General features: G+C 36.3%; 13 protein-coding genes across 25 annotated transcripts in view; 5 read left to right on the forward strand and 8 right to left on the reverse strand.

The window, feature by feature from the left end:
• Positions 1-7,328: 7,328 nt before the first annotated feature.
• On the reverse strand, positions 7,329-37,932 carry LOC117328117 (histone deacetylase 8-like). 3 transcript variants are annotated; one of them, XM_033885494.1, is made up of 12 exons: positions 37,855-37,932; positions 13,383-14,335; positions 13,078-13,130; positions 12,647-12,783; positions 11,799-11,940; positions 10,637-10,827; positions 9,564-9,672; positions 9,087-9,259; positions 8,742-8,836; positions 8,195-8,300; positions 8,009-8,067; positions 7,329-7,661 (listed from the first exon to the last, which is right to left on the reverse strand). In XM_033885494.1, the coding sequence occupies exons 1-11, from the start codon at positions 37,880-37,882 to the stop codon at positions 8,063-8,065; spliced, it is 1,992 nt and encodes a 663-aa protein (XP_033741385.1). In that variant the 5' UTR covers positions 37,883-37,932; the 3' UTR covers positions 7,329-7,661; positions 8,009-8,062. The 3 variants fall into 3 exon arrangements, with proteins under 3 accessions (XP_033741385.1, XP_033741384.1, XP_033741386.1); XM_033885493.1 differs by lacking the exon at positions 8,009-8,067; XM_033885495.1 differs by lacking the exons at positions 8,009-8,067; positions 37,855-37,932 and adding an exon at positions 15,275-15,377.
• LOC117328118 lies at positions 20,164-41,607 on the forward strand. The gene is made up of 5 exons (XM_033885496.1): positions 20,164-20,716; positions 27,322-27,692; positions 30,424-30,584; positions 34,884-35,181; positions 37,867-41,607. Exons 1-5 carry the CDS (start codon positions 20,550-20,552, stop codon positions 38,097-38,099), a joined length of 1,230 nt encoding a protein of 409 aa, XP_033741387.1. The 5' UTR covers positions 20,164-20,549; the 3' UTR covers positions 38,100-41,607.
• A 2,614-nt stretch (positions 41,608-44,221) lies between these two features.
• LOC117328119 lies at positions 44,222-56,571 on the reverse strand. The gene is made up of 6 exons (XM_033885497.1): positions 56,307-56,571; positions 51,424-51,789; positions 49,960-50,316; positions 48,814-49,581; positions 45,992-46,079; positions 44,222-44,780 (listed from the first exon to the last, which is right to left on the reverse strand). Exons 1-6 carry the CDS (start codon positions 56,371-56,373, stop codon positions 44,417-44,419), a joined length of 2,010 nt encoding a protein of 669 aa, XP_033741388.1. The 5' UTR covers positions 56,374-56,571; the 3' UTR covers positions 44,222-44,416.
• A 2,199-nt stretch (positions 56,572-58,770) lies between these two features.
• LOC117328120 (putative surface protein bspA-like) lies at positions 58,771-72,481 on the forward strand. 5 transcript variants are annotated; one of them, XM_033885499.1, is made up of 5 exons: positions 58,771-58,916; positions 59,419-59,478; positions 62,173-62,361; positions 65,078-65,150; positions 69,992-72,481. In XM_033885499.1, the coding sequence occupies exons 3-5, from the start codon at positions 62,196-62,198 to the stop codon at positions 70,659-70,661; spliced, it is 909 nt and encodes a 302-aa protein (XP_033741390.1). In that variant the 5' UTR covers positions 58,771-58,916; positions 59,419-59,478; positions 62,173-62,195; the 3' UTR covers positions 70,662-72,481. The 5 variants fall into 5 exon arrangements, with proteins under 5 accessions (XP_033741390.1, XP_033741393.1, XP_033741389.1 ...); XM_033885502.1 differs by lacking the exon at positions 59,419-59,478 and having other exon boundaries at positions 69,992-70,296; positions 70,363-72,480; XM_033885498.1 differs by lacking the exon at positions 59,419-59,478 and having other exon boundaries at positions 69,992-72,480.
• A 12,662-nt stretch (positions 72,482-85,143) lies between these two features.
• On the reverse strand, positions 85,144-97,566 carry LOC117328122 (3-hydroxybutyrate dehydrogenase type 2-like). 3 transcript variants are annotated; one of them, XM_033885505.1, is made up of 10 exons: positions 97,404-97,566; positions 95,656-95,744; positions 95,177-95,255; positions 94,652-94,748; positions 94,314-94,422; positions 92,316-92,376; positions 91,929-92,042; positions 91,547-91,605; positions 86,504-86,596; positions 85,144-85,974 (listed from the first exon to the last, which is right to left on the reverse strand). In XM_033885505.1, the coding sequence occupies exons 2-10, from the start codon at positions 95,728-95,730 to the stop codon at positions 85,921-85,923; spliced, it is 741 nt and encodes a 246-aa protein (XP_033741396.1). In that variant the 5' UTR covers positions 95,731-95,744; positions 97,404-97,566; the 3' UTR covers positions 85,144-85,920. The 3 variants fall into 3 exon arrangements, with proteins under 3 accessions (XP_033741396.1, XP_033741397.1, XP_033741398.1); XM_033885506.1 differs by having other exon boundaries at positions 97,410-97,534; XM_033885507.1 differs by lacking the exon at positions 97,404-97,566 and adding an exon at positions 96,226-96,244.
• On the forward strand, positions 97,562-122,252 carry LOC117328121 (pyridoxal kinase-like). Of its 2 annotated transcripts, XM_033885503.1 has the most exons (11): positions 97,562-97,720; positions 98,221-98,275; positions 99,788-99,892; positions 100,784-100,867; positions 101,598-101,632; positions 104,144-104,167; positions 111,433-111,518; positions 116,064-116,212; positions 116,777-116,895; positions 117,347-117,413; positions 119,475-122,252. In XM_033885503.1, the coding sequence occupies exons 1-11, from the start codon at positions 97,589-97,591 to the stop codon at positions 119,585-119,587; spliced, it is 969 nt and encodes a 322-aa protein (XP_033741394.1). In that variant the 5' UTR covers positions 97,562-97,588; the 3' UTR covers positions 119,588-122,252. The 2 variants fall into 2 exon arrangements, with proteins under 2 accessions (XP_033741394.1, XP_033741395.1); XM_033885504.1 differs by lacking the exon at positions 104,144-104,167 and having other exon boundaries at positions 97,563-97,720.
• A 4,005-nt stretch (positions 122,253-126,257) lies between these two features.
• On the reverse strand, positions 126,258-152,766 carry LOC117328123 (trafficking protein particle complex subunit 10-like). Its single transcript, XM_033885508.1, has 22 exons — positions 152,685-152,766; positions 147,605-147,686; positions 147,115-147,247; positions 146,019-146,212; positions 144,297-144,492; positions 143,219-143,333; positions 142,421-142,668; positions 139,660-139,806; positions 139,293-139,404; positions 138,199-138,299; positions 137,983-138,074; positions 137,462-137,602; positions 136,153-136,256; positions 135,314-135,816; positions 134,782-134,923; positions 134,150-134,376; positions 133,797-133,897; positions 132,862-132,985; positions 132,282-132,446; positions 131,473-131,665; positions 127,561-127,671; positions 126,258-127,131 (listed from the first exon to the last, which is right to left on the reverse strand). Exons 1-22 carry the CDS (start codon positions 152,707-152,709, stop codon positions 126,956-126,958), a joined length of 3,432 nt encoding a protein of 1,143 aa, XP_033741399.1. The 5' UTR covers positions 152,710-152,766; the 3' UTR covers positions 126,258-126,955.
• A 210-nt stretch (positions 152,767-152,976) lies between these two features.
• LOC117328126 (uncharacterized protein C3orf26 homolog) lies at positions 152,977-160,113 on the forward strand. The gene is made up of 7 exons (XM_033885511.1): positions 152,977-153,182; positions 154,509-154,624; positions 155,168-155,297; positions 155,718-155,880; positions 156,100-156,163; positions 157,394-157,481; positions 158,452-160,113. The coding sequence occupies exons 1-7, from the start codon at positions 153,089-153,091 to the stop codon at positions 158,622-158,624; spliced, it is 828 nt and encodes a 275-aa protein (XP_033741402.1). The 5' UTR covers positions 152,977-153,088; the 3' UTR covers positions 158,625-160,113.
• LOC117328125 (PIH1 domain-containing protein 1-like) lies at positions 159,967-187,000 on the reverse strand. The gene is made up of 10 exons (XM_033885510.1): positions 186,754-187,000; positions 185,215-185,287; positions 184,996-185,063; positions 184,405-184,522; positions 183,556-183,699; positions 168,283-168,376; positions 165,022-165,078; positions 163,535-163,622; positions 162,692-162,835; positions 159,967-160,798 (listed from the first exon to the last, which is right to left on the reverse strand). Exons 1-10 carry the CDS (start codon positions 186,826-186,828, stop codon positions 160,763-160,765), a joined length of 897 nt encoding a protein of 298 aa, XP_033741401.1. The 5' UTR covers positions 186,829-187,000; the 3' UTR covers positions 159,967-160,762.
• Positions 187,001-187,097: 97 nt separating this feature from the next.
• LOC117328127 (phosducin-like protein 3) lies at positions 187,098-194,405 on the forward strand. The gene is made up of 6 exons (XM_033885512.1): positions 187,098-187,285; positions 190,661-190,790; positions 191,004-191,094; positions 191,361-191,504; positions 192,401-192,609; positions 194,221-194,405. The coding sequence occupies exons 1-6, from the start codon at positions 187,280-187,282 to the stop codon at positions 194,355-194,357; spliced, it is 717 nt and encodes a 238-aa protein (XP_033741403.1). The 5' UTR covers positions 187,098-187,279; the 3' UTR covers positions 194,358-194,405.
• Positions 194,406-195,093: 688 nt separating this feature from the next.
• Positions 195,094-218,160, reverse strand: LOC117328124 (snake venom 5'-nucleotidase-like). Its single transcript, XM_033885509.1, has 9 exons — positions 217,662-218,160; positions 209,190-209,409; positions 208,547-208,735; positions 207,968-208,165; positions 205,858-205,989; positions 204,188-204,310; positions 200,935-201,090; positions 199,402-199,605; positions 195,094-195,805 (listed from the first exon to the last, which is right to left on the reverse strand). Exons 1-9 carry the CDS (start codon positions 218,019-218,021, stop codon positions 195,603-195,605), a joined length of 1,785 nt encoding a protein of 594 aa, XP_033741400.1. The 5' UTR covers positions 218,022-218,160; the 3' UTR covers positions 195,094-195,602.
• Positions 218,161-233,639: 15,479 nt separating this feature from the next.
• Positions 233,640-254,965, reverse strand: LOC117328128 (transmembrane protein 39A-like). 3 transcript variants are annotated; one of them, XM_033885514.1, is made up of 9 exons: positions 254,801-254,965; positions 253,132-253,339; positions 251,758-251,841; positions 251,350-251,504; positions 249,056-249,344; positions 248,337-248,366; positions 235,629-235,813; positions 235,313-235,433; positions 233,640-234,559 (listed from the first exon to the last, which is right to left on the reverse strand). In XM_033885514.1, exons 1-9 carry the CDS (start codon positions 254,893-254,895, stop codon positions 234,335-234,337), a joined length of 1,392 nt encoding a protein of 463 aa, XP_033741405.1. In that variant the 5' UTR covers positions 254,896-254,965; the 3' UTR covers positions 233,640-234,334. The 3 variants fall into 3 exon arrangements, with proteins under 3 accessions (XP_033741405.1, XP_033741404.1, XP_033741406.1); XM_033885513.1 differs by having other exon boundaries at positions 253,132-253,342; XM_033885515.1 differs by lacking the exon at positions 248,337-248,366 and having other exon boundaries at positions 253,132-253,342.
• Positions 254,966-264,407: 9,442 nt separating this feature from the next.
• Positions 264,408-288,358, reverse strand: part of LOC117328130 (baculoviral IAP repeat-containing protein 7-like) — a 28,995-nt gene continuing 5,044 nt past the window's right edge. The window contains exons 5-12 of one of the 2 annotated variants that reach the window (XM_033885518.1): positions 288,226-288,358; positions 280,423-280,731; positions 278,211-278,380; positions 275,259-275,469; positions 272,735-272,848; positions 271,233-271,445; positions 265,520-265,732; positions 264,410-264,504 (exon numbers count right to left, since the gene is read on the reverse strand). The exon at positions 288,226-288,358 is cut by the window's right edge and continues 149 nt beyond it. In XM_033885518.1, the coding sequence (XP_033741409.1) occupies positions 265,530-265,732; positions 271,233-271,445; positions 272,735-272,848; positions 275,259-275,469; positions 278,211-278,380; positions 280,423-280,731; positions 288,226-288,352 (1,347 nt within the window). In that variant the 5' untranslated portion in view covers positions 288,353-288,358 and the 3' untranslated portion in view covers positions 264,410-264,504; positions 265,520-265,529. Of the gene's footprint in view, positions 265,733-271,232; positions 271,446-272,734; positions 272,849-275,258; positions 275,470-278,210; positions 278,381-280,422; positions 280,732-288,225 lie in introns of both variants that reach the window. The other variant, XM_033885517.1, reaches the window with a different exon arrangement.

A 288,358-nucleotide genomic window follows, 5' to 3' on the forward strand; every position in this document is an offset into this window, starting at 1 on the left:
AGTATGATAACTGTCGTTACCTATATAGTTAGTATGATAACTGTCGTTACCTATATACGTGTAAATATAGTTAGTATGATAACTGTCGTTACCTATATAGTTAGTATGATAACTGTCGTTACCTATATACGTGTCAATATAGTTAGTATGATAAATGTCGTTACCTATATAGTTGTATGATAACTGTCGTTACCTATATACGTGTCAATATAGTTTGTATGATAACTGTCGTTACCTATATACGTGTCAATATAGTTTGTATGATAACTGTCGTTACCTATATACGTGCAAATATAGTTAGCATGATCACTGCCGTTACCTGTATACGGTGTAAATATAGTTAGTATGATAACTGTCGTTACCTGTATACGGTGTAAATATAGTTAGTATGGTAACTGTCGTTACCTATATACGGTGTAAATATAGTTAGTATGGTAACTGTCGTTACCTATATACAGTGTAAATATAGTTAGTATAACTGTTGTTACCTGTATACTGTGTAAATATAGTTAGTATGATAACTGTCGTTACCTATATACAGTGTAAATATAGTTAGTATGATAACTGTCGTTACCTATATACAGTGTAAATATAATAGTATGATAACTGTCGTTACCTATATACGGTGTAAATATAGTTAGTATGATAACTGTCGTTACCTTTATACAGTGTAAATATAGCTAGTATGATAACTGTCGTTACCTGTATACGGTGTCAATATAGTTAGTATGATAACTGTCGTTACCTATATACAGTGTAAATATAGTTAGTATGATAACTGTCGTTACCTATATACAGTGTAAATATAGTTAGTATGATAACTGTCGTTACCTGTATACGGTGTAAATATAGTTAGTATAATAACTGTCGTTACCTGTATACGGTGTAAATATAGTTAGTATGATAACTGTCGTTACCTGTATACGGTGTAAATATAGTTAGTATGATAACTGTCGTTACCTATATACAGTGTAAATATAGTTAGTATGGTAACTATCGTTACCTATATACAGTGTAAATATAGTTAGTATGATAACTGTCGTTACCTATATACGGTGTCAATATTGTAAGTATGATAACTGTCATTACCTATATACGGTGTGAATATAGTTAGTATGATAACTGTCGTTACCTGTATACTGTGTAAATACAAATAGTATGATAACTGTCGTTACCTATATACAGTGTAAATATAGTTAGTATGATAACTGTCGTTACCTATATACGGTGTAAATATAGTTAGTATGATAACTGTCGTTACCTATATACTGTGTAAATATAGTTAGTATGATAACTGTCGTTACCTATATACGTGTCAAAATAGTTAGTATGATAACTGTCGTTACCTGTATACGTGTCAATATAGTTAGTATGATAACTGTCGTTACCTGTATACCGTGTAAATATAGTTAGTATGATAACTGTCGTTACCTATATACAGTGTAAATATAGTTAGTATGATAACTGTCGTTACCTATATACGTGTCAATATAGTTAGTATGATAACTGTCGTTACCTGTATACTGTGTAAATATAGTTAGTATGATAACTGTCGTTACCTGTATACCGTGTAAATATAGTTAGTATGATAACTGTCGTTACATATCTATACGTGTAAATATAATAGTATGATAACTGTCGTTACCTGTATACGGTGTAAATATAGTTAGTATAACTGTCGTTACCTGTATACTGTGTAAATATAGTTAGTATGATAACTGTCGTTACCTATATACAGTGTAAATATAGTTAGTATGATAACTGTCATTAGCTATATACAGTGTAAATATAGTTAGTATGATAACTGTCATTAGCTATATACGGTGTAAATATAGTTAGTATGATAACTGTCGTTACCTGTATACGGTGTAAATATAGTTAGTATGATAACTGTCGTTACCTATATACGGTGTAAATATAGTTATTATGATAACTGTCGTTAGATTTATACAGTGTAAATATATAGTTAGTATAACTGTCGTTACCTATATACGGTGTAAATATAATTAGTATGATAACTGTCGTTACCTATATACGGTGTAAATATGGTTAGTATAACTGTCGTTACCTATATAGTTAGTATGATAACTGTCGTTACCTATATACAGTGTAAATATAGTTAGTATGATAACTGTCGTTACCTATATACGGTGTAAATATAGTTAGTATAACTGTCGTTACCTATATAGTTAGTATGATAACTGTCGTTACCTATATACAGTGTTAATATAGTTTGTATGATAACTGTCGTTACCTGTATACGGTGTTAATATAGTTTGTATGATAACTGTCGTTACCTGTATACGGTGTAAATATAGTTAGTATAACTGTCGTTACCTATATACGTGTAAATATAGTTAGTATAACTGTCGTTACCTATATACAGTGTAAATATAGTTTGTATGATAACTGTCGTTACCTGTATACGGTGTAAATATAGTTAGTATGATAACTGTCGTTACCTATATACGGTGTAAATATAGTTAGTATGATAACTGTCGTTACCTATATACGTGTCAATATAGTTTGTACGATAACTGTCGTTACCTATATACGGTGTAAATATAGTTAATATGATAACCGTCGTTACCTATATACAGTGTAAATATAGTTAGTATGATAACTGTCGTTACCTATATACGGTGTCATAGTTATTATGATAACTGTCGTTACCTGTATACGGCGTAAATATAGTTAGTATGATAACTGTCGTTACCTGTATACGGTGTAAATATAGTTAGTATGGTAACTGTCGTTACCTATATACGGTGTAAATATAGTTAGTATGATAACTGTCGTTACCTATATAGTTAGTATGATAACTGTCGTTACCTATATACGGTGTAAATATAGTTTGTATGATAACTGTCGTTACCTATATACGTGTAAATATAGTTTGTATGATAACTGTCGTTACCTGTATACGGTGTAAATATAGTTAGTATGATAACTGTCGTTACCTATATACGGTGTAAATATAGTTAGTATAACTGTCGTTACCTGTATACGTGTAAATATAGTTAGTATGATAACTGTCGTTACCTGTATACAGTGTAAATATAGTTAGTATGATAACTGTCGTTACCTATATACGGTGTAAATATAGTTAGTATGATAACTGTCGTTACCTATATACGTGTCAATATAGTTAGTATGATAACTGTCGTTACCTATATACAGTGTAAATATAGTTAGTATGATAACTGTCGTTACCTATATACGTGTCAATATAGTTAGTATGATAACTGTCGTTACCTATATACAGTGTAAATATAGTTAGTATGATAACTGTCGTTACCTATATACGGTGTCATAGTTAGTATGATAACTGTCGTTACCTATATACGTGTAAATATAGTTAGTATGATAACTGTCGTTACCTGTATACAGTGTAAATATAGTTAGTATGATAACTGTCGTTACCTATATACGGTGTAAATATAGTTAGTATGATAACTGTCGTTACCTATATACAGTGTAAATATAGTTAGTATAACTGTCGTTACCTATATACGTGCAAATATAGTTGGTTTGGTAATATAACTGGGCCCAGTTGTTCAAAAGGTGATTAGCTTAATCACTTGATTAGTGAAAAATTCATTTCTCATTTGTTGCAAAACCTGTGAGTATATCATCTTTAAATTATGCCAGTTGGAAGAGAATTAAGAATTATCGAATTTCATTAAGTTTTGTCAAGTTAGTTCTACCAGAAATTATTATATCAGGATTTGAAAAACGTTGTTAAAATGTGATTAGCCTAATCTCCTTTCGAACAACTGGGCGTTAGCTACAGTATGTACGGAGTAAATATATAGTTTGTATGATAACTTTTGTTATGTTCTCGTTATGGATACGGCAAACAAGACGTTTTAAAGAGATTTAAAGATCGTTCCCGAATGTGTGTGTGACGTCAACAGATTTAAGGTGTTAATAACATCGATCGGTGCTGCTATAGGTAGTTTAAAAAAGACACATGATATAATTATTTTGTTTACTACCAACGTGTCTGGAGGGAAAATGATTTTTAAACAATAAAAAGTTTTATTTCATTATTGTGGCAATGTTAAGTTATCGCGTTTAACCTGACATTGTGCGCAATGATATACAATATAATATAATACAATATTTTACGCACATATCAAACTTCTTTCAGTTCCAAAGGGCGGGATTTAGCTCAAACTTGCATTGAATAAATTTGAGATGGTCCTTTTTTTGGGTCAGTCCGAAATCCAAGATGGCCGCCATAACAGGAGGTTTGAAAAACAACATAAATACTTGTCAAGCTCCACCAGTGGGATTCAGGTCAAACTTGTCTGAAATGATCCTGACCATTTGTTGTTAGCTCATATGCCTGATGGGCAAGTGAGCTTATACCGTGGTGCATTGTCGGTCTGTTTGGTGCCATTTCGGGGTACAATTGTATACTGTGTTAGATTCTTAAACAACTTCTCAATAACCAAGAGGCCCGGGGTCAGGATATTAGGTCAGTAGCATACTGTGATGAAGGACTAAAATGATTGTTCAACATAATGACTTTTACTACATATAAATCAACTTTAAATTTGCCCTAGTAGCAGGTGAACGATACATGCCCAGTGGGCCTGTTGTTAAATTCGAGTCGGTCCGAAATCTAAGATAACCGCAATGGCTACCATTTTGAAAAACACCTTTTCATCTTCTTCTGCAGATTAAACAGTAGGATTTAGATGAAACTTGAGGAATGCAACTTCTCTTGTAAGCATTGTCAACAGAATAGACATTTTTTAAGTTGTTAGACTAAAACCCATATTTTTTTCCTACATGCGAAGCCAGTGGTTCTAAAGGCAAACTGTATTGCATTTTAATGCATACATGAGATTTCCATCTGTAAGGGAAATTTTTGTGCGACGTCAAGTAGGTTTCAAGGTCTTGCGACAAGCAGGACAATGCCATCCGCTATCATTCCAAAGAACTTTTGTATCAGTGTTAGCCCTTCGATGAACATCTCCTTGCATTGAAACAGATAAACGAATTTAATTTTTTTCTGAAAACTTTAACATTGATTTTAAGGAAATTCGAAGGATATCTTAAAATGAACCCAGCTGGATACCATGTTATTTTTGTACAATTCACACTTTCCAAAAGTTCGTAGAGTCACTGGTAGTAAAGGCTACCATTACATAAACACGTGAAGTTGTTAGAATAATTAGCCTGCTTTATGAATTATTCCTCGTTTCCACGTTTCCGGAATACATCAAATTTATTTCGAATTTTGAATTCGAGTGTATTTAAATTTTGTGTAAAACTTGCCAGTAGGTGTTAGAATAAAAGACAGAACATCTACCAGTGCGATATATTGATGAATTGCTGTATTAATAACAGAAAAACTTTAATAGCTAGTCGAACTTGAAATCAAGGACACTGCGTATAAAAACTCTTCAATATGAGACACTTGCCTCAATCCTTAAAACGTAATTATTGGGGACACCTTCCAACTTAGCTACCTCTATCCTCACAACGTAATAATCACGGACAGCTTACAACTAAGCTACCTCTATCCTTACAACGTAATAATCACGGACAGCTTACAACTAAGCTACCTCTATCCTTACAACGTAATAATCACGGACAGCTTACAACTAAGCTACCTCTATCCTTACAACGTAATAATCACGGACAGCTAACAACTAAGCTACCTCTATCCTTACAACGTAATAATCACGGACAGCTTACAACTAAGCTACCTCTATCCTTACAACGTAATCATCACAGACAGCTTACAACTAAGCTACCTCTATCCTTACAACGTAATCATCACGGACAGCTTACAACCAAGCTACCTCTATCCTTACAACTAAGCTACCTCTATCCTTACAACCAAGCTACCTCTATCCTTACAACGTAATCATCACGGACAGCTTACAACCAAGCTACCTCTATCCTTACAACTAAGCTACCTCTATCTTACAACGTAATTATCACGGACAGCTTACAGCTCCCCTCTTCCTCATGATCATTTGATAACAATGGTAACCTACATTTGAAGTCTAAGTAAGATGCAAGACAATCATTCTGAGAAATCTTGCTAATAAATTTCAGCTGTCAAAATCCAGGATGGACACCATTGCAACTGTTGGCCATTTTGATTAGCACCACTAGAGACCAAAGGGGAGCCTGCGCCTTCATATTGAGCTCGAGAAATATTCTCACAGTACTTCAGTACATAGCAATAACAAACTCCAACAGTCATAATCCAAGATGGATGTCTGTTGACCGTCAGTCCCAAAATCAATAGGGGAGGAATCAGAGCCAATAGTGATAACAAGGATTGTTAAGGTAGACCAAATTTTGGGTTAAGGGAGGTAACTCCAGCTACATGTATGTTCTTATTCTCTTTGGTTCGGCTTTGTAAAGTTCAAAACAGAGACATTTATCAAGGATAATATCTGATTGATTTGAAATCAGTTAACTTTCATTCTTAAATAAACATGCAGATTTGTGTAAAACTCATTTAAAAAGTGTACAAGTAGGTAATGTCATTGTCATGAAAGGATCTTTTTGAGACCCATTGCCAAATTGCACATCAATATGTAAAGGATAAAAAGCTGGAAATTGTCTATTATGCACAATATTGGACAGGATATGGCAAGAATAATTGAATGGTCTTTATTGGTTCTATATATATATAAAAGACTGGTCTTTTCCCTACTTTTCCCTTCTATTCCCTTTTCTCTTTAAACATTTGGGAATTTACAGATGGAGATAAGAGCAATCCAAGAAACACTCTCTATTTAGAAGAAACAGCAATAGCAAACTATGACTGTCTAAAACCGAGATGGGCGCCTCTCGACCATTTTGTTCGTCCGATCTGACTCAAATTTGAATTGGCACAACTAGGAAACAAAGGGAATATATGCATCAAATTTGATAAATATCTTTCTTGTATTTCTCAAGAAACAGCTATAACAATTTTCATCTGTCAAAATCAAAGATGGCTGTGTGTTGGCCATTTTGCTTTCAAACTTTAGAATTGAATGTGGCATGGGTCCAAATTTTCATCAGGACCCTCTGTGAAACACACATAGGTAGTTATAATCACTGAAATCCTGTCTTGGGAGAAGGTTTTGTTAAGACTTTTTCAAGATGATGCTGTTGTTGTCATATTGAATGTGACAAATTTGACTGTCTGATAACACCGTATGTGAACCATACATAATGTAAAAGTGAAATAAAAGACAATGTTTAACTGCACAAAAATTGTCAAAAAGTAATTCGCACACATATCCGTGTTCACATCTTTGAAAATGTTCACATCTTTGAGAATCTCAACTATAAATTGACACCATGCAATGTGTACGAGTAATCTTTAATACACGTTTAATCAATTACAAACATAGATGGTTCCCCCCTCACATTATTTGGTCCTCAACAACTTTCATGTTTCACGTTAATCTGTACCTTGAGTTGATCCTTCTGGATTGCCCCTTTAACAGGTAAGGTTTTAATGCTCCATTATTACATTTCCATGGTAACGTAATTTTGATGACATTTTACAGTCTTTGTTAGAGCACTCTACACCTTATTATTATCTTATATCTAAACTAGATATAGTTCCTGTTCATCATCAAATGCTGTTCCTTTCTCATAAACCACACACTGACTGCTTCATTGTGATAATATATCTGAAACAGAAAGTAATCATTCTGATGGCTAACTTACGAATCCAAAGAATAATTCAAATTGATATAAATGGAAATTGACTCTTTTTTTCAAATTATTGTAATTTGATTGATAATCAACAGTTATCAACCAATTAAAAACATTAAAAAAAAATAATATTAATAACAGCAAAACAAAACAAACAAAAAGGCAACAAATATTTCCCCTAAGATTTGATATTTCATCTTGCATAAACAGATTAAAATGATAATATCCTGTCAATTGACTTATAAATCTGGTGAAAACATATTCCATCAGAATAACTTTCTGTTTTAATAAATGTTATTTCTGTATGAAAGAAGGATTTTACCTTCCCTTCTGTCAGAGAAATGTCAGATCAGTTGATCCTCAAAATTCATGGTTATCATTCTGATAAATAAAACATTAAAATATCATTTTACTTATCCATTAGTTATATCAGTACTCAGTGTATTTAGTCAATAACAGTGAAATTTGTGACTTATGTGAGTAAGGGACACAATATCTGGTGCCTTACCTATCAGAGATCGATGGACTTTCTGTAAATATTCTTTGGAGTTCTGGTCTTTCCTGTTACCAGCCATAATGTCAATTCCGTAGTCTGGACCATACTCCATTAAAAACTGTAAACACATCAAAACATCTGTTTATGCATACATAATAACAAGCAGTAAGAAGTGTTATAAAACTCCCATACAACGACTATCTCATCAATTGTTCTAACTTGTCACTATTATTATTGTTTCCTACCCAGGTAAATATGTCATTATCTGACTTGGTGGTCAGGTATGTCATTATCTTACATGTACCTGTGATCAGGTAAATATGCCATTATCTTACCAGGTGATCAGATGTTTATGTCATTAACTTACCTGGTGATCAGATGTTTATGTCATGATCTTACCTGGTGATCAGATGTTTATGTCAATATCTTACCTGGTGATCAGATGTTTATGTCAATATCTTACCAGGTGATCAGATGTTTATGTCATTATCTTACCTGGTGATCAGATGTTTATGTCAATATCTTATCTTACGTTCAGATGAATACATCATTATCTTACCTGGTGATCAGGTATATCTGTTGGTAATTTTTTACCGACAGCTACTCCTGTAAGGAAGGCCCAGCACCTTGCAGTGTTTGTGTGATGGTATCCCCCTACAGAAAACAATATATAGCTTATGTTTCCTGTTCACCTGAGGTCTATGACAAAAAAACAATTTTAACTTCAGACAGAGATGTTTGCTTAACCTGTCAGAAATGAGATCGAATTGATATAAGGTAGCATATCAAAGGTTCATCCACTAAATTTATGGTGTTCACAATAAAAAATTACCTCAAAACTGATGACGAATAATACATGACGATGGACAAAAGGCTATTGCGATAGGTAAATTCTGACACATACCTCCTCCCAGTAGAAGTGTGGGGAGTGCCCAGTCCAACATATAGTACACACAGCGACCTAAAGACAGTTGGGTTAGATTAAAGGAGTCCATAGGATCACCAGCCAAACCATCTGCCCCACACTGACAAACAACTGCCTCAGGTTGGAACATGGAGTGTACCTTTTTAATCACTCTGGAAGGGAGAGGTGTTTATACCAAGATTACTATAAAACTAATTTTCAACCAAACCTACTGTGCATAGAATTTCTTTATTTTCTGGAGTTCTGGAGTGTAATAATTGAAGAAAAGCAGCTAGTCACCATGTAAGCCTTAACATAATCCATTAAATCTAGTTATATAAGTTGTATCTGAGCAATGGAGGGTATTATCATCAGGGGGTAGTTATCCATTTTACCCATTTTCTATTACTGTAGTTTTCATTGCCCCCCCCCCCCCCCCCCCTGTGTTCATTAATAGAAGAGATGACAAAATTCTACCTGCAAAACAAGGCAACAAATTCCTGGTCCCTTGCACCATCGTGTAGCGGAATGTTGATACAATACTGCTTTCCTTTGCCTATTCCAATATCTTCTAATTGCCCTGAACCTGAAATAACCAACATTAATCACATACATTTCAATTTTTAGTATCAGTCACACACATATTAATGTTTAGTATCAGTCACATACATATTAATTTTTAGTATCAAAGTTATATACTTTTCAGATCTTTCAAAGATTCTGTCAGAATGACCAGTAAAATGTGGAGATATTTTCCCTAGGATTTTCCATTTCATATGAATCTTAGAAAGTTTTTATGTTGAACTGTCATTGTAAACTGACTCATGGAGGTTGTGAGGGGTATTCATCAGCCATCCTGATGACAGTTTTATTTCGCATCAAAGTCGAGATATAAAACAATAAGTACGGATATGGCTGTTAATAGTGTTCTATTTTCTGCTCATCACTACATGATTGACATGTCTTCAATCTATTCTATACATCACTAATCATAAAAAAGTTGTTTCAACTGATAACAAGTATTGAACTGTCATGTAAATCCTTTGAAAAGTAAAAAAATGTTGGTTTTAATAGATATCAGAGCATGAGGAAATAAACCATTGCATGTACAGATTAAAATGCAGATCATTATTGTACAGTATATTAAGATCTGATGCAGGCCGATAAGGGGTCATGTTCAGATGACCTTTCAACTAACCAATCATAATTCAACTGGCAATAGACAAATATTCAGGTCGGTATGTGATTTGGAATAGACATTTATTCAGACAACACAAAGCATTTATGGAATGTTGATATCATATGTGAAATTCAGGGCTTTTCACAAATGTTAGGAAGAAAACTGATGAAGAGAATATTCTGTAGATAATATAACTAATACTACTAAAATTCAAGTTCGTAAGTAGGGCAATCTTAATTCTTAAACAATAATAATATATAAAATGCTGTTGGCAAGGTGAAAGAATTATGACAAACAACCAATGATTGACAAGCTCACAGACTATGGGAGTATCATAAAGTCTGAGCCCTGTTAGTACATCAGACTTTACCTGGGAAGAAACCAGCAGCATACTTGTGAATGGAGACAGTCATCACTGCTGACGTTGCATAGAAAGCGTTCTGTACACCATCTCCATGGTGTAAGTCTAAATCTACATAAAGGACCCTGGAGAACCTCTCTCGGAGCTTCAGTATCCCGAGGACGATGTCATTAACATAACAGAAACCTGATGCACTGTCCCTGTCATAACAGAAAGAAATGTTCAGTATTATTTTTTAATAATTATCATCAATGCTGATCATGGATTTTGTTATCTTGTAGTAAGCCTACAGGGTCAAACATCAACTGGAACTAAATGTAGGGACTGAACTCGTCAATGGACGATAAATTTTAAGTACTTGCTAGAATTTTTCTTTTTGCTGCAATACACAAAATTGGACTTATTAATTACCAGACATGGACTTATTGCTAGTTGTTGTCTTCAGATAACTCTGGAAGTTAAAGTTGATCCTTTATTCATGAAATTCATTTTTGCTTAATATCAATATATATAAAAAAAATTTGAATGATTCTAACAGATTAAATATCACTCGGACAGTTTCTGATTATTGTGTAATCACTATGGCATGTGAAAAGATCATGACTTAAGAAGACTCATTGAAGTCTGCAGCACTTAAGCCTTCCCTTTTTCTCACTGGTTTGGGAAAGAGTCTTTTCGTCTCATTTTGGGAAGAAAATTAGTGAATTGCAAAAAAAAAAAAAAGCAGGAGTAAACTGCAAAGTTTGATAATTTGGCTTAAATATAAAATAATTTCAATTGGACAAGGGACCCATTAACAGCCCCCAAAAAACCCTCAGAAAAATGTAATATAGCAATACTTTTCATTCCAGAACCTATTTCAAGATACATGTACAATATGTATTTCAAAATAAAAGATCCCAGGGCAATCTTGGTGACCATCATTAAATAATTTTGATCAGTCTCTACTTTTTCCCTTCTTTCTCTTCTTCCTATAATTTGATGCGTTGTCTGTTTGCCATTTTGTTTTCCTGATTCCGACTCAAAATTGAATGCTATGGGCACCACTGGCGACAAAGGGAAACCTACATGTTAAGTTTGAGAAATAGTCCTTCAGTACTTTTTGAAGGAATATTGATAACAAGGATTGTTTACCACGAGTGTAGGCAATTTGATAAAGTAGAATACCTACTTTTGGGCATGATGCCATCCACCACACCAATTAATGGCTACATCACACTGCCCAGAGATTAGTTCCTCTGCTGCAGAGACAGAGGCTCCCCCTACAGACAGGGCATAGTCAAACACTCCCTTGTGGACAGGGCAATCATAGGCTGTGAAGACAAATGTTTACTGACATGATCTTCATAAAACTGAACATGAGAAATAATTTAGTTATAATTGATCAAAGACATATTTACTTGTATGTAGACTAAATGTGGATAAGTGATGCTAAATCGTACAAAAATACACCAGGTCTTTGAAAACAAATTTTATTCACTCTAACTAGTTGCCTTAATATAAGCACATGTTTTTTTTTTATGAAACCCATGGTTCCTTAGAAATTACACTTACAGCCAAATTTAGACAATTCCCATCGTCCAGGAATACATAAAATGATTTGTTATGAACTTATATATACCTGTACATGATGCTGTTTATTCTCTGAACATTCTTAATAATAATAATAATAATGGTCTTTATTTATACTTGATAACATGTTGAGCTTAAAAGCTTGTCTTACACATGGTCAAGATAAGTAATAGAATATACAATATTTACAACATATAAAAGAATAATACTATAACATATGATATAAAATACAACATAACATAACTCATTCTTTGTTTCGGTATATACGTACTACAGTAGATAAATGGTTCAATTTTATTTCTGTGTTGAATATATATTGAAGAACAAAATATTCCACTTTCAAATTCCACTTAATACAGAATTTTTCATGTTTGCATCTAGTGTCAGAAAAAAAGCATACCATTTTATTTATTATCAAATACGTTTAGTATTATCGTAAATTCATACTCAGGCCAAACTGTGCTGCTTCTTCATCATAGATTTCTTCATCATCTTGATCATTGATTTTCTTTAGAAACTCTATATACTCAGGGGAATGGAATAGACAAAGTGATTCTTCTGTAGCTATGGAAGGGACAACAACTCTGTAAAATAAAAGACTTATACATGTAACAATGTAATATTTAAAAACGTTCAAGAAAATTGTGTTACGAGGACATACCATACCAAGTGTACATGTGTACAACTATGCATAGCCTAGGTCATACATTGTATATACAAGTACACAAATTCTGTACTCATAAGACCAATCATTTAATATGTTATGTGTATACAAATTTTGCATAATGTGTATCAGTATGTATAGTGTGAATGAGTCACTGAAATAATCAGCATGAAAATACAATTTTTTGTTTGTTCAACAATACTTACAAACCTACCTCGTGTACTTGAGGATGCCATAAGCTGCTATAAGACTGTGTACCATACTTGCCTGTCAAACAATTAAAAAAACAAGCAATTATTTACATCATTAGTCATTTAAAGCATAAACATAAAGATGAATGATCTTTAACAGGGACTATTAAACATAGTACTGAACTCTAGCTTTAGTTCCATTTAACTAATGTATTGACACCCCCTAGTACTACAACTGATGAGAGCATGCACAGCTTTTTATCAGTTCACATATAAGACATATTAATGGATCAATTAACTTTCCTGTAGCAACTGTGTATGTACCTACCCTATTGGGAATTTTTTGCATGAGGTTACACTGTTGAATCAACTCTTTACTATAGATATAGGACACTCTTCTTTGAGGTTTTGTTGTTTTCTTGCTTGCAGCAGCATGTGCAGATACATCTTCATTTTTGGACTTGAAACATGCACAGACATCTGTCCGATTCTCTTCTTTCTTTTCTGAAATATCTGCAGAATCATCAGCATCATCATGTACTTTTTCTGAATTCTCAATAGCAGTAGGAAAAACTTTAGTGTTTTTATCAATCACATTTTCTTTGTTATCACTTCTGGTCTTCCTTAGTCTTAGACTTTGTAATGATGGAATGCCAACTTCTGAAACATCCTCTATTTCCAGGTCATACACATTCTTCACCTGTATATCATATTGTTCACGCTCCAGTGTTACAGGTAAATCTGCAGCTGAAACATCATCAAAATGTTCACTTTTCTGTCCTGTTTCACAAAAACTAGCCCCAAGATTTTCTAAAGGTTTTGAACCATTACCTGTTCCACTGTCTCTATAAGGGTATGTTTCTGACTGTGTAATGTTGCTACAGCTTAACTTTCTATCATTAGATTTCTCAAGATAACTTTCTGTATCACCAAAGTTTGAGACATTAGAATGGCTTGTTGTTTCTGCACTTAATAGTAATGATGTGTTGGTGGCACCTATGTTGACTGTGTTAGGTACTGACATGATTCCACTGGAAGGACACACAGCATTTATATTGTCAGGTAATGTACATTCGACAACACTATCTTGAGCTTCTAACAGCAGTTCAGAGCTACTGAGACAGCTGTCTTGGTCTATTCTGAGTCTTTTGGCTGGTTGTTCTATATCCATGGCCACACTACGTATACATTTATGCATATACTTAACATCAGAATCACTAAGAGATCCAAGGGTGTTATACTTCAGCAATTCAAAGATTAATACATTGCTCGAACAGTTCCCTGAAAGATATAAAAAGATGTTTATATATACATATATCCAAAACTGCACTGTCAAATGCCTGTCGTAATGTATATAAATCAAAAGCTACATTTATAATAAATATTTATTATATTTTTTTAATTAATGGCAGCTCAGCTAGTAACAGGGGATGAGGCAGTAACCAAATAAAGTGACCATATAATTATATAAACATTAAGTATATCAGACTAAAGGTCCCTAATTAAGCAGATCAGTATAAAGTAAGCACAAGGCATCAATTTCAATTTACAACATTAACCCATCCTCTTTATGGTTCTCGAATTTTGAGGAAGTGATGCATGACCAGTCTCACCAGGCATATTACAGGAAAATGCATGTGTGTCTGTGCAGCCATGAACATTAATACTATCGATATATAAATATGTATATTGATATATTATATGTATGGCTCTAGTCTACATACATTTATGCATGGAGCCAAAGAATGCTCATTGATTTTGCATTAGGTCTGCTGAGTGACAGAGACTGTATACAATTTTTGACTAGCGTAAAGCGAGGGTCTATAGTATACTAACGGAATAAAACACCTAGATATGACTAAATGGGTGTACTGGGGTAAATAAATATCTCATTTATCCATATATATAAGGTAGGTGTTATGTCACGCCCGATTTTATTGTATGTGCACCAAAATCTTAGCGACACAAAACGTGTCGGATAATTTCACGTTTTCATATAGTAGTGCGCTCTGGTCCTACATGGTGTCAGGGCCAGAGGTAGCCCGAGTTTTCTCTGGCCCTGTCACCATGTCTGACAGGGCCAGAGGAATCTCGATCGGGCTACTGCCACTGGTATGCTGCAAGTTGCAACCACCAAAATGTTTTTTCATCGTGTTGAATCTACTGGTATATTGGTTGTTTCAGTTGGCGCATTAACTACGAGTGACAACTTAAACTTACCTGGTTGACTTTGCTTGCACCTACTGTCGACCTATATAATCAGATCATAAGTTAACAAACACTCGTTATTCGTTGTGAATTCTCGCACCTGCTTCCCGCGCACTTATCAAACTTATTATTGAAGAGCGAATCCAAGGGAGTGTACTCTTGTACAGTACATGGCCACAGGTCTCACACAACTAATTATTTCACACTCTGTTATTACCAATGACTGCATCCCCGCAATCGCCCATTTGAAGTTCAAATGTTATGAAATTTCTATCAAATTAAAGTTTGAAGCGTTCCTTACCAGAAAAATGATGTAATTGGATAGGGTTAATTAATAACATTAGCATTGCCATATATTTAAGAGCGCACCAGTACTATGGAAGCCAGTAACTCCGATATTTACAGTGGACTGGGGAACCTGGGGGCCTTTTTTACATTTGGAATCCTACATCTTTCTATTTATACCAGGGGTGTATATCTTTGATTTTTTTAATTAAATCTAAATTAACAATAACAAATGTTTTCTAGGCTCTGACAGAGACGTGTATATCACATCACGTTCTCTCTCGTGACATCAAAACTAAAAAAAAAAAAAAAAACAACTTCAAAAAAGATAAACGGCATAGTTTTAATGCTGGTGGTTTTAATGTAAAACTGCTGGTGAAATAAATCAACGAACTAATGCTTTTCAGCACGGATAACAAAATTATATGAGTTTGAATCATTTTTGGTGATAACAAGACTGCATTTGAATCAGGGAATATAATTTTATTAGTGTGTCATTTGAAAAGATACATCCACTTACTCAGCTTGCATTCAATCTTAACTTTGTTTTGTTTTAACTGCATATCTGCATTTTGCATTTAACGCTACATTGACCAATCACATACTTCATCTTGACCAGTAACGCCACCTTTCGTGTCATTTCCGGGGCCAAAAGAATATTATATGGCTATGCCGAAAAATATCTACTGTACGAAAGCTATAAGTTAATTAACGTTAATAATTTAATACTCATTAAAAATACAAAGCTCTCCTCCATTTTAATGAGAAATGTATGCGATAGGAATGCGGTACATGCAAAATCAGGTTGCCCACGTTATATATTTTACGCTGTTTTAATACTGATAATTAATATTAATCAATTACTTGATAATAAGTTCAACCGTCACTAGAAATCTAGCAACAATATTATACAATACAAATATGTTAGCGAAAAGAAGCTGCAACACGACAGAATCATTACATATGGAATACATCAGATTGGTATACATCAGATTGATTAATTATATATTACAGAAAAACACACTATTGATAAATCATTTAGTAAGATCATTATTACTTGTATGATAAACAAAATATCTCTTAAAGCGCTATCTGAATACGGGATTAATTAAGTGGTTTTAACACACAGTATGCAGTGGCGTAGGAAGCGGGGGGGCAGGGGGGGGGGGCAATTGCCCCCCCACTTTTTTCAGTGGGGGGGGGGGGGGGGGGGCAAACATATCTTTTTGCCCCCCCACTTTTTGACATCCAAAATCTAAAAAAGGGGAAAAAACACGAATTTATATATTCATTTCGATAAATATCTGTATATTTTCGAACCGATAATGTTTTCTTGAAGGCAACGATAAAAACTGTATCTTGTACATCCGGAACATTCCGACCTTTATACTAGTATATCAATCCTCAGACCTGTGTGTCGGTCGTCTGAAATAGCCTGGTAAGTCAATATTTATATCTTAATACGAAATTTGCTTAACTTCATCACATAGATTCAATAAGTTGATGATAATTTGTGAAGTTAATTGAGTTCATAATGAGAACAAGACAGAAACACAACATGAATAAAAATGCGCGGTTTTAACGTGAATAGAGTGATACTAATTACCGACAGGTACGAGGAAATACAAAAAAAAATTCGACTCGCGCCTACGGCGCTCGCTTTATCACTAAATTACTGCCCCCCCCCCTTTCGATTGCAGATCCACAGGAGGCCCTCGCCACCCTGGGACCCGTTGGGCGGCCCCCAGACCTCTCGCAAAAAGGGGAAAAAAAACGGCTCGCGCCTACGGCGCTCGCACGATCACTTAATTACTGGACCCCCCTTTCGAAAACTCCTGGATCCGCGCCTGATCCCGAATTATTGGAAATGTGCTATATTCATTTTCCGCGGAGGGCTTAGACCCCCCCCTTGAACCCCCTATCAGGGCGCTGCCCTGGACTCGCTGGGCGGCCCCTCAGACCCCTCGTAAAAAAAAAAAAAAAAGGAAAAAAAATCGACTCGCACTTACGGCGCTCGCATTATTACTAAATTACTGGACCACCCGCCCTTTCGAAAATCCTGGCCGTGCCTGGTGATTCATGATTTGCGTAAATAACTTATTTTGTACTACAAAAATTATCTAAATTATCATGGGATGTTGAAATGATAATTATTGCCTAATTTTGCGGAGATGGCATACGATTTGTTTAGAGCGTAAAATTTAAGGTTAAAAAATTGTTTGCCCCCCCCCCCCCCCCCCCCCCCCCCCCCCCCCCCCCCACTTTTTGACGACTTCCTACGCCACTGGTATGTAATAAAATTCAATTAATAATGATCGGGTCAAGTTTTTTTGAAGTCTACCAATGCACTCTACCAAAACTTAGTTGCTCAAAGGGAATTAACTCTGATAGATCATAATGTATGAATGATATACGGTTAATTAAAATGCACTATTGATAAATTACTGATAATACGCTCAACATTTTCTAGAAATCTACAAACGTTTATAATTGAACGCTTATTGAAAAGAGCAAACATCCCCTTAATTTATTTATTTATTCCCTTAAGTCTTGAATATTTGTGACATCTGGAATAATTAATTTGTTTCTGAGATGTAGTATTTGTACATTATGTCATTTGAATAGATGCTATCATTTCCAACTCGCAGCCAGCATCTCTCCCCGTTGTCTTTCAGTGACATCATTTTGTTTTGATATCTAGAAATTCCTTGTTGTCTTTCATTGTCGATATTTATTTGGATATCTCGATATTTCCTGTTGTCTTTCAGTGTCGACATATTTTTATTAGATATCTCGATATTCCCTGTTGTCTTTCATTGTCGATATTTTATTTGGATATCTCGATATTTTCTGTTGTCTTTCAGTGTCGACATATTTTTTTTAGATAGCTTGATATTTCCTGTTGTCTTTCATTGTCGATATTCTATTTGGATATCTCGATATTTCCTGTTGTCTTTCGGTGTCGACATATTTTTTTTTAGATATCTCGATATTTCCTGTTATCTTTCATTGTCGATATTTTATTTGGATATCTCGATATTTCCTGTTGTCTTTCAGTGTCGACATATTTTTATTAGATATCTCGATATTTCCTGTTGTCTTTCATTGTCGATATTTTATTTGGATATCTCGATATTTCCTGTTGTCTTTCAGTGTCGACATATTTTTATTAGATATCTCGATATTCCCTGTTGTCTTTCATTGTCGATATTTTATTTGGATATCTCGATATTCCCTGTTGTCTTTCATTGTCGATATTTTATTTGGATATCTCGATATTTCCTGTTGTCTTTCAGTGTCGACATATTTTTTTAAGATATCTCGATATTTCCTGTTGTCTTTCATTGTAGATATTTTATTTGGATATCTCGATATTTCCTGTTGTCTTTCAGTGTCGATATATTTTATTAGATATCTCGATATTTCCTGTTGTCTTTCATTGTCGATATTTTATTTGGATATCTCGATATTCCCTGTTGTCTTTCATTGTCGATATTTTATTTGGATATCTCGATATTTCCTGTTGTCTTTCAGTGTCGACATATTTTTTTTAAGATATCTCGATATTTCCTGTTGTCTTTCATTGTAGATATTTTATTTGGATATCTCGATATTTCCTGTTGTCTTTCAGTGTCGATATATTTTTATTAGATATCTCGATATTTCCTGTTGTCTTTCATTGTCGATATTTTATTTTGATATCTCGATATTCCCTGTTGTCTTTCATTGTCGATATTTTATTTGGATATCTCGATATTTCCTGTTGTCTTTCAGTGTCGACATATTTGTTTAGATATCTTGATATTTCCTGTTGTCTTTCATTGTCGATATTCTATTTGGATATCTCGATATTTCCTGTTGTCTTTCGGTGTCGACATATTTTTTTAGATATCTCGATATTTCCTGTTGTCTTTCATTGTAGATATTTTATTTGGATATCTCGATATTTCCTGTTGTCTTTAATTGTCGATATTTTATTTGGATATCTCGATATTTCCTGTTTTCTTACAGTGTTGATATTTTGTTTGGATATTTCATCCTTTCCTGTCGTTGTCGGCATTTTATTTGGATATCTCGATATTTCTTGTTGTTGTCATCTTTGTTTGTTGTCTGTTCGCGTTAAACTTTGTCATCGTTGCGCTTCAATTTTGTCTGTGTTGTATCTGATGATTTGAGATAAGCTTATCGCTTAACTATGTTTTGAAAACATTTTTATTTATTAGTTAGTTATAATGTTATAACTGCATACTTTGTATAGACATTAATTGTGTTATAAGCCGCACGCAGCCACTGCAGCCTATCTTCCTGTTCTCCAGCCCTGTTAGACTTTACCTGGTAACACCTGATCAGACACACACATATATTTATATGTTTGTTACAAGGTTCGCGCCATCTGTATATGATTATATACATAGGTAGTCTCGATCAGAATATGAACTTCAAAGAATCCAGTGTAACTACATCATTAAATGATTGGTACGCCCCACCATAACCTAGACCATCTTACCTGTTAGTATATCCTATTATATAGATACACGCTGAAAAATACTGTACAATTTGTTAAACATTACTGCGCTACACAGACTACACACAACCTTCCGGCATTGTAAGGTTATTTCAAGTAACACACGAGATTTACATCTTTTACAATACATTCAGCTTCACTGTTCGTCATGCGCAGTGGCAAAAATCAATAATGAATGTCGATTGTGCGTGGATGAAAGAGCGACTTCATTCTAAGGCAGTTGGGAATCCCCGATTCTGTGCCATGACACTGAAGTGCTATCAATCGACTGGCCAAGCTACCATGAGTTCTCGGGGAGAGAGTGACCTTAACTTACATCATAGCGTGATTGTATTAAAACATATCGGTGTTTCAGGTGTACTGGTGTAATAGGAGGAACCCTAGGAGGATTACAAATTCATTCACAATCTATTTATACAAGGCCACATGCAACCCAGTAACAGGAGACCGGAGCCTGATGTAAACACACTGTAAAAAATGAAACCGTTCAATGGACAAGCGAAGATGTCAAACGGCACTGGTGAACATGGCTGGCTGAACACTGTCAAAGCTGGATACAAGCGATGGATTCTGGACAAGATTGGACCTCCAGTGCCAGAGGAGAGGAATAACACTCTTCTGATCAACATGGTCAAAAGTATAGGGTGAGTTACCGACTTGCATACCTTCTCGTGTTATCCTATATAGCATGTATTTATCGTTTTATGTCAGACAAACACTAATGTAGTATACAAATTGTATTTGTTTGCGTTTGTTTTCATAAACCACCGCAGCCCGGAAAAACACTACTTTAAGATGTTATATAGTAAGTGTATGTTTGTCCTTCGTCGTTACGTTTTGGTATCTTAACTTGTAGACAGAGAACCGTTTTTTACAAGTCTTCCAACATGTTATTGTCTGTTGGGTTTGCTTTCTTGATCATATAGAATATCCCAAATAGACACTGTAGCGATGCCTTTTTAACAGCAGTCTATCATCGTAACAAGATGTTCTTACGTCTGTGTGAACAGGTGAGTCTGGCATCAATGCCTTATGCAAACATGCACTCTTTAGACACTATAAACTATTTACATATCTATATACATGTATACATGTAGAAAAGATTTAGCTGAGACACGATAGCATCCGCGACATCAGAAGTGTAATTCACATGTTTCACATTTCAAAGAATTAAGTACTATATGAACTACACCTACAGTGTAGCAGACGACGTCTTGGCGCACGTGCTGATGTAGCTGAATGAACTTAATTAGATGAAAGTGCCAAATCGTGTGCTATGCTTTACACGAGAAGTGTTTTTATTTTTTAAGATTGTTACTTTCAGTTAAACGCACATTTTTTTTTAGTTCTATCCAAGATTCTGACGAATAGGCGTCAATGAGTGTTTCAGACATCCATTGTAGTTAATAACGATTTAATTTGAAATAATTAATGATGTGGATATTTTTGCCGTAAACCAGGAAATTTTTGATTACGTTTATTTTCCCTTTAAATATATGATAGAGGGTGGGCACTTTGCTATAATAAATGTGATATAAGTAGATATGTGGTACTGGCAGTAAGTATCGCTCCACTTGATCAGCATATGTGGGACTCACCAGTGATAAAAGGCTTTACCATATTAAATCATCTTAATTTCACTGCTAATTTGCACCATCTGCAGATGATATTAACAGTATGCTCTTAACATGGTTGGCACGGGCATAGGGGCTTGGCACGATTTTCCAAATGATAGTCCATATATATATGTATTGGAAAATCGTGCCAAGCCCCTGTGGCCACGGGCATGTAAAATAAACTATATATTAGGCCGTGAAATATACATACTTGTATATTATGTATATATATATATATATATTAGTGCTATAATGTAGTATCACAAGGGACCAAGGAAGACAATTTTTCGTCTCTTGCCCCGACTGGGCCTCGAACTCACGATCTACTTCAGCTAATCGCCTAGCCATAAATACCCGCAGCTAATAACGCCACATCCACGCTCTTAAAAAAGAACCTTTCAATGGTGCAGCGATGGTCGTCCCGATACCCAGACTTGATCATGTGTACATGTATATAAGATGTAAAGTAAACAGTCTGAGTGCGTTAATCAGAATCTTAAATAACAAACATTTTCAATAGTTTAGTCGAACGTCATGTGAACCTCTTTACAGATATATATAATAATAATAGTTAATGAAAGTTCTATTTTCTCGTGAACAGTGAGATTCCTGTGCCGAGTGATAAGCCATTGATCTACCCCCTATATTCTATACTTCCGGTGCTGTCACTCTAGATGCCCCTATCGTTGCAATCCTTTACCTCAGCTTCTAGCACAATGATGCTGAGATGGTAATCAAGTCTTGTGTCGGGGTGTTCATTTGTCGGGGTGTTCATTTAGGTCGGTCATGCATGTGTCGGGGTGTTCATTTAGGTCAGTCATGTGTCGGGGTGATCTGGTATCATAATGCAATTGTTAGTTTAATTAGCTGTATCTAGTTTTGTAATGGTATAATACATTTTAATTAGATAGCGGGTAGTAGATATCCCTGCGGTTTGAATCGATTACTGTATTAATTGAGGACATGTCTATGTAAGTAAGAGAAACGATAATGAAGTTTTAAACACTAATAATCATGACGGCTTTATTAGAAGTTTACTTACTGACTATGCTGGCAATAGTTTTAAATTCATTTTACTACTTAATAGCCTGTACAATGTCTTCATCACACGTGTTGCAAATTAAAACTAAGAAAATTATCAGCACATGATCCGTACTGAACACATGGTTTCTTTGCTAACCATGTCTCACTGCTGTAGTGGGATGTTCAAGTGTAAACAAGCTTCTCGAAGATATTGCAGTCTGTGGCCTATCCCATACCTGATATACGATATAATCAAGTCGTATGACCATACCAATGTATCCAATGTACCTGATCGCTAGTGAAACCCTGCGCAGGCTTATGATATTGATGTTTTAAAGAGAGATATGAAACATGACCTTGCGCTGCAAAGGGACTATCATTGGTTATACAGCAAATGATAAATGCTATGATTGGTATAATAGGGACTAGTATTGGTTATACTGCAAAGGCTACGCATTGATTGATACAGCAAAGGGACTATCGTTAGTTATATAGCAAAGATAATGCATTAAATGGCACAGCAAAAAGACTATTATTATTTATATAGCAAAGAAAATGCATTGTTTGGCACAGCAAAAAGACTATTATTATTTATTAAGCAAAGAAAATGCATTGATTGGCACAGCAAAAGCACGAATATTATTTATATAGCAAGGAAAATGCATTGATTGCCACAGCAAAATGACGATGATTATTTATTCAGCAAAGAAAATGCATTGATTGGCACAGCAAAAGGACGATTATTATTTTTATAGCAAAGAAAATGCATTGATTGGCACAGCAAAAGGACGATAATTATTTATTAAGCAAAGAAAATGCATTGATTGGCCCAGCAAAAGGACGATTCTTATTTTTTTAGCAAAGAAAATGTATTGATTGGCCCAGCAAAAAGACGAATATCATTTATATAGCAAAGAAAATGTATCGATTGACACAGCAAAACGACTATAATTATTTATATAGCAAAGAAAATACATTGATTGACACAGCAAAAAGACGAATATTATTTATATAGCAAAGAAAATGCATTGATTGGCCCAGCCAAAGGACGATTATTATTTATATAGCAAAGAAAATACATCGATTGGCACAGCAAAAAGACGATTATTATTTATATAGCAAAGAAAATGCATTTATTGTCACAGCAAAAAGACTATTACTGTATTATTTATATAGCAAAGAAAATGCATTGATTGGCACAGCAAAAAGACGATTATTATTTATTAAGCAAAGAAAATGCATTGATTGAAACAGCAAAAAGACTATCATTATTTATATAGCAAAGAAAATGCATGGTTGGAACAGGAAAAAGACCAATATCATTTATATAGCAAAGAAAATGCATTGATTGGTACAGCAAAATGACTATCATTATTTATATACATGTATATATATATATATAAATCATTGATTGACACAGCAAAAAGACTATAGTTATTTATATAACAAAGGGATTTCACTGATTGGCACAGCGAAGGGATGATAAGTTTTGGTATAGAAAAATCAAATTGATTAAATTGAAACAGCCAAGGGATAATCATTATTGGTATAACTAAGGAAATTTATTGACTGGCACAATAAAGGGATGATCGATCAGTATTTATATAACAAAGAAAAAAATGATTTATACACCAAAAGTCATGGTATTATTAACAGCGATAGAAAAGGCATGATTTGGTTTGGTTTGTTGGTACAGATAAGGGGTTATCATCATGCCTTCCATAATGGAAAATATTTATACAACAATAGAAATCGTATAGCAAAGGGAATGGCATGATTTGTACAGATAAGGGGTTATCATCGTGTCTACAACATTTGTTTGTTTGTTTGATATTGTATCGGTTCCTGTTGTATTTCAGTGACGATTTTAATATCAATTGCACGCTTTTGTTTTGACGCGATACATGAATGTAGATATAACTATGGCAGACACGGAATTCGTAGAGACTGACGACTATATTTGTACGTTTGTATCTTTGTACGTAAACTGAAATCCCCTAAGATGAACTACATAACGACAATGTAAGTTACGGTGGTGGCCATTGCGTTGCACTACAATGGACTCATTTGATTGCTTCATGTCATGTTGTTTAATATTATACCTCGGCATATTTCCTGTCACTAGGATCTCCAAACAAACCAATTGTTCTTGTTCTTATTTTCACCTCATTTTATCGATTTTAAGTTGGACTTAAGTTTCGTTATTATGTCAGCATTTTCTGTCAATATTAAGTTAGACTTAAGTTTCGTTATTATGTCAGTATTTTCTACCGATTTTAAGTTGGACTTAAGTTTCGTTATTATGTCAGTATTCTATGTCGATTTTAAGTTAGACTTAAGTTTAGTTATTATGTCAGTATTCTATGTTGATTTTAAGTTAGACTCAAGTTTAGTTATTATGTCAGTATTCTATGTCGATTCTTAGTTAGACTTTAGTTTAGTTATTATGTCAGTATTCTATCTATGTCGATTTTAAGTTTGACTCATGTTTCGTTATTATGTCAGTATTCTATGTCGATTTTAAGTTAGACTTAAGTTTAGTTATTATGTCAGTATTCTATGTCGATTTTAAGTTAGACTTAAGTTTAGTTATTATGTCAGTATTCTATCTATGTCGATTTTAAGTTTGACTCAAGTTTCGTTATTATGTCAGTATTCTATGTCGATTTTAAGTTAGACTTAAGTTTAGTTATTATGTCAGTATTCTATGTCGATTTTAAGTTAGACTTAAGTTTAGTTATTATGTCAGTATTCTATGTTGATTTTATGTTAGACTTGCGTTTCGTTATTTTGTCAGTATCCTCTATCGATTTTAAGTATTCTATGTTGATTTTATGTTAGACTTGCGTTTCGTTATTTTGTCAGTATCCTCTATCGATTTTAAGTATTCTATGTTGATTTTATGTTAGACTTGCGTTTCGTTATTTTGTCAGTATCCTCTATCGATTTTAAGTTAGTGCTAATTTATCAGCTACACGGATTCATACAGTTTGCAAACAAAATGTTTTTCATACTCAAATGAAACAAAAAAGAAAAAAAAGAAAAACATCAATGTATATTAAGAATCTAATTATTTTTTCTTGATTTGACTTCTCAATTAAAGGTAAGACTGATATACGAATGTTGTCTTAACAAGGCAACTCCTGAACCTCCAAAAGAACGACGGTGTCAGGGTTCCACGATTTATGGGTTGATACGAGGACGAATGTGATTTTAAAGTATGGCTCTATTGACTGGTATGGTGTCAAATGTGTTACTAGTATATAATGGCTAAGAGGGAGTGAGGATTAGTTTGACGGTGTCTATCGAATCTAATAATATCATGCAGTTTTCCATGTATTAGCTGGAATCGCAGGATTACAATAGCCAGTCTAGCTTAGATGATCGACAGACTGAGATTAATTCAATGACAAGTATGTCATAGTGAATGCACTAGGAGAAAATATACCTCTTACAGTTGGACAAAATATACCTCTATAATTAATCTCGGCTTTCTTACGGAAAGTGTTTTACATTTTCTGGTATATCTCTATTGATTGTACAGGTTGGAGGTTGACTTTTCCCTATAATTTCAGCACACCAGATGTTCTCGCATCTACAGCCACGATATACTGTGAACACACAAAGAAATCATTCGAGGAAAAAGAATCTATGAAACTTTTCCTGTTGTGATTACCAATATAACATTAAGGTCTGACTCACGCCTAGTGGAGACAGATGTTCCTCTTTCCCGAGCTGTCTACGCCATCTTGTAGATATGTCGGACTTTGTGTGATGACGGACTAGGAGGCTGGCTCCTGGAAACTTGAAGATTGTCTACTGTAATGAGTCGTGGTGTAGTTACGATACCACTGTGGTAAAATCTAGCTGTCACGATTGATATTTATTACTTATGATATGGTCTACAGGTATGAGCTGTCCGACTATAATGTGATGGCCCGATAACTAATTATCGAGCCTGGAACTCACTAACATTACTGCATCTTAATGATGCATTTTTTGTTTGAGTTGAAAGACGTTTACACAGTTAAAATCTGTATTTGATGGCAAATATTCAGGATGATAATCAACTTTTTATACTGCCAATACGTATCTTTATTCTGAGGCTGCTGCTCTGAGGAGTGAAGTTGTACCGTCATTGCAGTGTTTCATTTTTATTTCATAAATTTGAGCTGATGTCTACGGAACTTAAAGCAATATATTCTATTCAACTTCATTATATTTTAGGCTAGTATCCACTGACAACACTAGTATGGTAACACTTCTTCATGTTCCCAAAATGTACATCATGGAAATTGCTTTGTACTAGGAATGCAACGAGGTTGTTTGATCGAGTTTATATCTTTAATAACCTCGTGATTAAGTAAAACACACAAGATAAATGCGGCGATATTATTGTTTGTTTCCAAGAGTTTACATATATTGACAGACTTTCTTCTTCGACCGGATTTTTCGAATGAGTTGCATAGCGCTTCACGACTGGTAACCAAAAATGGTTGCAAACGTCCTAAGAGAAAATATCAAAGCAAAATCCACAAATGTTCAATTTGTATATTATTGACAGCCAAAAACAATTGTATATCACCATTTGTTTCACTTTTGTTTTCCAGGTGTATGTTTTCAGTAATTGGTGTGATCACGACTATGAGGTGGATGCTGTCGTCTGCATCCTCAAATGTTCTCTTAGAAAACGGATCGCTGACGTCAGCAGAACAGTGCACTGATATCAATCACGAGAATTGCCCGTGGTCTCACGTGTTTTCAGACTTAACCAATCGTCTTCATTTGATGGAAATGGCGTTCAAGGAGCAAGTGGTGGCGCGAGAGACAATCGAGCGTGAAGTCAACAACCAGTCGGATTTGAATACATATTTAAATGACAAATTAGCCTTATTCAACGAGAAATTGGAAAATATTAGCAGGCAATATGAACATATGGAAACTAGGGTGTCACAGTTGGCCTCAAAGCTCAGATATGACGGTACGTTTTTTATACTTATATACATAGCGTAATTAATATAAGTTATATAAATGCAAATTGTATCACTAAAGCAATTTTCTATTCTAATTTTTAACGCAGGTTTTTAAAATGGTTAATGATTTGGTTGGGCATTGTTAAACTTAATGTCAAAACAATAAGGTCATTTATCGCGGTATAGGGTACAATCTTTGTTACTGCTGGCTGCAAACATACTGGTGAGACATTGTGACGAGCAGGTATACTTATGTTACTACACTTTTACATTACTTGCAATGTTATTATATTTTGACCAATCTGAGACTGCTGACACTGCACTACAAAATGTTCTTTTAGATAAAATCTTGTTAGGTTCGCATTTGCATTTTTTACAGAAATGCCAAAGTAATCTTACTTTAATCAAACTATAAAATCTGACGGCTTTAAAGCATTTTGTAATTTAGAAGAATCACTTAGAAAGAATATTATATTGTTATTCTGTACACGTGTGGTAGATGCAGAGACGATCAATGCATGGCACATAACTGGAATACCTACGTTATCACGCCCCTCGGTAACATGTTGTGAGCTGTATTGGTGTACCGTAGATAACGTAATTACAAGCCATTATTAATATACTGGATAATAGTTCAGACCATAGCTCGCTTAGTAATAACAGGTATATTTAACCGTCGGTAGAGACTGGCTGTTCAAATCACACAATTGGTTAAGAGTTACTTCTCAAGTTCATGATAGAGAAATCTCAAAACCGAGTGCTGATATTATATTGGTTGTCTAACTCAAGGCTCGTAAACAATCAAGAATATCATCCCGAGGATTGGAGATTTTTCAGCCATGTCCTTGGGGTAGGGAATTATTATTTTCCTCCCATCACACTACTTTATTTACACAGGGTCTAGTTACTCAAATATCAATTATAAAAAAATGTATTATAAAGAAACACAATGTTGTCGTCGACGTGATTGAATTAGCTTAGGTAGTTGGCAGATATCACACCCTAGGGGTGACAGATATATCACACCCAAGGTGAATAACGGAGATGTCACACCCAAGGTGGTGACAGAGATATCACACCCAAGGGGATGACAGAGATATCACACCCTACGTGGTGACAGAGATATCACACCCAAGGGGATGACAGATATATCACACCTTAGGTGGTGACAGGGATATCACACCTTAGGTGGTGACAGGGATATCACACCCTAGGGGATGACAGAGATAGCAAACCCTAGGGAGTGACAGAGATATCACACTCTATAGGGGTGACAGAGATAATTCACCCTATGGATAACAGGAATATCACACCTTAAGGGGTGGCAGAGATAATTCACCCTAGGGGATGGTAGGAATATCACACCTTAAGGGGTGACAGAGAAATTTTGAACAAATTAAAGCGAGATAAATCTGTTAAAACATCAGCTGATTTAGAAGAAATAAAGAGGGGGTCATGGAAAGATCAAAGAAATGTACTACAAAAATAAATACCATGAGTTTGTGTCCCCGTATAAGGAGAGATCAAACGCACATATAACCAATAAAGATCTTACCCAAATAATCGTCAATATTGTTTTGAAATGTCTTGTTCCATTGCGGTATTAAAGAAAATCCTAGTAGTAAAATTACAGTTCAGTATTATGCATGTATAGCAGAAAAGGGAACACGGGACAATGGTACACTTATTGTCTTTTTGTTGTCTTGCTTGTTTGAATATTTCTTTCTTATTATCTACTTATCAGGTCTAAGAAAACTTTAGAAAAGTCGACCGGTACCTATATTTAAAAAACTATAGGGTATCGATATATATATCTATAATGTCTACCGATAGCTATATGTAAAACAAACTGTAGTGTATCGATATATATTTCTATGTCTACCGATAGCTATATGTAAAAAAAAAGCTGTTAATATCCATTAACGTATGTCATTTGTTAATACATATACTTTATCTTCCTCTGATTTCTGTTTATAGACTCCAGTGAGCGCTTAATCGATAAATTGTCAGTAAAGTACATCCGGGCGCATTGCGTACCGGACTCACCCTTAGGTGTAACGGTCATATAACGGTTCGTTACACCGCAATCAAACCAGAAAATAGAGAGGGTGATTAACATTACTGCCTTACTCATCTCTAATAAAACGATAGGGAGATAGTGATGATGACGGAAGTGTTCCCCCCTAACTCGTTACCACTATATTAGGTTGATTATATCCGTAAAATATTGATGTTATGGTAAATATTTAATGTAATTAAATATGCACTTCAATATCGTTTCATATGCCAGGAAAATGCTAAAATATTACATGTTTGTTGTCAGTATACTATTTCTATTGTACAGACTACATTTTTTGTATCAACAGCAGGTCAACAATGATGTATATTCTGACGTGGCCAATATATTAACCTCTCTCTACAGAGAGAACAATATACATTGTACATGTTCGGAACGTTAACATTACTGTAGTTGTATCTTTACCCGTTGTATGATCACATTACCTGTAATTGCAATCACCAATACCTGGTTAATGAAATATATTTTTTTGTAAGTTTCCTTTTCTATTTCTTATAAACTTATATTCTATTTTAGGGGGACATACGGGTATCAAAGCGGTCTTTGTTCTCGATCAATTGTTTTCCTGTTGTACTTCTATAAAAAGCTAATTAATACAGAGAATAAGGATATATTGTTCCATCTCATTGTTTCAATGCATTATTTTTACTTTTTATTTTCAGAAATACTGGGACTTATTTTATTTCTTCTCGTACTGACCGAGCTGATCTTAAAACTGGAGCCGTTTGTCCGCCATTGGCTTGCCACGCGGGGGGCTGTAAGGGCGTCTCCGTCAGTGTCAACACCGCGCAGGTCTAATGGCAAGGAGATGTCTGGTAAAAAGGTATATTTTACCAGATATTATTCATGTTGTATCGGAAACCGCGACAATTTTGAAGTATTAAAAGACCAGGAAATACTGAAACAATTGAAGTAGTAAATATGATGGACATAGAAATGCAAAACTATGTCTGTAACCAGAGACCTATATTATAGTATATATGTCTCTGCTGTAACCGACACAGTATAAAACAAAAGGCAATTATAATAGGTCACTTAAGTCTCAAGTGACCTACAAAGTTCGTGGGATGATCATAATGCGATTTTTGACAAAGACAATAATCATGATATGTGTTGCTGATAACCTTGAAAAGTGAAATATTTCATAACATTAATGTGAACTCAAATTCAAAAGAAAAAACATAGCTGTTGTCTTCGGTTCTTGATCAGAATATTAAATTGAGAGCCATAACTCTTTCATCTCTTCCTGACCGGAATGCAATCCATCTGAACTGTTGTAGACAAGAACGCCTATGTCAATACTAATGTGAATACCTGGTACTAACCAGACACTGGATTGGTCCGTAAATGTCCTCATAACAACATGGAACTACTGTTAAATCAATAGCTCATATCAGTTCCGGCTTTTAGCGTAGCCCGGCTAATTTTCTATACAAATCTAATAAAATAGTGATGGGGGACACAGCGAGGACAGTACTGACTTCTGATTAGTATCGATTTCCGGAAATGTTTCTGGAGATCAGTCATGTGTAACAATATTTTGAAAGAATAGCAGCAGCGCTTATTTGTTTTATGTCATTTGTCTTCTTTTAATTTTTAAAACAAAACTGCTGCCGTTGTAATTGTCATCCTGATAAAACTTTCTTTTTTTAGCTGTTCTATATCTTTAGGGAAAAGTCTCAAATCTCTACACGATTTGTGGGATATGATTGGCTATGGGTGTCACCTTTATATATCTGTGTCATCAAGCAAAATAATTTCATTATTCAAACCATTGAAATCAATATAAACAACTTGCATATCAGAGCTGTCGAGTTACCAAGATGTCATTGATTTCTGCTGGTGGAGAGAGAATCCCTGTATGTAGTCAATATGTTATTTTGTACAATGTAATATGTTGGTGAGTAGTTCCATAGTTGATACAAAGGTCTGAGCCAGGTTGACTCCAAGGTTCTGTGACTTTTAAATGTAACGACCTATTGTCACGAAATCCTGGACAACAGCATTTTGTCATCGATGTAATGATCGTATCATTGAAATAACGCAAAAACAGAAGTGTCCGCTTAAGTTCTCGAACGCGAAATTCATACACACTAATGCAAACCTCAGGAGGTGATACATGATAACCCCAATACATCTAGGACAGGATTACACAGTTCCACATGCCGAAGGTGGTCGGCAAGTTAATGAGTTATCTAAGTAAGTGGTGAATGAGTTAGGTGAATGAGTTAATAGTAAATGATAAATATGCCATCTTTACCAAATAAATGTATAATTGTATTTACAAACCAGTAAGTGCGGTTTCGTCATTTAATGCTTTTACATACTTTAAACAATCTTTTACCTTATATCTTATGTCTGCACGAACCGAAAACTGTTTCCATGTCTATATTTCCTATTGCTATATGACTGTAAGGAGATCCAATGGGATCATCTTCAGTTATATCGTATTTGTAGCCTTTGATTTGCAATAGACCGTTCGGTGCTTGTATGTGAATAAGCATGCAAAACAGCACACATATGACTTTATGAACTAACGCTATATTTATCCACCATTAAAACTTGTAGAAAACAGCATCTTTCTGTCTTTATAAAATAACACTATACTTCTCCACCAACACTAAACCTTTACATCAACAATTACTTACACCGTAAGAAACACTGTATATCGATGGAAAAGTGAAACAACGTACTGTTCTTTCGGACAGTCACATTTCAATTAGAATTACATTTTATGTGGACTGATGTGTCTTCAAGCAATTTCATCAATGGTAATTTTCTTCCGAAGCGTAATGTTCTTTGTATCCGTTACCCTTACCCATTGTTTTATTCCAAGTCCTGTAGACGCCGGGACAATATGTGAATTTTTAAGACAAAAACAAAATGAATAAATAAAAAACAACAACAATGTATTGCCTAGTAACATTCAAATAAACGGGTGGACGGTTTATGTTTACGAGGTAATAAAGCGATCTGATTTGTCCTGTCTGTGTAATCGATCCATTACGGCCATTTATGCTACTTTGGGATATTAAATAATACATTCATATAATGCCAATTACACAGGTACTGATGTGCAAGTTGCTGTTGTTCGCAATCTTTGCGTTTCGTTTCAATAATAAGGTGATACTCGCGGCGGTAATAAGTTAACTGATGTTTTATAATGGTACGTTTTCTGTGAATATGCTTGTTCAATTGTCATTTATTGTTCTAAAAATCATGCTACCATGCTTAAGCTTGTCAAAACTATTTCATTGAGACAGAAAATGGATCGTTTGAGTAAACATATAATTTTCCATGGGAAAACCTTCGATTTCTAATTGTTATTTGTACGACTACATCATGGCTAAAAAATAAAAAGAGATTTGTTCGTAAAAATTAAGCGGGAATCAGAAGCGTCATATTTGTTTGATTTAGTAGATAACACCATTTGTATGGACTGCTCAGCGCAACTTTACTGGGTTTTCTGTTTTCTGGTAGCATTGCTTATAAACCGGTGTCAAATGTGTATTTAGATAAAACCGTGGTGTAGACAGCCAATTTACTCTAAACAACCACTAAGACTGCATAGGTCTCTTTTGCATCTTAATAAAGTAAATTGCAGATTTCAATATGGTTGATAGAAAATATATTTGTCATTCTGGTAACCGCGTGGTTTGCAATTCATGAACGCATGCGGCAGTCAGAACCTAAATAACCGTAATTTCAAAAGTCGCCGCCAAGCTAAATGTGTTCTATATTCCGTACTGTTATATAAGACATCTATATTGTCTTTGGAAGAGATATATAGTACAGTCATAGTCTATCTAACAGGGAGATAAGAATTAAGTATCGGTGAAAAACGTAATTACAATTTTAACTTAATCGTATACTTTCCTTATCCTCAGTAAGAAGTGTTAACACGCAGCGATATTTGTTTTTGATTATATTGAAATGATCAGATATCCCACGGAGGATAATCCACCATTCATGGTACAAATTACATTTTACACTTGTATATCTTCTTGAATTTACTATTTGTCTCCATGGCACCTGGAGGATCGGTCGGTTGGCACGGTGGCATGGAACACGGTGTTGAATCAGCTATTAACACAATAGACTAGTTGTCTTTCATGACTTGATGACTTATATAATCGATATGTGTGGGACGACTTGCTTCATTATTAAGTCGGATTGAAGGATGTTATGTCACGATAATATCACAATGACATTGATCAACGAACTACGTGTTCTCGACATCTGGTACTGGGATTAGCCAGGGATTGCTAACAAGACACATCCCGATACACGAGTATATATAGTAAATGTTTTTGTTTATTTTATGTGGGGAATATTACATATAAGATAAATCATACATGTAGAATATAAAATAGTCTTATAGCTCTGCTGTAGTGTATCCTTTGAAATTCGAAACATAGCCCATATGTAGCACGTGATATACAAAACATACTTATCAACAGACAAGGATGTTGGTGTTAAGTCCAGACTGATCAGTAACATGATATTCATTATTGTACGGCTTAGTGACAGCATCCGACACATATTTACTATAGCCAGCAACTGTAAAGCATCACCTATGGATACTGACGCGTGGAAGGTGGAATAGTGATAATTTAGGTGTTTATATATATATATGTATATATGCATTGTATTTACAGTATCGTTTTCTCTACAGCGCACACCTTGTACCGGGACAGCTGGTAACATTGTATTCTATACATATTGATTATTCTAATGTCTCTTTACAACCGCCAGCAAAAGTAATATAAACAAAAAAGAGTTTAGGAGGCGAGAGGGCATCTCATAAGGAAAAGGATTGTTGAGTAATTTTTAAATGATTTATGATGTTTATCCGAAATGCAGGAATGTTTCTCAATCAGAGATGGCGAAGTGAACACGGGGAAATTGAAATCAGCAAAATGCCGCCAGTCAAATAAATATAATACTGTATTGGCAACAAAGTTAAAATATGATGATCAGTAGATTTCAACATACATGTATTTCAATTAGAAAATGAGACCTATATCAGTTAAGTTATGACAAGTCCTCACCATTGTGTTTCTCTAATATGTCTGTTTTTTCGTTATTGTGTTGACTAACAAGCGATGTTTTGTATTAACAGGGCTCATCTGGCTGTTCGACACCAAAACACATTTTCCTGAGGAACGAAATGTGTGTGCTTCTCTTCCGGAAAGAAAATAACAATATTTTCACGTCTTTGATTGAAGCGATGCTAAAGAATTTTACAGAAGTGAAGCTAGCCTCAAACCCATTCTTCATAATTGAAAATATCAATGACGTAAAAAACGTCCCGCCCGTGAAATTGTATGTGGTGATATGTGACTGTGAGGTGTCCTCTGGTAAAACCAACGGCTGGGATCTCCATATAGCGGCCATTAAAGTACTCAGGACTATCACAGGTAAGTAAACTAGGAGGTATGATAACATCCATCGTGTTGACTCCCTGATGGTCTGAATGATAACTTGGAAATTTGGTTACATCCATCATGTCGATCCCCTGATGTTCCGAGCGATAACTGAGAAATTTGGTTAAATCCGTCATGTCGACCCCCTAATGTTCCGAGCGATACCTGGGAAATTTGGTTAAATCCGTCTTGTCGACCCACTGATGTTCTGAATGATAACTGGGAAATATGGTTACATACATCATGTCGACCCCCTGATGTTCTGAATGATAACTTTGAAATATGGTTAAATCCATCATGTCAACCCCCTGATGTTCTGAATGATAACTTTGAAATATGGGTACATCCATCATGTCGACCCCCTGATGTTCTGAATGATAACTTGGAAATTTGGTTAAAGCCGTCATGTCGACCCCCTGATGTTCCGAGCGATAACTGGAAAATTTGGTTAAATCCGTCATGTCGACCCACTGATGTTCTGAATGATAACTGGGAAATATCGTTACATACATCATGTCGACCCCCTGATGTTCTGAATGATAACTTTGAAATATGGTTGAATCCATCATGTCGACCCCCTGATGTTCTGAATGATAACTTTGAAATATCGTTACATCCATCATGTCGATCCCTGCTGTTCTGAATGGTAACTTTGAAATTTGGTTAAATCCGTCATGTCGACTCCCTGATGTTCTCAATGGTAACTTTGAAATTTGGTAAAATCCGTCATGTCGACTCCCTGATGTTCGGAGCGATAACTTGGAAATTTGGTTAAATCCGTCACATTCACTCGTAATGTAATGGGCGATACCACGGTATTATGGGTTCTCCTCCTGTCAAGATGTAACGTGATGTCATCAGCGATAAACTCGGTAACTTTAGTCATAACTATTTTCAATAGGAAATGGTGTGGTTAATTAGCTTTCATTAGGCACAAGACGCTTCATTCATAACCAAAAAAAAGTAAAGTAGATGACCAGCTTTTACAAGCAATAGTAATTTTAGTTTGCCGGCCCAAACCAATAGTTGAACAGGTGTGATTCACCATTCACAACATATGTATGATGGCCGATTAATATTTTGTGAGCCTCGTATTGAAGGAGGTATTCAAGGATTTTCTTTTTTTTTTGTCCTACTAGTCTCTGACTATATAGGGCCGTGTACCCAAGGATTGGACTCATTTGGTTAGTTTATATCGACAAGGAAGCACTCTAAAGTAAACAAGACAATCGGCTTTTCCAAATGGACAAAATCTGTTAGGGTTTGGGTTAGGGTGAAAGAGTCTGCCATTGTCGTGGCTGCCATTCACAATTGTGGCTTTAAATTGTTTGAGCATCCGCCTTATCATCTGATCTCGCTCCATCAGACTTTCATCTATTTCCAGGACTGAAAACAGCTATTTTAGGCACCCTACCCCTAACCCTAACATGCAGTGGATGACTTTCTGAACATCCAAAAAAGGAGTTCTATAAAAGGCGCATCGAGGCCCTTAAACACCACTGGCAAAAAAGATACGGGAGGGGATTATGTTGAAAATTAATACAATATGTCCGGCAAAATTAAAATCCTTCAATATGAGGCTCACAACTTACACAACGAGTGGTTGTTGTATATGGTATTTCTTTCACTCTAGTGAGTTATTTTTCAAACTTACCACGAGCTTTAGCGAGTGTTTATTTGTAACTTTTGAAAAATAAGTAACAAGAGTGAAAGAAATACCATATACAACATTCACGAGATTGTGTGACCTGTCTCTACCACAATAGTAAAGCCACTCTGAGGATGAATCGACCTGTTTTGTGTCAATGTGTATTCTTTTCACAATATCAGGTGTGGTGTAAGGATATGACCTAATTAAAATGCCGCTAACTGATATGCAAAACTGACAAATTCGGAAATGTATGGAAATACTGCAATTCATTACAAATCATAACAGAATAATAAGTAGGTTTATTCTTTCAAAGCAATACATTAATATAAATATAATATTTTCAAGAATATAACAAAACAACTGCGAACTACTTCTTGTGCGTTATCATTTCCAGGACATCGTGAAGCGGCGTTCAAGTGCTAGCCAATAAAATCGCATTAAACCACATGATTAAAAAATAGTTCCGGTCAAAGGTCACCGTGTCAACCAATCAAAACGCATTTAGAGTTTATACCACGTGTAGTATAAACTGAATGTTATTCAACAGTTGTAATGAATATTTCATGTCTTGGGAGTTGAATAACACCGACCTATTGTGGTAGAATATATTTTATATTTCTTATGACAATGATGGAATAACTCGTGTGCCACGTTGATTGTGATGATACAATTGATAACCCTTCAGCTAGAAAGGACACAAAGATCGAGCATCATCTGACGGAATCAATACGCCCGTCTGGCGAATCTTCGTGACACGGCAATACATATTCATACAGTAGACGTATACAGCACGCCCATGTTATGTAGACCATTCGTGTATGACAGAACAAGTATTATCCATCATAGCAGAACAAATTATACAACATAGAAATCCCCTATCGTGTTAAAACCAAAGACTACATAAAAGAACAAGATTTTCAGTTCAGTTGGCTTTGATTGTCTAGAGAGTAGACTATACTATTCGAAAGAAAACATGCACTTTTTGGATTGTTTATTGTATTTATATAATTTCTTACCTCTCTTTTCAGTGAATGTAGTCGTCATTGTAGCTAACGATGAGGGGTCCAAAAAGATGGTGGCACATTCTATGTACAATGAGAATCTTCGCCTTGTTCACCATTTCGACTTACTGCACGACATGGCTGCTAGTGGTAAGCTCTTCTCTATGTGGCAGGAGATGTCCTCCCACCAGATGAGTCATCTCCGCAAGTACATGAGGACTGTGTTGAATGTTCGGCCGAGTCTCACTCCAGTAAGATGACTTTCGTCCGAAATGACGACATAGAATCTGTGGGCAGTGAGGGATGACATAGGGTATCGAGCAGATTAACAAATAATCCATGAAATAACGAGGAGCTGTTAATTGTGTGACGGAATAACGATGTTGTTGATTGGTCAATGCAATAACGACGTTATTGATTGGTCAATTGAATCACGTCGTTGTCGATTTTTAATGAAAAACTTTTGATTTGCTAATGTAATGACAAGACGTTGTTTATAGAATTATATTGTATCTTATGTTTTTAGGAACAGTTGTCATGATAATGATCTCAGATTAGAGTAACAGATGTGTTGTTTAAAGACAGACGAAAGAACGGAAATGTCATTGTAGTGTTGTGGGAGTTATCGAACTTTATATATGCAAGAAACATGTTTGTGTTGAAATGGTTTCACATAGAATGAAACAAAAGAATTGAATGAATGAAAAACTGCTACCTGACCGCAAACATTATTGTATATGAACTGAAATGCTATATATTATATTGTCTTTATATATATATTTTCACATGACATACATGGTCATAATTGTTAACATTAGGGCTGGTTAGCAATGTTGGAACACCAACGACGCATCAAGTTATATTGAAATGTTAGTAAGTACTCCCTAGAAATGATGCATATTTCATTTCTAAGCGTTGCTTAAAAACAAAGTCAAATGCTCCATTACATAATTTCTATACCTTTCTGATATTTGAATTCTCCTTTAAGGGTATTACGTTTGGTTGGTTATCTAGTGCCAATAAATATAGAAATGAAACAATAATCACGTGATTTACACGTGGAGCGGTATTAACAATCTAGTTCAGTCCTCGTCCTTTCGATGTTTGCCGACACAGGCTGACATACAACTGTAGATTTACTGACGAGAAAACCAGTCAGCGTGGCAGTTTTTCATTCAGTGATAATCCTCAATCAACTGTTCATAAGCTTACTTTACATAACATCGTTGTATGATTTCAACTAGGGAATATAAGCGCAATGCCAATGTTGTAGGTGTAAGTTCGTCTAAATATGGTCAATTTGATTACAGTGGGATAAGCTTGTACACAGTTAAGCAGCAGTTTGGCTCACTTTAATGTCCAAACCTTCATTGGACTGGGTTAAACAATACTTTTATACAACCATACACATTTCTGGTCATACATCTGGACATACCAGGTTATTTACTCTTATTTCCTGAAAATAATCATTTTGATTTTGGTGACATTTCGTGACATCCACTTGTTCTGATTACTAACGCTGATATCATCAACAGCATAATTTAAAAGGATATTACGTGTCACTATAAATGAGAAACCTCCTCGAAAATATGGGCAGTTTGGGTACATAAATAACCCTTTAATACTCTTAAATAGAGGGGAGATAATTCAATAGATACCAATAATAATTGGGTATTTATTGTTCTAATTCTTTATTTATTTAATGAGGATCACAAACAGCCCTAGGGCTACGAGATGCTCTCCTCAACACATAAAACAATACAGTATGTACCAGACGTAATCATAACACACGCTCTCTCACTCACACATACATTCCATAACATAGAGAAGATGAGGTGGAGAGGAAGGATGAGGATAGAGGGAAAGAGGTAAAGCAAAGAAAGTGAAGGAGGTGTGGAAGGGTGGGTATCTGCCCAGACTACGATCATGTATATTTAGTATGAACGTATACGAGTTCGACGCTATCATTAAAGACATATTTATATTTAAAGTTATTTGATAATAGTGCATTGGCATTCTGTTAAATATATATAATGTAATTATAAACTCCCCGGCCTTAGCGATTTATCTAGCAAACACTTGTGAAGGAGATGTTTCGGTCCATGAACTTCCCTGAGCCTTTTGATTGTTTTGAAGATGACATATAACCGCCGTACATAAGCTTATTTCCATATACGATATACATTACCAATTTTCTATTTGGTGCAAGGTTTTTTGTTTTTTGTTTTGTTTTTTTTTACAGATAGAAAACCTGTTTTATTGTTTTATGGTCGACTGGGCAACCAATGTCGGGCTGGATATGGGCTCAGTATATCTCACTTCATTAGCTTCGCAATCACAATACGAAAATGTGGAACACTGACACATCCATAATTATTATGGAGGATAATAATAAGGTTACGATAACTTGCGCCCTATCCTTTTGTGTCGTACAATATAATTGATAGAAATAGTAAGCATGATTCCTATTAATCAGGTTAATGGTACAAAAGGATACCGCGTGTTAGACATTGGACTATTTCATTCAACTAAGCGTGAGGTTTCATGCTCGTGCAACTACTAATACCGGTCATGGCACGACTACAAACGTCATCGCTTCACGAGCATGATTTTTAACGACACATGTTGACTGAACACGTCGTCATCAGGACAGGCTGTGACTATACACGTTATTGTCAGGCTACGTGTTGAATGTACACGTCATTGTCATGCCACTTGTTGAATGTACACGTCATCGTCAGGCCACGTGTTGAATGTACACGTCATCGTCAGGTCACCTGTTGAATGTACACGTCATCGTCAGGCCACGTGTTGAATGTACACGTCATCGTCAGGCCACCTGTTGAATGTACACGTCATCGTCAGGCCACCTGTTGAATGAACACGTCATCAGCAGGGCACAGGTTGACAATACACGTCATCATCGGGCCGCGCCCTGACTTTACACGTCATTATGACACTTGTTGACTGTACACGTCATCATAATATGACACACGTCGACTAATTACCTCATCATGGTATGTGTTGACTATACACGTCATCAACAGAACACGTACTGACTATATACGTGATAATCATGATACGTATAGACTGCACACGTCATGATCAGGATACGCAGTGACTATACACGTCATCACAATGACACGTGTTGACTATGCACGTCATCATCAGGACACGTGTTGACTATATACGTCATCACAATGACACGTGTTGACTGTACACGCCATCATCAGGACACGTGTTGACTATATACGTCATCACAAGGACACGTGTTGACTGTACACGTCATCATCAGGACACGTGTTGACTATATACGTCATCACAATGACACGTGTTGACTGTACACGTCATCATCAGAACACGCGGTGACTGTACATGATATCATATTACGTGTTGACTTTACACGCGTTGTCTATATAAACACACTTATCATTTCTCTGCCAGTCATCTAACAGGTATAGATAGTTATCATTCGATAGTGGTTCGGGAGTGGTATGTGCATATCAATGGGTAATTGAGATTCATATTGTGATTATAGAATTGAGTAACAAACATCTATAAATATCGAGTGAAATAGTTTGGGCGTGATTTAATTATTGGGTAAAAGTGTGACCATCATTATGTGTTTGAGTGTATATACTGGGAGAGCGAGATTAGAATGACGATTGATGTAAATAAGACGTTTACGTCAATATAAATTGATTACTATTGTAAACGTTGTACATATGGCAGTATTTTATTGAATAAAATGCCTGTGATAACATTTAACTTTCGTTTACTTTCTCATTACAATAATAATACACTTAAGCCCGAAACATGTTTACTTTCTCATTAAAATATTAATACACTATTCCCGGAACATGTTTACTTTCTCTACAACAATACTTAACAATAGTTATGTACATTTGTAAAGCATTGCAAAATGTCTCCGATTGTCTACAGTAAATGTGTTCGTGTGTTGACTGACAGCAGGTTGTATCCCTGTGTGTTGACTGACATCATGTTGTATCCCTGTGTGTTGACTGACAGCAGGTTGTATCCCTGTGTGTTGACTGACAGCAGGTTGTATCCCTGTGTGTTGACTGACATCATGTTGTATCCCTGTATGATTGCTTATCAGGTACATTGTCGTTGTGACTGTCCTAAGTTTGTCTCTGTGGTTTTACTGTCCTAAATGTGTTTCTGTTAATTTTACGGTCCTGTGTTTGTCTCTGTGGTTTTCCTGTCCTCAGTTTGTTTCTGTCGTTGTGACTGTCTTAAGTTTATTTTTGTCGTTTTGACTGTCCTAATTCTGTCTCTGTCGTTGTGGCTGACCTAAGTTTGTTTCTGTCGTTGTGACTGTCCTAAATTTGTTTCTGTTATTTTTACTGTCCTAAGTCTGTCTCTGTCGTTGTGGCTGTCCTAAGTTTGTTTCTGTCGTTGTGGCTGTCCTAAGTTTGTTTCTGTCGTTGTGACTGTCCTAAATTTGTTTCTGTTATTTTTACTGTCCTAAGTTTGTTTCTGTCGTTGTGGCTGTCCTTAGTTTGTTTCTGTCGTTGTGACTATCCTAAATTTGTTTCTGTTATTTTGACTGTCCTAAGTCTGTCTCTGTCGTTGTGGCTGTCCTAAGTTTGTTTCTGTCGTTGTGGCTGTCCTAAGTTTGTTTCTGTCGTTGTGACTGTCCTAAATTTGTTTCTGTTATTTTTACTGTCCTAAGTTTGTTTCTGTCGTTGTGGCTGTCCTTAGTTTGTTTCTGTCGTTGTGACTATCCTAAATTTGTTTCTGTTATTTTTACTGTCCTAAGTTTGTCTCTGTCGTTGTGGCTGTCCTAAGTTTGTTTCTGTCGTTGTGACTGTCCCAAGTTTGTTTCTGTCGTTTTGACTGTCCTAAGTTTGTTTCTGTTATTTTGACTGTCCTAAGTTTGTTTCTGTTATTTTGACTGTCCTAAGTTTGTTTCTGTCGTTTTGACTGTCCTAAGTTTGTTTCTGTTATTTTGACTGTCCTAAGTTTGTTTCTGTCGTTTTGACTGTCCTAAGTTTGTTTCTGTCGTTTTGACTGTCCTAAATTTGTTTCTGTTATTTTGACTGTCCTAAGTTTGTTTCTGTCGTTGTGGCTGTCCTAAGTTTGTTTCTGTCGTTGTGACTGTCCTAAGTTTGTTTCTGTCGTTTTGACTGTCCTAAGTTTGTTTCTGTTATTTTGACTGTCCTAAATTTGTTTTTGTCGTTTTGACTGTCCTAAATTTGTTTCTGTCGTTTTGACTGTCCTTAGTTTGTTTCTGTCGTTTTGACTGCCCTAGATTTGTTTCTGTCGTTTTGACTGTCTTAAGTTTGTTTCTGTCGTTGTGACTGTCCTAAGTTTGTTTCTGTCGTTTTGACTGTCCTAAGTTTGTTTCTGTCGTTGTGGCTGTCCTTAGTTTGTTTCTGTCGTTTTGACTGTCCTAAGTTTGTTTCTGTCGTTGTGGCTGTCCTTAGTTTGTTTCTGTCGTTGTGACTGCCCTAGATTTGTTTCTGTCGTTTTGACTGTCTTAAGTTTGTTTCTGTCGTTTTGACTGTCCTAAGTTTGTTTCTGTTATTTTGACTGTCCTAAATTTGTTTTTGTCGTTTTGACTGTCCTAAATTTGTTTCTGTCGTTTTGACTGTCCTTAGTTTGTTTCTGTCGTTTTGACTGTCCTAAATTTGTTTCTGTCGTTTTGACTGTCCTTAGTTTGTTTCTGTCGTTTTGACTGTCCTAAGTTTGTTTCTGTCGTTGTGACTGTCCTAAATTTGTTTCTGTTATTTTTACTGTCCTAAATTTGTTTCAGTCGTTTTGACTGTCTTAAGTTTGTTTCTGTCGTTGTGACTGTCCTAAGTTTGTTTCTGTCGTTGTGACTGTCCTAAATTTGTTTCAGTCGTTTTGACTGTCCTAAATTTGTTTCTGTCGTTTTGACTGTCCTAAATTTGTTTCTGTTATTTTGACTGTCCTAGATTTGTTTCTGTCGTTGTAACCGTTTTAAGTTTTTTTTTGTCATTGTGGATATCCTAAGTTTGTTTTTGTCATTGTAACTGTCTTAAGTTTGTTTCTGTCGTTTTGACTGCCCTGGATTTGTTTCTGTCGTTGTAACCGTCTTAAGTTTCTTTTTGTCATTGTGGATATCCTAAGTTTGTTTTTGTCATTGTAACTGTCTTAAGTTTGCTATTTGATGCTCACAGATTCCGTCCTTATGTGACTGAGGAGTCCTGATCACTGTTTGTACACCTACAGCGCATGTTAATCACCTGACGACCTGAGCTTTAAAGTTAAAGGATACCTGAAGAGTAATTTATCTCGGACTTTACTTTAACGCTTGGTGTGAGTTTTGATTGTATACGCAAGTTTGAATATCTTCATGGCGGAAGATCATCAAAAAATAACAAGTTCAATGTGGTTCATAGACAGATGTGTTTATTTCAAAGTGACACCACTATGTGGACAGAAATACCGGGTCCTCTATGTAGCTCGTACGTTTTCCATGCACAAGTTAGACAATTACATATACATGAAGCAAATTAAAACTTAATTTAAAATTAGCACTTGTTTACAACAATTGGATTGAAAATATGTTTACAAATTCTCGGAATACTCAGATGTTATTGTCGTAGATTCTCTGTTCGTCACTACTCGCCTCTCCGGCAGTCGGGCAGGCTAGGTTTGATATTCCTAGAACAGTTCCATCTGATAAATCGGCCGCAACAGGGCGGCTTCCGCTTCCGGTGACATTGCTGTCTTCTCGTGCTCCACGAGATGGCGTGTATGCGGTACTGTAGGGGTCTGAAGGGTCATCAAGATCTAGTTCGCTCCAACCCGCCTCAGACCCTTCACCCTCAGAGCTTACATACGTGGCGTTGACGTGCACACGCCCAAGGTTGTGGGTGGGAAGAGTATATATAGCACCAGCATTCCCCTGCGAGGCGTCTTCGCCTCCCTCGGAGTCATTCTGTCGCCTCCTGCAATGTAACGCGATAAAACTAGATGTTCATTATATCTAAATATTGATGTTTGACGTCAGTTTCATTCAAAAATATTATATTTCCCTGGTGGCCTGTGTATAAAATATTCTGAAGTCTCCCGCAAACTGATGAATTAAGTTGGTGAGTTGCGTATGACATGAGTGTCAGGGTTTGTTGGATTGTGAGTGAGTGAGTGAATGAATGTAATGGTAGTACGTAATGATAGTGAATGCAGACTATGGATTGAGAGCTCTGAGTGTCGCTATGGATTCAGTGTTCTGAGTGTCGCTAAGGATTCAGAGTTCTGATCGAGTGTCGCTAAGGATTCAGAGTTCTGAGTGTCGCTAAGGATTCAGAGTTCTGAGTGTCGCTATGGATTCAGTGTTCTGAGTGTCGCTAAGAGATTTGGGTGTAGTTGAGGATTTCTGTGTTTTTGAGTGTAGCTGAGAATAGGGAGATTGTAAGTGTAGCTAAGGATTCAGAGTTCTTAGTGCAGCTATGGATTCAGAGTTCTGAGTGTCGCTATGGATTCAGTGCTCTGAGTGTCGCTAAGGATTCAGTGTTCTGAGTGTCGCTATGGATTCAGTGCTCTGAGTGTCGCTAAGGATTCAGTGTTCTGAGTGTCGCTATGGATTCAGAGTTCTGAGTGTCGCTAAGGATTCAGTGTTCTGAGTGTCGCTATGGATTCAGTGCTCTGAGTGTCGCTATGGATTCAGTGCTCTGAGTGTCGCTATGGATTCAGAGTTCTGAGTGTCGCTAAGGATTCAGAGTTCTGAGTGTCGCTATGGATTCAGTGCTCTGAGTGTCGCTAAGAGTTTTTGGTGTAGTTAAGGATTTCTGTGTTTTTGAGTGTAGCTGAGAATAGGGAGATTGTAAGTGTAGCTTAGGATTTGGAGTTTGTGAGTGTAGCTGGGAATTTGGAGTTTGTGAGAGTAGCTGGGAATTTGGAGTTTGTGACTATATGTGGGGAGCGGGCGTTTTAGTGCAGCTAGGCATTGGGAGCTTGTGAGTGTGTAGCTGAGGATGTGGAGTTTGTGAGTGTAGTTGAGGATTTGGAGTTTGTGAGTGTAGCTGAGGATTTGTAGTTTGTGAGTGTAACTGAGAATTTGGAGTTTGTGAGTGTAACTGAGGATTTGGAGTTTGTGAGTGTAGCTGAGGTTTGGGAGTTTGTGAGTGTAGCTTAGACACTCTGTGTCACGATTACGTACCTTCTACTACAGAGCATTACCATAACGACACCTCCGACCGCTGATAGGACCGCACCCGTACCTCCAACAATGTACGCCGCCAGTCGTCCTGTGAAGAAAATAAAGACGTTATAGGGGCGATAACTCGCACAATGTGATATTGTATATCAAATCCCTTTAGTCATTATAGGAAACCTTCGTGTGCATTTAAACTAATCAAACTATCAATGAAATAATGGAAACGAGGGCGCCAAACACCCTATTACTGTAACAACACAACACTACCTGTAAGATCTACATATATGAATGGGATCGACTTGCCCAGCTAGTCTGTTTGTAGAAACCTTACATATTCCTATTCCAGTGTGTCGAAATGTCGACAAAATGTTTTAAAGGAATGAAACTACTAGAAAGTGACGTCATCATTGTATTACATGACGTCGGATTGAGTATGCTACACCGGTATCAAGATGTAACAGTTGTACCAACGATAATGAAATCAAGTGGATAGTCAGTCGAAACTTAAAAATAACTAGACCATGTCAACTGTAATTATTAAATTAACTTTGGCAATTTATATATGTACCACTGAAAAGCTATCAATAGTAAATCGCTGGATTAAACATCACTTACACCTGGATTAAACACGACATACACCTGGATTAAACATCACTTACACCTGGATCTAAGATCACTTACACCTGGATCCAACATCACTTACACCTGGATCTAAGATCACTTACACCTGGATCTAAGATCACTTACACCTGGATCTAAGATCACTTACACCTGGATCCAACATCACTTACACCTAGATCCAACTTCACTTACACCTGTATCCAACTTCACTTACACCTGGATCCAACATCACTTACACCTGGATTAAACATCACTTACACCTGGATCTAAGATCACTTACACCTGGATCCAACATCACTTACACCTGGATCTAAGATCACTTACACCCTGATCTAAGATCACTTACACCTGGATCTAAGATCGCTTACACCTGGATCCAACATCACTTACACCTGGATCTAAGATCACTTACACCTGGATCTAAGATCGCTTACACATGGATCCAACATCACTTACACCTGGATCTAAGATCACTTACACGTGGATCCAACATCATTTACACCTGGATCCAACATCACTTACACCTGGATCCAACATCACTTACACCTGGATCTAAGATCACTTACACGTGGATCCAACATCATTTACACCTGGATCCAACATCACTTAACCTGGATCTAAGATCACTTACACCTGGATCCAACATCACTAACACCTGGATCCAACATCACTTACACCTGGATCCAAATTCACTAACACCTGGATCCAACATCACTTACACCTGGATCCAACATCACTTACACCTGGATCCAACATCACTAACACCTGGATCCAACATCACTTACACCTGGATCCAACATCACTAACACCTGGATCCAACATCACTTACACCTGGATCCAACATCACTTACACCTGGATCTAAGATCACTTACACCTGGATCCAACATCACTAACACCTGGATCTAAGATCACTTACACCTGGATCCAACATCACTTACACCTGGATCCAACATCACTTACACCTGGATCTAACATCACTTACACCTGGATCCAACATAACTAACACCTGGATCCAACATCACTTACACCTGGATCTAACATCACTAACACCTGGATCTAAGATCACTTACACCTGGATCCAACATCACTTACACCTGGATCTAAGATCACTTACACCTGGATCTAAGATCACTTACACCTGGATCTAAGATCACTTACACCTGGATCCAACATCACTAACACCTGGATCCAACATCACTTACACCTGGATCTAACATCACTTACACCTGGATCTAAGATCACTTACACCTGGATCCAACATCACTTACACCTGGATCCAACATCACTAACACCTGGATCCAACATCACTTACACCTGGATCTAACATCACTTACACCTGGATCCAACATCACTTACACCTGGATCTAAGATCACTTACACTTGCCCTTTGACTCTATTAACATCAACCTTCCAAACAGTGATGTCGTGTTAGAGATACCCTGATGCCGCTATTTGAATCTTTGACAAAATAAGAAACATCATTTACAAGCATCAATGTCGCAGAAGAAACACATGAGAATGCAACGAAATGCTATCTCGTTAAATAGCTGTGACAATTTGTGTTCAACTAGAAGTTTTATAGCACCATGCACTGACGTTCCCTGTCCACATCCAATTTCCCAGACCAAATACCCAGGCCATATTTTCATCAGTGTTCCTCAACTTAGAGGATATTTACGAAAAGTTTCCTTTACTAGGGTTTTACCTTAACACCAACAACTGTTTCCTACAGAAACTGCAGGTAAAGAAACATTGATGCAATTGGGGTCTAGTATATATACAGAAGGGGAAAACCCACTTCAGAAAGGTATTAGCGCAGTAAACAAAAAAAATATGGTCATACAGCTAAACCATTGGTATGATATCACTATTAAATACATTATCGAATTTCAAATCTCCGTTTTAAGTGATTTAAATGCGTACAAATAATAGATCTGTACTACTAGTCAATGAAGCCTCTTTTTACGGAGTAGAAATGGGACAGAAAACATGTCAAACCAGCTTTAAAGTATTTGTGTGTCTACTAGCAGGTGCGTTAATCATTAGAAAATTGTCAAACTGTTTTACACAGTCCCACCTAAGGAGTCTTCTTAATTCGCCCTTGTTACGTACATCAGAATACTTCAATGGCACATTAACAGAGACAAAAATCCCTCGTCTTGCTGAAGAAATATAGAGCTCTAAAAATACCAATTGCACTGACCTGCTTCTGTAGGAAACTTGTCGTCACTGACGTCTTTGCTCACGTGGGCTTGGGGTGCAGGAGGTGGAGTATTAGTAGCTGTGATGCCATTTCGCGCAGCAGAATTTCCAATGAATTCCACATCGGTAGGGAGCTTGGCTGATTTGGTACCATTTACTGGGGGCCTAGGACCTCTTGTTGGCGGACCTTTGTTTTGTGGCCAACGACCCATCGGGGGAGGTTGTTGATAACCCCATCGCTGAAACATAGGACTATCTGCAAAAAGATCCAAGTTTCTATTTCGGCGTGGGCGCATGAATCTCCAAAAGCGGGATGGAGGTAAGTATCTGGGTCGGCTGTAGTGAGGGACGTGGGCCTGAGGTGACGTCTGATTATTACCACCGGGCCTTGTTGCGTTAGCCCTCCCCACAGGCTCCGGTCCGTACGGCGGGTAGTGTCTCGGTCCATACCGTTGTCCATTATAGTAACCCCTGTCCCAGTAAGGCGGGCGATGTCCACTGGGCGCTCGTTCGGGCCAGGTTCCGGTGCGTGCAGCATTTCTTCCCGAACCTTGTGTAGCATTTCCACTGCCATAATATGGGTCTTGAAATGGCGAAACTGTTGTCAAAAATCTGTTATAGGCGGTGTGGCCGTACGGACCGTTAAAATATCCACCGAATTGTCTATACAAAGGATCGTTTCCGCCTCCCTGAGTATTTGTTTGTTGGTCCTGTTCAGAAAACACAGCGCCACACTGGACAGACACGTCATGGGAGGAACCGTCCGGCACTGTAACATAGCAATTTGAAAACGAATATATTGCAAAATTCTGTCATGCTTCAGATGGACATTTAACAACCAGATATCGATTATTGGTTCAGTACGTTGTTGAGCTTTGCTAGAGCATTCCCAATTGTTCTACACATTTCAATAGCGAAATAGGAACTTTATGATTAAATACCAACTTACAAGTTTGAACCACACAGCTCGACCAATGTATTATAATGGACAAGAATTCAACAGATTCTTGGTAGGAATTTGAACTTTGACCTTTGACCAGATGTTAAATCCTCGATAGTTTTACGTGTCACCTTGACAAGAAGCGTACAATTGTGATCGTCTATGGGCAGACATTTAGAATTTTAAATATAAGAAACGAAAACAAACCTATGATTTTGGACATGAAGCCGTTGTTGAAGAATGGTGACTTGGTCCCGTAAGTAAGCCGAACTGAGCCGTCGTAAGTGTCCTTTGTGACCGTCTTTCGTCCGCAGATGTTGTTCTGCTTGTTAACGGCTGATTGGTTACCCAATGACTTGCTCTCAACTAGAAGGTAGTTGGTGGCACAGTGTGCACTGTCCGTGTTGGATTGGACATAGTCCAATGTTATTTGTCCATTCACTCGGCCTTTTATGATACATTCACATGTGGAGGCTCCGCTCGCGGTTTTCGGGGACATGATATACAAGGTGGACAACTTGACGTTCGTGGTAGAGTCGTGACAGATGTCAAACACTGACCAGGCTGAAAGAGCGAATATATCGATATCATTATAAAACATCTTTACCTGGTGTCACAACGTGTGGCTAATATTACCAACATGTGCATACTTTTGTTATAAGTGCATTTGCAGAAACTACAGCTTTGAAATAAAGAACCAACAGCAGAGAACAAAATGGCGTCGACGACAGAATGGTTATGTCACTTGGTTATATACTCGTGGTATCTTTGGCGTACGTGTGTAACATGCTAGTTAATAGTCATTAATCAAATACTAACAATATATTGTATTATATTACATGTATTACATTCCTCGGTGATAGTAATCGAGAAGATATGTTTTCTATGTTTATATATTGGAGACAATGAGATAAAGGTGTACACGTAATGACGTTATACTCACGATTTACACACACGTAATGACGTTATACTCACGATTTACACACACGTAATGACGTTATACTCACGATTTACACACACGCGATGACGTTATACTCACGATTTACACACACGTGATGACGTTATACTCACGATTTAAACACACATGATGACGTTATACTCACGATTTAAACACACATGATGACGTTATACTCACGATTTAAACACACATGATGACGTTATACTCACGATTTACACACACGTGATGACGTTGTACTCACGATTTACACACACGTGATGACGTTTTACTCTCGATTTACACGTGATAACGTTTTACTCACGATTTACACACACGTGATGACGTTATACTCACGATTTAAACACACATGATGACGTTATACTCACGATCTACACACACATGATGACGTTATACTCACGATTTACACACACGTGATGACGTTATACTCACGATTTACACACACATGATGACGTTGTACTCACGATTTACACACACGTGATGACGTTTTACTCTCGATTTACACGTGATAACGTTTTACTCACGATTTACACACAAATTATGACGTTTTATTCACGATTTACACACACATGATGACGTTATACTCAGGATTTACACACACATGATGACGTTTTACTCACGATTTACACACTCGTGATGACGTTATACTCACGATTTACACACACGTGATGACGTTATACTCACGATTTACACACTCGTGATGACGTTATACTCACGATTTACACACTCGTACTCCACATGGATAAAGTTGCTGCTAGTACCACATTGAGGGATCATCTTAGACGTGGTGCTCGGAAAACACCGAATCTTCCTATCACACATTGCGGCCAGACGGCTGTTGCTGTAAATGACGTCATCGCAGAACTCGTTAGGACTGCCACATGACGCAAAAGGACCTCCCTGGCCGTGGATAACTTTTGACACGAGGATGCGCGTGCCAGCTATGTCATCGCATCCCAATGTTCCTGTCATTGTTGCCGAGGAGGACATCAGGTCTTCATCTGAATGTGAATCATCATCTGACTGACTAGAGAAAAAACCAGATGGTCCTCCTTGCAAACACGCATACCGTGTTTCTGCTTCTGGAAGTTAAGAATGAAAATGAAAATAATAATTTGAATACCTCGGACCATAATGTGAACGTTATCCCTGGAAGCTGATCCTGTGTGTGTAATCAAAGGTATAACAGGTCATCTTAGTTATAATGCACAACGTTCAACTTACAAACAAACATGTCGAATTTGATAAACCTGCTTATAACCATTGGCGCCATGAAAAGATAATGAAGTGACACACACTTCCTTACTATGTTATAGCGTTAAAATGGAGACAATAGAGGGTAAAAATGAGGGATTAGCTATCTATTAGTAATGGAAATCATTTTATTTCCATTTCATACTCGATTTAAGAAGATCCTTTATTTTTTACATGACATTTTTATAATACAAAAAACACCGCCGCCGTTTGTGCTTCGCATTAATAGGTGATATCGTGACGTCAACATGACGACATTGATGTTACCCTCTCTGTACATCGTGACAAAATTACAAAAATGAATGAGAGAATATATACCCTAATGATGACATTGTGTGAGAACTTATATCGTAGTTATTCATAATTGAAATTTAAACCGGGAAACTACCCACTATTATGGGGAATCTCTAATGCGGTGCTCCACTCTCTATACGTAAATGAGACGCCAAAAATATGTCATACACGCATGCACAAAATGGTTTGTTTTGAAGAGTGGTAGACTGGCAATCAAAGCAGACCAATGTACTAGTTACCACCATGAAGGCATAGAAAGGGATTGGGCAAAAATCACAACATTATCTACGACTTCAACGTCTGTTACACAAAAATATAAGAAGGATTAAACTTGAATATCCCCCTTTAACTAATGCCAATCTGATTATCATGCGGGAGCGTGTTATTGTGCGTGCGCATGGCTGGTTTACGTTCTATTTTTAGATGTTTATTACTACTTTACTTATGAATTGTTGATGCAGCTTAACGGATTCGAAGGAAATTAAATGAAGATAAGATCCATTTAAATCCATATCATTTATTGTATTTGTAATTTACACTCTGTACTATTCACCAAGCATCTAGAATGATATGACTTAATATCAATATAGGGTTGGATGCCGGGTACAGGATGGTACAAGGATGTACAGAATTTGCGTGGGTAGATAAATCACATACAAATGTACACATCATCACTTTCAAATTGTTCGTATAAAATTTATATTGCATCGAAATCAAGCTATACATACACATGTCTACTCCGTTGAAGGTCCACTGCATCTAAGTTATATACAAGATGTCTACTGCATAAAACCATACATACAAGATATCTACTCGGTTAAAACCATATATACAAGATGTCTACTGCATAAAAAACTGGTTGGTTAAAATCCTACAGAACACATACCTGTGTCTAATTGGTACATTTACATCGAAACAGGTGTTTAGTACGTTTGTCGTAATAAATGAGTCTATTGTGGTCTGTCAATTTCCTAGTTATTGTGATACCACACCTACAAGGTCGATAATATCAATAACTAATATTTATGTTTAATATTGATAAGATAAGTATTTCAAATGACACGATACGGAAATAAATTGTCAGATCTCTAATCAGTAGAGTGTCAGACTATTTATGAATCAGATATGTACTAAATAAAGTATTTAAAGTGTCAATAGCACACGATGCCAGATTTTCGCGAGAAGAAACACGTGTATAAATAAGGATACATGAAAGCATTTAATTACCAACACATAGCTACATGTACCAACATTCATCTACCAACATTCATCTACCAACATACAGCTACCAACATACAGCTACTAACATTCATCTACCAACATACAGCTACTAACATTCATCTACCAACATTCATCTATTCATCTACTAACATACAGCCACCAACATTCATCTACCAACATTCGTCTACCAACATTCATCTACCAACATCCATCTACCAACATACAGCCACCAACATTCATCTACCAACATTCGTCTACCAACATCCATCTACCAACATCCATCTACCAACATACAGCCACCAACATTCATCTACCAACATTCGTCTACCAACATTCATCTACCAACATTCATCTACCAACATTCATCTATTCATCTACTAACATACAGCCACCAACATTCATCTACCAATATTCATCTACCAACATATAGCTAGCCTACTGTGGTATTGTCTAATTATACACACTAACATATACAATGTATATTATGTATATACAGGTAACCCGGACTTGATTGTTTGAGACTCCAGAATGTATGCACTTGCTACACTAAAAGTTGCGTTATTATTGATATTTCTGGTGTATCTTTATCCTATAAAGAATATTGTGTAAATGGGGACTGCAAAACGAAATAAAAGAAACACCAGAAAGTGAAAAACTGGGCCTTCTCGTTTAAGCTAACAAACAAGTTCATTATTTTTGAAATGCCACATTCCTACTGGGCGCTGTGTTAGTTTGTATTCCCATTTAATGATATCATTTAGTTATTTAATGATAGCACTTAGTCATTTAATGATACAATGTAACACTTAGTCATTTAATGATAACACTTAGTCGTTTAATGATATCATTTAGTCGTTTAATGATAACACTTAGTCGTTTAATGATAACACTTAGTCGTTTAATGATAACACTTAGTCGTTTAATGATAACACTTAGTCGTTTAATGATATCATTTAGTCATTTAATGATAACACTTAGTCGTTTAATGATAACACTTAGTCGTTTAATGATAACAATTAGTCGTTTAATGATATCATTTAGTCGTTTAATGATAACACTTAGTCATTTAATGATAACACTTAGTCGTTTAATGATAACACTTAGTCGTTTAATGATAACAATTAGTCGTTTAATGATAACACTTAGTCATTTAATGATAACACTTAGTCGTTTAATGATAACACTTAGTCGTTTAATGATAACACTTAGTCGTTTAATGATAATACTTAGTCGTTTAATGATAACACTTAGTCGTTTAATGATAACACTTAGTCGTTTAATGATAACAATTAGTCGTTTAATGATAACACTTAGTCATTTAATGATAACACTTGGTCGTTTAATGTTATCACTTAAGTCATTTTAAAAATGATATCACTTAGTAATTTGAGGAAACCATTTAATCATTTAATTAAGTGATATCACCTAGTAAAAGCATGTTGTGTGAATACATTCATAATTGAGATTTACTTACAAGTTTTGTTTAAGTTATATCACTTTTTAAAACGACGAAGTAATATCACTTAGAAGTTTAAATTGGTGGTATCGGTAAATGAGAATAAAAAGTAAAACGACGCCCTGTATATATTTCAAGGGAACGTTCATTTTTTGAAGATCATTTTTAATTTGTGATAGAATTCAGACAACATTCGAACTCAGCACTATTACACATGTATCAATAAGAAAGCGTCTTAATATTCTCTAGCGATGGTTACTCTTCTGAAATGTAAAGAAGAAAAAAATATCAACAAGCCATGTTTACATATCATATCAGAATAAATGTTTTTGTTTTTCTTGTAGGAACTGTTGAATATGATCATCACACTACAGATCCTAGTAACGTTTGTTGGTTCTGTGTATTAACACCTGTGACGATGATGCCATTGACTCATTGTAATTGGTGTTATAATCACGTAACAATGAGACATCAGTGTATTATTGACAGGTAACATACACCAAACACGTAGATAGGCCCCAGGACGCACCACTATACATGTTTTCCTTACTGCGCCTTCAGCATTCGATATGTCACCTCGGCAATGAAGACACTGGGTTTCTGACCTCTGTACAGTAGAGGACGCTCAACTGATCACCACATGTGATCAATGAGCTGTAAAAATGCACCATCAATCAGGGCTTTAAGAATAAAAACAAAAAGTCAAACCATTCATCTTTTCAATAACGAAAATCCCACCTTTTTTCTAATTTGATTTTCTGAGTGAAAATTTATTCTAACCATGAACAGTTATGTAAGCTTTTATAGTTTATTGGAATGAGAAAATGACACAAGTAAGGTTTCATAGGCGTTCCTCAACCTTATCTTTACTACCATGGACGAGAATTATTGGTTTTAATGAACATGTCCTATTTAACTTTCCTTAAAAGTAATTGTTTATGTTTTCCTATGGATTTTTTTACGCTATGAAATTAAGACACAAACTCCCCACCCTCCTACCCAACGCAAAAATACAAAACTATGACAAGATCTGTCAATGAAAATAAAGTGATTTTCGAGTTGTATTAGATATTACAAACTTGTCGATGTTGATCTCCATTCTCCCTCACAATATATCCGGATTTAAGAGAAATCATAAAAATAATACACTTTAGTAAACTTTAAAATTGGAAATATTAAACTGGAGTGTTTTGTGTCACAGGAACTTGGCACAAGTCCCCAACACACAGTCCATACTGTATGTATAATAGACCGTGGGTTTGAAATTCGTACCAAGGTACTGTGTTTTACAAATTGTCTTTGAATTTATGTATAAAGTAATTGTTTATCACCTTTAGAAGTCTGATAATTGACAGTTTACTAGACAATACTCACTGGTCCATATACACAGGAACTGTAGAATCAAGCCAAGGCGAAGGAGAACATTATTGTTGTATTTCATTGTCGTTGGTAAAAGTCTAAGATTCCAATTCACGCGCTTGTATGTCCAACTACATTAAGGATTAGCAAGGTTTTGCATAGCTCAGTTCTGTTAGTTCAATCAGTGCTATTCAATGTTATATTTTGAACTGGTCTTTACTCTCCTTCAGATTTCGTTACGTACACCCGAACGTCCCGACTGTCCTCACGGCCGTTAGTGGGGTCGCTGTCACACGTCACATCCGATTAATCCCAAGTACGCATGCTTCATTTCACTTGGATTAACGAATGACATGTAATTAATGTATCGATCATAGTGACGTCACCTTGGACACAATCTGGCATTGTTATCCTCGGAGCATCCTTCGGTACCTGTCATTACACTGTCCCAAACTAATCTAACGTTCCAATATTTCTGATATTTTTTATTTCTCATATAAACATCAGAATTATGTGTACCATATTCCATTTGGTTCCATTTTATTCCGAAAGTTTTACAACTCATATATAAGACAATAGTATATTAACATAACAAAAGGACAATGACTCCCAATCTTACTTCCTCTATCATACAGACTACAAAACCATTCTTGATACATTTACACACTTCTCTGCCATCAACTTACAGAATAAAAATTCACACGTTATAATTAGCACTATATTACACAATAATATCCAATTTAAATACCCTTCAAGAATGTCCTTCCTTGCATTTGATACGGATTTTTAGACAGAGTAGAATAGGACGTTATTTTATACTAAATAGTTCCAGCACGTGATACCCATGCCACGAGTTACGTATTGTTAGTTGTTAATTCCAGTTTCGTCTTTAAACATAGCAAACCGCATGTGGTAATACAAAGGTGCATGCAATGTCTGTATTTTTGTCATAATTGTCATGAATTTTAGAAATAAGTAGTTGTTTTGAAGATGTTTTGCAGATGTTTGACATATGTTTTACAAATCGGAATTCAAATCAGAGTCAATGTCAACACCCAGAACTTTCACATAAATTTGTTATGGCTGCAAATGTTTAAAAAAAGGATTTTATGTTTTCTTTTCTAAACATATAGCGTGAGTTATTTCGGGATTAGCCTGTCTCCAGTTTCAATTAAACCAATTTATCAAATTCTGACTGACTGTTTACTGTGTATTCGAAAGACTGACATCGTCATTACTGGCAAAGGAGGGCTAAAGGAGAGCAAGGGTATTGTCATTTGCGTGATTTTCACAATTTTACAATAAAAAGAAAAAAAAAACCCAAACAACAACATAACAAACAAACAAGCAAAACAAAACAAAACAATTGTAGTATAATGATTTATTGTGTATATTATTATCAATACTAGGGTATTATAATAACTCTTTATTATGTATTTAAGCAATGAATAGTGATTTTGTATGGGGGCAAATGCCAAGGAAACCCGTTACAGGGTTTCCATGGCATTTGCCCCCCGCCCCTCAATCTTGCTGTCATATCGACTATAACAACATTAAAAGCACTGTTCATTACTTTAAAAAACTGAACCAACGAAAAAATTCCCGCCTTTTTTAATGTCACATGACCCACTGGGTATTATAGGCGTATGGTGGCAACTGCCTCCTATTAGCATTGTGTCAATGGGGAAATGCGGAGCAAATGTAAATATATCGTTATCAATACGTATGTATTATACTAGTTGTTTATTATGTTTATATTAACTGATATTTCATATCAAGGATTCTATTAATATTCAACCTATGTGTTTAGTCCCGTGGTTGAGTAACATCAGAGACATATATACTGTACATATATGTCTCTGGTAACATCAACCATTCAATTGTCTGATTTTGTTTTTCTTATTTGATTTTTTTTTATTTGTTATTACTTATTTCTTATTAGAGATATTTTTTTTCTCATTTGATATTATTTTTTTCTTATTTGATATTATTTTTTCTTATTCCTTGTTTGTTATTACTGGGACAACCTCTGTTCAGTACAATGTTCACTTTTAATCAGTTTAAGCAGTGTGTGAATTAATGTACTAAAGACGATTAGAGTATGTCCCTTGACTTTACATCGTAATCATTTCCATAGATATATACGTTATATAATTTCCTACCACAAAAATGGTCGACAACATTAGCACCTATACGTACGCAAAACAAATACATGTCGCAATACTATGTCCAAATTAAACTCTAAATCGATTATATTATTTACAACGTAGCGAAGGCACCAGAGGAACAAATAAATACTGTAACAGGAACGACTCCCACCGGCTGTGAAACTTAAACGAAGGGAAGTAACTCTGTTATATCAGAATGACTGAATAAGAAAGACTATGCTTAGATGTTTTTAAATTCCCCGCGTTTTCTCGGTTTTGTAAAATTCCCCGAATTAGTGACGATATATATATAGCTTCCTGGTTGTGTTATCAGTGACTTCCTGTGTTACGTTTTGTCAAAGATCGAAATGTGAAGTGGACGAAATATATTCCTCCTTAGCTGATCACGATCTAAACTGGACAGGTGTGGACGGAGGGTCTTAGCGGCTATTCCGCCGGAAGACGATTCGGCCTACAGGTAAATATTTATCTCCTCTAGACTAATGTAATTGTCCCCTCCGTGTTCTATAGAGGATCGTTATGAGCGGAAACTTGTAAGTTCGCTGTGTGCATTTGTGGACCGACTTTAAACCAGTGACAAGTAAGTGTGTACACATGTTTCATATTTGGCATTAAATAGGCGCTCAAGCTGTCTAATAAATTGCCTTTCGTTTTGCCTACCGTTAACGTTATATGCACCTACACCCAGCAACCATTTTATACTGACAGTATATTCGATTCACTTCAATCCATTTCATTGACATTACCAATATAGCCGTGCATACACAAAACATGTATTAAGCATACAATGTAAACATTTGAGTAATCATCTCTACCTGTAAAATCTACCTGTAAAATCTAGTAGCATGATTGTGTCCTGGTAAGTATCTACAATCTCATATAATGGTCTAAGGGAGACAACTCTATCATGTATTTAGCATTTGTTTAAGTGAAACACGTCAAGTATTGTCTATTTTTAGGAATAGATGGCTAAGAATACCTGCCAGTTTCAATATGAAGCGGATGGACACTTATTCTTAGTAAGGTTTAAACGATCTTCCTATTTGAAAGCTAGTTTAATAAAGTGTGGTTGTTGTGAATGAGAACATCACTGTTTGCCAGATCCATTCTGAGTATATCTGTCTTTGATTTATTATAAAAATATTTCCCATTTTATTTCTTATCATTTTACATGGAGTAGCAGCTAAGCTTTGGACATTCAGTTTTTTGTGAAGACAGTAACTTATTATAAGATTTTTGATAGCCTTTCCCAGGTTAAATTTTATCCCCAAGAAAGGCAAGATATTTAATAGCTTTCTGTTGAAGTTGAATAACTCACTCTTTTGAAATAATGGAACATATATTTATAATTCAGTATTGGAAGAAAAGTGTGAAGGCTCCAAGTTCTATTATTACTGCTAAAGTGGATGACTTACTGTGTACCAAGAATATCTTTAAAAATGTGGTTTTGTATTTTTTCAAATTGAAGTCGAGAGTCCAGATTTCAGAACTATTGAAGAATAAGTTTAATTACAGAATTATGAACTTTTTTTATATGAAGGTATACTTGTTCAGAGGCAAAAATAAGTTTACCATTTTTTTTAAAAATAATTCCATTGTATTTGTATTCATCAGTTATTTTGACAATGTGGTTTCTAAAATAAAACCTTGACTTGTCTGAGAGCGATTTTTTTTTTTTTTTAAGAAAAGATCATTACTTTTGTTTTTCTCATGTTAACATTGATTATCCAGTCAACACAGTATTTTTGTAATTCGTTTAAGCTACATAGTAGACACGTAGATGTTTCTGACATCATAATGAGATCACCAGCAAAGAACATGTGATAAAGTTTGCTGAGTCCAATTTGGTTGGAAATGTATTCTTACAGTTCAAATATTCTCTAAAATCATCAATAGATTAACTGTTCTCTAGAATTAACTTAACTATACACATGTAATGTTAGACTTGAGCGTCATCAATAGGAAGCTCCCACTTATATAATTACCACATATATATATATGGATGTTTGGTTTGGTTTGGTTTGTTTTTGTTTAACGTCCTATTAACAGGATGTATCCCACTTGTAACATGAGATGGTTGTAGTAACGACATGATACTTTCTGTAATCAGATGAGGTCATGATTCTGTGAAAAAAAACATGTTCTGAGAAGATCTGACTCATGTGATAATTTTATTGGATAGTATAAAAATTTACTCACCCACACATATACAGTATAAAAACTTGTTCTAGGTTTTCGGTGGGCACGGAGTCATTACACTTAACTGTCATCTAAAGGTAACTATAAGTATGCATTCTATCTGGCTTAAACATGATTTGTTGGGGGAAAATGAACCGTATCATTTACTGTTTTAATGCATATATGATATAATTTACACAAGTATCATCATAGGTACACATAAAAAACAAAGGCTTTCTGATATATATATGGCACTTTTCAAAATTTCTATCTATTGGTCCAGATTATAATTTTTTTTAGCTCATCTGGTCAGAAGTATCAGTGAACTCATGTCATTGCACTGCATTCATCTGTCTTCCATCCTCTGTCCGGCATCCATTTGTCCGTTGTCTGTCAACTTTTACTTTAAATCACTACTAGTCATACTGTATCAAATGGATTTTGACCCAATTTGGTCAGCGGCATCCTTTGGGGTAGGGGAACAAATTTTGCATAAATTGTGACTGTAGCAAACCCACCTGGGACCAGAGGAGTGGGGCCCAATAGGGGAAATAGAGGTAAGTCCTTTAAATTGCTACTTGTCATAAAGTACTGAATGGATTTGAACCAAATTTGGTCAGAAGCTTCCATAGGAAAGGAAAATAAATTTTTCTTGAACTGTATGCCTGGCTCCAAAGGGTCTGAAAGCTGGGGCTCAATAGGGGAAATATAGCAAATTCTTTAAATCCATGTTCTTCTATAGGAATAAAAGGATTTGTTCTGTTTGGTCTGAAGCATCTTTGGATGGAGGGAAACCAATTTTTAATAAAAGGCTGGTCTGACCCCACTATTATAGGGGATATATAGCAAATTCTTTGAAATCTTTCTCCCTCATTATAAATGTGAGTGTTTTGCCATAACCACTGCAATATCCAGGCGAGTGATACAGGTCCTCTGGGCCTCTTGTGAATGACATTTTGTCTTTGACAGGTAGAAATGGGATGATTAAGGCACATCTTTATCCATTCTTCTGTCAGTTTGTGGGCAATGGTTTATCACTCTATAACTGGGCTTGTTTTGATAGTATCTTGTTATATATGTTCAGAAGTTAAATATCTCAACAACTAGATGACAACTTTATATTTCAGACAATGGGGCCACAGTGGCCGAGTGGTTATGGTGTCAGGACATTTTATCACTAGCCCAATACCTCTGGGTTGCGAGTTTGAAACCTACATTAGGCAGTTGCCTGTTATTGACTGTATGGTGGTTTTTCTCCAGGTTCTCCGGCTTTCCTCCACCTCTAAAACTTGGCACATCCTTAAATGACCCTAACAGTTAATAGGACCTCAAACAAAATAAACCGAACTAAAATGTTTCAGACATCTAGCTGACCCTGTGATGAGGGTTTCTTTAAATAGAATTTGATTTCTGACCTCATCTTGCACAGAATTCCATAAAACATAGTAGAGTTATGCAGAAACAATCCAAAAGTCACACAAAAAGAATGTTTTGTTTTAATTTTTTATCTAATTTTCTTTTCTATTTTTTGACAGTTTAAACATTCAATCCAGTAACCATGGAAGATCTTAATACCACTACACTTACTACAACAGAGGCCACTACAACTGATAACATCAACACCACAACATCATTGACCACCTCATCATCAACAGACTTCATCAATATAACCACTATCCTTACCACTGATGGAACCACACCAGATTCACCAAGTGCTGTAGGAGGTTTGTACTTAAACATAATGTAGTTACGTTGATTTTAGCTGAGATAGCACAAAAAAAAATGTAAACTTTGTTTATTTTACAACAAGCTTTTCTTAAACAATTCAAGTTACATCAACTTATAGAAATCAATTTTGGCTTGTATGGAAGGGTGTGAAAGATGGGAGGAATATTGAAGGTCACAGGAGTCAAATACATATAGTATACATACTATGAATTTGTATTACATATGGGGAACTCTCTCACACCTTATTTAACATAATTTGTTACTGCAGAGCGAACTTTGTGAACTAATGGTTATAAGATGATGCAGTCATCATTTGTTTTCATATCAGATTAAAAACTTCCTCTCCATCCCACCTCATCAAATCATGATATAGGCGTGTATATATGTGAATTGAAAATTTGAACTTTTACACCCTGAAAATATGTAATTCTAACCTGTCTTTTCCTACCACAGAAACAAGATTTTGGGACATTTGATTAATCCATATGTATGTCAGTTTTCAATGTACTAATCAGCCGAAAGGCCACAAGGCTGTTATAACAGACATAAAGCCCATTAAAATTTTTATTATCCACACTTCTGTATTACCCAAAGGTTGTAACATCACAGGTTACCTATAACAACTGTATAAACTGTCAGCAATACATTTACATGTACCAACATTCCCTGGTATATGACAATAGATAAGGGAAAACTTTATTCCTTCGAGGTGTGATGAGATCTTGACCCTCAATGGAAGATCTTTATTTTATCAAGCAGCATGTTTGACATAATTACAAATTTTTCCACATTTGTGGATAATTCATCTTGGCCCGAGGAAGATGAAGGATTTAATAATTACAAATCTGGCCTTTTTATGACCTTTATCAATCCTGATAAATAATAAGACAAATGCTGAGCCATGGATTGTCACACCAGAGACCTTGGTTTGACTCCTGTCAGCTTTCAGTAGGAATGTGCCTTTCTATTGGGTTTATTTGGAGCTCACACTTGCTCTTTTTTCAGATTGGATTATATGCTCAGTGTTGATGATGTACAATCAAACTTGTTTATAGCGACCGCCCAAGGGGAGGCAGACAAATGGTGTATTAAAGTTTTATCTCATCTGGTTGATACACTATATTGCTGTTTTGGTCATTTTGTTAAGATATACAAAATACCAGGCACCAGTCATTAGATCTAGGTTGGAGAAGAAATGCTATTCACTATGTCAGTTTGAGGAGCATTCTACCATGAGGTGTAGAATTTAGGACTAAACTGATCATGATTATAAGTCAGTTTTAACTCCCTGATTTAACATTGAAGGGTACAATTTCAATTTCCTTGTAACTATATACAAAGGGATATGATGAACAGGAAAAAAAGGTTACTGGCAGTTCAAACTTTGTTAGTTTAATTTTTGAATAATAATACCAATTTAATATTAAAAGATATTTAGTTATATTTTAAACTTTGTGTGATACAAGTTTGACCTTTGACATAATCATCACCACTGTTTTGTGATGTGATTTTTGTTTGACCTTTGACTTGATCATCATCATGTTTTTGATGTGATTTTTGCTTGCCCTTTGACATGATTGGCACCACTGTTTTGTGATGTGATATTGTTTTACCTTTGGCTTGATTGTCATCACTATTTTTGATGTGATTTCTGTTTGACCTTTGATTTGATATTTACTGCTATTTTGATGTGATAGTTGTTTGATCTTTAATTGATCATCACCACTGTTTTTCATCTTATTTGCTTGACATCTGACTTCATCTTCACCACTGTTTTTGATGTGATTTTTGTTTGACTTTTAATTGACTTGATGTTAACTGCCAGTTTTGATGTTTTATATATGTTTCACCTTTGACTTGATCGTTACTGTTTTTGATCTTATTTTGTTTGACCTTTGACTTGGTGATCATCACTGTTTTGATGTTGTATTTCGTTGGCAATTGACTAGATGTTCACTGCTAGTTTTAGTGTGATATTTGTTTGTCCTTTGAAGGAATGATTGGCTTTTGATGAAACTTTCTTGGTAGACTTATTACCTCACCCATCGCTCAAGTTTGATTATCGGCATAGTCCCTTTAATGCATATTTAATGAGGCTGCTGTGATCTGATTTGCTGATTGCTTTCCGCACGATATCTTTTGAAGGAATGATTGGATTTTGATGAAATGTGCTTTGTAGACATGTTACTAATTATGTTGATTATTCTCACAGGAACTTGATGACTGAACACAAATACATGTAACGATTCTAAATACTATGTCATGTGTTTCATGCTTTTATGCATGTTACCCTACTTTAATTGCATGTAATACAATATTTGTATGGGCGGGAATCTTGACGACAATGTCCTTGTTGATCTGATCTTATTTAACCGTTGAACGTCATCACTGTCCTTGATGTGATTTTTGTTTGACCTTTGACTTAATGTTCACTGCCAGTTTTGATGTTATATTTGTTTGACCTTTGACTTGATCGTCACTGTTTTCTTATGAAATATTGGTTTGGCATCAGATTTGATCATCATCACTGCCTTTGATGTGATATTTGTTTGGCCTTTGACTTTATGTTCACCGCTATTTTGATGTGATTTTTGTTTGACATTAGACTTGATCATCATCGCTGTTTTTGATGTTAATTTTGTTTGACCTTCGATTTAATCGTCACTGTTATTTTTGGTGTGTTGATATGTATTTGACCTTTGAATTTTTCAGCTATCGCTGGCGGAGTGGTTGGGGGCATTATATTTTTGGTGATCATTGCTGCAGTTGTGTTTTTCATTCTTCGGTAAGTTGAAGAAATCATTTTAATGAACAATTTCAAAAGTCAGTTTTGACATTTTCTATTCAATTCTATTGCTAATGATATCACTTCAAGGCCTCACTAATCCTATGTGGAAGTACCCAGACAAATATTCTTAATAATCATAAGTATGGGCAAACTGGAGTCCATAATGAATAAAACATGAGTTGTTGGAATAGTTTGTGTACTTAAAGAGAACCAGTAACTCCTCTTGTTTCATGGAACGGGTGATAAACATCTATGAGAACTTAACTCCTTATCCTACGTTTAGTCCCATGGAATGTACGTGTTTCATTCGGTTTCATTCGGTTGGATCACTTTGTTTCAGGCTTCATTTCATAACACACATGCATTACCCCATGAGTGTCGCATGGCAGTATTACATTCCTTCTGCAAAGGTGAAGGTCACTGTTCACATCAAAGCACAGACACATACCTAGTTGTCTCTGGCTTAATATATTCCTAGTGCAGATTACAATACTGATATTTACTTCTGTTTCAGTATTGTGTTCTTTTACCTGTGTTGTTCTCGCTATTCTTCGTCAAATGTCAAGGTCATATTTCAAACATGATTGTGTTAAATCTAAACCAACAGTCCAACACTTCTCTCAACTGATAACCAAGTAAAATATCCGGGTCTTGTGAGATCTAAGAATACATCAGACTGGATTTGCGATGTCCAAGTCGACATTGATAGTTTAAATACATGTATGTCCTCCTAGTAATTTGAGAATCCTTAGAATCGACAGGAAAGGATTCCATTTTCATTAGAATTAATTATAAAATATCTGTGTTAGAGCTAGGGACAGAGCTTATCTTGTGTATAAACTGTTTGTGTTATAACTAGGGACAGAGCTAACCTTTGTGTATAAACTGTTTTTGTTAGAACTAGAGACAGAGCTAACCTTTGTGTATAAATTATTTGTGTTATAACTAGGGACAGAACTAACCTTTGTGTATAAACTATTTGTGTAAGAGTTAACCTTTGTGTATAAACTATTTGTGTAAGAGTTAACCTTTGTGTATAAACTATTTGTGTAAGAGCTAACCTTTGTGTATCAATCATTTGTGTAAGAGTTAACCTTTGTGTATAAACTATTTGTGTAAGAGTTAACCTTTGTGTATAAACTATTTGTGTTAGAACTAGAGACAGAGCTAATCTTTGTGTATAAATTATTTGTGTTAGAACTAGGGACAGAACTAAAAAGACACTGTCATTCATTATGGGTAGTCTGAAACTATAAATACTTGTGTGTACATTATGTCAGAACATTAATTTAACCAGGTTATGCTCGTAAATATGTACAGTTGTAAATGTATATTTTTCTAATGATACATTTAAATATATGACCCATATAAACTTAAATGAGTATGTTTATTTAAGAAATAATTAACGATGATTCGTGTATTATTGCAGGATATACAACGAGGACGAGGATGTTTTGCAATTAAATTAATAACGAAGGCCGCAGGCCTGAGTTATTAATTAAAATTGCAAAATATCCGAGTCCGAATTGTATATCCTGCAACAATACATGAGTCAAAGTTGATTATTTCTATTCTACCATGTACTGTTTCAGTTCTGAGATCGACCTCTTTCTAATAGAAAAACAGCAAAGAAACCCCGGGGAAACCTTATTTCTTGAGTATTGCATTATTTGTTGATGAAATATACAGGCAATACAGTACTACGATCAAGAGTATCTATCATATGGCATTAATTTTGAAAATTTGAAAAAAAAAAAGGATAAAAAAAAGAAAAGAAAAAGAAAAAAAAGGAGGGCCTCCGTAGGATTCGAACTCGTGTCGTGATAAAAATATATTGAAAGACTATCCCATTAGCCCACTCGGCTATAGTAACCTTTTATGAAACGGGTGAATATTAGATATTTAAAATTGTGACAGCCGTGACTCGCGACCGTGTATTATTGGCACGAGCGTGGGTTATTGGAAAATGATACATGGTTTTAAACCAATCAAAACCGGCGTTACATAGCAAACATGGTAGAATTTATAATTACTTGCCTGAACTGAGTACATATATGTAGAGAATGTCTTAAAAGAAACACATAATTCATTAAATACTGTAAACTTTCAATATTTTGAATAATCAATAACATAATAGAGATACATTATCTAAACTTCCTTTACAGTCATGATATATATGTACAGTAATAAATATTCTAATTGAAATAATTTTCAATTCCTTAATAGAATGAAATACAATTTACTTACATCTTAATAAAATATGAAATAATAAGCAATTAACTTTCATAGAAACCTGATTATAGCATAAATTGTATAACTGTCTTTAATGGATCTTAATAAATATAAATTTAACATGTAGGCATTATTACTATTTTTAGAGCATTATTATAAATTATATTAACAGCATCAAAGTATTAATACATGTGAATATGATATAGTCTGATTATAGAACTGGGGTATAGGCATGGTGTCTTATAGGACTCCAGGTAGACTCAGAGTCTACTTGGAGTGCACTCCAAGTTTACCTGGAGTCCAAACGGAGTGCACTCCAAGTCCAAATGGAGTGCACTCGGAGTGCACTTGGGTGTAACCTTTAATCTACCCTCAACTGTATCTGTGTTAGAACCAGGGACAGAGCTTATCTTTGTGTATAAACTATCTGTGTTAGAACTAGAGACAGAGCTTACCTTTGTGTATAAATTATTTGTTAGAACTAGGGACAGAGCTAATCTTTGTGTATAAATTATTTGTGTTAGAACTAGGGACAGAGCTAACCTTTGTGTATAAATTATTTGTTAGAACTAGGGACAGAGCTAATCTTTGTGTATAAACTATTTGTGTTAGAACTAGAGACAGAGCTAACCTTTGTGTATAAATTATTTGTTAGAACTAGGGACAGAGCTAACCTTTGTGTATAAATTATTTGTTAGAACTAGGGACAGAGCTAACCTTTGTGTATAAATTATTTGTTAGAACTAGGGACAGAGCTAATCTTTGTGTATAAATTATTTGTGTAAGAGTTAACCTTTGTGTATAAACTGTTTTTGTTAGAACTAGAGACAGAGCTAACCTTTGTGTATAAACTATTTGTGTAAGAGTTAACCTTTGTGTATCAATCATTTGTGTTATAACTAGAGACAGAGCTAATCTTAGTGTATAAACTATTTGTGTAAGAGTTAACCTTTGTGTATAAACTGTTTTTGTTAGAACTAGGGACAGAGCTAATCTTTGTGTATAAACTATTTGTAAGAACTAGGGACAGAGCTAACCTTTGTGTATAAACTGTTTTTGTTAGAACTAGGGACAGAGCTAATCTTTGTGTATAAACTATTTGTGTAAGAGTTAACCTTTGTGTATAAACTGTTTTTGTTAGAACTAGGGACAGAGCTAATCTTTGTGTATAAACTATTTGTAAGAACTAGGGACAGAGCTAACCTTTGTGTATAAATTATTTGTTAGAACTAGGGACAGAGCTTATCTTTGTGTATAAACTGTTTTTGTTAGAACTAGGGACAGAGCTAATCTTTGTGTATAAACTATTTGTTAGAACTAGGGACAGAGCTAATCTTTGTGTATAAACTATTTGTGTTATAACTAGAGACAGAGCTAATCTTAGTGTATAAACTATTTGTGTAAGAGTTAACCTTTGTGTATAAACTGTTTGTGTTAGAACTAGGGACAGAGCTAATCTTTGCGTATAAACTATTTGTGTTATAACTAGGGACAGAGCTAATCTTTGTGTATAAACTATTTGTGTAAAAGTTAACCTTTGTGTATCAATCATTTGTGTTAGAACTAGGGACAGAGCTAATCTTTGTGTATAAATTATTTGTTAGAACTAGGGACAGAGCTAATCTTTGTGTATAAACTATTTGTGTTAGAACTAGGGAGAGAGTAACCTTTGTGTATAAATTATTTGTTAGAACTAGGGACAGAGCTAATCTTTGTGTATAAACTATTTGTGTTAGAACTAGGGAGAGAGCTTATCTTTGTGTATAAACTATTTGTGTTAGAACTAGGGAGAGAGTAACCTTTGTGTATAAACTATTTGTGTTAGAACTAGGGAGAGAGTAACCTTTGTGTATAAACTATTTGTGTTAGAACTAGGGACAGAGCTTATCTTTGTGTATAAATTATTTGTGTTAGAACTAGGGACAGAGCTAATCTTTGTGTATAAACTATTTGTGTTAGAACTAGGGAGAGAGCTAACCTTTGTGTATAAATTATTTGTGTTATAACTAGGGACAGAACTAACCTTTGTGTATAAATTATTTGTTAGAACTAGGGACAGAGCTAATCTTTGTGTATAAATTTTTCGTGTTAGAACTAGGGACAGAGCTAACCTTTGTGTATAAACCATTTGTGTAAGAGTTAACCTTTGTGTATAAACTATTTGTGTTAGAACTAGGGACAGAGCTTATCTTTGTGTATAAACTATTTGTGTTGTGCTAGGACAGAGCTTATCTTTGTGTATAAACTATTTGTGTTGTGCTAGGACAGAGCTGACTTTTATTATTAAGTTACAATCATATCAACTCAAATGTGAACTAGAGCCAAAAATATCATTCATGTCTCTTGGGATGAGAGCTAAGGAAAAATAACGTTTTCTTTTACTAATCTAAACCACGGATGTTTCTTTTTCTGTCTATATATATTTGATAAGAACATTAGAACAATATATGAAAATGCAATAATAACTTTCCGGTGACATGTCCTGCTAGCGTTAGGAATGAAATAACATTAAAAGTAGCAAATTCATGAAGACTAAATAAAGTTTATTGAATTTTCATAACACAATTCCTGATGATGTGAAATGGACGTTTTGTTTTCATTTGTAGACGTAGACGCCGTAAAAGGAAAAGGCGAAAAGAAAAATTGGACAGTTTGCAATCACCACCCTCAGTAAATGAGTTAGAAAATGCTGAAAAAAGTAAACATAAAAAGAACTGGTCAATGAAAGATAAACCGAATAAAGTGTCATCACCCGAGCCACATTATGTTAATGAAGAAATAGGAACTTTAAAGACTGAAAAGGGGAAGTCTGGGGACCCCCTTTATCTACAGCCAGCACCTCCAAAGCGTGATTTATATAGCGGAGTTGACGGTACTGAGTACTATATGGGAGAGCCCACTAAATCGACAGGTGAGAAACCCACAGAGGTGTATAGTGACCCAAACATTCCTGGGCAGACAAACAAGGAATCGACAGGTGAGGAACCCACAGAGGTGTATAGTGACCCAAACATTCCTGGGCAGACAAACAAGGAATCGACAGGTGAGGAACCCACAGAGGTGTATAGTGACCCAGACATTCCTGGGCAGACAAACAAGGACACGCCGAAACCTGTATATACTAACTCTGATGCAGAGAAAAGTGTAAAAAATGAACCCAGAGACTACGAAAATGTTCCCCCTAAAAGAACACCACCGCCGAAAGCTAACGCACCTAAGGAAGAACCTTGTGAAGTGATGGATGATGAGGAACAAACTGTTTATGAAAATGCCTGAAGGAATCGTGATATAATAGAGTATATGCTTAGTTAATGACCGGACTTGTGATTTCATCACTATGTCACTGATTAATTTCTGGTTGATGCAGATTTTAACGGTAAAATAGCCTTTCTGCCAAATAAATGTGCAGTTGTACGTGTAAGTATAAGTCGAATGTCCCTGTTAAACATGACAATTCTAACTATTTTTTCTTTCTCATTTTTAAGTTACGTTGAGCAGGTTATTACAAAAAAGGCATGTTACATGTGATTGGTGACAAGTTAATGTTTTAAAACCCATTTATTGTTTGATGTATCGTAATTTTATGCGCATGAACGAATATTTTCAATGTGATTTTTCAGTGACCTTTTCAAAACGTGTGATACCATTACATGCAAAATAATAAATCTATGTTTCTTTTACTAGACTAATATAATTTTAAGATAAAATAATTGATGTAACAACAACAAGAACACTGGCATATTAACAAACCGTCATTCTAACTCAAAGTCGATAAAACAACAGCATAATACGAAACAGTAGAGATTTTCATGGATAGCATTGGAGACGTACAAGGATAAAAAAAAAACAGGAAAAGGAAAAAGGGAAAAAATGACAATTTTGAAATGTTGCAATTATCAAGTTTAACAGACAGCTAACAATATAAGGAATGATCGAGGTAAGCGGCTGATGTTCCCTTTGATTGTCCTTGATTTCAAGTTATATAATGTTAATTTTGATCGGCATGGTAAACAAAGTTTCTGTTAATTAAATATAACACATTGCCAATATGCATATTGTTTTTTGACAGTTGAAGTTTGCAATGGCTATATCTCGAGAGACGTACAGGAAGGATATTACTCGCTTCACATGTAGGTTCCCCTTCGTCCTTTCAACACAATAGCTCGCATTTTGCCATCATGAAATTTGTCGGTGGAAGTTTGTTATCGCTATTTCTCAAAAAGTTCTTCCGTCCTCATATAGCCCTGGCTGTTGTTAGGATGTCAACCCTTAAACACATAAAAAAGTTCCAACGTCCTCATATAGCCCTGGCTGTTGTTAGGATGTTAACCCTTAAACACATAAAACAGTTCTTCCGTCCTCATATAGCCCTGGCTGTTATTAGGACGTTACCCCTTAAAACATCAAACAGGTTTTCTTACGTCTATCTTGGATTTCATAGGAAGACTTTCCTTGTTATCAAATGATTAGGAGGGAAATGGGAAAGAATGGAAAAGTGGAGAAAAGATCTAAGATCAGTCGGTGGTGGGCGCCAAGATCCCTTGTCTACTGAATGTAATTACAGTTTAGTTTTATTTATTCAACTACTTTCAATAGCTTCAAATGTTACATATATCAATATATATATATCGTTCTAGTAATATCCGCTGCGAAGTCCATCGACGTAAACATTTATACAATGTACATGACTTTGGTGAATTCAAACATGTTCAATGCCATCGCTATGCCATTCCTGCCTCATTTAAGACACCTTCACCTGGTCTATATATAAATCTTTATTTTATTGATTTTTTGCCCTATTTTTAGTTCACATATTGGTTGCTTGCTCATTTTGTTGGACGACCTGTCCTTGTTTATATGATACAGGTTGAATTACGTTATTTACACCAAGTCAAAGTTGTATATATTTGTTATCTGAAAGAAACGGTTATCCCTTACATGACAAACTCTTTAATAATTGGCATATGACAAGTCTACGTCTTATTAACTCTTTCTTTTATTAATGATTTTATGATGATCCGTACTTCTGTTGATAGTTTAATGATAAACCATTCTTCTATTGATAATTTAAGTATTGTCCTTTCTTCTATTGATGTTTTAAGTATTGTCCTTTCTTCTGTTGATGATTTAAGTATTGTCCTTTCTTCTATTGATGTTTTAAGTATTGTCCTTTCTTCTGTTGATGATTTAAGTATTGTCCTTTCTTCTATTGATGATTTAAGTATTGTTCTTTCTTCTATTGATGATTGAAGTATTGTTCTTTCTTCTATTGATGATTGAAGTATTGTTCTTTCTTCTGTTGATGTTTTAAGTATAGTCCTTTCTTCTATTGATGATTTAAGCATAGTGCTTTCTTCTGTTGATAATTTAAGTATTGTCATTTCTTCTGTTGATAATTTAAGTATGGTCCTTTCTTCTGTTGATAATTTAAGTATTGTCCTTTTTTCTGTTGATAATCTAATGATCGTCCTTTTCTTCTGTTGATAATCTAATAATCGTCCTTTTCTACTGTTGATGATTTAGTGATCGTCATTTTCTTCTGTTGATAACTAATGATCGTCCTTTTCTACTGTTGATGATTTAGTGATCGTCCTTTTCTACTGTTGATGATTTAGTGATCGTCCTTTTCTACTGTTGATGATTTAGTGATCGTCATTTTCTTCTGTTGATAACTAATGATCGTCCTTTTCTACTGTTGATGATTTAGTGATCGTCCTTTTCTACTGTTGATAATCTAATGATCGTCCTTTTCTTCTGTTGATAATCTAATAATCGTCCTTTTCTACTGTTGATAATCTAATGATCGTCCTTTTCTACTGTTGATAATCTAATGATCGTCCTTTTCTACTGTTGTTAATCTAATGATCGTCCTTTTCTACTGTTGATGATTTAGTGATCGTCCTTTTCTGCTGTTGATGATTAAGTGATCGTCCTTTTCTACTGTTGATAATCTAATGATCGTCCTTTTCTACTGTTGATGATTTAATGATTGTCAAAGTTACATAATTAAATTCGTACTTATATCTCTGAAAACTTTATACCTGTTTATTTTGACACGGTTCAATGTTAAAGTGTTAATCCAGCCAGTTTCAGTAAGTGTATATTTTCCCTATTTATCTCTCGAATGGGAATGTATTAAGAGAGCAGCTTCTTTATATTATGATCAAATATTGTGTTCATGTTAACATTTTTTCTGATTTTGTGAAGATGAAAAGAACGGTGTTTTGTTTAATGAATGCGTCATTCTTATCTCTTTATTTTTTATCCTGAGAGTCCAGTAATATTCGGGAAAATCGTCTTAATATAATGCATATATTCCTGTTAATATAATGCATGTATTCCTGTTAATATAATGCATATATTCCTGCTAATATATTGTATGCATTCCTCTTAATATAATGCATGTATTCCTGTTAATATAATGCATGTATTCCTGTTAATATAATGCATATATTCCTGTTAATATAATGCATATATTCCTGCTAATATATTGTATGCATTCCTGTTAATATAATGCATATATTCCTGCTAATATATTGTATGCATTCCTGTTAATATAATGCATATATTCCTGCTAATATATTGTATGCATTCCAATCAATATAATGAATACATTCCTGTTAAAATGATGCAGATATTCCTGTTAATATAATGCAGATATTCCTGTTAATATAATTATTGTATGCATTCCTGTTAATTGATTTACTTAATTATGTTCTTGTCTAAGAATGACCGAAACGTAACATCTGGAGAAGATCCGAGATGATTGGTTCGATTTGCCCTATCCGTGGCCATCTATTTCTCGGGAAGCTTAAAAACGTATCGGCCCGTGCTGTCGTGGTTGTGTCCATGGGTAAGCCACTTAAACCTATTTGCTCTGGACGACATAAGACCAAGCTTCCGTATTATTAGGTCACCTGAGACGAAGTCTCAAGTGACCTGTTTTAATCGCGTTCTGTCAGTCGTCGTCCGTCGTGCGTCCGTAAACAATGTACATTTCGACTTCTCCTCAAAAACTGCTGAACCAAAATTCGTTGAAATTTGGCAGAAAGTTTCTAGGCATAAAGGTCAAATACAATGGTGAATTATATGATCCCCAACCCCAGGGGCTGAGGGGAGGGACCAAAAAGGGTCAAATTGACCAAAGCTTTTAAAATCTTCTTTACTCCCAGATATGGTGGAATCAAACACCCTTCATAGATGGAAGGGTCTTATGGTGCTGTACCAAAACTATAAATTTAATGACCCTGGTGTCTCACATTTGCCCCTGGGAAGGGGGTAAACTATAAAGTTTATATGATCACTTTTTTGACTATCATTTGTTTGATTTCTATTCGAATTTATTCAAACTTTGTTAACATTATCAGCATGACAGCTTAATATTATGCACATGTTTGCCCTGACTGACCCCTTGGACTAATTAGTAGGACCAAAAAGTGTCAATTACATTAATTGAAATATTTCAAAACTCGGGTGACCGTCAAGGCCCATGGGTCTCTTGTGTTCAGTGTGGTAGCCACCAGCTACTACAACGAGACTTCACCTCAAAATGACCTTGGCTGATCATAGGGCGATAAAACTCAACAAACAAATGATTAAACAATTTTCTTCTGTAGACGTTCTCTTATAGACTATCGCAAAGTGGAAAATGTTCATGGTCATAATATTAGGCGATTTGGCCATAAAACTGAAAGTTAAATTTTAGCGGGTTAAACTTTGTCAATTTCTCTTAAACGCGGGGTTTTAATTTGGCGATTAGCATATATTACCAACATATCAATAATTATATGCTTTACAGATACCATACGATTTGCTAATTAACGTAGTGCTCTTATGAGTACATGAGCGCATAACAATGTGTTAACATTAGTTTAATTGTAGATGGCTTTGTTTTCACACAAATGAATCATAATTCTAACTTGCCGTCAAGGGATCCGGCAAAACTCAGATGAGTCTTTATGCATATAGAGAATACAGGTAAACCGTGGACTTACTACTTCAGGAACGGTATTGAATTCTTTACACATGACTGATTGAATAGGTAGATATAACTAAAATTAAATAAAATCCTCCTAGATTACTTTTCCTCTTGAGAATTCTACCTTGCCAGACAACAACCAAAATACGCACCACTCAATATTTTCGGGAGTATCGAAGCAACAGAGGAGTTATCAAATGTGAAGATGAAATTGTCGAGTTATTTTAATTGGCGGTGTTAAAATCTGGCGGGTTAAATTTTGGCGATCTAGATACTGACCTGCAAAATTAAAGCCCCGCTAAAATTTCCCGTTTTACGGTAATAATTCTTTGATGGACCTTGTTATCCTAGTTGGATAAGAGAGCTTTATGGTATAATATTAATGTTGTATCGATTATTCGTCAGTTACTCTACTACTTATTTCATATTTAAAGGTGCTATTTACTTGTGTGTTTTAATATTTTACTTTTAAAATGATTCTGGTAGACAGAAAATGTCGTTAATGGCATTAGAAATAATTCTAGAAGATAAAAACTGTTATTAATGATAATAACAAAATATTCTTATAGATTAAAAAATGTTATTAATGACTATAAAAATAAGTCTGAAGTATTTAAACGGGGTACTTATATGGATGGATAACTAACACTTTAAATCTAAAATACAGAGCGAAAGTTTAGGATTAATTACCAGAATTTTATTTTGGGTAAAAACCTATTAGCAACATTGGTAATACGTTTGTTAGTAATTGAATGCATCCCGGATAAATTATGTTATAATTAGCTTTAGAACTTCAGCGAGCCAGAGTACATTGATCAAATTTCTGTACAGCAGTATTTCTAGTTCATGGTAGAACAGGGTTTGTTTGTTTTTTTAATTTTATTATTATTATTATCAATAGTCGTTATACAAAATATATTTTATCATGTTTTTTCATATATCACTCATGTTTTATGCAGCCTGTCATAATTTTAAGTGGCCCATTGTATGTATTAACACATTGATAACTTTAATATATTTTTATTTGAAGTCATTGGTGACTTCTCACGACTATCATTTAATAGTGTGTGACCTAACAGTTATGTACGATGCTTACATGTATATGTGATCGTATTTTATCTAGATATGTAATTCCATAACACAATGTTTGATTATTTCATGGTTAAATTATGCTCTCAAATGTTACCTCAATGCTTTTTCCATGTACCTCTTGCTTTGCTACAAATGAAAATGTATTCTGTAGTACGAGGAAGATGTGAGTCCGTCAAATCAGAACATGTTGGTAAAATAGAATTGTGACATTCAACGTGTAAAGTTATGTTGTTGTTTTATGGAGGTGTATATGCCTGCCATATTGCAATCACCTAGGGGCGTGACGTCACAACCTCCCACATTCATTACCATTTTATTTCGTTTTATTTTGCACTTTATTTTGATTCATTAATGATAAAGTTGAACTATAAATGCATTTATGCAAAACATCAAGACTAAGATTATATGGATATTGTACCAAAAATGTTGGGGATTTTTTCTTCTAAATTCTGCCGGGCGGAAGTACGGATTTAAAAGAAAAAGATGTATTCTTGGTATTTCGTTATTAGCAGTTTAAATGATTAACGTCCTCGACCACCATGTGATTTTTTCGTATCGACATGTGAACAATGTATGTATTATGTATTTATTTCAATATATTGAACGTATTTATACATGAATTGGGTCAAATGTCTACCAGAAAGTTGGAATTAAAAGTTATATCTTTAAATAGACTTGTTTACAAGGTAAAACGCTTTGAAGTAACCTTAAATTACATGCAAGGGTCATAAATTTAGCTGTATGTATGATAAACTTTTCTTTTAAAACTATGCCTTTTAGTGAAGCTGGAAGCGCTTACGTTTTATAATATTTTTCTGTTGTTAGTTATTTTGATATATAATAACATATCATGAAGGAATAAGAAACCAGCTTGACAATCAAGTAACTTGAGCTTTATCTTCGATTTTTAAATCATTTAGGTTTAACAATAGTTTATTCATCAAATATACACACATTTTCATCATTTGCTTAATGCTTATAGTAATTCCTTTGCAAAATGAAATCATTTGATTAGTAAACCAGCATTCTAAGTGTTAACAGATAGGGATTTCCATGTACGTTCTTCATTTTCAACTTGCCGAAATATCGTTTACTTTATTGCTTGTTTAGAACCAAATATCTCATAATATACATTGTACACCAATAAACGAACCTTTTTATTTAAAATATTTTGTTAACAATACATATATAATACATACAAATATTTATGCATGCAATTACAGCATTGTTAAAAGAATCAGACAACAGGCTAAGCCTCCAGGTTAGACCTGACAGGAAGATGTTACGCTCCCTCTTTTGATCTTAAAGTATAATTGTAAAGTATGAAAGTTAAATGTATTTGTACAAGAGTAAGACGGTGAGAGGAACCACATACGTCCTTCCAATACATAAATAGAAGGTATAATTTATTAAATAGACCAATGACATTGCTAAGATTCATTAAAGTAGCATTAATCTTTAATGAAGTAAAAGCACAACCTCTTTCTGTCAGGCCTCTAAACGATGACTTGAATGTAATGAAATAATCAATAAGGATTCACTCACACATTCATTCACACATTCACACTATAATTTTGTTACAATATGCATAAACAAATCTTGCTTGAGATATAAATATATATCTGTATATATAGTATGTATGCTACCAACATCATGTTACATAGAGAAACGTTTAGAAGATTTAATATATAAGTTAACATGATTAAGTATAAAATTATTTAAATGATCAGATGCATTGAGGAAACCGTATAATAAACAATTTATATGATTTATATAACCTAATAAATTATAAATGGATGAAATGTGTCTAAAGTTGGAATATAGGGGACACTGAAAGAAAAAAAATGCACAGTATCCTCTCTAGGTGCACCACACGCACAGGAAGCGTTATCAACCAGGTGATCTTGGAACCTATGACTATATACATCCCCTTTAAAATTCCTTAGTTGACATAAAACTATGTTAAGTTTCCTCGTCGGAGAATTAATGAAAATTTCAGATAGTCAAATTGATATTTAATTTTATACTATAAGTTTAAAAAGAAACTGAAGTAGATTATCTTATGGTACTGTCAAGTGCATTCCACATAGTCTTTGTTGAAGGAAAGAAACTTTTCATATAGCTAGTAGCTTGTGATTGCGGTATATTGAAGACTCTATTATTTCTGAAGGTACGAACCTTTATTTGTAAATTTGAATCAATTATTTATTTCCTATGCTAAGAATATCGGCTCAGTCAGTACTTTGATTATACATGTATACATCACAACAATTGGTTAGAGCAGAATTAGACAAAGTTAAGTGGTGTGTTTGGCATCCACCCTGCAGAAGGTTCTTGACGAAACATAACTCTAAAGTTCCGGTGTTGATAAGCGGCTATAATTTAATTCTTAATTTATAAATTAAGCAATAATTCTTAAATGCTTATCAAAAACCATGTCGGCATCTATAATTGCTTTTAGATCACCTGAAATAAGGTTTCAAGTGACCTCTCCTAATCGCCTCTTGTCCGTCATAATGTGTCTGTAAACAATTTCCATTTTCGACCCTTCTCAGGAATCCCTGAACCAATATCAGAGAAGTTTTTTCAGAAACCTCCCATGGCTTCGGTCTTATGGTGCTTGTGAATTGTTAATTTCGTGACCTTGAGGTCTCATGTTTGCCCCTTTGGAGGGGGTAAATTTTACTTACGTTTATCGAGGGAAATCCCATTTTTTACTATCATTTGTTGAATTAAAAAATCATCATGATAAAGTAGACTTTTTTTGTAGTGTGATATTTTAAAAACCCTTTTAACGGTTTCTATATTAATATATGCGATATAAATTCTATGTTTATATGCAGTACAAGATTTGTATATTCTATAATATCACAGTAAAATACAAACACACTTAAAGCAATTGATACCATCTTGGACGAATGTTTAAAGTGTTAGATGTATAAAGTTGTCAAACAGAATAAAGTTAACAGTACGAAAGTTGAACAGTTCAAAAGCTAAAAACATATTACAAATAACATTTAAGTGTACATGTATTTATTGTTTGTAGCGTACATCAGAGGAAGTTAAAGAAATTTATCTTAACGTTATTGAAAACGCATTTGGTTAGTCAAGTAAGTTTGAAAACTAAAAAATTACTATTTGATACTTACCTAGCATTAGATAATTTCATTGTGAGCTGTAAGTGCGTATTTTGCGTATTTGTTTGCCTTACAGAAGTCCGGCAAGGGAATTGGTTCTAACCTCGCAATTTATACTGAAAAGAGTTCTTGTGTGTCTTTTGTGCAAACATAATGGCCTCTGTTACATTTAGGTCTCGTCGTTTTGTTAATTCAATTTAATTAAGTTAATACCTGTCTGCTTCCTGTTAACGTCATGAAGTACAAAGTGTCAACACGATTTCTCTACAGTTACTGTAATATAGCACAATTCTTACAGGAATAGTAATGTTAATCACTATTTTTTTTATTGTTTTTCACTATCATTGATAATGTTAAACACGGAAGTAAAGATACGACACTGAAGGACCAGTTATATAAATGTTTACCTAGGTGGATCTGGAAATCAATATTGTGGCATGGTAGGACACCCGATTCCATTCATATGAATTTGTATAGACATTAGCTTGTTAGGCGGCACAAAAGTTCACACATATACAGCAAAATGGTGTACATTACAGCATACTTATTTCCATATTGTTAAATTAAAAGGTATTCTTTTTTTTATGAGGACATTGTTCTTGATCCAAGTCACGGCATTTCCAGTGGTTTGCATTGTCATCGATGATTATTTTATGTTTCTTTGAGAATTGTGATATGTTAACAGTGACATGTATAACCATTTATACACATACTAGTATAGATGTTTGTAAGCATATTGTTGTTGAATATTTCAAAATAGTTGTAGTTTTGTTACCCTGCTCAAGATGACCTGACCCAAGAATCATGAAGTTGTTTAACGTTGTAGTTGACAAAGTTTGAATATAATATATTTCATATCGGTAATAAGTGACAACATAAGTTCAGTCCAGTCGTGATTAAAGCCTACACGTGGTTGGCGAATTAACTGTACACGTGAAAGTAACGATCGATACAGTATGTCGTCGAACTATAATTAATTTCCGTGAAATATTTGTCGATGTTCAACAGACAACACCTTCTTGGTCTTTGGGTCAGATCGTTTGATTTTATTCAGCATTGTTTCTTTTTTCAAACGTGTTATTTTATAATAAATTATATTTAACAATGATAACGAATGTTTTTTTTTTATTTAGTTCGTATATGTATACTTTGTTCATTGCCAAACTTAGATATTTGTATGAATACTCTTTAGTCCATTCCTAAACTTTCTGAGAAGTACCAGAATGATCTTTCTGATATTTCGTATACACATGTATATAATACTTTACCTCAATTTAAGTCTGATCGAAAATTGAAGTAGCCGGCAAACGGTTGAAGCTCGCTATTTGTCCGAAACTATCTATGGCCCAATTTAAATTCCTTGTGTAAATTTCTCTTATTCAATATTATGCATGGTAAATGGTTGATACACGGACGTTTTACATGTAATTATAGACAATGGAAGTAAAAAAAAAGATTTGTAGATGAGTAATGGATATCGTTTTATTGTCCCTTGCCGTCTTTTTACAATTGAGATTTACTATAGAGTTGTTTATTTTAGCTCGAAATCCTAGATCTCATTAGCTGTAATTTTAATTAGAAATGTATATCCTCTGGATGATTAAATGTAGTTTAACACTCGGCTGTCCATATCCTTAATTCCCACATATGAAAAAAAAAAAATTTCGGTCTGGCTTTTCTTTTGCATTTTTGACCTATCATGCATTTAGATCTACCACCATTATGAAAATTCCAAACAATTACCACTTTATTTTCCGAGAAAATCGTGCCTGGAATGAATTTTCCATTCCCAAAATTACGCAATTAATTCAGAACTAATGCCGTCGTTTGTGTACTTTTTCTGAAAACCAGCTGGGTTTTAGAAAATAACGTTTAAACGGGAAGACGGTCATTTTGTTAACGCTATGGCTTCACGTGATTGTTCATCGTGACGTCACAATCACGAGAAAGTATTGCATGACTAGCCATTAATACAGCCACGGAAAACATGAATTCTTAACACCATTGCAAGGGATAAACAAATATAACACGGTGTCATAATCCCCCTGGCTAAATGTAGTTTTGCTTCACTACTGTTGTACAACGTTAGAATTTTCTCTACAGTGGTAGGATGGTAGAGTTTCCTCTGTCCCTCTGTTTTGGTGAGATATGTTTTGTGTGTGTGTAACCCTACCGTTGTAAGATGCATTTAAATTACCCGATGTATCTCGCAACTGTTCAAGACAGATAATATATCTCATTACAGTAGTACAATCTTGTACAATACATGTTAGTGTTAGGTGGAAAGTAACGTTAAACCGTTTTATCATTTTATCAATTGTTGACTCTTTGTCGAGTGGAGTACCATTTTAGAAACAAGTTTTATTTAAACATTAAACATATACAAATAGAAATGACACATATAATTTAGTAAGCATTCTTTAATCAAATGGAATAAAATTTTAAACACACTACACGGAGAACAGGTAACCCAGGCAGTGACAGACATGTAAATTAGAATTTGATCCATGGTGTACAAAAAAATGCAGAGAACAGAACCCTTCGAAGCAGTTCAACTCTGGCCCATTTCGTCATGTTGACAATAGGACGAAAATAAAAATTTCACTTACGCTTTACGTAAGAGCCGACATCAAATATCAAATGATAGCTGTATATATCAAAATAACACCAGGCGAACTGAAAATGCAATGGCGAATATATCTATAAATAAATGTGTACACCCCGACAAAAAGCGCTTTAGGAATATGGTAAAATGTATACTTCGATACTTTTTTTATATATCCATTTAACAATATGCACCATGCGATACGAAGTAAAACTTCTAATACTGTATACGTTAATGTAGACAGTATATTGATGTAGTGTAAACAAAGACATCAAAATAGCAACACACTAGCCGAGTGTTTAGTGGGCCACACTGAAGGACATCAAAATAACAACACACTAGACGAGTGACTAGTGGGCCACACCGAAGGACATCAAAAGGACATCAAAATAACAACACACTAGACGAGTGACTAGTGGGCCGCACTGAAGGACATCAAAATAACAACACTAGACGAGTGACTAGTGGGCCACACTGAAGGGCATCAAAAGGACATCAAAATAACAACACACTAGACGAGTGACTAGTGGGCCACACCGAAGGGCATCAAAATAACAACACACTAGAGGAGTGACAAGTGGGCCGCACTGAAGGACTAAGGACATCAAAATAACAACACTAGACGAGTGACTAGTGGGTCACACTGAAGGACTAAGGACATCAAAATAGCAACACACTAGACGAGTGACTAGTGGGCCACACTGAAGGACATCAAAAGGACATCAAAATAACAACACACTAGACGAGTGACTAGTGGGCCACACCGAAGGACATCAAAAGGACATCAAAATAACAACACACTAGACGAGTGACTAGTGGGCCACACCGAAGGGCATCAAAATAACAACACACTAGACGAGTGACTAGTGGGCCACACTGAAGGACATCAAAATAACATCACACTAGAGGAGTGTTTAGTGGGCCACATTGAGGGACATCAAAATCACAATACACTAGACGAGTGACTAGTGGGCCACACTGAAGGACATCAAAAGGACATCAAAATAACAACACACTAGACGAGTGACTAGTGGGCCACACCGAAGGACATCAAAATTACAACACACTAGACGAGTGACAAGTGGGCCACAATGAAAGACATCAAAATAACAACACACTAGACGAGTGACTAGTGGGCCACACTGAAGGACATCAAAGTAACAACACACTAGACGAGTGACTAGTGGGCCACACTGAAGGACACCAAAATAACAACACACTAGACGAGTGACTAGTGGGCCACACCGAAGGACATCAAAAGGACATCAAAATAACAACACACTAGACGAGTGACTAGTGGGCCACACTGAAGGACATCAAAATAACAACATACTAGACGAGTGACTAGTGGGCCACACTGAAGGACATCAAAATAACAACACACTAGACGAGTGACTAGTGGGTCACATTGAAGGACATCAAAATAACAACACACTAGACGAGTGACTAGTGGGCCACACCGAAGGACATCAAAAGGACATCAAAATAACAACACACTAGACGAGTGACTAGTGGGCCACACTGAAGGACATCAAAATAACAACACACTAGACGAGTGACTAGTGGGCCACACTGAAGGACATCAAAAGGACATCAAAATAACAACACACTAGACGAGTGACTAGTGGGCCACACTGAAGGACATCAAAATAACAACACACTAGACGAGTGACTAGTGGGCCACACTGAAGGACATCAAAATAACAACACACTAGACGAGTGACAAGTGGGCCACACTGAAGGACATGAAAATAACATCACACTAGACGAGTGACAAGTGGGCCACACTGAAGGACTAAGGACATCAAAATAACAACACACTAGACGAGTGACTAGTGGGCCACACTGAAGGACATCAAAATAACAACACACTAGACGAGTGACAAGTGGGCCACACTGAAGGACATGAAAATAACAACACACTAGACGAGTGACAAGTGGGCCACACTGAAGGACATGAAAATAACAACACACTAGACGAGTGACTAGTGGGCCACACTGAAGGACATCAAAATAACAACACACTAGACGAGTGACAAGTGGGCCACACTGAAGGACTAAGGACATCAAAATAACAACACACTAGACGAGTGACTAGTGGGTCACACTGAAGGACATCAAAAGGACATCAAAATAACAACACACTAGACGAGTGACTAGTGGGCCACACTGAAGGACATCAAAGTAACAACACACTAGACGAGTGACTAGTGGGCCACACCGAAGGACATCAAAAGGACATCAAAATAACAACACACTAGACAAGTGACTAGTGGGCCACACCGAAGGACATCAAAAGGACATCAAAATAACAACATACTAGACGAGTGACTAGTGGGCCACACTGAAGGACATCAAAATAACAACACTGGACGAGTGACTAGTGGGTCACACTGAAGGACATCAAAATAACAACACACTAGACGAGTGACTAGTGGGCCACACTGAAGGACATCAAAATAACAACACTAGACGAGTGAATAGTGGGCCACACCGAAGGACATCAAAAGGACATCAAAATAACAACACACTAGACGAGTGACTAGTGGGCCACACTGAAGGACATCAAAATAACAACATACTAGACGAGTGACTAGTGGGTCACACTGAAGGACATCAAAATAACAACACTGGACGAGTGACTAGTGGGTCACACTGAAGGACATCAAAATAACAACACACTAGACGAGTGACTAGTGGGCCACACTGAAGGACATCAAAATAACAACACTAGACGAGTGAATAGTGGGCCACACTGAAGGACTAAGGACATCAAAATAACAACACACTAGACGAGTGACTAGTGGGCCACACCGAAGGACATCAAAAGGACATCAAAGTAACAACACACTAGACGAGTGACTAGTGGGTCACACTGAAGGACATCAAAAGGACATCAAAGTAACAACACACTAGACGAGTGACTAGTGGGCCACACCGAAGGACATCAAAAGGACATCAAAATAACAACACACTAGACGAGTGACTAGTGGGCCACACTGAAGGACATCAAAATAACAACATACTAGACGAGTGACTAGTGGGTCACACTGAAGGACATCAAAATAACAACACACTAGACGAGTGACTAGTGGGCCACACTGAAGGACATCAAAATAACAACACACTAGACGAGTGACTAGTGGGTCACACTGAAGGACATCAAAAGGACATCAAAGTAACAACACACTAGACGAGTGACTAGTGGGCCACACCGAAGGACATCAAAAGGACATCAAAATAACAACACACTAGACGAGTGACTAGTGGGCCACACTGAAGGACATCAAAAGGACATCAAAGTAACAACACACTAGACGAGTGACTAGTGGGCCACACCGAAGGACATCAAAAGGACATCAAAATAACAACACACTAGACGAGTGACTAGTGGGCCACACTGAAGGACTGAAGGGGTAAAACAGTAATTTACTACACTTTTACTGAAGGTATGTATACACGCTTTAGAGTTGTGCTATGTGTATTAGATTTCTGACGATCATGGACATATTTCAGGCTTATATACAAATATATAGCCAGTTCGACTCGCACAACAAACAAATTAAAGATACATTTGTACCTCTACGGTTAACACCTATTACAACCTGTATTTAATCAAAATAAATCTTGAATAATAATTCTCTATAAATGTTGATACTACTCTCTTTGAGAAACCATTGGCTAGTTTCCGTGACAGCAAGCTTCCTTGTTTGGGGAGATAGCTTATAGGGTCCATCCACCATCAATGATGTACTCTTTACCGGTGATGTAGGACGCCTGAAAATAAACAACCTTACTAGGTAGATATCAGACACGCACAGAGGCTGTCCCCACTGGAGGGCGGGGTCCAACAAAGGAAATACTGTTTCATATTAAAGTTGTGCTTTTCCAACCGAATTAAGATTTAATCCTCTTTAGCATAATGATAAAATTAGTAAATAGAGAAAAGATGTTTCTGATGGACTACACTTTGTAATTCCAAAACAGGAAAAATGTGCAATAGGATTGTGAAATATCAAGGAAAGGGAAACAGGCCTTCTAGACCTCATGTATAAACATTGTACAGTAACGCCGTGTTACTTTTCAACAATTACATTAACATAAGCTCTCAGCTGGACAGGAAATAGTTTAATATCATATTTAACTGACAGGTGGCCAGAGATATTAAGTGTTAAACTCTATAATATAATATTTCACCGACACGTGGCCAGATCCACTTTACGCTTAGAAATACAAACACGTGGGTACTTTGTACTGATGGTAAACATTGTAAACACATCATCGATTGTTCATGTAGAATACTCACATCACTCGACGCTAAGAAAAGTATCAGGCTGGCGATCTCCTGAGCAGTGGCCAACCTCCCCATGGGCTGCCTTGCCATGAAGACCTTTCGGGCCTACAAACGGGTACATCATCACAATTTACTATAAAATATTCCAAATGTGCTAACTTTTCAACAAAGAGTTGATTTTATCGATAAAAAACAAATCTTTTTTTCAAATTTTTATACAATAACAAAAGTAAATTGCATTTCGAGGAAATTCTATCGTACTCCGCCTCTCGGCACGCTACACTGTTGCTCTCACAAGCGATTATTTTAAAACGCGTTTATATTTTTAGTCGTTGGTTTTAATGAAAATATTTTTTTTTCTATTGTTGGTGATATTTTATTCATTTTTGTGACAGGCAGCATATACAGATTTTAAATGTACCCAAACTGTTCCAGTCTTCACGATGTCTAACAATGAATGACAGTTAAAACACAGTTTTACTTAATGTGTGCGGCAACAAATCAAGATTCGGGCAATTGAGATATTTCTACAACATAATGCCCTCCAACGTATATTTGTAGAAAGGTAAAATGGCATATGATTATGAGATTTCATCACAACTGATGAACGAGGTAAATTGTAGGCATAAAACAAAAGTAAACTAGAGTCTGTAAGACATAAATGCCCCCACTGTCATGTGACCTTTTCATCAACTTTGACCAACATTCATGGGAGAATGGAGTTGTCAAGTGTTTCATTAAATCATTTGATCAATAGCGAGTGGGACATTGGCCTCAATCAAGCTGTTGTTTACATGAAATCGGAACGTGACGTGGCATGACGTGACGTGACGTAACAGGAAGGGACGAGACAGAATGCGAAGTGACAGGTCGCGACGGACATAGGCAACACTATAATTCCTCTCTTTTTTTGTATTTTGTTTTGTGTGTGGTGGTGGTGGGGGATAACAAAATAAGTAATAATATAAAGTATGTAAGAGTTCGACTGGCCACCATTCGGCAGGCCTCCTGCTGGCTGGTCAAACTCTCACACTCGGGTTAAGATTATTTCCCAACGGAACAGGCACATGTATATATCATTTTGATCCTTTATGAGAGCCTTTTAAAATATTTCACAAAAATCAAAGTCAAATAGGGAGGGCAACAGCAAGTGAGTAAATTGTAACGCATCTACGCACGAAGGAGGCACAAACAACCTGGGTCTAATGAGGACGATAGTAAGACACACCAACAGTGAGGGTCTAATGAGGACGACAGTAGTAGACACCAACAGTGAGGGTCTAATGAGGACGACAGTAGTAGACACCAACAGTGAGGGTCTAATGAGGACGACAGTAGTAGACACCAACAGTGAGGGTCTAATGAGGACGACAGTAGTAGACACCAACAGTGAGGGTCTAATGAGGACGACAGTAGTAGGCACCAACAGTGAGGGTCTAATGAGGACGACAGTAGTAGGTACCAACAGTGAGGGTCTAATGAGGACGAGAGTAGTAGGCACCAACAGTGAGGGTCTAATGAGGACGACAGTAGAAGGCACCAACAGTGAGGGTCTAATGAGGACGACAGTAGTAGGTACCAACAGTGAGGGTCTAATGAGGACGAGAGTAGTAGGCACCAACAGTGAGGGTCTAATGAGGACGACAGTAGTAGGTACCAACAGTGACGGTCTAATGAGGACGACAGTAGTAGACACCAACAGTGAGGGTCTAATGAGGACGACAGTAGTAGGTACCAACAGTGAGGGTCTAATGAGGACGACAGTAGTAGGTACCAACAGTGAGGGTCTAATGAGGACGACAGTAGTAGGCACCAACAGTGAGGGTCTAATGAGGACGACAGTAGTAGGTACCAACAGTGAGGGTCTAATGAGGACGACAGTAGTAGGCACCAACAGTGAGGGTCTAATGAGGACGACAGTAGTAGGTACCAACAGTGACGGTCTAATGAGGACGACAGTAGCAGACACCAACAGTGAGGGTCTAATGAGGACGACAGTAGTAGGTACCAACAGTGAGGGTCTAATGAGGACGACAGTAGTAGGTACCAACAGTGAGGGTCTAATGAGGACGACAGTAGTAGGTACCAACAGTGAGGGTCTAATGAGGACGACAGTAGTAGGTACCAACAGTGAGGGTCTAATGAGGACGACAGTAGTAGACACCAACAGTGAGGGTCTAATGAGGACGACAGTAGTAGGCACCAACAGTGAGGGTCTAATGAGGACGACAGTAGTAGGTACCAACAGTGAGGGTCTAATGAGGACGACAGTAGTAGGCACCAACAGTGAGGGTCTAATGAGGACGACAGTAGTAGGTACCAACAGTGAGGGTCTAATGAGGACGACAGTAGTAGGTACCAACAGTGACGGTCTAATGAGGACGACAGTAGAAGGCACCAACAGTGACGGTCTAATGAGGACGACAGTAGTAGACACCAACAGTGAGGGTCTAATGAGGACGACAGTAGTAGACACCAACAGTGAGGGTTTAATGAGGACGACAGTAGTAGGTACCAACAGTGAGGGTCTAATGAGGACGAAAGTAGTAGACACCAACAGTGAGGGTCTAATGAGGACGACAGTAGTAGACACCAACAGTGAGGGTCTAATGAGGACGACAGTAGTAGGTACCAACAGTGAGGGTCTAATGAGGACGACAGTAGTAGACACCAACAGTGAGGGTCTAATGAGGACGACAGTAGTAGGTACCAACAGTGAGGGTCTAATGAGGACGACAGTAGTAGACACCAACAGTGAGGGTCAAATGAGGACGACAGTAGTAGGCACCAACAGTGACGGTCTAATGAGGACGACAGTAGAAGGCACCAACAGTGACGGTCTAATGAGGACGACAGTAGTAGACACCAACAGTGAGGGTCTAATGAGGACGACAGTAGTAGACACCAACAGTGAGGGTTTAATGAGGACGACAGTAGTAGGTACCAACAGTGAGGGTCTAATGAGGACGAAAGTAGTAGACACCAACAGTGACGGTCTAATGAGGACGACAGTAGTAGGCACCAACAGTGAGGGTCTAATGAGGACGACAGTAGTAGACACCAACAGTGAGGGTCTAATGAGGACGACAGTAGTAGACACCAACAGTGACGGTCTAATGAGGACGACAGTAGTAGACACCAACAGTGAGGGTCTAATGAGGACGACAGTAGTAGACACCAACAGTGAGGGTCTAATGAGGACGACAGTAGTAGGTACCAACAGTGAGGGTCTAATGAGGACGACAGTAGTAGACACCAACAGTGAGGGTCTAATGAGGACGACAGTAGTAGGTACCAACAGTGAGGGTCTAATGAGGACGACAGTAGTAGACACCAACAGTGAGGGTCAAATGAGGACGACAGTAGTAGGCACCAACAGTGAGGGTCTAATGAGGACGACAGTAGTAGACACCAACAGTGAGGGTCTAATGAGGACGATAGTAGTAGACACCAACAGTGAGGGTCTAATGAGGACGACAGTAGTAGGTACCAACAGTGAGGGTCTAATGAGGACGACAGTAGTAGGTACCAACAGTGAGGGTCTAATGAGGACGACAGTAGTAGGTACCAACAGTGAGGGTTAATGAGGACGACAGTAGTAGGCACCAACAGTGAGGGTCTAATGAGGACGACAGTAGTAGACATCAACAGTGAGGGTCTAATGAGGACGACAGTAGTAGACACCAACAGTGAGGGTCTGATGAGGACGACAGTAGTAGGTACCAACAGTGAGGGTCTAATGAGGACGACAGTAGTAGGCACCAACAGTGAGGGTCTAATGAGGACGACAGTAGTAGGTACCAACAGTGAGGGTCTAATGAGGACGACAGTAGTAGGCACCAACAGTGAGGGTCTAATGAGGACGACAGTAGTAGGTACCAACAGTGAGGGTCTAATGAGGACTACAGTAGTAGGCACCAACAGTGAGGGTCTAATGAGGACGACAGTAGTAGGTACCAACAGTGAGGGTCTAATGAGGACGACAGTAGTAGGTACCAACAGTGAGGGTCTAATGAGGACGACAGTAGTAGGTACCAACAGTGAGGGTCTAATGAGGACGACAGTAGTAGGCACCAACAGTGAGGGTCTAATGAGGACGACGGTAGTAGGTACCAACAGTGAGGGTCTAATGAGGACGACAGTAGTAGACACCAACAGTGAGGGTCTGATGAGGACGATAGTAGTAGACACCAACAGTGACGGTCTAATGAGGACGACAGTAGTAGACACCAACAGTGAGGGTCTAATGAGGACGACAGTAGTAGGTACCAACAGTGAGGGTCTAATGAGGACGACAGTAGTAGACACCAACAGTGAGGGTCTAATGAGGTCTAGAGAAGTAGACACCAACAGTGAGGGTCTAATGAGGACGACAGTAGTAGGTACCAACAGTGAGGGTCTGATGAGGACGATAGTAGGAGGCACCCGGAGAAAAAAAACCAAGCAAAGAAAGAAAGATCAGATGAAAATAAAGAAAAGACAGAAATGATGATACAGAAATAGCAACTGCTGTAACGGGTGCAGCAAATTAGTAACAGTCTGATCAATTCCTCCTGGACTGAGGCTATGGAAGGAAATACTCGATTTTTGCTGTCTCCTCTTTAATTTTTTTTTCTAGAATTTGATTCTATTTTAGGCCATCAGCATCAATGACGGGCCCTGGAAGGACCAATTAAGTAGCTGTACAATGCAATTTAATTATTTTTGGCACTATTGTATATAAATTTAAATATGAGGTGTCTTCAAATGTGCTCTTATCGTATCTGCCACGTCCACTGACGTATTTTTAACTTCATTTTCCCTTGTACCTAACTCGGCAATGCTTTTCGATTTGTCTTTGTTTGGAGTTCCCGGCCTAGCAAGAAAAGTCATAGCTTTCTTTCATAATGGGCAACAAAAGCGGACATTTGACACTTGGTTACATGCATAGGGGCATGTGTCTGATTCCCAACCCTTGGTCGACATCAAATACAATAATGTAACAACAATATGGTTATATTTCTTACAGTGTACTCTGATTTGACCATATTGTCATTTAAAGATATCATATCCTACCTCCTCTGGATCAGGCTGTGCCTCTATCCGCCCGTGAAGAGAGGGTGTGTCTACGGTTCCTGTAACACAATATCATTGTCAATTGTCAGAGAGTGTCGGCTTATCTTTCAGTCTCTCTTGATCTTGGTTGTCTTTTCGTGTCATGCTTAAATTGTCCTTGATTACTGATGGAATAGTATTTTTTTCAAGTCGATTCCACGCTTATGAACTCTCCATAGAGCAAGGAAGTCAATTAATATTTTTTTCAATTAAAATAATTTTACAATTAAAGTATTGCATTATATCAAAGACTTAAGGTGACTGTCTTTATTTTTTCAACAAAGTATCAATTTTTCAATATCATTTACCAAGTCTTTTGGATAATTTTCTTATTCACACTTACCGGGGCATATGGGGATACAACGAATACCGTTGCCTATGAAATCCCTCGCTATTGTTTTACTCAGCCCAATCACTGCCGCCTTGGAAGCACTGTACACGAACCGGTTTGGAGGTCCTTAAAAGACGTTTCAATATATTTGTACCTCTACCTAGCATAAGGAAATACTAGAACGGCGTAAAAGGATACGTTTATACCATTAAACTAAAATTTTGTATTGCGTTTATCAATTTATACTGTTGATCGATTATTTTTAAATGTTTGATAGACATTTAAGAATTGAAATGATACAAATTAGCATACATAAACACATTCAATAGATTTGAATTAAGGCAAGCATCGGAGATAATGCATCTGTTCCATGTCTAAAATAAATATCCGCCGATTTACCGTGGATACTGGATGCCACTGACGACATATTGATGATGGCGCCTCCTCCATTTTTTATCATCTGAAACATGATCAGCATCTTGTTATATTTACATTTGCTCCGCATTTCCCCATTGACACAATGCTAAGAGGCAGTTGCTACCATACGCCTATAACACCCAGTGCCTCAGGCTATAACACCCAGTGGGTCATGTGACATTAAAAAAAGGCGGGATTTTTTTGTGTTGGTTTAGTTTTTTTCAAAGTTGACGAAAATGGTAAGACAATGTAATTATAAGTATTGAACAGTGGTTTTAATGTTGTTATAGTCGATATGGCAGCAAGATGTATGGTGGGCAAATGTAGCACGGAAACCCTAACGGGTTCCCAAGCCATTTGCCCACCATACATCTTGCTGCCATATCGACTAAAACAACATTAAAACCACTGTTCATTGCTTAAATAATATATCACTTTATCATCTGAAACACGATCAGCATCGTGTTATAATATCACTTTATCAACTGAAACACGATCAGCATCGTGTTATAATATCACTTTATCAACTGAAACACGATCAGCATCGTGTTATAATGTCACTTTATCAACTGAAACATGGTCAGCATCGTGTTATAATATCACTTTATCAACTGAAACATGGTCAGCATCGTGTTATAATATCACTTTATCATCTGAAACATGATCAGCATCGTGTTATAATGTCACTTTATCAACTGAAACATGATCAGCATCGTGTTATAATATCACTTTATCAACTGAAACATGATCAGCATCGTGTTATAATATCACTTTATCAACTGAAACATGATCAGCATCGTGTTATAATGTCACTTTATCAACTGAAACATGATCAGCATCGTGTTATAATATCACTTTATTATCTCAAACATGATCAGCATCGTGTTATAATATCACTTTATTATCTCAAACATGGTCAGCATCGTGTTATAATATCACTTTATTATCTCAAACATGGTCAGCATCGTGTTATAATATCACTTTATTATCTCAAACATGATCAGCATCGTGTTATAATGTCACTTTATCAACTGAAACATGATCAGCATCGTGTTATAATATCACTTTATTATCTCAAACATGATCAGCATCGTGTTATAATATCACTTTATTATCTCAAACATGATCAGCATCGTGTTATAATGTCACTTTATCAACTGAAACATGATCAGCATCGTGTTATAATATCACTTTATTATCTCAAACATGATCAGCATCGTGTTATAATATCACTTTATTATCTCAAACATGGTCAGCATCGTGTTATAATATCACTTTATTATCTCAAACATGGTCAGCATCGTGTTATAATATCACTTTATTATCTCAAACATGATCAGCATCGTGTTATAATGTCACTTTATCAACTGAAACATGATAAACATCGTGTTATAATATCACTTTATCAACTGAAACACGATCAGCATCGTGTTATAATATCACTTTATCAATTGCTTGTTGGTCTCTTTGCTGATCTAAATTTCATTTTTAAATTGTATTTGTATACATAGTTTGTATGCATAGATAATAATACAGGCGGGGGGGTTACGAAATGTGACAAATCTATGTCCGTAACGAGCCATGTAGACAGGGAATCTGAGATATCAAACTCTACGCGAGCCACGTTCCAAGCTCGGAGAAAAAGCAGATATCTACATTGGTGATAGGAATGGTAGCCTCTAGGATGAACAGAGGTAGACAAAGATACCAGCCTCCAAAAAATGTACATAAAGGTGTCTATCAACAATATTCTGAGAAACAGTATATCACTTTTTGGGATAGAAATAAAAACATTTATAAAAGAAAAACATTTGGAAGATTATTGGAGAGAGAAGCTAGATATGTCAAGATTTTTGGGAGACTTTTGCGATCGACTTTGAGAAAGTAGAAACGATATCCATATTAGAGAAAAGTCCAATATAAACATCAAGCGAACATGATGAGGGCCAGTATTAAGACCATGTTTCCAGTGGCACCAACCTTTGGGATCACACGTCGACAGGTTCTGTACATACTCTTTACATTAAGGTTAAAGCTGAAATCCCAGTCCTTCTCTTCCACGTCCAGGATAGTGCCATGATGTACGAATCTACAATATACACACGTAATATACAATACTCTGAACATTGTTCAACAGATAGAATAATTGAACCATTGTTTAGAAATCTATAATGTAAGAAATTAGAACCACTGTGTATCTCGCATTGATGAATTGTGAGAAAATGGTGAAACTTAGAGATTGGTGGTTAAAATTTTTTTTGAAGAATAAACTCAAAATGTAAGAAATAGACTAAGAATATCTTATATTTAAGACCTACCCCGCGCAGTTAAAAAGCACGTCCACTTTGTCTAGCGTCTCCATGAAACTGTCCACGGCCGCAGAATCTGTGACGTCCAGCACCTGTGTCTGAATACCTATACAGTACAAAGGGGACAGTCGAGTATGTGACCCTCAGATAGCAATCAGATAGGGAGTCTTGTTAAGGCGGGTGCCATGCGTCGTGATATTTAAAAGAGGTATACATTATGCATCTATTTGACATAATTATGACACCATGTGTGTAATAAGACGCAATCTCAGTAATAAAAACATATATAATCCCTGTATGTTTTAATGATGATTGAGTGACGCAATGCTAATTTGACTTGCCATTGACCTAGAAGCGACCGGGATCGATTCCTCGATCTAACGTGAAAAGGCTACGAGGAAACCTGCGCGACCACTTGGGCTTCATCCGGGTACTCCAGCTTCCTCCCACTGCAATACCCCAGCTCGCGCCCTCCGTCAGAGCCAACAATAGTGATTGGAGTATATATATAAAATGTATGCATTAAAGTTTTACCTTTCATCCCCGATAGTTCGCTCAGTTTTTCCCCGTTGATGTCGGTCGCAATAACAGTAGCACCTTCATCAGCAAAGGCCTGTCAGACAAAATAATCCAAAGGTCTCTCAGACAAAATAATCCAAAGGCCTGTCAGACAAAATAATCCAAAGGCCTGTCAGACAAAATAATCCAAAGGCCTGCCAGACAAAATAATCCATAGGTATCTTCATCTTAAATCCTAATTTTGTCTTGATTTCATGGTCTCGATAGATTAAAAAGATAAATTGTAAAATTATGCATTCAGTGATATTATTTAACATTATGTATATAAACGTGGATTTTTATCGTAAATCGGGATTGTTATTTTAGCCGAATATTGATATAACCCTGCTAAGGGTGTATACATGTATAAACTGTATATTGAGATAGATCCAAATAATCTAGACTGATATTTTCAGGTCCCAGTGATTGAATGTGATGTGTGATGAGCTACCTACCAAGGCCGTGGCACGGCCTATTCCTTGTGCCGCGGCAGATAGAAAAACAACCTTTCCTTCAAATCGTCCAGGCATTGTTTCCTAAGTAACTGCAAATCAAAGAAAACATAAAGGCCAAATTATATCATACAGTTGATATTGTACATGTTACTTGACGTAAAACACACGGTTAAATAATTATATTTCCTACACCTGCCATGAATATACACAACTCCTTATAAATGCAAATTTTCGATACGCCTGACGTTTCACAAAATGAAAAGAAATTAAATTTTAATGGATTGTAGTGATACAGGAATGGTTCGGTTTGTCTGTTCGGTCCGCTCAGTACTAGTGCTAAACACCAATCAGGTAGTATCAAGTACCAGCGTTACGCTGGTATGCCGCTAATTTAGGAAGGACTCATAGCCTACGTTACATAGACGAATATGTATTAGGATAAATTGTAAAGACATCTCACTGTATAGGTTTAAACTAACATATAACTACGAACAACAAAAGAAAATATCTGTCTAAAATGTGCGTCAATTTCATCTTTCTTCCGCAATGACATGTAAATCAAATCGTCACCTTTAATCCCCGGATGAAGTACAACCCACTCCGTGTCGTGGCCTCGCATACTAAAGTTACTGTGCAAAGTCTCTAGTCAGTTGTGTAGTATGTGCGGAGACATTTTATCAGAAATTGATCACAAGTTATCTCAAATTAGAGTAACTTTCGAGTTCCTATACTGCAGACAACAAAATATAAAAGAGGCACTCAATATGAATATAACAGGTTTTTTTCAATGTTCATATTGGCACAAACATATGCTGACTGACTAATTATTTAACATAAACCTAAATTGTTTGTGATCTAAATATAGATTTGTATATTACTCGCAAATTTCCATTAACGAGAAATAATATAAAACCTATGTTTTATTCTTATGACATTCCCACGTTTTATGAGAGTTGAAACTCACCCGATGTAGTAAGTTTGGTAACTCTTTTTTTTTTATAATTTAACACATTAAATATTCTTTCATCGAGTTAAATGTCCTACGACGAATTAAACAATTTTAATAAAAGTGCGATTGTATTACTACTGAAGCCCAGAAGGAAGATTTTTAGCTGCCCATTATTTGTTTATTACTTGTATACGTAGCTAGAATGTGTCATGTATTTTTTAAATTATTTTTGATTAAGTGTATTTAAAGATATATATTGTGTACATCGTTTATAAACCCTAATTTGTAGTATATCCTAATGTAGCAGCATTCATCTTACTCTTAGATCTCTAGATCTGTCTTTCTTCCCGTCATTCTTCTTTGCTTTTCTTTCTTTATAATCATTATAAGTATACTGTGTCGCTATCACAATCGTTGTAATATATATATTTGTGGGGAGGGCTTTTATAAGTTGTTAGTATTTTGGGGAATTTGGGATATAGTATATTTGGGAGTTTGGGCTGTAGTATCTTACATGTAGGAGTTTGGGCTGTAGTATCTTTGGGAGTTTGGGCTGTAGTATGGTGCCTGTCTTTATAAGCTTACGACTTACACTTGTACTGTTCTTATTGTAATTGATGAAAATATTGATGAAAATTACAAACTAAACTCCAAATGTCTTGCCTGTGCGTGACTTTGAAAGTCTACTGTACGTAGCTCCCTCTTACATAGATAATCTACATGTACACATACATAGTAAACGGTAAGTCGTTAGACCAGAGACATATATATGACCAAATGTCAGTGTTAATGCACTTACATGTACCTGTTATTCGTCCACGAGACTGTTGTCGTCGATTGGCACAACCTTTTAATTGGCACAGCTTACAGCTATATGCATACACGCAACACAGGCTGCAGTCAAAGTTCATCAACAGTGAGCTCCAACGGTAGGTAGTGCACGCCCACTCACTCACATGGTTGACCCGGAAGTACATTGAGTGAATGACCCCCGCACGTTTTACGATTTTGATGAACGTGACCATGGATTCGCCTGATGACTGTCGTGTCCTGTCCATCCAAAGCTCGGTCGTTTCCGGATATGTTGGCAATAAGAGTGCTACTTTTCCTCTCCAGGTGAGTGAGTTAATCATCTGACCTATTCCGACCCTCACACGTTTTCCCCACGGTCACCTTCACGGGTTTATGGTCAGTGATATCACTTTCTGTTTACCAATAAAACGTATTACGTTGCTGTCGTTAGGCGAATCTCACGTATTTTTTTTCATGTATTATACTTTCAGATCTGTTGGTGTTCCAGTATCCGTCCGAGTACATATATGTATACGTGTTTACGTCGAAATGCTTATTATTGCTGTTTTGTAAATGTTATAAATAAAGCTATGGATTCCGAGTTTTCCCTGGCACCATGTTATGGACCAGACACCGGGAATGATGTCAGGGCCAGATAAAACTAATATTAAGGCTTCAAATGATCCAAAAACACCCACCATTTTGAACATGCCTATATGCACATGTTTATATCGTGATTGTGTTTATTTTCGATTATTTTTTTATTGATCATGCTCATTTGTCTTTAACATGTTATACTGTCAATGTATATGTTACTTCAACAGGTTCTCGGATTTGATGTGAGCACTGTAAATTCTGTCCAGTTCTCCAACCATACAGGTAAATTAAATTGATATGGTACATTTAGATGTATATAAAGACAAGTAAAACAATATCATCATTGTTGACGTCACTGTCATCATCATCATCAGCATCATGTTAACTCTACATACAATTAAATGTATATTATTTTCATACTTCATTGTGCATTCATATCAACTAAGAAAAACAATGACATTTAATTATCTTTTATAATATTTCGCATAGAAAAATAGCTAGGTCTACAATGTAAGTCTTGAGGTCATCTGAACAAACCTCAGAACGTGACCTTTTTATCTTTTTAAATCTGTCTTCATCTGTCGTAATTCGTTGTCCATTTTTTGTTAACATTTTCACATTTAGAACTTCTTTCCAATTTTGATGATTTTTTTCAGAAACCAAAAGAGTTAATTATTTTGTCATCACCACCTTTGGGCCTAAGGGATGGACCAAAAGGAGTCTAATTAAGTGAAATTTAAAAAATCTTCATCTCAAGACCAAGATATGGTTGAATCAAATAGTCTTCGTGGATGGAAAGGCCTTTAGGTTCTTTTTCAAAATTGTAAAATTCCTGTGTCCTGGATTTCGCATGTTCCCCTGGGGAGAGGCTGAACTTTACTATTATAGTTTATATAGGAAAATCACATGGTCAATAGAGGTAAAATTTACTTGAATTACAAAAGTCTTCTTCTCATTAGCCAGATGTAGAAAAATAAATTACTCTTCATAGATTGAAGGGCTGTCAGGTTCTATAAATTCCATGGTCCCTGGTTTTCACATTTCCCCCTGGGGAAGGATACACTTTAAAGTTTTTATAAGAAAATCACTTTTTTAATAGAATTTTTTCATTGGATAATAATTTAAACTAGATTATACTTATTAGTATGTGATAGCAGTTTGATAGTATGGACATACAGAAACTGATGAGCTGGGCCAAGAGGGGTCAAAGTGACTGAAACTTAAAAATCATCTTTTAGCCAGCTATTAGACAAATGTGATAGAATCAAATACTCGATCCTCATAAATGGAAAGGTCTTAAGGTACTTTTAAATGATTAATGTCTGATGATTGTCATGGCCCAAGATTTTACATTTTTCTCTCGAACTTTACCCCAATAATTCAGACTTGATTGGAATCATAACCTTGAGGTGACAGTTTGAAACTACATATGAACATTTTTAGTCTGACCCACCCCTAGGGATTACAAAGAAACAGGCCAAATGTGTCACATTGTTTTTTATTTCAACAGTGTTCTTCTATAGGTTGAAATATATTGGTAATAGATATTTTTTGTTGTTGTTGGAAGGGTACATCATCCAAATGTGAACATATATTACCTGCAGGCTTCATATTTGCAGCCAGGAAGGGGAGTGGGAAAATTATATCTCTTTGTGTATTTATTTTTTCTCTCCAATTTTCTGTGGAAACAAATTCAGCATTTATTGTCATTATGAGATTATAATTGAAAATGTTTAAAAGAAAATAATTATGTGAAACTTATTCCATTCACCTCTTTACATGTGTTTCCAAAAGGTTATAAAGTGTTCAAAGGCCAAGTGTTGAATGCTGATGATATGTCCTGTCTCTATGATGGACTGAAGAGCAACATGATTCATCACTACACACACCTGCTCACAGGTAATAACACAAAGCATATCATTTATGGAACATCCATGATTTTAACACACTCATGTTCCGAGGTAGTAACAGATGAGATGACTAGGATGTCAAAATGTTTAAGGAATGACCAAGATTTTTATCACAAGGACTTGGTACGAATTCCAAATCCAGCTGGTGTATTTCATAGCTGACAGTTGAGGATGGACTAAATCTCTCACTGATTTATAGCAAAGTTGTTGGTGGGCTAAATCTCCTACTGATTTATAACACAGTTGAGGGTGGGCTAGCTAAATCTCTCACTGATTTATAACAAAGTTGGGGGTGGGCTAAATCCCCTCACTAATTCATAACAAAGTTGGGGGTGGGCTAAATCTCCCATTGACTTATAACAAAGTTGAGGGTGGGCTAAATATAAATCTCCCATTGACTTATAACAAAGTTGAGGGTGGGCTAAATATCTCACTAATTTATAACAAAGTTAAGGATGGGCTAAATCTCCTACTGATCTATAACACAGTTGAGGGTGGGCTAGCTAAATCTCCCATTGATTTATAACAAAGTTGAGGGTGGGCTAAATCTCCCACTAATTTATAACAAAGTTGAGGGTGGGCTAAATCTCTCACTGATTTATAACAAAGTTGAGGGTGGGCTAAATCTCCCACTAATTTATAACAAAGTTGAGGGTGGGCTAAATCTCTCACTGATTTATAACAAAGTTGAGGGTGGGCTAAATCTCTCACTGATTCATAACAAAGTTGAGGTTGCATGAGGGCTAAATCTCTGATTTATAACACAATTGAGGAGTTTGGGCTGTTTGTTTTGAACAGCTTACCTTCATGGCAATCATTAGGTAAAGTTACGTATTGTTGTGAGTTACGTTGAGGTACACTGTGATATTATATATTTCAGGCTACATAGGGTCCAAATCATTCCTGGAAAAGGTCGGTGAGATTGTCAAAGATCTACGAGAACAAAATCCTAATCTGACTTACGGTAATGGTCTTAAGTTTGTATTCATAGACATATACTTTAATACAGTCAAACTATCATAGAATGTATTCAGTAACAACTGGTTTCTGTTCTTGTATAGAATTGTTTAGATAATGAAGTGTTTTTTTTTAAAAAAGTGACATCATTATATAATGAACAGTAACTATGATATAAAAATAGCATTATATGTATGATTACCTGAGACATACACAATGTAGGCGATTGTATTATTTAAGGAATGCAATTTATTTTTTTCAACATTCATAAGGTCATAACAACATTGTCTTCTGGACATATTCCATGAATCACGTTCGAGTTGGCGGTAAAGTGTCAGTTCTAGGATTGATCTTGGCAACTGTCATAACAACAACACAAACAAAATGTAGTTCCATCTACAACAGTTATTCTGTGAGATCTTTGGAGTGATTTTTATCTTTTGAACATTTAGGAGACCGTAACAACATCGGATCTATGTACAATGTACATATAACTTGGATCGTGTTTATTTAAAAGAACATGAGAAGAAGAAAATCCTGCTTGGCAGCGGAGGGTACTTCCTGTGATAACGCGGACATCCCTGCCATTACTATTCACACTGTGATAAGACTAATGTTGTTATGATAAATTAATACAGTTTTCACCAATACTTTCAAGCATACTGAATGTAAATATGAATATGTGATTTAAAGGTATGAGAGGCTGTAGAAAACTATTTTTCTCGTTTTTGTTGCAGTGTGTGATCCAGTGATGGGAGATAACGGTAAAATGGTAAATATAACAAAGAGAATATGCTCAAAAACATGCTGCTCTCCTCTAAAATGCTGGTATAGTTTATCATCAATACTAAGGATGATCAAAAATGATGACGATAATTGAACAGATTTATAAATCTTGCGCCATCTTTTGATATTTTAATGAAGTGGACTTTTAATAAGCCTTGGGTGATTGGGGGCAAAGTGGATATCACACTTAGTGTAGCCTTTCATTAAGGTAACTGGGTTTGATTCTCCAACTGGACGTGAAAAAAAAGTATGGGATCATCTGCCCCACCACAAGGGTTTCATCCGGGTGGGTAATCTGTTATCCTCCAGGTGGGTAATCTGTTATCCTCCAGGTGGGTAATCTGTTATCCTACATGTGGGTAATCTGTTATCCTCCAGGTGGGTAATCTGTTATCCTACAGGTGGGTAATCTGTTATATTACAGGTGGGTAATCTGTTACCCTACAGGTGGGTAATCTGTTATACTACAGGTGGGTAATCTGTTACCCTAGAGGTGGGTACTCTGTTATCGTCCAGGTGGGTAATCTGTTATCCTCCAGGTGGGTACTCTGTTATCCTCTTGGTGGGTAATCTGTTATCCTCCAGGTGGGTACTCTGTTATCCTCCAGGTGGGTAATCTGTTATCCTCCAGGTGGGTAATCTGTTATCCTACAGATGGGTAATCTGTTATCCTCCAGGTGGGTACTCTGTTATCCTACAGGTGGGTAATCTGTTATCCTACAGGTGGGTACTCTGTTATCCTCCAGGTGGGTACTCTGTTATCCTCCAGGTGGGTAATCTGTTATCCTCCAGGTGGGTAATCTGTTATCCTCCAGGTGGGTAATCTGTTATCCTACAGGTGGGTAATCTGTTATCCTACAGGTGGGTAATCTGTTATCCTACAGGTGGGTAATCTGTTATCCTACAGGTGGGTAATCTGTTATCCTACAGGTGGGTAATCTGTTATCCTCCAGGTGGGTAATCTGTTATCCTCCAGGTGGGTAATCTGTTATCCTACAGGTGGGTAATCTGTTATCCTCCAGGTGGGTAATCTGTTATCCTCCAGGTTGGTACTCTGTTATCCTACAGATGGGTAATCTGTTATCCTCCAGGTGGGTAATCTGTTATCCTCCAGGTGGGTAATCTGTTATCCTCCAGGTGGGTAATCTGTTATCCTACAGGTGGGTAATATGTTATCCTACAGGTGGGTAATCTGTTATCCTACAGGTGGGTAATCTGTTATCCTCCAGGTGGGTACTCTGTTATCCTCCAGGTGGGTAATCTGTTATCCTCCAGGTGGGTAATCTGTTATCCTCCAGGTGGGTAATCTGTTATCCTACAGGTGGGTACTCTGTTATCCTCCAGGTGGGTACTCTGTTATCCTACAGGTGGGTACTCTGTTATCCTACAGGTGGGTAATCTGTTATCCTACAGGTGGGTACTCTGTTATCCTACAGGTGGGTAATCTGTTATCCTACAGGTGGGTAATCTGTTATCCTCCAGGTGGGTAATCTGTTATCCTACAGATGGGTAATATGTTATCCTCCAGGTGGGTACTCTGTTATCCTACAGATGGGTAATATGTTATCCTCCAGGTGGGTACTCTGTTATCCTACAGGTGGGTAATCTGTTATCCTACAGATGGGTAATATGTTATCCTCCAGGTGGGTACTCTGTTATCCTACAGGTGGGTAATCTGTTATCCTCCAGGTTGGTAATCTGTTATCCTACAGGTGGGTAATCTGTTATCCTCCAGGTGGGTAATCTGTTATCTACAGGTGGGTAATCTGTTATCCTACAGGTGGGTACTCTGTTATCCTACAGATGGGTAATATGTTATCCTCCAGGTGGGTAATCTGTTATCCTCCAGGTGGGTAATCTGTTATCCTACAGGTGGGTAATCTGTTATCCTCCAGGTGTGTAATCTGTTATCCTACAGGTGGGTACTCTGTTATCCTACAGATGGGTAATATGTTATCCTCCAGGTGGGTAATCTGTTATCCTCCAGGTGGGTAATCTGTTATCCTACAGGTGGGTAATCTGTTATCCTCCAGGTGGGTAATCTGTTATCCTCCAGGTGGGTAATCTGTTATCCTCCAGGTGGGTACTCTGTTATCCTACAGGTGGGTACTCTGTTATCCTCCAGGTGGGTAATCTGTTATCCTACAGGTGGGTAATCTGTTATCCTCCAGGTGGGTAATCTGTTATCCTACAGGTGGGTAATCTGTTATCCTACAGGTGGGTACTCTGTTATCCTACAGGTGGGTAATCTGTTATCCTCCAGTTGGGTAATCTATTATCCTACAGGTTGGTACTCTTTTATCCTCCAGATGTGAACTCTTTTATCATATCAAGACTGCTTCTATCCAGAATAAATGTTTCAACATAAGTTAGAGAATGTGTTTGATAGTTGTTCTAAATTTAACAAAGTTTGATGAACCTTGGGACTCATCTCTACTGTACAGCTACAAATGCTAATAAGAAACATTGTATATTTTGACAAGAAATCTATTATTAGGTTGGCTTGTCAGGTGACTTATGGGTGAGTGTTTATTTGTATAGATAACAATGCTAGGATTTAACACAATACACTATGTATACTGGGTTTTTTTTACAATGCACACATGGTTGACAAGCTATTATTCAGAAAAGGTGGTGGGTATACTTGTCTAAAATTTATATACTGTGTCCTGGGTATGAGAGGTGTGTCCAAATGATAACAAGAGCTAAAATACATTATATTCAATTATTATTGATAAGATTCTTACAAGAGCATTAGTATGAGTACCTTTTTATGATGTCATAATTCACATGATACTGCAGGCAGTTGATATGGTAAGCTGTATACTTTATTATATACCAAATATGTAACTGGAAATGTGATAAAGAGATGCATCACTGCTAGCGTTGCTATCATACCCACCATTCCATAAATTCTGTACTGCTCAACATCCCTCCCATTAATTCTGAACAATCCATTCTTCTTACCTAATATTCTGTATCACCCAGCCCCCTTACCTATAGTTATTCACCAGCCAACCTCCTCTCCCTATAATTCTGTATCACCCAGCATCCCCTACCTATAATTCTGTATCACACAGCCTCCCTCCCTATAATTCTGTATCACCCAGCCTCCCTCCCTATCATTCTGTATCACCCAGCCTCTCTCCCTATAATTCTGTATCACCCAGCCTCCCTCCCTATAATTCTGTATCACCCAGCCTCCCTCCCTATAATTCTGTATCACCCAGCATCCCCACCTATAATTCTGTATCACCATGCCTCCCCACCTATAATTCTGTATCACCCAGCCTCCCTCCCTATAATTCTGTATCACACAGCCTCCCTACCTATAATTCTGTATCACCCTGCCTCCCTACCTATAATTATGTATCACCCAGCCTCCCTACCTATAATTCTGTATCACCCAGCCTCCCCTCCCTATAATTCTGTATCACCCAGCCTCCCTACCTATAATTCTGTATCACCCAGCCTCTCTCCCTATAATTCTGTATCATCCTGCCTCCCCTACCTATAATTCTGTATCACCCAGCCTCCCTCCCTATAATTCTGTATCACCCAGCCTCCCCTCCCTATAATTCTGTATCACCCAGCCTCCCCTCCCTATAATTCTGTATCACCCTGTCTCCCCTTCCTATAATTCTGTATCACCCTGCCTCCCCTCCCTATAATTATGTATCACCCAGCCTCCCCTCCCTATAATTCTGTATCACCCTGTCTCCCCTCCCTATAATTCAGTATCACCCAGCCTCCCCTACCTATAATTCTGTATCACCCAGCCTCCCCTCCCTATAATTCTGTATCACCCAGCCTCCCTACCTATAATTCTGTATCACCCTGCCTCCCCTCCCTATAATTCTGTATCACACTGCCTCCCCTCCCTATAATTCTGTATCACCCTGTCTCCCCTTCCTATAATTCTGTATCACCCTGTCTCCCCTTCCTATAATTCTGTATCACCCTGCCTCCCCTCCCTATAATTATGTATCACCCAGCCTCCCCTCCCTATAATTATGTATCACCCAGCCTCCCCTCCCTATAATTCTGTATCACCCAGCCTCCCTACCTATAATTCTGTATCACCCTGCCTCCCCTCCCTATAATTCTGTATCACACTGCCTCCCCTCCCTATAATTCTGTATCACCCAGCCTCCCCTCCCTATAATTCTGTATCACCCCTATATACTCCTCCCTATATTGTCCTCCCCTCCCCTCCCTAATTTCTGTATCACCTCTCTCCCTAATTCTGTATCCCCCGCCTCCCCTCCCTATAATTCTGTATCACCCATATCACCCAGCCTCCTTCCCTATAATTCTGTATCACCTAGCCTCCCTCCCTATAATTCTGTATCACCCAGCCTCCCTCCCTATAATTCTGTATCACCCAGCCTCCCCACCTATAATTCTGTATCACCCCGCCTCCCTCCTATAATTCTTATCACCCGTCTCCCTCCCTATAATTCTGTTCACTCAGCCTCCCCTCACCTATATTCTGTATCACCCAGCCTCCCTCCTAATTCTGATCACCAGCCTCCCTACCTATAATCTGTATCACCAGCCTCCTCGCTATAACCTTTCCTCCCCTCCTTCTCCCATAGTTCTTTCACTTTCTATCCCATATTCTGTCACCCTCCTCCCTATAATTCTGTATCACCCAGCCTCCTTCCCTATAATTCAGTATCACCCAGCCTCCCTACCTATAATTCTGTATCACCCAGCCTCCCCTCCCTATAATTCTGTATCACCCAGCCTCCCTCCCTATAATTCTGTATCACCCTGCCTCTCTCCCTATAATTCTGTATCACCCAGCCTCCCCTCCCTCTAATTCTGTGTCACCCTGTCTCCCCTCCCTATAATTCTGTATCACCCAGCCTCCCCTCCCTATAATTCTGTATCACCCAGCCTCCCCTCCCTATAATTCTGTATCACCCTGTCTCCCCTCCCTATAATTCTGTATCACCCTGTCTCCCCTCCCTATAATTCTGTATCACCCAGCCTCCCCTCCCTATAATTCTGTATCACCCAGCCTCCCCTCCCTATAATTCTGTATCACCCTGTCTCCCCTCCCTATAATTCTGTATCACCCAGCCTCCCTCCCTATAATTCTGTATCACCCAGCCTCCCTACCTATAATTCTGTATCACCCAGCCTCCTCTCCCTATAATTCTGTATCACCATGCCTCCCCTACCTTTAATTCTGTATCACCCAGCCTCCCCTCCCTATAATTCTGTATCACCCAGCCTCCCTCCCTATAATTCTGTATTACCCTGCCTCCCCTCCCTATAATTCTGTATCACCCAGCATTCCCACCTATAATTCTGTATCACCCAGCCTCCCCTCCCTATACTTCTGTATCACCCAGCCTCCCTCCCTATAATTCTGTATCACCCAGCCTCCCTCCCTATAATTCTGTATCACCCAGCCTCCCTCCCTATAATTCTGTATCTCCCAGCCTCCCCTCCCTATAATTCTGTATCACCCAGCCTCCCTACCTATAATTCTGTATCACCCAGCCTCCCCTACCTATAATTCTGTATCACCCAGCCTCCCCTCCCTATAATTCTGTATCACCCAGCCTCCCCTACCTATAACTCTGTATCACCCAGCCTCCGTTCCCTATAATTCTGTATCACCCAGCATCCCCTCCCTATAATTCTGTATCACCCAGCCTCCCCTACCTATAATTCTGTAGCACCCAGCCTCCCCTCCCTATAATTCTGTATCACCCAGCCTCCCCTCCCCATAATTCTGTATCACCCAGCCTCCCTACCTATAATTATGTATCACCCAGCATCCCCTCCCTATAATTCTGTATCACCCAGCCTCCCTCCCTATAATTCTGTGTCACTCTGCCTCTATACCTATAATTCTGTATCACCCAGCCTCCCCTCCCCATAATTCTGTGTCACTCTGCCTCTCTCCCTATAATTCTGTATCACCCAGCCTCCCTCCCTATAATTCTGTATCACCCAGCCTCCCTCCCTATAATTCTGTATCACCCAGCCTCCCTCCCTATAATTCTGTATCACCCAGCCTCCCTCCCTATAATTCAGTATCACCCAGCCTCCCTACCTATAATTCTGTATCACCCAGCCTCCCTACCTATAATTCTGTATCACCCAGCCTCCCCTCCCCATAATTCTGTGTCACTCTGCCTCTCTCCCTATAATTCTGTATCACCCAGCCTCCCTCCCTATAATTCTGTATCACCCAGCCTCCCTACCTATAATTCTGTATCACCCAGCCTCCCCTCCCCATAATTCTGTGTCACTCTGCCTCTCTCCCAATAGTTCTGTGTCACTCTGCCTCTCTCCCTATAATTCTGTATCACCCAGCCTCCCTCCCTATAATTCTGTATCACCCAGCCTCCTTCCCTATAATTCTGTATCACCCAGCCTCCTCTACCTATAATTCTGTATCACCCAGCCTCTCTCCCTATAATTCTGTATCACCCAGCATCCCCTCCCTATAATTCTGTATCACCCAGCCTCCTCTACCTGTAATTCTGTATCAGCCTGCCTCCCTCCCTATAATTCTGTATCACTCTGCCTCTCTACCTATAATTCTGTATCACCCAGCCTCCCCTCCCTATACTTCTGTATCACCCAGCCTCCCCTACCTATAATACTGTATCACCCAGCCTCCCTACCTATAATTCAGTATCACCCAGCCTCCCTCCCTATAATTCAGTATCACCCAGCCTCCCCTACCTATAATTATGTATCACCCAGCCTGCCCTCCCTATAATACTGTATCACCCTGCCTCCCCTCCCTATAATTCTGTATCACCCAGCCTCCCCTACCTATAACTCTGTATCACCCAGCCTCCGTTCCCTATAATTCTGTATCACCCAGCATCCCCTCCCTATAATTCTGTATCACCCAGCCTCCCCTACCTATAATTCTGTAGCACCCAGCCTCCCCTCCCTATAATTCTGTATCACCCAGCCTCCCCTCCCCATAATTCTGTATCACCCAGCCTCCCTACCTATAATTATGTATCATCCAGCATCCCCTCCCTATAATTCTGTATCACCCAGCCTCCCTCCCTATAATTCTGTGTCACTCTGCCTCTATACCTATAATTCTGTATCACCCAGCCTCCCCTCCCCATAATTCTGTGTCACTCTGCCTCTCTCCCTATAATTCTGTATCACCCAGCCTCCCTCCCTATAATTCTGTATCACCCAGCCTCCCTCCCTATAATTCTGTATCACCCAGCCTCCCTCCCTATAATTCTGTATCACCCAGCCTCCCTCCCTATAATTCAGTATCACCCAGCCTCCCTACCTATAATTCTGTATCACCCAGCCTCCCTACCTATAATTCTGTATCACCCAGCCTCCCCTCCCCATAATTCTGTGTCACTCTGCCTCTCTCCCTATAATTCTGTATCACCCAGCCTCCCTCCCTATAATTCTGTATCACCCAGCCTCCCTACCTATAATTCTGTATCACCCAGCCTCCCCTCCCCATAATTCTGTGTCACTCTGCCTCTCTCCCAATAGTTCTGTGTCACTCTGCCTCTCTCCCTATAATTCTGTATCACCCAGCCTCCCTCCCTATAATTCTGTATCACCCAGCCTCCTTCCCTATAATTCTGTATCACCCAGCCTCCTCTACCTATAATTCTGTATCACCCAGCCTCTCTCCCTATAATTCTGTATCACCCAGCATCCCCTCCCTATAATTCTGTATCACCCAGCCTCCTCTACCTGTAATTCTGTATCAGCCTGCCTCCCTCCCTATAATTCTGTATCACTCTGCCTCTCTACCTATAATTCTGTATCACCCAGCCTCCCCTCCCTATACTTCTGTATCACCCAGCCTCCCCTACCTATAATACTGTATCACCCAGCCTCCCTACCTATAATTCAGTATCACCCAGCCTCCCTCCCTATAATTCAGTATCACCCAGCCTCCCCTACCTATAATTATGTATCACCCAGCCTGCCCTCCCTATAATACTGTATCACCCTGCCTCCCCTCCCCATAATTCTGTATCACCCAGCCTCCCTCCCTATACTTCTGTATCACCCAGCCTCCCTACCTATAATTCTGTATCACCCAGCCTCCCTCCCTATAATTCTGTATCACCCAGCCTCCCTACCTATAATTCTGTATCACCCAGCCTCCCTACCTATAATTCTGTATCACCCAGCCTCCCCTCCCTATAATTTTGTATCACCCAGCCTCCCTCCCCATAATTCTGTATCACCCAGCCTCCCTTCCTATAATTCTGTATCACCCAGCCTCCCTCCCTATAATTCTGTATCACCCAGCCTCCCCTACCTATAATTCTGTATCACCCAGCCTCCCCTACCTATAATTCTGTATCACCCAGCCTCCCCTCCCTATAATTCTGTATCACCCAGCCTCCCCTACCTATAATTCTGTAGCACCCAGCCTCCGTTCCCTATAATTCTGTATCACCCAGCATCCCCTCCCTATAATTCTGTATCACCATGCCTCCCCTACCTATAATTCTGTATCACCCAGCCTCTCTCCCTATAATTCTGTATCACCCAGCCTCCCCTCCCTATAATTCTGTATCACCCAGCCTCCCCTACCTATAATTCTGTAGCACCCAGCCTCCCTCCCTATAATTCAGTATCATCCCTGCCTCCCCTACCTATAATTATGAATCACCCAGCCTCTCTCCCTATAATTCTGTATCACCCTGTCTCCCCTACCTATAATTCTGTATCACCCAGCCTCCCTACCTATAATTCTGTATCACCCAGCCTGCCCTCCCTATAATACTGTATCACCCTGTCTCCCCTCCCTATAATTCTGTATCACCCAGCCTCCCTCCCTATACTTCTGTATCACCCAGCCTCCCTCCCTATAATTCTGTATCACCCAGCCTCCCTACCTATAATTCTGTATCACCCAGCCTGCCCTCCCTATAATACTGTATCACCCTGTCTCCCCTCCCTATAATTCTGTATCACCCAGCCTCCCTACCTATAATTCTGTATCACCCTGCCTCCCCTACCTGTAATTCTGTATCACCCTGTCTCCCCTCCCTATAATTCTGTATCACCCTGTCTCCCCTCCCTATAATTCTGTATCACCCTGCCTCCCCTACCTATAATACTGTATCACCCTGTCTCCCCTCTCTATAATTCTGTATCACCCTGTCTCCCCTCCCTATAATTCTGTATCACCCAGCCTCCCTACCTATAATTCTGTATCACCCAATCTCCCCTCCCTATAATTCTGTATCACCCATCCTCCCTACCTATAATTCTGTATCACCCAGCCTCCCCTACCTGTAATTCTGTATCACCCAGCCTCCCCTACCTGTAATTCTGTATCACCCAGCCTCCCCTACCTGTAATTCTGTATCACCCTTCCTCCCTACCTCATAAACACCTAATTAAGTAACCTGACATAACTCCTGTTTTGCTATGATTTGTATTTTATAGCATTTCCCACTCCAATAATTCTATAGTAATCGGGAACACCAGGATCACCCTATCAGTTGATGATATAAAACAAGTTATGATATTCTATCCAGTTAATGAATCAAAGCATGAACTGTAACATAATTGATGAATTATATAAGATCTATCATATATATCTTACAATTGTAGTAAGCTAGAGAGAAATGTATAGATCTGGTAAGAAAGTTCTAAATTAGATACTCAGTATATTTTTTTTCATTCCATTTAAATATATACAGTATCATGCTATAAATATTTGAATTTATCTGGCTGTAACAGAAAGAAATGTAAAGAAATATAAAAAGTATATAATAAATCCTTAGATATCTGTTTCAGTATGTGCCAAAAGAACTACTGGAAGTGTACCGAGAAGTAATTGTACCCCTCGCAGACATCGTCACACCAAACCAGTTTGAAGCTGAGTAAGTGCTAAATTAAAGTACACATAGAACAAATAAAGTTAATTGAAAATTAACTATTTTGAACACTAAATCACTAACTATAATCTGATACAGAAATTTTAAAACCTCTACAATTGGCTTATCATTTTTAAGGGGAAATATAATGATACAATAAATCACTTTCTTGTATTAATGTATGAGATAGATTGCTTACCAATTCTTTAATGAATTATCAGTCACTATATATATAGGCTGTACATATTTGTCTAAATGTATGGATGGAAGACAAAACCAGGAACAGATCAATGTTTGTCTCAATGTATGGATGGAAGTCAAAACCAGCAACAGGCCAATGTTTGTCTAAATGTATGGATGGAAGACAAAACCGGGAACAGATCAATGTTTGTCTCAATGTATGGATGGAAGACAAAACCGGGAACAGATCAATGTTTGTCTAAATGTATGGATGGAAGACAAAACCAGCAACAGGCCAATGTTTGTCTAAATGTATGGATGGAAGACAAAACCGGGAACAGATCAATGTTTGTCTCAATGTATGGATGGAAGACAAAACCGGGAACAGATCAATGTTTGTATAAATGTATGGATGGAAGACAAAACCGGGAACAGATAAATGTTTGTCTAAATGTATGGATGGAAGACAAAACCAGGAACAGATCAATGTTTGTATAAATGTATGGATGGAAGACAAAACCGGGAACAGATCAATGTTTGTCTAAATGTATGGATGGAAGACAAAACCGGGAACAAATCAATGTTTGTCTAAATGTATGGATGGAAGACAAAACCGGGAACAGATCAATGTTTGTCTAAATGTATGGATGGAAGACAAAACCGGGAACAGATCAATGTTTGTCTCAATGTATGGATGGAAGACAAAACCGGGAACAGATCAATGTTTGTATAAATGTATGGATGGAAGACAAAACCGGGAACAGATCAATGTTTGTCTAAATGTATGGATGGAAGTCAAAACCGGGAACAGATCAATGTTTGTCTCAATGTATGGATGGAAGACAAAACCGGGAACAGATCAATGTTTGTATAAATGTATGGATGGAAGACAAAACCGGGAACAGATCAATGTTTGTCTCAATGTATGGATGGAAGTCAAAACCAGGAACAGATCAATGTTTGTATAAATGTATGGATGGAAGACAAAACCAGGAACAGATCAATGTTTGTCTAAATGTATGGATGGAAGACAAAACCGGGAACAGATCAATGTTTGTATAAATGTATGGATGGAAGACAAAACCGGGAACAGATCAATGTTTGTCTCAATGTATGGATGGAAGACAAAACCAGGAACAGATCAATGTTTGTATAAATGTATGGATGGAAGACAAAACCGGGAACAGATCAATGTTTGTATAAATGTATGGATGGAAGACAAAACCGGGAACAGATCAATGTTTGTATAAATGTATGGATGGAAGACAAAACCGGGAACAGATCAATGTTTGTATAAATGTTTGGATGGAAGACAAAACCGGGAACAGATCAATGTTTGTATAAATGTATGGATGGAAGACAAAACCGGGAACAGATCAATGTTTGTCTCAATGTATGGATGGAAGACAAAACCAGGAACAGATCAATGTTTGTATAAATGTATGGATGGAAGACAAAACCAGGAACAGATCAATGTTTGTCTAAATGTATGGATGGAAGACAAAACCGGGAACAGATCAATGTTTGTATAAATGTATGGATGGAAGACAAAACCGGGAACAGATCAATGTTTGTCTCAATGTATGGATGGAAGACAAAACCAGGAACAGATCAATGTTTGTATAAATGTATGGATGGAAGACAAAACCGGGAACAGATCAATGTTTGTATAAATGTATGGATGGAAGACAAAACCGGGAACAGATCAATGTTTGTATAAATGTATGGATGGAAGACAAAACCGGGAACAGATCAATGTTTGTATAAATGTTTGGATGGAAGACAAAACCGGGAACAGATCAATGTTTGTATAAATGTATGGATGGAAGACAAAACCGGGAACAGATCAATGTTTGTCTCAATGTATGGATGGAAGACAAAACCAGGAACAGATCAATGTTTGTATAAATGTATGGATGGAAGACAAAACCAGGAACAGATCAATGTTTGTCTAAATGTATGGATGGAAGACAAAACCGGGAACAGATCAATGTTTGTATAAATGTATGGATGGAAGACAAAACCGGGAACAGATCAATGTTTGTCTAAATGTATGGATGGAAGACAAAACCGGGAACAGATCAATGATTGCCTAAATGTATGGATGGAAGTCAAAACCGGGAACAGATCAATGTTTGCCTAAATGTATGGATGGAAGACAAAACCGGGAACAGATCAATGTTTGTCTAAATGTATGGATGGAAGACAAAACCAGGAACAGATCAATGTTTGTCTAAATGTATGGATGGAAGTCAAAACCGGGAACAGATCAATGTTTGTCTCAATGTATGGATGGAAGTCAAAACCAGGAACAAATCAATGTTTGTCTAAATGTATGGATGGAAGACAAAACCAGGAACAGATCAATGTTTGTCTAAATGTATGGATGGAAGACAAAACCGCGAACAGATCAATGATTGCCTAAATGTATGGATGGAAGACAAAACCGGGAACAGATCAATGTTTGTCTAAATGTATGGATGGAAGACAAAACCGGGAACAGATCAATGTTTGTCTAAATGAACAGATCAATGTTTGTCTAAATGTATGGATGGAAGACAAAACCAGGAACAGATCAATGTTTGTCTAAATGTATGGATGGAAGACAAAACCGGGAACAGATCAATGTTTGTATAAATGTATGGATGGAAGACAAAACCGGGAACAAATCAATGATTGCCTAAATGTATGGATGGAAGTCAAAACCAGGAACAGATCAATGTTTGTCTAAATGTATGGATGGAAGACAAAACCGGGAACAGATCAATGTTTGTATAAATGTATGGATGGAAGACAAAACCGGGAACAGATCAATGATTGCCTAAATGTATGGATGGAAGACAAAACCGGGAACAGATCAATGATTGCCTAAATGTATGGATGGAAGACAAAACCGGGAACAGATCAATGATTGCCTAAATGTATGGATGGAAGACAAAACCGGGAACAGATCAATGATTGCCTAAATGTATGGATGGAAGACAAAACCGGGAACAAATCAGTGTTTGTCTAAATGTATGGATGGAAGACAAAACCGGGAACAGATCAATGTTTGTCTCAATGTATGGATGGAAGACAAAACCGGGAACAAATCAATGTTTGTCTAAATGTATGGATGGAAGACAAAACCGGGAACAGATCAATGTTTGTCTCAATGTATGGATGGAAGACAAAACCGGGAACAGATCAATGTTTGTCTAAATGTATGGATGGAAGACAAAACCAGCAACAGGCCAATGTTTGTCTCAATGTATGGATGGAAGACAAAACCGGGAACAGGCCAATGTTTGTATAAATGTATGGATGGAAGACAAAACCGGGAACAGATCAATGTTTGTCTAAATGTATGGATGGAAGACAAAACCGGGAACAGATCAATGTTTGTCTAAATGTATGGATGGAAGACAAAACCAGCAACAAATCAATGTTTGTCTAAATGTATGGATGGAAGACAAAACCAGCAACAGGCCAATGTTTGTATAAATGTATGGATGGAAGACAAAACCGGGAACAGATCAATGTTTGTCTAAATGTATGGATGGAAGACAAAACCAGGAACAGATCAATGTTTGTATAAATGTATGGATGGAAGACAAAACCGGGAACAGATCAATGTTTGTATAAATGTATGGATGGAAGACAAAACCGGGAACAGATCAATGTTTGTCTAAATGTATGGATGGAAGACAAGACCAGGAACAGATCAATGTTTGTCTAAATGTATGGATGGAAGACAAAACCAGCAACAGGCCAATGTTTGTCTAAATGTATGGATGGAAGACAAAACCGGGAACAGATCAATGTTTGTCTAAATGTATGGATGGAAGACAAAACCGGGAACAGATCAATGTTTGTCTAAATGTATGGATGGAAGACAAAACTGGGAACAGATCAATGTTTGTATAAATGTATGGATGGAAGACAAAACCGGGAACAGATCAATGTTTGTCTCAATGTATGGATGGAAGACAAAACCGGGAACAGATCAATGTTTGTATAAATGTATGGATGGAAGACAAAACCGGGAACAGATCAATGTTTGTCTCAATGTATGGATGGAAGACAAAACCGGGAACAGGCCAATGTTTGTCTAAATGTATGGATGGAAGACAAAACCAGCAACAGGCCAATGCTAATACAGAGTATTGATAGCACACCATTTTACCACTTATACCGGGGTAAATAGATGTACATAGTGATGATACTGTTATATTGTGTAAAACAAGTAACCCAGGGGGCCAAAACATCAACTGTGATTGAAAGTATTGGATAGGTTTCTTGTATGATGCATTACTATTGATGGCTGAGAACTATCACCAATGATGACTGTTTTCTATATTAAATTATTATTAACATGTTTGGATGTTACAGGATGCTGACAGAAGTGAAGATAGAGACAGAAGCTGATGCATGGAAAGCCATGCAGATTCTCCATGACATGGGACCAAAGACAGTGGTCATAAGTAGTAGTGATCTGGGGCCAGAGGGCAACATCGTGGGGCTAGCCAGCTCCATAACGAGTAAGGATGAGGTCATGTGACTCTGTTTCACCAATGGGTGTTGGTTTGACTGTTGTTAATTTCAGGGGAGAAGATTAGATAATTAGCTGGAGTTACAATAATTATATTTCATCTTTTTGTCTACCTCTTCTACCTGTCACTCTCTTTATGATCAGTCAAGTTTAAAAGAAAAGGAAAAATGAAACTGGACTGGGACTCTAAACTCTGAAGTCTAGACAACACTCTAACCATTTGAGCTGCCTGGCCACCTACATTCAGCCCTGTGGCCAGTTCCACTCATTCTCCCTTCCTCTAACCAAGTCTTTAACCGAGAACATATCCACAAGACCATATACCGTCTTCTGTGGGTATTTTGTTGCTGTCATCTGAGTAACCTTGTCACTGGTATTCAGCTCAGTCCAGTTCTGTTACACATAACATATTAACCCCTGGATTCTAATCTATACGGCTGTTTGATATGAACCTGTAGTGTGTATATTTCTTTATACTCCGACTTGTTATAGACAATAGTATATTGTACCTGTCAACATATCAATGCGACATCAACTTCACTTTTGTATACAGACGGCTGTAAGGAACACTACCGGATCAACATGCCCTACATCCCTCAGGTGTTTGTAGGCACAGGGGATTTGTTTGCCGCTTGTCTCCTGGCCTGGATACAGAAGGACAAAAATCTCAAGGTAAGCAAAAGAAAAACTATTAATGTATATTAGGTAATTAATATATAAATGTAAAACATCCGTCGTAAAATCTACCCTTGATAGAATAGTAATATTTAAAGGTACCAATTAATTCTTTAAATTAGTGGAAAAATGCATTTGAAGTTCATACAAGATAAATTGCTGAATACATGTTTATCAATCTTTCAAGCTATCAGCCGGAATTTCCGTCTTTTTCCAAGATTGTGTACATTAAGAATTGATGTTTCTTTTTTTTTTTTTTTTTTTGTAAAAAAAGGTAAACATCTCTACCTGTGTAATTTGTGCTGCCCCATTTAAAAATATTATTTCTGTACAAATGAAACCTGCACAAATAACATGGGTTTGTATGGTAATGTGCAATTGAGCTAATTAATGTCCAATAACTTAAAACCAATATTGCTATTTTAGCTTAACTTGAGTTATGTTACAGGTGGCATTAGAAAAGACAGTGTCAATTGTCCAAGCAGTTATACAGAGGACCGTTTGCCACGCACTCCGTGAGTATAACACTGTTGTTACATCATGTGTACATAAATAGTCTGATCCTAATGCACAAGTGGGAACTGAATGGTGTACTCAGTTAGAAATAGTAAAGTATTTCTACAAAATTAATGTATACGGTCTTAAGCTCGACTGATCTGTTGTCCTTCCAGTGTATAACTTGTTAGATCACCTGGTCTGAAATACCAAGGTGAGCTTACACCATACCGTGCCATCCATCGTCTGTCCGTCAACAATTGACTTCTTCTTCATAACCGCTGATTAGGATATTTGAACAATTTAGTCAGAAGTATGTGGGGTGTGGACTCAAAATTGTACAAATGGTGGGGCTGACCCCTGGGACCTGAGGGGCGGGGTCAAAAGGGGTCAATTTGGCTATATGGATATACAAACTGTACACATCTTCTTCTCTGAAACTGAGCAATGGATGTCGCTCATATTTGCCTTGTAGTATCACTATGGACTGGAGATTCAAAATTGTACAAATGGTAGGGCTGACCCCCCTTGGACCTTGGACGGACGAGGCCACAATGGGTCAATTTAGCTAAATATATATACACAACTTCTTCTCTGAAACCGAGCAATGGATATCACTAATACTTGCCTGGTAGCATCACTTTTGGGTGGGGATTAAAAATTGTACAAATGGTGGGGCTGACCCCCGGGGACTAGGGGATGGGACCAAAATGGGATTTTAATTGGGTAATATGACTATGGGCTGGGTATTTAAAATTGTACAATTAGATCCTTAACTGAGAAAGTGGTTATTGTATAACTCAAATAAAATTCTTTGTCATATATATTTGGTGAAATATCCTGGTGAGCAATACAGGCCCTCTGGGCCTCTTGTCCTTTAAACGCTACTAGTCATAAAGAACTGAATGGATTTTGACTAAATTTGGTCAGATGCTTCCATATGGAAATGGGAACAAATTTTGCATAAAGGGTGACTCTGGCCACCCTGGGGCAGGAGGGGCAGTGCCAAATCGGAGAAATAGAGATGAGACCTTTAAGGTATATAAAAGGTTATCCAACAGAACCTATAAAGTTATTGCGAGTGACAATTCAATAATAACTTTATCTTTCTCAGACTTGCATGTGTACACTAAGGTTGATAGTGTGAACAAGACGTTGACAATAATTGTGTACGAGATTGTGATTTTGTTGACAGCTAAGCAAAGCTTTTAATGATAGTGTTTAAGCATAGTGGCATCTGTTCTAGTGAGCAGACGAGTTGACTGTAGATGATACTATCCATACAGCTATGCTTTGTTTAATACCCTGGTCATAGATGTGCGAAAGTCAATGGGCCCCCTCATCTATTTAGAACATAACTGCACGCTATACTGGTCATGGGCCCCCTCATCCCTATTTAGAACATACCAGCACGCTATACTGGACATTCCGGTCTGAGGAAGATGACAGAACTGTTATCGAAACATCACTAACAATAACTTTCTTAACTGTGTTAGATTACCGGAACTTTATATATGAAGCTTTTATATAGCTACACTTACCAACCCGAAGAATGTCTCAAAAGTAAATTGACTAAATTTGGCGTGAAGTATGCATTCCTGAACCAATTGTATAAACAATGCATCTGCCCCCCACTACCCGGGGCCCGAGATGTTTGGGCCAATAGGGGAAAAATAATGGCAAATTCTTTAAAATCCCTTTTTTAAAGGATTTGGTTTGCGGCATCCTAATGGGTGAAGGGGAACAAATTCTGCATAAAAGATGGGTCTGTACCCTAAGGACCTGAAGGACTGCATGGGCCCAGTAGAAGAAAGATTTATAGCAAATTGGTTAAATCTGTCTTCCCCAAAAGGAATTAAAGGATTTGGTCCCCTACCCCACCCCTTGAAGTAGAGGGGCAGAGCCCTATAAAGGAAGTTAAAATTGGTCATTACACTTGGGTGATTTAGAAAACTAGAATTATTAGTATTAGCAGTTTGATGGTATGAACATATTGGCCCTGGCTAATCACCTGTATGACAGAATGTTGGAGACTCATTAGTGGACGAAGTAGTTTGATAAGGAATGTTTGCTGTTTGTAGGTTTGGCTGGTAAAGGAAACAAACCAACCCCAGAACAGATGGAACTCAGACTGATACAGAGCAAGGCAGATATAGAACACCCAACGATTCAATTTGAAGCTGTGCCAGTTTGACCCCTGTAGAAGTGTAGTTGTAATGTTATAGAGTAGGATATTAATAGGAAATAATAATGTTTGACTGTTTATGTGGTGAGCCTAAAACACCAATCAGTTTCTATCTCAAATATTTGATACTGCATTCCACCAAATTATTGTGAGTCATTCATGCTAATTCATCAGGACTATAGGGTAACTAACTGTATCAATTACATGTTATGTTTGTCTATAAATGGTGCTGTATGCTTACATGTGTCAGGAATATTTTACATATTTGGTTCATAAGATTTTGTAAATCTGTGAAAAATTGTGGCAGCCGGTATGAGACAACAATTTTTTTAATTTTTTCTATTATACTTCAAATTGGTAAATAAGATGACAAAAGGTCTGCTTTATTTATATTGGGCACCTGAACAACTGGCAAGATGTATGTGGGCACTTCATTGATAGAATGGAAATTACATCAGAGGCCAACCTGGCAGATTTGGCTGTTTTCATTATTCATTTTACAGCATGCACATGTTTATTCTTACTAGACTAAGTATAGTTTTACAGTTTTGGGGAAAATATTTAGATAATTTATTTATCTCTATTTAACATATGCTGGTGAAGAGTTTCAATTGTATTTTGTTACAATAAATAATCTTTAATTCAAATTATTTTGGCTCTAAAGACTTACCATATAACAATCGAATTTCACAGCATTAATCATTACTCAATCATACGTGATCGAAGAACATTTTTTTTAACATTGCAAAAAACTAAATATTTAATGTTTCATAAGATAAATGATGAGGTCAGGTATCATTATATTGATCAGCTGTAGGAACAGAAACATTGTAAATTGTATTCTGTACTTTTTCATGAGTTGTAGAATTTGAACATAAATGTAAAATTAAACATATTCTCATAATTCGAGGGATTATTTTCATGAGTTGTAGAATTTGAACATAAATGTAAAATTAAACATATTCTCATAATTCGAGGGATTATTCTCATCCATGTCAAAAGCACCATCCACCATTATTTCTTTATAAGCAGAATAGATAATTAATTTTCTGTTTGGCTTCAAATTTATCATCACAAAATTATCTAAAAAATCATTTCATTCTTTCATCCAATATTTTTTTAAATTGATAAACGGGTACTGTATACATGTACATGTTTTAATATGTATTTCAGATATTGAAAGAGTTTGTTACACAGTGGCATTTAATTTTTACCGAATTATATACACTATACTCGAAAGGATTGGGGATTACTTTCATTCTACAATTTGGGTCCAATATTGTCCATTGTATCTATACTACATCAATTTTACTTGTTGAAAAGTATCCTATTAAAGAAATTAATTTTAATTTTACCTGCCAAGGATTTCTGAACAATTGTTGACTGACTTTTGTTATGAGACCCACAATATACTGCATTAACCCACTGCTATATTCATGATACCCTAATTCTAATCTTTCTGTTATTAGCTCATCTGGTCGGAAACACCGGTGAACTTATGTCGTCATGGAGCATGTCTGTCGTCTGCCAACTTTACACTACTAGTAATGAACTACTGAGCACATTTCAACCAAACTTGGTGTGGAGCATCCTTGGTGAAAAAGAAACAGTTTTGTATAAGGATGGGCCCCGAGAGGCAGGGCTAAACAGATGAAATATGCACCAAATTGGTTGAAATCCTCCTTCTATATGAATTAAAGCAGTTTTGTATAAGGATGGGCCCCGGGAGGCAGGGCTAAACAGATGAAATATGCACCAAATTGGTTGAAATCCTCCTTCTATAGGAATTAAAGGATTTGGTCCATATTTGATCTAATGCTTCCTTGATTAAAGGGAATTCACTCCATATTTGATCTGATGCTTCCTTGGTTGAAGGGGATTCAGTCCATATTTGATCCGATAGTTCCTTGGTTGAAGGGGAACAAATTTTGTATCAACAGTGTGTCTGGGTCCCAGGGCCCAATAGGGAAACATAGCAATTGATTTAAGATTCTTCTGCAGGAATGAAAAGATTCGGTCTGAAGCATTCTTGGGTGAATAAGAAACAAATTGGTGTAAACAGTGGGCTTGAGCCTGAGGGGCAGGGTCAAACAGGGAAGGTTAAAATCCTTCTTCTTCTGTATGAATGAAAGGATTTGGTCCAGATTTGATCTGAAGCATCCTTGTTTGAAGGAAAACCGATTTTGTATAAACATTGGGTCTTGACCCCACAGAAGTCTGAGAGGTGGGGCCAAATATGAAAAATAAAGCAAATTCTTCAAAATCCTTCTTCTGTAGAATGTAGTGTTTTCCCATATCCACTGCCATATCCATGTGAGCGATACATGGCCTCTTGAGTTTGTCAGTATTTTGTTATTATTAAAAAGTCTATTAAAACTATGGTAGATATATAATTCTATAGATTATGAGATGGCAATATTGTATGGGGTTCCTCATTATTTAAACAGTCAAGTTTTTCATTCTGATAAAAAGAGCCATTTGTCTCACTTAAATCTGTCTCGATTCCTAATAGAAAAGATGTTGTATGAAAAGCAAACTTATTTTAAGGACAATATGTAATGGATAATTGGTAAGTTGAGTACATTGTATGTTAAATATGAATTATATTGTGTCATGATTGTATCAGATACATGACCTTCATGTGTTGAACATTAAAGAGAACCAGATTTTTAAATTTCTTGTGTGTAGCAAATGATTTTAAGTAAATCGATGTACATACAATGTACCTCTTTATGTGGGTAAAACATTCAGTTTAACAAACTAGTTCATCACAGCCTGCCCATACATGATCCTGTACCTCATGAACATTTGGAAAATGTTTTACACATTTTACTTCTAAAACCTTGAGGTCCTCATTCAAGTATGCTACAAACTAATTATTGGATATCCAGAAAAAGTTGACTTTAACCAATTTGACATCTTTAATGCCAACATTAGACAGTAGGTCATTCATTCCTTTCAGCATGCAATGTCGCTTGTTTATTCAGATGAAATTATTTCCAAATATTTACAGTTTGACACAATGACCACAAATGGGAGTTGAGTTTATTCATTTGAATATAATTAGACAGCTTAACATCCCAGCATGCTATAGACCAAATACAATTCTAGGCCTCTTGGTTATTGAGAAGCTTGTTAGATTGAACAATTTCTTGTGACCTTCAAAAAGCAGAAATCATCTAGAAAAATATGACAGCCCTTCACCCAAGCATAAAACTAGTCATATAGCATGACACTTGCTTGATTATAAATTATAATTCTGCATTTTGTTTTACAATAAAATCATTACACTATCAAATAACAATTGCACTACTCTCTTTGTACCTACATGGTTTTCTGAGACATATTCCACCTACATGAATTGATGATCCAATTGAATGACATTCTAAAAGATATACTTTCTCACAGAAAAAGTTCTTTTAATTAACAAAAAAAAAAGACAGACAATTAACAGATGCCTCACCATTGTACAAGTTCACACTCCCAAAAGACAAGTGTCAACTAAAACTCAGTTGAATGATGACAAAAACTGTTCTAATGAATAATATTTATTGCATAAAATAAATATCATATTATCACAGTCTAGTGGCTGGTCACATAATATACCTACTGTAATTTATTAATGTATTATCAACTAGAAATCCATATCTGATAGTGGCACAAACAAATGGTCTCACTACACTCATCTCTAACTGGAAACATACAAATCATTCTATCCCCTTGCATGATAAAAACATTCAAAGCCATACAAACTACAAAACAAGAATTACACATGAATATATGTCTTGCCTGTCCCACTTCTGTCAGTATATAGTAAGTTTTTAGCAAACTCCAAAATTCACAAACATTCAATATTTTTTCTAAAAACAACCAAGAAACCTCCATTTGATGGCATGGAAGCATCTTGTACAGACGTGTAGATACTGGGTGATATTTTATAAGTGATGGCTTTTTTGAGATGTCCACTATATAATTAATTTTTCTTTGTTTTCATGGTAAATACTCAAATCTGATGGGTCGAAAAATTCTTTTCATTCTTCTATGAAAGAAATTCAGAGAATGGCGCGAAAAATGTGACATCACAATACGACAATTGACGTTGCATATTGATTTGAGAAAAAGAATCCCATTTAAAACCAGTAAAATTGTACATAAAACATGTTTTAAATTAGAAAATCATTTTCAAAAATTAATTATAAGCGTTGATGTCAATTATTTTTTAGTTTCATCGGGGTATGAAACAAATTTTGTTTGCAAACTTCTGTAAGAAAGCGGATTCATACAGTTTGCAAACAAAATTTGTTTCATACCCCGATGAAACTAAAAAAAAATGACATCAATGCTTAAGTGAATTAAATATATACCAAGTTTGCAAAGTTGGACTTATGCTTTTTGAGCAATGGATCTAAACGCAAAACTTCAAAAGTGAATGTTGACGACAACACCGCCGATAAGATAACATTTACAAAATACCCAGTAACACACATTATTTTACTTTTCGAAGTTTAACTTACCACCCCCAATTTGCCAAAAATGAAATATATGTTTTTAAGAACTGGTTTCTAAGACTAGAACTCATTTGGAAAGATTTATTATTCATAAGTAAGAAAGCGTACATAGGATTTATTATTCATAAGTAAGGAAACGTACCTCTTATTCCTGTTGGTTTAAAACTGATAAGTTAAACCAATATACCAAATTTCATACATAGCAGAAACATTTTTATTGCACAAGAATTAATTTCTTTCTCATTCAGATTTTTAGCCCACCATCATCAGATGGTGGGCTATTCAAATCGCCCTGCGTCCGTGGTCCGTCGTCCGTCCGTCCGTCCGTCCCTCCCTCCGTCCGTCCGTCCGTCCGTCCGTAAACAATTCTTGTTATCGCTAATCCTCAGAAAGTACTGAAGGGATCTTTCTCAAATTTCATATGTAGGTTCCCCTTGGTGCCTAGTTATGCATATTCCATTTTGGGACAGATCGGAAAACAACATGGCCGACAGGCAGCCATCTTGGATTTTGACCATTGAAGTTTGTTATCGCTATTTCTGAGAAAGTACTGAAGGGATCTTTCTCAAATTTCATATGTAGGTTCCCCTTGGTGTGTAGTTATGCATATTGCATTTTGGGACCGATCGGAAAACAACATGGCCGACAGGCAGCCATCTTGGATTTTGACCATTGAAGTTTGTTATCGCTATTTCTGAGAAAGTACCAAAGGGATCTTTCTCAAATTTCATATGTAGGTTCCCCTTGGTGCCTAGTTATGCATATTGCATTTTGGGACCGATCGGAAAACAACATGGCCGACAGGCAGCCATCTTGGATTTTGACCATTGAAGTTTGTTATCGCTATTTCTGAGAAAGTGCCGAAGGGATCTTTCTCAAATTTCATATGTAGGTTCCCCTTGGTGCCTAATTATGCATATTGCATTTTGGGACAGATCGGAAAACAACATGGCCGACAGGCAGCCATCTTGGATTTTGACCATTGAAGTTTGTTATCGCTATTTCTGAGAAAGTACTGAAGGGATCTTTCTCAAATTTCATATGTAGGTTCCCCTTGGTGCGTAGTTATGCATATTGCATTTTGGGATTGATCGGAAAACAACATGGCCGACAGGCAGCCATCTTGGATTTTGACCATTGAAGTTTGTTATCGCTATTTCTGAGAAAGTACTAAAGGAATCTTTCTCAAATTTCATATGTAGGTTCCTCTTGGTGCGTTGTTATGCATATAGCATTTTGGGACCGATCGGAAAACAAGATGGCCGTCAGGCAGCCATCTTGGATTTGACAATTGAAGTTTGTTATCACTATTTCTGAGAAAGTACTGAAGGGATCTTTCTCAAATTTCATAAGTAGGTTCCCCTTGGTGCCTAGTAATGCATATAGCATTTTGGGACTGATCGGAAAACAACATGGCCGACAGGCAGCCATCTTGGATTTTGACCATTGAAGTTTGTTATCGCTATTTCTGAGAAAGTACTGAAGGGATCTTTCTCCAATTTCATAGGTAGGTTCCCCTTGGTGCTTAGTTATGCATATTGCATTTTGAGACCAATCAGAAAACAACATGGCCGACAGGCAGCCATCTTGGATTTTGACAATTGAAGTTTGTTATCGATAATTCTCAGAAAGCACTGAAGGGATCTTCCTGAAATTTCATATGTAGGTTCCCCTTGGTGCCTGGTTATGCATATTGTATTTTGAGACTAATCAGAAAACAACATGGCCGACAGGCAGCCATCTTGGATTTCGAAAATTGAAACTGGTTATTGCTATTTCTAAGAAACTAATGAAGGGATCTTCCTGAAATTTCATATGTAGGTTCCCCAAGGTGCCTAGTTATGCATATTGTATTTTGAGACCAATCGGAAAACAACATGGCCGATAGGCAGCCATCTTGGATTTTGACAATTGAAGTTTGTTATCGCTATTTCTCAGAAAGTACTGAAGGATTCTTTCTCAAATTCCATATATAGGTTCCCTTTGGTGCCTTAATCTTAACTTTTATATATAGGTTTCCCTTGTTTGAAAAGTACTAGAGGTTTCTTCTGAATTTACACAGATTAGTAAGACTTAGAAGAAGAGAAAAGTAGAGAAAAGATCAATCTGACATGGAACCTATGAAGAACATTCAATGGTGGGCGCCAAGATCCCTCTGGGATCTCTTGTTTCATTACTCTTATCATAAGAAGATGCCCATGGGTCTTGACAGTCACCTTAGTTTTGATATATTTTGACAGATTTGATTATCCTGACCTTGAATTTGAGGTCAATGTCGTTCACCCCAGCAAGTGTGTTGGTTCTTGAGAAGGAGACTTTAAAAAAATTTCAGCATATTTGACCCCTGTGATCTTGAATGAAGGTCAAGGCCATTCATTTCAACAATCTTGATAGCTCTTCACCCCAGCATGCTAAAAGCCCAATATCAGATCTCTGGGCCTCTTGCTTAGTGAAAAGATGTCATTTAAAGATTTTAGCATACTTGACCCCTGTGACCTGGATAAAAGGTAAAGGTCATTTATTTGAACACTCTTCATAGCCCTTCAGCCCAGCATGCTGCAGGCCCAATATCAGATCTTTGGGCCACTTGCTTTTTTTGTGGTTTAAAGATTTTAGCATATTTGACCCCCCTGACATTGAATGAAGGTCAAGGTCATTCATTTGAATAATCTTGATAGCCCTTCACCCAAGGATGCTATCGGCCCAAAATCAGGTCTCGAGGCCTCTTGGTTATTGAAAAGAAGTCGAAAATGTAAATCCTTAACGAACGGACGACACACAACATTGGACAAAAGGCAATTAAAATAGGTCACTTGAGACTTTGTCTCAACGTAACCTGAAAAGTGTTGAAAAATCATTGAAATATTTGTTAGTCTCCAGCGTCTGGTAACACATGGACTTGCTGAGCTATACTGGCATAATACACTTGTCCCTGACTGAAGGGTATTGCCCGTGAAGTCACCACGTTCTTCTCTGGATTAGACAAAGGAATGTTGTCATCATTCTTGTTCTCCAACTTTTTGTCCTGTTGCTTGAACCAAATATCTACAAAGTAATATTCTTTATAAAACACAACAAAACAATGAAACTGAAAAACATTTTTTACATAACTTCTAATTACACCACAGACTTTGATACCAAGTAAAATAATTATATGTCTGTTATTTAAACTGATTTGATATTTATTCACCAAATTGAGAAAATGATTGTATTCAATGATTACAATTATGTAAACACAGTGAAAACTTCTTTTATTATTGGAAGCAAAATTCTGTAGTATCATAGACATTTAATACACTTGCATTTTGTATTTTATTTGTCTTGTCACTGTATTTATACACAGTAAAACTATAGTCCAAGCTATCTCCTCTAATACTACAGACTAGAAAATCTTGACACTGAAAATTCAACAAAGTTTATTTTATACTTTCCCTCTTATCAAAACATGTAAATTTCTGAGGACAAAACACTTACCGTCTTGATTTTTGAGGATTTGTACTGGTGGATGTGGTACCAGCCCGGATACAAGAGGAACAACGTTGAGATGTATCTCTGCTGTCATATCTTCACACAGCTGAACCACACCTACAATACAAACAATTGCCTGCATCCAATGACATCCAGCAACACAACTACATCACTTAAACTGGGTGTAAGTACTACAAAGTAATCAAATAAAACACTGTTATAAGTGTGATTTTAAACTGCAAGAAGTTTTACAAAAACATACAAAATGGATTTAATTTTTAATTTCACTGAACAAAATAGTTTGAACCTGTACCTAAAACAAGAGGCCCAGAGGGCCTGTATCGCTCACCTGGATTTCATGAGATATGAAACAAGAATGATGATTAAGTATGTTTGTCACTGGTATTGCTATGTCAATATATTACAGGCATTTTTAGCCCACCATCATCAGATGGTGGGCTATTCAAATCGCCCTGCGTCCGTGGTCCGTCGTCCGTCCGTCCGTCCCTCCCTCCGTCCGTCCGTCCGTCCGTCCGTCCGTCCGTCCGTCAATAAACAATTCTTGTTATCGCTAATCCTCAGAAAGTACTGAATGGATCTTTCTCAAATTTCATATGTAGGTTCCCCTTGGTGCCTAGTTATGCATATTCCATTTTGGGACAGATCGGAAAACAACATGGCCGACAGGCAGCCATCTTGGATTTTGACCATTGAAGTTTGTTATCGCTATTTCTGAGAAAGTACTGAAGGGATCTTTCTCAAATCTCATATGTAGGTTCCCCTTGGTGCCTAGTTATGCATATTGCATTTTGGGACCGATCGGAAAACAACATGGCCGACAGGCAGCCATCTTGGATTTTGACCATTGAAGTTTGTTATTGCTATTTCTGAGAAAGTACTGAAGGGATCTTTCTCAAATTTCATATGTAGGTTCCCCTTGGTGCGTCGTTATGCATAATGCATTTTGGGACCGATCGGAAAACAACATGGCCGACAGGCAGCCATCTTGGATTTTGACCATTGAAGTTTGTTATCGCTATTTCTGAGAAAGTACCGAAGGGATCTTTCTCAAATTTCATATGTAGGTTCCCCTTGGTGCCTAGTTATGCATATTGCATTTTGGGACCGATCGGAAAACAACATGGCCGACAGGCAGCCATCTTGGATTTTGACCATTGAAGTTTGTTATCGCTATTTCTGAGAAAGTACCGAAGGGATCTTTCTCAAATTTCATGTGTAGGTTCCCCTTGGTTCTTAATTATGCATATTGCATTTTGGGACAGATCGGAAAACAACATGGCCGACAGGCAGCCATCTTGGATTTTGACCATTGAAGTTTGTTATCGCTATTTCTGAGAAAGTACCAAAGGGATCTTTCTCAAATTTCATATGTAGGTTCCCCTTGGTGCGTAGTTATTCATATTGCATTTTGGGATTGATCGGAAAACAACATGGCCGACAGGCAGCCATCTTGGATTTTGACCATTGAAGTTTGTTATCGCTATTTCTGAGAAAGTACTGAAGGGATCTTTCTCAAATTTCATAAGTAGGTTCCCCTTGGTGCCTAGTAATGCATATAGCATTTTGGGACTGATCGGAAAACAACATGGCCGACAGGCAGCCATCTTGGATTTTGACCATTGAAGTTTGTTATCGCTATTTCTGAGAAAGTACTGAAGGGATCTTTCTCCAATTTCATAGGTAGGTTCCCCTTGGTGCTTAGTTATGCATATTGCATTTTGAGACCAATCAGAAAACAACATGGCCGACAGGCAGCCATCTTGGATTTTGACAATTGAAGTTTGTTATCGATAATTCTCAGAAAGCACTGAAGGGATCTTCCTGAAATTTCATATGTAGGTTCCCCTTGGTGCCTGGTTATGCATATTGTATTTTGAGATTAATTTGAAAACAACATGGCCGACAGGCAGCCATCTTGGATTTCGAAAATTGAAACTGGTTATTGCTATTTCTAAGAAACTAATGAAGGGATCTTCCTGAAATTTCATATGTAGGTTCCCCAAGGTGCCTAGTTATGCATATTGTATTTTGAGACCAATCGGAAAACAACATGGCCGATAGGCAGCCATCTTGGATTTTGACAATTGAAGTTTGTTATCGCTATTTCTCAGAAAGTACTGAAGGAATCTTTCTCAAATTCCATATATAGGTTCCCCTTGGTGCCTTAATCTTAACTTTTATATATAGGTTTCCCTTGTTTGAAAAGTACTAGAGGTTTCTTCTGAATTTACACAGATTAGTAAGACTTAGAAGAAGAGAAAAGTAGAGAAAAGATCAATCTGACATGGAACCTATGAAGAACATTCAATGGTGGGCGCCAAGATCCCTCTGGGATCTCTTGTATATGGGTACGTTAGGATTTGATGTAAAGAAAATGCATTAATCCATGAAATAAAATGAACTTTTGGCACAACCCCATAGGGATGCTACCACACAAATGTGAGTGATATCCATTGCTTAGTTTCAGAAAAGAAATTGTTTAAACCAATTGACCCCTTTTGACCCCGCCTTCTGCACCCTGGAGGGAGTGGGGGTCAGTTAACGTTCCTTCCTTTATAAAATTTTGAATCCCTTCCCAAAAGGATGCTATCAGGCAAATATGAGCGATAGTCATTGCTTGGTTTCAGAGAAGTTGTTCATATCAATTCAGCCAAATTGACCCCTCTTGGCCCCGCCCCTCAGGCCCCCGGGGGGTCAGCCTCACCATTTGTACAATTTTGAACGCCCACCCAATAGTGATGCTACCAGGAAAATATGAGCAATATCCATTGCTTGGTTTCAAAGAAGAAGTCGTTATTAACAATATAGCCCAATTGACCACATTTGGCCCCGCCCCTCAGGCCCCCGGGGGGTCAGCTCCATCATTTGTACAATTTTTAATCCCCACCTCATAGTGATGCTACCTGGCAAATATGAGCGATATCCATTGCTTGGTTTCAGAGAAGAAGTTGTTTATATAAAGAGAGCCAAATTGACCCCTTTTGGCCCCGCCCCTCAGACTCCATGGGGGGCAGCCCCACCATTTGTACAATTTTGAATCCCCACTCCATAGGGATGCTACCAGGTAAATATGAGTGATATCCATTGCTTAGTTTCAGAGCAGAAGTCATTTATATATATCAATTCTGTAAAACTGACCCCTTTTGGCCCCGCCCCTCAGACCCCAGGGGGTCACCCCGTCATTTGTACAATTTCAAATTCCTACCCCAAGGTGATGCTACCAGTAAAATATGAAAGATATCCATTGTTTGGTTCCAGAGAAGAAGTCAATTATATGAATATAGCCCGATTGACCATATTTGGCCCCACCCCTCAGGCCCCTTGGGGGGGTCAGTCCCATCATTTGTACAATTTTAAATCCCAACCCCATAGTGATGCTACCAGGCAAATATGAGTGACAGGCATTGCTTGGTTTCAGAGAAGAAGTCGTTTATATCAATATAGCCAGATTGACCACATTTGGCCCCACCCCTCAGGCCCCTGGGGGGTCAGCCCCATCATTTGTACAATTTTGAATCCCCACCCCATAGTGATGCTACCAGGCAAATATGAGTGATAGCCATTGCTTGGTTTCAGAGAAGAAGTCGTTTATATCAATAGCGCAAAAATGACCCCTTTTGGCCCCGCCCCAGAGGCCCCCAGGGGGTCAGCCCCATCATTTGTACAATTCTGAGTCCCCTACCCATAGGGATGCTTTTGACCAAATTTGGTCAAATTCTCATGTGTGGTTATGAAGAAGAAGTCAATTGTTGACGGACGGACGGACGACGGACGACGGACGACAGACGACGGACGGACGACGGACGACTGACGCAACGGTATGGTATAAGCTCACCTTGGTCCTTCGGACCAGGTGAGCTAATAAATCGACCAATGAGCATGACATATAATGCCTACCTGATGTCCTGCCACTCAGAACCCATATACTGCTGTCCTGTAGGACCTGATAGGACAGGGAGGTATCTGCCTCATCATCATCATCATCGTTATCATGTGACCGGATGTGGACCCGAAGTGTAGCAGTGGTCCCGACTTTACATGTTCCCATCTCTGGCTGGGCCGACACAGTTGTCTTCACTGTGTACAGGGTCTACAGACAACATATAATCATTACATACAACATCAGGCCAAATTATACTGAGGCCTCCTTTTCATATTTTGAAATTTTTTCTTACGATTAGATAGTCATCCTTGATAATCTTTCTTGAAATACAAACACAAATTTACTCAATTCAATAAATTTTGTTGCACACAAACATATAAATGGATTAGACAGCAGAATAAGCCTATATTATTAAATCTTCTCCAGTTTTAAACACACATGGAAATTTAAAGAGGCTTACCCGCAGACGGACCGGTAAACGGCACATCTCTGATCACTAAATAAACTTCAGTACACGTTTCTATGTGACAAAATCTTAAGTAAATGGATCAAACTGAAGCAAATTATGATATAAGTATGTTCATAGATTGGTCAGTATAGTGTGACTAAGTAAAGGGAGGTAATGACGGCTATTACATGTGTAGTACATATATATACATGTATATCCAAAAGCAGAATTTTTTTTATTTAAACTTCAAAGAAATATTAGCCGTGGTTGGGATATTGGTATTGGAAAGGTACTTCATTACCAAATTTCATAATGATATAAATATCTTAAATATCAAGTCATAACATAAAAAGAATCTAACAGACTTGGACATACCAGAAAGTTTTCCACATTACATTCATACGAGAGTTGCCTGCTTTTGTTTTCCTGGTCCAGTATGGAATGGAATGTGACAGTGAAACAGATGTTTGTTTTGATGACATGCTTGGTGTTCGACTTGAGCTGCCACATGTACGACACATTCATGTCACCATTTACCACCTATTTAACAGAATGTTAATTGCTCATGACATCTAATTTAAATTAAATAAACGATCACGGGCAGAAAAACTTGCACTGAAATAAATAAATGTGAAACAAGACGTCCTTAGATAAACTAATTCTTCTGCATGTTCCATGATGCTCAGTACCTGACTTTGATTGGCACTAAACAGAATAAACTACTAGCTTGACTTAATCAGGTGATATGCTTTAGAATATCATAATATCTGTAATATAAACATGTAATCAAACGATGTTTTGTAGATTTTTAAAGATGAATGGCAAGTCATGTATTCTTGACTAATACATAGAAGACTAACTTTGACCTGATCATTGACTCCATGAATAAAGTACTGGGTCAAGGCGTGAGTAAATGGAGATTGGGTAGTGTGTTACAGATTGGGTAGTGTGTTACCAGTTCTTGATTGGCTTTGTTGAGAGAGAGTAGCTCTATGTCCGGTGAGTCCACAGTCAGGCTGGGTGTGACTAGTGTGAAGTCCTCCCTGGTGTTACCATGGACAAGGATCTGTAGGTACTTCCTACAATGATATTACAGTTCATCAGTTCACAATGGAAGTCAGTGTAGAGAATCTCACATCCAATTGTGAACGTCAAACATGTTATATTAAAAAGGAAACCATTCCATTTTCTATTTATTTCATGTTTTTAAAGACAAAAATATATATATACATGTATATGCGTCCAAAAAAAAGTGCAGAAATTGGTAGTATATATAATCTGTGAACCCTTATGACATTGCAGTTATCGTATATTGCAGAAATCCAGCAAAATAGTCACTTTTTCTACCTTCAATCAATTGGATCTAAACTGAAAAATCGATGGAAACATGCACTGTTTTGACTGGTCAAAAACAAAAGTTATTATATTGCATATATGATACAAGATTAATTCTTCTTGCATCATTGTGATGATAAATGCAGTGATATAATTTCTTATATTTCACACAAAATGTAATGAATTTATTTACCAAGTTTTAAATATCTAAGTATTATGAAACAGAGATTAAAGGAATCTACCAGGTAATCCATTATATCAAGTGTCTAAATATCATTGTTGGATTAATTTAACAACGTTCATGAAAAGTACTTGCAGTGCATTTCAGAACTCTATAGGAAAATTTTCACACTGTGAAATATACATCATGCATGTCTGTCAATATTAAATTTACACAGTAGACATACAAATTGCACAACATATAGTAAGCTTAAAGCTGTGTGCTAACTGATGTAACCTTGTTACAGGACACTAACAAAATGGTAAGTATTTGCTAATGAATGGTACACATACAATAACTGGCCATCCTACTTTGTTACATATAGGTATACAGACCTATTTGAGGCTGTGTGAAGTTTGTGTGTAATGTGGAATGGACAGGAGAACATCACTGAACAACAGACTGGATCAGGAAACACGTCGCTCTCAAGGCGTATCTGTAATTTGTAACAAAGTCATAAAATTACAAAAGGGTAAAAAAAAACTATGATACAATGATTAAGTAGTTTTTGATAGTTGAAACCCTCTCCCTTTTAACAGTCTTAATAAAATCTGAAAACATGTCCTAAAATGTACACATTCAGGAAATAGTTAAGATGCCAAAATGCACCCCTCTATGTGAAGGTGCCTTGACTCAGGTGATTTATATATTATGGATATCCAGAACATCATCAGTACAAAATGTTTACCTCAGCATTGTGGTCAACTGTATTAATGTCATGGAACAACAGGATCCTGAAGACTGCGTGTCCAAGCTCTGTAATCTTAGCCACCTGGAGAGTTGTCTCCTCTTCCTCCTGACACACCATCAGTCCATCGGAGGTTAAGTATGTTAGATCATCGCCCTCCTTCAGTACATAGCTACCTGGGTCCAGAGTGAGCTCTACCCATTGTTGTATGCCAGACACTAGCTTTTCTTTAGACAATAGGAACATACAGCATCAACAATTTATACATATAACAAGTTTTATTTAAATTTCCTATGTTTTCATTCAATATCTTCTAGTAGTTCATTATCAATTTAGATCTAGATTTAACATAGATAACTATGGCTCTTTAGCTACATCTACATTATTCATACACTCACAGTAGGATGGCACAATAAATCCTATGCCAAAGTAACACAATATTCTCCCAGAATAGTGGTTGGATGATACTTGTTAATAGATAAACATCATTCCTGTTACAGTTTTAAATACCTTCTGCTTTAAATTTGCATGCACATGAGCGATATTTTTAAGAAATCTGTGATCTTCTGATAGTGGACAAGAATACATCCCTATTTAAATAACTGATATGATAATGTCTACATGTCCCCTACCTCCATTAACAGGAATGATATCACAGCTTGGGTCATTATGTTGAACAAGGAAGAACTGGTCGGCCTCCAAATATTTGATGAAGTCTATACCTTTCATTTTCACCCACAGCTGTCCAAGTTTATAGTGACCAGCACTTGTATTCTGAAAACACAATTACATGTATCTTATGATTTGTTATGTACAGTGCGCAACAGAACTTATATCCTTATCTTTGATAATATTCTGATGAGCCTTTTGATTTAATATTAAATTTCTGCTAACTGTAACAGTAATGTAGATTTGAAGCAAAGACACATTTTTTTTTTGATTATCTTTGTTTTTGTCTTTGTCTTTGTTTTTTGAGTTATTAGTTTTAAACTATCAGGTTAACTAGATACTAAACTTTTTTTTCACTGAGGATAGAACTATTTTTCCTTTATTTAGGATTCTTAATAAATTTGGAAGTTTCTGAATAATATACATTCATTATTGATATGTGGTCTGCAGAGCAGTTAAAATAGTTGCATATAATTGAAAAAATAAAACACTCACTTTTTGTTCAAATGTTAGCCTGTTTTCTCCTGGTTTAATTATAACATCATCACAACTTGCATAGTTGGTGAAATCATCATAATCCTTATGAGTATCAGTTAGGTTAGCTCCCCGTCCAGAGCTGTCAGCCCGACGTAGAACCTCGTGAGTGTTGATACACACAATGCCAGCTGTATTTGGCTGTAGTGGAGCTCCCTCATAGTGAGCCTGAACATTCAGTATACTAGTGATCTGTTGTGCGACAGGGTTGAAGTTGGGTACAGCCTCCTTTGCACTACTGTTACTGGCCTGTCTGAACACTGCTGTCTTTTGAGACAGTAGTTTAGGCAATTTATTTGTCTTCTTCAGAGAAATTTTCAAACTGTCACACTGAATGTCACTTGGGGTGTTATTTACTAGAATCACCTCTACCTCCAATGGCTGGTCTACAATGACTTTTGGAGTTAACACTGTCACCTCAGCAATGTGAAATAGTGAGGATAACTTCAAAGTGAACGAGGTGTCTGTAATTTGAATAATTTTTACATTATTATACAACAGCAGACCTGTTTTAAGATAGCTAGGTTAAGCAGTTCTGCACCAATTTTCCAGAAAAATGTTCTCATTCATGTTCTTCTTTTCTTTGAAAATATGCTCATGCATAGAAAAATTTGTATTTAGTACAATTAAGTGATGGCCAGTTTTTGATTTTGAATGTGGATTTTTCTGTCCTCTACATACATTCAGTGGCATACCAACAATATTACACTCAACATTATGACATGGATTATTCCATCATCATACAATGTTTTATCAGATGATCTATGACCCATAATTATACAGATGGTGACTCACTCTACCTGGACTTTTTGTTGCCGTTTCTACGATGTCCTGTAGGTGGGTCTGTCGGACATCCTCAGGTAGGTTGGTACTGCTGGCTATACTACAGCAGGTTTTAATGTATCTAGTTCATCTGTCAAGGCTATCTAGTGTGGAAGCACTTCAAACATAAAGTAGATGACATGTGCCATCTTGAAACAAGATTTTGGTTTGGTTTGGTTTGTTTTGTTTAATGTCCTATTAACAGCCAGGGTCATTTAAAGACGTGCCAGGTTTTGAAGGTGGAGGAAAACCGGAGAACCCGGAGAACCCAGAGAAAAACCACCGGCCTACGTTCATTACCTGGCAACTGCCCCATGTAGGTTTCGAACTAGCAACCCAGAGGTGGAGGGCTAGTGATAAAGTGTTGGGACACCTTAACCACTAGGCCACCTCGGAAACAATACATGTACACTTGTACTGGGTAATTAGACTCGCAGTACAATAGACCAAAATCAAAGTCTATCTTAGACCTCTCTCTAAACTCATTATAACACATTTGGCTGTGGTAAAAAAACATCACCCTGTTTAAACTGTAAACCAATATCACTGATCAAATTTTCTACTATATAAAGTCTTGTAAAATACACCTTTAATATAATAATTCCCAGATAACTACAATGTCTTTTCTAACAAACACTGTAGACCTATATTGAAAGACATTCAAATAAAGTGTAAATAAATAACCAGCATGATTAAACTTGGCCCTGTTTAAATATTTTAGTCCTGATCATATACAGTTACTCTACCTGAAGAGGTAAGAATTTAAAAACATGAATAAAATCACATCAGAATGTGACCTAAATCTAACAAGGCAAAGAGACTCACCAAGTAAGCAATGTGGATTTTTACTTTTGAATCAATGGTTTTCATGATAAACAAGAGGCCAACAGGCATTACCCGTCATATAACGGCAAAGTTTAACAGCATTTTGAGGGCCCTCACCTTTGTCCATTCGAGTTAAACCAGCCAGCCCCATTTATCTAAGAAAAGATTGTCTTCTGGAATCCCCCAATGATGTTACATATCAAATTTGGTTGAGTTCCAGGCATTAAGTAGGAGTAGCTTTTTAACCCAAAATATTATCCAAGATCCCCTTTTGTTGCCCCGCCCCTGTGTTCCCAGGGATCGACCAGCCTCATGTATATAAATTATGATTACCCTCCCCAAATGATGATTCAAACTACATTTGGTTGTAATCCGCTTTACAGTTAAGGAGGAGTAGCTTTTTGAAAGTGAAAATGTACAATAAATAAACTCCCAACAGTATCATGTTCTTTGTAAGGATACTTGAGATCAATGCCTTGTAGCTTCTGACACTTGGCCAGATCCAGCATAGCTCCATCAGCTAGAGCATGCCATCCTTCACGCTGGTAGCTCTTCATGGCATCCACCAAAAAGCTCTCAGCTTTCTGGGCTTCTCCAAGGCGTCTGGTAGTCAGAGTAATAACATATTTTGTATGGTTTAAAGTAAAAAAGAGTACACTTCACATCTACAGGTGTCAGATTTTCTTGTTCTGTGCTGATTGTGAGGATGATTTATATAAATACAGTACAGACTAAAATTGGCGTACCTTTACGTAACTGAACCATTTCACCTCTAGTAATTTCAAACAAACTGGTTCAGTGTAACATTTTAATATATCACATGTTAAAAAGTGTAGAATATTCCTGTTTTAGAGTTAACTTTACTTCTAACAGCTGCAAATAATACATATATTTTATGTATTGATTTAAAAATGATACATGATTTTTTTCTGAGTTAAGATTTAATTTTGAATTCAATCTTCACTTATTATTGATTAACTCACAAGTAGAAATCTGCCAAATCCTTGCCAATGAGTCTTGCTGATCTAAATCTTCCTATGTGTTTAAATGTCCCCATTGTCAATTCAGACAGCTCCTAGAATCCAAACAAAAATCATTTATTTTGATTCTCTTATTATAACTGATATGAAATTTCAATTTTCAAAGCTATTTAAAATTTTCATTGAAAATCTAAAATTTACAGAAAATTTACTTCATACCAGAAATATTTTTTGGAATGTGTCATTAGACGATAATGCTTCTCTCAGCTTGTCCCTGGGGCGGGGGCTGTGGGATCCACCTGGTCCTGAGTAACTTTCCTCTGTTAAAACAAAATCACTGTTAGATTGACAATTTTACAATTTCTGGTATATGTCAATAAAAATATTAATATGTTAATGTTTAATAAATCGATCACTTTATCATACAAACTAAAATAAACACACAAAATTATCCAAACAATGTATTAAAAGAGACATCAACAAATTTATGATTAAGTCTACTTTTTTTAAGGTGTGCAATATTAGCTGGAGGTTAAACAGCTACAAGTTGAGGTGAGCTGGATTGTTTGTTTTTTTTCTTTCATCTGGTATACAAGTAATGATTAACCTACATCAGCCCTTTGTAAATTACAACTATGAAGCATGTGCTACATGTACAACTAGAACTGTCGCCAGGATGGCTGACTAATACCCCCGCAATCTGCACGAGTCAATGGTGAATTGGAACTGTTAATTAGAGGCTAACTAAGATAACCCAGTAATATAGCGACCAGTTGCCATAGCAACCATAATTTTGAAAAAAAAAGAAAGTGGCATGCACATCTACACATGGTCCTCTATATTTGTGTGAAGTTTCAATGAAATTGGCCATTTAGTTTAGGAGGAGTTGTTCGGACAAACTTAAAGTTATGGTTCTTATCGGAAAACCTGTTTATAGTGACCAGTTGCCATAGCAACCATAATTTTGAGAAAAATAAAGTGGCATGCACATCTACATATGATCATTAATATTTGTGTGAAGTTTCATCGGAATTGGCCCATCGGTTAAGGAGGAGTTGTCCGGACAAAATGCGTCTACAGACAGACGGACAGACGGACGGACAACCTGATTCCAGTATACCCCCTAACTTCGTTGCGGGGATACAATAAGCTGTGATTGTGTTTGGTGGCTTGATAAGACCACCACTGATGTCTGTATCCTCATCATCATTTATACATCATACAAATAATAATGATAAAATTTATAATGAGATTACAAAGTGATTATAGAGGATTGTGTTTAACTTGTTTTTCTCTGTCTGAAACAATCTTACCTGAGTCTTCCTCTATACCCATGCCTGAAGTCAGGTCTAGCACCATGGTCAGTTGTTCAGAGGACGGTATGTTTTCTGGTGTCAGGCCACACATCTCCCCTATACTGTAAAGCTAACATCACAAGACCAGTATTAACTGATATTTTTATTATTCAACAGTCAGTCTCGGCACTGACCATCAACCAAAGCATTACAACTTAAACAGAGGGTTTTGCTTGGCCTCATTTTAGGGTAAGTACAAACACAGCACATCCTAAAATTATTCATTCACTAGTCAAATTATTGTCATAAAAATGAAATCAGCAAAATTTCAATATATGTATGATTAAAGATTTGATTTTTGTACTAAAATTTGAGTCATCCAAACCTTTCGCCTTGTATAATCACGGAGGTTGGCAGTGTACAGGGAGTACGCCTCCATCTGTGAGGTGTCTGTGTGATTCTCACATGTCTGTAGAATCTCCATACAACTGAGGAACACCCAACAGTCAAGGGCCGCCTCTGGCATCACCACCTAATAACGATAGTGGCAGGATTACATAAGGCGTGGTCACATTATTGATAATTATGGTCTTTATCAATTATGTCAAGGATAATCTGTTGCTGCTATTATTTGTTAAATGAAAAGTAGACCAAACAGTACAGTATTTGTTTTTGTTCCTTCATTTCTTGAAAAAGAACTTCAGGACACCATGGGAATGGATGCATCTCCCGTACTTGTCTAGAGCTGGTAATTGTACAATCAGACCACTAATATTTGTTTTAAGTAGACAAAACAATTTGTTTCAATCTCCCATACTTATCTAGAGCTGGTAATTGTACAATCAGACCACTAATATCTGTTTAAAGTAGACAAAACAATTTGTTTCAATCTCCCATACTTATCTAGAGCTGGTAATTGTACAATCCTACCACTAATATTTGTTTAAAGTAGACAAAACAATTTGTTTCAATCTACCATACTTGTCTAGAGCCGGTAATTGTACAATCCTACCACTAATATTTGTTTTAAGTAGACAAAACAATTTGTTTCAATCTCCCGTACTTATCTAGAGCCGGTAATTGTACAATCCTACCACTAATATTTGTTTTAAGTAGACAAAACAATTTGTTTCAATCTCCCGTACTTGTCTAGAGCCGGTAATTGTACAATCCTACCACTAATATTTGTTTTAAGTAGACAAAACAATTTGTTTCAATCTCCCGTACTTATCTAGAGCCGGTAATTGTACAATCCTACCACTAATATCTGTTTAAAGTAGACATAACAATTTGTTTCAATCTCCCGTACTTATCTAGAGCTGGTAATTGTACAATCCTACCACTAATATTTGTTTAAAGTAGACAAAACAATTTGTTTCAATCTCCCATACTTGTCTAGAGCCGGTAATTGTACAATCCTACCACTAATATTTGTTTTAAGTAGACAAAACAATTTGTTTCAATCTCCCGTACTTATCTAGAGCCGGTAATTGTACAATCATACCACTAATATTTGTTTTAAGTAGACAAAACAATTTGTTTCAATCTCCCATACTTGTCTAGAGCCGGTAATTGTACAATCCTACCACTAATATTTGTTTTAAGTAGACAAAACAATTTGTTTCAATCTCCCGTACTTATCTAGAGCCGGTAATTGTACAATCCTACCACTAATATCTGTTTAAAGTAGACAAAACAATTTGTTTCAATCTCCCGTACTTATCTAGAGCTGGTAATTGTACAATCCTACCACTAATATTTGTTTAAAGTAGACAAAACAATTTGTTTCAATCTCCCATACTTGTCTAGAGCTGGTAATTGTACAATCCTACCACTAATATTTGTTTAAAGTAGACAAAACAATTTGTTTCAATCTCCCATACTTGTCTAGAGCTGGTAATTGTACAATCCTACCACTAATATTTGTTTAAAGTAGACAAAACAATTTGTTTCCATCCCCTGTACTTGTCTAGTGCTGGTAATTGTACAATCCTACCAAATATTTGTTTAAAGTAGACAAAACAATTTGTTTCCATCCCCTGTACTTGTCTAGAGCCGGTAATTGTACAATCCTACCACTAATATTTGTTTAAAGTAGACAAAACAATTTGTTTCCATCCCCTGTACTTGTCTAGAGCTGGTAATTGTACAATCCTACCACTAATATTTGTTTAAAGTAGACAAAACAATTTGTTTCCATCCCCTGTACTTGTCTAGAGCCGGTAATTGTACAATCCTACCACTAATATTTGTTTAAAGTAGACAAAACAATTTGTTTCCATCCCCTGTACTTGTCTAGAGCCGGTAATTGTACAATCCTACCACTAATATTTGTTTAAAGTAGACAAAACAATTTGTTTCAATCTCCCATACTTGTCTAGTGCTGGTAATTGTACAATCCTACCAAATATTTGTTTAAAGTAGACAAAACAATTTGTTTTGATCCACTGTACTTGTCTAGTGCTGGTAATTGTACAATCCTACCAAATATTTGTTTAAAGTAGACAACACAATTTGTTTTGATCCCCTGTACTTGTCTAGAGCTGGTACTGTATTAAAGTGTACAATGATCATGACCACTATAGTGTTTTCAGGTTCCCTTTTTATTAAAATCTGTATTTTGGTTATTATCAACCTTTCTTTAAACAGCAAACTTTTACTGGAAAATTAATGTTAGCAGTATAATTTCACATTTAAATTTATGTACAAAATTAATGCACATGCATCACTATTAAGAAATTCCATATCTATCCTCATTCAGACTAACAATAAAAAATGCACTTCATTAGACAATTCTCAAACTTTTATCAAATTCTGGACACACTTTTAGAGTTATCATCTTAAATTATCATACAATTAAATTGTGGTGTCCTATTATTCATGATCAATATTAAAACATGAATTATGATTGTTTGTCATACTAACAAATTGATGCATGTACTTATCCCTATTTTTAACATATTGATGAGGAGCAGATACTGTAACAGACACTAAATGCCTGTACATACATCACTAGAATAAATCTCTAAAAACAAATCCCATCCTGGAAAGGAGAGTATATTTCTAATGATCTAGTATTAATTTAATACAAATTTAATCTGATAAATACGTAAAAGATGGTGTATAAATTTAAAGTATGTGCCCACCTTGAGTGTGTTGACTTCCTGTATGGTTTGGTGAAGAAAGTTGACAGCCCGTTGAGCCACCTCCCAGGGCTTCCCCAACAGGAACAGCAGGGCACATTGACGGGAGAACAGATAGTTCCGGAAATCAAGCAAGGTGGCCTCATTATGTTTGACCCTGTCGCGCTTGTCATGGTTTATAGCTTTCCTTAGCGACAGTCCTGCCCAGGAGTTACAATCTTTCATAAATTTTGACATCCATGCTGGTTTTTCTTAAACAGATAATTTGCTATCATAATAACAATCATAGTTAACAATAATGATTGAAAATTCTTTGATACCACTATTTCAAAGTAACATGGCTGTATCAACGAGATTCACAATCTATTATCTGTGGTTTTTGGGTCTATAGATACTAGTCATTATTTTCTGTGGTTTTGGGTCTATAGCTACTAGTCATCATTTTACAAACTCCCTGGGGAGCACAGATCGGAGCTGCTATTCAGTGCTGACAGCTTATACACACAACAATTCCAACACTGTCCTATAACATACTACAGCTGAGTCAAGAACAATACAACAGAGTCTCCTATCCAAGGATATAACAAATTGCTCAGGTGACCTTAAAAGTCTCAGGAAAAATAATTTGCCTATGCACATATGATACCCTCTGTTGGAGAGCGGTAATTCTTTCTTATGACTAAATTGATGCTACATGTATGAAAAACTTTATACAGATTACTGTAATGTACATTTAGTCTATTTTTTTTCTTCTTCGTGTAAATCAATTAACATATGTTAACTAAAAGACATCACACTTACTGCCAGTGGTAGCTTGTGTCAGGACAAACTGAGAGAACAGGGCATCCAACTCATCGTACTGGATAAGGGCATCATCGTACAGACCGAGCATCTCAAACATAAACCCCAACTCCTCCTGGTAACATATTATTGATAAAACATTTCATCAGCTTCATCAAACATAAACCCCAACACCTCCTGGTCATTGATAAAACATTCCATCAACATCAACTAATACAATGGAGACAAATCATCTTAAACATAAACCCTGACTCCTCTTGGTCATTGATAAAACATTCCATCATTATCAGAAAATATGACATTGACAAATCATCTTAAACATAAACCCAAACTCCTTCTGGTTATTAATAAAACAATCCGTCATGATTAGATTACATCTTTATCATGTAGTCCTAACTTATCCAATATAAACTTTTCATTGGTACATAAATTATCGCAATATTCAATTTGGATTTAAGCCACTTTAAGGTGTACATTGCATATGACATGATACAGCACAATGGGCCTGTAAGTTTAGACTTGGCTAGTAAAGTTGAGTACAAATATGTCAATATTGGATACAAAATTACACCAAATGTATTGGCAATGACATGAGCATATTCAGAATTTTTCAGAACAACAGTACATTCATACAGCCATTTGTGAAAAAAAATTCCACTGCCAATTAACTTCTTTCCAACTCAGTTTTCTTTAGACACATCAGAAGTTTAAAGTTCCTTCAAATATACATTTTTGTATTTCATATCAAATCAAAACTTTTTACATCATAAAGTTATCATATTATCAAAAAGTATATAGAATGGAAAATTTGTATCCCTACACTATTTTTTTAAAAGATTTAGAAACATTATACTCAACTTCTTATTATAATAGAAGATTTTATAAAATCTACATTCTAAAATAACATGGAGTTCTCTCCCTTTACTTGAACCTAGTGGATGCCACTGCAAACTAGTGCGTGCAAATTTGGAAAGGACTTACAAAGCCTTGCCTTATGTTCAATCCATTTGATATATAACAAGTCAATACAATTTTGTTGGAATTGAAATTCTTCAAAGTACGAATACAATCTGGTCACCTGAACAAGAAAAAAATTCACGAAGTCCCAGCCAGGTTCATTTCGTTTTTCTCTAAGGCTCCTCATATTTTCCTCATACTTGCTGAGATGTCTACTAAATGCCTGTAACATTAATCCTCTCATGCGACCAAGAAAGCTGTTCCATGATTCCTGACTCTTCGAGTCTGGCTTAAGTGGCTCATTCAAAACAATACATCTGAAAACAGAAACATAAATTTTCCATGAGTACTAGTAACCAGGATACATAAACAATAGAAGTAGTAAATGTATCAAGAAATCGCATTTCTAATGACACAAATAGCACTGTCTCAGAACAGATAAGTGTAAGGATGAAGACACCATTGATAATCCCTCTCTCAGAACAGATTTTAGTGTAAGGTTGTAGACACCGTAGATAATCACTCTCTCAGAACAGATTTTAGTGTAAGGTTGTAGACACCGTAGATAATCACTCTCTCAGAACAGATTTTAGTGTAAGGTTGTAGACACCATTGATAATCCCTCTCTCAGAACAGATTTTAGTGTAAGGTCGTAGACACCAATGATAATCACTCTCTCAGACCAGATTTTAGTGTAAGGTTGTAGACACCAATGATAATCACTCTCTCAGAACAGATTTTAGTGTAAGGTTGTAGACACCAATGATAATCACTCTCTCAGAACAGATTTTAGTGTAAGGTTGTAGACACCAATGATAATCACTCTCTCAGAACAGATTTTAGTGTAAGGTTGTAGACACCAATGATAATCACTCTCTCAGACCAGATTTTAGTGTAAGGTTGTAGACACCAATGATAATTCCTCTCTCAGAACAGATTTTAGTGTAAGGTTGTAGACACCAATGATAATCACTCTCTCAGAACAGATTTTAGTGTAAGGTTGTAGACACCAATGATAATCACTCTCTCAGAACAGATTTTAGTGTAAGGTTGTAGACACCAATGATAATCCCTCTCTCAGAACAGATTTTAGTGTAAGGTTGTAGACACCAATGATAATCACTCTCTCAGAACAGATTTTAGTGTAAGGTTGTAGACACCAATGATAATCACTCTCTCAGAACAGATTTTAGTGTAAGGTCATAGACACCAATGATAATCACTCTCTCAGAACAGATTTTAGTGTAAGGTTGTAGACACCAATGATAATCACTCTCTCAGAACAGATTTTAGTGTAAGGTTGTAGACACCAATGATAATCACTCTCTCAGAACAGATTTTAGTGTAAGGTCATAGACACCAATGATAATCACTCTCTCAGAACAGATTTTAGTGTAAGGTTGTAGACACCAATGATAATCACTCTCTCAGAACAGATTTTAGTGTAAGGTTGTAGACACCAATGATAATCACTCTCTCAGAACAGATTTTAGTGTAAGGTCATAGACACCAATGATAATCACTCTCTCAGAACAGATTTTAGTGTAAGGTTGTAGACACCAATGATAATCACTCTCTCAGAACAGATTTTAGTGTAAGGTCATAGACACCAATGATAATCACTCTCTTAGAACAGATTTTAGTGGATAAGGATAAGTAATATTAACTAATAACTTCAACTCACATTTGTAACTCGTCATCCAAACAGGGTTTGTAACTATGCATCTGTGGTAATCTAAATATTAATTTCAGATAACAATAATAATTTTACTTTCTCATTTGATTTAAGAATTACAACATGTTTTATACTTCACAAACCAATAATATATATATATGTTTTTACCTGTCAGGGTGTTTACTACAGAAGTCGTTTTTGACCTTGTCTATGACGGAGGACCTAGGTAGCAGTTTGGATTTTATTTTGCTTTCATCATTGACAACAACTGCAATCAGCCAGTCAGGATTGTTCTTGTTTTTGAGTGCTGTGTGCCATTCCATTAACTCTTCCTTCACAGACTGCTTGTATGTGTCAAGATCCTGAGAACAAATAAAGGCATTGTTTGTACAATACACAACTGGTTACATTACAAGCCGTCTGTATCACAAGATTTGAGTAACCATAGCCACTTTTTTTTAATTTTAAACTGATCATGAGTGTACCAATATATATCCACATTTTTACATGTTTCGTTCTTTTTATGTCGTTTCGTCTCTTGCCCATTTTGATTGTACATGTATTTTCAATCACTTATTTTGGCCCTTATGACCTTAATAGTGTTGATGGGCCGTTAAGCACTTTAACTAACATTACAAGCTTATAATCAAATATGTAACATTTCTTTGATTCTAAATATTAACAAAATTTAACTATAGACACAGAATCATTTTAATACTGGATTTCAAAAAGTGTTCTTTTGATTAATTAATTCAATCAATGACTTTTCATTTTACCTCTGATTATGACTAAGTTGTCATGGTTTACTATGATCATGATCGATCATGGTTTAATATCAACATGAAAACTTCCAATAGTTATTACAGCCGACATGAAAAGTCATAAAATATTAAAACATTTTCTTTTCTGTTCATAATTGATCTATAATCAATCATTTGAGAAATTGTGAATAACTTTAGTGTGATTCCCAAGTCCAGGGCAGCTACTGTTATTATAACAGGTAGTGAGGTCTTTTTTTTTTACATAATCTAGCCAGGCTTAAAGCGTTCCTGAGTTTACCAGTGTTTTATGAGGGATATCGATGACTGTTCAAATCCAGCACAAGTTTAACCCGGATTTGGAAGATGTGTACCAAATTGGGATTGTGGGGAAATTTTAATGATTGTCCTTGGCTACTATGCATAAACCAGGGAGATTGACACCTATGTGATAACATTTTTACATTTTTTAGTTGTGTTATCTGAATAAGACACATTTAACTTACACAGTCTGTCCAAAAGATGTGAAAGTAGGGTCGACTAACAAGTGTCTTATCCTTCTCTTGAGGGAGGATGTCTTCATCAAAAGGAACAAAGCTGGCTTCAAGCTGGAGAGTTTTTGCAGGTCGACCATAGGATCTACACATAACAAAACTTGGCAACTCAAGGTTTAAACAAATATATGAAAAAGAATAAAAACAAATTCATTTCCCTTAATCTTTTCTAACTGTCATTTTGATTTCAAAATAAACAATAATCCTTTAAACCACTGTTCTCTTCACCATAATAGTAAAAATCTTGAATACAATGCACAGGTATATATGGTGTACTTTTTTTATTACAAATTTATATTTTACATTGGGTTATCTTTTTTAATTATTTTTACAGTATTTGCAGTTTGATACTTCCTTTATTTCATAAATACAGGAAGACCTATTTCCCGAAACAAATTTCCAACAGACATTAACACAGACTTTAAACCAGTATAAAAGTTACCTTCTCCATTCTGTGGGCTCCCTAGGCAGCCCTTGCAGGAGAGCGGAGTGTAATGAAGAGAACAGAACTTGATTTCCATGACCTGTAAAAAATGATTTTTATTTATGTTAAAAAATGGTCTAGTCATTTCAGTTTTTTATTGATATGGACATTTATTTAAAAGTGTCACTCTGTGGGACATTAATATTTATAAGTAAGCAACAAGGGTTTGCACAGGGTATTATATAAATAATAATTTTCTTAACAAATCTTAGATAAAATGGGGCCCCTCCATATGATTTAAACATACATTGTACTTCCTATCTCTCTCTCTCTATCTATCTATTGCTCTCTCTTTTCCGCAAGGCCTTTCTGCCTTCACAAAGAAATATTACTACGTTTTATATAGGGTTTGGTAAATAATAAAGAATTTAGATGGTATTGTCCAATATAGCCACTGGATCCAACAGATAGATGTTTTGTGGATGCGTATTACCAGAAATAGATAATTGTTCATGTAGTAGTTACAACAGCACAGAGAAGTATATTGTTGAATTTCTGAGTCAATCCATCCCTTTATCAAGCCACAAGTAAATTACAAAAGATCACATACAGATATTGAAAATGAAAAAGCTAATCAATATCATTACAGTTTTGATAATGAGGACTCATCTGAGTTGATAATTCATTTGTAGAAGGCCATTTCAATTAATTAGAAAACTTCTCAGGTGGACTAGTACTGGTAGCACATATGGTATAAATAAATTAATAGCCTAATAAATGGTTTAGAATTAAAGTAACAGGACAAGATAAAAGGTCAATACTATATTGGTGAAACAAAAGTGAATTTATAAATAATAGCTAGCAATTGGTCAACCACAGGTTTGATACTTTACTTTTACTTTAAACATATTTTATTTCAATTAAGGAAAAGGGATTAGGCACAAGTTATTGCAACTTACTAAGGCCTTCTCCCATTACACATATAAACACATGTATATTACATATAGAAATAGGCATAAAGTTTGAATGACTATGAAAATTTAATACAAACACAATAGTTCACAAGAACTTTATAAATATTTTAAAATCTGTTGCTGGATTTTATGAATAAATGCACAAGTCTAAAAATACGACAATTTAGATCTACGGAAAATTGAGTATTACCATACAATAGAAGTTTTAAACTAGGTTCTGTTCCAAAGGCATTTATATGTTGTAGCATAATACGTCTTTCCTGAGCATAAAGGCGACATTCAAATAAAAAGTGAAAGGCATTCTCACATGGATATCCACATGAGCAAGCTGGATCATCAACAAGATTTACACGATACAAATCGTACTTAAGTGGACTACACTGGTGTCTTAGTCTGGTGTGCATAATATTGAATTTTCTTTCACCCAAACCGAAATAGATAGGTGGGGATGGTTGCACGTTTAAAGCCAAAGAATCTACAAATAAAGGTAAAGAAGGTAATGATCGTCCGGATAAATCTAATGAATTCCAACTACGAATAGTAGATGGTATAAAAGAACTATTTGTAAGAGAAAGCCGAAATGGAGGAACTCTGTAATTATTATTATTTCTAAGAGGATATCGGTTATTTTCTGCTACTGTAGATGGTAGGAGATCATTCAAATAAATTGGTGTTAAGTTATTTTGCATTTTATATAAAAGTTGGAGTTTTCTTCGATTTCTACGATTTGATAGGGTATCTAAACCTGATTCAAAATATAAATATTCGATATTTGCATAAGACGGAAGGCCTGTTATGATACGAATGGCCTCCCTTTGGGCTTTCTCCAACAATTCTGATTCGGCTTTGGTGCAACCATCCCATACCTCACATGCATATTCTAAAACTGGTAAGATGAATGATTTGTAAATTCTTAAAAGACATTCACGGCTTAGTAAAAACTTCAATTTTCTTAAAACGTTAATTTTCTTCATAACAGAACTGTATATTGCGTTAATGTGATCTCCCCATTTGGCATTCGAATTAAAATATACTCCGAGATGTTTATGGTTGTCAGTAAAAATCAAATTTTTCCCATCAAAGTTCAATTCTAGGTCTTCGTCTAAGTCATTAGAATTAGAAATAAATATTACATCAGTTTTGTCTGGATTAAATGTAACTAGCCAAGTTTTAGACCAAAGATTTAAAGAATTTAGATCCCTATTTAAAACAGTTTCAATTTCAAGACAGGATGACGAAGACATTAGCATAGAGGTATCATCTGCAAAAAGACGAGCAGCTGACTCAAGAACATCGGCAATATCATTTATATATATTAAAAACAAAAGTGGACCTAGGATTGAACCTTGGGGAACCCCTGCTAAATTTAAACCCAATTGAGAATATGAATTGTTTAAAAAGACTTTTTGTCGTCTGTGACATAGATAATTTTGTAACCAAGAATGTAACTCTCCACAAATTCCGTATGATTGAAGTTTGACCAGAAGACCCTTATGCCACACCCTATCAAACGCCTTTGAAATATCACAGAATACCATACATACATGTTTCTTTTCTTCAAGTGAGATACAGATATTGTGATAAATTTCAAGAAGTTGATACACAGTAGAATGACCACGCATAAAACCCGATTGATATTTATAAAACAAAGAGTTTTCCATGAAGTAGTTATATATATGTTTAAAAATTACACGTTCAAATACTTTACCAACGGTAGATAAAAGAGAAATTGGCCTATAATTAGAAGGAGAATGTCGATCACCCTTTTTAAATAGTGGCATAACTTTGGCAATTTTCCAACTAGATGGAAAATTACTGGTCGATAAAGACATATTAAAAATAATTTCAAGAGGAATACATACAGTATGTGAAGTATTTCGTAACATATGATGGCTAATTCCATCTTCACCAGAGGCCTTTCCGAGTTTCAATATTTGTAAGATATCTTTAATTTCGTTAATGTTCACTCTTATAGAGCTAAAAGTTTTGTCAGTTCTTTGTTCTACCAAAGGAATAGCAGTGTTAGTATCGTCAACTGTTGTAATATTACAAAAGTAATTATTTAATAGATTAGCCTTATCTTCATCATTGGTGACAATAGAATTGTTAAGAGAATCTGCCAGAGTAGGTATAGATTGTGAAGATCCGGTTGATTTTAGTAATCGTTTAATAAGTCTCCAATAAGATTTTGGATCAGTGGTTGAAAATGCATCAATAATGCCGTTTACGTTTTCATAAAAAAATAATCGTGCATATTTTTTCATGTTGTTTACCTTATTACGTTGTTGCTTAAATTTATTAACGTCCGAAAGAAGCTTGGTTGACCTAGCAATTTTGTGTAATCTATCACGAGTTCTCAAATTAGTTCTTAATTCTGAGGTCATCCAAGGTTTATCATTAGGCCTAAAAGTGACTAATTTAGATGGAATACACAAATTTGCAAAATTTAAAAATATATCAGTAAAACGATCACAAGCAATATCAACCGAATTACAATTTGAGAAAAGAGCGTTCCAGTTATAATTAGTAATAAGATTATTAAACTTTTCAAAGTCGGCTCTCTTATAAAGCCAAACTTTACGATTAAAAGTGGGTCTAAAAGTACAAGGAATATTAATACTAGCAGTGCAACTATCATGGTCACTGATAGACTTATCAACAGGTATTACAGACGAATCGATACAGGAAAGAGACTGGGATAAGAGAATAGGATCAAGTAGACTGGATCTAGTCGGCCCAATACGAGTTGGTTCATTTATGACATTAGTAATACTAAAAGATCTCATTATATCAAAAATAATATGATTAGTAGATACAGTTAAAAAATCGACATTCAAATCACCAGTTATTATAATATTTGGTGAAATGTCTAAGGCACTATTAATAGATGTACGAAAATTTTCCCAGAAAGGTAAACCAGAATATTCAGGACTATAAGCAGTGCCAATAATGAAAGAAGAATTCGTTAACTGGACATTAATCCAAATTACTTCATGGCCGGGAAATTCAAGTTCCGTTAATCGGTTTACTTTTAAAAGACTGTTAGTGTAAACTAATATACCTCCACCAGCAAAATTTCTGTCAAGACGAAAAGGTTCATGAAAACCATCAATAAGTAATTCATCTGTAGATACTTGATCATCTAGATGAGTTTCTGTTAAACAAATAATATCATATTCATCGGCTATGTCTTTTACACAATCTAATTTATTCCTAACACTTCGTACATTGAGGTGAAATATTGAAAGCTCGTCGGGCCTCGGGCCGGGATTGGACTCTATATCCATATCTTGTAATAAAAGTAGTAGTAAAACTACTGAAAATTCAACATTTTGAAAGCATGAAGAAATAAGCACATTTAATTGATTAATTAACCATGAAATATAAAAACGACTTCGGTCTAGCAACCATATAAGCATCTTTAGACTAAAAGATATACACACGAAATACTTCCTCATGCATTTACCGTAGACCTTTGAATAAAAGATACCGATCGCTATTCTGTGACACATGTACGAATTACCCATTATCATACACATAGAAAGAAAATGGTTCAGAACAGCGAATCGGTATCAAAGAAGGGCACTGTGCAATCCAGCAATAGATTTTATTTCTGAGTGTATGTATTGAGTACATTTGAAAAAAAGCCACAATAAGTACATAAAATTTAGATAGATAACATGCAGTAAAAAATGTAAGACGTAAGGTTTGATTCTTGGTGCATGAGAAGATAGGTCATATATTATACATTACATCAGTGTATTGTTGTTATTTTTTCATCAGATTGACTGATAGTGATACCCATGTGCTAACTTGGTATTTCTGGCTATTTCTGGCTATTTTTATCATTTAACGTTAAGACCAATTACTCGAAATCAACAATGTACTATTTGTCCTTCGTTGTACAGAAGATTGAACATATGTGCATTGTCGAGGAGAAGCTCGTGGTTAAAACCTTCATTTTTTAACTTATTATACTGAGTAGCCTACTGCAGTACAGTAAGCCACTCTACGATATACAACAAAGTTGAATGTTACATGATGTATACCCATTACTATAACCTGTGCATAACTGTTTCTGTGTGTTTTTGAAACATTGGTGTTGTGGCCAGTTAAATATTTACTTGTAACAATGGGTTTTGTCTCCATGACGGAACACAACACCCTGATATGATTCAGCTGTAACGTCAATCCTCCTCCATTTTTTCGTCTGCTTTCGATATAGATTTGCCACACTTTCGTATTATTGTTATTAAGAGCTTGTGTCTTTGGTTTTTGATTATTTGTATATATTATCAATAAATAAATTTTAAAAATGTGATCAATGATTCAGGGGTTCGTTTAATTTCAAAAAACGAGAATGAAATTAATTCGAATACGTAACTAAATATTTATCATGAGTCTGAGTCGTTTATCCGTTTTATGGGTATAAGGTAAGACCGTAGTATATAAGAAACTAAATGACGTTGATGTTGTTTATTTCTGCCATGTGCGCTCCATCGACTACGTAACTCATTATTTCTTCTTCATGGCAGACGACTTAGACGACGAATGGTGGAACAGCGGCGAAAAGGATCATGGAACTTCGGAATCCGAAAGTGACCCGTCATTTGAGGTTTCAGGTACCTGTTATTCTAGATCTGTGAAGAGGGATGCTCGTGAACATTAGGAACACCGAAACCGAGTAATTTTCCACGGCACAGGTACTTGGGATAAGAAATTATATATTGTATATATATATATATATACGATATAGCCTCATATTATAGTAATACGAGGCTATATGGTAAATATATACAATATATAATTTCTTAACCCAAGTACCTGTGTTATGTTCAGTCTAGGAGAATAAGATCAGCTGAAGATGCTTTTTTATAATTGTTTTATTTTTCAAAGCTTTACAGATATGATAAGACGAGAACATATACAGAGGGACATTCACACGTACCCACCACACATACTAAATCTCACGCTTTATAATTATCATCACACTCTGCTCACCATTTGACAGTACACAGAAGCACCTACATACATGTATAATTAAATTACAGCATGTGTTTCCATCGACACGCCCCCCCCCCCCCCCCCCCCCCCCCCACACACACACACAGAGACATGTAAATAGAGAGAGAGAATGAGAAACAAAACAGAGACAGACAGACAAAATGGAGACAGACAGACAGATGAGAGGAGACAAAAAGACAGACAGGTAGAGAGCTCGAGGTTCCCATACACTTTTATTTACTGATAAGGTTCTACTTACTGCTTTTTAGAAAATATAGATACAAGCTATCATTTTTAAGTATGGTGTATTGTCAGGGCATGTGCCATTAAAAGATGAATTAAAGATATGTATATATATATAACACATACTATATATGAAGAAAAACTACATGTACCATATCCACTTTCTCCAAATACTTTTAATCTTCTTTTGAATGTTATCACTTTTACTTGAAATAAGATACTTTTGTACATTATAATGATCTGTAATAACATTAATTAGTCCATTTATATTAAGAGTTTTATGAAGACATCTTGTTTTTATAAATATAATGCTTAATAATTATTAGTATTTCATTATAACCATATTAATGTGTGGAGAAGTTACTCCAACAAGTAGAGAGTCCTTATTCATTAAAAATGGTATAAACAAAATATCAAGTAGAGTATCAAATCTTTCAAAAAGAGTCTGAACTTCAATACATTCCCATAGGCAATGTACTATTGTTTCCCTTTCCCATAGTGAGCAAATTGGACTAGGATGTAAATCAATTCTAAAAAGAAAGGTATTGAATTGGTTTATTACTAAAATATGGTGTATAATTCTCCCTTGAAACTATTGAAGTTTTGAGCTTTTTGTTACAGAAAAAAGTCCTGATTTCAGTAGGTAATAAATGTATTTTATATGACATCATTGGTTTCACATGGCAATCTTTCTTCCAACAGGAATATTGCACCAGTAAAAAGAAAGGCTAAAGCCATTGATGGCGATAATGAGGCAGATGGGGACCAACCTCTTGATCAAAAGGATACAAAACAAAAAGTGAAGAGGAAAAGAAATGTATGTTACATTTCTCTTTAAAGAATGAATTTGTGGGAATGTGATTGGTTGTAGTTGAAATATGATTAACTATGTATACATGTATAATAATGATACAGAAATTATTTGTTTTTTTTCAAAGCATCTTTTATTATAAAAAGCAAATTTTATATCCAGTTGTTCTGCAATTTATTCATTATTTCAAGAGGAGTTCTCATGCATTTAAACTTTTATGAATCTGGAGCCTGATTGATGAAAAACGTAGTACATGTAGTTTGCTCTTTAGTCAAATATATCAAAATTGATGAATTACCGTAGATATATATATATATGCTGTTAGACAGTAATGTGTGGTGATCATTCACTCTGATTATATCTATGTGTGTGGGGTTTTCTTTTAATAAAAAAATATAATGCAGCATAATCACTACTAGTAATCTCCTTTGATCATAAATACTATAACATTTTGTTCACTAGTCTAGTACTTGCTACAAAACTACATTAGTATTGGAAAGCGTTATCAAGATTTAAAATAAGGACTGATGGTTGATTTTAAATTAACAGACAATAACTGTGGAGTTAAAAGCAAAGGGAAGTAAGTCTGGAACAGCTGAGGATCTGGTGCAAGTCATTACGAAACATTACAAGGACAAACTATCCACTGTGGAATGGGATAACATTCAACTTGACACTGGTTAGTTACTTAATATGTAAAAGTCAGTTGTTCTAAGCATGATACCATTTTGTTTAAATATAGGAGCTTTACGACACATTGTATATTTATGATTCTAAGATTTGATACATGTAAGTACTATTGTCTGAAGCATCTTGAAGATCATGTCAATACATATATCAATAGTTAGATTGTCTAAATTCTAAGTAACCAAACTTTTGCTCAGGTGACCTTTTCCATTCTTCTTCATTCATCAGTGTGTATCATTCAATTATCATTTTCAATTTCTTCTCAAAACTTCCTGAACCAATTTTTAGGTCCATGTAGATGTTTAAGACTGTCACTCAGGTGACTGTTAAGGCCCATAAGCTTCTGTTTTCAAAGAATTAATGTTAAAAAAAATGATATGTTAGATTTTATTGATGATATATGTTCTAACAGATAGGAACTTCTTTGTGAGTGCTGACAAGGAGCACACAGCAGTGTCCTATCTACGTACCATCCTACCTAAATGGAAGAAGATGCTGAAGACAGAGCTGAAGCCAGGATCTCCTCTGGTATTACTGGTATCGGCCTCTGCTATCCGAAGTGTGCAACTCAACAGGTAATCTTTGTATCTTTGTTACTAATTACTATAATATTCTTTAATGTCTTCATTCATGAATCAAATAAAGAATTTGCATTGAAATTTAGATCTTATTCAGCTTGGCATTTAGAACATACTGTCACATCTGAGATATTTTGTAGTTTAGAGAAAAAGCTGTATTTAAAATAACTACATGTTAGTTTTTTTAAAGAAAAAAATTGTTTCTTAACTTTTCAGGGAAATATTGGACTTCAAAAGTAGTGAGTGTAGAATTGCAAAATTGTTTGCAAAGCACTTTAAGGTAAGCATGCATTTGTAATTAAATTTTAATTATTGTGTACTACAGTGAAACCTCGATGATTCGAACTTCGTTGATTCGAATTTCTCGCTGTATCGAACTTTTTGCTTGGTCCCGAATTTTCTCACAATATAACACTACTAACGAAACTATGTATGATTCGAATTTTTATAAATCGAAGTTTTCGATGTATCGAACTTTTTTCATGACCCGTTAGCTATGATATTATAGGTAATTGACATCTCATGATTCGAACAAAAAATTTACCTGTACTGACCACTGGACAGGTGTTTGTCGTGACCCCTGCGGCAAGATTTCACACCTCTCCCCCAAATGCCCTGACTGACAATAGGGATAACGATAGCGTGTGTTGTCACTCCCGGTCATGGGGTTAATTAATAATCAGACCAAATTGATAGATAAAAGGTGTATTTAGAAGCCATGACATTTAATCACTCCGGTAAAACATTTCGGTAGTCGTCTCTGATAATCTCCGCCGCCATTGAAATCAGCGGTCGGTGAGTAAATTTTACGGAACTGTAAAACAACCGGACCAATTTTAAACACAAACAATTAGCGATGGTTTTACTCATATTCAAAGTGTCACGTTTCAAACTTATACATAAATATCCAAGTAAATCGATTTTTTTGTCATTCAATCATGCATTCTCCAACCGATCGGCATTCCGTATTTTATATGCACATAACGTAAACGCACGTGTCTTTGGCAGAAAAGCCTAACGACTTACGTAATTGTGCATTGTACTTCTTTTGCTTTATCTGTTAAACGCGATATAAGTGTTTTGTAACCGATACATATTTTGTTTAATTAATAAAATGCTTAGGTATAATTAATGAAAAGAATTTTTATTTTGTTGTGTTTGAGGTATAAATTAACTAAACTTTTCGATGTGAGCCTGACAGGCGACGATCAACACGAAGACATGTAACGTTAACAGATATGGTCATTATCAAGAAAACATCGATCTATTGTCAACCATGAATAATTCGAAGTCCCGCTGTTTCGAAGTTTTTCTGTTAGTCCCTTGAACTTCGAAACATCGAAGTTTGACTGTATTAATTTTAAGAAATATTACATTTAAAAGATAAGATGATTTTAAATGCTTTTTATAGAAAATCTGTTTAAAGTTTACAATCTAGGAAATCATTTATTATGGTCAATACATGCTGGCCTCTTGGAGAATGCTTTACACTTGCTGCTTTTCATTACAGCTCGAGGAGCAGCAGAAATTTCTGGCAAAGAAAGTTTGTCACATTGGCCTGGGGACACCTAACAGACTACACACTCTCGTTAAGTCAGGTAGGGAGGTTAGACTTTGTGTGTATTGATACTGATGTACTTGACTCTGGTTAAGTCAGGTAGGGAGGTTAGACTTTGTGTGGATAGATATTGATGTACATAACTCTGGTTAAGTCAGGTAGGGAGGTTAGACTTTGTGTGGATAGATATTGATGTACATAACTCTGGTTAAGTCAGGTAGGGAGGTTAGAATTTGTGTGGATAGATATTGATGTACATAACTCTGGTTAAGTCAAGTAGGGAGGTTAGACTTTGTGTGGATAGATATTGATGTACATAACTCTGGTTAAGTCAGGTAGGGAGGTTAGACTTTGTGTGGATAGATATTGATGTACATAACTCTGGTTAAGTCAAGTAGGGAGGTTAGACTTTGTGTGGATAGATATTGATGTACATAACTCTGGTTAAAACAGATATGGAGGTTAGAATTTGTGTGGATAGATACTGATGTACATAACTCTGGTTAAGTCAGGTAGGGAGGTTAGGCTTTGTGTGGATAGATATTGATATACATAACTCTGGTTAAAACAGGGTTAAAACAGGTAGAGAGGTTAGACTTTGTGTGGATAGATATTGATGTACATAACTCTGTTTAAGTCAGGTAGAGAGGTTACCTATAATTCTGGCTACACAAGACAGATATCTTGAAGGATGAAAACTTTTTGTGAATCAGATGTACAGAACTTGAACTATTGCAATTTGCATGTACTTGGTTAAATAGTACAGTGGTAAAGTTTGAGTAAAAACATATACACTCTTGTTGATTATACTACACTCTGATTAAGAAGGTAGGGATATTTAACTTTGTGTGGGGAGGTATTTCAGTAGAATGTTGTCACTGATTGACAAGTTAGTGATGTTTAACTTTGTGTGTGGAGGTACTTCAGTAGAATGCTATTTTTTATCAAACATTTTTGTGATTGCAATCAATTCATTTCCAGTAAATATTCTTCTGGTTTTTTTCCTTCAGGATCATTACATCTGGATAATGTGGCAGCAGTTGTGTTGGACTGGAACTGGCGTGATGTAAAATCCAAACGTATGGTTGATATCCCTGAGATAAGAGGCCACCTTATGGACTTTATGAAAGACTATATGATACCTCACATATCTAAAAACCCCTGTAAAATTGGGATGTTATAACAAAGTAATCCATCTATGATGGTAACAGAAGTTTAGCAAGATCATCTAAAACAATGACTGTTCATCATCCTGACCTTGTATAAGAAGTGTATTGTAGAGAGTGTGAGATGTGTGTCCATCATTACAGATACAATAGTCATGTATTTGTAAGATGACTGGTAACTAGGGGCCTGTTCATTTATGTGGACATACAGGTTCATCAGTATTTAAATGTAATATTTCAAACATATATATTGACGAACCTGGAAATGTTAATACAGGCCTTGGGAATCTTTGTCAAGGCTCGTCTGAAAACAATATAAAATCACAAGGTCTGTCTTTATTTCATAAATGAACAACACCGGTCCAACTGGTCCATCCGTTTGGACAGCAAAAATGAAAACTGCCTAGGCTGTACAGTAAGGGTAAGAAGAAATGTATAGGTAATCCAGATTATATACCAAGCATTATTATATTGAAACTCTTTTTAACATGTGAATACTTAAGTCTTTGTAAATTTGTTTTCACCTCATCTCCTATTTAGATTAGGCATACCAGTATGAGTACATGTACATGTATTAAATTTTAAGTAAGTTGAACAATACTTTTAAGCAGAAGAGTATTTGATGGAGTTCTTAGTTTGAAGAGATATTTGAAGAAGCAAGATCATACATGCTGATGCAATGGTGTCGTGGAAGCTCATGCATCCATTAATTATCAAAAACATTAATTAGAAATATTCACTACATTGAATGATTAATATGCATGGCTACACAACAGGTACACAAATTCATTGTGTCTTATCAAATTGAACAGTATTTTTTAGCTATGTCATGGTGCAGTGTCTTTCTGGCTGTATTCATCTGCATCATCAACTTTTTAATTGGGATAAACAACTTCTCGGTAAATAAGAGGATCAGTTTCAAGATTTCAAGTCAGTAGCATGCTGGGATGAAGAACTACAAAATTTATTCAAATGGCTGACCTTTACCTACTTTCAAGGTCATAAGGGTCAAATTTGTCAAAATCCTTAAAAATCTTCTTGTTTACCAAGTCCCAGTGTTATGATCTTGAGTCAGTAAAATGATGGAATCAAGGACTACAAAATTTACTTAATAAATCTAGCCTACTCTTCTATTTGAATAAATTGGCAGTCAGCTTTGCATCAACATAAATGACCAAGATCAAATTTGACTTCTCATTAGAAGCAGCTCCTAGAAGCAGATACAGACCCATTGGATCTTTTATATTCGCAATGAATTGGAATTCAATGTCAATGTTTTTATTAATCAAATGTATGTTTCAGGTTCCTTTTGTTATAAATTCAAGTAAGTTATAGAAAGACAAACAAAATCTGATAGAAAACATTCTTACTGGTTTTATTGAAAAATTCAGTGGTATGATTGTTTAGATCATGGACAACATTTAATGCAGTTTCCATGTCCTATTGAGGGTATCATACTATTATATGGCTTGTTTGAATTAAAGAATAAATTTATCTCTCAAGTAATTAGTCTTGAAATGTTTGATAACTTTTTACAAATATAAGATATACTTTTTAATCTCATTTATTCCATGCATGTGCACAATTTTGATATTCCAAATACAACAGAAATATGCATATATATAGATTCTGGTAATTATCCATATTTCACATGCACATAGTGTACAGAAAGTATGGGTATACCCATCTAAGATATGGAAATTTCTCGCTCCCAATTAAATCCAATACATGTAACTACATGATGCTTCAGTTTGGGAAATTGGTTGTGACTTCCATACCTTCATTCTTGGGATGATTCAATTTAATTAACTGATACTCAATGAAAGTTATAACGGTCACTGTTTTATACACAAGTAGGATTCTTTTTCTGTATTTTTTTGGAAGAGAAAACTTCATATCTTGCAATATGTACAAACATAACACATCATCTGTTGACTATAAATCCTGCATTGATTTCTGATTTCTCCTAGAAATATAAACAGTCAGGTAATCATCCACATGCACCTTGGCACAGGTGTGCTGTTACTGGTTGTGATACTGTTTGTTGACTTGTGGTCACTCTGTTACTGGTAGTGATACAGTTTGTTGCCTTGTTGTCACTCAATCTGTAATCCACATGATATGAAATCTTCCTGCCTCAGTGATTGTTACAGTGCTATGATGGCTGGACTGGCATTGTAATTGTTAGAATCTGGAAAAAGATTTTTTTTTATATGGTAAATGATGAATTATAATACACCCATGCACACATTATTTGACCATTAACTTGTATAGTGGTCTTCTGCCTGAATAAATGGTTAGTACCCAAACAAGAGGTCCGTGGGCCTAAACAGTCATCTGACAAACACTTACAGCACAGACACACCCCTCAATCCAGCATCATTACCATAAATTGTGTGTTCGCAGAGAGTTATGTTTCAGATCAAATTTGGTTTTTATCCATTTTGGCTTAAAAATCAGTAGCATCTTAAAGCAAAATTTCAGTAAAGTTCCCATTTTGCGGCCACACCCCTTTGTCCCAATGGGTCGGACCAGCCTCATTTATATAAATAGGATTGCCCTTCCCCAATGATGTTTCACACTAAATATGGTTGTAATCAATTAAGGCATTAAGGAGAAGTAGCGTTTTAAAGCAATATTTTGCTAAGTTTTCCTTTTTAGGGGCCCCGTCATTCTTTGCCCAGGGGTCGGACCTGACTCGTTTATATAAAATATGATTGCTGTCCCTTATGATATTTCAAACCAAATTTAGTTGTAATCCATTAAGGTATTAAGTAGAAGTAGCGTTTTAACACAAAATTTCAGCTAAGATCCCCTTTTGGGGCCTCACTCACTCCTCTGTCCCCAGGGGTCACACCAGCCTCATTTATATTAATTATGATTGCCATCCCCTTATGACGTTTCACACAAAATTTAGTTGTAATCCGCGGAACGGTTTAGGAGAAGTAGGGTTTTAAAGCAAAATCGCCGCAAAGTTCCCCTTTTGGGGCCCCACCAACCGGGCCCTATTGGTCAAACTAGCCTCATTTATATAATATATGATTTCCCTCCTCAAATGATGTTTGACATTAAATTTGGTCGTAATCCACCAAGGGTTAAAGAGTAGTAGGATTTTAAAGCAAAAATTCAACAAAGAGACCCTTTTGGGGCACTGCCCCTTGGGCCCCAGGGGTCACAATAGCCTCATTTATATAAAATATGACCACCCTCCCCCAATGATCTACTTTGAGGTTAAGGAGGAGTAGGATTTCAAAGCAAAAATTCACCAAAGAGACCCTTTTGGGCACTGCACCAGGGGTCACACTAGCCTCATTTATATTAAATATGACCACTCTCCCCCAATGATCCACTTTGGGGTTAAGGAGGAGTAGGGTTTTGAAAGAAAAAGTCTAACAGAGGATGGCACATGATGGACGACGACGGATGGAGAACAAAGGCTAAAGGTCATCCTGACCCTTTGAATCAGATGACCTAAAAATATGGTTGCCCTCCCCCAATGACTATTCACACGAAATTTGGATGTAATCCACCTAAGAGTTGAGGAGTAGGATTTTAAAGCAAAATTTCAGCAAAGTTACCCCTTTTGGCCCTGTCCCTAGGGGTCAGACCAGCCTCATTTATATGAAATATGATGGCCCTCCCCTAACAAACTTAAATTACATGTTGACTGACAGCATTCAATTTTTTTTTTCTAAGGAAGTATTTAAGAATTATATTCTGCAAATCTGTTAAGATTTAATTATGTACATGTTTCTTTACAGTACACTACAGATAGATTCTATCTAGATTGATCTTGACTATTATTATTATCTTTACAAATCCCTGTGCACACTACAGATTGTTATTATGTACATTGATCTTGACTATTTGTATTATCATTACAAATCCCTGTGTACACTACAGCTTGTTACTATCTAGATTGATCCTTCTGTATTTTCTATAATTTTCATTGCAAATCCCTGCACACTAGATTCTGTCTGGATTGATCTTGAATCTATGATTTTTTTATTGTCATTACAAATCCCTGTGTTATCACACATCCCTGTTTTTGGACAGGTTAACAGTTAAACTATAAGCAGCTTACCCTGGTTTTCCTATTGAACTGAGCACCACACTCGTCCTGCAGCAGATAGAATGGCAGATAAATATCCAAGTAATACACATTGGACCTTGTCTCCAGAAGGATGCGGTCCTCTCCTATATCCAGTGTCACACTGTTCACCGTTTTCTGTTTAAATTATAAAATACAATTTAATTAAATAATCTCTGTATGGTACTGTTAATAGATATCATTACACTTTATAACTGTTGTCTAACAGGGATTTACCGTTACTTGGTGTGGAAAGTTTCCTCTGATATGGAATGGAGGTTACTGATTGAGCAGGTTTGCTGACAACATTCTAACAACATAAAATTGTTTTGTGCTTTGATTTTCATCATCTACTGACAACATTCTAACAACATAAAATTGTTTTAATGTAGTGATTTTCATCACATCGTACCATCATTTTTGTATAATCAGCATTACAGATTTTAAATAAGTTTGGTTTGAAATTTGTCAAAAAGACTAAAGTTGGCACTAAAATATATGGTTACATGCATGGAAGTGAGTCACAGATTTGTTTATATTATACCTAAATAAAATGTGTATCACTGATGCAAGATATCTACCAATCGTTTGGTATCTATACATACAGGTATCTACCAATCGTTTGGTATCTATACATACAGGTAAGAGAGAAATGTGTTATCCAACCAGTAATCCAATCAATATTCTAACCGCCCGGTACTTTGAATGGCAACATGCTATGGACAAGTGGTGGACATGTTATAGCAAAAAAAACACTCTTAATCCAGTCTCTGCAGAATTTACTTCCATTCCTTGCTTCATTGAAGCAGATTTTGTTTAAGTGATGGTAAAACTTACAACTTTCGGAAGGTTGATTTCTGCGACCAAATATTCTGGATGGCCCTCAGCAGGGTCCTGGACTATTCTGTACTCAGGTGTCTGGCCTCTACAAGACAAATTTAGGTTTTGAATGACACTAATGTTATCAGATTTTTTTATGATAATGTTAGTATTTACTAGTAATTAGGCAAAACATCTAAGTAATTATATATATATTAAATGGAGAATCCTTTGACCTTGAATGGCCTTCACCATTTGGATCCATAACTAGAAAACTGGTCTCTTACACTTACCAAGAACTGCAACTTCACAAAGTTAAGCACAATAAGGTTGTAAATAGTAATGGAGTGGAAGCAAATTGTTGAGAAAGACAAGAACTTAACTTAACATGTTGTTAAAGGGTGTATATTATACAAACAAATGCAAAAACGTAATTCACATACAGTCAAACCTCGATGATTCGAACTTCGATGATTCGAATTTCTCGCTGTATCGAACTTTTTGCTTGGTCCCGAATTTCCTTACTATATAACGCTACTAACGAACCTATGCATGATTCGAATTTTTATAAATCGAAGTTTTCGATGTATCGAACTTTTTTCATGGCCCGTTAGCTATGATGTCATAGGTAACTGACATCTCATGATTCGAACAAAAGTTTACCTGTACTGACCACTGGACAGGTGTTGGTCGTGACCCCCGCGGCAAGATTTAACACTTCTCCCCTAGATGCCCTGACTGACAATAGGGATAACGATAGCGTGTGTTGTCACTCCCGATCATGGGGTTAATTAATAATCAGACCAAATTGATAGATAAAAGGTGTATTTAGAAGCCATGACATTTAATCACTCCGGTAAAACATTTCGGTAGTCGTCTCTGATAATCTTCGCCGCCATTGAAATCAGCGGTCGGTGAGTAAATTTTACGGAACTATAAAACAAGCGGACCAATTTTAAACACAAACAATTAGCGATGTCTTCACTCATAAGTGTCACATTGCAAACTTATACATAAATATCCAAGTAAATCGATTATTTGTCATTCAATCATGCATTCTCCAACTGATCGGCATTCCGTATTTTATATGCACATAACGTTAACGTAACCGCGCGTGTCTTTAGCAGAAAAGCCTAACGACTTACGTAAGTGTGCATTGTACTTCTTTTGCTTTATCTGTTAAACCAGGGACGTATAATAAGACGCGATATAAGTGTTTTGTAACCGATACATAGTTTGTTTAATTAATAAAATGCTTAGGTATAATTAATGAAAAGTATTTTTATTTTGTTGTGTTTGAGGTATAAATTAACTTTTGAGCCTGACAGGCGACGATCATCACGAAGACACAGAGGACATGTAACGTACGTTAACATATATGGTCAATATCAAGAAAACATCGATCTATTGTCAACCATGAATAATTCGAAGTCCCGCTGTTTCGAAGTTTTTCTGTTAGTCCCTTGAACTTCGAAACATCGAAGTTTGACTGTAGTAGTACATACCTGGCTTTGAGATCCTCTGCATCAAATTTGGGGGTTTTGGGTAATGCTGGCGCTGAACTGAAAAATTCAAAACATTTATCACACAAACTGAATATTCATATACTATTAATAACATAATTTCCAAGCTACAACAATTTATGTGCTTTATTTAAGCATTGAACTGCTTTCAGTTGGAAGTTATGGGCTGATGAATGCCAACTGGACAAAGGCAAATTTAATGAAGCGCGCTAGCGCTTCATGTTGAATTTGCCTTTGTCCAGTTGGCATTCATCAGCCCATAACTTCCAACTAAAAGCAGTTCAATGCTTATATTTACATTTGACAACGATTTTTAAAGACTTATAATATCCAGGAATTTTGCTCCGACAATGAATGAACAAATTATTATCGTCAAAGACGGAACAGCCTTTTTCAACAGCCATCTTTCGTTATCGCCGATGTGACAATTATGACGTCACTATATTAATGACGTCATAATAAAGATCTGGAAGTTATGGACTCATAACTTCCAAGTGAGCTTGGTAAAGTTATATAGTGGGGCTGCAGTGTAAATGTAAATATAATCTTATAAAGGAACCTTCATAACCAAATCAGTAATTTGAACGTTAAACCAAATAAGAGAAGTGACTTGTCACTGTGACCTGACCTTTGAACTCAAAATAATATCATACTGGTCTATTTAAATCTTTCTCAACCTATGAACAGTACATCATATTCCAGAAATGACATCATGTTACAATATTAAAGCTACAAAAGCTTTGACCAACTGACAATCCATATAGGTAGCCCTGTGAAATTCTAAAGTTCTTGGCACGTTGATATCAACTAGTTAAAAGTTAGATATCCAGTATACAATTTAGATATCCAGTATACAATTTAGATATCAGTATATAATTTAGATATCCAGTAAACAATTTATATACAATTTAGATATCCAGTATATAATTTAGATATCAGTATACAATTTAGATATCAGTATACAATTTAGATATCCAGTATACAATTTAGATATCAGTATACAAATTAGATATCCAGTAAACAATTTATATACAATTTAGATATCCAGTATACAATTTAGATATCAGTATACAATTTAGATATCCAGTATACAATTTAGATATCAGTATACAATTTAGATATCCAGTATACAATTTAGATATCAGTATACAATTTAGATATCAGTATACAATTTAGATATCCAGTATACAATTTAGATATCAGTATACAATTTAGATATCAGTATACAAATTAGATATCCAGTAAACAATTTATATACAATTTAGATATCCAGTATACAAATTAGATATCTGGTATTCAATTTAGATAGATATCCAGTATACAAATTAGATATCCAGTATACAATTTAGATATCCAGTATACAATTTAGATATCCAGTTTACAATTTAGATATCCAGTATACAATTTAGATATCTGGTATTCAATTTAGATATCCAGTATACAATTTAGATATCCAGTATACAATTTAGATATCTGGTATTCAATTTAGATATCAGTATACAATTTAGATATCAGTATACAATTTAGATATCTGGTATTCAATTTAGATATCAGTATACAATTTAGATATCCAGTATACAATTTAGATATCAGTATACAAATTAGATATCCAGTAAACAATTTATATACAATTTAGATATCCAGTATACAAATTAGATATCTGGTATTCAATTTAGATAGATATCCAGTATACAAATTAGATATCCAGTATACAATTTAGATATCCAGTATACAATTTAGATATCCAGTTTACAATTTAGATATCTGGTATTCAATTTAGATATCCAGTATACAATTTAGATATCCAGTATACAATTTAGATATCTGGTATTCAATTTAGATATCAGTATACAATTTAGATATCAGTATACAATTTAGATATCTGGTATTCAATTTAGATATCAGTATACAATTTAGATATCCAGTATACAATTTAGATATCAGTATACAATTTAGATATCCAGTATACAATTTAGATATCTGGTATTCAATTTAGATATCAGTATACAATTTAGATATCAGTATACAATTTAGATATCCAGTATACAATTTAGATATCCAGTATACAATTTAGATATCTGGTATTCAATTTAGATATCCAGTATACAATTTAGATATCCAGTATACAATTTAGATATCTGGTATTCAATTTAGATATCAGTATACAATTTAGATATCAGTATACAATTTAGATATCTGGTATTCAATTTAGATATCCAGTATACAATTTAGATATCCAGTATACAATTTAGATATCAGTATACAATTTAGATATCCAGTATACAATTTAGATATCTGGTATTCAATTTAGATATCAGTATACAATTTAGATATCAGTATACAAATTAAATATCCAGTAAACAATTTATATACAATTTAGATATCCAGTATACAAATTAGATATCTGGTATTCAATTTAGATATCCAGTATACAATTTAGATATCAGTATACAATTTAGATATCCAGTATTCAATTTAGATATCAGTATACAATCTAGATATCAGTATACAAATTAGATATCTGGTATTCAATTTAGATATCCAGTATACAATTTACACATCCAGTATAAAATTTAGATATCCAGTTTACATTTTTCTTCCAAATGTCACTGATCATAATTCAGTCATCACACTCTAAATGCCCCTCACAATCAAGTTGGATAAATTCAGCTGAAAGTAACATGGGAAAGCGGCAGAAGGATTGGCTGGGTATAAACATCATGGTTATATGACATACAATCATAGCCAAGGTAGACAACCATTAATGTTTGATCATCTATCTGTTACTGTAGATATTCAAACAGTGTGAACAATAAGGCTTGTTAAATTTTCGAGGCAATCCGCCCCTTTATCAAAACACAAAAAATTACAAATACAATCACATAATATATATAAGAAGTACAGGAAATACAATACAATCACATAATATATATAAGAAGTACAGGAAATACAATAAAATACATAAGAATAATGTTCTTATTGTATTTTATTGTATTTCCTGTACTTCTTATATATATTATGTGATTGTATTTGTAATTTTTTGTGTTTTGATAAAGGGGCAGATTGCCTCGCAAATTTAACAAGCCTTATTGTTCACACTGTTTGAATTACTTCTTTGCCCCATATAATCATAGTAATTCGTATCCTCCATACATTTATGTGAGGATCCAGTGTTATCTGGATTATACTGTTCATATTACTTCTTTGACCCATGTTACTGTAGATATATATATATAGACTTACTTGTCCATTTCCATGATAAGTGGTTTTGACGTGCTTCTGATCCTTTGTTCTGGTAAAGTACCCACAAACCTTTTGTTTTTCAGAAGAATCCAGTCTGTGAAATTAAACAAAAGCAATCCGGTAATAAGATATCCTTCTAATAGTAGTGTACTGTGTATAGACTAGTAGTAGTGTACTGTGTATAGACTAGTAGTAGTGTACTGTGTATAAGACTAGTAGTGTACTGTGTATAGACTAGTAGTGTACAGTGTATAGACTAGTAGTAGTCACTGTATATAGACTAGTAGTGTACTGTGTATAGACTAGTAGTAGTGTACTGTGTATAGACTAGAAGTAGTCACTGTATATAGACTAGTAGTGTACTGTGTATAGACTAGTAGTAGTGTACTGTGTATAGACTAGTAGTGTACTGTGTATAGACTAGTAGTGTACTGTGTATAGACTAGTAGTAGTGTACTGTGTATAGACTAGTAGTAGTGTACAGTGTATAGACTAGTAGTGTACAGTGTATAGACTAGTAGTAGTGTACTGTGTATAGACTAGTAGTAGTGTACTGTGTATAGACTAGTAGTGTACTGTGTATAGACTAGTAGTAGTGCACTGTGTATAGACTAGTAGTAGTGTACTGTGTATAGACTAGTAGTGCACTGTGTATAGACTAGTAGTAGTGCACTGTGTATAGACTAGTAGTAGTGCACTGTGTATAGACTAGTAGTGTACTGTGTATAGACTAGTAGTAGTGTACTGTGTCTAGACTAGTAGTAGTGTACTGTGTATAGACTAGTAGTAGTGCACTGTGTATAGACTAGTAGTGTACAGTGTATAGACTAGTAGTAGAGTACTGTGTATAGACTAGTAGTAGAGTACTGTGTATAGACTAGTAGTGTACTGTGTATAGACTAGTAGTAGAGTACTGTGTATAGACTAGTAGTAGAGTACTGTGTATAGACTAGTAGTAGTGCACTGTGTATAGACTAGTAGTAGTGCACTGTGTATAGACTAGTAGTAGTACACTGTGTATAGACTAGTAGTAGAGTACTGTGTATAGACTAGTAGTGTACTGTGTATAGACTAGTAGTAGTGTACTGTGTATAGACTAGTAGTGTACTGTGTATAGACTAGTAGTAGTGTACTGTGTATAGACTAGTAGTGTACTGTGTATAGACTAGTAGTAGTGTACTGTGTATAGACTAGTAGTAGTGTACAGTGTATAGACTAGTAGTAGTGTACTGTGTATAGACTAGTAGTAGTGTACTGTGTATAGACTAGTAGTGTACTGTGTATAGACTAGTAGTAGTGTACTGTGTATAGACTAGTAGTAGTGCACTGTGTATAGACTAGTAGTAGTGTACTGTGTATAGACTAGTAGTAGTCACTGTGTATAGACTAGTAGTGTACTGTGTATAGACTAGTAGTAGTGTACTGTGTATAGACTAGTAGTAGTGTACTGTGTATAGACTAGTAGTAGTGTACTGTATATAGACTAGTAGTAGTGTACAGTGTATAGACTAGTAGTAGTGTACTGTGTATAGACTAGTAGTAGTGTACTGTGTATAGACTAGTAGTAGTGTACTGTGTATAGACTAGTAGTAGTGTACTGTGTATAGACTAGTAGTGTATTGTGTATAGACTAGTAGTAGTGTACTGTGTATAGACTAGTAGTAGTGTACTGTATAGACTAGTAGTAGTGTACAGTGTATAGACTAGTGGTGGTGTACTGTGTATAGACTAGTAGTAGTGTACTGTGTATAGACTAGTAGTAGTGCAGCTGTGTATAGACTAGTAGTGTACTGTGTATAGACTAGTAGTAGTGTACTGTGTATAGACTAGTAGTAGTGCACTGTGTATAGACTAGTAGTAGTGTACTGTGTATAGACTAGTAGTAGTGTACAGTGTATAGACTAGTAGTGTACTGTGTATAGACTAGTAGTAGTCACTGTGTATAGACTAGTAGTGTACAGTGTATCTATAGACTAGTAGTAGTGTATTGTGTATAGACTAGTAGTAGTGTACTGTATATAGACTAGTAGTAGTGCACTGTGTATAGACTAGTAGTAGTGTACTGTGTATAGACTAGTAGTGTACTGTGTATAGACTAGTAGTAGTGTACTGTGTATAGACTAGTAGTAGTGTACTGTGTTTAGACTAGTAGTAGTCACTGTGTATAGACTAGTAGTAGTGTACTGTGTATAGACTAGTAGTAGTGTACTGTGTATAGACTAGTAGTAGTGTACAGTGTATAGACTAGTAGTAGAGTACTGTGTATAGACTAGTAGTAGTGTACTGTGTATAGACTAGTAGTGTACTGTGTATAGACTAGTAGTAGTGTACTGTGTATAGACTAGTAGTAGTGTACAGACTAGTAGTGTACTGTGTATAGACTAGTAGTAGTGTACTGTGTATAGACTAGTAGTAGTGTACTGTGTATAGACTAGTAGTAGTGTACAGTGTATAGACTAGTAGTAGAGTACTGTGTATAGACTAGTAGTAGTGTACTGTGTATAGACTAGTAGTGTACTGTGTATAGACTAGTAGTAGTGTACTGTGTATAGACTAGTAGTAGTGTACTGTGTATAGACTAGTAGTAGTGTACTGTGTATAGACTAGTAGTAGTGTACTGTGTATAGACTAGTAGTAGTGTACTGTGTATAGACTAGTAGTAGTGTACTGTGTATAGACTAGTAGTAGTGTACTGTGTATAGACTAGTAGTAGTGTACTGTGTATAGACTAGTAGTAGTCACTGTGTATAGACTAGTAGTAGTGTACTGTGTATAGACTAGTAGTAGTGTACTGTGTATAGACTAGTAGTAGTGTACTGTGTATAGACTAGTAGTGTACTGTGTATAGACTAGTAGTAGTCACTGTGTATAGACTAGTGGTGGTGTACTGTGTATAGACTAGTAGTAGTGTACAGTGTATAGACTAGTAGTGTACTGTGTATAGACTAGTAGTAGTGTACTGTGTATAGACTAGTAGTAGTGTACTGTGTATAGACTAGTAGTAGTGTACTGTGTATAGACTAGTAGTAGTGTACTGTGTATAGACTAGTAGTAGTGTACTGTATATAGACTAGTAGTAGTGTACAGTGTATAGACTAGTAGTAGTGTACTGTGTATAGACTAGTAGTAGTGTACTGTGTATAGACTAGTAGTGTACTGTGTATAGACTAGTAGTAGTGTACTGTGTATAGACTAGTAGTAGTGTACTGTGTATAGACTAGTAGAGTACTGTGTATAGACTAGTAGTAGAGTACTGTGTATAGACTAGTAGTGTACTGTGTATAGACTAGTAGTAGAGTACTGTGTATAGACTAGTAGTAGAGTACTGTGTATAGACTAGTAGTAGTGCACTGTGTATAGACTAGTAGTAGTACACTGTGTATAGACTAGTAGTAGAGTACTGTGTATAGACTAGTAGTGTACTGTGTATAGACTAGTAGTAGTGTACTGTGTATAGACTAGTAGTGTACTGTGTATAGACTAGTAGTAGTGTACTGTGTATAGACTAGTAGTGTACTGTGTATAGACTAGTAGTAGTGTACTGTGTATAGACTAGTAGTAGTGTACAGTGTATAGACTAGTAGTAGTGTACTGTGTATAGACTAGTAGTAGAGTACTGTGTATAGACTAGTAGTAGTCACTGTGTATAGACTAGTAGTAGTGTACTGTGTATAGACTAGTAGTGTACTGTGTATAGACTAGTAGTGTACTGTGTATAGACTAGTAGTAGTGTACTGTGTATAGACTAGTAGTAGTGTACTGTGTATAGACTAGTAGTAGTGTACTGTGTATAGACTAGTAGTAGTGTACTGTGTATAGACTAGTAGTAGTGTACTGTGTATAGACTAGTAGTAGTCACTGTGTATAGACTAGTAGTAGTGTACAGTGTATAGACTAGTAGTAGTGTACTGTGTATAGACTAGTAGTAGATTACTGTGTATAGACTAGTAGTAGTGTACTGTGTATAGACTAGTAGTAGTCACTGTGTATAGACTAGTAGTGTACTGTGTATAGACTAGTAGTAGTGTACTGTGTATAGACTAGTAGTAGTGTACTGTGTATAGACTAGTAGTGTACTGTGTATAGACTAGTAGTAGTCACTGTGTATAGACTAGTGGTGGTGTACTGTGTATAGACTAGTAGTAGTGTACAGTGTATAGACTAGTAGTAGTGTACTGTGTATAGACTAGTAGTAGTGTACTGTGTATAGACTAGTAGTAGTGTACTGTGTATAGACTAGTAGTAGTGTACTGTGTATAGACTAGTAGTAGTGTACTGTGTATAGACTAGTAGTAGTGTACTGTGTATAGACTAGTAGTAGTCACTGTGTATAGACTAGTAGTAGTGTACTGTGTATAGACTAGTAGTAGTGTACTGTGTATAGACTAGTAGTAGTGTACTGTGTATAGACTAGTAGTAGTGTACTGTGTATAGACTAGTAGTAGTGTACTGTGTATAGACTAGTAGTAGTGTACTGTGTATAGACTAGTAGTAGTGTACAGTGTATAGACTAGTAGTAGTGTACTGTGTATAGACTAGTAGTAGTGTACTGTGTATAGACTAGTAGTAGTGTACTGTGTATAGACTAGTAGTGTACTGTGTATAGACTAGTAGTAGTCGCTGTGTATAGACTAGTAGTAGTGTACTGTGTATAGACTAGTAGTAGTGTACTGTGTATAGACTAGTAGTGTACTGTGTATAGACTAGTAGTAGTGTACTGTGTATAGACTAGTAGTAGTCACTGTGTATAGACTAGTAGTAGTGTACTGTGTATAGACTAGTAGTGTACTGTGTATAGACTAGTAGTAGTGTACTGTGTATAGACTAGTAGTAGTGTACTGTGTATAGACTAGTAGTAGTCACTGTGTATAGACTAGTAGTAGTCACTGTGTATAGACTAGTAGTAGTGTACTGTGTATAGACTAGTAGTAGTCACTGTGTATAGACTAGTAGTAGTGTACTGTGTATAGACTAGTAGTGTACTGTGTATAGACTAGTAGTAGTGTACTGTGTATAGACTAGTAGTAGTCACTGTGTATAGACTAGTAGTAGTGTACTGTGTATAGACTAGTAGTAGTGTACTGTGTATAGACTAGTAGTAGTGTACTGTGTATAGACTAGTAGTAGTTACTGTGTATAGACTAGTAGTAGTGTACTGTGTATAGACTAGTAGTAGTGTACTGTGTTTAGACTAGTAGTGTACTGTGTATAGACTAGTAGTAGTCACTGTGTATAGACTAGTAGTGTACTGTGTATAGACTAGTAGTAGTGTACTGTGTATAGACTAGTAGTAGTGTACTGTGTATAGACTAGTAGTAGTGTACTGTGTATAGACTAGTAGTAGTCACTGTGTATAGACTAGTAGTGTACTGTGTATAGACTAGTAGTAGTCACTGTGTATAGACTAGTAGTGTACTGTGTATAGACTAGTAGTAGTGTACTGTGTATAGACTAGTAGTGTACTGTGTATAGACTAGTAGTAGTCACTGTGTATAGACTAATAGTAGTGTACTGTGTATAGACTAGTAGTAGTGTACTGTGTATAGACTAGTAGTAGTGTACTGTGTATAGACTAGTAGTAGTGTACTGTGTATAGACTAGTAGTAGTGTACTGTGTATAGACTAGTAGTAGTGTACTGTATATAGACTAGTAGTAGTGTACTGTGTATTGACTAGTAGTAGTGTACTGTGTATAGACTAGTAGTAGAGTACTGTGTATAGACTAGTAGTGTACTGTGTATAGACTAGTAGTAGTGTACTGTGTATAGACTAGTAGTAGTGTACTGTGTATAGACTAGTAGTAGTGTACTGTGTATAGACTAGTAGTAGTCACTGTGTATAGACTAGTAGTGTACTGTGTATAGACTAGTAGTAGTGTACTGTGTATAGACTAGTAGTAGTGTACTGTGTATAGACTAGTAGTAGTGTACTGTGTATAGACTATTAGTAGTCACTGTGTATAGACTAGTAGTGTACTGTGTATAGACTATTAGTAGTCACTGTGTATAGACTAGTAGTAGTGTACTGTGTATAGACTAGTAGTAGTGTACTGTGTATAGACTAGTAGTGTACTGTGTATAGACTAGTAGTAGTCACTGTGTATAGACTAGTAGTAGTGTACTGTGTATAGACTAGTAGTGGTCACTGTGTATAGACTAGTAGTAGTCACTGTGTATAGACTAGTAGTAGTGTACTGTGTATAGACTAGTAGTAGTGTACAGTGTATAGACTAGTAGTAGTGTACTGTGTATAGACTAGTAGTGGTGTACTGTGTATAGACTAGTAGTGGTGTACTGTGTATAGACTAGTAGTAGTGTACTGTGTATAGACTAGTAGTGTACTGTGTATAGACTAGTAGTGTACTGTGTATAGACTAGTAGTGTACTGTGTATAGACTAGTAGTAGTGTACTGTGTATAGACTAGTAGTAGTGTACTGTGTATAGACTAGTGGTGGTGTACTGTGTATAGACTAGTAGTAGTCACTGTGTATAGACTAGTAGTAGTCACTGTGTATAGACTAGTAGTAGTCACTGTGTATAGACTAGTAGTAGTGTACTGTGTATAGACTAGTAGTAGTGTACTGTGTATAGACTAGTAGTAGTGTATTGTGTATAGACTAGACTAGTAGTGTACTGTGTATATATACTAGTAGTAGTGTACTGTGTATAGACTAGTAGTAGTGTACTCTGTATAGACTAGTAGTAGTGTACTGTGTATAGACTAGTAGTAGTCACTGTGTATAGACTAGTAGTGTACTGTGTATAGACTAGTAGTAGTCACTGTGTATAGACTAGTAGTGTACTGTGTATAGACTAGTAGTAGTGTACTGTGTATAGACTAGTAGTGTACTGTGTATAGACTAGTAGTAGTCACTGTGTATAGACTAATAGTAGTGTACTGTGTATAGACTAGTAGTAGTGTACTGTGTATAGACTAGTAGTAGTGTACTGTGTATAGACTAGTAGTAGTGTACTGTGTATAGACTAGTAGTAGTGTACTGTGTATAGACTAGTAGTAGTGTACTGTATATAGACTAGTAGTAGTGTACTGTGTATTGACTAGTAGTAGTGTACTGTGTATAGACTAGTAGTAGAGTACTGTGTATAGACTAGTAGTGTACTGTGTATAGACTAGTAGTAGTGTACTGTGTATAGACTTGTAGTAGTGTACTGTGTATAGACTAGTAGTAGTGTACTGTGTATAGACTAGTAGTAGTCACTGTGTATAGACTAGTAGTGTACTGTGTATAGACTAGTAGTAGTGTACTGTGTATAGACTAGTAGTAGTGTACTGTGTATAGACTAGTAGTAGTGTACTGTGTATAGACTATTAGTAGTCACTGTGTATAGACTAGTAGTGTACTGTGTATAGACTAGTAGTAGTGTACTGTGTATAGACTAGTAGTAGTCACTGTGTATAGACTAGTAGTGTACTGTGTATAGACTAGTAGTAGTGTACTGTGTATAGACTAGTAGTAGTGTACTGTGTATAGACTAGTAGTAGTGTACTGTGTATAGACTATTAGTAGTCACTGTGTATAGACTAGTAGTGTACTGTGTATAGACTATTAGTAGTCACTGTGTATAGACTAGTAGTAGTGTACTGTGTATAGACTAGTAGTAGTGTACTGTGTATAGACTAGTAGTGTACTGTGTATAGACTAGTAGTAGTCACTGTGTATAGACTAGTAGTAGTGTACTGTGTATAGACTAGTAGTGGTCACTGTGTATAGACTAGTAGTAGTCACTGTGTATAGACTAGTAGTAGTGTACTGTGTATAGACTAGTAGTAGTGTACAGTGTATAGACTAGTAGTAGTGTACTGTGTATAGACTAGTAGTGGTGTACTGTGTATAGACTAGTAGTGGTGTACTGTGTATAGACTAGTAGTAGTGTACTGTGTATAGACTAGTAGTGTACTGTGTATAGACTAGTAGTGTACTGTGTATAGACTAGTAGTGTACTGTGTATAGACTAGTAGTAGTGTACTGTGTATAGACTAGTAGTAGTGTACTGTGTATAGACTAGTGGTGGTGTACTGTGTATAGACTAGTAGTAGTCACTGTGTATAGACTAGTAGTAGTCACTGTGTATAGACTAGTAGTAGTCACTGTGTATAGACTAGTAGTAGTGTACTGTGTATAGACTAGTAGTAGTGTACTGTGTATAGACTAGTAGTAGTGTACTGTGTATAGACTAGTAGTAGTGTACTGTGTATTGACTAGTAGTAGTGTACTGTGTATAGACTAGTAGTAGTGTACTGTGTATAGACTAGTGGTGGTGTACTGTGTATAGACTAGTAGTAGTCACTGTGTATAGACTAGTAGTAGTCACTGTGTATAGACTAGTAGTAGTCACTGTGTATAGACTAGTAGTAGTGTACTGTGTATAGACTAGTAGTAGTGTACTGTGTATAGACTAGTAGTAGTGTACTGTGTATAGACTAGTAGTAGTGTACTGTGTATTGACTAGTAGTAGTGTACTGTGTATAGACTAGTAGTAGAGTACTGTGTATAGACTAGTAGTGTACTGTGTATAGACTAGTAGTAGTGTACTGTGTATAGACTTGTAGTAGTGTACTGTGTATAGACTAGTAGTAGTGTACTGTGTATAGACTAGTAGTAGTCACTGTGTATAGACTAGTAGTGTACTGTGTATAGACTAGTAGTAGTGTACTGTGTATAGACTAGTAGTAGTGTACTGTGTATAGACTAGTAGTAGTGTACTGTGTATAGACTATTAGTAGTCACTGTGTATAGACTAGTAGTGTACTGTGTATAGACTAGTAGTAGTGTACTGTGTATAGACTAGTAGTAGTCACTGTGTATAGACTAGTAGTGTACTGTGTATAGACTAGTAGTAGTGTACTGTGTATAGACTAGTAGTAGTGTACTGTGTATAGACTAGTAGTAGTGTACTGTGTATAGACTATTAGTAGTCACTGTGTATAGACTAGTAGTGTACTGTGTATAGACTATTAGTAGTCACTGTGTATAGACTAGTAGTAGTGTACTGTGTATAGACTAGTAGTAGTGTACTGTGTATAGACTAGTAGTGTACTGTGTATAGACTAGTAGTAGTCACTGTGTATAGACTAGTAGTAGTGTACTGTGTATAGACTAGTAGTGGTCACTGTGTATAGACTAGTAGTAGTCACTGTGTATAGACTAGTAGTAGTGTACTGTGTATAGACTAGTAGTAGTGTACAGTGTATAGACTAGTAGTAGTGTACTGTGTATAGACTAGTAGTGGTGTACTGTGTATAGACTAGTAGTGGTGTACTGTGTATAGACTAGTAGTAGTGTACTGTGTATAGACTAGTAGTGTACTGTGTATAGACTAGTAGTGTACTGTGTATAGACTAGTAGTGTACTGTGTATAGACTAGTAGTAGTGTACTGTGTATAGACTAGTAGTAGTGTACTGTGTATAGACTAGTGGTGGTGTACTGTGTATAGACTAGTAGTAGTCACTGTGTATAGACTAGTAGTAGTCACTGTGTATAGACTAGTAGTAGTCACTGTGTATAGACTAGTAGTAGTGTACTGTGTATAGACTAGTAGTAGTGTACTGTGTATAGACTAGTAGTAGTGTATTGTGTATAGACTAGACTAGTAGTGTACTGTGTATATATACTAGTAGTAGTGTACTGTGTATAGACTAGTAGTAGTGTACTCTGTATAGACTAGTAGTAGTGTACTGTGTATAGACTAGTAGTAGTGTACTGTGTATAGACTAGTAGTGTACTGTGTATAGACTAGTAGTAGTGTACTGTGTATAGACTAGTAGTAGTGTACTCTGTATAGACTAGTAGTAGTGTACTATGTATAGACTAGTAGTAGTGTACTGTGTATAGACTTGTAGTAGTGTACTGTGTATAGACTAGTAGTAGTGTACTGTGTATAGACTAGTAGTAGTCACTGTGTATAGACTAGTAGTGTACTGTGTATAGACTAGTAGTAGTGTACTGTGTATAGACTAGTAGTAGTGTACTGTGTATAGACTAGTAGTAGTGTACTGTGTATAGACTATTAGTAGTCACTGTGTATAGACTAGTAGTGTACTGTGTATAGACTAGTAGTAGTGTACTGTGTATAGACTAGTAGTAGTCACTGTGTATAGACTAGTAGTGTACTGTGTATAGACTAGTAGTAGTGTACTGTGTATAGACTAGTAGTAGTGTACTGTGTATAGACTAGTAGTAGTGTACTGTGTATAGACTATTAGTAGTCACTGTGTATAGACTAGTAGTGTACTGTGTATAGACTATTAGTAGTCACTGTGTATAGACTAGTAGTAGTGTACTGTGTATAGACTAGTAGTAGTGTACTGTGTATAGACTAGTAGTGTACTGTGTATAGACTAGTAGTAGTCACTGTGTATAGACTAGTAGTAGTGTACTGTGTATAGACTAGTAGTGGTCACTGTGTATAGACTAGTAGTAGTCACTGTGTATAGACTAGTAGTAGTGTACTGTGTATAGACTAGTAGTAGTGTACAGTGTATAGACTAGTAGTAGTGTACTGTGTATAGACTAGTAGTGGTGTACTGTGTATAGACTAGTAGTGGTGTACTGTGTATAGACTAGTAGTAGTGTACTGTGTATAGACTAGTAGTGTACTGTGTATAGACTAGTAGTGTACTGTGTATAGACTAGTAGTGTACTGTGTATAGACTAGTAGTAGTGTACTGTGTATAGACTAGTAGTAGTGTACTGTGTATAGACTAGTGGTGGTGTACTGTGTATAGACTAGTAGTAGTCACTGTGTATAGACTAGTAGTAGTCACTGTGTATAGACTAGTAGTAGTCACTGTGTATAGACTAGTAGTAGTGTACTGTGTATAGACTAGTAGTAGTGTACTGTGTATAGACTAGTAGTAGTGTATTGTGTATAGACTAGACTAGTAGTGTACTGTGTATATATACTAGTAGTAGTGTACTGTGTATAGACTAGTAGTAGTGTACTCTGTATAGACTAGTAGTAGTGTACTGTGTATAGACTAGTAGTAGTGTACTGTGTATAGACTAGTAGTGTACTGTGTATAGACTAGTAGTAGTGTACTGTGTATAGACTAGTAGTAGTGTACTCTGTATAGACTAGTAGTAGTGTACTATGTATAGACTAGTAGTAGTGTACTGTGTATAGACTAGTAGTGTACTGTGTATAGACTAGTAGTAGTGTACTGTGTATATATACTAGTAGTAGTGTACTGTGTATAGACTAGTAGTAGTGTACTCTGTATAGACTAGTAGTAGTGTACTGTGTATAGACTAGTAGTAGTGTACTGTGTATAGACTAGTAGTAGTGTACTATGTATAGACTAGTAGTAGTGTACTGTGTATAGACTAGTAGTGTACTGTGTATAGACTAGTAGTAGTGTACTGTGTATAGACTAGTAGTGTACTGTGTATAGACTAGTAGTAGTGTACTGTGTATAGACTAGTAGTAGTGTACTGTGTATAGACTAGTAGTAGTGTACTGTGTATAGACTAATAGTGTACTGTGTATAGACTAGTAGTAGTGTACTGTGTATAGACTAGTAGTAGTGTACTGTGTATAGACTAATAGTGTACTGTGTATAGACTAGTAGTAGTGTACTGTGTATAGACTAGTAGTAGTGTACTGTGTATAGACTAGTGGTGGTGTACTGTGTATAGACTAGTAGTAGTGTACTGTATATAGACTAGTGGTGGTGCACGGTGTATAGTAGTTTGCACTGTGTTTAGACTAGTGGTGGTGCAATGTTTGGACTGATTCACTTCGATTTGAAAAATTGACAAGTTTCAATGAAGTGAATACAAAGGTTCAATCTGATTCGTCAAAAGTGAAAAACTTATATTTTCACTGCAAAACGTATTTTTCACTACAAAATGGCTGCAGTGAAAATATAAGTTTTATTACTTTAATACATTTCTATATTTAACTAGAAAAAATATGATAAAGAGTTATTTTCAAATTGTTATAATATAATGAAAAAAAATATTGATAGATCTCTTACCATGTTGGACAAACCTTAAGTACATTTAATTGATTTGTCCTTTCTGATCACTGATTATAAAACATAACTGATGCTACTTAACTGATATGTTACATACCTTATAATTATACATATTTCATCACTTGAATATACAAGAGGCAAAACAAAAGTAATATCCTAATTTTAAAACAGGTCACCTTGAAACATCTATAGAATACATATTAATACTCATTACTGGGCAGATCAGTTTAAGTTTTCAGTTTTGTTTATTGCCTTGAGGTTTATGGACAATCAACATGGCATGATAAAATTTATGTATCACAGCACCAGATGTTAATTACATTACCCCTCCCCACATCCAGATATCTACCTTGTGTATATGTCCTGACAGGTGACACCCCTATACCTTGCCCTCCGGCTATGTCAGTATGATTGGTTTTACCTGTAACTAACATCCCTAACAAGTACAGGTCCAGCTGTGAGTTCTCCTGCTATAGTCATAAGGTTGACTTAACAGTACCTATTATGACATCATTATTGAAATGATTACATTTGTATATCACTTCTAGCTACCAGTACATACAGAGGAATTGCCTTGTTATTTTTCTTAATAAATGAATATCAATATGCAATTTCTTTACATAGCTTATTTTGTTTTTAACAAATTAACAGATATTGAACTTATTTGATGTATGAATTTATTTTTAATAGGCTTTTTTCCATACATATTTAAGTATGTTGGTAATTTTTTAAGATGAGCAATAGCTGTTTTATGCATTTAATTAATGTTAGACATTAGGTACAACATTTTTCTTAGTCAAAATTGATAATAAAATAAGACTTCTTATAACTGATTTTAAATCAATTATGTTATAACCTGATTAGACTTGGTCCTGCATTCTCGTAGGACAGGATATATAAATTGGTGCAAGATATATAAAAACATACTGCACTACATGTACTAATATACTTGAAGACTATAAATATATTGCACTATTAGTCAAATTGTAGACTAAATATACTGCACTTTTAGTCAGCTTGTAGTCTAAACAAATTGCATAACTAGACTAAACATACTGCACCATTAGTCTAAACATTCTGCACTACTAGTGTACCTGTAGATTAAATGTACCCCACTACTAGTGTACCTGTAGATTAAATGTACCCCACTAATAGTGTACCTGTAGATTAAATGTACCCCACTACTAGTGTACTTTCTGATCACTGATAATAAAACATTACTGATGTTACATGCCTAATAATTATACGAATTTCATCACTTAGAAATACAAGAGACAAAACAAAAGTAATATCCTAATTTTAAAACAAGTCACCTTGAAACATCTATAGAATACATATTAATACTCATTACTGAGCAGATCAGTTTAAGTTTTCAGTTTTGTTTATTGCCTTGAGTTTATGGACAATCAACATGGCATGATAAAATTTATGTATCACAGCACCAGATATTAATTACATTATCCCTCCCCACATCCAGATATAATCTACACCTTGTGTATGATGTCCTGGCAGGTGACACCCCTACACTTTGCCCTCCGGCTATGATTGGTTTTACCTGTAACTAACATCCTTAACAAGTACAGGTCCAGCTGTGAGTTCTCCTGCTATAGTCATAAGGTTGACTTAACAGTACCTATTATGACATCATTATTGAAATGATTACATTTGTATATCACTTCTAGCTACCAGTACATACAGAGGAATTGCCTTGTTATTTATCTAATAAATAAAGATCAATATGCAATTTTTTTTACATAGCTTATTTTGCTTTTAACAAATTAACAGATATTGAAATTATTTATAATATGAATTTATTTTTAATAGACTTTTTTCAATACATATATGATTATGTTGGTATTTTTTTTAAAGATTTGCAATAACTGTTTCATGCATTTAATAAATGTTAGACTTTAAGTACAACATTTTTTAAGTCGAAATTCATAATAAAATAAGACTTATTATAACTGATTTCTCGTAGGACAGGATCTTTAAATTAATGCAAGCTATATACAAACATACTGCACTATTAGTCAACTTGAAGACTAAATATACTGCACTATTAGTCAACTTGTAGACTAAATATACTGCACTATTAGTCAACTTGTAGACTTAATATACTGCACTATTAGTCAACTTGTAGACTAAATATACTGCACTATTAGTCAACTTGTAGACTAAATATACTGCACTATTAGTGTACCTGTAGATTAAATGTACCCCACTACTAGTGTACATGTAGTATAAACATAGTGCACTATTAGTTCACCTGTAGTTTAACCCCAGTCTAACATACAGCACTAGTTGACTTGCAGTCCAAATGTACTGCACTATTAAGTGCACTAGGAATAAAGATAAGCCTACAATCAACTGTAGGGCACATTCTGTATAACACATTCTGTATAACACATCTGTATAAAACCTGTATTGCCTGCATATATATTATGTGACCCTAATATACAAATGATGTGTGATCCAAAAAAAGCTCACAGTAAACCTCTGTTAATTATAGCTATTCAGTTCCAACACATGGATAGTTCAAACACACATTTTTTTCAATGAAAACAATAATTTTCTGGCTAGTATTAGTTTGAACTTAACTGATTCTAGCTCGGATAGTTTGAACTTGTCAAATGAAGAATGTTAAGTAAGATTTTTCCTGGCAAACTCTGTTGAAAGCTTTCAATGATCGGCCCAGTAAAAATGCGAAATTTTGATCAAAAGACACATAGGTTAAGGGGTTTTGTGTTTTGTCATTGCAGTACATCTGTGACAGATAAAAAATATGCCACATATTTTAGTGTTAATTTAGTTGTTATATTGCAAAATACACCATGTAAGAGACAGCCTACACAATGGCCGAGTGGCTTTGAGATTAATTATACAGGAACAATCTTAATTATCATGAAATGAAGAAAATTTAACAATCAATTAACAATGAATTAAATAAAATACTATCATTTTACTTTTTTACAAAGATGCCATTGTTCAGGCCAACGTTGTTACGTATCAGATTTACATTAGATATGTTTGTGTCTTCATTTACTCTTTGCTGAGATCTTTGCAAAATCGACTCGGATAGTTTGAACTCATACTCATATTTTCTGAAGCATGATTTCATATAATTCAAACAGGTTCATCAATATTTATCTAATTTTGTTTGAACTAACCGAATATGACATATACAGTGATTTTATGCCCCAGGATAATGTATTCCATCAGATGTCGCCCCTGTATATGTATTCCTTTACATATTGTATGTAACCAATATACTCACCCCGACTGAGAGTCTGGTTGTATTTGTCCTCAATGCCCTCAAGTGTGACAGACAAGAAGAAGGCCCGAAATACCTCACTTGTCTTCATCTTTTCTAGAAAGCCTGGATTGACTACTACATCAAAGGCTGTACATCCATTTCCACCTGTCATGATAAAGCATGTGCTATGTTATTGATGATACAGTATTTATTACTAATTTGAATTTATTACCATTAGAAACTAGATTCACATAAAGTTTGATTATATAAATGATTTGGGGGTATTCAACTTTAAATTATAGTTCTGACAAGTCACAAAGTGACCTATTTTGTGTTTGATTCTAAACCTGAACTTAACTGATGTGTTCTATTGCTATTGAATAACTGCTTTTGTGATGTATGCCCCGAATACACAAATTTTTGAAACAGATACTTTTTTTATATAATGATGGGGTTCATGAGATACAATAATTTGTACATGTATATCAAAGCTTTTTATTAAAAAATTGGCCACATGTTACCTTTGACCCTTGACCTTGAATGTTTTATCAAGTGATGAACTTGTTGTTATGATACTTCATATAAAGTTTCAGTAAGGTATAATATTGTACCTGGCAGCAACAAATAGGGAAAAAAGATGAACTGACAGGACAAGTTGATTATTGTATGGAATCTGCATCCTCATGAGAGTACTAGTTCATCAAATGCAATGAAGTATCTTCTTTCTATAAATTTTCCATTTAATTTAAAACCTTTTGAAAATACTGGATAGTTCCCACATTAAGTTAAATCATCACAACAGTACTGCTGGTCAAACATCACAGTAACTACAGAATTTGTACCAATGGTTAGAGTATGAATTAAACTTACTTTTGTCCAGTTCTGCATGAGGCTCTCCAAGACTCATTGGAATACGGAATCCAAAAGGATCTTCAGAATCCAACAATTTGAGCAATTCATTATCTGTCATATCTTTTGGAGCTGGGACCTGGTTTAAAAAAACAGTCTTAGATACCAATTAATTTACCTAATTATCAGATAAATACTTAGTTTTAAACGTATGCTGGTAGATGAGGGTTTGAATATCAGAGCTGAGGCCAACAATGTCGGACCTCTTCTTATAAACAACTGTTAAGATATTGAATTAATTGTTCATACATCATGAAAATTGTTTCAATATGAAAAGTTCTGTGACAATATTACATCAGTGATATCAGTCATAGAATTTTAAGAATAACAGTGGCAAAGTAGTCAAGTGGTCTAAGGATTGTAACCAAGTCTTAATTGACATGTGTTGTATCCCTGGGAAAATTGACTAACCTGTGAATGAGAGCTTAAAAAATACTGTGGTATAATCTTCTTGTTGTGTAAATATAGAAGTTTGAAGATCAAAATAATTCCCCATATTGTCATGAAAAAAATGGATTACTTTAACAAGTAATGTATATATACTATACATACATTGTCAGCATGGCAGACATTGATGAATATTTTCTTTCCTTCAGCATCTTTGGTCTTGAGGCAAAATCCTGTTAAAAAGAAAAAAATTATTATTCTTAAACATATACATGTACTGGGCATCTATATGTGCACATACTATATTAATATACAATGTCTTTCTGTGAATAGCATTGATTTTTAAATTTCCAGAATTCAATTGCTTTAATAGACTTAACTAACCTGGTTTTGGTACAACTTGAAGTACATTATCTTTAGCAGCATCAGGAGACATTGGAAATCCCTCCCTGGAAGCCTGTGAATTAAAATTAAACACAACATTTCAGCTGCTTAGTCCAATAGCGAGCTTTTGTGGCTGTGCGGTTGAGTGTCATGTATGTGTACCGAAGATAAGCAATGTGTACAATATATTTACAGTAAAAGAAAAATATGTCTGTCAGACACAGATTTTTACATACAATTAAAAATTTTGCAGTCATCTCCACAGGTTGCAATGGTCTACAAACACAGCAGTGAGCAGAGCTGTAAAAGCCTGTGTTAACTGACGTGCTAAACTGTAGGTCTGTAGCTATATAGACTGATGAGTAATAGAACTCTTGCCAATGTCAATCAGTCGCCAACTTGTATCTTGTGTTGTATTGGTATATAAATGTATGTCCAAGTCATCCATTCCACCACAGCATAACAAAGGGATAAGAGACTCCACTAATTTGGAGACTGACATAGTGTGAGTTTTTGTATCTGTGCACTGAGCCGTGAAGGTGTGACTACCACTGTATCACAGGCTGTATCTCCATTTGCTCACATTCTAAAAAATGAGGCGAGTGTTGGGACAAGAATTAAAGGTTATTTCAGAGTAGTTAACCTAAATCTACCTGTGTTTTTCACCTGTTACCTGAGTTATATCATGATAGTAACTTACAACGTACGCATTTGTATCATCAATATGTTTCTTATTTTTTCATGTACACAGTGTACCAGCAGACATTAGGTAAAATTGGATATAGATCTTATCAGAAGTCTGCTATTTGATGTAAAATTAAGTTTTTTTCTTAACTTTTTCAAAATTGTCTGCTGCTAAACTTGATCATGATCAAACAATGTAAATGTATTCAGCTTTTAATTGAAAAAAATGGACGAGTATTTTTGGAGAAAAGTTGCTAAAAAAAACTATATTTGATGCAAAATATTAATAAATTTATAAAAAAAAAAATATGTTTCAAAAACTTAATCAGTACCCGTGGAATTTATTCAGCATTTTGCTAATTCAAGAATAAAAAAACACTGTCAGCTAATCAAAGAATGAAAAACACTGTCAATTTTTTTTTTTTTGCAGAAAATTGGTTCACAATTAGGTAGTGTATCAACTGCTATTTACTATGAACATTAAGCGACCATTATGTAAAATCAGTGATTAGTTATGTAAAATTTGAGCAATTTGTTAAACATCATTTGCCAGAAAAAAATCATCAGGGCATGTGGAAATTATTCAACTTTTAGGGTTAAAAAAAATGAAAAGATTTTGAAGAAAAGTGGTTCACAATAAGGTAGTGTAGTTAACTCGATGTTATCTCGCTACGTCGTTACTAACAGATAGTGACCGTTTTCAATCCCTTTATGTGCGTCGCTGACTTAACTATATAACAGAAAATGTGCTATCTTTTTAAAATAAATGAATGAATGATAATTAAAGACGACGAAGGTGTAATTTACTTAGATAGGGAAATGAGGCATTTGTATATTATTTCACCAATGACGTACGGCATCAAGAAGGAGTTGGTTGTACATAGCTTCTGTGTCCATAGACGCTGGGTCCGGATCAAGCATGCGATCCATTATCGAAATGTAACTGGTTATCTATCAACAATACTACTGGGATAATAATACGTTAACATTGCCGCATTCTGTAAATTTTGTGTCTTATTTCTTTCTGAATCTCTGTTTGCTTCTGATTACAGGAATGTGTTTGATCACGTTGTTTACAATTTCTAAGCGGAAGTGCCCTGGTCAAGATAATAAACGAACCTCTTCCGGAAATATATAATCTTAATCAATGCAATGTTTGAATTACTCCCAAATTAACTGGAGCATTTTCCTGACACTGAATGTGTTTGTCCGGTCCATATAAGGAAGTATTCATAACCCACGTTTCCCAGATTAAATGACTAAACGTACAGTTTGAGAAGTGACAGCATCGATCAGGGTAGATCTATATATTTAGGAGCTGGATATTTATAGCAGATTCACAGTAACATCGAAAGACTCAAGTACTGAATAATACAACAGGATGCAGGTAATCCTTACAGTATATAGACTAGATCTGTATAATTATATAATGATCATGATCATTTGATACACTGGCTACAATGTTACTGGGGCCGGAATTACAGAACTGATCTGTTGCCGGGTATTTAAATATATTTTTAAATGTTCAACGATAATTGACTGTATCTTACGTATTATGAAATGATTTCAGCAAGATATTCAGGGTTTATTTATTTACATGTACTTATAGCATGTTCTAGATTCACTTCCTAGTGCTAAGGAATAATATTAAAAAGCATGCAGAGAACGAAATAACAATCTGATTATGGTGCATACATATACAATCTAGGTTTTTGATACATGTTAAATAACTAAAAAGATTATTAAGGATATTGACCTGTATTGAAAATTGGGTCAGCATTTTTTAGCCCACCATCATCAGATGGTGGGCTATTCAAATCGCCCTGCGTCCGTGGTCCGTCGTCCGTCCGTCCCTCCGTCCGTCCCTCCGTCCGTCCGTCCCTCCGTCCGTCCGTAAACAATTCTTGTTATCGCTAATCCTCAGAAAGTACTGAAGGGATCTTTCTCAAATTTCATATGTGGGTTCCCCTTGGTGCCTAGTTATGCATATTGCATTTTGAGACCAATCGGAAAACAACATGGCCGACAGGCAGCCATCTTGGATTTTGACAATTGAAGTTTGTTATCGCTATTTCTGAGAAAGTGCTGAAGAGATCTTTCTCAAATTTCATATATAGGCTCCCCTTGGTGCCTAGTTATGCATATTGCATTTTGAGACCAATCGGAAAACAACATGGCCGACAGGCAGCCATCTTGGATTTTGACAATTGAAGTTTGTTATCGCTATTTCTGAGAAAGTACTGAAGGGATCTTTCTCAAATTTCATATGTAGGCTTCCCTTGGTGCCTAGTTATGCCTATTGCATTTTGAGACCAATCGGAAAACAACATGGCCGATAGGCAGCCATCTTGGATTTTGATAATTGAAGTTTGTTATCGCTATTTCTGAGAAAGAACTGAAGGGATCTTTCTCAAATTTCATATGTAGGCTCCCCTTGGTGCCTAGCTATGCATATTACATTTTGAGACCAATCGGAAAACAACATGGCCGACAGGCAGCCATCTTGGATTTTGATAATTGAAATTTGTTATCGCTATTTCTGAGAAAGTACTGAAGGGATCTTTCTCAAATTTCATATATAGGTTCCCCTTGGTGCCTAGTTATACAAATTGCATTTTGAGACCAATCGGAAAACAACATGGCCGATAGGCAGCCATCTTGGATTTTGACAATTGAAGTTTGTTTTCGCTATTTCTGAGAAAGTACTGAAGGGATCTTTCTCAAATTTCATATGTATGTTTCCCTTGGTGCCTAGTTATGCATATTGCATTTTGAGACCAATCTGAAAACAAACATAGCCGACAGGCAGCCATCTTGGATTTTGACAATTGAAGTTTGTTATCGCTATTTCTGAGAAAGTACTGAAGGGATCTTTCTCAAATTTCATATGTAGGTTTCCCTTGGTGCCTAGTTATGCATATTGCATTTTGAGACCTATCGGAAAACAACATGGCCGACAGGCAGCCATCTTGGATTTTGACAATTGAAGTTTGTTATCGCTATTTCTGAGAAAGTACTGAAGGGATCTTTCTCAAATTTCATATGTAGGTTCCCCTTGGTTCCTAGTTATGCATATGACATTTTGAGACCTATCAGAAAACAACATGGCCGACAGGAGCCATCTTAGATTTTGACAATTGAAGTTTGTTATCGCTATTTCTCAGAAAGTACTGAAGGGATCTTTCTCAAATTTTCGTATTTAGGTCCAATTGAAGTTTGTTATCGCTATTTTACAGAAGGTACTGAAGGGATCTTTCTCAAATTTCATATGTAGGTTCCACTTGGTCCCTGATGTTGCATTTTGGGACCAATCCGAAAACAACAGACAGCCATTATCGCAAAATCTTAAATTTTATATATAGGTTCCCCTTGTTTGAAAAGTACTAGAGGGCTGTTTCTGAATTTACACAGATTAGTAAGACTTAGAGGAAGGGAAAAGTAGAGAAAAGATCAATCTGACATGGAACCTATAAAGATCATTCAATGGTGGGCGCCAAGATCCCTCTGGGATCTCTTGTTTAAAGAAGTGTTTCCCAAATAGTTGAAATAAAAATGGAATATTTGAAGGGAATGTTAACTTCAATAACAAAATAAAAAAACGTATCTTAGGATATTTTAAGTGGAGCCTCCTAGGGGTATTCTACTAATTAGTGTCACTGACCATAGCAAATATACCCTTTGTTGAGCCTGGGTATTGGACAACACATAGACTAATTACAGTGGTGGTCAAAATGTGAAGCGTCAGATTGACGAATGCGCACGGCATGCAAAAGTCGTGCGTCAAATTAAATTTTGCTGCGTCATTGACCCGAGGTCTCGGGTTAATGGATGCCCTGGGAGGTGATTATAAAAGGATTTGTAATCCTATTTGGATGGCAGGTATAAAATTGTAAATAAGTGTACATAGATGACGGTTAACTATTGGCTAGGGAACTTTCCCTTAAGCTCAAGTAAGAGTTGCAGACCAGGCTGATGTCGAAGGTGCAATTCCAGGTGGAGACAAACTGCTTTCTCCGTTGACCAATCCAAACTAAAGCTATAAGAGATTGAGAAGCTTCGTTGCCAATAGAACCTACAGGGTTGGTGTACATTGTAAGAGGCGAGGACATATAGTGACAGGGTTTAATTCTAAATAAAATTATTAAAGGACTAACCTGGCCAGTCAGTTTCTACTTTGGAGACCTATGTATGTTCCCTGCAGACAAAAGTTTGTACTCAATGTGTGGTTGAATCATAATAAAGTCCAAAGTTCCACCAGAATACATGTAAACTTAAGTGTTTCTTGAATTCTTAGGGGCCGCGGTGGCCGAGTGGTTAAGGTGTACCGACACTTTATCACTAGCCCTCCACCTCTGGGTTGCGAGTTCAAAACCTGCATGGGGCAGTTGCCAGGTACTGACTGTAGGCCGGTGGTTTTTCTCCGCTTTCCTCCACCTCCAAAACCTGGCACGTCCTTAAATGACACTGGCTGTTAATAGGACGTTAAACAAAAACAAACCAAACTTGAATTCTTAGCAAGACATGAGATGGATTTATGTTAGACCCTAAAATTATATTTTGTTTTGATTATCTCACTCGATTTCGCTACACAGACTTTATTTTATCAAGACATATTGTTTTATTGATAAATGGTCATTTGCCTGGCTTTCAAGTTAATCAATCAGTCATTATTAAAAAAAAAACAAGCGGTCAAACACTGACCAACTTACCAGTTTTACTGAAATAGGGATTGAATACACTTGTTTCTATTTTCATTGCACAGGACCCAAATGCAGATACAGAATGGAATGATATATTGCGAGCAAAAGGAATAATTCCTGAGAAGGAACAGGAAGTAACAGAAGACGATGTCGTCCATATGTTGGAACAGACTATCCAGGATAAAGCTAGAGGTGTGAATTCATCCTTAATTAATATGAAACATGTTTAACCTTTAACTACTTTTAAAAAACTGATTCTGAATTTCCACCTACATGATGTATGTTGTCTTCTGACAATCCTTGTTTTTATATATCACGATCTATTATCCTGATTAACCATCTACTGTGGTGTAATTTGGTTTGGTTTGGTATAGTTTTGAGTCTAATATATGTTTTCATTCATAGGAAAGGATTTATGTGATATGTCACTGCAAGAACTTGAAGATAAAGAAGATGACATTGATGAAGAAGAAGAAAGAATATTTGAAGCATACAGGTGATGATTAGTTTTTGTGATGGTACACTCATTTCAATATACAAATGTATGAAATTTATTGCACCCCGAAAATAACATTTTAGGTCATTTGCTTACTTAAATGCACATGACATAAGAAATGACTGAATTTGTCCCATCTTTCATTGACAAATGTAAGATTCTCTATTTAGGTATAAAGGTATAAAAATGAATTTTTGATTGTCCTCTTTCTCTTTTTTTTTTGCAATAATGAATACATATGAATGTGAAAATTTTGGTCTTATTAGGAGACAAAGAATGGCAGAAATGAAAGCAGCAGCAGCCAAGGCCAAGTTTGGAAGTGTGCTAGAGATCACAAAGGAGGACTGGGTCAGGGAAATCAACAAGGCTGGGGATGGAATCTGGGTCGTCCTGCATGTCTACAAACCAGGGTAGGTTATCTCCCCTCCACCAGACTCGTGCTTTGTCTTGGCAAATTTTACAAAAGATTAAGAATACTTGTATATATTTCATTTGTTTAATTTTCATTTTTTAGCTCACCTGGGTTTATGCCATGGCACGACGTCCATCCGTCGTCCGTCAACATTTGCTTTAAATCGCTACTAGTCATAAAATACTTAGTGGATTTTAACCAAATTTGGCCAGAAACATCCTTGGGAATTTAACCAAATTTGGGCAGAAACATCCTTGGGGGAAGGAAAACAGATTTTGCATAAATGACGATTCTGACCCCCAAGGGGCCAAAGGGGTGGGGCCAAATAAGGGAAATAGAGGTAATTCATTTAAATTGCTACTTGTCATAAAGTTATGAATTGATTTGAACCCAATTTAGTCAGAAGCATCCTTGGGGAAAGGTGAACAGATTTTGCATAAATGGTTGCTGTGACCCTCAATCCCATAACCATATGTAGCATCGAAGGACGTAAATGGATAAACACAATTCTGATGTAAAAATAGGCCAAAGAGTCTTTCCCCACCCTAAGTGACTTAGTTTCTTTAAACACAACCATGTTGTTAAAACATTCCTTGAGGTCTTTCAGACCCTTAGAGAGTCTGGACTTCGTTATTTCTTTGGGATCCCCACACTATTACCTTATACATGTATAGCATTGTTCTAGATTGACAAACATTATTTTGACTTTGATCAAATCCAACCAGGTGAGCAATACAGGCCACGGGCCTCTTGTTTATTGAATAAAAACCTTGTTAGTGTATGTATTCTAAGTATTGTTGTTGTTTTATTGGCTTGATTCATTGTTCTTTTTGTGATTTTTAAGTTAAATATTGTAACTTACATATAATGAGACTGGTACTTTTTTCCTTTCAGAATTCCTTTGTGTACATTGATAAATCAACATATGCTCGAATTAGCTAGAAAGTTCCCTGATGTGAAATTTGTGAAAAGTGTGTCGAGTGTGTGCATTCCTAATTATCCGGACAAAAACTTACCTACAATTTTTGTGTACCATGAAAATGAAATGAAGAAACAATGGGTGGGACCACATAATTTTGGAGGAATGAACTTTAAAAGAGACGGTGAGTACAATAACTAAATATCTCTTAGCTGTGAGTGTGAGATTTCCCTAAAATACAATGAAAGTCATTATGGTGTAAATTCTCTGACTTTTCCCTGATCAATTCTTTGAAGATGAAAGAGTTATTTTTTTTGGTCACCTGAACCAAAGGTTCATGGTGACCTACTGCTATCACCTTTTAACTGTTGTTGTGTGTCGTTTATCGTCCAACTTGCGTTAACTTTTTCTTGTTAATGCATGCATGCATAACTGGAGTAAATATGAACAGCTTTTGAGGAATCTTGGTGTTAAGTTTTATATAAAAAAGATCCTGGATGCATTAAAAAATAGGTCTGATTCAACTGTAACTTACAAAGTTATAGCCCTTTGCAGTTTAATTACCATTGGGCCATGTGAACACAATAATTTAAGTAAATATGAACAGATTTTGATGAAATGACAGTGTAACATCAGTAGGATCTTGGTCGAGTTCAACAATGGAACTAATTTGATTGTAACGTATAGAGTTGTGGTCCTTTGCAGATTTTGATGAAATTTAGTATGCTTTGAAGTTGAGTATGAACTTTATACCAATAAGATCGTTAGCAATTATCACATTGCGACTGACCTGATTGTTTACACTTTCGGTCTGAAGTCATGATATTTGGCCAGTAGCATGCTGGGATGAATGACTACCAAGCATATTCAAATGAATGACCTTAACTTGCTTTCAAAGTCATGGGGATCAGATATGTTCAATATTTTAAAGTTAATATTCTAAAAGCAAAAAATCGTCTATCAGTATGTGTTTCAGAATGCAGGTGACCAAAAAGCCCCCAAGTCTCTTTTTTTCTGAAATCTCGGTCTTTTCTGTTGCCAACATATACCAATGCTAATATTGGTTATGACATCATGGTTTCTGTCAAAAATCCAACGTAACTTTTGTTTAATGTCAGAACCATTCAGCTGTAATTATACCTTCCTTTGAAATGAAGAGAGATATGTTTTATAGCTATATGTTATGGTTCTTAAGATATAGTCGACGTCCCATCCAAATATAACTCTGAAAATGTGGCAAATATGTTTTCAGTAAACTTTAATATACAATCATCCACCCTTGCATCACTCCCAAGGTCACTGTTACTGTCACTGTAAGTTTAAATGTCAAATAATAATAAAATTGGAAAGTTAAATTTAGTCCAGACTAGTGCTGTTTTTAAACCCAACAATGTAGTGTATTTCACAGGGACTTGACCCAAATTCCAAATCCCATTGTTCTTATTCATGTTGCTCCAAGTCCCTGTGCTGTACTTATAAGTCACTGTGATGTTCATTTAGACTAGAGGTTGGATATGTGTTTACTAGTTAAATAGAACTTTCAAAACAATTTTTTGAAAAGAATCATTTTAATTTCATGTGTTTGGATGAGTATATGTAAGCATGTATTTGTGTTGGAATGAATGGGGTTTTTTGTCAATTTATATCAGTAATTACTTTATAAGAACAAGATTTACAAAGATTAGTGCCAGCCTCAAATCTTTGGGAAAGTTTTTGTTTGTTATCAAATTATATCACTGTGTTAGTTTGTGATTTGTTAATGAATCATTAAATCACTTGTATGTTTTCTCTTCAGAATTTGAATGGATGCTATCACAAAATGGAGTATTAAAAACAGACCTGGAAGGACCCCCAAAACAGGCGGTGGATGATGTGATGAGTCGAGCGGTGAGGGAGAGTGCAATAGACAGTGACGATGAGAATGATTGGTAGGACATACGCAGCATAGGTTTTTAAATAAATTTTATATTAATCACAATGTTAAAGTGTTGAGTTTTTCTTTTTACTAATACAAAGTTCGTGCCTGTCTTAGGGATATGGCAGTAGTGTTCTATAGATGCTTATAGTTTGGACTACTTCAGCTCATTTGCGTCCCTTCAGACATTAAAAGGAAAATAAAGCTTCTTAAATATTTTTGTAATGCATGTATGTATATGAATTCTTCACTGATATGATATTGTTCAAGAATTAACCAATATGCTTTAGATATCCAGTTCAACTACTTTAACAGGGCATCCAGTAGACCCTTGAGAGTATGTTTTTGACTCCCCAAACTGAGATCCGACTCCTTGGTTTGAAGAGACATGTCTATTTGACATATGTTTTGACCCTTCAGATTTCTCAGAAATAGTGATTTGACTTCAGAAATTGCTAAAAGTCAAGGGTCAACTGGATGCCCTGTGCTTACACCCTTTTTTATGACATTATTTGTACAGATCTAGATATTGTACAAATAATTATATAACCTGTAAAATCTGACATGACATGTTGTTGGAAAGTTCTCAGTAAACATAGACTGATGTCTGTACAGAAGTATTAGAGACCAATTATTGCTTAATAAAAAATAATAATTGTACAGTTTTTAAAGAAAGTAATGTCATACCGGTGTTCTGAGGCAAACCATTCAAATAATATGTAATATTTCAAACAACAACAATGACAACACAAATAATTGTTTGATACACAAAACATTTTATTAAAGAAAAAATATTCCTGTCATTCAAAATCACATTTTGAAATCTATGATTACATTTACCATCCATATAAACATTACATGACAAAATGTATCCTCTATTTCTATAATTGTTTACTATCTACAATCTCCACAACGAAAATCAGAATTTGGGCAATGATGCACCTACAATTAATATGTGTTAAAGAAGTGCTTTTAGTTGGGAAATATCAATAAAAACATCTGCTAAAATATGATATATATACGATAGTTCTCACTGCTAAAATCCTAGATCAAGATATAAATTCAAGAAAGGAATACCTTGATATCAAGTGTGTAAGATGCAGGGGAGAAAATTGACTGATATCTATCTCCTGAGAAAATAACTAGTTCAGGAGCAACAAATGTGGCCAAACCTTTGCCAGGAATGTTAGGAAATAGGTCAGGGTAATAGCTTTACCTAATTAGTATTAAAAATAAACTTTTTCAAAAAAACATGGAAACATTCAGAGCACAACAAACAAGATAAGAGCACATAATATTAGTGGATTGGTGATCAGGTGACTGGCCTCCCCAACTTGACATGGTACTGATGTAGACACGTTAACTGTGTGTGACGAGTTTGTGAACTGAAAGCGCCTTTCAAGACCAGACGTTACTGGGTTGGATTTTACTAGGTACTGTGACAGCACATCGATATCCAGTAAATCTGCAATACAAATTGATATTTCATTATGATATATAATAGCACTGCTCTTGCTACAATATCCGTTACTGTAAACCCAATATTTTTTATGTATTTTTGTATTTAATGTTTCTCACTACATTGAGTAGACATACATGTATATCCATCACTGACGAGATTTATTATTGTTATTGATATCTGTAGTTATCCTGCACCTTTTCCCTGCTATATGTTTTATTAAAATCTTATAACTTGATAAAAAAATAAAAAATAAATTTATAATTATGGCAGTACATATTTGGTTTCACTAACGATAATACTGTATTGGTACCACATCTCATGGTGGTCCTCCAGTACAGAGTGACCGATCCTCACAATAACACTGTATTGGTACCACATCTCATGGTGTTCCTCCAGTACAGACTGACCGACCCTCACAATAACACTGTATTGGTACCACATCTCATGGTGGACGTCCAGTACAGACTGACCGACCCTCACAATAACACTGTATTGGTACCACATCTCATGGTGGTCCTCCAGTACAGACTGACCGACCCTCACAATAACACTGTATTGGTACCACATCTCATGGTGGTCCTGTAGTACAGACTGACCGACCCTCACAATAACACTGTATTGGTACCACATCTCATGGTGGACGTCCAGTACAGACTGACCGACCCTCACAATAACACTGTATTGGTACCACATCTCATGGTGGTCCTCCAGTACAGGCTGACCGTCCCTCACAATAACACTGTATTGATACCACATCTCATGGTGGACGTCCAGTACAGACTGACCGACCCTCACAATAACACTGTATTGGTACCACATCTCATGGTGGTCCTCCAGTACAGACTGACCGACCCTCACAATAACACTGTATTGGTACCACATCTCATGGTGGTCCTCCAGTACAGACTGACCGACCCTCACAATAACACTTACTGTATTGGTACCACATCTCGTGGTGGTCCTCCAGTACAGACTGACCGACCCTCACAATAACACTTACTGTATTGGTACCACATCTCGTGGTGGTCCTCCAGTACAGACTGACCGACCCTCACAATAACACTTACTGTATTGGTACCACATCTCGTGGTGGTCCTCCAGTACAGACTGACCGACCCTCACAATAACACTTACTGTATTGGTACCACATCTCGTGGTGGTCCTCCAGTACAGACTGACCGACCCTCACAATAACACTTACTGTATTGGTACCACATCTCGTGGTGGTCCTCCAGTACAGACTGACTGACCCTCACAATAACACTGTGTTGGTACCACATCTCATGGTGTTCCTCCAGTACAGACTGACTGACCCTCACAATAACACTGTATTGGTACCACATCTCATGGTGGTCCTCCAGTACAGACTGACCGACCCTCACAATAACACTGTTATGTACCACATCTCTTGGTAGTCCTCCAGTACAGACTGACCGACCCTCACAATAACACAGTATTGGTACCATATCTCATGGTGGACGTCCAGTATAGAGGGACCGACTCTCACAATAACACTGTATTGGTACCACATCTCATGGTGGTCATCCAGTACAGACTGACCGACCCTCACATTAACACTGTATTGGTACCACATCGCACAGTGGTCCTCCAGTACAGACTGACCGACCCTCACAATAACACTGTATTGGTACCACATCTCGTGGTGGTCCTCCAGTACAGACTGACCGACCCTCACAATAACACAGTATTGGTACCACATCTCATGGTGGTCCTCCAGTACAGACTGACCGACCCTCACAATAACACTGTATTGGTACCACATCTCGTGGTGGTCCTCCAGTACAGACTGACCGACCCTCACAATAACACTCTATTGGTACCACATCTCGTGGTGGTCCTCCAGTACAGACTGACTGACCCTCACAATAACACTGTATTGGTACCACATCTCATGGTGGTCCTCCAGTACAGACTGACCGACCCTCACAATAACACTGTATTGGTACCACATCTCGTGGTGTTCCTCCAGTACAGACTGACCGACCCTCACAATAGCACTGTATTGGTACCACATCTCATGGTGGTCCTCCAGTACAGACTGACCGACCCTCACAATAACACTGTATTGGTACCACATCTCATGGTGGTCCTCCAGTACAGACTGACCGACCCTCACAATAACACTGTATTGGTACCACATCTCATGGTAGTCCTCCAGTACAGACTGACCGACCCTCACAATAACACTGTATTGGTACCACATCTCATGGTGGTCCTCCAGTACAGACTGACCGACCCTCACAATAACACTGTATTGGTACCACATCTCATGGTGGTCCTCCAGTACAGACTGACCGACCCTCACAATAACACTGTATTGGTACCACATCTCATGGTGGACGTCCAGTACAGACTGACCGACCCTCACAATAACACTATATTGGTACCACATCTCATGGTGGACGTCCAGTACAGACTGACCGACCCTCACAATAACACTGTATTGGTACCACATCTCATGGTGGACGTCCAGTACAGACTGACCGACCCTCACAATAACACTGTATTGGTACCACATCTCATGGTGGTCCTCCAGTACAGACTGACCGACCCTCACAATAACACTGTTATGTACCACATCTCATGGTAGTCCTCCAGTACAGACTGACCGACCCTCACAATAACACAGTATTGGTACCATATCTCATGGTGGACGTCCAGTATAGAGGGACCGACTCTCACAATAACACTGTATTGGTACCACATCTCGTGGTGGTCCTCCAGTACAGACTGACCGACCCTCACAATAACACTGTATTGGTACATCTCATGGTGGTCCTCCAGTACAGACTGACCGACCCTCACAATAACACTGTATTGGTACCACATCTCATGGTGGTCCTGTAGTACAGACTGACCGACCCTCACAATAACACTGTATTGGTACCACATCTCGTGGTGGTCCTCCAGTACAGACTGACCGACCCTCACAATAACACTGTATTGGTACATCTCATGGTGGTCCTCCAGTACAGACTGACCGACCCTCACAATAACACTGTATTGGTACCACATCTCATGGTGGTCCTCCAGTACAGACTGACCGACCCTCACAATAACACTGTATTGGTACCACATCTCATGGTGGTCCTCCAGTACAGACTGACCGACCCTCACAATAACACTGTATTGGTACCACATCTCATGTTGGTCCTCCAGTACAGACTGACCGACCCTCACAATAGCACTGTATTGGTACCACATCTCATGGTGGTCCTCCAGTACAGACTGACCGACCCTCACAATAACACTTACTGTATTGGTACCATATCTCATGGTGGTCCTCCAGTACAGACTGACCGACCCTCACAATAGCACTGTATTGGTACCACATCTCATGGTGGTCCTCCAGTACAGACTGACCGACCCTCACAATAGCACTGTATTGGTACCACATCTCATGTTGGTCCTCCAGTACAGACTGACCGACCCTCACAATAGCACTGTATTGGTACCACATCTCATGGTGGTCCTCCAGTACAGACTGACCGACCCTCACAATAACACTTACTGTATTGGTACCACATCTCGTGGTGGTCCTGTAGTACAGACTGACCGACCCTCACAATAACACTTACTGTATTGGTACCACTGCTCGTTGTGGTCCTGGAGTACAGAGTAGCCATCTCCACCCTTTATGATGAACGCTTGAGCAACAACTCTGTATACTTCTGTATCGATCAAGGGACTATATTCTGGAATGTTACACCGTCTACATCTCGCTTCTACTGACACCACTCTTTGACCTTTAGGCTGGCCTAGATCATATTTCACCAAAAGACCTGTGGAAACATGAATTAAGATGATAAAGAAGTCGTAAGATTTTAATGTCTGCAATGATTTCATGTCTGTTAATGTTCTTTGAGGTGGTCAACTTCCTTTCTGGATGTCTACAATTCTGGACTCTTACATCACTGACGAGTATAGTATAGTTTCATATTCAGCATTCGGTATATATTTCTACCATTACTAAAATGTGCTATTTGTGATAGATTTGTCTGTAATGAATATCTGACATCGAAGTTCATTAGATGTTTAAAGGCAATATATATATATATATTTATTACATTTTTACCAGTGAAATATCGAAAATTATTCTTTCTATAAAAGTGAAAAATATAACTTTGTTTTTTTTATATTTTATCACTTTTTTTTCTTCTGATTTGACCAATTAGAACCCTACTTACAAACGACAATGGGAAACATTAAGATTTATAGCTCCCCGTCATCTTATATGACGTCATACTGCAAGATTGAATACATAACGTCACGATTTGGCATACATTTGTGAACGTTGACGTGGACCGCAATGCATTCTGAGGGGGAGATTGAGTTGCCTCGGTATATTTTGCTATAAAATGTAATAAACAGAATATCTAACAGTTTCTTCAGTAATACCAAATATAATTCACTCGTGTGACTGGTAGTACTGAAGACACTGTTAGACATTCTCTTTTTCATTGGCTAGAAGAGCTGCGTACTGTCTCCGAGGAAAGAGTAACATATCTGGAGTTCCATGTATTCAGAAACTTGTAGGTTTACGTTACGGTTCCATCATGTCAGGAACAACAGAGAATATAACGAAACCGTAATTCTATCTCAAATGTGATAGAAGGCAGTTAATATTCAAATGTGAAAGACTCCCATGCCTAGCTATACCGAAGGTGTTTAACACGTGCACGATCATTAAAGTCAAATGTCGATTACTGATGCTTACAATCTTATAACTATAGGAAGTATATAAGAAATTGATAACATTCTGTCCAGACCTAACGTTAGGGAACATGCTTTCAAAAATAGAATAGTAAATAGTTGGAATCAACTGCTCACAACTGTGATATATTCCCCAACCTTAACTACTTTTAGACTCAATATACATTGGGTCAACCCTCCAATGTAGTCTTTACTTTCGTGTTACTAATGTATAATGTAGAGCTGTATAAACGTCCCGTCTAATATATTGTGATTGGCCATGAACAAGCGTCAACAGTATCAATAATCATGCTTACGAAGACGCTGACCACCATAAACCACGATGTCCTTCGGTGTGTGAAACACCTTTGTTTCTGACACTTTCAGTTAATGATAATTTATTTGTGAGTTTTAATTACCTGACATTTGAAGTAAGGCACCGGGTTTATCAATAGGATCGTAATTTTCCACTGAGTGTTCCAATGCTTGACGAAGGTATTTGCCCTTTATATCAATGACGTCGACGCTATTTCCGAATGGCATCAGGGTTAATAGGTCACCACGGGTAATATTACCTGTAATAAAGAGCTCCAGTTAGATCATCTTGGAAAACAATGGATCTTTTATTAAGGCGTATTATTAGTCCCCTGCCGTTTGAAAAACGGGGGGACTATAGGTTTACCCTCCGTCCGTCTGTCTGTCCGTCCGTCTGTCTGTCTGTCCGTCCGTCTGTCCGTCCGTCTGTCTGTCTGTCACGCAATAGTTGTACGGACAACTCCTTCTAAAGTACTACTCCGATTTTAATGAAACTTGGTATACATGATCAGTATAACATGTAGTTGTGCATCCCACATTTTTTTTTTCGAAAAACTAATTTTCAAAATGGCCGCCGACTTCTCATTGGTTCAGACTTGTCCGGACAACTCCTTCTAAAGTACTACTCCGATTTTAATGAAACTTGGTATATATGATCAGTATAACATGTAGTTGTGCATCCCACATTTTTTTTTTAATTCATTTTTCAAAATGGCTGTAGGCTTCTCATTGGTTGAGGCTTGTCCGGACAACTCCTCCTAAAGTACTACTCCGATTTTAACGAAACTTGGTATACATGATCAGTATAACATGTAGTTGTGCATCCCACATTTTTTTTTTAATTCATTTTTCAAAATGGCTGCCGGCTTCTCATTGGTTGAGGCTTGTCCGGACAACTCCTAAAGTACTACTCCGATTTTAACGAAACTTGGTATACATGATCAGTATAACATGTAGTTGTGCATCATACATTTTTTTTCAAAAATTCATTTTTCAAAATGGCCGCCAACTTCTCATTGGTTGAGACTTGTCCAGACAACTCCTCCTAAAGTACTACTCCGATTTTAACGAAACTTGGTATACATGGTCAGTATAACATGTAGTTGTGCATCATACATTTTTTGTTCGAAAAACCAATTTTCAAAATGGCCGCCAACTTCTCATTGGTTGAGACTTGTCCGGACAACTCCTCCTAAAGTACTACTCCGATTTTAACGAAACTTGGTATACATGGTCAGTATAACATGTAGTTGTGCATCATACATTTTTTGTTCGAAAAACCAATTTTCAAAATGGCCGCCAACTTCTCATTGGTTGAGACTTGTCCGGACAACTCCTCCTAAAGTACTACTCCAATTTTAACGAAACTTTGTATACATGATCAGTATAACATGTAGTTGTGCATCCCAATTTATCTTTTCGAAAAAAAACATTTTTCAAAATTGCTGCCGGCTTCTCATTGGTTGAGGCGTGTCCGGACAATCCTAAAGCACTACTCCGATTTTAACGAAACTTGGTATACGTGATCAGTATAACGCGTAGTTTAAAAAATGGGAAATAAATAGTTGCACTCCTGGTTAAGGCAGGGGACTTTGTATTGCTGTTGCAACACTATCCATCCTTGTTCACATTGAAATTTTTTTTCCTGAGGTAAAGGTACATTGTAGTTAATTACTGTCTAAACTCTAAGATCAAAATAAGAAAGTATCTTGTCTGTTTGACCGTATCTTAGATATTAATGTAAAGTGTCGCCCTCCAAAGAATCATTTATATGAAAAATAGAAGCGATAACAAAGAGAGGTCCCTACCTTATTATTGGCCGTAGTCGTTAATGGATGGGTCCCTACCTTATTATTGGCCGTAGTCGTTAATGGATGGGTCCCTACTTTATTATTGGCTGTAGTCGTTAATGGATGGGTCCCTACCTTATTATTGGCTGTAGTCGTTAATGAATGGGTCCCTACCTTATTATTGGCCGTAGTCGTTAATGAATGGGTCCCTACCTTATTATTGGTCGTAGTCGTTAATGAATGGGTCCCTACCTTATTATTGGCTGTAGTCGTTAATGGATGGGTCCCTACCTTATTATTGGCTGTAGTCGTTAATGGATGGGTCCCCACCTTATTATTGGCTGTCGTCGTTAATTGATGGGTCCCTACCTTATTATTGGCTGTAGTCGTTAATGAATGGGTCCCTACCTTATTATTGGCTGTCGTCGTTAATTGATGGGTCCCTACCTTATTATTGGCTGTAGTCGTTAATGGATGGGTCCCTACCTTATTATTGGCCGTAGTCGTTAATGGATGGGTCCCTACCTTATTATTGGCTGTAGTCGTTAATTGATGGGTCCCTACCTTGTTATTGGCTGTAGTCGTTAATGGATGGGTCCCTACCTTATTATTGGCCGTAGTCGTTAATGGATGGGTCCCTACCTTATTATTGGCTGTAGTCGTTAATTGATGGGTCCCTACCTTGTTATTGGCTGTAGTCGTTAATGGATGGGTCCCTACCTTATTATTGGCCGTAGTCGTTAATGAATGGGTCCCTACCTTATTGGCCGTAGTCGTTAATGGATAGGTCCCTACACCTTATTATTGGACGTAGTCGTTAATTGATGGGTCCCTACCTTATTATTGGACGTAGTCGTTAATTGATGGGTCCCTACCTTATTACTGGCCGTAGTCGTTAATGGATGGGTCCCTACCTTATTATTGGCTGTCTTCGTTAATTGATGGGTCCCTACCTTATTATTGGCCGTAGTTGTTAATGGATGGGTCCCTACCTTATTATTGGCCGTAGTCGTTAATGGATGGGTCCCTACCTTATTATTGGACGTGGTCGTTAATGGATGGGTCCCTACCTTATTATTGGACGTAGTCGTTAATGGATTGATCCCTACTTTATTATTGGACGTTGTAATTAATGAATGGGTCCCTACCTTATTATTGGACGTTGTCGTTAATGGATGGGTCCCTACACCTTATTATTGGCCGTAGTCGTTAATGGATGGGTCCCTACCTTATTATTGGCTGTCGTCGTTAATTGATGGGTCCCTACCTTATTATTGGCCGTAGTCGTTAATGGATGGGTCCCTACCTTATTATTGGCTGTCGTCGTTAATGGATGGGCCCCTACGTTATTGGCCTTAGTCGTTAATTGATGGGTCCCTACCTTATTATTGGCCGTAGTCGTTAATGGATGGGTCCCTACCTTATTATTGGCCGTAGTCGTTAATGGATGGGTCCCTACCTTATTATTGGCCGTAGTCGTTAATGGATGGGTCCCTACCTTATTATTGGCCGTAGTCGTTAATGGATGGGTTATTGGGTTTAGACATTAATGAAAATCGGTTCCTACCTTGTTCGATTGGGGCTCTGATTCCGCCCGAATTGATGATAGCTATGGCAGCCTCAGTCCATGACGTGTTGTCTGTCTGACGTCCGACGAAGTAGTCAACCATACTGTCAGTTATCAGATTTCCTTTACGGACGAAAAGAATCAAAACTAAGCAATAGAAATAGAAAAGAAATGGATCGAATATAACTTATTGAAAAAGAACAAAGATATATTTTAATCTTGTTTGAACTGTGTGCATAGTAACGGCATGTTTATAATATTCCTACAAGCAAAGCTCGGTAAGATGTTTCAAAATTGGAATGTTATTCAGCTTCAGTTTGCTATTCGACATGTATGTGGCGTCCTTTTGTTGGCATAAAGTTCCAGAATTATTTAATATTTCGGAGAGTACTCGTTGAATTCTATATCTCACATTTTGGATTTCTGTAATTGCCCAGTTGTTTCGTGACTTATGTAGTCAAAGTATACGGTATCACGGCTTCATTTTACAAGGACCATATCCTATTATAGCAATTGTGTTCCCTTGAAACACAAATTTCACACGTTTTGTCAAAATTCAATAACAGATTAACACATTACATGCCAATAGCAAGGTCTCTGGTTAGCCATGGTACATACTTACAATTGATCACGTTACGTCTGTTAGACTACGCCATGATAATGATTATAGGTGTGTAAATGGATTTGCTATTTGGATGAGCATTAATGATGTCGAACGTTAAATCTACTAGTGCACCAAAACCCACATGAGTGTTACAACTGCTTTCCATAGAAACAGTATAATGTGTTGAGCGATAGTGCTGGCTCATTTTCCCTCATTAGGAATGTCCCGTACCGGATCGTCTGTAGCCTCTCCTTATCGTTAACGTGTGGTAAACCCCGAGTGGGTGAACTTCGGTACTGTTCAGAATGGGGACGTTGTTTTCTTCGTTTTCCATGATTATGTTAAAGTGGTATGACTACATTGAAATCCCAGTACACATGTAACACGGACAGATGTGTTCATTTTAGACTTATTATTTTAATGATTCATACTTTTTTTGTAATTTTGTATTTCCATTACTGTATTAAATCACGCTGTATAATATTAATGAGGACGACCACGAACATGTTCCTTTTTGAATTAAGTTTGATTTGTCTCCTCTGTAAGGTATCCATTAATCCTTGTCAACATTTCTTGTCGAGGGTACTGTTTATCGTTCAGACTTTCCATTGGTAGCTATTCATCTATATACATACGTAAAAGGTAACAGCATGCAAGTGATATATATATATCATAATGTATATCACATAGGTAAACCTGTCTATTGGCATCGAGTCGCTGCTATCTAAGATGAAGTCCTAATGGTACAGACTACGTGGAGAAACGGCCAGTGTTCTTTGATGTTTTCCCTATCAGACGTATCTGTTATCATTTCCGAGCATAATTGGTTCCTTCGGCACTAGTGTTTGCGGTGTCTATAGTGACCATTTCTTCCGGTCTTTTCTGTGATTGGACAGTCCTCTGACTACCTCGCTCTGCCTACCTAATTGGCGTCCATGACGAAAGGATGTAATATGTTTTGACAAACGCAAGGCTAAATGAAGACTAACTGACGGACAACAGATAATTTAACTTGAGTGTTACAGAAAATTAATAAATATTACATAATGTTCTTAACGACTATTACCCATATTGCACTCCCTCAATCGACATACAGTGCTGCTCCCTTCAAGGTACACTGCCGTTTTCCCCATCACCACACTCTTCTCCTTAACCAGGGGCACCAATAGGTTTGCAACCTCAGCCTCCGTTGCTGGATCTGTGATGAAAATGTGGTTTATATATATAGGTAACAAAGCAGGGAAATGATAATGAGTTATATAACAGAATAAACAGTACATGTACCCTGTATACACACATCATTAAACAGGTTTGGGTAATGGGCAATACGAACTCCTACTGCATTACCGGAAACAGAATGCAGTTTTATACTTACGTTAACATTTCCTCTCTATACCATATGAACAACTTACAATATACGACAGATAATTAAATGAAAAAAAAAAAATCCTCTTAAATGTACTATTAATGGAACTAATAGTTCACGATTCCTACCTCTCAACAGTAACTTTCTACACGTGCTCTTTCTCATGGAGAAATAACGCTCCCGTAAAACCGCTATCTTAGGAAGTACAACCGTATTTGATCGTGAATCAGTTCAAATGTTTTCAACTTTTGCATTGTTCTTGTCTTAATGTGCAATAAAACCATACTTTTGACAAATGTCGCTGGATCTGAAATTTGGGTACTGCCGTCGTCATGAGAACTATGTGTGACGATGTTAATGGTAGAAACGACTGCTATATATTGAGTGGTATGAGGACAGAATGCGGGTATGGTATTACTGGAGGACTTACGGGCTTAAAGTGGTAGGAAGCACCTTTCTCCAAATATTTCGTGTCAGCTTGTACGCTTGCGTTGTGTCAGACAATATGTAACGATAACTGAACATTCTGACATTCACGATGGCCTGCACTTATATATATGTATATCTTGTCGGTATGTGCGTGTTTAATTTTAAACAAGTTCACTATAGTTCTGTACACGTATTCGATTCCATCCAAAACTGTTTTCTGTTACTTCTAGTTTAAACGAGAATTAAGTGTGGTTTGCATTAATCTCACGTTCATTTTCATGCTCATTTCGGTTGATAGTACTTTAACCCGAAGCGGAATTCGCTAGGTTTATATAGTGGCAATGCGGCTTAACACATAACATTAAGAATACACTATCTCCAGGGGACTGTATCGGTGTCTTCTGGAGAAATAATGCTTCAACAAAGGTTGTAGCATTTGAAAAATATTCTACAATTTACTTAATTTGACCTTTAAGCAGAAGACGCTTACTCTTCCCGATCACCAGTCCTATTCTCCATGTATTATTTGAGGAGTCTTCATGCAAATTCATGATTTTGTTACTGCCGTTGAACCATATGTTGACGACAAAAGTACTTCACTACCTGAACGAGTGTTGATTGTATTGAATGTTCTGACACAACCAGTAATCCGCATCCCGCTCGTGTTACGGTGGCGGTGATTGGCTGTACTTGAACTGGGCGGAGTTCGAATTCAAATGTTGACAACACCGGAAAATGAAATATAAATTTCGGTACATGAGCAACAAATTTATGTTTTTTTCTGACCTGAAAGAAGCTTCATAGTAACTAATTTATCAACCATCGGTATACACAATCGTTTTATTTTATATTCAATCAGACGGATATCGTAATTTAAGCAAATACTGCTAGTTTGAATTCTCCCTACGTGGAGAACCCATGTACAGAGCAGGACACACGTGCACAACAAGTCGGTGTCCTTGAAGCCCCGCCTACTTTAAGCGAACTGTCCAATGAGGAAACGTTTTACTCTCTGAAGCCGCGATTTATTTGTAATGGATAATGTACTATTGATACTGTTCGCAATAGTGTTATACTTTCGTCGTTCACAGAAAGGGGTTCAACGGCAGTGATATTTTGCCCTCTTTTGATTGAGTTTGAATTATTATTATAATTTAGGTATTCTTTGTTGTTTCGTTCTTTATACATTCCATTATAAGGAATGATCAAAGGCTGAGTGCTATATAAACTTTGAACACTAAGTTCTTAAATATCAACAATTTTAAAATACTAAAAACAGCTATTGTTCCGAGATAGATTTGATTATTGATTGATTTATTAAGTGACAAATATAAAGGATCTTAAATCATATCTGGGTTGAGTATATCTCATTATGGTTTACCTTTAGCAACTGATTTGTCCAGCAGTATAGGGGCACCTTTCCATTCTGTGACACGCCCATTGTCGTCAAACGTGACGTCGATGAAACCGAGGTATTTGCCAGACCAGTACGCCTGTACTACCAGTGTCTCCTCGCCATTCTCCTTCGTGACCACAGTAGGGTAGGGACCCTCAGGGACGTCGTTTGAAGGAGGAGTACCTGTGTAATTCGTTTGATAGTTATATGACTATATAACGTGACAATGCACTTTATCATAAATTAAAAAAAAATATGCTTGATAGACTTTTCGTGAGTCCTAATGTTCTATAGGTCACATTACTAGATGTAGAGTAGAGGTGACGTGTTCAACAAAGTAGTGTTGCAAAAAAGCATGTACACCCACAGCAGTGCTAGGAGCAATCATACTGCCAACGTTTAAAGGATCTGGCCAGATAGTGAAGACACATGGGTTAATATGGCGTTGTGTTCCGGTAAGACTATCCACAAACCGTACGTTACCCATGTATTATAAAACATGTTTATGTCTACACACATACTTACCCGTGTATAAAACATGTTTATGTCTACACACATACTTACCCGTGTATAAGAAAGTGTGAGTATGTCCACCCACTATCACGTCTAATCCTTCCACTTCCGCTGCCAACTTCATATCATTCCCGTAACCATAGTGACCGAGACCAATGATTTTGTCTATCCCCAGTTTGGTCAATTCCTGTACCTCTGCCCTCACGGATGCCACAACGTCTTTGAATTTAACAGTTTTATCTGTGGAAAGAAAGATAGATGATACTAAAAAGGCAACAATGAAATGAAACATTTTGGTATGGGACGATTGAAATGGTCAGAATGCCTGATAGGTATGCTTGTCCCATCTCTACGACTCATCCATAAAGTGTTGGTTGACATAAAGTGTTGGACTTTGTACATCCCCCATTCACATTTGGTAAGGAAATTGTTGGCAACAGTGTCGAGGCTGCTGGATTAAAGTGTTTTTAACCTTCTTATGTTTTTGCTTTGTTTCTTTAAGGATACATAGTTGCCTTGCAGTATTTGTTTTAACTGTTGATATGATCTGAATTTGCATGTATAAGTAAATTTTCTTCAAACGTTCTTAGAATTTTAATTATATATTAACTTGTTACTGGCTTACATTCAAATGAAAAACTAAATATGGCATTGGGGTATCGCCTACAATAAGATAAGATATTCATCAGCCAACCTGCGTTAGAAATGAAGGATGTTTCCTCGGTCGTGTAGCCAATAACTCCAATTTGTTGTTCCCCAACTCTCAAGATGACATGTTTGCCTATTTTCTCCCTCAGTCGCGGTTCCCCAGAAAGGTCCAGACTACAGCTGAGGACAGGGAACACTGACGTCACATTGTCGACGAATGGCACCAACCCAGCTACTCCATTATCAAACTCGTGGTTACCAACAGCCTTGCCACGATACAAATTAGAATTTTCATTTCATTTAAATAAAACAGCGTGCAATGATAGCATTAAGACAATATACCACAGTGAGTTGTCTATGTAGTTGTAAAAATATCTTTAACGAAAGCAGTGATTGAAAATCATATTTGCGAGCTTTCAAAAACGCAGCTTTCCTTTGTCAAGAAAAGGCTAAGCTGCCAATGACCAATACTTGGTACCAGCTCACTATTTGGGTATGTGAAGAATCGGGAGTGGAAAGATGTTTGTTTTTTTCAAGTTTTATCTAAAATATCAGTACACTTCTTTAGTGACGTTCGTTGGGCTTGTTCCGCTATTTGACAAATTGTTCTAGGTGGTCCTTAATACGGGGTGACTGCATGTACGACAATGCCCAAACACACGTTTGAAAATGAATTACATTTGTACATGTAGTTGGACCTTTGGTCTCTTTCAAAAAAAAAAGATGTCACACTGGTCATATAAATACTGGATATCAGGACCGATTATCTTTCGCATCTTACTCAGTGTTTGAATGGTTTAAAATCCACTTCACTACCGAGAGATTTAAGTTCTCTTGGAGACGATTCGACAGATCTACAGCAGCAATATGTATAGCTTTCCAATGTCGGCTACCTTTCGTCTACAATTATATACTTTATCGTCTGTAAATCTAATTCATTCCCAAGACACATAAGTGATTTTGTGAAACTTCTTTCAGAGGGAAAATCGATGTGGATTTGGCACTCTGACATGACCCATGGGTTATCTGCACGACAGACCCTTTCTTCCCACTGTTTATTGGCCCGTACCCCGTCCTATAAATCTAATCAGTTGGGAACAGTGAAAATATTTGTACCTGGTATCCTAGACGGTGTCTTTTTGATCTTCAAAAATCCACGTTAAAGATGAACTGTCGTGTTTGTCTTTGTCACATAAAATATAAACGAAGTATACGACATACGGCTAGCATACATGTATATACTAAATCAGTGTACAGATATATGTATATATTAAACCAACTAGTGTACATGTATATACTAAACCAACTAGTGTAGATGTATATACTAAACCTACTAGTGTACATGTATATACTAAATCAACTAGTGTACATGTTTATACTTAACCAACTAGTGTACATGCATATACCAAACCAACTAGTGTACATGTATATACTAAACCAACTAGTGTACATGTATATACTAATCCAACTAGTGTACATGTACATGTATATACTAAATCAGTGTACAGGTGCATGTAAATACTTAATCATTTAGTGTACGCGTACATATATATACTAAATCAGCTAGTGTGTATGTACATGTATACTACATCAGATAATGTACATGTAAATACTAAATCAGCAATTTTTAATTTTTGTATTAATATTGATATTCCGTCTATTTATTTTGTAATTCAAATATATGTATTGGTGTCTAATTCATTAACGTTATTGTTAATTCCATTGTAGAGTTATGGATATGTAAATAGAAATGCAAGGGCTTTGAATAGCTGCTTTCAGTTTTGGAAATGGATGAAAGTCTGATGGTGCTAGATCAGGTGAATAAGGCGGATGCTGAATCAATTTAAAGTCAAAATCGTGAATGACAGTCATGGCAATGACAGACTTGTGCACACGAGCATTGTCCTGATGGAATAGCACAACTGTGGTGAGCTTTCCGCGGCGTTTAAGTTTAATAGAAGCATGTTATATGCCACTGATTGTTTGTCCCTTTTGGAGATGGTATTCAGAAGATTACCATCTGCATCCTAGAAAACCGAGGCCATAACCTTCCCAGCTGAAGGAACACTCTTTGCCTTCTTTGGATGGACCCATGTTTCATCCATAGTGACAAATCTCTGAAGAAAGTTGACAGAATCTTCCTCAAAAAGGTGAAGATTAGCCTGTCAGTCCTACAATATGAATTTTATTGACCATTTCTTGGGTTGCAATATTGACAGGCCTTCCAGGACGGGGGTCATCCTCAAGTTTCTGTCGGCCGCGCTTAAATTTCGCCACCCACCCTTTCATTGTAGCATAAATAGGGACATCTTTCCCTAGTGATGCTACCATATCATTATGGATATTCTTAGGTGTTAAAGCTTTTTAATGCAAATATTGAATCACTGCTCTTTCATCGATTGTCTTGTTTACTTTAGAGTGATACCTTGTCGGAATAAACTAACCAAATGAGACCAGTTCTTGGGTACACAGCCCTATATAGTCAGAGCAGAGTAGGACTTAAACAGAACATCCTGGAGTATCTCCTTCAATACGAGGCTCACAACATATCAATCATCCCTCGTATGTTCGTCCTAGTAAATATAAATCATGGCTTACAGGTGGTGAATTAACAGCGGTCATTTTGATACTGGAGTATGACTAGCCAATTTATCATTTATTCACGGAGCAATGTTGATCCGGTTATCAACTACATATATAATATAATAAATGATATATCTTGTATAATTTGGTTAATTACTGGATCAACATTGCTCCGTGAATAAATGACAAGTTGACTTGCCATACCGGAGATATAGAGCCTGGGTATAATATGTTATATTCGTACCTGTAGAGGATCATTATTACAACTGTTTTACAAACACAAGCATTCTTTAATCCGAATGTCAGTTGACCAGTTAACGTTACTCTCGGATTTCGGCCATTAGCGCCTGTTTAACTAACTTGAAGTGAGATCTTAGCCGACCCGTATTAATTAGATTCATTTTAATGATATTTCAATATGCTTTGTAGTGATTGTAAATATGATATTGTCCGACAGATATTTTTTGGCATTTTCGAAATAGCAAAGCGCTTGTCCAAGTACTTGGATGGGTTTGGATGGGACACAACCATGTGCAGGGATTTATATATAAATTCTGATATATCATCTAGAGGCCATCATTAGTAGGAATTTTCTTAATCGTAATAAGGTAGCGTGTGCGTATTAGTACTGCACAAAGAAAGATTGTATTCTATAGGTATTCAAAGCTAACATGGTTTCTATGCAGCTGGAGAATTTACCAAGGTTTTCGGTTCAATTCTGATCTTCCCTCCGGGGGTTTAGATGTTAGCCTTGTGTTAATAGAGCTCTGAGTCCAAAGGCCCAGCTTAACAGAATCAGAAATACAGTATTTGTATATATAAAGATTATATAAGGCAATGCAGTCGTACAGAAAAGAACGTATTAGATATGTCCTCATTGCCACACTATCTCACTTCTCATTATTATAATCGTCATTCTAAATTACAATGCTGTTGTTATTCTATATTCGTCATTATGTGATGTAATCTTACCATGATTTGATTTATATACGGCGATGTTCGGTATAGTTTTGTTACCGTTCGATATGCTTTCATCATTAAATAGTGTAATGTTGTCAACATTCGATATACAACATTCATTATCATTTGATGTGATTATATGGTATACATTTATGTATAATGTACAGCTGTAACGTGATTATATGGTATATATTAGTACAATGCATGTATAATACATGTAATAAACATAATATGATTGATACTTACATTATAATGCGTGTGTGAGTATACTATCATTATATACATTCATATAAGGTTCCTTTACACTGGGAAAGTTGTAACCATTCAATGTAGTATAATGATGTTTCCAACAGGTGCAATGTAGTCATTTGTGCATTACTCGATCAGAAATCATTTTTAAAATATTGCTAATTATATTGCCACAAATTGTAATTTTATCTCTTGAACGAAATATGTAATATTTCCTTTATGTATTTGATACATTTGATGAGCAACTTTCCTTCGACAGATATTCGTATGATGTTCAACGTTTCGTTCAACAAAGAAAGATATCGTTTTGGCGATCAAATTTTAAAGGAAATCTGTTAGTGATCAAGAAATCTTAACAGGTTAGAGAGCTGGCCTCCGAGGTCGTGTGTCGGAATATAAACATTTGTACAACGAATTCACCTCTTGATCCTCCGTGTTCCTACATAGCTACGGAAGCCATTTCGCGTACTGACAGGTACATAACAACCTAGTGACAAGTTACTTACACAGGTAAGAACATACACGTGGACTACTAATGGATTTAATTTTTGTTTATTAAAGGATAGTTTTAAAGACTTATGTAAGAATTCCATTATTTCTGCGTTAGATACTTTGATAACTTCTAAAAGTTGGTCGGTCGAGAACTGGAACGTCGCTATTAGTGAGTATAGATAGATTAAATGGTTAAGACTTACTCAGTGTAGCGCTGTTAGCGAGTACAGGTTCAATGGTTAAGACTTACTCAGTTTGATGCTATTAGCCAGTACAGGTTCAATGGTTAGGACTTACTCAGTTTGGTGCTATTGGCGAGTATAGGTTACCATGGTTAAGGATTACTCAGTTTGGTGATATTAGCGAGACAGGTTCAATGGTTAAGACAAACTCAAATGGATGCTTTTATATTTTGTCTTTGTACCTAACAATTTGTTTTAAGATTTTACCAGTATGCGACCAAACTACAAAGAATTTCGATAACGAAATTTGTATGTTACCTGGCGAAAATGTTTTTTGGATGTTTTTTTCCATCTGCATATTTTGGTCAGTCATTGTTGTGATTTTAAAACCAGTATTAAAACATAATGAAATTTCAAAATATGTAATTGCACATTTTGCTTTTTGACATTGTATTACCAATGGTTGTGTGTGTGATGCATGTCTCTAACCCAGTTAGTACAGTACTTGCTGATAAAGCTACACAGTTAATATTGTTGTAACTTAATGAGACTTTAGATTATAAAATGTAATATTACGCCGGCTAATCTGTGAACTAGCCAGTGTTCAAGCCTTATTCTTATTGACCAATATTAGCCATGATAAATGTCGGTACTAGTCGACGTCATTATCTCTAAGATAAGAGCTATACCTCCTTGTAGAGAGTGTAATCACAAAGCTTGGTGGTTCTGTCGTGTGATACGCCCGTGTCAGGAATATTGTTATAAAATCATGGCCACCTCATATAAACTTTGAATTGTTTGCTAATTAATTTATGACCGTTATAAATGACAAAGCTTTTCAAGTGCCCGATGTACATTGAATCATAAACCCTCATACATCGAATCTACGGACTCTTTTTAAACTTCATGATGTATCCACTTTTTGAGTTGTAGATTTATATAGAGCTTTCTGTGTTTACAATGTTTCGCTATAGTTAAAGGACAAAAAAATATTCCGAAAGATGGAACCTAGAAAATTGTTTATCAATTCTTGATAAAATGTTTAAGAGAAAGTTTAAGTTTGTGTTATTGTTATATGATAATTTTTATGTGTATTTAAAGTATGGTAAAAGTAGCATGTGATAGTTGTGTAACCAATGAAATCCCTCCCTGTGTGTGGACATTGTAGTAGATATGTCTATTCCGAGAGGTCCTCGTCGTCAGGAACATACCTTGTCCTTAAAATGTCATTTAAATATCCTTGTTAAGTCGGTGAAATTCCTGACGTACATGCATTCAGCAGTTGTCCATCAATGTATCTCCCATGTTTCTATTAAAGTTCAAAGGTCACCGCACAGTGTAGTACAGCTAAAGTTGCTCTTAATACGATTATTGTTCTAGGTGAACTATGACTACTACCAGCTATATATATAGACAGTAATAAAAAGTCCACGCCCGAACACAATTCGGCTAAAGACACTTCTTATTTTATAAAACATGTATAGCTGTCATGACGATTTCAGTCAATAATCATCATCATCATCAACATCTTGTATGCCTATCGCTGCTTTATTCCATCCTTAACACTGGGATATGTACGACGTGGATTTTACTTTTGTAGAACATTATCTATATCTGGCAGGATTCTATTATGAATTTCAAAAGTCGACGAATGAAAACATAAAATATTGTACTATTTTGGGACTACATATCAGACGCTGTAGAATTTAGTTTTCAATTTCTGTATTGATCCAATTTTTCACACCGTATATCCTGTTGGAATACGTCTATTTTTTGTTTGTCTTTCGCTGTCGGGTTGTTCCACTTTTCTGATCCATATAGATATAACACAGCTGGTAGCATTAACTTCTTATAAATGTTTACAAATGGTAGCGGCTTAGTATGTGCACAGTCTGATTTGAACACCTAAGGTTAGCCGGTAGTCAATTCCCAGATGAACGATGACTTCTGTCTGCCAGACACCCATGGTATGTTTGTATAATATAACCTCACCTTACTGTTCACGCTGAACCCCCGTAATACGTGTTAAGCAGCATTTTGAACAAGTTTCCGGTTACCCCAAGTTCACACAATTTATGAAAATACCTTTACGATGTACGGTATCGAAAGCTTGATATATGTATCGAAGAATATGACATTCGTGAAGGCTAAATGATTCCGTGGTGCAGCTCCTTCCTTTCTCGGATCCTTGTTTGTTAGGGAATTTAATAACTGTTTCTATCCGATTACGAATTATTTTCTCTGTCAATTTGTAAATGATAGCACAAAACGAAATAGGGCGGTAATTATCGCATGATTCTTGTTTTTATACCCCCTTATAAAGAATAATTATAACTCCCGTTTTCCACGTTTTGGGTACTTTATCAGAAATCTGAATTCAGTTGGACAGTTCTCTTATCTTGTCAATACGCAGTTTGTTAGGTCATCTGACCCGAAGCGTCAGGATGACCTGTAGCCATCGTGTTCCGTCCGTCGTAATTATTTTCACATTTTCGACTTCTTCTCATAAACTACTCAACCGATTTAAATGGTGAATTGTGGTATCCAACCCCCGGGGTCTAAAGGCCCTCTGATGATCCTAATCTGGAAGATTACTTTCATAGGTGGAAGAATCCTAAGGTGTTTTACAATTGATACTACTTGAATTGACACTTTACATGATAACAATGAACATTACTCAAACGGAGCAAGACTTTTACCCTTACCAAGAGAAACAATGTATGAAGCCCGCGGTAAAATACAATAAAAAGTTATACAATAACGGGAAAGTAAGATTACAAATCACGTACGACATTGCAAAATGGAATTAAATCTGGATATTATAGTGTAGAAATTACAAATGTATCTCAACTTACACTGTTAAACATCCGCTAATAGAATCACTTCATTGTGAATATACATTGTGTATATAACCAAACCGCTACAGCCGATATTTACCAATTCCAAAATGTTTTATTTGATATCAGAAAACACATAACCATTTAATAAAAAATAAATGGTGGAGATTTCTGAGAATTTTTTTGTCTGTGAATCGAACGACTTATCGATCATATTAGTTGTGCGTATGTAACAAGTGGTTTTGTTTATCTTCGCAGTTGTTTCATTTCGTCCCACAAAACTCAGTCCAAACTGCGGGCAACGGGTAGTAATGCAACTGCGAAGATAAACAAAAATAAAAACATTCCTACAGAGCACGCGCTGCCATGACACCGATTCAACTTGTGCTGTTATTTTGTTTAACCTTTTATTTTTACACCTTTTTTTTGTTTGTACACGACCTAAGCTGTTTTCTAATTAATTACAATAGGACTTACTTTGGCGAATTAATAATCGACCGACGGGATCATTAACACAAACGTAGCGAGGGGCAGATTGCCTCGAAAGTTCAACAATTTATACTACATGACCAGTTATATTTACTAGTATATATAAAGAGAAACTCGACAACACGTCTAAGCGCTTTCGTCGCATCTTGGCGATTCTTCGGTTTGTTTATAAGATAGAAAGATATAAGATAAAGGTGCCTTTTTATTCCTTACCAGAAGCAAGCTGTACCTATGTATACGATCAAATATCCAGACAATAGATGTATTACAAACCCCGTATGGTACCATGATTAACGTTAGTCCGAGTTTTCTCTGGCCCTGTCACCATACCTACACCAGACATGGTGACAGGGCCAGAGAAAACTCGGACTAGATACTAGATGTAATCTGGTGTACTTCATTACCAGGCAACATTCGAAATAACTTCGTAATTTAGGTAATGAACATAGATGTATATGTATCAAAATGTCACATAAAATACATCAAAGCAACATCTTTTATGTATAATATTAAAATGTCACACAGGTAAAGTCCACCAACTTTTATATATAATATTAAAATGTCACAGATAAAGTACATCAAAGCTACATCTTTTAGGTATAATATTAAAATGTCACACAGATACAGTACATCAAAGCTACATCCTTTATGTATAATATTAAAATGCCCAGCCTTACAATGTACATGCATGACACGGATCTAGATGATCATGTGACTGTTACTCACCATGGCATCATAACTAAGTTCCTTCATGAATTTAGCGGCCACTAATCCTTTATAGTGACTGAACCATAACGTACCCTGGTAGTTATCTCCGGCGTTCAGCAGCACGTGTTCAGGGTACTGCTCTCTCAGTTCGTTAACTTTAGTAACGCGTCTAGAAATCCCACCAAAGCATTGGCCTTCGTCCTTATCCTTCTGTTTGCACTCGGAGGAGTACTTGTTCATTTCCTCGACGTGTGCGTGAATATCATTAGTATGGATGACAGCCAATTTGAATGAGCACGTAGCATATTGAAATAGACACGAAGAAAAGACCAAGAAAACTGGGAGAAAACACCGCATAACTGACAGTAAATGTTGCATGATTGAGGTGACGTTAGTTTCCAATCACTATTCCACCATACCGAATGCTACTTGCAGAGTTGTTGGAGACAGTGTAGATAGTGAGACGATCGGAGCTGTACTGGTATCCTGGGTACATGTGCTATGAGTACTGGTAGCTGTATGCTACCTGTCCAGATAAGGCATGTCTATATCAGTAGCCATCAGTTAAATGAATCTCGCACTTTGCCTGCCTACTGTAATACAAGATGAAGCTTCTCAGCTATATCAATAACTGGGTTACTGTGGCAACAATGGGGTAGCTGTATCAATAAAACTAAAATCTCGCGATTTCGAGACAATAACAAGGCCTTTGTGTTGACTCAACTGGACGTCAGAAGATATGTTTGTTATCTTTGGTTAATGTATGACATCATGCTTTGTATGGACAGTTCATCTTCTTAGAGAGTAGGACTGCTCCTTAATGTAATATTTCATAAATATTCAAAACGCATACCGTTTATAATGAGTCGTACCATTTTCCTTTTTAACATATGTAATGTCAATAATACATCCCTCTTAACTATGCCTGAATGAATTGCTGCACATTCCTATTGTGTTCATTAAGTTGTACATCGATGTGATTGTATTCTGATCTTGCATTTTTTATCATTACTTATCACTATTATAAGTTATAACATTATTGTGAATTTGAAAGCTTCAAGGAGTACATACGCTGAGCGGATACCCGTATATATATATATATATATATACATTCATGACATAACACGCGCTGCCATCACATCGAATCGACCCGCGATGCTTTTCTGTTAAACCTTTAAGTTATATTATTTATCTATTTACTTATTTATTTGTTCATTCATTCATTCATTCATTTACTTTTAGCATCTGTACACCACCAAAGATGTTTCCTTATTAATCATAATAGGCCCTCGGCGAATTTAGTATCGGCCGAGGGGGATCATTTTTACAACATTATGATACTTTTTGTTGTTTATACCTACTATATTTGTGTAACTGTTCCATGTTCTATGTCTATATGTGATCGTATGTAATTTACCTGTGTCTTGATAAAGGGGCGGATTGCCTCGAAAATTTGACAATTTACTTGTCTGTACTGTCGTTATTACTACTTGACATATATATATATATATATATATATATCTGGTCACGTGTTTTCAGCTGTTTTACAAAAACAGTAGTTAATTATATAACAGACACTGACATAGCCGTTTTAACCACTCCCGGAGCGAGATAAATCCGGTCAGGCATTGCTATATGTAGGTTGAGGTAAAGAAAATAGTCTAATCTCCATTTCTAAGGACAGTTTATGTTATGTTGATTTTACTTAGGAAAAGTCGTAAATCATTGAACATATCGATCGTGTAGATGTAGCACTTAAGTGATCCCGTAACTTCCTCGTTGACAATACCTTTACATAAGTTACGTGTTTGCTATTACGTAATCATGAATTTCTGATTGATGGCACCGAAGGATGACCCAGATTTTATTGATCACTCAGACACACACGTGTGTTACAAGAGGTCAAACATAAACAGCAATTTTTTACATGGCGGAACACAACAAATCTCATACACTCTTTATAATTTTTTCAAGCCTTTCAACAAACTTACTTACGTTTGAGAGCACACGAACATTACATACAGAAACTAAACCTTTCATTTTTGTCATATTAGGGTATGTACAATAATAATTTGGTATATATAATTTTCTAATTTGGCATGCTAATTCATGATTACATATAAATAAATAATGATACTCATCACCAACACTATTGGAGCACAAAGGACAAATTCGATCAATACGAGGTATACCAGCCCATCGTCCAGTTTCTACGGGCAAATGCAAATTTGATGTACGGAATTTTAGAATATTTTTTCGTTCTCTTACATTCAATTTAGTAAAATAATCTTCAATTTGAAATTTAGTCTTAAACATGGAGTACATCTGTCCTCTAGATGACACATCTACATCATTAAACCATTTCTGAATATATTGGTCCTGAAGTCTCTGCTTAAGAATAAACTTTAAATTATCTTTAGTTAATGTACAAGTTTCCTGTAAATTCCATACAAAGTTCAAACCAGTATCAAAAAATAAAATGTTCACATAATTTATCCATTTAAAACTCGTGTTTCCATTTTCATGTAAGTGGTACATTAATATATAAATATTGCTAGACAACTTATTATTAGAGATTAAATTATACCAGAACATAGTAATTCTACATTTAATTTCAATACTAAAAGGATATCTACCTAGTTCACCATAGACCATAAAATTTGGGGTACTACATCTCAAGGTTAGAATACGTTTACAAAATTTCAAAAGAATTTTCTCAATAACATTTGTATTTTCAAAACCCCATATTTCAGCTGAATATAAAAGTATAGGTTGTACAAGATAATCAAAAATCTTTAATTGTAAATCAACTGTTAATGTAATGTTCCTGATCTTTTTGTAAACAGCAAACAAAGATTTTTTCGATTGTTCTGCTAGTTTACTCCTTGTTTTTACAAAAGTGCCATAATAGTTAAATATAACCCCAAGGTATGTAAAAGATTCTACTATTTCTAGCTCCTCATTACAAAGTGAAAAACGCATGTTTGGATTAACTTTTCGTTTTGAAAATATAACAATTTTGGTTTTTTGAGTGTTGACTGTGAGTTTCCATTCATTACAATATATTTCGAAAGTGCTTAAAGCAGAATGCAGTCCCTCAGCTGATTCAGACATGATACATGATAACCGTGTCATCTGTATATAAAATAAGAAATAACTTTATGTATATTCCAATATCATCTCCCAATTGTTGAATAGTTTGAAGGCAATTAGTATCATTCTCTTGAAGAAAATCGTCTAAATCATTTAGATAGAGTGCAAATAAAAAGGGGGATAAATGTTCGCCTTGTTTTACCCCGACATTACAATTAAACATACCTGATAATTCGTTGCCTTTTTTAACACATGCTTTAGTATCAGCATGTAAATTTATTATGACTTTCAAAATTTTCCCGCTAACATTACATTTTTTTCCATAGTCCTATTCGCCATACAGAGTCGAACGCCTTTTTAAAATCCACAAAGGAACAATACATTTTTTGCCAAGCGAGAAATAAATAGATATAAGAGAATGTAATATAAAAATATTATCTGCAGTAGAGTGTTTTTTCCTAAAACCGGCTTGAGCACCACTAATGAGATTAATTTCATCAGAAAACTTGCTCAGTCGGTTATTCAAAATAGACGTGAAGACCTTTCCTAAACAAGATACCAGACTTATTGCTCTATAGTTGTCTAGGTGGGTTTTTTTTTTTTGATCCCCTTTATTTTTATACAAGGGCTTTATTACGCCTATTTTCCATGACTCTGGTATACATGCAGTATTTAGTACAATATTGAATAATTTGTGATATACTTAAATAAATCTAGAGTGGCTTTCATATATTCATTGATAATCCCATCAATACCACTTGCTTTATTATTATTCAATCCTTGAATAGATGGTTTTATTTCATCACTTAGAATTCGAATCTCATCATTAAATCATCAATATCAAAACTGTCTTCAGCGTTATCTCCCTTGTTGAGATCTTTAAAATGCAATGTAGTCATATAAGTCATGGAGCTTAATTTCATTACTGTCTTTTTTCGAAGATTCCTCAATTTCATTTAATATTTTCCAGAATTTCTTTTGGTCATTCTTTGCTGTTCTTCTTATTTCATTCTGTTTCTTTTCTTGAAATGTCATATATTGTCTATCTAACGTACTTCTATATATTTTACTTGCATGTTGAAGCACTATTTTATTTGGCACGGATTTACAGTTATCATATTTACGTTTTGCTACATGAAATTCTTTTCTCTTTTTAGGACAATCATTTGTAAACCACGATTTAAAAACATTTGGTTTAAATGGTTTTATTACAGACATGTACATTGTAGGGGACTTATTTTGTACATCTCGAGATGTCCAACGCTATAGTTTAATTCAGACTTTGTAAATTAAGTTAGCATGACACAGTTATGGTATGCGAGGTTTATGTTTTGTGAAGAGACTTGGTTTCGTTGTAGATTGGCTATTCTGTCTATTTATTGTGCCGAAAAAGTTTTATTTAAAATTTCAAAAATAGCATTTAGTTAAATACGTTAGCCGTTATGAGACAGACTGTCAGCTATTAAGCTTAAGTATACCTACTAAATCATGTAAAGGTTTGGTCACCTGCCATACAATTTACTAGACATGTTATGTAAGATTAGTGACCTATGGGATTATTCAGTAAGATATTTGTAGTATTAATTAGCAATCTCATATAAGCCGATGTAAACAGAGTATGCCATGTATAGGTATCAGGTAGCTGTCTGATGTAATGGTTCACGTGTGTTAAACTGTTCATTTGTAGTAAATTGTCAATTGGGGTATTTTTAAGTCCAGCATTCGTAGCTGAAAAGGAGTCTGGGGTTTGGCACTCAAGCTTGCCGTTGGCCGCAAGGCTAGCCTATATACATATGGGATGTTATATTTTGTACATAATGTATATACGTATATTGGACTCTAATAAATATCTATAGATGTACAAACCATTATATATTGTATTACGTACTTACATGACAGTGACTAGAACGTAACAAGGGCCCAATGGGCCCAAATCGCTCACCTGCAATGCAGTGATCTTTTCATACATGGATCCTGCAGTTATTTGAAAGCATGCTACAGGACCAATATAATGTCTCTCTACACTTTGGCTTTTCACTAAAAGTCATTTAAAGATTTAAGCATACTTGATCGACATGACCTTGAATGTGAGTCAGGGTCATTCATTTGAAAAAACTTGGTAGCCCTTCACCCCAGCATGCTACAGGCCAAATATTAGGTCTCTGGGACTGTTGGTTATTGAGAAGAAGTCGTTTAAAGATTTTAGCCTTTTTGACTCCTGTGACCTTGAATGAAGGTCAAGGTCATTCATTTGAACAAACTTGGGAGCTCTTCACCCTAGCATGCTGCAGGCCAAATATTAGGTCTCTGGAACTGTTGGTTATTGAGAAGAAGTCGTTTAAAGATTTTAGACTTTTTGACTCCTGTGACCTTGAATGAAGGTCAAGATCATTCATTTGAACAAACTTGGTAGCCCTTTACCCCAGCATGCTACAGACCCAATATCAACTCCCTGGGACTCTTGGTTATTGAGAAGAAGTTGTTTAAAGATTTTAGCCTTTTTGACTCCTGTGACCTTGAATGAAGGTCAAGGTCATTCATTTGAACAAACTTGGGAGCCCTTCGCCCCAGCATGCTACAGGCCAAATATTAGGTCTCTGGGACTCTTGGTTATTGAGAAGAAGTCGTTTAAAGATTTTAGCCTTTTTGACTCCTGTGACCTTGAATGAAGGTCAAGGTCATTCATTTGAATAACTTTGGTAGCCCTTTACCCCAGCATGCTACAGATCCAATATCAACTCCCTAGGCCTCTTGGTTATTGAGAAGAAGTTGTTTAAAGATTTTAGCCTTTTTGACTCCTGTGACCTTGAATGAAGGTCAAGGTCATTCATTTGAACAAACTTGGGAGCCCTTCACCCTAGCATGCTGCAGGCCAAATATTAGGTCTCTGGAACTGTTGGTTATTGAGAAGAAGTCGTTTAAAGATTTTAGCCTTTTTGACTCCTGTGACCTTGAATGAAGGTCAAGGTCATTCATTTGAACAAACTTGGGAGCCCTTTGCCCCAGCATGCTACAGGCCAAATATTAGGTCTCTGGGACCCTTGGTTATTGAGAAGAAGTCGTTTAAAAATTTTAGCCTTTTTGACTCCTGTGACCTTGAATGAAGATCAAGGTCATTCATTTGAACAAACTTGGTAGCCCTTTACCCCAGCATGCTACAGACCCAATATCAACTCCCTGGGACTCTTGGTTATTGAGAAGAAGTCGTTTAAAGATTTTAGCCTTTTTGACTCCTGCGACCTTGAATGAAGGTCAAGGTCATTCATTTGAACAAACTTGGTAGCCCTTTACCCCAGCATGCTACAGACCAAATATTAGGTCTCTGGGACTGTTGGTTATTGAGAAGAAGTCGTTTAAAGATTTTAGCCTTTTTGACTCCTGTGACCTTGAATGAAGGTCAAGGTCATTCATTTGAACAAACTTGGGAGCTCTTCACCCTAGCATGCTGCAGGCCAAATATTAGGTCTCTGGAACTGTTGGTTATTGAGAAGAAGTCGTTTAAAGATTTTAGCCTTTTTGACTCCTGTGACCTTGAATGAAGGTCAAGATCATTCATTTGAACAAACTTGGTAGCCCTTTACCCCAGCATGCTACAGACCCAATATCAACTCCCTGGGACTCTTGGTTATTGAGAAGAAGTTGTTTAAAGATTTTAGCCTTTTTGACTCCTGTGACCTTGAATGAAGGTCAAGGTCATTCATTTGAACAAACTTGGGAGCCCTTCGCCCCAGCATGCTACAGGCCAAATATTAGGTCTCTGGGACTCTTGGTTATTGAGAAGAAGTCGTTTAAAGATTTTAGCCTTTTTGACTCCTGTGACCTTGAATGAAGGTCAAGGTCATTCATTTGAACAACTTTGGTAGCCCTTTACCCCAGCATGCTACAGACCCAATATCAACTCCCTAGGCCTCTTGGTTATTGAGAAGTTGTTTAAAGATTTTAGCCTTTTTGACTCCTGTGACCTTGAATGAAGGTCAAGGTCATTCATTTGAACAAACTTGGGAGCCCTTCACCCTAGCATGCTGCAGGCCAAATATTAGGTCTCTGGAACTGTTGGTTATTGAGAAGAAGTCGTTTAAAGATTTTAGCCTTTTTGACTCCTGTGACCTTGAATGAAGGTCAAGGTCATTCATTTGAACAAACTTGGGAGCCCTTTGCCCCAGCATGCTACAGGCCAAATATTAGGTCTCTGGGACCATTGGTTATTGAGAAGAAGTCGTTTAAAGATTTTAGCCTTTTTGACTCCTGTGACCTTGAATGAAGATCAAGGTCATTTATTTGAACAAACTTGGTAGCCCTTTACCCCAGCATGCTACAGACCCAATATCAACTCCCTGGGACTCTTGGTTATTGAGAAGAAGTCGTTTAAAAGATTTTAGCCTTTTTGACTCCTGCGACCTTGAATGAAGGTCAAGGTCATTCATTTGAACAAACTTGGTAGCCCTTTACCCCAGCATGCTACAGACCAAATATTAGGTCTCTGGAACTGTTGGTTATTGAGAAGAAGTCATTTAAACATTTTAGCCTTTTTGACTCCTGTGACCTTGAATGAAGGTCAAGGTCATTCATTTGAACAAATTTGGGAGCCCTTCACCCTAGCATGCTGCAGGCCAAATATTAGGTCTCTGGAACTGTTGGTTATTGAGAAGAAGTCGTTTAAAGATTTTAGCCTTTTTGACTCCTGTGACCTTGAATGAAGGTCAAGGTCATTCATTTGAACAAACTTGGGAGCCCTTTGCCCCAGCATGCCACAGGCCAAATATTAGGTCTCTGGGACCCTTGGTTATTGAGAAGAAGTCGTTTAAAGATTTTAGCCTTTTTGACTCCTGTGACCTTGAATGAAGATCAAGGTCATTCATTTGAACAAACTTGGTAGCCCTTTACCCCAGCATGCTACAGACCCAATATCAACTCCCTGGGACTCTTGGTTATTGAGAAGAAGTCGTTTAAAGATTTTAGCCTTTTTGACTCCTGTGACCTTGAATGAAGGTCAAGGTCATTCATTTGAACAAACTTGGGAGCTCTTCACCCTAGAATGCTGCAGGCCAAATATTAGGTATCTGGAACTGTTGGTTATTGAGAAGAAGTTGTTTAAAGATTTTAGCCTTTTTGACTCCTGTGACCTTGAATGAAGGTCTAGATCATTCATTTGAACAAACTTGGTAGCCCTTTACCCCAGCATGCTACGGTAGCAGTGTACAGTAAAAATGCCAAATTCTGAAAAATATGGCACATGTTTTAGATATGTAAACATTGCCAGTTAACCTTACATATAACCTCTAATAAAGTATATATATTTGAAATCTGTACAACATTTGCAATTTTAATAGAGCTCTGAAGGATAAGTAAACTGATATTTTCTGTGATTTTTAGAGCTGTGAATACCATGGTAACAGCTTAACAAATTCTCAAAAATTGCTAAATATTATGATATTTGACCCAAAATGGCACAATTCTCTACACAATTTTTTTTCTGAAACCTATTTAAAATTAGATATCTCTATCCCAAAGACAGAATTAATCTTGTTTGGACATATGTTGTAAATTAAGTTTTTCCGCTATCTTACCTTTTCTGTGGGCTTCCATTTTGCGCTGTAGGCAAAACTAAATTTCCTGTGTAAACACACGTTCGGAAAATCCGGATATTTAAAATCCGGAACCAATTTATTGATTTTTGTTTTAATAAATGTGAAGCCTGTATGTACTACTTCATACTGAATATACCAATTATAGTGTACATTTATTTTTTCATTTTTTATGCATATCATAATACAGGAGTTATTTGCTTAACAAAAAAATTGCCCATGGCCAGGCTGTCTTACTGTGGTGTGCTACCTTATACATCACTTTTTCAAATTCTAATTTTACTAAAAACCCTATGAATGTCTACAACATGTTCCGACGAACAAAATGACATATCCGGTTACTGTGTATCTTTAATAGTCACCGAGTATTGCTGATTTCCCTGAGAGGTGTATTTTGACAACTTTTTCTCCCAATCCAGTAATAAGGGGAGGTAATTTTAAAGATGAAAACTCCCATAATTCTGTATGTCTCTTGAATAAAGTTGTGTTTTGAGTTGAATGTGGTACTTTGAGTCTCTGTGCATGTAATCAAGCAAAAAATACTATACAACTATCAAATTTAGCCTTGTAATATGACGTCATAGTTGCCATGACGTCATCAGTAACTATGACGTCATCAGATGGTATCTATGACGTCATAAATACTCAATGGTGTCATAATAAATAACCAAATTCCTTTCCAAACCTCAGCTTAGCAACGCATGCAATATTCTAACTGATAAATCATGACATGACATCCAAGATTTCAAAATGTCATGCCTATGACATCACAATCATCTGTTTCCACCCCGGTTATTCAGATATGTACCAATGATCATATGAAAGTGTCCGCTGATCCCATTTTATGCGGAAAATGCTATTTTTTCTGCTTTACCGAAGGAAATGACAATAATTGACAATATTGTGTCAACCGTACACTCAATCAATTGAAATTACATGCTTACCATTGTATAAATAAACTGAAAATAATGGTTTCACCAAATATTTCAAAAAATAACACTTACTGTAATAGTTTCCATGGATACGGGGTAATAAATCAGGTAAAACAAACCAGAATTCAGTCTATATGGTTTGTTAGATACCCAATAAGTTATATTGGGTTTGTTATAAAACATAGAATATCTTTTCAATTTACACTGACTCATTAACATTATGCTTAATTAACCCACCCTTAAAATGGGTAGATATGCGAGTTACCTCCCTTGATTCCTCTAATATGACAAGCCAGATAATAAACAAGTTTTAGATTGTTTTTATGCATTTGTGAGCAATAATGAATTAAAATGAAGCTTAATCAAGCATAATTAAGCACAATTTCCAAAAAATAACATTTTTCAGCCCTTATAAGGTAGCAGTGTACAGTAAAAATGCCAAATTCTGAAAAATATGGCACATGTTTTAGATATGTAAACATTGCCAGTTAACCTTACATATAACCTCTAATAAAGTATATATATTTGAAATCTGTACAACATTTGCAATTTTAATAGAGCTCTGAAGGATAAGTAAACTGATATTTTCTGTGATTTTTAGAGCTGTGAATACCATGGTAACAGCTTAACAAATTCTCAAAAATTGCTAAATATTATGATATTTGACCCAAAATGGCACAATTCTCTACACAATTTTTTTTCTGAAACCTATTTAAAATTAGATATCTCTATCCCAAAGACAGAATTAATCTTGTTTGGACATATGTTGTAAATTAAGTTTTTCCGCTATCTTACCTTTTCTGTGGGCTTCCATTTTGCGCTGTAGGCAAAACTAAATTTCCTGTGTAAACACACGTTCGGAAAATCCGGATATTTAAAATCCGGAACCAATTTATTGATTTTTGTTTTAATAAATGTGAAGCCTGTATGTACTACTTCATACTGAATATACCAATTATAGTGTACATTTATTTTTTCATTTTTTATGCATATCATAATACAGGAGTTATTTGCTTAACAAAAAAATTGCCCATGGCCAGGCTGTCTTACTGTGGTGTGCTACCTACAGACCCAATATCAACTCCCTGGGACTCTTGGTTATTGAGAAGAAGTTGTTTAAAGATTTTAGCTTTTTTGACTCCTGTGACCTTGAATGAAGGTCAAGGTCATTCATTTGAACAAACTTGGGAGCCCTTCGCCCCAGCATGCTACAGGCCAAATATTAGGTCTCTGGGACTCTTGGTTATTGAGAAGAAGTCGTTTAAAGATTTTAGCCTTTTTGACTCCTGTGACCTTGAATGAAGGTCAAGGTCATTCATTTGAACAACTTTGGTAGCCCTTTACCCCAGCATGCTACAGACCCAATATCAACTCCCTAGGCCTCTTGGTTATTGAGAAGAAGTTGTTTAAAGATTTTAGCCTTTTTGACTCCTGTGACCTTGAATGAAGGTCAAGGTCATTCATTTGAACAAACTTGGGAGCCCTTCACCCTAGCATGCTGCAGGCCAAATATTAGGTCTCTGGAACTGTTGGTTATTGAGAAAAAGTCGTTTAAAGATTTTAGCCTTTTTGACTCCTGTGACCTTGAATGAAGGTCAAGGTCATTCATTTGAACAAACTTGGGAGCCCTTTGCCCCAGCATGCTACAGGCCAAATATTAGGTCTCTGGGACCATTGGTTATTGAGAAGAAGTCGTTTAAAGATTTTAGCCTTTTTGACTCCTGTGACCTTGAATGAAGATCAAGGTCATTCATTTGAACAAACTTGGTAGCCCTTTACCCCAGCATGCTACAGACCCAATATCAACTCCCTGGGACTCTTGGTTATTGAGAAGAAGTCGTTTAAAAGATTTTAGCCTTTTTGACTCCTGCGACCTTGAATGAAGGTCAAGGTCATTCATTTGAACAAACTTGGTAGCCCTTTACCCCAGCATGCTACAGACCAAATATTAGGTCTCTGGAACTGTTGGTTATTGAGAAGAAGTCATTTAAACATTTTAGCCTTTTTGACTCCTGTGACCTTGAATGAAGGTCAAGGTCATTCATTTGAACAAATTTGGGAGCCCTTCACCCTAGCATGCTGCAGGCCAAATATTAGGTCTCTGGAACTGTTGGTTATTGAGAAGAAGTCGTTTAAAGATTTTCGCCTTTTTGACTCCTGTGACCTTGAATGAAGGTCAAGGTCATTCATTTGAACAAACTTGGTAGCCCTTCACCCCAGCATGCTACAGACCCAATATCAAGTCCCTGGGTCTTTTGGCTATTTAGAAGAAGTCGTTTAATTTGTTTTTAGCATATTTGACTCCTGTGACCTTGAATGAAAGTCAAGGTCATTCATTTGAACAAACTTGGTAGCCCTTCACCCCAGCATGCTTCAGACCCAATATCAACTCCCTGGGACTCTTGGTTATTGAGAAGAAGTTGTTTAAAGATTTTAGCCTTTTTGACCCCTGTGACCTTGAATGAAGGTCAACGTTATTCATTTGAACAAACTTGGTAGCCCTTCACCCCAGCATGCTACAGGCCCAATATTAGGTCTCTGGGCCTTTTGGTTATTGAGAAGAAGTTGCTTGAATGGAAAGTTGACGCCGGACGGACGGCCGGACGGACGGACGACGGACGCCGCGCCACGGCATAAGCTCACTTGCCCTTCGGGCAGGTGAGCTAAAAACCAAAAGCTTTGGTCTGCGATTCACGGACTTCAAAATTATATTTGAATGTAAGAGGTGTTTCTCACTGACAAGAATTGTATTTATACAATTCCATACTTAAATGTACATCCACATTTCCTAGTCATTCCCTCTCAAAAATCAAGTTATCCGTTATCGGTTATCTTTCAGCAAGTTTGACAGTGAACTGTCGTTGACAAAGTGACGTCATGATTAAAACACAAATTGTGTTATATAATCCTTTAAATGGCACGCGAGTCTTATTGGTTTCGTATGATTAAAAGACATCCACAAAAGGAGTTGTTTACGAGATTCTTGGTCTCTAATAATTACAGTTTCTAGTTATAGATTTGATATCCGTAATACAGCTGACCGTAGTATCTACAACATTGAAGACAAGACAGGAACGTGGCAAATTGGGTTTATTACAACATAAAATATAGATTACATTGTCTTACTGGCATGCTCAGCACGTATAACTGGACATAAAACAATAGTATATTATGTACAGAGCTATAGAACAACCTCAGAACAACAATGCGTTCTGTTGTAATAATCAGCTTTGTTACAACACCATTACAAACTTTATTTCTTTATGAACTTCCTTCATGATCATTCGGACATACCGTATTACGGGCTATTGTAGCGAGGTGCTGGTCTTGATTGATTTAGCGACTAGTTTTGAAATGCTAAAATATGAACTAAACATTTATTAAGGTCACTAAAGATAAAATCGCTACTGTTTAACCCTTACACATGTAAGTGTAGAATGTTCTTACCTAGACGACCATAGTTATGTATCAACTCAGGTGAACAACGCTAACAAACCAATTACCGGCGTTATCCTGACCATTGTGCATTGTTGTATGGACTTATTTGATTAAAATGAATGTATTAAGGTTTAATCATCAATTAATGTTTCCGCATTTTTACAATTCTCTTCCTCTTTTAGTACTCGTTAGTGAAAATAAGGTATTAAAAATCTTCATGGCTAAAACAAGAATTTTAGGTTGGAATATCGCTAAAATTAAACGCGCTTAAATTTAATCATTTAAGTTTGACATCAAAACACTAACTTTTAGACTCGCTAAAAAACAGAGTTGAACGGAAGTAGTTCAGATATTAGTGAGAGGGCACGCCAACAAAAATTCCAATCAAAACAATGAGATAATCACAGAAATCAAGTAAAGTTTACTGATATTTGTCAATATGTTAAATAAAATCATATTTCAATACGTAGATGAATAGAACGAATCATATCCATACTCCAAATGTACAGCATCTATGTTACTGCAATATATTCTAATTGTTTCCCAATCTAAACTGCGATAACTATGATAGATTTGCCAAATACTGCCGAGTTCAAAATTATCTTATCCGACTCAAGTTTTGTTTGAAGTGTTGAACATGATACGGTTCAAATATTGGCGATAAGATAATCGACAATGAAGTTTAAAATCCAAAACATATAATGATAACTGGTTTATTATGAAACATGTTCTTCGGGTTGGTAAGTGAGAATAGGAAGAGACGTTGGTCTAAGCCGAATCGACCTGTGTGTCGTCTCCTCAGTGTAGATAGACAAGAGGCCCAATGGGCCTGTATCGCTCACCTGGCTCTACAGCAACTTTGAAGTTGGTTGAGGTCATTTCTACAGATACTATGCTGATTACTTCTTTATTCAAATATCAGAGTAGGCTAGGTTTATTCATATTAATAAATTTTCTAGTCCTTTATTCCAGCATTCTATTGGCCTAATATCAGGTCTCAAAGGCTCTTGGCTATCGCAAAATTATTATTTACAGATTTAAGCCGATTTCACCCCTGTGACCTTGAATGTAGGTCAAGGTCATTCATTTGAACAAACTTGGTAGCCCTTCACCTCAGCATGCTTAAAGCCCAATATCAAGTCCCTGGGCCTCTTGGTTATTGCGAAGAAGTTGTTTGAAGATTATAGCCTATTTCACCCATGTGACCTTGAATGAAGGTCAAGGTCATTTATTTGAACAAACTTGGTAGCCCTTCACCCCAGCATGCTACAGGCCCAATATCAAGTCCCTGGGCCTCTTGGTTATTGAGAAGAAGTTGTTTGAAGATTACAGCCTATTTGCCCAATGTGACCTTGAATGAAGGTCAAGGTCATTTATTTGAACAAACTTGGTAGCCCTTGATCCCAGCATGCTACAGCCTAATATCAAGTCCCTGGGCCTCTTGGTTATTGAGAAGAAGTCGTTTGAAGATTATAGCCTATTTCACCTCTGTGACCTTGAATGAAGGTCAAGGTCATTTATTTGAACAAACTTGGTAGCCCTTCACCCCAGCATGCTACAGGCCTAATATCAAGTCCCTGGGCCTCTTGGTTATTGCGAAGAAGTTGTTTGAAGATTATAGCCTATTTCACCCATGTGACCTTGAATGAAGGTCAAGGTCATTTCTTTGAACAAACTTGGTAGCCCTTCATCCCAGCATGCTACAGGCCCAATATCAAGTCCCTGGGCCTCTTGGTTATTGCGAAGAAGTTGTTTGAAGATTATAGCCTATTTCACCTCTGTGACCTTGAATGAAGGTCAAGGTCATTTATTTGAACAAACTTGGTAGCCCTTCACCCCAGCATGCTACAGGCCTAATATCAAGTCCCTGGGCCTCTTGGTTATTGAGAAGAAGTTGTTTGAAGATTATAGCCTATTTCACCTCTGTGACCTTGAATGAAGGTCAAGGTCATTTATTTGAACAAACTTGGTAGCCCTTCACCCCAGCATGCTACAGGCCTAATATCAAGTCCCTGGGCCTCTTGGTTATTGAGAAGAAGTTGTTTGAAGATTACAGCCTATTTGCCCCATGTGACCTTGAATGAAGCTCAAGGTCATTTCTTTGAACAAACTTGGTAGCCCTTCACCCAAGCATGCTACAGGCCCAATATCAAGTCCCTGGGCCTCTTGGTTATTGAGAAGAAGTTGTTTGAAGATTACAGCCTATTTGCCCAATGTGACCTTGAATGAAGGTCAAGGTCATTTATTTGAACAAACTTGGTAGCCCTTCACCCAAGCAAGCTACAGGCCCAATATCAAGTCCCTGGGCCTCTTGGTTATTGAGAAGAAGTTGTTTGAAGACTACAGCCTATTTGCCCCATGTGACCTTGAATGAAGGTCAAGGTCATTTCTTTGAACAAACTTGGTAGCCCTTGATCCCAGCATGCTACAGGCCTAATATCAAGTCCCTGGGCCTCTTGGTTATTGAGAAGAAGTCGTTTGAAGATTATAGCCTATTTCACCTCTGTGACCTTGAATGAAGGTCAAGGTCATTTCTTTGAACAAACTTGGTAGCCCTTCACCCCAGCATGTTACAGGCCCAATATGAAGTTCCTGAGCTTCTTGGTTATTGAGAAGAAGTTGTTTAAATGAAAAAGTTGACGCCGGACGGACGGCCGGACGGACGGACGGACGGACGGCCGGACAGACGGACGGACGACGGACGCCGCACCATGGCATAAGCTCACTTGCCCTTCGGGCAGGTGAGCTAATAATGCTGTGGACGAGAAAGACCTGTCCAACTGTTTTTACACATAACACCCAAAAGTACATTTCTACTTATGTCATTTGTCTGATAAAGTCCCAAAAGTACATTTCGACTTATCTGTCATTTGTCTGATAAAGTTGAGATGTCCAATATGTTATCGAACTATATACCAAGTTTGGTTAAAGTCGGATCTAAAGGAAAAACTTTAAAGTGAGACGCCGCCAGAAAATTGACACCATGGTGAGACAAAACATTTCTTTTGATTTGAAATGCAGCAAACGACTGATAACTGTAACAGGAAATTAAAAATATGTTGGAAGAACGATCTTTGATAATATAAACAGTTCCCATAGAATAGTTTTGATTTAGTGTTCGACTGAATGCGCAAAACGTTCACATTTCACATTGAACTGGAAATCTGGTAACGTATTTGAATTATCTTAGACTTTTTGTACCATACTCATGTAAATAAAGAGAGATGACGACTATGATAACATCATTATTTGACACGTCTTTTAAAACAAAATAATTACAATGTGGCTGAAGTAAAAAAATATATTTTCAAAACCTTAGTTATAAGCAAAAAAAAGTGGTCAGATATCAAGTTACGCATAAACGAAAGTGTTTTAGATCGTCCAGAAGAAGCTTACCTCTTAATAAGTTACCTTAATGGCACGTATCTTTTTTTTCTTTTTGTTTGATTAATAAACTTTTATTTCGAACTGTTCTTTTAAAAAAAACTTTTCAATATAAATATACTCAATCACAATTAAAGCACAAATAGCGTTTTGGTGATAAGCAGTCAACACGAATCACTGGCCAGATGATCTCGAACCACATGTGGCGGTAAAGATTCCTGAATCGGTAACAACTGTCAACATATATTCACCATCCATGTTAAAATTGTTCCGAGCTATTCTCCTCACGATACGTTTTAGATAGTATGATTCTGTCCCGCAGAAGTTTGAATAAGGTGTAATAATTGCAGAAAAGAACAAGAGCTATGGAGACTATGTGGTTCCACTCAGTGCTCTGTATGAGACAGAAGAACTGGTATCCAACAAGGAGCCAGGTAAGGACTAATAACCAGTTCACTACACGCATCGGCTGGTGGAATAAAAACTGAAAATAACAACAGAATCATGTTTCACTTTGATTTTGAATGACAAGTAGGAAAACATTTTTAAGTTTCCCGACTCAATACAAGTAGAAATTGTATTTCTATGAGACAACAATAAAAATAGTTCCTTTTGAACTACATGTACTTCCAATAACGCAATAATCGGCCCAGGCAAGGGTAAATATCAACTAAGTGTTTTGTTACCCGCCGAAGGGAAAGTGCTATATGAAATAACCTGCCTACATTTTTCATTGGTTTGAAAACATGCATATATCTGACAAAATAACAAACCGCACAAAATTTTCAACAACTGATACTCTACGCTTAAAACTTTCCGAGGAAACGTTCGAATAACATGTTATTATGCCAGATGAAGAAATATATAATTTCTATTTTACATTATATGAGTTTCTGTTGTTTTTCTTTGACTTAGTAGTTTGTTTTAAGAAGGCTACGTAAACCATATATCATTCCTTCTGAAGCCAATTAGATGAATGAACATTTGTACGATAGTCAAAAATCATTTTTTCTTTCACAGTATGATTTCTAAGGTTGGAAAGTTACATACCTTTCTATCATATCCAAAATTAATGCAAACATTTTTCGAAAAGAACAGAATTAAGAGATGCACTCAGGCTTTGTTAATAATTGATGCCGTCATAACATTGTTCTCAAAATGAGAGCTATTGTCATACCTCATATAAAAGACTTAGACTCGCTAGGCACTATCAGAATATAAGAAGTCCAACACTTACATAAAATCTACCATGCATTGTATTTCCTGGTTCTGCTGTTACGTTTATTCCCTCAGCCTTAAATAAGCCGCGCACGTGTTTTACAAGAGCACCTTGAGGCCAAACGGTCAGCTCGGACCACCTGTTTAACAAAACGTCTTAAAAGTGTTATTACTGAACGGAGTAAAAGTATTAACAGGAATCTACAAAATCACTTTAAGAATTTCCAAAAAGTCGATCTATGTTATTTTCCATTCAGAGCAGTTCACAGTACTAGTATTTATATCAGAATACTAGTAACTTGGACGACCTTTGACAAACAGTTTAGAATACTTACGCATTGTAAGGCACATGCGCATGTCTGCCTTCGACCTTTTGCCAGCGTCCTAGGTGTAGTGCAGACTTGTGGAGGAGGTCAAGGTACTTTGGGGGAAGGAAGTGTACAATCAACATGAGGAAGACGCTGAGCCATGTCATACAGACATGTTGTCCTACCCACCACGTGTCGTAATATAGTGTATTCTGTAACATACAATGTAGATCACGCGATTTACTTATTTACTCGTTAACATACAAAATAGAACATATAATTTACTCTGCTACATACAAGACAGGGCACGTGATTAACCGATTTACTCGGCTCCATACAAGACAAGGCACGCAATTTTCTGATTTACTTGGTAACATACAAGGTAGGGCACGTGATTTACTCGGCTACCTACAAGATAGGACACGCGATTTACTCGGCTACATACAAGACAGGGCACGTGAATTACTGGGTAACATACAAAGTCATGCACGTGATTTACTAGACTACATACATGACATGACACGTGAATTTCTTATTTACTCGGTAACATACAAGATAAGACAAGTGATTTACTAGGATACATACAAGACAGGGCACGTGATTAACTGGGTAACATACAAGGTAAGATACGTGACTTATTAGGCTACATACAAGATAGGACACGTGATTTACTGATCTACTCGGTAACATAAAAGATAGGACACGTGATTTACTGGGTAACATACGAGGTCTTGCATGTGATTTACTAGGCTACATACAAGACAGGACACGGTATTTACTGATTTACTCTGTAACATACAAGGACAGACAGATGCTTTACTGATTAACTCAGCTACATTAAAAAAAGTAACAAGGTATGACACGTGATTTACTCGGCTACATACAAGAAATGACACATGATTTACACATTAACGTACTTTTGTTCTGGTATTGTTTTAATCTTCTAACATGTGACTACCAACTAGATATCTAATTTGTGATGACAACCACAATATCTGATTTGCTATGACTTACAATGTAACTAATATATGATGACTTACAAGATATTTGATTTTCAATGGCATAAAAGATATCTAATATATAATGACTAACAAGATACCTGATCATGATCTATGCTGACTAACAAGATATCTGATATATGATGACTTACATGATCATAATATTTGATTTATGATGACTGAAAAGATATATAATCTATGCCCATTATTAGATATGCTTAATCTATACTGACTTACAAGATATTTAATATCTACTGACTTACAAAATGTACAAGATATCTGAGCTATGCTGACTTAATTTGCTCTATGACGATTACAAGATACCAGACTTATAATGAATGACGATGGACTAACAAGGCATGTGACAAAAAATAACAACTTTAAGTATGAATATTGATTAATGAAATGTTACAGTAAGGAGCATATAGATGAAATTATATTGAAGGAGACAGATACACATGTAAATTATTACCAATCATTACAGAGATGACAGCTTGTTTCTCACTATTCTAAACATTCATACAACCATTTGTAACAGAGAGCTGTATTCACTTAAAGTTCATTTTTTCCAATGAAGAACTTTGGACAATCCTCATTTTAACCCATGTGGCATGTGTACATCAAAAATGTGCTTTATTTATATGCCTCACTGAAGTTTGATAGCATTTCAGTGTAAACTCAATTACATAAAAACAGAAAATATTTTGTTGAGTTCATTCAATTATTTAATGTGAAATAACTGGACCTTTATTCTGCTGCAATGTAAGCTAAATGATCCTAACACAAGATGTATCATTTTGACATTGTGAAACTTAACAGTTAAACATATAAACAATAATGTCAATTTAAATAAAAACATCATTATCATACAAATAAACCAAACAACAATTTTAGTGATATTTACATGCAAGTCATAAAAGAAATAATTCTTCTGACTTGATTACTGAAAACAATGATAACTCTAGATTAACTAAATTTTAGTTGATGTGCATGCACATTATGAAAAACTTTCAATCCATCTCTATATATTTTATCTTCTATCACAAGACAACAATCTCAATTTATTTTGATCTCCCACCATAATATAACAACAATTTCACTCCAAATAGTTTTTTGCAAAAAACAAGACTACATCCATCCAATTCCGCATCTTTTATCTCCTAAAACAAGACTACATCCATCCAACTCAGCATCTTTTATCTCCTAAAACAACACTACATCCATCCAACTCAGCATCTTTTATCTCCTAAAACAAGACTACATCCATCCAACTCAGCATCTTTTATCTCCTAAAACAACACTACATCCATCCAACTCAGCATCTTTTATCTCCTAAAACAAGACTACATCCATCCAACTCAGCATCTTTTATCTCCTAAAACAAGACAGCATCGGTCCCACTCCGCGTCTTTTATCTCCTAAAACAACACTACATCCATCCAACTCAGCATCTTTTATCTCCTAAAACAAGACTACATCCATCCAACTCAGCATCTTTATCTCCTAAAACAAGACTACATCCATCCAACTCAGCATCTTTTATCTCCTAAAACAAGACTACATCCATCCAACTCAGCATCTTTTATCTCCTAAAACAACACTACATCCATCCAACTCAGCATCTTTTATCTCCTAAAACAACACTACATCCATCCAACTCAGCATCTTTTATCTCCTAAAACAACACTACATCCATCCAACTCAGCATCTTTTATCTCCTAAAACAAGACTACATCCATCCAACTCAGCATCTTTTATCTCCTAAAACAAGACAGCATAGGTCCCACTCCGCGTCTTTTATCTCCTAAAACAACACTACATCCATCCATCCTAGTCTTCCCAAGACAACAACAATCCCACTCTATCTCCCAACACAAGACAACAATCCTGTTCTATATATTTATCTCCTTACAACAAACAACAACAGCCTCACTATAAATAGTTCATCTCCAAACACAAAACAACAACAATCCCATCCTACACAGTGTATATCTCAGCACAGAGCAACAATCCCACTCAACACAGTTTATATCTCTCAACACAGAACAATCCCATCCTACACAGTTTATATCTCTCAACACAGAACAACAATCCCATCCTACATAGTTTATATCTCTCAACACAGAACAACAATCCCATCCTACACAGTTCATATCTCTCAACACAGAACAACAATCCCATCCTACACAGTTTATATCTCTCAACACAGAACAACAATCCCATCCTACACAGTTCATATCTCTCAACACAGAACAACAATCCCATCCTACACAGTACATATCTCTCAACACAGAACAACCATCCCATCCTACATAGTTTATATCTCTCAACACAGAACAACAATCCCACCCTATACAGTACATATCTCTCAACACAGAACAACAATCCTATCCTACATAGTTTATATCTCAACACAGAACAACAATCCCATCCTATACAGTTTATATCTCTCAACACAGAACAACAATCCCATCATACACAGTTTATATCTCAACACAGAGCAACAATCCCACTCAACACAGTATACATCTCAACATAGAACAACAATCCCACCCTATACAGTTTATATCTCTCAACACAGAACAACAATCCCATCCTACACAGTTTATATCTCTCAACACAGAACAACAATCCTATCCTACACAAGTGTATATCTCCCAACACAGAACAACAATCCCACCCTATACAGTTTATATCTCAACACAGAACAACAATCCCATCATACACAGTTTATATCTCAACACAGAACAACAATCCCACCCAACACAGTTTTTATCTCTCAACACAGAGCAACAATCCCATCCTACACAGTTTATATCTCAACACAGAACAACAATCCCATCCTACACAGTTTATATCTCAACACAGAACAATCCCATCCTACACAGTTTATATCTCTCAACACAGAACAACAATCCCATCCTACACAGTTCATATCTCTCAACACAGAACAACAATCCCATCCTACACAGTTTATATCTCTCAACACAGAACAACAATCCCATCCTATACAGTTTATATCTCAACACCGAACAACAATCCCATCCTACATAGTTTATATCTCTCAACACAGAACAATCCCATCCTACACAGTTTATACCTCCCAACACAGAACAACAATCCCATCCTATACAGTTTACATCTCCCAACACAGAACAACAATCCCACCCTATACAGTTTATATCTCTCAACACAGAACAACAATCCCACCCTACACAGTTTACATCTCCCAACACAGAACAACAATCCCATCCTATACAGTTTATATCTCTCAACACAGAACAACAATCCCATCCTACATAGTTTATATCTCAACACAGAACAATCCCATCCTACACTGTTTATATCTCAACACAGAACAACAATCCCATCCTATACAGTTTATATCTCAACACCGAACAACAATCCCACCCTACACAGTTTATATCTCAACACAGAACAACAATCCCATCGAACAAAGTTTACATCTCTCAACACACAACAACAATCCCACCCTACAGTTTACATCTCTCAACACACAACAATCCCACCCTATACAGTACATATCTCCCAACACAGAACAACAATCCCATCCTACACAGTTTATATCACTCAACACAGAACAACAATCCTATCCTACACAGTGTATATCTCCCAACACAGAACAACAATCCCACCCTATACAGTTTATATCTCAACACAGAACAACAATCCCATCATACACAGTTTATATCTCAACACAGAACAACAATCCCACCCAACACAGTTTTTTATCTCTCAACACAGAGCAACAATCCCATCCTACACAGTTTATATCTCAACACAGAACAACAATCCCATCCTACAGTTTATATCTCAACACAGAACAACAATCCCATCCTACACAGTTTATATCTCTCAACACAGAACAACAATCCCATCCTACACAGTTCATATCTCTCAACACAGAACAACAATCCCATCCTACACAGTTTATATCTCTCAACACAGAACAACAATCCCATCCTATACAGTTTATATCTCAACACCGAACAACAATCCCATCCTACATAGTTTATATCTCTCAACACAGAACAATCCCACCCTACACAGTTTATATCTCCCAACACAGAACAATCCCATCCTACACTGTTTATATCTCCCAACACAGAATAACAATCCCACCCTACACAGTTTACATCTCCCAACACAGAACAACAATCCCATCCTACACAGTTTATATCTCAACACAGAACAATCCCATCCTACACTGTTTATATCTCAACACAGAACAACAATCCCATCCTGCACTGTTTATATCTCCCAACACAGAACAACAATCCCATCCTACTGTTTATATCTCAACACAGAACAACAATCCCATCCTACACAGTTTATATCTCTCAACACAGAACAACAATCCCATCCTACACAGCTTATATCTCAACACAGAACAACAATCCCACCCTACACAGTTTATATCTCAACACAGAGCAACAATCCTATCCTACATAGTTTATATCTCCAAACACAGAACAACAATCCCATCCTATACAGTTTATATCTCAACACAGAGCAACAATCCCATCCTATACAGTTTATATCTCAACACAGAACAACAATCCCATCCTACACAGTTTATATCTCAACACAGAACAACAATCCCACCCTACACAGTTTATATCTCCCAACACATAACAACAATCCCATCCTACACAGTTTATATCTCTCAACACAGAACAACAATCCCATCCTATACAGTTTATATCTCAACACATAACAACAATCCCACCCTACACAGTTTATATCTCAACATAGAACAACAATCCCACCCTACACAGTTCATATCTCTCAACACAGAACAACAATCCCACCCTACACAGTTTATATCTCAACATAGAACAACAATCCCACCCTATACAGTTTATATCTCTCAACAAAACAACAATCCCATCCTACACAGTTTATATCTCTCAACACAGAACAACAATCCTATCCTACAGTTTATATCTCCCAACACAGAACAACAATCCCACCCTATACAGTTTATATCTCAACACAGAACAACAATCCCACCCAACACAGTATATATCTCTCAACACAGAACAACAATCTCACCCTATACAGTTTATATCTCTCAACACAGAACAACAATCCCACCCTATACAGTTTATATCTCAACACAGAACAACAATCCCATCCTACACAGTTTATATCTCTCAACACAGAACAACAATCTCACCCTATACAGTTTATATCTCTCAACACAGAACAACAATCCCACCCTACACAGTTTATATCTCTCAACACAGAACAACAATCCCACCCTACAGTTTATATCTCAACATAGAACAACAATCCCACCCTATACAGTTTATATCTCTCAACACAGAACAACAATCCCATCCTACACAGTAATCTCTCAACACAGTCAATCATTCACACCTAACACTTTATCCTCACCAAACACAATCCTACCACACATTTAATCCTCAAACACAGAACCACATCCACCAACCACAGTATATTCCACCAACAGTTAATCCCTCCAACATAATAACCACACAACAATCCACCCACCAGTTTTATCCTCAAACACACACAATTTCCCATCCTAACACAATTTATATGCTAACCAAGAACACCATCCCATCTCTACACAGATCTCATCAATCATCACACACAACATTCGCATCCTAACGAGTTACTCGATCAACACAGTATCCGATTCATCCAAGCACGTTTCTATTACCTCACACAGAACAACCATCCCACCTGTACATTTTATACTCTCAACACAACACAACAATCCCATCTTATTTTACTACTGGCAAACATCAACAACGAATTATCCACCCGAATTATACTCCAACGTAAAATCAATCCCCACCATCAGTTTATATCTCTCAACACAGAACAATCCCACCCTACACAGTTTATATCTCAACACAGAACAATAATCCCACCCTACACAGTTTACATCTCCCAACACAGAACAACAATCCCACCCTACACAGTTTATATCTCTCAACACAGAACAATCCCATCCTACACAGTTTATATCTCAACACAGAACAACAATCCCATCGAACACAGTTTACATCTCAACACAGAACAACAATCCCATCCTACACAGTTTATATCTCTCAAAACAGAACAACAATCCCACCCAACACAGTTTATATCTCTCAACACAGAACAACAATCCCACCCTATACAGTTTATATCTCTCAACACAGAACAACAATCCCACCCTATACAGTACATATCTCCCAACACAGAACAATCCCATCCTACACAGTTTATATCTCTCAACACAGAACAACAATCCCATCCTACACAGTTTATATCTCAACACAGAACAACAATCCCACCCTACACAGTTTATATCTCCCAACACATAACAACAATCCCACCCTATACAGTTTATATCTCTCAACACAGAACAACAATCCCATCCTACACAGTTTATATCTCTCAACATAGAACAACAATCTCATCCTACACAGTTCATATCTCTCAACACAGAACAAAAATCCCATCCTACACAGTTTATATCTCAACACAGAACAACAATCCCATCCTACAGTTTATATCTCTCAACACAGAACAACAATCTCATCCTACACAGTTCATATCTCTCAACACAGAACAACAATCCCACCCTACACAGTTTATATCTCAACACAGAGCAACAATCCCATCCTATACAGTACATATCTCCCAACACAGAACAACAATCCTATCCTACATAGTTTATATCTCAACACAGAACAACAATCCCACCCTATACAGTACATATCTCCCAACACAGAACAACAATCCCTATCCTACATAGTTTATATCTCAACACAGAACAACAATCCCACCCTATACAGTTTATATCTCAACACAGAACAACAATCCCACCCTACACAGTTTATATCTCTCAACACAGAACAACAATCCCTATCCTACATAGTTTATATCTCAACACATAACAACAATCCCACCCTACACAGCTTATATCTCAACACAGAACAACAATCCCACCCTACACAGTTTATATCTCAACACAGAACAACAATCCCTATCCTACATAGTTTATATCTCCCAACACAGAACAACAATCCCATCCTACACAGTTTATATCTCAACACAGAACAACAATCCCATCCTACACAGTTTATATCTCAACACAGAACAACAATCCCATCCTACACAGTTTATATCTCAACACAGAACAACAATCCCACCCTACACAGTTTATATCTCCCAACACATAACAACAATCCCATCCTACACAGTTTATATCTCTCAACACAGAACAACAATCCCATCCTATACAGTTTATATCTCAACACATAACAACAATCCCATCCTACACAGTTTATATATCTCAACACAGAACAACAATCCCACCCTACACAGTTTATATCTCCCAACACAGAACAATCCCATGCTATACAGTTCATATCTCTCAACACAGAACAACAATCCCGCTCAACACAGTTCATATCTCTCAACACAGAACAACAATCCCACTCAATACAGTTTATATCTCTCAACACAGAACAATCCCACTCAATACAGTTTATATCTCTCAACACAGAACAACAATCCCACTCAATACAGTTCATATCTCTCAACACAGAACAACAATCCCGCTCAACACAGTTCATATCTCTCAACACAGAGCAACAATCCCACTCAATACAGTTCATATCTCTCAACACAGAACAATCCCACTCAACAGAGTTCATATCTCTCAACACAGAGCAACAATCCCACTCAACACAGTTTATATCTCTCAACACAGAACAACAATCCCATCCTATACAGTTTATATCTCTCAACACAAAAAAAACAGCAATCTAACTCTACACAGTTTATATATCCCTACGCAAAAATAATCACACTATATATTTTTATGCAAAAACGTGAAACTTTAGGTGATGTTAATCCCAATATAAATATGCCATCTCCTATATAATATCATAACAGATCTCCAACACAGCATCAACACTCTCTATATACAGTTCGGCCGGGACCGGCGAGGTACTTCGAGTTAAGCGGGGTATTCGAGTTATCCGAGTTCGAGTTAACGAAGTTCCACTGTATATCTTATTTACTACCACAAGATACCATTAGCACCAATTTTGTATATTTTATTTACTATCACCGAACACCATTAAACAACCATTCTGTTTATTTTATTTACTAACACGGAACACCATTAGCACCAACTCTGTATAATTTATTCACTATCCCGGAACACTATCAGCACCAACTCTGTATATTTATTCACTATCACCGAACACCATTCACAACCACTGTATATTTTATTTACTATTATGGAACAACATTAGCACCCACTTTTATATGTTATACAAAAAATACAAGAACCATGGAAATAAAGACATTAAATAGAATTAAAACAACAAAGAAATTGATGTGACAATAAGATAGAAAACACAATAATTGAAAAAAAAATACAGAAGGGATATCGGAGACAAAAAGCTGACTACCATGAGTACTGTTATACTGACAATGTGTATTGTATACTGACAATGTGCACTGTATACTGACAATGTGTACTGTATACTGACATACTGTATACTGACAATGTGTACTGTATACTGACAATGTGTACTGTATACTGACAATGTGTATTGTATACTGACAATGTGTACTGTTATACTGACAATGTGTACTGTATACTGACAATGTGTACTGTTATACTGACAATGTGTACTGTATACTGACAATGTGTACTGTTATACTGACAATGTGTACTGTATACTGACAATGTGTATTGTATACTGACAATGTGTACTGTATACTGACAATGTGTACTGTATACTGACAATGTGTACTGTATACTGACAATGTGTATTGTATACTGACAATGTGTACTGTTATACAGACAATGTGTACTGTATACTGACAATGTGTACTGTTATACTGACAATGTGTACTGTATACTGACAATGTGTACTGTATACTGACAATGTGTATTGTATACTGACAATGTGTACTGTTATACTGACAATGTGTACTGTTATACTGACAATGTGTACTGTATACTGACAATGTGTACTGTTATACTGACAATGTGTACTGTATACTGACAATGTGTACTGTACTGACAATGTGTACTGTATACTGACAATGTGTACTGTATACTGACATACTGTATACTGACATACTGTATACTGACAATGTGTACTGTATACTGACAATTGTACTGTACTGACAATGTGTACTGTATACTGACAATTGTACTGTACTGACAATGTGTACTGTATACTGACAATGTGTACTGTACTGACAATGTGTACTGTATACTGACAGTGTGTACTGTATACTGACAATGTGTACTGTATACTGACAATGTGTATTGTATACTGACAATGTGTACTGTATACTGACAATGTGTACTGTATACTGACAATGTGTACTGTACTGACAATGTGTACTGTATACTGACAATGTGTACTGTATACTGACAATGCGTACTGTATACTGACAATGTGTATTGTATACTGATAATGTGTACTGTGTACTGATAGTGTGTACTGTATACTGACAATGTGTACAGTATACTTACAACATGTATTGTATACGAAAATTGTGTAGTGTTTACTGACAATGTGTACTTTACACTCTAATAGGCATCTATCTATTTATCTGTCACTAAGATTGCATTGATATTGACAATAAATACAATTTAAAAATTATTTAACTGTGTACTTACAGTGTGTACTGTATACTGACAATGTGTACTGTATACTGACAATGTGTACTGTACTGACAATGTGTACTGTATACTGACATACTGTATACTGACATACTGTATACTGACAATGTGTACGGTATACTGACAATTGTACTGTACTGACAATGTGTACTGTATACTGACAATGTGTACTGTACTGACAATGTGTACTGTATACTGACAGTGTGTACTGTATACTGACAATGTGTACTGTATACTGACAATGTGTATTGTATACTGACAATGTGTACTGTATACTGACAATGTGTACTGTATACTGACAATGTGTACTGTATACTGACAATGTGTACTGTATACTGACAATGTGTACTGTATACTGACATACTGTATACTGACAATGTGTACTGTATACTGACAGTGTGTATTCACTGTATTGTATACTGATAATGTGCATTGTATACTGACAATGTGTATTGTATACTGACAATGTGTACTGTATACTGACAATGTGTACTGTACTGACAATGTGTACTGTATACTGACAATGTGTACTGTATACTGACAATGTGTACTATATACTGACAATGTGTATTGTATACTGACAATGTGTATTGTATACTGACAATGTGTATTGTATACTGATAATGAATACTGTATACTGACAGTGTGTACTGTGTACTGACAGTGTGTACTGTATACTGACAATGTGTATTGTATACTGATAATGTGTACTGTGTACTGACAGTGTGTACTGTATACTGACAATGTGTACAGTGTACTTACAACGTGTATTGTATACTAAAATTGTGTAGTGTTTACTGACAATGTGTACTTTACACTCTAATAGGCATCTATCTATTTTTCTGTCACTAAGATTGCATTTATATTGACAATAAATACAATCTAAAAATTATTTAACTGATAAATAAAAAGAATAATAACTTATTATTTTCTGTTTTATAATTGCATTATTCATAAAATTGCTCATGATTTTTTTATCTACTGTATACCTGGTAATTTTCACCCCCGTTTAATTTTCGTTATTTTCGCTCTTTGAAGATAGGGCGAATTTAAGATGAAGGCGAAAATTTAAAGCTGAATTGAAGGATTTATAAACCATAGTACATGGGCCAAGTGTAGTCAGATCACAAACATATACCTCATACTTTTCAACTGTAAAATCACGTACTAGCTCAGCATTAAAAACGATACATACTAAGTTATTTAAAAAATTCAGTATTTTTTTTAAATTATATAGTCCAGTCATGAAAAAAAATGAAATACAGAGTGGCATCAAATTCCTGCCATGGAAAAGACTAATTTTATGAGTTCATCATCGCTTAATTGTGGCTTCCATTCATGTGTACGTATGTACAGGTGAACAGGAGAAAACACTGGTCAGTCATTAGTCACGGTGTGGTGAACTTACAATTGATCGTGTTTGCTTAAAATCACCCATGCATACCCGATACTACTTGAATGAGCAGGGACTAAAAGAAAATCTGAACGCAGGTAAACATTCTTTGTTTCTCACCTGATTACCTTTCACAACTCATGCCGGTAAGATAATTGGGGAACTCGACAAGTCCCGAGTGGTCCGAGTGCAACTGTATTGAGAGTTCCGAATGGAAGTTTTTGATTTTACAAACGAGGAAAAGAATATTTCTTGAAAACCATTTAGGGCGAATTTAAAACGGGGCGAATATGTTTTGTGTTGCTCAAGGCGAAAATTACCAGGTATACAGTATTTTTGCTCATGAGAGGGACCCTTAAAAAGAAAACATACACTTTTCTGTATTTGTTTTATAAAACTGATATAATTAAATTGAAGCTCATGCTGGAGGGTTCCTAGAAAGGCTAATACCAGAACAGGGACAAAATGACAACCCTGTGTAATTCAAACACATTATTGTGTTACGTAATTACATATGTAGCTTTATTAACTATAAGAAATGTAAATTTGACCAAACTAAACACACCAAGTCTAACATATTAACAACATCAGAGAAAATAAACACAGATATAGTGCAGTATTCACAACATCTATTCATAACCACTTACCCAGCAGGTGTCACAATGGTTTTGGACATGCTAACGGAAGGTTAGTTTTAAAAAGCATTAGATTATACTGTATATGTGGTGAACAAGACAGTAACATATAAGTGAATTTGGTTACATTTTAGTATAAGATTCCACACAAGTTTCAAGGCAATGTTCATGTCTTTGAATTCAGAATTATCCATAACTTATGATGTGTCTATATACATGTGTCACAGACACCAAAAGTGTAAATCCCTCCTTTCACCAATTTACAAGTAGGATAAACTCATTTTACATTATCTAAACCTAAATGATTAGTTTACATATAGCTGTACATGTATAATTAGTTTACCACAGAAGGTAATAAGCTGATTTTCATGTGTTCTGTATACTGACAATGTGTTCATGGTTTCATTCTTCCACAGTAAGACATTTGTCTCAGATAATTCTATATTTCTATGAGCGCATTTTATCCCAACAGTCAGAGCCAACACATTCGAACAGAAATAAAATGATGAATAATTGTCCACCTTAGAATTGCAAATATTCAGAGAAGCTAAATAATTCCAAATATTTATCAAAGGCTTGTGCAGGTACCTGGTTATGAAATCAGGGCAAAATTCAAACAAAAAACATAAAGAGTATATACTGTATTACAGATTCATTGCATTACACAGTAATATATTGTGAATTGTGGTGTTTTGATATATTAGTGTATTATAATAGATCATACTCCTTACCTGGGCAAAACAGAGGGGCACAAATGTCATGTAGTACGCTGTTAATAAAGAGTTGAATAGAACTTGTTTAATGCGGCCATTGAAGTCGTTTTTGAAGGTATCCACCTCAGACCTGATGACATCTGGTGTAAGGACACAGCTATGCGTTAGTATGGCCTCTGTCTCCAGGGAGTCCCGACCCTTGTATTTGGTCAAACTATTTTTGTCCTGAACAGGTACTGGCCATACCAGAGACTTATGATACAATGGTTTAATGGAGGGTCCAAACAACAACACATAAGTTACAATTCTGTAAGAAAAAAGTAAAACCATTCATTAAATTTCAATATTTATATATTCACATGACTGTATCGAGCAGTGTATCATTAAGATTGATAAAAAAACTATTATTATCATACTGATGGGTCAGACACAGGTTTAGTGTACAGAGAATACCGTAGTGTGTTTAACTTCACTCCCCAAGTCTGGTTTAGTCTACAGAGAATTTTGTACAGTGTGTTTAACTTCACTCCCCAAGTCTGGTTTAGTCTACAGAGAATTTTGTACAGTGTGTTTAACTTCACTCCCCAAATCTGGTTTAGTCTACAGAGAATTTTGTACAGTGTGTATAACTTCACTCCCCAAGTTTGGTTTAGTCTACAGACAATACCATACAGTGTGTATAACTTCACTCCCCAAGTCTGGTTTAGTCTACAGACAATACCATACAGTGTGTTTAACTTCACTCCCCAAACCTGGTTTAGTTTACAGAGAATTTTGTACAGTGTGTTTAACTTCACTCCCCAAGTTTGGTTTAGTCTACAGACAATACCATACAGTGTGTATAACTTCACTCCCCATGTCTGGTTTAGTCTACAGACAATACCATACAGTGTGTATAACTTCACTCCCCATGTCTGGTTTAGTCTACAGACAATACCATACAGTGTGTTTAACTTCACTCCCCAAACCTGGTTTAGTTTACAGAGAATTTTGTACAGTGTGTTTAACTTCACTCCCCAAATCTGGTTTAGTCTACAGACAATACCATACAGTGTGTATAACTTCACTCCCCATGTCTGGTTTAGTCTACAGACAATACCATACAGTGTATATAACTTCACTCCCCAAACCTGGTTTAGTCTACAGACAATACCATACAGTGTATATAACTTCACTCCCCATGTCTGGTTTAGTCTACAGAGAATTTTGTACAGTGTGTTTAACTTCACTCCCCGAATCTGGTTTAGTCTACAGACAATACCATACAGTGTGTATAACTTCACTCCCCAAGTCTGGTTTAGTCTACAGACAATACCATACAGTGTATATAACTTCACTCCCCAAACCTGGTTTAGTCTACAGAGAATTTTGTACAGTGTGTTTAACTTCACTCCCCAAATCTGGTTTAGTCTACAGAGAATTTTGTACAGTGTGTATAATGTCACTCCCCAAACCTGGTTTAGTCTACAGAGAATTTTGTACAGTGTGTTTAACTTCACTCCCCAAACCTGGTTTAGTCTACAGAGAATTTTGTACAGTGTGTTTAACTTCACTCCCCAAACCTGGTTTAGTCTACAGAGAATTTTGTACAGTGTGTTTAACTTCACTCCCCAAACCTGGTTTAGTCTACAGAGAATTTTGTACAGTGTGTATAACGTCACTCCCCAAATCTGGTTTAGTCTACAGAGAATTTTGTACAGTATGTATAACTTCACTCCCCAAATCTGGTTTAATTAGTCTACAGAGAATACCAAACAGTGTGTTTAACTTCATAACTATACCTTCATTGCAGCACTGTTAAATGAAATTTTAAATGCTGTTTTTCGAGACCTCATGCAAACTTTAAATGTTTTGATGCATGTTATCTTCATATTTTGACTATAAAAACTGACACATACCATTCTCTGTACATAAACTTACAAGATCAATAGTCAGTATAACATGTACATGTGTATGTGTGATTGAACATTTCATGCCGGCAGCCAATATTCTTCTAAGAGGGAAAAATAAAAAAGTTTTGCAGATAATGTCTAAAATTAAGACAATAATGTATGTCTAAAATTATTATTAGTTTCTCTGCAAAGTAAGATATCAAATCCTATTTTAGTAATTTGTATTATTAAATGAGAAATCCTTTTTTCCAAAACAAAGAAAATTTACAATATGACCATTAATAAAACTACTCCTGAGTAAATGACATATAATTGTGGGAGAACATCCAAAAATATATCACATTAACATTATATAATCGAGATGCTGCATTTATCTCTTTTCTTTCATATATTAGCAAGAATAGTGAAGGGAATACTTACGGACAACAAAGAAAAAGACAATAGAAAAGTGAATGCTTCACTATGACGTTATATGCTGTATATATTAGAAAAACAGTCACAAAGAACATCAGTAGGATTTTCAGTAGCTGCACCAACCAAAATAAAACACTTTTACTGGATTTCGGTCCAAAAACCTGAAAAAAGAAGTATTTCGATCAATTCATAGCATCAGCTAATATAAATTATATATGCACACTTTTCAAAAAAAATCTTCAAAAATTATTTTAGATTTAGAACACAAATTTCAGAGAGATATCTACCAAAAAGGTATATAAACACCAAATTATGCAGCAGAGTATTTTAAAGAATAACAATCATACTATCTAATATAGGTATAATATTAAACACTGGGAGTCAATTCTCAAATGTTTAATTAATATTATGTACCTCTTGAACAAAACACCAAACTAGTCTCCTACTCATCAGAGCACACAAAAACAGCACCAAGTAAGGGTCAATCAGATAGAAGTTCTGAAATAAGGTAAAACGTATAAAAGTAAATGCAGGCAGCTTTTGTTTTTGATTCAGATTTTTTTCCACATAATCACATACATCTATACATCATACACATAAATGGACATATTATTTTCACATTACAACGCAATATTCAACGATACTTTTCATATGACTACTTAATAACTGTCGATAATATGAATGCACATTATACATATGTTAACCTGGTAATACAAATATGTATCTGTTGTTACCTCACAAACATGGTAAAACTATAGAAAAAAATTCTGTAGTTTACCAACCAGCTAATTTGTTTAAAATTGATTAATAAAAATCCATTATTTTTTACCTTTTTTGTTTTTTATGATATGTACACAATCCCATATCTTCTATCTTATTGTAATGGTTGATACATTTTTGCCTTCAGAAATTATCGGAGTCGTGTTTTTTTTCAATGTACACAAATATATATATATAGTATCTCATAAGCAGCAATAAAAAGTTTATTTCATAATTATGTTCTATGTCTGTTGCACCAAACATAAAGGGCATTGGGTGTCTAGGTAAAGTTATTTGGCATTTGTTTCCAACATTTCCATCAATATAAGCCAGAATGTGTCTACAACACTACATTCCCTTCCAGCTGTGCAGAAGGTACATCTTTCAGTTTCTGAAAATTTTAAAACATTTCATCAACTTATCAATTTTATAGTGTATCATCGGTTATCTCCCTTGATATAAGATGAATTAATTCCGAAGTTTCACCATTCAGATTGGTTTTTCAGACAGACATCTGATCATAATTTGATACAAATATTTAGTGACTTTATTGAGTGTATTCAGATAATTAATCAATTTATATGGAATTATATATATACATGTGTCTACAATACCATTAATTTTTGGTAGATTTTTTTTTCCAGTTTCTTGGTATGGCATTAATTACACCAAACACCCGGCATATTTTTGATTGAGATTAGAAAAAGACTTTCACTTGACCCATGAAAGTGTGTTTTGACCTCTCAAGAACATGTTTTGATTCTTGTTTAACAAGGCCACATCTATGACATTCGATTTGACCCTTCAGAACTGTGAATTCAATTTCAGAAATTGCTGATGATCAAAGGTCAACATAAAGCCCTGTAAGCAAGTATTGTGGATATAACCATTCTCTATTCTCCCACAACATGTAATACATTGTTTGACAGAAAATTTACATTTTTATTTGGAATTGATTTTTAGGAATCAAAAGTTACAATGATGAAATAAAAGAACAGATTTATAAAGAATTGTCAACAATTTACTTACAAGGGCATAATTTGCATGGCTGTGAGGGAGCCACCATACTGTCTTGTACAGGTTAATGTACTGAAGTCCCATGACAATCACCCCAAACATGTAAAGCATGGCCTCAAACGACATGTTGCTGTCTCCTGGGATCTCTGGTAGATGTGAGTGCTTAGGCAACACCACCATGGATGCTAAGGGGATCATATTGGTATCTCTCTCTTCAATACTACTGAAAACAAATATTTTTAAGAACATTAATTTACAACACATATGTACATCAAAACATGCAAAAAGATATATGGCATTGTGAGCATTAATCACATGTATACATAAAAACCCTTCGCTTTGAATTTAAAACTTTCATGATATGCAACATGTCAAGAGCATCTAGTAGACACTAGGGAGTATGTTTTTGAATCCCCAAATTCAGATCCAACTCTTGGGAAGGAAGTAACATGTATACCTAACATCTGATATTAAGATAAATAAAAGATAAGATTGTTTTCAATATATATACATGTACATAATATGTATATGATACCTCCAGAACCCAATTGCACTAAAATCTTTGAGTCTTTCCCTTGTACAGCAAGGAGACATACATGTACAAATAGCTTATTTTGACCATGAAACTTTTTAAGGTATATCAGAGTTTTGGTATACTATAATAAGCCTTTCTGTAAAAATTGGTGATAAAAAAGGTCACCTTACTAATGGGAATTTCCCTTTAGCTTATATATAGTAGAAGGATGCTTGTCTTGAGAGCGAGAGGTCGCTTGTTTGAAGCCTGGCACAGGCTGGGTATTTTTTTTAACTCCTTCTTATTAAATATTATAAAAGCATGTCTATAGTATGGTGCTGATGACCATATATATATCCGAATTCCCAGTCTTGATGCTTGTGTACAACCAGATTGCCAGTCTTTCTAAAACATAACATTTCTTCAAATATACATACATGCATTCTAAAACAGAACATTCATTTGACCCTTCATTTTTAGCAATTTCAGAAGCCAATCACAGTGAATCACTTCTAAGAAATCTGAATGGTCATGAACATTATATATCCTAAATAGACATATATCACTTCATTTCAAGCTGGTTATATGAAGAGTCAGATCTCATTTTGTGGAGTCAAACACATACTCTCAGGTGTCTATTGGCCAGTATTGGGTGCCCTGTTGAAAGTAATACAAATCGATTAGTATAACATTCATATTTTATATACATGCATTTCACTGTTATTTTCGTTTTGTTCATATTTTTAGTCACCAAATTACACCCACCAAAGTGTTTACTGAAGTTGAATTTAAAGTCTGACAATAATAAATAAATCAAAATAGATAAATAGGAAACAACATTGAGACTGCTGTAGTGTAGTTCACTTGCATGCTTATCATTAGATTAATTTCCTTGTATGAAAGGCTGTGATCATGATCACTCATATTAACAAAACTTACATTTTAGTCAACATACCATCATATATAAATTTTACAAGTAATGCGCCAAGGCAAACCACTAAATATGTATTCTTAAAATGAAATAATATCGCACTGTTTACAGAGCCGCACACCAATGAATTATCTATATATCAATCAATGGTTAATCAGTTTAATGCACATAATAACAAACGGAGCCAATGAGGAATAGCAACGTTGAAGCGCGAGAATAATTAATTAGTTGATCACCTTCCGTTCCCAGTTTTGTGTGTGTTATTGGAAAAAGAAGAAGACTGTATCCTGGATAGTATCCGACGTCCACCAGGCATCGTAGCAAACAACATCCATATAAAAAGAACTCTGATCAAAAGCGAACATATTTTCCCATTTTCATTATCGGTAACCGGAAGTATGAAGTCTATTTTAAATTTGCACGGATACCAGTCCTGTTTAATCCGGAATGCATTATATGATTCCAGCATATAGCATGACTACATGTGTATAAAATGTGTATTTTGGTTTCTTGATTGTTTACATGGAAATGTAATTCATAATTTTCTTTTATCATAGCAAAACATAAATAAATAAATAAATAAATAAATAAATAAATAATACATTGTATAAGCTTTCTAACCAGCTATCAGTAATCAATATCAATGATGAACCTCCATTATATATTTTTTCGTGCATATAACTATAATTAATGAGCCACGTTGATAAACAACACGACCAGAGTTAGCCTACCTTTTTGGGTTTAAATATCAATTTTAAATTGTAAACCTAGTGGTCTACAGCGGACTACACAAACCCAACATCGTCTATTAAACGACTTAGAAAATCTGAAACTAGAAAAAAACACAAGATATCACAGGATAGCTCGTGGTATACAATAGATCACAGGCGTCTGCTTCTGTTTAGTAATAATGAAAGAACAGTATACCCTATAGCTACTCATACTATATAGAAGGAGTAATTAAGGTTAATATTATTTTTCCTATTTATACTAACCAGAAGCAGACACATGTGAATAGATCTAGTATGAGTAAGGCAGGCGATAAAGCGCTTTGAAAAATGAAGGAATTGCATGGCTAACAAACTGGGACATGAAAGGAATGCAAAATGTGTTATGTAATTAACAGATCTACACCTCGTCCGGGCATTATTGTGGTTCTATATATCAAGTTCGACATCAGGAGCTAGAAAGATTCAAAACGTTCGTTGATAATAATAATAAAAAACTCTTTTAGGTTTTACTGATACCGGCATCAATAGAAACGTGTTCAGTGTGATAGTGATGACCACCAAACAAACATTTACAGATCAAGGTGCCTTCAGAATGACCTTAACACTGCAGCCTTAAAAACACCCCAAAAAGCACGTATATCTCGCTCAGAAATGTATTGCCAGAGATAAGGGAGACAAGTCGTTCAATCAGCTTAAAAGAAAATGAGCCAAATGGAAAGACAACTTGAAAATATTTGAAGATAACAATCATAAAAAAACTGTCCTCATTTCCATCGACGTAACATATTCGTCTTCTGTAATATATTTCTGATGTCAGTACAGTTGAAAAACAATCCTATGGTTTGTATTAAATGTAGTATGATTTGTATTAGATGTGTGTCTGATGTATAAATATGTTAACATTTTGAAAAGAGAAGAAGAAAAGTCAAGAAAATATAAGCGAAATAGCTCGAAAGAAAACCTACGGAGATAATCCGGTGTCTTTTTGTTTGTGTTTGTATAAAATGCATAACAATTAAGTCTGTGCAATATACTTTTTATGATGCATATCAAATTATGAAAAGCCGGTGCGACATGCTTTTTTGCGATTTAAGAAATGTCTCGCAAAAACATGTTCGGTATCCTTTAGTTATCTGAAACAAATAAGAAAAGTAAAATATAGATGCTGTGGAGATTGACTGACGGCTCGGATCATTTGATAAGATTGGATACATATGTAGTGGTCTATATCATTTGATAAGATACATATGTAGTGGTCTATGTCGTTTGATAAGATACATATGTAGTGGTCTATATCATTTGATAAGATACATATGTAGTGGTCTATATCATTTGACAAGATACATATGTAGTGGTCTATATCATTTGATAATATACATATGTAGTGGTCTATGTCGTTTGATAAGATTGGATACATATGTAGTGGTCTATATCATTTGATAATATACATATGTAGTGGTCTATATCATTTGATAAGATTGGATACATATGTAGTGGTCTATATCATTTGATAAGATACATATGTAGTGGTCTATATCATTTGATAAGATACATATGTAGTGGTCTATATCATTTGATAAGATACATATGTAGTGGTCTATATCATTTGACAAGATACATATGTAGTGGTCTATATCATTTGATAATATACATATGTAGTGGTCTATGTCGTTTGATAAGATATATATGTAGTGGTCTATATCATTTGATAAGATACATATGTAGTGGTCTATATCATTTGATAAGATTGGATACATATGTAGTGGTCTATATCATTTGATAAGATACATATGTAGTGGTCTATATCATTTGATAAGATACATATGTAGTGGTCTATATCATTTGATAAGATACATGTGTAGTGGTCTATATCATTTGATAAGATGTATATGTAGTGGTCTATATCATTTGATAAGATACATATGTAGTGGTCTATATCATTTGAGATTCAAACTGACGTGTCTGTCGTACCTTCGTCTTTCAATATACACAAATGGAGACTGCTCCCAGACCTATCTTGTGTGTTGTGTAGAGTTACAAATCTACATGTGGCGTACCCACAGGAGACGACAAGAAATGATTCGAAAGATGTATTAATGGAAATGGAAAATTAATAATTTGAAAATTCTTATCATCATGATTATTATACAAATTAGTTATAAACTGCCCGTGCAGGTTTTGTTTTAAGAAAAGATCGCGGTAAACGGCTATGTTGAGGACTCTCACGGTTAAGTGTCCATAGGTCATAACCTCGTCTGTCAAAACACCCAATATAGATGATTATTTCAATACACCCAATATAGATGATTATTTGGGTGTATTGACAGACGAGGCTAGGACTGTCAATACTGTACACCCTATATAGATGATTATTTGGGTGTATTGACAGATGAGGCTAGTACTTGTGGTAGTGTCCTTGATTTCTGAGCTCTAAACTGTATGCCTTGTATGAAAACAAGAATAAGTCAGCCAACAGAGGGACACAGTTTGTTCACGTTGGTATGTCAGTCAGCCAACAGAGGGACACAGTTTGTTCACGTTGGTATGTCAGTCAGCCAACAGAGGGACACAGTTTGTTACCATGGGTATGTCAGTCAGCCAACAGAGGGGCACAGTCTGTTATCATGGGTATGTCAGTCCGCCAACAGAGAGCCACAGTTTGTTCCCATGGGTATGTCAGTCAGCCAACAGAGGGACACAGTCTGTTCCCATGGGTATGTCAGTCAGCCAACAGAGGGACACAGTTTGTTCCCATGGGTATGTCAGTCAGCCAACAGAGGGACACAGTTTGTTACCATGGGTATGTCAGTCAGCCAACAGAGGGACAGTCTGTTACCATGGATATGTCAGTCCGCCAACAGAGGGGTACAGTTTGTTCCCATGGGTATGTCAGTCCGCCAACAGAGGGACACAGTTTGTTACAATGGGTATGTCAGTCAGCCAACAGAGGGGCACAGTTTGTTCCCATGGGTATGTCAGTCAGCCAACAGAGGGGCACAGCCTGTTCCCATGGGTATGTCAGTCAGCCAACAGAGACACAGTTTGTTCCCATGGGTATGTCAGTCAGCCAACAGAGGGGCACAGCCTGTTCCCATGGGTATGTCAGTCAGCCAACAGAGGGGCACAGTTTGTTACCATGGGTATGTCAGTCAGCCAACAGAGGGGCACAGTTTGTTCCAATGGGTATGTCAGTCCGCCAACAGAGGGACAGTCTGTTACCATGGGTATGTCAGTCAGCCAACAGAGGGACACAGTTTGTTACAATGGGTATGTCAGTCAGCCAACAGAGGGACAGTCTGTACCCGTGAGTATGTCAGTCAGCCAACAGAGGGGCACAGTTTGTTACCATGGGTATGTCAGTCATCCAACAGAGGGGCACAGTTTGTTCCCATGGGTATGTCAGTCAGCCAACAGAGGGACAGTCTGTTCCCGTGAGTATGTCAGTCAGCCAACAGAGGGACACAGTTTGTTACCATGGGTATGTCAGTCAGCCAACAGAGGGACACAGTTTGTTACCATGGGTATGTCAGTCAGCCAACAGAGGGACACAGTTTGTTACCATGGATATGTCAGTCCGCCAACAGAGGGGCACAGTTTGTTACCATGGGTATGTCAGTCAGCCAACAGAGGGACACAGTTTGTTCACATTGGTAGAAGCTGAACTGTACATGTCAACGTAATGTAACAGACGTTGTAGATCAGAAATTCGATCATATTCATGATTTCATATTCGGTGTATGGGCCTTAGTCCTGTGTGAAATACGTTTCCTGTACAGTTTATAACTTTGTATTCATAACGCCGATCGTCTTTCTCGGAAAGACGTTCCGTAAGTTTGGAATATGGAATGGTAGTGTAAAGAGTGGAAAGAGAGACAAGAAACTTTCTAGGAGTGGATGTTCAAAAGGAATATCGAAATATCTTCGGAGCTTCTCAAAATCCACATTCCATTGATTCTACTTCCAAATAAACAGTATTTCAAAACTACAGCCCTGACTTAATTGTACTGAGAATTGTAGTAATAACTTCTCCAGCCAGCAATAAAGTGTTGTTTATAAGGATTCTAATGAAGTTCAGGAATCCAACATAAGAGAGGTAGATCATCGAAATATTGAAAAACCATTGGACAGTTTTTCTTGAGAAAAAGAAAAGAAAAAACAAACCCGGACAAAAATTATTAAGGTAGGGTTACCCTGGTGAAGTAACCCTTGATAATTTGTAAACAGAAAATGTAAAGGTTTTTTTTTCAGACGAGGATCATTAATTATATACCTTATCTATAGACACGCCCACAAACCTCTCATGTAAAATATTTTAGAGCAGTTTTGACATCAGGAGCAAGAAATACAGAATTATTTTTAGCCTTTATTTTGGATTTTAAGCTGCTGATTCTGTAGAGTATGCTGGACCGGTGGATTTAATCCACTTCAACAGTGAATCCAACGCAGCATGTTCTCGTTTTAACCATTCTCTGTATATATCGATAGAATTAATAAATACTGCAATTCATATTACTTTTAATGGGAGGAGGCTCTTGATAATTCTAACCTTTTGTGAAAAGCTCTCCTAGATTATAATTTTGAATAACGGGAAGATTGCCAGTTTGTACTGATAAGTAGAATAGGAACAACCCTAGGGAGTTGATCATCCATATTCACTGTTGCAGAGTTTTCTTGTAATCAGAAAGTTTGGAAGCAATGGGTTTAGAATAACGGTAGTAAACCACAGGGGACTTGTGTAACAAAAGTACAGAGGTGGACGCTACTAGCTTAGACGTATTGCAAAGAATAGCACTAGAATTAAAAGTATATACTCCCTTGTCATAAATTTCAACTTTGAACACGTGCTGAGTTGCTGGAGCGTTGCTATCTCCAAGATCAGGTTTGAAGTCAAATTTGTGCAATATCCTCAATAATTTTACAAAGTCCCCGTGTCCATTTCTGTCATCAAGAGCAGTTTTAGCTAAAGTATGTTGTAATGCCAGTAACACTGACAATGGAATGGACGTAGTTCGAACAAGGTGGACACCTACTGGATTCCGTAAAGTCGTCATTAGATCTCCTGACTTACCCGTGCATTCAGCAGGCTTGTTGTAGTGGCAATGTCTATGACTGCAATAGTTTCTAAGAAGTGAATGAAGACGTTACATTAGTTGACCTTAGAGAAAAACTTCCCTACCAAATTCAAGCGGTCATTGCAACCATATCAGTACTTGTGCCAAGAAGTCCGATATAGTGTAACTATATTGCCGACCTTCCGCTAACAAACTTCAATTTTCAACTAGCTTTAATGTCAAAGGTCATTGTGTTTACGGGTACAATAAATACTATTGCTGGATCCCACAATAGTGCTTCGGTACACGGTGCAGATTTTTCTATTAGTTACATGGAAAGGGTAGTTTTTAAATAAAAAAGTTTTTCTCAGAAGCGTTCTAATTATAAATATAGCAATGCCCATTGTATGGCTACAGATATTATTTACGTAAACGTTCTCAAGACAAACCATACAGTGTGTAAGTTCAGTTCTTTTATCTAAGTCGTTTATTTAAATACATACATTTTGTATTATACTTCTAAAATATAAGATAAGTCACTAATGATTCATGACAGCTATTGAAATGTCTCAATCTTCCATTTAATTCTAGTAAGTTTAAAAAGAGGAGATTATGTCATAACTTGATATATAACTATGCGCAGGTAATTAAGTGCAGAAGGAATTCGAAGCGAGTGGCCATTACGTACTAGAGTACTGGTTAGACGTTCGGAAACAGATCGGGAGACGGCTATACTCATCGATGGAAAATTACAACAATTACGAAACAGTATCGAGTGTGGAAGCGGAAAGGTGTACATGGATTCTGAATTCAAAATGTATTAAACATAAAAGTCCATCGTGGAATTTGGTGAGAATTATAAGTGGAAATCTAGTCCTATGATATAAGACTTTGAGGTTCGACAAATAACAAAAATGTAAATATCCGAAAGTAATTGTTAAAACTTACGATATGAACCTTTTGGAATCGAACACTGAAGATGGGGACCTCTGATATCGATGACATCACAACCCGTATAAGTATATCGGCACAAAGGTACGTAACTACAACACAACCATGTTTGGACAACCACGATACTCTACTTAACCTTAAAAACCGGATATTTTATCAGTGAAATTAACACGTTTACTAATGAAACATTATTGGTAAAGCTGCAGGCAAACATTGTTCAAGATTTATTTTCATTTATTCATTCTGATATAAACATTGTGATTGACGTAAACCTGTAGGAGTCGATTATGAACCCGTTGCTAAGGAACGGTTACTACCAGGAAGGGCCACAACACGGACGAAGACCACAACAATGTAACACAACATTGATTTCAGTCAATTGGTTATTGAGGCATTTTAAACATAAATAACCATGGCAATGGTCGATTCGTTATTGTTGCCACAATCGAGTTAAATAATCATTGCCTATTTTTACCTGTTAATAACATTAAACAAGATATCCCAGAGGGATCTTGGCGCCCACCATTGAATGATCTATATCAGTCAAATGAAAGACTGGTCTTTTCTCTTCTTTTTTCCTTCTTTCAAAACATTTAGTAACTTGATAGCAGGAGCAACCTGCAATAGTCAAAATCAAAGATGGCTGCATGTCGCTAATGTTGTTCAGATTGGTCCCGAAATGGAATATGCACAAGGGACCAAGGGCAATCTACCTATGAAATTTGAGAAAGAATAATTTAAAGATCACTTCAGAACTTTCTGAGAAATAGCGATAACAAACGTTAATTGTCAAAATGAAAGATGAATGCCAGTCGGCCATGTTGTTTCCCCGATTGGTCCCAAAATGCAATATGCATAACTAGACACCAAGGGCAACGTACATGTATACAAGAGGCCCAAAGGGCCTTAACGGTCACCTGAGATTTGAAATATTTCGGTCAACTAAATTGACCCTTTTTGGCCCCACCCATCAGTCCTAATGGGGTCAGTCTATGAAGAGTATTTGATTAAAACATATAGTAGATAAGAAGATTTTTGAAATTTCAGTCAATTTGACCCTTTTTGGCCCTGCCCACCAGCCCCTGGGGGTCAACCAGGGCCAACATGTACATAACATCAAACTGTAATCCCATGCTGATAATTTGAACTAAGTTAGAATGAATTCCAATACAAATCCAACAAATAATAGTCAAAAATGTGATTTCCCAATATAAACTATAGTAAAGTTTACTCCCTACCCAGGGGCAAACGCGAGACCCCAGGGTCATGAAATTCACAATTTTGGTAAAGCACCTGAAGAGCCTTCCATCTATGAAGAGTATTTGATTCTACCATATCTGAGAGTAGAGAAGAAGATTTTTGAAATTTCAGTCAATTTGACCCTTTTTGGCCCCGCCCACCAGCCCCTGGGGGTCAACCAGGGCCAACATGTACATACCATCAAACTGTCATCCCATGCTGATAATTTGAACCAAGTTAGAATGAATTCCAAAACAAATCCAACAAATAATAGTCAAAAATGTGATTTCCCTATATAAACTATAGTAAAGTTTACCCCCTCCCCAGGGGCAAACGTGAGACCCCAGGGTCATGAAATTCACAATTTTGGTAAAGCACCTTAAGACCCTTTCATCTATGAAGAGTATTTGATTCTACCATATCTGAGAGTAGGGAAGAAGATTTTTGAAATTTTAGTCAATTTGACCCTTTTTGGCCCCGCCCACCAGCCCCTGGGGGTCAACTAGGGCCAACATGTACATACCATCAAAGTGTCATCCCATGCTGATAATTTGAACCAAGTTAGAATGAATTCCAATAGAAATCCAACAAATAATAGTCAAAAATGTGATTTCCCTATATAAACTATAGTAAAGTTTACCACCTCCCCAGGGGCAAACGCGAGACCCCAGGGTCATGAAATTCACAATTTTGGTAAAGCACCATAAGACCCCTCATCTATGAAGAGTATTTGATTCTAACATATCTGAGAGTATAGAGAAAGTTTTTGAAATTTCAGTCAATTTGACCCTTTTTGGCCCCGCCCACCAGCCCCTGGGGGTCAATTAGGGCCAACATATACATACCATCAAACTGTCATCCCATGCTGATAATTTGATACAAGTTAGAATGAATTCCAATAGAAATCCAACAAATAATAGTCAAAAATGTGATTTCCCTATATAAACTATAGTAAAGTTTACCCCCTCCCCAGGGGCAAACGTGAGACCCCAGGGCCATGCAATTCACAATTTTGGTAAAGCACCTTAAGACCCTTCCATCTATGAAGAGTATTAGATTCTACCATATCTGAGAGTAGAGAAGAAGATTTTTGAAGTTTTAGTCAATTTGACCCTTTTTGGCCCCACCCCTCAGGCCCCTGGGGGGTGAGGAACATATAATTCACAATTTTGGTTGACCTTCAGCCATAGGAACTTTCTGCCAAATTTCATTGAATTTTGTTGAGTGGTTTTGGAGAAGAAGTCAAAAATGTAAAAAGTTTACGGACGCACGACGACGGACGACGACGGACAAAAGGCGATTAGAATAGGTCACTTGAGACTTCGTCTCAGGTGACCTAATAAAAATTGAGAAAGATCACTTTAGTAATTTCTGGGAAATAGTGATAACAAACTTTAATTGTCAAAATCCAAGATGGCTGCCTGCCGGCCATGTTGTTTGCCGATTTGTCCCCAAATGCAAAATGCATAACAAGGGAACAAGGGGAACCTACATATGTAATTTGAGAAAAATCTCTTCAGTACGTTTTTAGAAATAGCGAAAACAAGAATTGTTTACAGAGCATGGACCACAGAGATTTGAATAGCCCACCATCATCATGACCAGCAGTTATTTACAAATTTCAGAGATCTTTTCATATTAAAAGTTTAAATGTTGGTTAAAATATTTGTTATCCACTTATTTTTGTCATTATTACATTCTGTCAATCATAGAATTTTATGTATTTGTGTCTGTGCTCGCCATAATTGTTATATTGTTATCATTAACGATCCTTTCATTGACATGAGGATTATACTAGGTAAACAAGAGGTAGTCAAATCGTAATAATCTCATATGGTCTCTCTTCAAAATGGAAAACTAGGAAAACAATATGTTGGTTTGTGTTGCTCCTTTAATAATAAACGGTCACAAACACGTTAAGCTTATGCATTACATGTTATTACATTGAATAGCTTTGTCTGAGGTGACCTAAAAAAACAGAAAATAAATGCGATGTTAATATATGATTGGTAACTATCAAAACATAAAATAACTAAAACTATCAGAGTTCAAGCACTGTTATAACATATCTTTATTAATAATGAACACATTAAATTTTCTATATAATTTTTTTTTTTTTTTTAAGAAAGTGGTCCTTTACAATTGTAATTTTAATTGCAAGTGTAAGATAATTAATTTGTTTCTTGACAATAAATTACATAAATATCTGAGAGTGATAAACATTAATAGAGACCTACATTGTATTTGAGTAATGTAGCCGATGAACTATGCAGGCAATACAATGATCAAAGTTTGTGTTAGAATGGTTGTAGGTAAGGAAATTGAATACATTAATTTTGTACTTGATAAATGTACATGAATGATTTGAACATTAAATGAAAGATATGCATGTGGCAGAAAAGTTATAGATAATTACTCTCTCACAGCACCTCAATAAAGATATTAAAATGTTAGTCTAATTAGTCACGGCACAGTGAACTTATCACTCATCGTGTTTGCTTAAAACCGACCATGCATACCTGATACTATTTGAATCAATATAGGCTAAAAGTAAATCTGAACACAGGAAATTGTTGTATATATCACATCTGATTACATTTCACACCTCAGCGGGATATGAAAAGAAAAGAAAATGAGGGAACTCGATAAATCCAGAGTGCAAATGTATCGAGAATTCCGAACGGAATTTTCCGATTATGAACGAGGAAAAGACATTTCTGAAAGGTAGTTTAGGGCGAAATTAAAACGGGGCGTATATATTTTGTGTTGCTCAAGGGCGAAAATAACCTGAGGCGAAAATAACCCGGGGCGAAAAATACCAGGTATACAGTATTGATTTACATTAGATCACATTAGTAACATGTATGTTGGTACTAGGTAGCAGACAATGTCACGCCTACATTTAAATGCAAGAACATCTGAAAAAAACACCATTTCTGAATGAATATCTGACCAAACAAAGAAATGAAAATTTCACACTAACAGACATTAGTCTACATGAGGAAGACCTTCACATTGCCCTTCACTGGCTCCCGACAGGTTGGACATGTGATCATGGCTGGTGCACACAGAGAACAGCACACTAGATGGCCACAAGGTAAGAAAGCTACTGTCACTTCATTCTCTCCACATACAGAACACATCAGTTTCTTCATCCTCTCCTCTATCTCATTCTGAAGAGACAGGACTTCTGACACTGGGGAAACAAAAACATTTTTGTAAAGCTTTTTTCATTATAAAGTAGATTTATAAGCCAAAAGTTTACTTCAATATGTCTTTCAGCACATCAATAACCAAATAAGGCAAATCAGGAAAGGGAAACTTTCCTTCTTTCATTTCCATATTTGGTCATATTTAATTTCATTTCTCAAATAATCTTTCTCTAGAATGTAATATATTGTGAGCTTGTGACCACTGTCATGTTAAACTAGAACCAAAGTACATATGTATAATAAAGGCAGGACATTTCCATTGTTCATTAGACATCTTTAACAACTTGACAGATAATCTAATAGCATTTCAATAATTGACATCATTATCATCATCATGAAGCAGATACACTGTTTAAGCATCATTATCATCATCATGAAGCAGATACACTGTTTAAGCATCATTATCATCATCATGAAGCAGATACACTGTTTAAGCATCATTATCATCATCATGAAGCAGATACACTGTTTAAGCATCATTATCATCATCATGAAGCAGATACACTGTTTAAGCATCATTATCATCATCATGAAGCAGATACACTGTTTAAGTATATCAAATTTCATTTTTATCAATTACTTTAAAGGGACAATTTAGTCAAGTTTGTTTACTTATTTATCATTTCGCAAATTAATTCGTGAAAGTGTACTTCAGTATTCCTTATGAACTATCCTTGGTCATATATTGATACAAGTTTATGTTTTCCATTCGTTTTTTAATTGATTGTAAGGGGGATCATAATCGTATAACTATACGATTTATATGCAAATGAGCAAGCCGTCTCTACACACTTTAAATTTAAATACATGTGTGCAAGCGCAGCACCGTCTCGTGACTGTAAACAACATTGGTTTGCAGTTGAAGCCATTAGCGGATATTTTAACTGGGTTACGAGTCTCATACCAAACGTAGACAGTAAATGGATAAACAAAATATAGAGAATTACTGTTAGGACAGCAATAAAACAGATGTGAGTTTTTCGAACGGTTGTGACAACAATGAAGAAGTTTGCGAGTGTGCGAGCGAGTTTGCCGAGACTTGACCTACATGTAGCTAGATCTAGATCGGCCTACGGAGTAATGTTGAGGTGCGATATTTTTGTTCTGTACAACTTCCATTATCATAATTCCATTTGTACTTGTTATACGTATTGTTCTGATTACATCATGGATGAAATAAAGCACCAAGATGGGCGTTTGTTTTCATTCGTACACAAATAAAAATACAATCTACTTCTGCATACGTACCGGCCGTATACATGCATGTGTGTACACAATTACATGAACACAAATTCCCGTGCAGTGCCCATGGAATAAAGCTGTGTTTGGTCGATTTGAATTGTCAAAACAATAAATCATCATTGAATCTATTAAATATGATACATGTTACAACTGTTTGCCACGTATGTTGTTAAATCAAAATCCAAAGAAATAAGTATAGTGAGAGCTACCGTGTCGTCACTTACAACCAACTCTGTTCCCGCCAGAGGGCGCAACATGTTGCACTATATTTGGAGTATCGCTATATTTGACGTGGGCTATCCCAAAACTTAAAATGACCATAATGGACATTGGCTACGTAGCAAATCATTATTGACCGCAAATTATTTTGTCTGGATATATGTTTTATCGATTCTGCCTGAATTATAAAAAAGCATGCTTGACTAAATTGTCCCTTTAACAACATGTATTATAAAATGAATTACCAAAAAGGATAAAGATAATAGTACATATGGACTTTGTTGTTAACTAGGATCATGATAACGCTGACATCAGTGTTAACCAGGATCATAACGCTGACATCGGTGTTAACTAGGACCATAACGCTGACATCGGTGTTAACTAGGACCATGATAATGCTGACATCGGTGTTAACTAGGATCATGATAATGCTGACCTCGGTGTTAACTAGGATCATGATAACGCTGACATCAGTGTTAACTAGGACCATAACGCTGACATCGGTGTTAACTAGGACCATAACGCTGACATCGGTGTTAACTAGGACCATGATAATGCTGACATCGGTGTTAACTAGGACCATAATAATGCTGACATCGGTGTTAACTAGGACCATAATAATGCTGACATCGGTGTTAACTAGGATCATGATAACGCTGACATCAGTGTTAACTAGGACCATAATAATGCTGACATCGGTGTTAACTAGGACCATAATAATGCTGACATCGGTGTTAACTAGGATCATGATAACGCTGACATCAGTGTTAACTAGGACCATGATAATGCTGACATCGGTGTTAACTAGGATCATGATAATGCTGACCTCGGTGTTAACTAGGATCATGATAACGCTGACATCAGTGTTAACTAGGACCATAACGCTGACATCGGTGTTAACTAGGACCATAACGCTGACATCGGTGTTAACTAGGACCATGATAATGCTGACATCGGTGTTAACTAGGACCATAATAATGCTGACATCGGTGTTAACTAGGACCATAATAATGCTGACATCGGTGTTAACTAGGATCATGATAACGCTGACATCAGTGTTAACTAGGACCATAACGCTGACATCGGTGTTAACTAGGACCATAACGCTGACATCGGTGTTAACTAGGACCATGATAATGCTGACATCGGTGTTAACTAGGACCATAATAATGCTGACATCGGTGTTAACTAGGACCATAATAACGCTGACATCAGTGTTAACTAGGACCATGATAACGCTGACATCGGTGTTAACTAGGACCATAATAATGCTGACATCGGTGTTAACTAGGACCATAATAATGCTGACATCAGTGTTAACTAGGACCATGATAACGCTGACATTGGTGTTAACTAGGACCATGATAACGGTGACATCAGTGTTAACTAGGATCATGATAACGCTGACATCGGTGTTAACCAGGATCATGATAACGCTGACATTTGTGTTAACCAGGATCATAACGCTGACATCGGTTTAACTAGGACCATGATAACCCTGACATTTGTGTTAACCAGGATCATAACGCTGACATCGGTGTTAACTAGGACCATGATAACCCTGACATTTGTGTTAACCAGGATCATAACGCTGACATCAGTGTTAACTAGGACCATATCTGATAACCCTGACATTTGTGTTAACCAGGATCATAACGCTGACATCAGTGTTAACTAGGACCATGATAACCCTGACATTTGTGTTAACCAGGATCAAAACGCTGACATCGGTGTTAACCAGGATCATGATAATGCTGACATCAGTGTTAACCAGTATCATGATAATGCTGACATCGGTGTTAACCAGGATCATGATAACGCTGACTTTGTTGGTAACCAGGATCATGATAACGCTGACATCGGTGTTAACCAGGATCATGATAACCCTGACATCGGTGTTAACTAGGATCATGATAACGCTGACATCAGTGTTAACTAGGACCATAATAACGCTGACATCAGTGTTAACTAGGACCATAATAACGCTGACATCAGTGTTAACTAGGACCATGATAATGCTGACATCGGTGTTAACTAGGACCATAATAACGCTGACATCGGTGTTAACTAGGACCATAATAACGCTGACATCAGTGTTAACTAGGACCATCATAACGCTGACATCAGTGTTAACTAGGACCATGATAACCCTGACATCGGTGTTAACTAGGATCATGATAACGCTGACATCGGTGTTAACTAGGACCATAATAATGCTGACATCGGTGTTAACTAGGATCATGATAAAGCTGACATCGGTGTTAACTAGGATCATGATAACGCTGACATTTGTGTTAACTAGGATCATGATAACGCTGACATCAGTGTTAACTAGGATCATGATAACGCTGAAATCGGTGTTAACCAGGATCATGATAATGCTGACATCGGTGTTAACTAGGACCATAATAATGCTGACATCGGTGTTAACTAGGACCATAATAACGCTGACATCGGTGTTAACTAGGACCATGATAACCCTGACATCGGTGTTAACTAGGACCATGATAACGCTGACATCGGTGTTAACTAGGACCTTGATAACCCTGACATCGGTGTTAACTAGGACCATGATAACGCTGACATCGGTGTTAACCAGGACAATGATAACGCTGACATCGGTGTTAACCAGGATAATGATAACGCTGACATCGGTGTTAACTAGGATATGCTAACGGTGACATCAGTGTTAACTAGGACCATGATAACCCTGACATTTGTGTTAACCAGGATCATAATGCTGACATCAGTGTTAACCAGGACCATGATAATGCTGACATCGGTGTTAACCAGGATAATGATAATGCTGACATCGGTGTTAACCAGGATCATGATAACCCTGACATTTGTGTTAACCAGGATCATAATGCTGACATCGGTGTTAACCAGGACCATGATAATGCTGACATCAGTGTTAACCAGGATAATGATAACGCTGACATCGGTGTTAACTAGGATATGCTAACGGTGACATCAGTGTTAACTAGGACCATGATAACCCTGACATTTGTGTTAACCAGGATCATAATGCTGACATCTGTGTTAACCAGGACCATGATAATGCTGACATCAGTGTTAACCAGGATAATGATAATGCTGACATCGGTGTTAACCAGGATCATGATAACCCTGACATTTGTGTTAACCAGGATCATAATGCTGACATCGGTGTTAACCAGGACCATGATAATGCTGACATCAGTGTTAACCAGGATAATGATAATGCTGACATCGGTGTTAACCAGGATCATGATAATGCTGACATCGGTGTTAACTAGGATCATGATAACGCTGACATCGGTGTTAACCAGGATAATGATAACGCTGACATCAGTGTTAACTAGGACCATGATAACGCTGACATCGGTGTTAACTAGGATCATGATAACGCTGACATCGGTGTTAACTAGGACCATGATAACGCTGACATCAGTGTTAACTAGGACCATGATAACGCTGACATCAGTGTTAACCAGGATAATGATAACGCTGACATCAGTGTTAACCAGGATCATGATAACGCTGACATCAGTGTTAACTAGGACCATGATAACGCTGACATCAGTGTTAACTAGGATCATGATAACGCTGACATCGGTGTTAACTAGGACCATGATAACGCTGACATCAGTGTTAACCAGGATCATGATAACGCTGACATCGGTGTTAACTAGGATCATGATAACGCTGACATCGGTGTTAACCAGGATAATGATAACGCTGACATCAGTGTTAACTAGGACCATGATAACGCTGACATCGGTGTTAACTAGGATCATGATAATGCTGACATCGGTGTTAACTAGGATCATGATAACGCTGACATCGGTGTTAACCAGGATAATGATAACGCTGACATCGGTGTTAACCAGGATCATGATAATGCTGACATCGGTGTTAACCAGGATCATGATAACGCTGACATCGGTGTTAACCAGGATCATGATAACATCGACACTTATGTTAATAAGAATCATGATATCACCCTTTCTAGACCTGCTGTTAAGTTAGCATGTGACATACCTTCTGGATCATCGCCTGTAGAATTTCCGGAGGTGATTCCTGCGAAATGTGCCCCTGACCCATGTGAATTCTCCCCTCTCATAGAGTCAGAACTATGCCTGGCCAGGGCAGAGGCAAACTCACTCGTTTCTGTTAAACGCCGATTTTCTTCATCTTCTTGTTCAAATATAATCTGCATCAGTTGTTCAGAAGTGACATTGGAGATCTTGTATGCTGTAAGTTATGAATTTAATAAGATAGAACACTTATATGTAAGCAAGGGCCCTGTTGTGAACAATTATTCAACTCTTTGTTTCCAAACACCTCCTTATTTGCAGGGCAAGAAATTAAAATACTGGTATATTACTCATTTTTCAGCTTTATTTTGTTTCGTTTAAAGCTTAAAGACCTCCCCTACTAAAAAACAAAGTCAGATTAAGATACATGTATTAATTTTGGACCCAGTGACCATGGCTGACTTCCTGTTTAATTCCAACCTAAGTTGCATGGACTCAGTGACCATGGCTGACTTCCTGTTTAATTCCAACCTAAGTTGCATTTGGCAATGTCATAATAAAAAGATAATTAGTGAAAATTACAAAATTTTACCATAACCTTTGACTCTGTGACTTTTAAATTTGGCCAGTTGACCCCTTGTTATTTCTGACTACTTCTGCTTTGTAATATCATAACAAAACTGGATCTTGATCTTTCATCAAGTGACCTTGACATTCAGTCAAATGACTAATAAATTACATGCGGTATTAAAATCACATCTATGGGTTAATTAGTGGGGTTTGAAATAAACTGATTCTAATGTTGGTGTATTTGATGTGTTTGCACCATTTTTACATTCAAATTGCTTTTATACTAGGGTACAGATCACAAAAAGGTGGATATGGAAGAGTGTTATCAAAACTTCTATAGGTGGGCCCCTAATTCCAAAGTGCCTTTTCCCTGTCCCATATATGTTTTCCTGGAACAGCCCTTAAGTTGTATGATGATAAGAAGGTAAACAAGTCATTCTTATTAAGTGACTGCATCATTTGTTTAATATAAAAGAGGTCTGATAAAAATAGAATAATTGATCAGTGTTGTGTTTTTTCCGATGTTATTTCAACAGATCTCTCTAGAACTGGGTAAAAGAGCTAAAATTAATGCTCATGTGCTTTATTTATGAAATGATCAGTTTACCTGGATGACAGAGGTTTTGCATTTTTGTTCAATTGTTCAGTAATCACTACTGAAGTGGACAGGAAAATAAGATTTCTGTTTAGAAAATATTTAATCAATAGAATGAGTTATATATTCAATTCAGATAGAATCAACAATAAGATATTCCAGATGGATGTTCATTTTTACCATCGTATGTTTATTGGTTCCATGAGAGTTTGAACCTTTCTGTATAAGCTTGCTCTTTGACAGAGGAAAGGTTGAGGATACAGGGAAATTAGAACTGCCAGCCATTTTAAGATAGTTGGCAAGGTTTAGAGAACAGACTGATGTCATAATATATAGCATACCTTGCTTTTGTCGGCTCTTCCATATCTGCAGTGCTTGCTGTATACGACTTGAGCTGACACCGTTCACCTTCAAACTTTCCACTGCAGCAATGCTCATCTCATCCACTGTTGATTCTGTATAGATTATGCAACATAGAATTCTTTAAAACATATTTTTTAAATCTGCATTACACAGACAAAAGGCCCATCAGCTTTACCAGTCACCTAAGAGCTGGTATGTGTACCGATACATGATGTTTTGTTTTTAAACTAAGATTTAACACATTTCACCCTATAAGATTTAACACATTTCACCCTATAAGATTTAACACATTTCACTCTATAAGATTTAACACATTTCCCCACATAAGATTTAACACATTTCACTCTATAAAATTTAACACATTTCACTCTATAAGACTTAACACCTTTCACTCTATTAAGATTAAACACATTTCACTCTATAAGATTTAACACATTTCCCCACATAAGATTTAACACATTTCACTTTATAAAATTTAACACATTTCACCCTATAAGATTTAACACATTTCCCCACATAAGATTTAACACATTTCACTTTATAAAATTTAACACATTTCACTCTATAAGACTTAACACCTTTCACTCTATTAAGATTTAACACATTTCACTTTATAAAATTTAACACATTTCACTCTATAAGACTTAACACCTTTCACTCTATTAAGATTAAACACATTTCACTCTATAAGATTTAACACATTTCACTCTATAAGATTTAACACATTTCACCCTAGAAGATTTAACACATTTCACTCTATAAGATTTAACACATTTCACTCTATAAGATTAACACATTTCACTATATAAGATTTAACACATTTCACTCTATAAGATTTAACACATTTCACTCTATAAGATTTAACACATTTCACTCAATAAGATTTAACACATTTCACTCTATAAGATTTAACAAATTTTACTCTATAAGATTTAACACATTTTACTCTATAAGATTTAACAAATTTTACTCTATAAGATTTAACACATTTCACTCTATATGATTTAACACATTTCACTCTATAAGATTTAACTCCTTTCACTACATAAGATTTAATACATTTCACTCTATAAGATTTAACACATTTCATTCTATAAGATTTAACAAATTTTACTCTATAAGATTTAACACATTTCACTCTATGAGATTTAACACATTTCACTCTATGAGATTTAAAACATTTCACTCTATGAGATTTAACACATTTCACCCTATAAGATTTAACACATTTTACTCTATAAGATTTAACAAATTTTACTCTATAAGATTTAACACATTTCACTCTATATGATTTAACACATTTCACTCTATGAGATTTAACACATTTCACTCTATAAGATTTAACACATTTCACTCTATAAGATTTAACACATTTCACTCTATAAGATTTAACAAATTTTACTCTATACGATTTAACACATTTCACTTTATATGATTTAACACATTTCACTCTAGAAGATTTAACACATTTCACTCTATAAGATTTAACTCATTTCACCACATAAGATTTAACACATTTCACTCTATAAGATTTAACACATTTCATTCTATAAGATTTAACAAATTTTACTCTATAAGATTTAACACATTTCATTCTATAAGATTTAACAAATTTTACTCTATAAGATTTAACACATTTCACTCTTTAGATTTAACACATTTCACTCTATGAGATTTAACACATTTCACTCTATAAGATTTAACACATTTCACTCTATATGATTTAACACATTTCACTCTATAAGATTTAACTCATTTCACCACATAAGATTTAACACATTTCACTCTATAAGATTTAACACATTTCACTCTATGAGATTTAACACATTTCACTCTATAAGATTTAACACATTTCACTCTATGAGATTTAACACATTTCACTCTATACGATTTAACACATTTCACTCTATGAGATTTAAAACATTTCACCACATAAGATTTAACACTGATCAAAGCAAGTGTTTTCTGTTGTTATCAGAGAATATATCAATTTTTCGATGTTTTTATTTCTATTTTTTTAACATAAAAATGCTATAAAAAGAAAAATGAATGGTTTCCAATTGAGAAGTATATTACTGAAGTTTGTGTGCATCTGATATTTTAGTGAGATTGACCTTAAATTGAAAGTGAATCGAAGCTCACCCCCCACTTCTCACTTTTCGAGTGTTACACCTTGTTGATATAGTAGGAGCAGGGGCTAATATTTTTTCAATAAATGCTAACCAGAAGGAGATGCCTATGCTCATGCATAGTCACTGATATAGTCATTGACGCTGTCACCACACCTGAATTGTTATGATTCAGTAATTTAAAAAAGAATCAACCAAAACCAAGTTAACTTACCTGAGTTACTGATTGATCTGATGAAGCTAGCTAAATGCCAACATTCGTGACCCTGTGACTTGTGATTCTAAAGAGATCCTCTACAGAAACATTTTACACTTAGCACATCTATAATAAACTGCAATGGTCGAAAAGCTCACAAGCCAGTCTTCAATTTACCTGTGATTTCAATGTTCCCCTGCCTTACTGAAGTAAAGTGTTGACTAGTTGGAGGAATTGTGTTTGCCTGTTCTCCACGCTGCTGACTTTGCTGGTTTGGTTGTGAAGTTGCCTGCCCTTGTAATTGATTTCTCTCAACAGGTGCAGGGTTTTGTTGATTGGCTGGTGGGGGTTGTAAAACAGGTTCCTGACGAGGAGGTGCATTCTGTTGCTGAAAGAAAAATGGTTTCTTGGTCATAGCTTAGGTATTCTTTAACGAGACATGATCTGTTGGGATGTTTCCTCATTTTGACCATGGCCTATCACTATCTCTGCCCCAATGACTACATATTGTGATGTAACTAAAGCTATATACTCATATAGATACCCTACCCTCTCATCAATGAAATAAATCTATCTAGGGGTTCCTGATATCTGCATGTACACAAGCTTGTTATTTTGAAAGTGGTCAAGTAACCTTTGACAGAAAACACAAAATTACAATGGCTGCAGTTTAGGATAAATCATCATATTCTAGCTACTAATTCATATTTATATAAAATTGGACTTACAAATAATCCATTTTGTGTTTTTTGTAATTTGGAAAGGGAGACAATTTCACATATTTTTTGGGAGTGTAATGAAGTCCAGAATTTTTTAGCAAATTTTGAAAACCTTTTATTAGCAGTTTCTATTCCATTTTCATTAAATAAAGAAATGATTCTTTTTGGTGCTTTCCAGCACAATGGAATCTATAATAGAATTGACAACGAGATAATTCTTTTCATTAAGCATTATATATATAAAGCCAGGTGTTTGCACAAGTCTCTAATAGTCTCATCACTAATTAACCATGTTAAAGATTACTATAATGTGCAGAAGTTTATTGCTGTGGGCAAAGGAGAGAAAGTTTTTAATAGATTTACTTTTGAGTGGAATAAATGGCAAAATTTGGTAGAACTTGACCTCTCTTAGCCTTTAATTAGACTAGGTATACTTGTCGTTATATAAATAATTTTGATCTTATATAGACCTTTATCTCATACATTGTGGTAATATGAAATTATGTGTTTACAGTGGTTTAAATGATCATGTTTTTAGTGTTTAAGTCTGACCCTTCCCTTTCCCTCTCTCTTGCTTTCTCTTTCTAAATGTGAACTTTCTTCTTTTTTCTATTTCCTTACATTTCTTGTTCTATCTTTCTTTTCTCTCACTGTGCTTGGGTTCTAACGAGCTTAAAACATACTCAACAATCATAAAATTTAGATTTGGAATTTTGACTGATTATTTTCAAGTATTTTTAAGAATAAGCCTACCATGTGCATATATTGTAACTATACAGAGAAAAATATATATGAAATGGCGATTTCTAAATAGTAATTAAAAATTAGTGTAAGAATGATTGGATATCTTTTATTGATATTCATTGATTATCTTGTATCAAAAAATATAATTTGGAAAAAACCAATAGAATATTAAGCATGTGTGGGAAAAGAAAGAAAAAAAAAGATGTGTATTTTATACATGTAAAACTTTTGCAAAATAAAAAATTGAAAAAAAAAAGTAACCTTTGACCTTAAACCAATGACCCAGGGCAAACATGACACCCCAGGGTCATGAAATTCTCAATTTTGGTAAAGCACCTTAAGCCTTTTCCACCTATGAATATTTGATTCAACCTTATTTGGGAAGATGTTTTTTGAAATTTCAGTTGGATTTGATCAACACTTTTTGGCCTAGCCCATTAACCCCTGGGGGTCAGTCAGTGCCAACATATGCATACTATCAAACTGTCATCCTATGCTGATGATGTTAGCAAGATAGAAAGAATTTCAATAGAAATCAATCAAATGAGAAGTCAAAAAAATTTTCCCTTTATAAACTATAGACAAGTTTACCCCTCCCAGGTAAACGTGAGACCCCAGGGTCATGAAATTCATGAAAGTCATGAAATTTTGGTAAAAGACCTTAATACCTTTCTATCTGTGAAAAAGTTTTAATTCTACCAAATCTGCGAGTTGAGAGGAAGATTTTTGAAATTCTAGTCAATTTGCCCCTTTTGGCCTTGCCCCTCAGGCCCCTGGAGGTTGGGGACCATATAATTCACAATTGTGGTTGACATTTGGCCATGGAAGCTTCCTGCTAAATTAAATTGAACTTGGTTTAGTGGTTTTCAGGTAGAAATCGTAAATTGTTTATGGATGATGACAGACGACTGACCACGGATCATGGACAAACGGAGATTAGAATAGGTAACTTGAGACTTCGTCTCAGATGACCTTAGTAAAAAAATCAGTTCACAAAAATGTCAAAAACGGAAAAAGTTGGTCATAGTGACCTTATTTCTTGTCTTGTCTGTTTTGGTTGCAAACACTTCAGAAAAATGATCAAGAAACTTCCATGAGCCACCCAACAGTAACTTTTCAACAGTAATCATGCCCTGCCTTGGGGTCATAATCTTTATTTTACAAGTTGCTGACCCTTCAATTTCCTGGAGGTTTAATGCCAAGTAATGGTGGGCATGTAATTTTCAGATTTATCAAACTTTGCGAAATATGAATTTTACACCTTGTGACCTTTAATTTGACCTCTGAAATTTTTATGAGCCCAGAAAAAATCTGATATTTTAAAAAGCATACCTTATGTAGCTGGCCTTATAGTATCTTCCTTCAAAAAATGGTATGCTTATCACTGAGGGGACCATAGAATGTTCTTCATTGGCACCCCTCCTTTTCTCCTTGGATGTAAATCAAAGGTCAATCTGCAGGTCAGATTGACCTAGTTTTGATCGTTATACACCATGTCACCATAGTGAACACATGCCAAAAAGTTCCAGTATCAAAAAGTGAAGGACAGACAAGATAGTGTTCAGAAGGACAAAAGGATTGACACAAGGCAAAACTATAGTCTTCCCAGTATAGAGTGGGGCACTAAAAAGCTTATCAATTTAAGTTAAATATCTTCTATACATACATTATTTTCTTGTCGTTGTAGTACAAGTCGAACAAATCTTTCTCCCTTGTTCTGTTTTACATACAGGCATTGGGGGAACCAGCGAGCATGCTCCACCCAAGGGTCATCACCAGGCTCCCAGTTACGTAGCCCTCCTCCACAGTAGAAGCATCGACAGTAGTCACCATTGCCTGCAAAGACTAGAGCTGTTCATGACAGGTAATCTTCATATTTTCCTAATTCAACATACCATGTAAACATAACAAGATCCACAAAGCATCTTAGCACTTACCATACTAAGTGCTAGGGTAGAGAAAACACCAGGGTGAGTAGTGGCAGATAGGCTGGTCCCAATGTCCTTTGCTGGGACACCTTAAGGTACACTTGTATGCAGGGTGATTGGAGAGTAAGGGCAAATTTAAAGGTGTACATCAATCACAACAAACTAGGGACTGGTTTTCTTGTCTTTATTGGTGTGGTCTACTGGTTTTGCCAGAACAATGGGTTTCATCAAGTCCCTTAACATGAAAAATGGAAGTCACAGTTGTATTTTAATTATCGTAAATAACTTTGCACCAAATTTCATCAAAATCAGACAATATTTACATGTCTGACCAATCTGAGGCTTCCATTTCATTACCATGACCACCAAACTTTTCAAAACGGTTGCCACTGTAAGCAGCATCCCTTAACTATGTACCAATTTTTGGCAAAATCATACATCATCTAAATTTTTGCCCAATCTGAGGCCTTCATTTCATTACCATAGGTACCACACCATACCAGGCTATCCAAAACTTTTGCCATTGATTAAAAATCCTTAAAAATCCCTGTGTACCAAACTTCAGCAAAATCAGGCAATACCTAAATTTTCACCAATCGAAAGATAGAAAATTGCAGTGACTTTTTAAGATCTAGAACCAGAAGTCACAGTTGTGTTTGCAGTTGTGTTTGTGTTTGCAGTGTCATAATACACTTATGTACCTAAATTGGATAATTACGGCCTCTGAGTAATTTGATTAACATTTAAAATGCTTTTTAAAACCAACCTTCCGTAATGTGACCCCTGCTGGGTTAGTAGATCTACAAATTAATGTTGTGACAGCTAGCTGCTCTATAGCTGTGTTTATTTTCTCTGATGTTGTTAATATATTAGACTTTGTGTGTTTAATTTTGTCAAATTTACATTTCTCATAGTTAACAAGAGATCCCCGAGAGATCTTGGCACCCACCATGAAATGTTCTTTATTGTCAGACGGATTTTCTCTCTATTTTTACCATCTTTCTTCTTTTCCTCTTTCTTATCTAATAACAAGTAGATGTGGAACCCTACATGTGAAATTTGAGAAACATTCATCCAGGTTATATCAAGAAATAGTGAAAACAAACTAATCAAAGATGGCCGCCTGTCAGATAATTTTTTCTTCTTTTTTTTTTATCAAAAACTTGTATTGAATTGACACAACTAGGGATCAAGGGGAACCTAAAGTGTCTGCCATTTTTCTTTTTTTTCTGATCAAAAATCTAAATTGAATTTACACAACTAGGGACTAAGTTGAACCTACACATGACGTTTGAGAGATATCCCTCCAGAACCTATTCAAGAAACAGCAATATCAATCTCCGATTCCCAAAATCCAAGATGGCCACCTGTTGGTCATTTTGCTTTCCTGATCAAACCCAATGTCAAATGGGCATAAATTCAAACCTATACATGTGAAGTTTAAAATCCTCTAAGTATTTCTCAAGAAATAATAATCATAAGGATTGTTTATGGAATGACAGATGACTGCTGATGCAGGGCTACAAATTAAAAGGGATGCTACCACTAGGGTGACTACATTACTCACCTATTCAAAATGAGTCGAGCTAAAATCAAATCTGACCCTTAATAATTTGTCATACAGATTCTTATTCAACTGGAACCAACTATTGCTTCAAATTTTTTAACAAAACATCTATATGTATGAGAAACAAAAATGAATGTGAACCCCCGACTTTTTGACATGTGACCTTTTGTTATATTCACTCAATCTTTACCTAACAAAGCTATGAATAATGGGAATGTAAGTAATGAAAAAGTTCAATTCTAATCTTAGCCACAGTGACAGTGACAAGTGTAGCTTTTTCCTCAACGTCACCCAAGATATTTTAGTATTGACATCCAGGACACATACAGGAATTATCTGACTGTCTGCTACCTTCTGTGGTTGTAAATATATTATACAGTTACCTGAATAGAAAAATCCTGCCGAAGACATTTCATATGGTGTTTGGTTAAGGTATGCTGGCCAGCCATTTTGGAAGCTTTCTGCTCTCTTAGCCTGGAGAGCAAAGAGGGGGTAACGAGGCATGTAATTAGCCGGAGGATCTGCCCTGGGAACACCCCTAGGCATTTCGTCACCTTGGTCTTGTCTGGGAGCAGCTTGTTCCTGTGTATTGGGGGCAACTTCCTGTTCACCTTCATCCTGTGTTGTCCTGTCTGGATCGGCACTGTCTGATCCTTCGGTTGATCCTTCGGTAAGTCGACTAGATTTTCCCTCTGTCATAAAATATACACATCTAAATACTTCCACTTAGCTCCTCTTTTATTTTAGAGATAAAAATTCTGATGTAACAGGACTCAAAATATATCAGTACCTTACAATAATCCACCATCTAATGACCATACAACAATGAAACATATAATACACCACTATCTAATTACCATACAACAATGTAACTTATGATATACCACCATCTAATGACCATACAACAATGAAACTTAAAATACACCACCATTTAATGAACATACAACAATGTAACTTATAAAACACCACCATCTAATGACCATACAACAATGTAACTTATAATATACCACCATCTAATGGCCATACAACAATGTAACTTATAATACACCACCATCTAATTACCATACAACATTGTAACTTATAATACACCACCATCTAATGACCATACAACAATGTAACTTTTAATACACCACCTATCTAATCACCATACAACAATGTAACTTATAATACACCACCATCTGATTACCATACAACAATGTAACTTATAATACACCACCATCTAATTACCATATAACAATGTAACTTATAATACACCACCATCTAATGACCATACAACAATGTAACTTATAATACACCACCATCTAATGACCATACAACAATGTAACTTATAATACACCACTATCTAATTACCAAAGTAAAGGAAATATGTTTATCACTTTAAATCTAAGATAAAGTACATGTATGTGAAACAATTTCTAAATCGGACCTGCCAGGCCTGGCTGTAGTCTTAGCAACCATTTTAGAAAGCTGTCTTTTACTTCCTTTAGTGAAGTAAATGCACTGATGAAAACAGTTCCTGTTACTCATAGATATGAAAGTAATACTTTAAACTTTTCCTATTCCAAAATAGAAGAATGATGGAAAACAATAGCTGCACATGATGCTTATTGTCAAAACTTCATATTCCTTTAAATCCAGATGCTTAAAATGTGTCAAATACCTCTACTGCTTTAGATAAGAAGGGGCTGATGAATTACCCTCCTCAAGAAAATATTATCACTTTGCTGGACATTGATTTTGCTGTTTGATCTGCCCAGGGCCTTGATGTTACAACCTTTTAGGTCTGTAGACAGATAAGTACTGTAACATCAGGTTACTTTAGCATTAGGTTACTGTAACATTAGGTCACTGTAACATCAGGTCACTGTAACATCAGGTCACTGTAACATTAGGTCACTGTAACATCAGGTCACTGTAACATCAGGTTACTTTAGCATTAGGTTACTGTAACATTAGGTCACTGTAACATCAGGTCACTGTAACATCAGGTTACTGTAGCATTAGGTTACCGTAGCATTAGGTCACTGTAACATCAGGTAACTGTAGCATTAGGTCACTGTAACATTAGGTTACTGTAACATCAGGTCACTGTAACATCAGGTCACTGTAACATTAGGTTACTGTAGCATTAGGTTACTGTAACATCAGGTTACTGTAACATTAGGTTACTGTAGTATTAGGCCACTGTAACATCAGGTCACTGTAACATCAGGTAACTGTAACATCAGGTTACTGTAGCATTAGGTTACTGTAACATCAGGTTACTGTAACATTAGGTTACTGTAGCATTAGGTCACTGTAACATCAGGTCACTGTAACATCAGGTCACTGTAACATTAGGTCACTGTAGCATTAGGTTACTGTAACATTAGGTCACTGTAACATCAGGTCACTGTAACATCAGGTTACTGTAGCATTAGGTTACTGTAGCATTAGGTTACTGTAACATTAGGTCACTGTAACATCAGGTCACTGTAGCATTAGGTCACTGTAACATTAGGTCACTGTAACATTAGGTTACTGTAGCATTAGGTTACTGTAACATTAGGTTACTGTAACATCAGGTCACTGTAGCATCAGGTCACTGTAACATTAGGTCACTGTAACATTAGGTCACTGTAACATTAGGTCACTGTAACATTAGGTCACTGTAACATCAGGTCACTGTAACATCAGGTTACTGTAACATCAGGTTACTGTAACATTAGGTTACTGTAGCATCAGGTTACTGTAGCATTAGGTTACTGTAGCATTAGGTCACTGTAACATTAGGTCACTATAAGATTAGGTTACTGTAACATTAGGTTACTGTAACATTAGGTTACTGTAACATTAGGTTACTGTAACATCAGGTTACTGTAACATTAGGTTACTGTAGCATCAGGTTACTGTAGCATTAGGTCACTGTAACATTAGGTTACTGTAGCATTAGGTCACTGTAACATTAGGTTACTGTAGCATCAGGTTACTGTAACATTAGGTTACTGTAACATTAGGTCACTGTAACATTAGGTTACTGTAACATTAGGTTACTGTAGCATTAGGTCACTGTAACATTAGGTCACTGTAACATGGTCACTGTAACTTTAGGTTACTGTAACATTAGGTCACTGTAACATTAGGTCACTGTAACATCAGGTCACTGTAACATCAGGTCACTGTAACATTAGGTTACTGTAACATCAGGTCACTGTAGCATTAGGTCACTGTAGCATTAGGTCACTGTAACATTAGGTTACTGTAACACTAAGATACTGTAACATTAGGTTACTGTAACATCAGGTCACTGTAACATCAGGTCACTGTAGCATCAGGTTACTGTAACATTAGGTCACTGTAACATTAGGTCACTATAAGATTAGGTTACTGTAACATTAGGTTACTGTAACATTAGGTTACTGTAACATCAGGTCACTGTAGCATTAGGTCACTGTAGCATTAGGTCACTGTAACATTAGGTCACTATAACATCAGGTCACTGTAACATTAGGTCACTGTAACATCAGGTCACTGTAACATTAGGTCACTGTAGCATTAGGTCACAGGTCACTGTAGCATTAGGTCACTGTAACATTAGGTCACTATAACATCAGGTCACTGTAACATCAGGTCACTGTAACATCAGGTCACTGTAGCATTAGGTCACTGTAACATTAGGTCACTGTAACATTAGATTACTGTAACATTAGGTTACTGTAACATCAGGTCACTGTAACATCAGGTTACTGTAACATCAGGTCACTGTAACATTAGGTCACTGTAGCATTAGGTCACTGTAACATTAGGTCACTGTAACATTAGGTCAATGTAGCATTAGGTCACTGTAACATTAGGTTACTGTAGTATTAGGTTACTGTAGCATTAGGTTACTGTAGCATTAGGTCACTGTAACATTAGGTCACTGTAACATTAGGTTACTGTAACATCAGGTTACTGTAACATCAGGTCACTGTAGCATTAGGTTACTGTAGCATTAGGTCACTGTCACATTAGACCACTGTAACATTAGGTCACTGTAACATTAGGTTACTGTAGCATCAGGTCACTGTAACATTAGGTTACTGTAACATTAGGTTACTGTAGCATCAGGTTACCGTAGCATTAGGTCACTGTAACATTAGGTCACTGTAACATTAGGTTACTGTAGCATTAGGTTACTGTAACATTAGGTTACTGTAGCATCAGGTCACTGTAACATTAGGTCACTGTAACATTAGGTCACTGTAACATTAGGTTACTGTAGCATCAGGTCACTGTAACATTAGGTCACTGTAACATCAGGTCACTGTAACATTAGGTTACTGTAGCATTAGGTCACTGTAACATTAGGTCACTGCAACATTAGGTTACTGTAGCATTAGGTGACTGTAACATTAGGTTACTGTAGCATCAGGTTACTGTAACATCAGGTCACTGTAACATTAGGTCACTGTAACATTAAGTCACTGTAACATCAGGTCACTGTAACATTAGGTCACTGTAACATCAGGTCACTGTAACATTAGGTTACGGTAACATTAGGTCACTGTAGCATTAGGTTACTGTAGCATTAGGTCATTGTAACATTAGGACACTGTAACATTAGGTTACTGTAACATCAGGTCACTGTAGCATTAGGTCACTGTAACATTAGGTCACTGTAACATTAGGTCACTGTAACATTAGGTTACTGTAACATCAGGTCACTGTAACATTAGGTCACTGTAACATCAGGTCACTGTAACATTAGGTCACTGTAACATTAGGTCACTGTAACATTAGGTCACTGTAACATTAGGTCACTGTAACATTAGGTTACTGTAACATTAGGTTACTGTAACATCAGGTCACTGTAGCATTAGGTCACTGTAACATTAGGTCACTGTAACATTAGGTCACTGTAACATTAGGTTACTGTAACATTAGGTTACTGTAACATTAGGTCACTGTAACATTAGGTCACTGTAACATTAGGTCACTGTAACATTAGGTCACTGTAACATTAGGTCACTGTAACATTAGGTCACTGTAACATTAGGTCACTGTAACATTAGGTCACTGTAACATTAGGTTACTGTAACATTAGGTCTGTAGACAGATAAGTGTGTTCCTCTAGGTCTGTAACATTAGGTCACTGTAACATTAGGTTACTGTAACATTAGGTTACTGTAACATCAGGTCACTGTAGCATCAGGTCACTGTAGCATCAGGTTACTGTAACATTAGGTCACTGTAACATTAGGTCACTGTAACATTAGGTCACTGTAACATTAGGTCACTGTAGCATTAGGTCTGTAGACAGATAAGTGTGTTCCTCTAGGTCTGTAACATTAGGTTACTGTAACATCAGGTCACTGTAACATCAGGTCACTGTAGCATTAGGTTACTGTAGCATTAGGTTACTGTAGCATTAGGTTACTGTAGCATTAGGTTACTGTAGCATTAGGTTACTGTAGCATTAGGTCACTGTAGCATTAGGTTACTGTAGCATTAGGTCACTGTAACATTAGGTCACTGTAACATTAGGTCTGTAGACAGATAAGTGTGTTCCTCTAGGTCTGTAACATTAGGTCACTGTAACATTAGGTTACTGTAACATCAGGTCACTGTAGCATCAGGTTACTGTAACATTAGGTTACTGTAACATTAGGTCACTGTAACATTAGGTCACTGTAACATTAGGTTACTGTAACATTAGGTCTGTAGACAGATAAGTGTGTTCCATTAGGTTACTGTAGCATTAGGTTACTGTAACATCAGGTCACTGTAACATTAGGTTACTGTAACATTAGGTCACTGTAGCATCAGGTTACTGTAACATCAGGTCACTGTAACATCAGGTCACTGTAACATTAGGTTACTGTAACATTAGGTTACGGTAACATTAGGTTACTGTAACATTAGGTCACTGTAACATTAGGTCACTGTAACATTAGGTCTGTAGACAGATAAGTGTGTTCCTCTAGGTCTGTAACATTAGGTTACTGTAACATCAGGTCACTGTAACATTAGGTCACTGTAACATTAGGTTACTGTAACATCAGGTCACTGTAACATTAGGTCACTGTAACATTAGGTCACTGTAGCTTCAGGTTACTGTAACATCAGGTCACTGTAACATCAGGTCACTGCAACATTAGGACACTGTAACATTAGGTTACTGTAACATCAGGTCACTGTTACATCAGGTCACTGTAACATTAGGTCTGTAGACAGATAAGTGTGTTCCTCTAGGTCTGTAACATTAGGTTACTGTAACATTAGGTCACTGTAACATTAGGTCACTGTAACATTAGGTCACTGTAGCATTAGGTCACTGTAACATTAGGTTACTGTAGCATTAGGTTACTGTAGCATTAGGTCACTGTAACATTAGGTCACTGTAACATCAGGTCACTGTAGCATTAGGTCACTGTAACATTAGGTCTGTAGACAGATAAGTGTGTTCCTCTAGGTCTGTAACATTAGGTCACTGTAACATTAGGTTACTGTAACATCAGGTCACTGTAGCATCAGGTTACTGTAACATTAGGTTACTGTAACATTAGGTCACTGTAACATTAGGTTACTGTAACATTAGGTCTGTAGACAGATAAGTGTGTTCCATTAGGTTACTGTAGCATTAGGTTACTGTAACATCAGGTCACTGTAACATTAGGTCACTGTAACATTAGGTTACTGTAACATTAGGTCACTGTAGCATCAGGTTACTGTAACATCAGGTCACTGTAACATCAGGTCACTGTAACATTAGGTTACTGTAACATTAGGTTACGGTAACATTAGGTTACTGTAACATTAGGTCACTGTAACATTAGGTCACTGTAACATTAGGTCTGTAGACAGATAAGTGTGTTCCTCTAGGTCTGTAACATTAGGTTACTGTAACATCAGGTCACTGTAACATTAGGTCACTGTAACATTAGGTTACTGTAACATCAGGTCACTGTAACATTAGGTCACTGTAACATTAGGTCACTGTAGCTTCAGGTTACTGTAACATCAGGTCACTGTAACATCAGGTCACTGTAACATTAGGACACTGTAACATTAGGTTACTGTAACATCAGGTCACTGTTACATCAGGTCACTGTAACATTAGGTCTGTAGACAGATAAGTGTGTTCCTCTAGGTCTGTAACATTAGGTTACTGTAACATTAGGTTACTGTAACATTAGATCACTGTAACATTAGGTCACTGTAACATTAGGTTACTGTAACATTAGGTCTGTAGACAGATAAGTGTGTTCCTCTAGGTCTGTAACATTAGGTTACTGTAACATTAGGTCACTGTAACATTAGGTCACTGTAACATTAGGTCACTGTAACATTAGGTCACTGTAACATCAGGTCACTGTAACATTAGGTCTGTAGACAGATAAGTGTGTTCCTCTAGGTCTGTAACATTAGGTTACTGTAACATCAGGTCACTGTAACATCAGGTCACTGTAACATTAGGTCACTGTAACATTAGGTTACTGTAACATCAGGTCACTGTAACATTAGGTCACTGTAACATTAGGTCACTGTAGCTTCAGGTTACTGTAACATCAGGTCACTGTAACATCAGGTCACTGTAACATTAGGACACTGTAACATTAGGTTACTGTAACATCAGGTCACTGTTACATCAGGTCACTGTAACATTAGGTTACTGTAACATTAGGTCACTGTAACATTAGGTCACTGTAACATTAGGTTACTGTAACATTACGTTACTAGCACACCTGAGATTGAGCTGTCATGTTTATACAAAGAACTATGTGCTAGTTATCCTACATGTAATGTACATGTTTCAACTGGTTTGCATCAAATATAAGTTTGCATTTTGCCAGTTTAAAATCCAAATTATTGACGTGAATGGATAAAATCTGGGTTTAATAAATTTGGGGTTGGATTTTAATTAATTTAATTATAATTTTCGGTTCACTTTTTACCTATACATAAGCTTACAGTCATGGTTTGCTTTCAGGACCTTACCAGAAATAACAATATTCTGAAATCATTGCAGTCATAATTAATGTGAGACATCATACAAGGTGACCAGTTAATGGGATTTCTATGCCATTTCTCAAGGCATGCCCGGCTTTTAAGTAGTTTGATTTTACTTGGCTTACAAGAACATATCTATATATCCTGCCTTGATCCTTGTAAATTAAATGTGATATAGAGACGACACTTGACTTGCTTCTCTGTATCCAACATACCTTCAGCACTTGACACTGAACTGGCCCCTGTTGGATCTACTGCTGGTGGGGCCTCTGGAATAAAGTGTGGTGTGGTGTCGAGGACTGCTGGCCTTGTTTCAACCTGTGACAGATCATCCTGGCCCATCTCTTG

The sequence above is a fragment of the Pecten maximus genome, chromosome 5 (genome assembly GCF_902652985.1).
Source record: "Pecten maximus chromosome 5, xPecMax1.1, whole genome shotgun sequence".
Lineage (NCBI taxonomy): Eukaryota > Metazoa > Mollusca > Bivalvia > Pectinida > Pectinidae > Pecten > Pecten maximus.

Coding starts and splice junctions, on each gene's coding strand:
- LOC117328118 (XM_033885496.1), top strand. CDS start 20,550: ATGAAACCGTTCAATGGACAAGCGAAGATGTCAAACGGCACTGGTGAA. Junction 20,717..27,321: donor AACATGGTCAAAAGTATAGG/GTGAGTTACCGA, acceptor TTTGTTTTCCAG/GTGTATGTTTTCAGTAATTG. Junction 30,585..34,883: donor AGGAGATGTCTGGTAAAAAG/GTATATTTTACC, acceptor TTGTATTAACAG/GGCTCATCTGGCTGTTCGAC.
- LOC117328127 (XM_033885512.1), top strand. Junction 191,095..191,360: donor AGAATATTTGAAGCATACAG/GTGATGATTAGT, acceptor TGGTCTTATTAG/GAGACAAAGAATGGCAGAAA. Junction 192,610..194,220: donor AATGAACTTTAAAAGAGACG/GTGAGTACAATA, acceptor TTTTCTCTTCAG/AATTTGAATGGATGCTATCA.
- LOC117328120 (XM_033885499.1), top strand. CDS start 62,196: ATGGAAGATCTTAATACCACTACACTTACTACAACAGAGGCCACTACA. Junction 62,362..65,077: donor TTCACCAAGTGCTGTAGGAG/GTTTGTACTTAA, acceptor TGAATTTTTCAG/CTATCGCTGGCGGAGTGGTT. Junction 65,151..69,991: donor GTTGTGTTTTTCATTCTTCG/GTAAGTTGAAGA, acceptor TTTCATTTGTAG/ACGTAGACGCCGTAAAAGGA.
- LOC117328122 (XM_033885505.1), bottom strand. CDS start 95,730: ATGCCTGGACGATTTGAAGGAAAGGTTGTTTTTCTATCTGCCGCGGCA. Junction 95,256..95,655: donor TAGGCCGTGCCACGGCCTTG/GTAGGTAGCTCA, acceptor TTTGTCTGACAG/GCCTTTGCTGATGAAGGTGC. Junction 94,423..94,651: donor GTGCTTTTTAACTGCGCGGG/GTAGGTCTTAAA, acceptor TGTATATTGTAG/ATTCGTACATCATGGCACTA.
- LOC117328121 (XM_033885503.1), top strand. CDS start 97,589: ATGACCCCCGCACGTTTTACGATTTTGATGAACGTGACCATGGATTCG. Junction 111,519..116,063: donor CCAAACCAGTTTGAAGCTGA/GTAAGTGCTAAA, acceptor TGGATGTTACAG/GATGCTGACAGAAGTGAAGA. Junction 116,213..116,776: donor GCTAGCCAGCTCCATAACGA/GTAAGGATGAGG, acceptor TTTTGTATACAG/ACGGCTGTAAGGAACACTAC.
- LOC117328124 (XM_033885509.1), bottom strand. CDS start 218,021: ATGCAACATTTACTGTCAGTTATGCGGTGTTTTCTCCCAGTTTTCTTG. Junction 209,410..217,661: donor AACTTAGTTATGATGCCATG/GTGAGTAACAGT, acceptor TATCGTGGCAAG/GCTGTTGGTAACCACGAGTT. Junction 204,311..205,857: donor ATTGAGGGAGTGCAATATGG/GTAATAGTCGTT, acceptor TCGTCCGTAAAG/GAAATCTGATAACTGACAGT.
- LOC117328126 (XM_033885511.1), top strand. CDS start 153,089: ATGGCAGACGACTTAGACGACGAATGGTGGAACAGCGGCGAAAAGGAT. Junction 153,183..154,508: donor CCCGTCATTTGAGGTTTCAG/GTACCTGTTATT, acceptor TTTCTTCCAACA/GGAATATTGCACCAGTAAAA. Junction 155,298..155,717: donor TAACATTCAACTTGACACTG/GTTAGTTACTTA, acceptor ATGTTCTAACAG/ATAGGAACTTCTTTGTGAGT.
- LOC117328119 (XM_033885497.1), bottom strand. CDS start 56,373: ATGAAATACAACAATAATGTTCTCCTTCGCCTTGGCTTGATTCTACAG. Junction 51,790..56,306: donor GTTCCTGTGTATATGGACCA/GTGAGTATTGTC, acceptor CTTAACTTCCAG/AAGCAGAAACACGGTATGCG. Junction 49,582..49,959: donor CTTCATGTCCAAAATCATAG/GTTTGTTTTCGT, acceptor GCTATGTTACAG/TGCCGGACGGTTCCTCCCAT.
- LOC117328123 (XM_033885508.1), bottom strand. CDS start 152,709: ATGGAGACAAAACCCATTGTTACAA. Junction 146,213..147,114: donor ACATCTTTTGGACAGACTGT/GTAAGTTAAATG, acceptor ATTTGTTCTCAG/GATCTTGACACATACAAGCA. Junction 142,669..143,218: donor GACACAAGCTACCACTGGCA/GTAAGTGTGATG, acceptor TATCTGTTTAAG/AAAAACCAGCATGGATGTCA.
- LOC117328117 (XM_033885493.1), bottom strand. CDS start 37,882: ATGACGACTACATTCACTGAAAAGAGAG. Junction 9,673..10,636: donor TGCTGCTGGTTTCTTCCCAG/GTAAAGTCTGAT, acceptor TGGTTATTTCAG/GTTCAGGGCAATTAGAAGAT. Junction 9,260..9,563: donor TTTGTTGCCTTGTTTTGCAG/GTAGAATTTTGT, acceptor TCTCCCTTCCAG/AGTGATTAAAAAGGTACACT.
- LOC117328128 (XM_033885513.1), bottom strand. CDS start 254,895: ATGTTGTTTGCTACGATGCCTGGTGGACGTCGGATACTATCCAGGATA. Junction 251,842..253,131: donor GCCATGCAAATTATGCCCTT/GTAAGTAAATTG, acceptor ACCTTATTTCAG/AACTTCTATCTGATTGACCC. Junction 251,505..251,757: donor TTTGGTGTTTTGTTCAAGAG/GTACATAATATT, acceptor TTCTTTTTTCAG/GTTTTTGGACCGAAATCCAG.
- LOC117328125 (XM_033885510.1), bottom strand. CDS start 186,828: ATGGATCGCATGCTTGATCCGGACCCAGCGTCTATGGACACAGAAGCT. Junction 183,700..184,404: donor TCATGCAGAACTGGACAAAA/GTAAGTTTAATT, acceptor TTATCATGACAG/GTGGAAATGGATGTACAGCC. Junction 160,799..162,691: donor AGTTCAATAGGAAAACCAGG/GTAAGCTGCTTA, acceptor ATCTTTTTCCAG/ATTCTAACAATTACAATGCC.